Source organism: Vipera berus (genome assembly GCF_964194415.1).
Source record: "Vipera berus genome assembly, chromosome: Z".
Lineage (NCBI taxonomy): Eukaryota > Metazoa > Chordata > Lepidosauria > Squamata > Viperidae > Vipera > Vipera berus.
The window spans coordinates 78,327,375-78,615,732 of record NC_138205.1 but is presented as its reverse complement, the minus strand read 5'-3'; the positions used below and the strand labels follow the sequence as shown (position 1 = coordinate 78,615,732).

Here is a 288,358-nt window from a genome sequence, read left to right as displayed (position 1 = left end):
AAGGCTCAGAGAGGTAAAGAGATCGAGATTCTCATTGGGCCCAGAATCATTACTGATTATTTTTTCTAGTTTGAATGTTTTTAAAACGGTCCCTTTAATTTATACTGAACCATGCATACTTGCTGAATAAAGAAAAAAAGTATGATTTACATTACAAATATTGAAAGCTGCCTAATATAGAATCCTACCATTAGTATATTTACCTCACTATGATTGATACAGTTTCCATTCCTTGCTTAATTTTATTACACGGAAGATGATGTTTTGCTAGGTTTCTTACTGAGAACATCTTCAAAAGTAGAAAGATCCTGTGGGTGAGGAGTGTTTTTTCTAGGACAAGACTTTCTGAAAGCAAACCTTGATGGAACTGTCTCCAACTGCTGTATCTTCTGGTATATAAAGTAACTGAGAGGAATCTTAATCATGCTTGGCACGTATTTTATTGTGTGTGGGTGCAACTCTTGATTTGGAGGTTTTAAAGCCAAATGGCTACGCATGGCCTCCTGTTATGATTAGGATATGCAAACCCTTTTCAGACTATGGGCTGCACTGGCCATTGAATAATGTGTCTGATTTAGAATGGCAAAAGTATATGTGCCCGGCATAAAAAAGTGTGAAAAGCCTGTACAAAACCTCAGTTTGATTCAATTTCTTTACAATCAATATAGGAAGTATAGTTCATGTAATTGCTGTCGTCATATTTCATAACCCACTCGTTTTGATAAACATTAACATTTGGCTGCAACATGGGGGCTTTTGGAGGGCTGTGCGCAAGGCAGCCAGATAGATCCTGTGGGTGGTAGACCATGTCTCTTTAGGAAAATTGTTTTACTTCACTTCAAAGTATGCTAACAAACTATGCTCTCATGATTCTGACAGAGAGGAAAACTGTTTGCTTTGGGTCCTACAGTTCTGTGGGGTGGGATATCATCAGTATGCTGATGATACCCAACTTTTTTTCTCCACCCCAAACCAACCCAGTGATGCCCTCGCCGTGATGTCCCGCTGCCTGGAGGCGGTCCGGGTTTGGATGGGGAGAAACAGGCTTCGTCTCAATCCTGCCAAGACTGAGTGGCTGTGCATACCGGCATCTCGGGTTAACCAGACTATTCCATCATTAACGATGGGGGGGTGAGGTTAATGATATCTGAGGGAACACCTGCTGCCGGCATCAAGTTCCCTTCATCCTGTGCGCTCCCACAGGGGGGGGCCTTCTCAGGGTGCCGCCGGTAAAAGAATGCTGGCGGATAACACCCAGGGGGAGGGCCTTCTCAGTGGGTGCGCCTGCCCTTTGGAACCAGCTGCCCATGGAGCTTAGGACTGCCCCCGACCTTCGATCATTTCGCCGAGACCTGAAGACCTGGCTCTTCGAGCTTTCCAGCCCAGGCTGAGTTTTAATTGGGCTTTTAACTGGGGTTTTATATGTTTTATATTTTTTCAGGGATTTAGTTTAATCTTTTTAATTGTTCTTAATTTTTGTATTGATGTTTTTATGCCCTGTAAACTGCCCTGAGTCCTACGGGAAAGGGCGGTATATAAATTCAATAAAATTAAAAATTAAATTAAATCAGGAATTACTACAGTGGCTAAGTTCACATTTTACACAAAGTGAAATCCAGACAAATCACACTATGGTTCTGAGTATGTGGGAATAAATAGTTAACAGTAAAGTATGATTGTGGTAATGATCCTCTAGTCTAAAACTTTTGAATTGCATCTCTTTTAATCTCTAGGAAATATGAATATTAAGTCAGAGACTATTCGTACATATCCAACCAACTTCTATATTTTAAGATTCAATTCCTACAAGAAATCGGCTGTTCCCTTTTTAACCCAGTGTGTATGCAATCCCCACTAATGTGGTTTACTGACAATGCAGTGTGACAGGCCAATGTACTATTGGAACCTGGGGGCCAGCTGGCCAGCGAAGTCCATGGTGATCCTTAAAAATCAAGATGGCAAGCATGAACACATGAATGAAAACCTTGCTCCTTTTGTGTATAAAATGGAGCAGAATTTTAATTAAGTGATCATAGACGCCATCTTCAATTTTTAACCCTGCTGAATTTTTAACATTCCTATAACTGGCAGTTTCTGGATTACAGATATATTTGTGGATTGTAGAGACTTCCAGAAGTTACTATGAGCTGCAATTTTTAGATAATTGATGTAACATGTTAAACTGGTGTGTTTAAGTACAAGTTATTGAAGAAACCTCAACTGGGTTTATACCTGTACCAAGCCATAAACTATGCACTACAAACTTTATGGCTGAATTTATATCTTATGTCAAAAAATGGTTTGATTGGTTTGACTTAGTGTGTTGTTGGTATTCTGCCTTATAGTGCTAAAAGGAGAATTAATAAAATGAATGACAGAGTAATTGTATTAAGTTTATTTAAAATTAATTAAATGTAAATGAAATGAACGTTAGCTTCTAACTCGGCCCAACTTGCTAATTTTTGAAGAACAGCCCCTGGGACACCTTTGAAAGACCACATGTATCTCTAGGCCAGAAAAATGTTATATACCTTTGCATGCAGAGTGGAAAATGAGCAGACATCAACTTCACAGAAACCATGCATTTATGGGATTTTTTCTCCCTCAGTGGTAAAGTCACTTCACTTCAGCATTCAGAAATTCTGAATGCTGAAGTCCCTCAGTGGTAAAGTCACTTCACTTCAGCATTCAGAAATTCTCTTGGGTTGTACAGTTTTTCTAGGATAACTCATATTCAAAGTAATGGTGTCTGAGTTTGTGGCTGATGAATGCGGCCAGAAACTTAAATAATGTGGCAAGCAGTCAAGAAGAGATATTGGGAAATTCCCAGCAATAATACAAATGCAACTTGACATAAAGTCTGTGGTTATTTAGCAAGCCAACAGGAGTAAAATGCAGAAGTTGTAGAACCAGATGGGTTTCTGCACTTTTTAAATGTAGAAATCATCTCCAGTGTACTGGCTGGAATACAATTAGAGAAATTACTTTGTCAGTCAGTAATTGTCAGTAATTCCCCTTCATGGATTACTGCCTTGTCGTGGCGAAGGGGCTTGCGTAATTCAATGAAGCTATGAGCTATGCCGTGCAGGGCCACCCAAGACGGAAAGGTCATAGCAGAGAGTTCTGACAAAACGTGATCCACTGGAGAAGGAAATGGCAAACCACTCCAGTATCTTTGCCATGAAAACCCTATGGACAGTACCAAAAGGCAAAACGATATGACGCTGGAAGATGAGCCCCTCAGGTCGGAAGGCGTCCAATATGCTACTGGGGAAGAGCAGAGGGCTAGTACTAGTAGCGCCAGAAAGAATGAAGCGACTGGGCCAAAGCCGAAAGGACGCTCAGCTGTGGATATGTCTGGTGGTGAAAGGAAAGTCCGATGCTGTAAAGATTTTTTTCTCCATAGGAACCTGGAATGTAAGATCCATGAATCAAGGAAAGCTGGACGTGGTCAAACAAGAGATGACAAGACTAAACATCGACATCTTAGGTATCAGCGAACTAAAATGGACAGGAATGGGTGAATTTAACTCAGATGACCATCAGTTATACTACTGCGGGCAAGAATCCCTCAGAAGAAATGGAGTAGCCTTCATAGTCAACAAAAGAGTAGGAAAAGCAATACTGGGATACAATCCTCAAAATGACAGAATGATCTCAGTTCGAATCCAAGGCAAACCATTCAATATCACAGTAGTCCAAGTCTATGCCCCAACCACTGGTGCTGAAGAGGATGAAATTGACCGGTTCTATGAAGCCCTACAGCACCTTATAGAACTAACACCCAAAAATGATGTCCTTATCACCATGGGGGATTGGAATGCTAAAGTAGGAAGCCAAAAGATAACTGGAATAACAGGCAAGTTTGGCCTTGGAGTACAAAATGAAGCAGGGCACAGGCTGATAGAATTTTGTCAAGAGAATACGATGGTCATAGCAAACACTCTTTTCCAACAACCCAAGAGACGGCTCTACACATGGACATCACCAGACGGTCAACACAGAAATCAGATTGACTATACTGTATGCTCTGCAGCCAAAGATGGAGAAGCTCTATACAGTCAGTAAAAACAAGACCAGGAGCTGACTGTGGCTCAGACCATGAGCTTCTTGTTGCAAAGTTTAGGCTTAAACTGAAGAAAGTAGGGAAAAGCGCTAGGCCAATCAGGTATGAATTAAATTATATCCCTGTTGAATATACAGTAGAGGTGACAAATAGATTTAAGGAATTAGATCTGATAGACAGAGTGCCTGAAGAACTATGGACAGAGGTTCGCAACATTGTACAAGAGGTAGCAACCAAAACCATCCCAAAGAAAAAGAAATGCAAGAAAGCAAAATGGCTGTCTGAGGAAGCTTTGCAAATAGCTGAGGAAAGGAGGGAAGCGAAAGGCAAGGGAGAAAAAGAAAGATACGCCCAATTAAATGCAGAATTCCAAAGAATAGCTAGAAGAGATAAGAATGCCTTCTTAAATGAACAATACAAAGAAATAGAAGAAAACAATAGAATAGGGAGGACCAGAGATCTTTCAAGAAAATTGGAGAGATGAAAGGAACATTTCATGCAAAAATGGGCATGATAAAGAACCAAAATGGCAGGGACCTAACAGAGGCAGAAGAGATTAAGAAGAGGTGGCAAAATTACACAGAAGAACTATACAAGAATGAGCTTAACGTCCCTGATAATCACAATGAGGTGGTCACTGACCTCAAGCCAGACATCCTAGAATGTGAAGTGAAGTGGGCCTTAGAAAAGCTGAGCAACAACAAAGCTAGTGGAGGTGACAGTATTCCAGCTGAGCTATTCAAAATCTTAAAAGACGATGCAGTAAAAGTGCTACACTCAATTTGCCAGCAAATTTGGAAAACTCAACAGTGGCCACAGGATTGGAAAAGATCAATTTACATTCCAATTCCAAAGAAAGGCAGTGCCAAAGAATGTTCAAACTATCGCACCATTGCACTCATTTCTCATGCTAGTAAAGTTATGCTTAAAATTCTACAAGCTAGACTCCAGCAGTATGTGGATCGAGAACTACCAGAAGTACAGGTAGGATTTCGAAGAGGCAGAGGAACTAAAGATTAAATTGCCAACCTACACTGGATCATGGAGAAAGCTAGAGAGTTCCAGAAAAACATCTACTTCTGCTTCATTGACTATGCTAAAGCCTTTGATTGTGTGGATCATAACAAACTGTGGCAAGTCCTTAAAGAGATGGGCATACCAGACCATCTTATTTGTCTCTTGAGAAACCTATATGCAGGCCAAGAAGCAACAGTGAAAACTGGACACGGAACCACTGATTGGTTCAAAATTGGGAAAGGAGTCCGGCAAGGCTGTATACTGTCGCCTTGCCTATTTAACTTATATGCAGAGCACATCATGAGAAAGGCAGGGCTAGATGAATCAAAAGTTGGAATTAAGATTGCCGGAAGAAACATCAACAACCTAAGATATGCAGATGATACCACTCTAATGGCAGAAAGTGAAGAGGAACTAGAGCCTCTTGTTGCGAGTGAAGAAGGAGAGTGCAAAACTTGGGTTGAAACTAAACATTAAGAAAACCAAGATCATGGCATCCGGCCCTCTCAATTCCTGGCAAATAGATGGGGAAGAAATGGAGGTAGTGACAGATTTTATTTTCCTGGGCTCCAAGATCACTGCAGATGGGGACTGTAGCCAAGAAATTAAAAGACGCGAGCTCCTTGGGAGGAAAGCCATGGCAAATCTAGACAGCACACTAAAAAGCAGAGACATCACCCTGTCAACAAAAGTGCGTATAGTCAAGGCTATGGTCTTCCCAGTTGCAATGTATGGCAGTGAAAGCTGGACCATAAGAAAGGCTGAGCGCCAAAGAATTGAAGCCTTTGAACTCTGGTGCTGGAGAAGACTCCTGCGAGTTCCTTGGACTGCAAGGCGATCAAACAGGTCAGTCCTAGAGGAGATCAACCCTGACTGCTCTTTAGAAGGCCAGATCCTGAAGCTAAAACTCAAATACTTTGGCCACCTAATGAGAAGGAAGGACTCACTGGAGAAGAGCCTAATGCTGGGAAAGATTGAGGGCAATAGAAGAAGGGGACGACAGAGAATGAGGTGGCTGGATGGAGTCACTGAAGCAGTAGGCGTGAGCTTAAATGGACTCCAGAAGATGGTAGAGGACAGGAAGGCCTGGAGGAATGTTGTCCATAGGGTCGCGATGGGTCAGACACGACTTTGCAACTAACAACAACAACAACAATTGTCAGGGAGGAAAATGAACAATGCCCAGATGCTGCAATAAATGGAATTTAAAAATTACTCTATACTTTCCGCTGATAGATAGATAGATGGATAGATATCCATGGCTTATTATGTATTCCAGATGGGATAAACTGAGAGGCAAGAAAATCTGTGCTGTAAAGAACAGATGTCAAACTAAATTGGTACTTAACTTGGGCTTACAGCTCCACATATTCAATAAAATACTTGATCTCCAACTGAATGGCTATCTGCCAGAGCATTCACATCTCTTGGTTAGATCAGGGTTGATGAAATGGTTGCAAGTGGTGTTTGACAATACCCAATCATTGGACATAGTGACTTGGACCATGCAATATCTAGAATAGGGGTGCCAAACTGGCGGCCCGCGGGCCGGATACGTCACCCACAGGCCATGCCCACCCTGGCTCTGCAAAGGCAAAAAACGTTGCAATACATCACAATATGTCATGTGACATGATCGGGTTTGACACCCGTGATCTAGAAGGTCACTGTTCCTCCCTTTCTACTGTAGTTGAGATGTAGTGTGATGTTAGGGTTAGCAATCCAGTTATATTTTCATTCAGTTACAAAACTAGCAGTATTAGGTTTATGTACCACTGTTAAGCCATGCTATAATCTGCTTTGGTTTGATCAAAAAAGTTCTGTTAACTCATCCATTGTGATCTGTAATTCATATAAATTATGGCTTATTTAATAAGCTAAGACTAAACAAATCATTGCTTGGAATGACGTGAGAACCAGATCACTGCTTCTCAGCCAAGCTTATGTCATCAAGTCGTTTGGTGGATTTTCTACCTTCTGTTAACTGAATCCAAAACTATTTTAGGGACTATATACAATTTTGTGTGCTTCCCATCCCAGAATGGAAAAAGACACTGCTGTTTTTTTACATTCTTACTGTTATGTACTGGGCTCATTAATAATACCACGTGGGTTGCTGGAGCAGCTAACGGCTCTCCAGCAACCCAGACTACAAGTCTCCAGCGCTATAATTGGCTATCCCTAGGCGGCAGTGGTTGCTTCAAACCTATTGGCTGCCGTCTAGGGGCTAGACTATATATTGCGGCTAGTTGCAGCCATTTGCCGGTTCAGATTCTGCACAAAATAAAATATGAGTTTTCCTGTACTCAAGTTACCTCGTCTTCATTCCTGCGCCAAAGAACCGGCTATTTAACATTGGAGACGAAGGTGGGATCCTGCTTCACTGAAAAAAAGAGTTGAAGTCTACGAGGGAAAGGCAGCGCATGCTGGATGGAAAAGGCATTTTTCCCCCCCTCTCAAGGTTGGCTAGCAAGCTACGTTAGCGACCTCGTGCTCAGTGGGCTCATTCCCTGAGCCTGGAAGCAGGATTCGGAAGGAAACGCAGGAACCAGCGAAGAAAGAATGCCGAAGGTCGGGAAACTTCGAGAATTCAACATGAAGCACCCAGAGGAATGGCCATCCTATTTGTCCCAGGTACAGAACTACCTCAGGGCAAATCAGATAGCGGAAGAAGGAGTGAAGGCTGCAATGCTACTCTGCGTGTGCGGCCCAGCAACCTTTGACTTGGCCGAGAACCTTTTCACACCGACACCGATTGAAGCGGTATCTTACGCAGACCTCAAAAAGAAGCTAACTAGACATTTCCAGCCTAAAATGTCTGAAATGACTTGGCGGTTCAAGTTCGACCAAAGAGTGCAGCAACCTGGGGAATCAGCTTCAGACTTCATAGCAGGCCTGAGGCAGGCTGCACGCCTTTGCAAATTTTCAAATTTAGAGGAGTGACTATGAGACCGGCTCATCTGCAGCCTACGGGACAGAACGCTTCAGCAGAGACGCTTTGCTAGACCAAACTTAACATTTTCTGAAGCACAAGATGAAGTGATGGCCGACAAAGCCACCAGGGGCGCAGTTCAAACAGTACAGCCCGCCAAAATGACAATGTTTGAAGAAATGGTCCACCTTGAGGATGCCAAATGCACCGTGGAATCTTCCGAGGAAGAAGAGCCCGAAATCAACAGACTCCAAAAGCAACCCAACGCGCAACACCACAACAGCCTGCAGCGAGAGAACACTTACAAGGCAGTTCTCTTACCTAGATGTAAGGTGTGCAGTGGCAACCATTTTCGCACCAATTGCAGATTCCGATCAGCCATGTGCAGAGCTTGCAGAAGGACATGCCACATCGCAGTGGTTTGCAGAGCCCACCAGAGAGACCGGCCACCCAAACACCTGTCGGAAGAACTGACTAGGAGAGGTATTGGGGCCCAAGGTCCAGTTAGTGTGAGGTTTTTCAGAAGCCGTAGGAGTGTGTGCCACACTGGGGCTCGATATCCCCTCAAACCCAAACTCAGGCTCTTGGTAGAGCTACAAGGAGTTCCATGTAAGATGGAATTGGACTCTAGCTCTGCAGTCTCAATTATTTCTCAAGACACTTTTAACTTCGTGTGTAGGCGCAGTAACAATTGGGCCAAACTAAGACCCTCAGATATAATCCTAACCGACTTTCAAAATGCTCAAGTTAAAGTTAAGGGAGAAGCCACTTTGATGGTAAAATTTAAGGGTTTTTTTGGGCACCTGGATGTCATTGTAGTAAGGGGACAGAGAATGAGTCTCATTGGACTCGATTGGTTTAATGCCTTAGGTATTCAGATTACTGGCATAAACCAGACACAAACTGCAAACATCGTGTCAGTATGTGAGGACTATGCAGATGTTTTTGATTCAGCCCTAGGAACATACACAGGCCCACCTATCTCATTTAAGCTAGATCCCAACTTAGTTCCAATCAGGGTTAAGCCTCGCAGGGTCCCCTTTGCCTTAAAACATAAAATTGATTCAGAAATCGATAAGCTTGTAGAACAGGGCGTGTTACAGCCTGTTGATGGTGGGGAGTGGGAAACTCCTATAGTCACTCTACTTAAAGCCAACGGGAAAATTTGCATTTGTGCTGACTATAAATGCACACTAAATAAAGCCCTCAAGCAACACGCTTACCTGGTCCCAGTGGTCAACCACATTTTAGCCTTCTTGCAAGGGGGTACTCTTTTTGCTAAACTTGATTTAGCACAGGCCTATCAGCAATTGCCAGTTGATGAGGCCACAGCTGCGGCTCAGACAATTGTGACTCACAGGGGGGCTTTCAAAGTTAAACGCTTATAGTTTGGACTCAGTGTTGCACCGGGCATTTTCCAGGGAATCATGGAGCGTACACTTAAGGGTATTCAGGGCATCTGCCCTTATTTTGATGATGTTCTTATTGCAGGGGAATCCCCAGAAGTGTTAGCCAGTAGGCTCAGGGCTGCTTTGCAGAGGCTTTGCGAAGCAGGCCTCAATTTAAAAAAGAGCAAGTGTAGTATTGGGGTTCCTTCAACAGAATTCCTGGGTTTCCGAATTGATGCTAACGGCATTCACCCTGCTGATTCTAAAGTGAAGACCATTAAAATGGCTCCTAGGCCCAAATCCAAAGGAGAGCTACAAGCATTCTTGGGTCTCCTAAACTTCTATCACACATTTCTACCTCATAAGGCCACGCTAGCAGAGCCCCTCCACAGGCTTCTAGATAAGCAAGCTCCATGGAAATGGACTAACTTACATGAAAAACGTTTCCAGGACTTAAAAACACTATTGTCAGAAAAGTCCACAGTAACTCACTACAAAGAGTCTAAACCAGTATGTGTTGCATATGATGCATCTCCATATGGTGTGGGGACAGTTTTAAGCCACGTAGAAAAAAATGGAAAACAGGTCCCTATAGCATTTTACTCAGGCACATTGTCCTCTGCTGAGCGCAGCTATGCTCAGTTTGACAAAGAGGCCCTAGCCATCGTTGCTGGCATAAAAAAATTCCATGACTATTTATATGGCAGGGGACTTTTCACAACAGACAAACCCCACACATACTTTCTCCAAGAATGCTGAGATGGTCTATTTTTCTATCTGCATACACTTTTAAATTGATTCACAAACCGGGCAAACAAATGGGCCATGCTGATGGCCTCAGCAGACTACCACTGCCACTAATGGAACCAGATCTGGCTCCAGCTGCTAGAATACTGTCCATACAGGACATAATTTCCCCTCCATGCGGGGGACATTGCTGCTGAAACTGCCACAGATAAAATACTTAGTAGAGTATTGTCATGGGTATACACGGGCTGGTTGGATAAAAGCCCAGGTTCTGAATTTCAGAATTATTTTGTCAGAAGGCATGAGTTATCTACCCACAAGGGGTGCATTTTATGGAGAAACAGAGTCATAATTCCCACTTCCCTAAGAGACAGCGTTTTACAGTCATTACATGAAGGCCATCCAGGCATTGTTAGAATGAAAGCTTTAGCTAGAAGCTACCTTTGGTGGCCTGGCCTTGATAAGGACATTGAGGCACAGGTCCATGGTTGTTATACATGCCAGCAATCTAGGCCTGAAATGCCACAGGCTCCAATTCACAGGTGGGAGGAAACACACACTCCCTGGTCTAGGATTCACATAGATTAGGCTGGGCCCTTTGAGGGACAGCTCTTCCTTATAGTAGTGGATAGCCACTCAAAATGGCTGGAAGTAATTCCAGTTCCTAACATGACTACTGCTAGGACCATCCAGGTGCTGGGAAAACTCTTTGCCACACATGGGTTGCCAGATGTCTTAATTTCAGACAATGGGGCCCAATTCACTGCTGCTGAATTTCAGGCCTTCCTTAGAGCTAATCTCATCAGACATGCAACATCTGCACCTTTTCATCCATCTTCTAATGGTCAAGCTGAACGAATGGTGAGGACAACGAAGGAATCACTCAAGCACATTGTCACAGGTGACTGGTATCACAGATTGGCAGATTTTCTACTCTGCCAGCATTCTACGCCCTGCACTGCTACAGGCAAAAGTCCTGCAGAACTACGTTGATCACTAAACTGGACAGGTTGCATCCAGATAGAGTGGCAGCAGAAGCCTCTTGACCAATACCCCCTAGGGGGCTGCACATGGGCAATTGGGTTTGGGCCAGGAACTATGGTCATGGGAATCTGTGGGTTCCTGGTCAAATTACCAAGGCATCCGGACCCCTATCTTATGAAGTGGGGTTGGAGGGAGGGCTAGTTGTCAGACGACACATTGATCAGCTCAGAAAATGGTTTCCAGAATGACCACTAAGTGAGGACTGCATCATAGGTCCCTCCCAAGGTCCTCAAACTTGCAGCCAAGCCAGCCCTCACACGGACTCTTTGGACTTTTCCGTCATAACTGAGGTGTAACCAAAGGGAGAAGTGGGGAGTCCTGGAATGCAACATGGATCCCCTGAAGGAGCAAGCCATCTGAACTTCAGCAACCGCTGCGCCTACTCTGCTGATCAGTCTGACTCTGGGGTGCGCCAACTGGAGAGGCCAGCCAGAGAGCATCTAATCCCCTTGACTCAGGAGCACAAAGGGACACAAGTCTACCCAGCCCACTGGGTAAGTTGGTAGACCACAAAGTGAGTGGAACTCCGAGATATTCCACTAGGGCACACAAGCCTCCTTCATATCTCGCTGATTACGTTGTAAAATAAAGAGCTATAATATTGTTGTATTGCTGTTTGCCACTATACTACAGAAACTAATGCTATGTTATAACTGTATAAATGTGCTATTTTTGAAGCCTATTCATTCAGACGTTGTTTAATAACGTTGTAACCTATATGGGTTGTTTTTTTATTACTTTTATTTTAGTGTGTTTTGATAATGAGTCTTGATAATTGCATTGAGACTAACTTGTGTTAATATTGTCTGATCTAAGAGGGGAGGGGTGTTATGTACTGGGCTCATTAGTAATACCAGGTGGGTTGCTGGAGCAGCTAATGGCTCTCCAGCAACCCAGACTACAAGTCTCCAGCGCTATAATTGGCTATCCCTAGGCAGCAATGGTTGCTTCAAACCTATTGGCTGCTGCCTAGGGGCTAGACTATATATTGCGGCTAGTTGCAGCCATTTGCCAGTTCAGATTCTGCATGAAATAAAATAAGAGTTTCCCTGTACTCAGTTACCTTGTCTTCATTCCTGCGCCAAAGAACTCACTATTTAACACTTACTACTAAATCTTTCATTACTACTGTGAAGGATGTAAAGGTAACCAGGGACAAAAAAGAGTTTGGAGGTGAGCAATTGTCCTTCCCCTGCACTAAATCCATTTAATTTTATTCTTATATTTTACATAAAGCTTAAGTACAGTATGTTTTTAAATTGACTTCTGAAACTTGGCTTCACAGAACTTTAAACTGTCCTCCAATTATGGTTTTGTATGTATCAGTTCAAAATATTGTAAATCATGCAATTAATTTCAGTGCCTGTTTTAGATCCATAGCTCTTATAAGTTCTAGAATGCTTTTCTCAGAACTCCTGAATCACTGAGATAGAGCAAGTGGCTCAAAATAATCACATTGATAGGATTGTCCAGGCAAGGGAATCACCTTTCTTTTAACTAAAATATATTAGTTGTCCTGATAAATATTCATGAGAACTGGAATTCATTTGATCTATACGACTTTTGTTTGGAGAAAACAGGCCCGAACACAACAGAGATGTAATAGGATGTCAACCTATCCTCAAGGAAATCTAGATTTACTGTAAAGACCCATTCAAACAAAGTTTGTGAGCAGCTTTAAGCCAGTTATTTTCTGATATGATCCTTACATTATGCAGGAGCTTAGTTTAACTGTGTTTCAATGAGTAAAGCACTATTTGCAGTTTTGCGAATTATAAATCATAGTTCACAAATCATTATGGTATAGTATATACTGCGGTCTTTACAAGTTGCTGTTAATATTACACTGCATAGATTTCTCATAGATTTACAATTGTACTAAAACAATTGTACTAAAGTATGTACTAAGATTTGCTTAATCATGATTTCGTAAGTAAACTTCAGCTGCCACTGGGAATCTTTTGCCATTATAGCTCAGTGCATTGTGTAAACCCTGTCAATATTTCAAAATGAGGTCACTTACGTTTGCATCATACATGTATATCCATAGAACAGAAAATGACCAAAAACATCTGGCTATAATTTATTGACTGTATAATATCTATAATAGCTCTCAAGGTTCCTTTTTGTGCTATGAATTCAAAATGGATAGTGATTAATATATGTACACAAACTTCGGCAGAACCAGTAGCTAATTTTTTGTTGCCCAGGCCCAGAATGTACTTCTGGAAGCGACATGCACACAGAGAACCAGTTATTCACATATTTGAATCCCACCACTGATGTTTATACATCTGTGTTATATATGCGTGTGGATAAATATATATTTTCTTTCGAGAGCAGGCAACAGAATTTCATTCTTAATGTGTGCCAGTGTGCTCAGAGTAAAAAATGACAATAAAGGTTAATCTTAATCTTTATCTAACTACTTCTTCAAATATAAAAAACCTTAAAAAGTGATAAGTAAATAAGGTCTATCATTAACAAGACAAAAAGCATAATCTAAATCAGAGCTTTTCAACCTTTTCACCCATTGTACCACTTTTAGGATATGGCAACATCTGAGTACCACCAGTCACCTAGCAAAGTGTCAAAAACTTGATGACCCCCCCCCTAAAAAGGGAAAAAAGTGATGAAGTACAGGTAGTCCTCGACTTACAACACTTTGGTTAGTGACTGTTCGAAGTTACAATGGCATTGAAAAAAGTGCCCCCCAAGCCACAGCCGAGCAAGACACCTGCCTGCCTGCCCGAGAGAGCTCTTCCTCCTGTCTGAGGTTTTCATTGTTGTGAGCATTTCTGTTGAGGATTGACAGCGGGGGTGGGGTGGGGGTGTTTGGTTTTTATCCCCCCCCATCTGCTGGGTGGTTGCAGCAGGTTTTGGTCACTTCACATGACTCTGGGACACTGTGACCATCATAAATATGAATCAGTTGCCAAGCATCTGAATGTAAATCACAAGACCCTGGAGATGCTGCAACATTCCTGCTGATTGGCACTTCTTCTGGGCTCAGCAGAAGCACCGGGATCAGCACCAAGCTCCAGCTGGAGCCTGGCACTGATCCTGGCGCTTCTGCTGAGCCCTGACAGCCCTGAAGAAGTGCTGATCCTGGCGCTTCTGCTGAGCTCTGACAGCCCTGCAGCTCCAGCCATCTCTCACTCAGGCTTGTGCGGTGCTGCCACCGGTTCAGCTCATTCCCCTCTCCTGCTACCACTTTTCTAGGATGGTCGCATACCACCTGCCAGGTGCCAATGTACCACAGGTGGTACCCGTACCACTGGTTGAAAAGCCCTGATCTAAATAATTTTATCTTACTGGATCTGTGAAATAAATTAGGATATAATCCTAGTATATCTTCATCAGAACAACTTCCCAATGAATTCAGTGAAGTTTATTTTAATAGCATCTAAAATTCAATATTACATCTGTCCTCAAGTGAGCAACAATTCACTGTAAAGTTCCTGGTGAATTTAGCTGGGATTATTCCAATGTAAACATAGTTATTTTATTTATTTAGTAAATGAATTTGATGTAAAACTGCAGGGAATATTCTAGGTAGTTGCCAGGAGTAAAAAAAATTGACTCAAATGTGTTTCTCTCTGTTTGTGTGCATTTATGCACTCATACACAATTATATACATACACCCACAGTCATGTATATGAATTGTCAGCCAACAATTCCAAACAAAATAAAACCAGAATAAAACAATCAATCTATTAAAAAGAAATACAATATAATCAATAACAAACTAGAATAGCTACAGAGAACATTCACAATGACTCACATTCAGATTGGTTATGAAACATGCTCATCTCTATTGCCAGGCAAAGCCAGGTGTTTTTTTTTATTTTCTTCTCTCACTATTGTTATTCCCTCTCTGATTTTTTATTAATTTATCAAAATATAAAATACAAATAAAAATAAAAATAGTGGATATGTACGAGAAGAAAAAAAGAAGATGTAAAAGTATAGGGGAAAAGGACGGGAAAGAAAGAAGCATTGATTGCTGATTCTTGTTGGCACAGCAGAACAAGATAATAACATTGAGCCTCAACTTTTTATTTTTACATAATAATATATACTAAAGGTAAAGGTTCCCCCGCACATGCGTGCTAGTCGTTTCCAACTCTAGGGGCCAGTGCTCATCTCCATTTCAAAGCCGAAGAGCCAGCGCTTGTCCGAGGACGTCTCCATGGTCATGTGGCCGGCATGACTAGATGCCAAAGGTGCATGGAACGCTGTTACCTTCCCACCGTAGTGGTCCCTATTTTTCTACTTGCATTTTTACGTGCTTTTGAACTGCTAGGTTGGCAGAAGCTGGGACGAGTAACAGGTGCTCGCTCTGTTACGCGGCACTCAGGATTCAACCCACCAAACTGCTGACCTTCTGATCAACAAGCTCAGCATCCTAACCCACTGAGCCACCGCATCCCTTATAATATATACTAGCCATTTCTAAATCTATAAACCTATCTAATCAGCAAAACCCAAAGTTCAAAACCAGGTCCTTAGTGACTTGCTAAAGGCCAGCAGTCTTAATTTAAGTTTATCAATCAATTTATTATTACAGCCAAAGGCCAATACATAAATTAAACATTCAAATAAAACTAAACAGAAGCAACACAAGAAAACAGCAATATATTACAATTAATGATGTAATCAATGAGTGACCAAGGTCTGCCTAGTTTTACAGACAGTATAACAAAAACTAGCTACCTTCAGAAAAACAATCATACTGACCTGACAATAAAAATGCATTGAGTATAGTCGAATACTGGATAAAAACATGTAATAAAATTAATTATAAAAGATCTAAAATGTTATTTATGTTTCTGGTGAAAACCTAATGCTGCTGTGCAGAATCTAGCCACCTGCGCCGTGATCACTGCCTGCTCATCCTTAAGCAGCTACTGGAGATAAAATACTTTCTGAACAACCAGGGTACCTGTCAATTACGGGGAGGATATGATTTTTCCAAATAGCTCTATAGAAGGAACATCAAAGGAGTATGTGTCCAATGGTCTCCACCTCTCCTGGGTTACAGGAGCAGAGTCTTTCAGCCAATGGTGTATTTTTATACTTGCTGTACAGGATGGCCGATGGAAATGCATGGCACCATGCAAGCAAGAATGCTCTCCGATGGTTTACTGACTCCAACTGACTAAGATACCTGGTAGGTGTAACCACATATCTAATAGAGTCTGGAGGCACAAACAGTGGAGCTATACCTAAGTCCGCTTGCCTCTCGATGTCCTCTACCGTTTGACGCAAGGTTTGTTTTGCTTGGCTGTAGTGCAATTTGAGAATTGAGGCTGATGAGAAGCCTAATTTGGCAAGGTTGGACTTGACTGCCTTGATCCACGAAGAGGAGAATTTATCTTGAACAATTAATCAAGCTAAGTATAGGTGAGCTTGTTTGAAAGTAAATGCCATAATCCAACAACACAACAGAAATCTACCTCCTGATTCCCCATACAAACAGCAATTATATTTATTAGTTAATATTAGGTTCTGCACTCAATGAGTTTATAACAGCCTCTTTGTTCATTATATTATAATGGATGCAGTGCTGGGTCCCCTGGCTCATTCTGTGAAGTGAAACCTTGGTATTCTAATAGAAGATGCCTCTGCAGATTAAACCTACAGTGACTTGGAAACAGATATTCTTTAGGTTCCCATTTTCTAAGTCAAGAATTGGCAAATTTCCCAGGGAGGGGGACCATAGCCTGGGGCCCCAACCAATCAGGTTTCACTGAAAGGATCTATCATCATAGAAGGGGCAAGGCTAATATATGCTGCTTGCAATAAGTTGTCTAGCAGCTGAATTTTGGCAGTGCAATCTTATGAAGCTGACGGTTGTATATAGGCTGCCCCACCCATCCTTAAATGTCTTTTAAATAGAAAACATGGCTGTATATCTAGTGCTTTTGACATCCACAGTGGTCTCTTTCATTTGCCAAATTGCATAACAGGGCTTCAGAAGCACCACAGGTTCCAACTCTGTCATTATGCATCGCTGCCATGGGAGCATACGGAGTGCAAAAAAGACTTGGGGATAAAAATGGAAGCAGGGTATGTGTGGGAGGGTACAATGTGTCCTAGGTCCCTAGGAAGCACCCTCTGGCTTCAAAACTCAGCACTGTCACTCCAAATTGCAGTTGGAGAACAAGCAGAAATCAAGTGTGTCATTAAAAAGCTAGCAAAAGATGTTTTGAACATTTAGTCTCAGTAATAACCTAGCAACCACATTTTGTTACCATCTGTAGTTTCCAGCAGTCTTCAGAAGCAGTCCCACCCATTAGGCAATATTACCTTTGCTGGGAAAATACCCTTACTCTAAAATTTACCAAGGTGCAAGCTAATTTTTGAGTTTCAGGAAACAAAGGGCTTCTTGAATCAACACTTCAGAATCTTAATGTACTTTGGACAGGGCTTTATTATATATGCCACAGTTACATAATAAAACAATGTTTTACTATTTTTTTTAAAAAAAATTAATTCCATTGAGTGTATGACATATAGATATTGAGATTTGTACTTGGCGTCTTTATAAACAGTGCACAATTGCACAATGGCAATGGGACCAAATTGGCAGTTTTAGTATTATACTTCTTGAAGTTGTTTCCTCTTGGAAGTCAAGACATATTTTCTGTTTTATCTCTACCTGGGGTCAGGCTGCAGATGTATATAAAAATGACCATAGTTTTAGAATGACCGTTCCCTACAATGTGATTGGGAATCAGATTTTAATGTTCTAATTTTTAAAATACAAAATCTATTTGGCCAGTAGTTAAGTGTCTGAAAACAAATGTACAAATATTTTCAGCATCTCCATAAATGCTTTCTGAGTTAAAATACATATTTTGGAATTAGTATTTCAAAATACATTTAAACATCATGGAATATCTTAGCTTATTTTTTAATCACTCTCCAACATTTAAAAGCTTATTTATTTATATATACTTATTCTTCTATCCCATCATTCATAGTAAAATGATCCCACCATTGAGATATAAAAAAATATTTAATGATCAATGAATGTCAGACCATCGAAATGGATGTCAGAGATTTCAGGGCACAAACAAGAGATTACAAAGTGATCCTAGGCCACTCATCTAAGTCACCTAAATGAACTCACTGAGATCTCTCTCTGAATGGCTTATCCTCTTGCTGGGCATTCTTGGCACACCCATTAAACTCATTTTTGAAGAATAATTGTCACCATCTCAAAAGTTGATCTTTAGTCCTCTCCGTCCATTCTAGAGTATTGGGATGTTCTTCAGGTAGAACTGCTCTACTGGGATTTTATTTTCTCCCCTCACTAGATCAGATAAAGATGGTGATAGGGTTATTTGTCCTATCAACAGTCAGGTACTTAACTTCACCAGAGAGTCAGAATTCTTCCTTTGGTTCACTGCAATACCTTTGTTGAAATCACCTCAGGAATCACTTACACTCTGAAGTCTTCTTCCTTGGGGACAGTTTCAAGAATGATGTAGGGTCTAGGCTATTCCCAGTTCAACTCAAATGATTTGATTGGCATGCTACTTCTCCTGGTTGTAAAACCTTTTTCATCCTGTCTAGCCTTCTGCTGGGGCCTTCTGTTCTCACACCAGACACTGGTACATTGTCCTTAGCATGGGATGAACATCTTCTGGCACAGAGTTGCTTGTTGAGTGAACAGGAGTGAACAATCATCTGACCTAGTCAGTATTCATTTCCACTATCAGAGAACTCTGGCTGTCTCCCAGGGGCTGAGCATATCCAATGGCCAGTGTCAAATATTTCAGAATGCCTGACAACTGGAGGGCCAAAAGTTAGCTTCATGGGCAGATATCCATCCTAGGGGAACTAATGTCCCAGATCAACAAGTCATCCAGTTTCTGTAAAGGCAAGTGCTTTAGATGTTTATCATAAAAATCTCTGTATAGTATAGTACAGTAGACTGTATAAGTCAAGAAAAGCCCTCATGTAAACACCCTCCTCTTGGACAGACACAATAAGAGAAGGGCCTACTAATTTGTCCAAACTTTGTGAGCAGAAACTGGAACACCAGCTCTAGAGGTCTATGGTTTAATGCTCTTCTTATTTCACTGAGGCTGTAACAGAGGCCTTTTCTACTATCTTGATGTTTGGTTTGCATTGACTTCTCATGAATGGGGACCCAACACAGGGGGAGGCATTCTCAATAATTTTTTGACTAAAAAAGATTTGGGTAAGGACTTATTCCAGTCTCTTTCCTCTGCCTTTCACTTTTGATGTTGGAGCAAGTTGACACAGATAGGCACCTAGCTGATTCCTTACTGGGATCTGTGTTTGATTTCTTGGCTTTGGTAGACTCATGACAGTTACATCAATAATGCCCCTTGCCCCCACAATTATAACATATCACTGATTCCCAATAACCTGTCTGCTGGAGCAATGGGAAATGTCTCCTTAACACGTCTTGACATATGCTCTTCCAAGAGTGAAGGACTTTGCTGTCAGCAAAGTCATCATTTCCTATATTTGGGACATCTGAGTTTTCAGAATGGCAATTTCTACACTAATCTCTAGAGAATTCACTTACCCAACACCAAGATAGGATAGGATAGGATAAGGCAAGTCAGAATAGGATAGGATAGGATAGGATAGGATAGGATAGGATAGGATAGGATAGGATAGGATAGGATAGGATAGGATAGGATAGGATAGGATAGGACAGGATGAGACAATCTTTTCTGCCATCTTCCCCATTCTCTGCACATCCTTTCTGTCTAAAACAGTAATACTTCCAAACTGCAAAGTAATACTATATGGCAGGATGCTTTCAATAGTCCCTCTATAGAGACAAACCTTGATGAAGAGTTTGCTGTGGCTCTCTTGGTTTCCAACATGGCCTCTTTTTTCTCATTATTTTAATGAGTTCAAGATACTGTAATTGAACAGGCTGTGGCTTGTTCAGAAGTAGGCTGGAGAAGTGGCAGGCAAAAATGGGTGAGTGCGAAGCTCCATTTATGTGAGCAGAGGGCCGCTTGCAAAGCTGGAAAGGTAGGGGACTGTTACTATAAGGAGACACCTTTTTCTAAAGTAACTGAATCCAGATTGGATCAGAATATGGGGTACCTTGCAGGCATTTGCTTCATTCAGGCCTGATCTACCGCTGTAGGCTCCATTCCTTTCTTCAGCACAATCTGATACAATGTAGTGTTCAAACTTCTGATGTACCCAGACAATCATTCATCACCTTGTTGGTACATGTGTTCAAACTAGTAAATCAGATTAAAAGCTTTGTTTTCCAAATTATTCTTGCAACAGACCAAGGAAGTCATAAACTATGTGTGACCTCTGAACTTTCTAAACTTTAAATTTCTGATGCCTATTATGCAATGACACCATTTAGGTTCTTAGGAATGCACTGTTTGAGTTTCTGAAACATCCCTTTTTTCTCCAGTTGCTACAGGCTGCATCCCAGAAAGACTTCCAGCTTTCTGTAACTGGCCCCCAAATGAGCAGTGATAGCCTGAGTGCACATGGTTATGAAGTCTCCCAGGGCAGTGAAAAACTCTGATCCCCAAAGTTAGTGAAATTGTAGGGGCAGGTGCTTTTTCCTGTGGAGTTGAGGTCCTTTCAGGAGATGTGGCCTGGCTCATGTTCTTTGGATTACTAGCTGGAGGATTTGGGTGGATTTTCTGCATTTTGACGTGCTTTGTCAGTTGAAGGCTCCCAACCCAGAAGCAAGACAGAATTACTTTCCTCCACTGTAGTAGAACATAGGAATGGGGGTGGTTCAATCCATTTTTGTGTCAAATATGAACACTTGCTGGTCTGGAAGTAGACATCACTGCTTGGAAGACATCACTGCTTGGAAGAACCCCTCCAAACCACACAATAAGCAAACTGACACCCACTATAAAAACATGGCACCACCACAAACACGAAGCCGAACAAAAGCAGCACAACTCACCAGCTCAGGTCTGAGGCTGGCAGCTGAGACCAGCCCATCCACTCAAAACACACCCCCAACCAATCAGAACACACACCCCATTCAAAACACACTCCCACCCAATCAGAACACACCTAATCCCCCACCCAATCAGAGCACACCTCCACCCACAGAACACACCCCCTCTGGCAGTTTAAAAAAGAGGAACAAACAGTCACTACCACATGCTTCTCCCAGAAGAAGGAAGCAGAAGCCACCAGCCTGATGATGACAGATGGGATTTCGTCGAAACGTTGCTTTTACACCTTCAATTCTACGTGGGGAAAAACCCGATATATAATTTTTTAATTTTACAATTAAGTATTTAAAAAGCAACGTAGTGACTGGGTTAATTGATAGTTCAATAACATAAGTCTTTAGTATAAATCTCAAATTACAATATCAGATATTTCCTCTCTTTTTCCCTTAATATCTACTATCTCATATTAGGCTAATACAGTTCTTATTATTAGCAACTAAGTAAAAAGCTTCTTTGTTACATTTATCAATAATGTTTAGTTTATACATATCTTAATTGTGTTTGCATTCAATCCTTATATACAATAAATGTTCTGTTATTGCTTTTCCCCCCAAGCTTTAATTTCCCATCCATATTCAAATTAACATTTGGTATTTATAATTTCCAAGCTTTAGGTAACCAAAATTGGCCTTATCTCAACTTCTTCTTTTTCTCTTTTCATAACAAAATACATATCTTATCTATTTGAATATAAACTTGTTCTGTTTTCTAAAAATTATCTATTTTCCACCATATTAAACCATCTAATTAATAATACATTATTCCAGTGGCGGCGAACCTTTTAGAGACCGAATGCCCAAACCGCAACCCAAACCCCATTTATTTATCATCAGGTGCTGGGTGGACGCGGCCGACTGGGTGGGCGTGGCCACAGTGGTCACAGCTGACTGGGTGGGCATGGCCATGGTGGGTGTGGCCACCTCAATGATGCTCGAGAGGGACACCTGTGGGGGCCGGGCAGGGTTGGGGGAGATCCAGGGGGTCTCTGGTGGGTGGGGCGGTGGGCTAGAGGCAGGAGGAGGTGGAGGGGTAGCCAGGGGTCTGGAGCTGCCTCGGCTGCTTGCTAGCAGCCCAACAAGGCAGCGGATTTGTGCACCCGCTGCCCCTTCTGCTTCCCTGCATGACTGACTGGTCAGAGCTGTAGCAGAAGCCCCCCCATCAGATCTGTCAAGTGGATGTGCCCAGGCCAGGCAAGGGCTTCCTTCTCTCCCCACCATAAATTGGTGAAAAGTAAAACCTTTCTTATTATGGCTTAGCTGAAAATAATAATTAAAAAAACCCTTTGTTCCCGAGAATTTGTTTCCTAGCAGCCCCCCCCCCACCAGTGGAAACCAACACCCATTTACTCAGACGTTGCTCCTCCAGAGCAAAGGCACATGAACTGGGTTTGCACCTCGACCTAGATTTTGGGGCGGGGGGGGGGAATAGCAAGCCCCTGGGCTCACAGCTCAGGCCCCGATGCAGCAAAAGGATAAATGGACTGCTGTGACCCGCTTCTTGTTCTGGCCGCTGTGGATGGAGTTGCTGATGCCAAGCAGAAGAGCAGGACCCCAAGGCGGGGAGGGGGTGAATCTCACTCCCTGGGCCGCGAAGCGTAGAGCAATTGGGGGGTGGGGTGCAGACAACACGCAGGTAAGAGAATTGAGAATGAGAAAGACGCAGGCAGAAACTTGCCTGGCCTGGGCACATCCACTCGATGGATCTGACGGGAGTGGCTTCTGCTGCTGCTCTGACTGGTCAACCATGCAGGAAACCAGGAGGGGCAGTGGGTGCACGAATCCACTGCCTCGTCAGGCTGCTAGCGAGCAGCTAAGGCAGCTCCAGCCCCCTGGCTGCCCCTCCACATCCTCCTGCTTTCCTGCATGGTTGACCGGTTGGAACAGCAGAAGCCACCCCCATCAGATCCATTGAGTGGATGCATCCAGGCCAGGCAAGGGCTCCCTTCCAGCTGTCCCAGAGCCATTTCTGCCCACACCAATGGGGCTCTGTGGCCAGTCCGCCATTATGCAGAACAGCCAGCACGGTGTTCGCTGGCCTCTGTGTGCAGGGGCTGATAGTGTCAGGCAGCAGATCCAGAAGCGAAGCTCTGTCGACCATCCTTGTGCTGGTAGGTGAGGGGTGGCGGAAGAAGGCAGGATCTGGCATGCAGCCATCCTTTGCTGCTACTGCTACACATTATCCCATGTGCGTCTCTGGGCCATGCATGCGGTACAATGCGGGGTGGCAGCGGGGAGGGGAGGGTGTGCGCCACAGTCACCTTCCCCCACCGCTGCCCCCACCAGTGAAAGGATGGTCAGCACAGCTTCGCTTCCAGATCTGCAGCCAGCCAGGCTTGGCGATGCAGGCATCACCACCACCGCCTCCTGCTTCCCTGTGTGCTTGACTGGTCAAGGGGCTCAGAGTAGCAGCTGCCACCCCCATCAGAGCCATTGTGTAGACAGAGTGAGGGCTCCTTTCCGGCCATCCTGAGACCATCACCGCCCATGCCAATGGGGCTGCACTGCAGAAGGGAGATGGCAGCTCTGATTCCCCTCTGCCAATCCCCCCCAGCTTCCTGCCCAGTGCCCCTTCTATGCAATCCTACATGACCACAGTGTGGATGAGAGGCTCGGCCGGTGGGGGGGCGGCTTTCCTCCACAGAGGCTTCCCGGGCCCCCCAGCCAGACCCCCTTGCCTTCCCCCAGCTGGAACCTGATGACCCCTACCCTCCTACCCCCTCCCCAGTCGACCCCCCAAGCAGCCCAGCCTGACCAAGACAGAGGGAAGGTGAGGCAGATAGCAGGTTGTTAAAATGATGATAAACCCACCACTGGTTGCTTCCAAAGGCTGCTCACTCAGTCTCCTGCCAAAACTGCTCCTTTTATATGTTCCCTGACCCCGCCCAGCTATTCCCGGACTGCGCGTGCATGGAGAGGGGGAGGGGAGGAGTCCGGCAATGACATGCGTGCCCACAGGGATGGCTCTGCGTGCTGCCTGTGGCACGTGTGCCATAGGTTCGCCCCCACTGAACTAGCCCATTTGTATTCATTATATCACCTCCCTATTACTCCAATTTCCCACAATTGTCCTGCTTGGAAGATTTGTCCTTCTGCTCAAATATTCCTGGGAATGTTGATCACTATGCTCAACTTCATCTGGCCATTTTGTTCCCTGCACTACTTGGGGACTGTAGCAAGGTCCATTTTGTTGATCTGGCTCATTTCTCTGGACATCATCATCATCGCTCTTGTGAAAGGACCAGAAGCTCTCCTCAATAAGCCTCCACTTGTAGCACTCACGCCAGAGCCACTGATGATCGGGTCCTTCTGTCCCTCTCCTCAAATAACCAGCCTAGCAGCCCAAACACACCAACACGTCTTGTGAGATTTGTGGGTTTTAGTTAGGATTATAGATTTAGGATGAAATATGAAATATTAAACAGTAGAATTACAGGCAGCATTAACAAACACTAGTGCAGTGAGTATATGTTCTGTACCAGCCTGCTACCGGCCCTGCAGAAAAGGCAACCCCTTTACAAATGGCAAGAGGCTGGAATAACGTCTGCCAAATTTATTACTACAAAAACAAACAAGACATGAACCAAGATACAGGAGCTTTGAAACACTATCTGAGTGGTTGCTTTCAGCAAACCAGCCCTCCCCACACATTCCCTTTATAAAGAGTTCAGGGCGTGGCTTCTCTCTGCCTCCTTCCGAGAAGCCCCATTGCCTTCCTCTGTTTACTCCTACTTGACTGCCTCCTGCGTCGGGCGTCCTTGAACAGGGCCAGCTGTGGGTCATCTTCATCCACACTGTCAGGCTCACACAGCTGGGTCTCCATAGTGACCAAGTGGGAGGGGCCTGCCTGAGGGCTATCATCAGCAAGATCTTCAACCCCCTCAGCAAGGTCTTCAACACCCCCCTCCTCCTCTGAGTCGTCCGACCCAACTGCCGAACCCACAGGCTGACCCTGAATCACAACAGTATACAGTTAATAACAAAGCAAAATACAGTGAATTTAGATAACACAACAAGGTAAGAAACTACCTTTATGTTAGGTAATGTTACTTAGCTGAAGTATCACAAGGTCTCTAATGATAAAGAACCTATGTCTCTATCTACCAGCCAGTGACTAAGAAAGAGGCGGTACAGAGGCTCAAAACTTGGGAAGAAGATACAAAACTCACTGAAACTGCTTTGTGGCCAAATGGCCTCTTGCCTATCCTGTTGACATTTTTATGGAGTGCCCTCTGCAGACTCACTGTTTCCTCTTCAAGGGGCAAGGTTTCAGTCACTGGCTGATTTTAATGAAATTATTTCCTCTTTTTTCTTTGAGGGACTATTACCCAATTATTCCTCCAAGCACTTTTGCTCAATGTCATTTTGCTAGCTATAATGATAACAGACTTCTCTCTCACACTTATTTTTTTTTTCTTGGTATTTTTTTTCTTGGTAATTTTTTACTAACTTCAACAGAAAAAAGGGAAACAACAACAAACAAAACAAAAACTAAGCAAGACAAAAATGTGCATAAAAACATACACTTATGTTGTCCACCCAGTTGATAAATACATTTCAACAATAATAGTTTCCCTGCTAGCAAAACAGGTCTACGTTTTATAGACTTGCACAGTTCTACCATCTAATTTGACTTACTGGGGGGAAAAAACCAATTAACAGATAAATCAAAACTAAACTTCAAAGCCCTCTGTTAACAATGTATGATTCTATTTCACACAGAGAAAATCCACAACAACTTCAAATCTACTATAAACCACTTCAGTCATTATTTCTATTTTGTCCAGGATCAAATATCTTTGATTGATCCCTAATAAAAAGCCTTTCATTAAAATTATAACTGGGAACTTTCCCAAAAATTACATCTCATCCCCCAAAGTCATAATTCTCTGTTGTGAATATCTCCACAGCATTTCTTCAAACATTTTTTGTTCAAGTTGAATCAAAACATCTCTTAACAGTTGTCTTCTGATTGAATCTAATGTCTATTCCACAAGCACCATCAGTCTTCTTAAGAAAAGTCCAGTTGATCACTGATCCATGATGCCATATTTAACCCTTTAACATTCAAGACTTTTTTCCCTTTTCCAACAAGACTGCAATTAAAATTAAATTTAATTAAATTAATTAAATTACTTTAAAAATTAAAATAAGCAAGAAAATGGTAAGAGACCACCTGTCTGATCTTGATGAATATAAATCACCGGGACCTGATGGATTAATCCCAGAATTCTGAAGGAGCTGGCAGATGTTATCTCAGAACCGTTGTACCATATCTTTCAAAAATCCTGGAACAATGGGGACTTAACAGAGGACTGGAAAAGACCTGATGTGATGATTCCCATCTTCAAAAAAAGGAAAATAAGCAGAACCAGGAAACTACAGACCAATCAGTCTAACATAAATACCTGGGAAGATCCTGAAAAAGATAATTAAAAAACAGCGAACAACTAGAAACAAACCAAGTTATAACCAGTAGCCAGCACGGGTTTGTCAAAAACAGATTATGCCAAACCAATCTTATTTAATTCTTTGGCAAAGTGACTAAATTAGAAGACCAGCGAAATGCTGTGGACATAGTATATTTAGATTTCAGCAAGGCATTCAACAATATAGACCACAACCTGCTTCTTGGTAAGGTAGAAAAATATGGGATAGACAGTATCATCACCAGATGGATTTGTAACTGATTGACAAATTGTACTCAATGAGTAGTCCTTAATGGTACTACATTGACATGGAGGGAAGTAAGCAGTGGGGTACCACAAGATTCAGTCTTAGGCCCAGTACTCCTCAATATTTTCATAAATGATTTAGAGGAGTGACTCATCAAATTTGCAGATAACATTAAGCTGGCAGGAATAGCCAACATACCAGAAGATAAGCTCAGGATCAACAAAGATCTTGACAGATTTGAACAATGGGCCCTATCCAACAACATGACATTTAATGTGGAGAAAAACAAGCATTTACACCTAGGAAGGAAGAACCAAAGATACTTATACAGATTAGGTGAAACCTGACTCAAAAACAGTAACTATAAGACGGACCTTGGAGTCCTAGTGGATGACCACTTAAACATAAGCCAGCAGTGTGCAGCAGAAGCCAAAAAAGCTAATACATTCCTTGGTTCTATAAACAGAGGCACAGAATCAAAATCACATGAAGCTTTAGTATCACTTTATAAATCCTTAGTAAGACCACACCTGGAGTACTGCATCCAGTTTTGGTCACCACCTTACAAAAAAAATAATAGTTGAGATTTAGCAAAAAGTGCAAAGAAGAGCAGCTAAGATGATTAAAGGCCTAGAGACAAAAACACATGAGGAGTCCTTGGTGCTCTCTGAGCTTGCTTGTTTTCTTGCAGACGCTTCATTACCCTAACTTGGTAACATTATCAGTGGTAGTCATTAGCACTGATCATTGCAAGTCACTAGCACTCATGATGCTAGTTAGGGTAATGAAACGTCTGCAAGAAAACCCTGAGCTACAAATATTCTCCCTCATTGGTACATATCAAGAATGGTTGCAGGAATTGGGTATGGCTAGTCTAGAAAAAAGGACTATGGGGGACATAATAGCAGTATTCCAGTATTTGAGGGTCCACTACAAAGAAAAGGGAGTCAATTTATTTTCCAAAGCACCAAAAGCCAAGAAAAGAAACAATGGAGGGAAACTAATCAAGGAGAAAAGCAACCTGGAATTAAGGAGAAACTTCCTAAGAGTGAGGACAATTAACCAGTGGAACAACCTGCCTCCAGAAATTGTGGGCGTTCCATCACTGGAGGTTTTTAAGAAGAGACTAGACAGCCACCTGTCTGATACGGTATAGGGTCTCCTGCTTGGGCAGGGGGATGGACTAGATGACCTCCAAGGTCCCTTCCAGCTCTGTTCTGATCCCAATTCTCAAACAAAGCTTCTTCTTCAGTTCTGTCTGGAACAAACTGACTTCCAATCCATCCCATTGCAAATCTGATTTAGCTGCTATTATACAAGTTTAAACATTATCCTTTGGTTGATTTATGACTGTTGTTAAATAATCAAACTTTTTATCTAAAAAGTTTCATTCAGAGCTTATAAATTGAAAAGCATTTTTTTTGAAAGGCTTCCAAGAAGGCTTTGACATTAAGTTGATATGGCTCTTGACTTCCTTTTGTATCGCTTTTTGTGGGCATTGTAAAGAGTATACAATGTATAATGTTAATCCTTAATGTATTTTTGTTTTCATTTAATATAATCCAAATTTCTTTTATAAGCAGACTTTCTTAACAAAATGTTGGGAGAATTTCCCTAGTTCCATTTTCTTCTGAACCGGGAAAAGAGCACAAGTAATCAAAAATCCAACCCAAGGAGGGGTCTCTCTTTATTTCCAAAAACAATACATAATCTTTGGGGGGGGGGCAGCTGGAGACTGACTGGTGCATCAGGGAGATTTTTATAGGATTTTTGAGCTCTATCTGTTATATTTATGATGAAAGGTGAGTGTGATTTATGGTTTTATGACGAGAAGAACTTAGAGGAAATATTTTGCTTGTTCTCTCTTTTATCAAAAAGATCTTCCTAGAATAGTAGGCATATGTTTTTTGTCATGGCTTTCATGGGTGTGAGAAACATGGGCATAAGTGTTAAATTCCCAGGGTTTTTAAATGTGGATTGGCTTCAGCTCTTGATTCCTGCCTATCTGCACTCTTTCTATTGCCACTATTTAGTGGCAAGTTACTATTTTCTTAGGGTTATCTAAGGCAGGGGTCTCCAATCCCCGGTCTGTGGACCAGTCCCAGGCTGCAGCATGCCAGCAACCAGTCCGCACAAACAAGCAAAGCCCCATCCGCAGCATGCAGGCAGCACATAAAACCACACACTCCCCAGTCCACGGAAAAACCTCTCTCCATGGAACCAGTCCCTGGTGCCCAAAAGGTTGGGGACCTCTGATCTAAGGTCATTGGAGACAATTTATATCTCTGCTACTGTAGTCTATCTCCATTTGCCAGTGATCTAAGTGATTTGAGCATTCAACTTTATTACTTTCCCAGCTTTTGGTGGTTTATTGGATGCACTGCATCTTCATCTTAATTGGTTAAGGCAGGGGTGTCAAACTGCCAGCCCACGGGCCAGATGCGTTATGCGAAAGCCGTGCCCACCCCATTGCCGGCAATGGCAAAATCGTCCTGATATATTGTGCAACGTCACGTGACACTGTGAGTTTGACATGTCTGGGTTAAGGAAATATTGTATTTTACGAATGGAAGCAAGCTTTCTCCAATAATAACCGATGCCAATGGCTTCAGGATCATCAAAGACCTCTTGTATTATTATCATATTGAGATGACTATCCAGTCACTATAATTGTAAAGTTAAGGGGTCTGGCAGGACTACCAGATCTTCTCTTTGTTTTCTCCTCTTGATGTAGTTGTCCTGGACTGTTTATCTTTCCTTCCATCTGTTTCTTTCTTGATCTTCAAATTCCTTCTGATTTATGTACCAGGTTTTTTCCTTCATCCAAATTATCAGATTTTTTTTCCTAAATTTTCCAAATTTTCTATTGTCTGTACTTGTTGGGCAGTTAGGTCTTCTGTGATAATATTTAATTGTTCATTTTTTCTGTTGTTATCTGTATAGGTAGGTTTTCAGTTGTAGTCAAAGTTTGAGTTTTCATATCTAAGATGCTTTCTAATCCCCCCCCGAAAGCTCTTATTTCATCACCAGCTGTAAGAAGAGTTTGGTAAGTTATTTTCAATATAGCAGAAATTTGTTTTTGCATTTCTTAGTGATGAGTTGAATTGAAAACTTTTATAGTTTTTCCCCCCAGTAAATAAAAAACAGAGCTAAAACTCTCACAGGTGGTGTTCAAGGTCTCAGGTGTAGCCACAAGATGTCACTCCAGAGTTTAAGAAATTCCTTTAAATCTCAAAGTTATTTCAATTCTTTCGGGGTGGGGGTTTCTTCTATTTTAAGAGGGAAAACCCAGACTTTCAAATAAAATAGAAGGTAAAAAGTAGATAATAAAAAATCTTTTAATCCACAAGCTTTAGGAAATAAAGTTCCAACTGGGATCCAATTAACGTTCTCAAAGAAGCTCCCCTGTATATTCAATAGCCGCTGTTTCTAGAGGGAGGGCTAAAATCCCCCTTCCCTCTCCACAGGGGGAAAAGTACTTTAGCAGCTTGAATAGGTACAAAAAAGCAATTAGGTTTTAAGAGAGGTAGATCTCACTCAGTCCTTTCCACGCTGCTTTGAAGTTGCCTGATGGTGAGTGCAACTTCGGTTGTCTGCAGCCTAGGGACAAGCCATGTTTCTATGGCCGGTCCTTTCATCCGCCAATTTGGAGGGATCACCAGCTCTAATGGGAGAGTTGCTGCTCTCCCGCAATCCAGCGAGAGCCCCACCTTGCTGGTCTCCTCTTCGGTGTGACTTTCGGCCCTTTTCAGGGCCTCCCAGCAATCCGAAACTGAACAGGGCAGAGAGAGTAAGTCTCCCAGCCATCCATGGCCACTGTGTGGCAAACCGGAAGTCCCAGATACCTCTTCTAGGACAGGATATAGTTCAGGGTTTAGTTCAATGCATTTTTAAGACTTTGCTTAGAGTCCCATGAACCTTTTCCAGTTCTGGAAGATTTACTTCATAGCAACATGCAAAACATTCTCAGAACACTGAGATTAATCATTACATTTTCTATAACCTTACCATATTTAGCTTCACTTGCTATAATATCTAAAACGCACAGCTGATATCCATCAAAGCTAGACTTTATTTTGTCCTTGAGCAGATCATTTAATAATGTTCTGCATCTTGCATTTCTTCACTAGAAAAATGCAAACATGAGCAATCTACTGGACTTCTTGGACTATTTGACAAACTGCAGAGATGAAAATGCTCATACAATCTATATATCCAACTGACAATCCTAATAAAAGGAAAGTGGTTTTTTTCTCTCTGCCTATTTTTATTTTATTCAAGACAAGTGTCATGGTTCCGACAGATGAATCTCTTCAAAAGAACTTCAAGGCATTGTTTTCCTTAAAGAATCTTTTATTCAAAAAAACAAAGTATCAGCACTACATAGTTGAAGCCAAAAACTGAATTCCCCTCCCCTGGCACAAAGTAGCAAAGTGCAATTCCCTCCTCCAATCAAACGTCATAAATCAGATTCCGCAATTAACTTGAAGAATGAGCTTTCTCCCCATCTCTCCTGCCTGCCAAATTTCTATCAACTCTGGACTTAATAACCTTGGGTTCCCATGGCTGAGTTATTATTGTTATGACTAGCTGGACTCTCATCCACATTCCCCCTCCCAGCATCAACAAACTGTAAAAGCAATAGAGAAAAAATAGCTACATTTCCATCTGTTGTCAAAGCAAGAAAATCCGATGTTAGCAGCATTGACATCCGGCCCCCCCTTACAAAAAGGCCAACTCCTGTAATGTAAACAAAAGCACAGGTTAGGGGTGTTTCTTATAGAACCTATTAATGAGTCTGTCAGCTTTTACATCACTAGATTTCACCCAGGTGGCCTCAGACAATGGATATCCCTTCCATTACACTAAGTACTGCAATTTCCACTTAAAAATTCTAGAATCAAGAATACACTTTACTTCATAGTGAGTCTGTCCTGCCACCATGAGGGGCCAGGTGTTTTCTTTGGGGGAGGTCTTAAGGTGGAACCCCAAAAAGGTTTCAACAGGCTACAATGGAAAACAGAGTGAACTTTTCCTTAGAGCCTAGGAAGTTGTTTTTTTTATTGAAAAGTTTTAACATACATTTTATCTTTAACAATCCCCCCTCCCCCTCCCGTACCCATCCCTCCCTACCCCTCCCCCCCTCCCCCCCAACTTCCCAGAGCTAAGTACAAGGTATAAAAAACAAAAAAACAATCATAAACATCCATATGCTAACAACCATAAACTCTGAAACATGTCACTCTCTAGCTCATATAGGGTAGCTACAAACACTATTACTATTAAGTATACGAAAAAAAGAAAAAGAGAAAAAGAAAGGAAGACTTATTCAAATGCTACATAAAACTTTTTAGTCCCATATTTGTTCTGGATATACTCAATCCATTTTCTCCACTCCATGATATAACGTTCTTGCGAGTGATCTTTCAAATAAGCCGAGATCTTTGCCATCACTGCTAAGTCAGAAACCTTTAAAGTCCATTCTTCTATAGTCGGCAGTTCCTCCTTCTTCCAATATTGACCTATTAAGAGTCTTGCTGCCGTAATTAAATTCAACATCAACTTAATGTCCACAACCGTAACATCTGTAATTATACCCAACAAAAAAAGTTGCGGGCAAAACTTTATCCTTTGCTTAAAAATCTTCTGCATGTTCCACCAAATTTTTATCCAAAAGGCCTTAACCTTTTTACAAGTCCACCATATGTGAAAATATGTTGCATCTTCATCGCCACACCTCCAGCACCTGGGCTGATATTTCGGATACATACTTGCAAGCTTTTTAGGATCTAGATGCCATCTATAAAACATTTTATAAAAGTTCTCTCTTAAGTTTTGAGCTTGTGTAAATTTTACGTTCCTCACCCAAATCTTTTCCCACGTGTCCATTGTAATAACTTCTTGGATGTTTTGGGCCCATTTTATCATACAATCTTTAACAAGTTCTGTTTCTGAGTCAATTTCTATCAATGCAAGATATATCCGTTTGATATGTGCTGGACCCTGATTTCTAATTTGCTTTATCAGATTTTCATCAGTCATTGTAAAACCAGTTTTCTGATCTTCTTTCCACCTGGCCCGTAGCTGAATATATTGGAACCAAGTTTGAACAATCTTCTCATCTCGCAAGAGACTGTACGATTTCAGACACCAGACATTTCTTTCCAAACTTAAAATCTCCTTATACGTAGTCACATCATGTTTAAAACCAACATTTATATTTTCTATTGCGTGTTTTGGGATTGTCCACAACGGTATCTTACAATCTACCTTATATCTATACTTTTTCCAAACTCTCAACAATGCCTGCCTTAAAATATGCGCTTTAAACACATTATCTACCTTCTTATCATACAACAAATATGCATGCCAGCCAAACAACAAGTCGTGGCCCTCAAGATTTAATAATCTCTCTTGTGTCAAATTAATCCAATCACTTATTCCTGCTAACGCAGCAGCTTCATAATATAATTTAAAATTGGGCATTTTAAGGCCACCTCTTTCACGAGTATCCTGCATAATCTTAAGTTTAACTCGTGGCCTTTTCCCTGCCCAGACAAATTTATTGATACCTCGCTGCCATTCCTCCAGATTAGAATCTTTCTTAAGAACCGGTATCATTTGAAATAAGAATAAAAATTTAGGCAGGACATTCATTTTCACTGCTGCGATTCGCCCCAACAAAGACAATTGCAATTTTTCCCAGTTCTCCATTGAGCCTAGGAAGTTTTAATTCCACCATGACCAGGTTAATGATCTTTACAATGAGGAAGGGTTCTAAGTACTTTGGTCCTAACTTCTTATTAGGTAACTTAAGCCGTAAATATTTAGTTGACAGATAAACTTTTCTGTAACTTGAAATGTCCTTTGAGGAGCCCTTTTCTTATCTGCCTGTTTTCTTTTTATGCCTTGGAAGCCTTTTTCAAAACAGTTTTTGTGGTTTTTCAAACTTCCTCCCACCCCCTCACCCATTGATCAAGAGTCTGGGATGTGGAGGGCACTTGGGGGTATTCAGGTATTGGGCTGAACTGTTTTCCTGTGGTCACTTTAAAAGGCGTGAAGCCGGTGCTGCTGTGAACAGAGTTATTGCAAGCCACCTCTGCGAAAGGGAGGAGGTCAGTCCAGTTCATTTGTTGATAATCCACATAGCATCAAAGATACTGCTCCACCATTGAGTTCACGGTGACAATCCGATGATAGTCCTTGAGATGAGCCGATTAGTTTAAGAAAGCCCCTCCAAAACCTAGCTGTAAACTGCATCCCCCTGTCAGAGATTATTCGTTTTGATAAGCCATGCAGTCTGTAGATGTGTTTCAGGAACATTTTGGTTAGTCCTTGGGCAGACAGGAGCCCTTTGCAGGCAATGAAGTGAGCCTGCTTTGAAAACAGATCTATCACAGTCCAGATGACTGGACTGTGTATTTCCCTACTTTCAGGTATTTCAGTATTTACCTACTTTCAGGTAGATCTACTATAAAATCCATAGCAATTTCTTCCCATGGTTGGGAAGGGTCTACCACCAGTTGCAATAACCCAGGGGTTTCCCCCAGAATTATTTTCATGATGGCACATACAGCACAACTCCAGACATAGTTTTCCATGTCCCTTTTCAATCCTGGCCACCAGAATTGATGGAGGATGAGGTGTAGTGTTTTTAAATATCCAAAGTGCCCAGACTGTTTTACATCTTGGCCATGTCGGAGCACGTTAAGGCGGAGAATCTCTGGCAAATATAGTTTTCCCCCTTTGTAAGCCAAACCATCCCTGCATGTTAGGGAGGTTTGATTGTCCTTGAACCATTGGTCAGTGAGGAACTCTTATTTTCTTTTCCCCAGGGTCATTGGGATTAGGGGCTCTTGAAGGTGGGACTCTGTGCAGCATGAGTTGAGAAGCAGTTTGTGGATTGGAGATAATTGCCTCATTAATCTCTTCATGCTGGCTTTTGTACTGGGGCAGTCCGGATAGAGCATCAGCTAAGATGTTTTTTCCTCCTGGTATGTACTTTAGGGTGAAGTTAAAATGATTAAAGTACTGCACCCATTATACTTGTTTTGGGGAAAATTTAATAATAATAATAATAATAATAATAATAATAATAATAATAATAATAATAATAATAATAACAACAACAACAACAACAACAACAACAACAACAACAACAAGAAGTTGGAAGGGACCTTGGAGGTCATCTAGTCCAACCCCCTGCTCAGGCAGGAAACCCTATACCATTTCAGGCAAATGGCTGTCCAGTCTCTTCTTAAAAACTTCCAGTGTTGGAGCATTCACCACTTCTGCAGGCAGGTTGTTCCACTGGTTAATTGTTCTAACTGTCAGGAAGTTTCTCCTTAGTTCTAAGTTGCTTCTCTCCTTGACTAGTTTCCATCTGTTGCTTCTTGTCCTGCTTTCAGGTGCTTTGGAGAATAGCTTGGCTCCCTCTTCTTTGTGGTAGCTCCTGAGATATTGGAACACTGCTATCATGTCGCCCCTCACCCTTCTCTTCGTTAAACTACACATACCCAATTCCAGCAACCGTTCCCTATATGTTTTAGCCTCCAGCCCCCTAATCATCTTGGTTGCTCTTCTCTGTACCCTTTCTAGAGTCTTGACATCTTTTTTACATAGTGGTGACCAAAACTGGATGCAGTATTCTAGGTGTGGCCTTACCAAAGCATTGTAAAGTGGTATTAGTACTTCACTTGATCTTGATTCTGTCCCTCTGTTAATGCAGCCTAGCACTGTCTTGGCTTTTTTTGGCAGCTTCAGCACATTACTGGCTCATATTGAAGTGATTGTCTACTAGGACTCAGTGCTTCTAAGTTTTTGTGATCAGTCCATACCTCAAAAGGCACCTTGCTCCCTTCTAGATAATGTCGCCAGTTTAATAGAGCCCAACGGATTGTGAAAGCTTCCTTTTCTGACATAGCCCACTTCCTCAGTCAGTGAATTTTTTCAAGGTGTAGGCACAGGGTTATAGGATCCCACTCTGGTTCTTTGGCAGTAGCACAGCTCCGATGGCCACGTCGCTGGCAACGGCTTGAATCACAAAGGGCTTCCCTGGGCAAGGATGCTTTAAGATCAGTTCGACCACAAATAGTCTTTTTAAATTCTCAAAAGCGGTTTGACAGTTCATAGTCCATGCTAGTGATTGACCTGGATGCGGCTTTCCTCTCTCTTTGCCTGTTTTTAGTAATTCCATAAGGGGCAGGGCAATTTTAGTAAAGGAGGGGATGAATTGATGGTAGAAGTTGGCGAATCCCAGAAAGCTCTGGAGCTGTTTTTGAATCTTGGGGGCTGCCATTCAATTTCAGCTTTCACTTTAGTTGGGTCCATTTCAATGCCCTCACTGGAAATTCTGTAGCCAAGATAATCTAGTCGGGTCTGGTAAAACTCACACTTTCACAGTTTAACATAAAGTTTGTCGTTCAACAATTTCTTTAGTACTTCTCTCACTAATTTTATGTGGTCAGCCATATTCGTGCTGTATATCAGGATGTCATCAAGATACAACAAAACCCCTTTGTATAGATGGTTGTGTAGTACCTGATTAATAAGCTGTATGAAGACAGCTGGAGCCCCCTGTAGTCCAAAAGGCATGACTTTAAATTGGTAGCTTCCCACTGCAGACTTGGCCCAGTTGATAAATCCTCTTGCAAGGTTTTTTTCCACATACTGCTGCATCTCCTCCATCTCAAGGGGGGGGGGACATAGCATACATTCTTAGTCGTGAGAGTTTAGCTACTGGTAACAGTTCAATAGAGCAATCATTGGGCTGGTGGGGAGGCAGAGTGTTGCATTGTTTCTCACTAAATGCCGCCGCTAGGTCCCAGTGTTCGCTGGGGATGAGTGGCTCACCTGGTTGAGTCAAGGCAGCCATGTGTGCTAGCTCATTGGGTGGGCTAAACTCTCCTGTAATGTCCGTTAAGGGAGAGGGGCTTGGGTCCTATAGGTAACCTCACAGTCTTCATTCCCTTCTCCCACCAGAGAAACGGTTTCCATTTGTCTAATCAGGCTAGTCCTAGGATCACAGCCTCAGTCATTTTTCAGAGCCACCATGAAACGAATGAACTCCCAGAGTTCACTTATTTCTAAGCGTAGGAGTTCGGTCAATTGTGTGACTAAAATTCCTCCCATTAGGGAGCTATTGGCTTGCTCAAACCTCACAGGTTTGGAGAGCAGCCTTGCTCGTATGCCCATTTTCAGGGCAAGTGATAAGCTAATAACACAGCAGGAGCATCCAGAGTTAACTAGTACTCAAATCTATCTGTGCCCCCATCTTAGGGATTATAAGTTTGGCTGGTAGCAAAAAAGGTGGGACATGTCGACTCACCATCGGATTGTTCTCTCCTTCATTGTCGCTGTCATAGGAGGGTAGAGCAGTGGCAGGTCTGGCTTGGGGTTCCTGCATGGGGCATATGACTTGGGCAACAGGTTCCTGCGTGATCCAGTTGGATTTCTCTTTCACCAGCTGCTAGGCTGGTTTCTTTCTCACTGGTGGTCCCGGTCTATTCTCTTGCAAGGGTAAGGGACTGGGCAACTCGCTGCTCGATGTCCCTGTTGTCCATATCTGAAGCACATGATCGGTGGGCCTGCAGGTAGGCTGGGATTATCAGTAGCCATGGTGGTTGGAGGCTTTCGGGGGTGGCGGCTGTTGTTTGGGTTGATCTGGCCTTGACTCGGCTTCTTGTGGGGGTGGCTTCTTATAGCGGGCGAGATGAATGTCCAGTCTTACTGCTGCCTGGTACCATTCTTAAAGCTAATTAGGAACTGCTCAATAGATACAAGCCTGGGAGAGGTGCTTGTCCAGTCCCTCCTTGAAGTGATGGATTAGGGATTGCTCGGGCCACCTCTCTATGCGGCTGGCTATCTTGCAAAACTCTTGTACGTATTCCAGTGCAGGCCTGCTGGCTTGTGAACTTGCTCCTCCACATTGAGGGCAATGGATGGGTCCTCAAACCTTGCTCTCAGTCCTAGGAGGAAGATGGGGGTCCTCCAGTTCAGGTGCTTGCTTGTTATATAGATTGTTCAGCCACTTGTATGCTTCCCTTTCCAAGCTGGAAGCAACCATGTCAACCATAGCAGCTGGATTTGGATAGAAATAGGCATAGCAGTTCAAGTGAGAGCGCACCTGGTTGAGGAAAAAGATCAGTTTCGGGTCCCCATTGAAGGTTACTCTGAGAGGAGGCACCATCAGTGGTTGCTGGCCTCCTCACTGTGGATGTTGCACCCCCACCAGTTGCTGTCCCCCCATGGTGGCTGCTGTATCCCCAGTTGTTGCAAGCCTCTCAGCAGTTATTGCACAACCCCATGGCTGTTGCAGCATTGCTAGTGGCTGAGGGATCCCCAAATGCTGTATGATTCCCAATGACTCCCAGTGGTTGCTGCATGTGCGGGTGCTGCTGCCATCCCCACTGTTGCTGACCTGCAGGCGGTTGTGGTATCCCCAGTTGTCGTAGGCTCCCCTGTGGTCTCGGAGGTGGTTCTTGCTGGATCCCAATTGGTTGCAGGGCCCTCAGCAGTTGCTGCACAATTGAAGGTGGCCCCAGCCTCACTGCTTCCAGCAGTTGCAGACTTCTTGGTGGCTGCATAAGCCCCGATTGTTGCAAGGCCCACATCTGCTGCTGCACATTTGGGGGCTGTGGCCACCCCCAGTTTGGTTGCTGCACAGCCAGCGACTGCTGCCTTTCCATCTGAGGAGGCTGCAACATCCCCCATTGCTGTATGGGCCCTGGGCTGGGGGGCTGGGGGGCCAGTAAGCATGTTGATCCAGAGTTTGGCTGTCCCAGTGATGGTTTGGGCTCTTATCTTGTCAGCATCTTTTCTGTCCCAAATCACGCCAAGAGTTAAAAATAATTTGTCTTGGATCGAATATCCACATTTGTTTTTGAATGCCACCTCTTATCAATTGTTGTCTAAATATAATAGATTCTGTCTCCACAATAAGTCTATCTTCCATCAAAGTCCAAATAGAAGTGGGTTTCCAGTTAGGCATAATAAATCCATCTAATCTCCCTCAATCTTTAACCAGAGTCCTAATACTGTAGTGATATGAGACCTAAAACAAGATTTTTTATTTTTTATTTTTTTTAATTCCATTTATATCCCGCCCTTCTCTGAAGACTCAGGGCGGCTTACAAGCTTAGCAGTAGCCTTCATTCTATGTATATGCCTGCTTATTAGGGCTTTCACACACACCCCAAGCGGCATTATTACAAAGTTAGCTTAATTGCCCCCAACAATCTGGGTCCTCATTTTACCTACCTCGGAAGGATGGAAGGCTGAGTCAACCTTGAGCCTGGTGGGATGCGAACCTGCACTAATTGCAGGCAGCTGGTGTTACTTAAGGAGGCATTAGCCCACTGCTCCACCAAGGCTCTTGGTGTGATGACATCAGTATTGTGGGCCCAACTGGCAAAAGAAAACTCAGGACCATATTGATTGGAAACATGCAAAAGAGGCCTTCATCCTGCACTGGATAGACAATGGCTAAAATAATAATGATGACAATGATGGCGATGAATGCTTAAACTTCAGACAAATACATGGAATCCACTCAGTTCTCTAGTTGTGAGAATATCTCTTTGGTCTGGAACTGTATCAAAGTGTTTTTGTATATCTTTATTCAATTTTACATGCCCCAGGATATTTTGCATGATCATTATCATCTCATCAAGCTTTTTAGAGAGTCTTTCAGCTAGAAGTTGCATACTACCCAACCGTCTTTTCTTAGGTATCAGCCCCTGTTCAGCCATTCCTTCATCTGTGAAACTTGATCAGGGAACAAAGAACACTGTACTAGAAGGAAACCAAATGGATATTTGCTGAATGTTTCTGTATATCTCAATCAAAGGTTTAAAAAACATTTAAAAAATATAAATTCCAAGTATTTTTCAAATTCAAAAAGTAGAGAAATCCTGTAATGAGAATCTAATATTGAAATAAGTCAAATGAAAACTCTTCACCTTCCAAAGGCGTGTCATGTTCCCTTATGGAAGGAACAAAAGTTATCCCAAACAATATATATCAAAAGAAAAAGAAAAAACAGAGTTCAGCAAGGGGTTGAAATAAATCAGCATTCAACTGCTGTTTTTAAAGCAAAAAAAAAAACAAAAAACAAAATACAACAATAAATTAAAAAAGTGAAAGTTAAGATCCCAGGCATGCTGGGACTTCCGGTGGCTGCGCGGCGCCGGAGACAGCCTTCCCGGGCTGCCCGCGGCTCAGCTGAGTGATTTTCGCCCGAAACAGCGCCGATCAGCTGTTCGGGCGAATTTGAAGCCCCCTCCTTGGGAGAAGAGGAGGGGGTGAGGCCCCAGGTAGGGGTCGAGTTCTCCGGGGCCGCCTGAGCTTGCAGCTTGGGCGGCTGAAGGATCGAACTCCCCCGTAGCCTGGGTCGCTCCCAGCTGGCCAGCGCCTCTGCTCCTGATTTCATGGAGCAGAGCCAGGCGTCTGCGACCACCCCTGCCTGAAGGAAGGACTATGGAATAAAAAGAGCAGGCAGAGCGGTACAAGAGGAAAAGGTGAAGAGGATTATTTTATTTTACTCTCGAGCTTGATGGACTTTTTAAACTTAAAGTGAAAGTGCGTCACAATTGAAAGTAAAAGATGGCGGCTAAACCTCCCCCTAAAACTCTTCGGAGTGCTGGAACTTCTCCGGTGCAACAATCATCATTGCAGGCATTGCATCCTCCGGATGTATTGACATCGAAGGATTTACAAGATGCTCTTGAAAAACATACCCAGGTAATTTTGGAATCAATGGGTGATAAATTTGCACAGATGGAGGAGAAATTGGAGAAGTTGGAGGAGAGAATGGAGGAGAGGATGGAACAGAAGTTCAGTGTGATGAAGGCAGACATTTTGGCTTCAGTGTATAAAGTGGCTGAATGTGTGGAAGATTTGGATGAAAAAGTGGAAGATTTGACTCAAAAGAATGCCATATTAGAAGCAAAAGTATTGGAGAATGAAGATTTAAGAGACAAAATGGATAGAGAATTGAGTCTTGCTCAATATTTCCAGATGCAGTTTGCTATTAGAATCAGAGGTTTAAAGGAGAATATTAAGGAAGATCTAAAGCAGCTGGTTTCTGAGGCTCTCGAAGTGGTATTGAAACAGCCAGCATCTGAAATAAAAGGAGGCATGGATAAAGTGTTTCGTGTGAACTCATGGATTGCTAGACAGAGAAAGTTGCCTAGAGATGTGGTGGTTTATTTTGCAAAAAGGGAAATTAGAGATGAAGTTATACAAGCTGCCTATGATACTAAAGTTGTGATTGCTGATCAAGAAGTTCTGGTTTTAAAAGAAATTCCTCCAAAGATTTTAAGGAGAAGGAAGGATTTTACATTTCTTGTGCAAGAGCTCAAGCAACGAGATATAAGGTTCAGATGGGAGATCCCAGCTGGGTTGATGGTGATGCATGAAGGTAAAAGGTACCGTCTGGTTACTGTGATGCAAGCGCGTGATTTTTACAATAATGTTTTAAAAGCAACCCCATTAACACTTTTGGAAGCTGCAAAGGGATCTGGAGAAGGAGAACATCAAGAGGCTGAAGATGGACAGACAGAGGAGAATGGTGCTGGAGGAGATCAAGTTATAACATCTTTGGATGATCCCAGAGAACAGAGGGTGACGCGTGCTGCTTTAAAACGATCAAAAAAGATAAAAGAACAAGATCAGCAGAAGTCTATGGAACTTTCACAACGTACTTACAGCCAAGTAGTGGGAGGTGGGAAAAGATTTGGGTGAGGAATGTAAAATTTACACAAGCTTGAAATCTAGGAGAGAATTTTTACAAAATGTTTTATAGATGGTATTTAGATCTTAAAACGCTAAGTATGTATCTGAATTATTAGCCTAAATGTTGGAGGTGCGGTGATGAAGACGCAATATTTTTTCATATATGGTGGACTTGTAAAAAGGTTAAGGCTTTTCGGATAAAAGTCTGGTGGAACATACAGAAGATTTTTAAACGGAGGGATGTTTGTTGGGAATAATTACAGATGTTACAGTTGTGATGTTGAATTTAATTACGGCAGCAAGACTTTTGATAGGTTAGTACTGGAAGAAAGAGGAACTGCCGACTATAGAAGAGTGGACTTCAAAGGTTTCCGATCTGGTTGAAATGGCGAAGATTTCGGCCTATTTGAAAGATTACTTGCAAGAACGCTATATTATGGAAGGGAGAAAATGGCTTGAGTTTATCCAGAATAAGTATAGGGTTAAGAAGTTTTATATTTGAATAAGTCTTCTTTCTTTTTTTTTCTATCTTAGTTTTTTTTATATATATTTAATATTACTAAGGTTTGTTTTATCCTATATAAGCTAGAGAGTGATAGATTTTAGAGTTTATGGTTGCTAGTATATGGTTGTTTATGATTGTTTTTTTTATATATATACCTTGTATTTAGCTCTGGGAAGTCGGGGGGGAGGGGGGGAGGGGGGAGAGGAAGGGGGGGAGGGGGAAGGGAGGGGAGGGGGGATTTTTAAGGGAAAAATTGTATGTTAAAACTTTTCAATAAAAAAAAAAGATCCCAGGCATGCTTAAGAAAACAAAACTGCTAACAGGAAGATGTATATACCCAGTGACCTTTTGATCGTTTCCAGAGGGAACTGGAATCTTCAAGATTCCCCTTCCCAACTGGGTCCACAGTTATCCAAAAGTCATCTTGGGTCATTCCTAAATGCTCCTATTCAAATCCAGGGAGTAGCACTGCCAGAGAACCAGCTTTGGCAGTAAAATCAGAAGATTGTCGGTAAGAGGAATGAAAAGCTCTTACTGTACAACAGCCATCTTGGGGAGGGAAAGTGTTTTCAATTATAATAAAAAATAAAAAAACCAATGAAGGATATTGATTAAGATCATGCATAGCTATCTACAGTAATTTATTTTTCATTAGAGCAAATTCATGTATGGTTGGTGGCTACTAAGAGGCTAGATTTAATCATCACACTAAGCCATCATGTGGTTTAATTATTCTTAGCTTGACATGTATGAATACAGACACTGTGATTTAGTGCAATGGAAACCTAATCAAGTGAGATGTTGCATGGACGAAACACTGATCAGTTTCCAATGTGGCAGCTTCTTACCTAATCACACAATACCTAATCTATAGTCCTTTCCCATGGTTGAGACTATATATGTACCATCAGCCATGAGTCATCAAATGACCTCTCCAATATCTTGCATACATGGGTGTGACTTCACCCACAAGAGTGAAGCAGGAAGAACAGCAAGTACAAAGTGTTGGATTTCCTGTCTTCTTTCACTTCTCTATCTCTGAGATTTTTTTGGAAAGGAACAGCCATACTGAAGACAGCTTTTTTTGATCTTCTAAAAGTGGAATAATGGAAAAATAATGTCACACCTTCACAGGGAAGCATGAGGGTAGAAAGTATGAGACATTCCCCCCTTCCTTCTGTCAAGTACACTCTGCCACAGACTCAATGCAAAACCATTATGACCACAATATCTATGGAGATTCTCAGACATCCAGGTCATGATTATCCCAAAGATGCTTTTTCAAGAGGCTGGACTTTCTTGTTTTTCTTTGAAGACATTTCATTTCTCATCCAATGCAAATGTTAGATTGAGCCTAGTAAAAGTTACACTTTATTTTTCAAAATAAAGTGTGCTTTATAAAACATGTGAAAAGTTGCAACAGTCATTATTTCCAGTTTTATTATAGAAATAAGACAAATAAACTAAAGGACAAAATGTTAGCTCTTTATCTCTGATGGCAGAATCACATCTTCCATTTTGCAGAATACAAACCTCTATATAAGTTCAGGCAGGGGCTCAGCAATCGCTTCTTGCTTCTTGCCTGTACATATATCTGCAAGTATCCAGAGACAGCTATAAAATAAGGTAAGACACCTTTATCAGGCTATTTTAACTGAATACCAGCCAACTCCATCCAGTCTTTGGTGTATGGACAAGACATACCTTAGTCCTACCTGCTAGTTTTAAGCATATGTGGCTAAAAGAAGGATGATTTGTATTTCAGTGGTTGGGTTCTGAAAATGTACTTACTTGTGGTTTACTGTTACTGATTTTGAATAAAATTAACAGAATGAATGCTTAATTAAACACAGCTAAATAAACCCCATTTTCTGGGTTCACACAACATGCTAGAAAAAAACACATTTGGTTCATCTTTGGTTTAGCCTGCTCTGCACTGAATAATCAAGTGAATTGTGGGCACCAGTAAGATACCAAAATAGGAAATGTAAGGAAGGCTTGTATACTAGAACTTTCTAATGCACTGTACCCTGTATATATTATTACAATTTGGTGCATGGTGGCACAGGTTTCAGAAGAAAATAAAATAAAAAGATCATCCAAATAACTACCATGATCCAAAGTTTTCTCTTCCACTGTTGCTAGGTTGCAATTCCCCCAAGGTTTCTGTGATAATAAAATGCACTGTCTTTAGGAAGCCTAAGCCTCCTTGTTCTCTCTAGCAACAGGTAAACTTTCTGTTTATCTTTTCAGAAAACTGCTTATTTGGAAACAATTTCTATTTCAGCAAAACTTCCTTCTAAGTAAATGTGCAGGGGATGAATCACAGCCCCCAGCAGTTTTATAATCAACAAATGGTGGAATGTTGTTTTCAGTCATGGAAGGCTCAGGAAATATGATTTACTTACAAAGTCCACTCTTTTAAATATCCCGACTCATCAACAAAAGGTCCATTAATATTCAGGCAGCGGTGTACCAGGGCTGTTTTCTTAAATCTTCTACACTTCTTTTAAAGAGGACAACCTCGTTCCTCTTAAAAGTTGAGACACTGTGCGGAGCAAGCCGCAGCACTCCTTTAACCTACTCATTTTCTCCCCTCTGTGCTAGACGGGATCCCTCCCCGTGAAATGACATGAGAAATGACTGTGAGTTAAGGAGAAGTGGGTGGAGGAGCACAGTAGCTAAGTCCTTGCTGATTGGAGCCTCTTTGCTTTTAAACTGATTGGACCCTCTTTGCTTTTAAACTGCCAGAGGCCGCTAGGAAAAGCTACAAAACTGTGAGTTAAGGAGAAGTGGGTGGAGGAGCACAGTAGCGGCCTGCGCGCCTAATGGCGCGTGAATCATATAACCAAATCAAAAATAGTGGTGGTACATTCAGGGCAAGAGCATCTGAGATTCCTTTCATCTCAGCATGTCTGGCTTAGTTCAGTGCAACACTTGTTTTGCAGCTGTCTTTCGCAGCACTCTTTTCAAACTGGGAAACTGTCCTATCTGTACACAAATTACTAGTCTACAAGGACAGATTATTCATCTAGGGTCTGTAATCTGAGCTCTTCAGGCAGAAATCAGGTGATCAGTTCAGCCCTCCTACTCTACTGAGCCTTCACGCTATCAACCCCCTCTACCGCAAAGATCCTACAGGAGAAAGGCAGTGTGGACAACCGTGTGATCTGGCAGGGTAAGAGCTGTGAACCATAAACCCAAAGCTTTAGCTGTGTCCCTGCATAACAGATACAGTGCCCTTGCTGACCTTAACAAAGACATTAAGGAAATAGGTCAAGGTAATTGTGATGATAACTCAAATAAGCAGGGGACCATGGTCTGAGATGAACTTGTTTTTGACAGGGAGAAGTGTGAATCAGGTATTATACATCAGTCATGCAAGACAAGAAAGGTACCCAAAAAGAGAAGCCACCTTCTGGTTGGTGATTCAGTTATAAGGGATGTAAATTTAGGAAAGGATACAGAGGTTTCAAAAGAGGTCAGGTGTCTTCCAGGTGCTACTGCCAGTAGGGACAAGAAGCATATTTTCAAAATAGTCAACAATGCCAGCAAAGACTGTGATGTGGATGCCATTGTACATCTTGGCACTAACGATCTGTCCCAAAATGATGTACTCTCTGTGCAGAATGATTTCCAGAGCTTGGGGCAGGAACTCAGCAGAATAGGCTGTAGGATCACTTTTTCAGAGGTATTACCAGTGTATGCCAATGTCAGCACCCCACCGTCCTGTGCGCTCCCACAGAGAGGGCCTCCTCAGGGTGCCACCGCTCAAGGAATGTCGGCTGGTGGCCCCCAGGGGGAGGGCATTCTCAGTGGGTGCGCCAGCCCTCTGGAACAGCTTACCAACCGAAATCCGGATGGCCCCCAACCTCCGCACCTTCCGACGCGACGTAAAAACTTTCCTGTTCCAGCAGTCCGGCCTGGCATGATAGCTTTAATTGGGGTCACAGTTTTGTTTTTACTATTGTTTTTTATTGTTTTTTATTGTTCAATCTGTATACCTTCCTTCCTCTGTACACCGCCCCGAGTCCCTCGGGAGAAGGGCGGTTTATAAAAACAAACAAATAAATAAATAAATAAATAAATAAATAAATAAATAAATAAATAAATAAATAAATAAATAAAATGGAAAAGGCCAGCATATAGCAGAATTTAATATGTGGCTAAAGGAGTGGTGTAAAGGAGAAGGCTTTGGTTATATTAGTCACGATGTCTGTAGCTGGTCCAATGAAAAAATGTACAAAAGAGATGGTCTGCATCCATCCAAGAAAGGGACTGAGTTACTTGGCAATAAATTCACAGCTTTTCTGGAGGAATATTTAAACTAAACTATGGGGACAGTGAGTTAATTGATACAGAACATCACTGTCCCCGGCAATCTAAGAATATAGGGGAACTCAGGCACCACACAAGTTATGTAGCAAGTAAAAACAGGGTCAGTCATAAAGGACTCAAATGTCTATACACCAATGTGCAGAGAACTAGAAATTCAGGTAAATGAGGGCGGATATGATATTGTTGCCATTACGAAAACATGGTGGGACGAAACCCACAAATGGAACACACAGCTAGAGGGATTTAAATTATTTAAAAGAAACAGACTAAACAAAAGAGGAGGTGGAGTTGCTCTATATATAAAAAATAACTTTATCTCTACAGAAATAGAGCACAACAATGATGAAAACTGTAAACTTGAATGTATTTGGGTCAATATAAAAGGGGGAAAAATGACATTGCCATAGGTGTATACTATAGGCCACCCAACGAAGCAGAGGAAATAGATGAACTTTTTGCTAGTCAGTTAACTAAGGTATGTAGGAAGCGCATCACAATAGTAATGGGGGACTTTAATTACCCTGATATCAACTGGGAGACAAATTCTGCAGCAAGTGGAAGATCTAACAGATTCCTGACAAACCTAGCAGACAACTTTCTCTCCCAAAAAGTAGAGAAGGAAACTAGGGGATTAGCCATATTGGATTTAATTCTCACTAACAGAGATGAAATGATAGAAAGTGTCGAAGCCACAGGAACCTTGGGGGAAAGTGATTATGCAATATTGGAATTCAACATTATGGAAGAACAAGCAATAGAATACAGCCAAACTAGAGTCTTGGACTTTAAAAGAGCTAATTTCAATAAACTTATAGAGACCTTGGGAAGAATTCCATGGATGAGAATCCTAAAGGGGAAAAAAACTCAAGAAGCTTGGGAAATTTTGAAAAGTGAGATAATAAAGGCCCAGTCTAGCACAATACCAACAAAGAGGAAAAATAACAGCTTTCAAAAAAACCCAGCATGGCTGCATAAAGAACTCTCTGATAAACTGAAAGATAAAAAGGACAAGTATAAGAAGTGGAAAGAGGGGCACATAACTAAGGCAAAATATCAGCAAACAGCCCGTGCCTGCAAAGATGAAGTGAGAGAAGCTAAGGCTCAAAATGAACTAAGGCTTGCCACCAAAGTCAAAAATAACAAAAAAAGCTTCTTTCAACATATAAGAAACAAGAAAAAAGTTAAGGAAATGATTGGTCCATTAGTGGGAGAAAGTGGCAAGAAGGTGACAAGCAACAGGGAGAAAGCAGAACTATTTAACTCGTTTTTTGCATCTGTCTTTACACAAAGGGAAAAAACAGTCCAACCTACCAAAACCAGTGCCATAAAAAACAGAATAGAAACGCAAGTTAAGATAGGCAGGAAAATGGTAAGTGAGCACCTGTCCAGCCTAGACGAGTTCAAATCACCAGGACCGGATGGATTACACCCCAAGGTTCTCAAGGAACTGGCAGACATGATCTCAGAACCACTGAACTATATTTTTCAAAGATCCTGGAGCACTGGGGAACTATCAGAGGACTGGAAGAGAGCTGATGTAGTTCCCATGTTCAAAAAAGGGAAAAATAGATCCAGGAAACTACAGACCTATCAGCCTGACCTCAATACCTGGAAAGATTCTGGAAAAGATAATCAAACAACAAATCAGCGAACACCTTGATGCGAACAAAGTTATCACTAAAAGCCAACATGGGTTTGTCAAAAACAGATCATGCCAGACAAATCTTATTGCATTCTTTGACCAAGTGACAAAACTAGTGGACCAAAGGAATGCTGTAGATATAATTTACTTGGACTTCAGTAAGGCATTTGATAAAGTAGATCACAACCTACTACTTGATAAGATAGAAAAATGTGGGTTAGATAGCATCACCACCAGATGTATTCGTAGCTTGCTGACAGGCCGTACTCAGTGTGTGGTCCTCAATGGAACTGCATCTACATGGAAGGAAGTGTATAGTGGGGTGCCCCAGGGCTCTGTTCTAGGCACAGTGCTCTTCAACATCTTCATCAACGATTTGGATGAGGGGATACATGGGGAACTCATCAAATTTGCAGACGACACCAAGGTGGCAGGAATAGCCAATACTCCAGAAGATAGGCTTAAGATACAGGAGGATCTGGACAGACTCGAACACTGGGCACTATCTAACAAAATGAAATTCAATTGTGAAAAAAGTAAGGTTCTACATTTAGGCAGGAAAAATCAAATGCACAGGTATAGTATAGGTGGTACCTTGCTCAATAGTAGCAACTGTGAGAGAGATCTCAGAGTCCTAGTGGACAATCCCTTAAATATGAGCCAGCAGTGTGCTGCAGCTGCCAAAAAAGCCAAGACAGTGCTAGGCTGCATTAACAGAGGGATAGAATCAAGATCACATGAAGTACTAATACCACTTTACAATGTCTTGGTAAGGCCACACCTGGAATACTGCATCCAGTTTTGGTCACCACGATGTAAAAAAGATGTTGAGACTCTAGAAAGAGTACAGAGAAGAGCAACAAAGATGATTGGGGGACTGGAGGCTAAAACATATAGGGAACGGTTGCTGGAATTGGGTATGTGTAGTTTAACGAAGAGAAGGGTAAGGGGTGACATGATAGCAGTGTTCCAATATCTCAGGGGCTGCCACAAAGAAGAGGGAGTCAAGCTATTCTCCAAAGCACCTGAAAGCAGGACAAGAAGCAACGGGTGGAAACTAGTCAAGGAGAGAAGCAACCTAGAACTAAGGAGAAACTTCCTGACAGTTAGAACAATTAACCAGTGGAACAACCTACCTCCAGAAGTGGTGAATGCTCCAACACTGGAAGTTTTTATGAAGAGGCTGGCCAGCCAATTGTCTGAAATGGTATAGGGTTTCCTGCTTGAGCAGGGGGTTGGACTAGATGACCTCCAAGGTCCCTTCCAACAACTTCTTCTTCTTCTTCTTCTTCTTCTTCTTCTTCTTCTTCTTCTTCTTCTTCTTCTTCTTCTTCTTCTTCTTCTTCTTCTTCTTCTTCTTATTATTATTATTATTATTATTATTATTATTATTATTATTATTATTATCAAATACAGGTCTCAAGAGGGGATGGAGAGGGAATCGGGGTCGAGGGAAGAGGTGTGATTTCCTCATCGCTTGCCACAGTACGAGAGGCGTCAGCGTCTTAATGAGGCACTTCCTTATTAAACAAGAAGAGGAGTTTTACCTGGAGATCGGGATTAGAGCGGGGGGGAGGAGCTGGCAGTGCCTCCTGTCCGGAGGAGGAAGAAGTTGCTAGGAGTTCTTGCAGTTGCGTGAACCACAAATAGGCATGGGCCGCAGCTACTGAACTTAGGGCAACTCCGCTGCAGCCGCGGAACAAAAGGGTGGAGATGGCTCCGGCTTGGTGGCTCGCACAGCCGCTCGCCAGGCTTGTGTTCGCTGCAGTGTTGGCCCTACAAGGGGCAGGTAAGCGGGGATCGGGTGCTTCTTTTTCTTTCTTCCTCCGCACGATCTCCGGGAGGGATGGAAAGCGAATCGTGCTGCTCTTTCTCTGAGTTGAGGGGAACCGGGGCGCTTTCTGGTAGCTTTGGCGGGTGGGTGGAGAACAAATTACCTGTGCGCTCTTTGTTTCTGAAGAAGGCTTTGGAACTTCCCACTTTTTTTTCCTTTTCTTTATCTACACTCGCGCTGGTTGGTCAGAACTTTTCCTTTCTGAAATATATGTAGGAAGTTTTCGTATTAATCGCCCTTTTTTCTACTTTGAGAACATGATTCGTTGATTGCGTTCTCAAATAATGCTAAGTCTGTACAAGATAGTGGTGTAAAATCTATTCATACCTCCTTCCCAGAAGTTTTATCCCTTGAATCTGACGTGATGGCGGCTTCTGCTTTCCGTCTTTTGGAGTGCTTCTCCTTCTTTGCTTCATGTCTTATTCTTTCAGATAATGCACCCTCCTTGTATAGGTTGGAGTCCCTGGTCTGTTCATTCTCCGAATTCTATCTTTTAAGCAATTTCTGAATGCATTGCTCTAATGATCTGATGCAACCTGGATTTATTGTACACAAATGGTAATCCCACTATGAGGGAGGGAATTATAAGGAGTCTGATAGTACTGGGCCGCAGCTAACTAAATCTTATCCTTTTAAATAAAATTTGTAAGTCAAAAAAGATGCTACCAGCCTTACGATTTTTTTTGGCCACTTCAGCTCTCTACCCACAATGTTTAGATTGTGGGGAAATGGCCCTTGGTGTATAGACTAAGAATCTTAACAATGTTCTCTATTTGGAGATATTCACCACTTGAAAATTAAGGCAGTTCCTGTTTGCAAGTAACAGCATTGGCCTATGTAAACCACATATGACTCTATAGATGGGATTCACAGAGGTGTGGAATCTCTCCTTGGTCGGTGGATTACTCATTCTCACATAGTGCCCTTTAAGAGGTTCTGGTAATCCTCAATTTACATCAGTTCATTTAGTGACTGCTCAAAGTTACAACGGCACTGAAAAAAAATGGCTTAGGGCCATTTTTCACACTGACAACGGTTGCAGCTTCCCACGATCATGTGATCAAAATTCAGATGCTTGGCAACTGGTTCATAGTTATGACAGTTGCAATATCCCATGGTCATGAGATCACTTTTTGTGATCTTCTGGCAAGCAAATTCAACGAGAAAGCCACAATCACTTAGCAACTATGTTACTTAATTTAACAACTGCGGTGATTCACTTAACAACTGTACAAGGAAGATTGTAAAATGGGGCACTTAATAAATGTCTCACTTAACAACAGAAATTTTGGGCTCAATTGTGATGGTAAATCGAGGACTACTTATATTGGGTTTCATGATTCCACTTTGGGTACGGCCAATGGAAATTGTTTATAGGACTGTACCTGGGGAAGACAGAAGTATTATTTATTGTCCCCAAATGTTAAGAACATCTAATTCCTGCATTTCTGGGCCTTGTGTAGTTTGTCCTTTTTTTCTTAAGAGATTTTATGGCTAGACAAGAAGGAGCAATAATTTTTCAAGCCATTTTTTATAGGCAATTAACCATTCTCAGATATTTTAGTTGTTTATTGTTCCTTTGCCATGGGATGGAAAAGACTATGTTGCACTAAGCCATGGTTTGTTTAATCATAATTATCTAGTTTATTCAAAACTAATGATTTACAACACAACTACCAAGCTCATATACCTCAGTAAATTCAACCCAAAATACTACATTACAGCTTAGTATTATGGCATAGTATTATGGCGTAGATACTAAATTTCACACACATTTGTGAAATATCTTACATTTTTCCATTAATCTTTAAACTGTATCCATTAAATTGAATTAAGATGGAGCATCCACTGACATGTGGGAGCCCAGCCAATTTGATTTACCTAATTCTGGTTAAACTGCGTTTTTTTGATATATGATTATTACATTAGGATAGGATAGAGGCTGATATTACAACTTGTTTGTTTTAATAGAAGGGCATAACTTAGCGGTTGCACTATAAAACAGATCTGATAGGCTTTCATTACAGAAATCTCATTTCTTGAAAGTAGGAAGTATGGAACAATGGACCTAGTTAATTAGAATTTTAGTGGATTTGAGATCTTCAGTCCAGACTGGATAGTTTTGCAAAATGATAAATGCTGCTGTAACTCTTGATTTTCTGCACTGATCAAGAGTCCAGTCTAGGAATCCACCTCTGATTTTAGGAAGCAAATACAGGTAGTCCTCAATTTATGATCACAATTTAGCCCAAAATTTATGTTGCTAAGTGAGATATTTGCCCCATTTTACAGCCTTTCTTAACACATTTGTTAAGTGAAACACTGCAGTTGTTAAATTAGTAACACGGTTGTTAAGTGAATCTGGCTTCACCATTGACTTAGTTGTCAGAAGGTTGTAAAAGGTGATTACATAACATTAGGACACTGCAACCATCATAAATATGAACCAGTTGCCAAGCATCTGAATTTTGATCACATGACCTGATACTGCAATGGTTGTAAATATTAAAAACAGTCATAAATCACTTTTTCAGTACCATTGTAACTTTGAATGGTCACTAAATGTTGTAAATTGAGGACTGCCTGTAGTGCTGATTCTGAAAAGCATGCATCATCAGTTCAGTGCATGTTCAGATCCAGAGAAGTGGTGATAGCTGCCCTGATTAAAGTACTGTGGTAAAAGTGTTATTCTGACTCTTGATGAAAAAGGTGTATTGGATTGACTAGATCATTCCGTGGATCTTCAGTATTATTATACATCTGAAACATTTATCTCCTTAGAATAAGTTACAAGTCAGTCTGTTCTAATGCATCATTTCATGGTGAGTCAGCTGATCAGAAGAAGCCTGTTTATTGTCACATGCTCATTTATGAACCCATTTATCTAGTATGATTGTTCAGACTAGACTTGATGGCAGTTCTATTTTAAAATGGCACCACAGTGCAGTTCATTTCAATTCCTTCAAGGTGTCAAGACATATCTATCTTGACACCTTGAAGGAATTGAAATGAACAGCTTCATTTGAAGGAATATCTTCTATGCATGCACAAATGTGCAGAAGACCTTTGAAGACCAGCAGAGCTGCTAGGTTGTATGTAACTTGGATGTTGTAATTGGAAGTGGGCCCACTTTGTTTTGCAGATCCACATCAAAGTAGTACTTTGTCAAAACCTTGATCAAAGTGAATACTCCTTTGCCTTGAATATGCCTAACAATGTGAATATTATCAGAATATTTTACAATACAACTTTTCTTCATCTGAGTTATAATAGGTTGTTAGATAATGAAATATAAAGGAATTAAAAACAACAGGCTGCAAGATTTGCATGAATACCTGTTCTGAATTCAGGTCATCTACTTAAACTACTCTACATTAAAAACGTATATCTATATTTTAAAATATACCTTTAAATTGCTACATGTATGTATTGATTTGGGAGAGATCTTTTTGCATCTTACTTTCATCATTAACTGAAGCTGAGGATAGTAGCCATCTTATTATATAGGACAATTTGAGGGATTCTCTTGTTCATTTGCTTAAAACATTTTTATATTGCTTCCCATTTTTTAAAAAAAATCTACAAGTACAAATAGCATGATAAGAATTGTAGCTATGGAGTTTTATGTGCCTGCCATTTATTTGTAAAATGCTTCAATTAATATTATTTGATTTTGATTTACCATATTGTGTGGACTTACTTATGGTTTACTCAGTAAATCATGATTATATAAAATTTCTTTAGTTAATACAGGAATTGCTAACAGTGTATTCAGTTGGCCAATATATTTAGGCTAGCACTGGGAACAGTGTCCACAGTTAACCAGAAAACAACATGGAGGTACTGTTACAGAGATAAAATGGTTTTTGATCTAGTTCTAGAAGCTTAGCTGTTCCTGCAGTCCATGGATATCTTGTTCACAAAATAAACCATGTAATATTTTGAATTTGGGGAACCCATTCATGTGGTTAGTATATAATTCTCTCTGTTGGCTGGATTCAGAAAACTGGATTAAATATTAGTAAGTGAGCTTGACAAGCTATCATACATACACAGCTCATAGAAGAAACTAATAAAATAAAGTATCCATTCTGATTAAAACACATGGTTCATGGCTTAATATGATGGTTCTAAAATTATATAATAACCCAGCCTCTTAAAATTATACTTAAATGCATGTGAATAAAACTAATGATTCTTTGGGCTTAGATTTATACAAGAAATAAAAATTAAATAAAAAAATAACTTTTCAAAGTTAAATTTAAAAATTAAATAAAAATTTAACTTTGAAAAGTTAAATTTTAATCTATATAGGTAGTCCTTTACCTACATCCACAATTGTAGGAATTTCAGTCGTAAATCATAAGAGTTATAAGTCAAGGCAGCCACATGATCAGTCTGATTTTATCACCATTTTTATGGAGGTTGTTAAGCAAATCATGTGGTTGTCAGTCCAAATCCATTTTCCTGAATGGGTATTTTTTTTATCTGAAACTGGTAAAAAAAAACCACAAATTGTAGTCACGTGATATATAACCAGTCATAAATGTGAGCTGGTTACCAAGCACTCAAAATCTAGTCACAGGACCACAGGAACGGTTGGTGGTGACTTTAGGGGTTATAGTCCACCCTTTCTGTAACAGTCATGGACTACCTGTGTTATGTACTGGGCTTTTGGTACCACACCACGTGCGTTGCTGGAGAGCTAACGGCTCTCCAGCAACCCAGACAGGATGTCTCCGGTCCTGCAATTGGTCAACCTCGGATGGCAAGCACGGGTTCAATTTGATTGGTTGCTACCATAGGGTTTGGCTATATATTGTGGTGGGGTGCGCCCCAAGTCCTAGTACAGTTCCAGCTTGAATAAAAGAATGAGTTCCTCTGTATTCAGCTGTGTGTCTTCATTCCTGCTCACCAGAGCCCACGACTTGACAGTGGCGATGAAGGTGGGATCCTTTTTCACCGCCTAAAGGGCTGAAGTTCATGAGGGGTCGGCATTACACGCTGGAGGGAAGAGGTGTCTTCCCCCCCTCTAGGCCAGTTAGTAAAGCTACACTAGCAGCCGCGTGCTCCGTGGACGCATTCCCTGAGCCCAAGAAGCAGGATCCAAGAATGCAGGAATCGAGGAAAGATGCCGAAGGTTGGCAAATTCAGAGTTCGATGTAAAGCATCCAGAAGAATGGCCATCTTACCTCTCGCAAGTGGAGAACTATCTACAAGCAAACCAGATTGCAGAGGAAGGCCTAAAAGCTGCCACGTTGCTGTGCGTGTGTGGGCCAGCGACTTTCGACCTAGCGGAAAATCTTTTCGTGCCAATGCCCATTGAAGTGGTATCGTTTGCAGACCTTAAGAAGAAGCTGACTGGGCATTTTCAGCCCAAGATGTCGGAGATGGCGTGGCATTTTAAATTCGACCAAAGAGTGCAGCTTCCCGGAGAGACAGTTTCAGAGTTTATCGTGGGCCTAAGGCAGGCTGCACGCCTTTGCAAGTTCTCGAATTTAGAGGAACGACTGAGAGTCTGACTTGTCTGTGGCCTTAGAGACAGAACCCTACAGCAGAGACTGTTTGCCAGACCCAATCTTACATTCACTGAGGCACAGGACGAGGTCATGGCTGACGAAGCAGCCACAGGTGCAGTGCAAACAGTGCAGCCCACCAAATCTTCAAAAGTAGAAGTTTCCGTCCATCTCGAGGTCGCCAAATATGTTGGAGAATCGTCAGAAGATAAAGAACCCAAAATAAACAAGCTCCAAAGGCAGCCAAATGCGCAAAACTGCGGCACCCACCAACGAGAGAATGATTACAAGGCAGTTCTCTTACCTAGATGTAAGGGGTGCAGAGGCAACCACTCCCGCACCAATTGCAGATTCCGTTTGGCCACGTGTAGAGCTTGCGGAAGGACCGGCCATATCGCGGTGGTGTGCAGAGCCCGCCAGAGAGACAGGCCACCCAAACACCAGTCGGAGGAACCGACTAGGAGAGGTACTGGGGCCCAAGGTCCATTTAGTGTGGGGTTCTTCAGAAGCCGGAGAAGTGTTTGCCGCACTGGGGCTCGTCGCCCCCTTAAGCCTAAACTCAAGCTCTCGGTAGCTACAAGGAGTTCCATGTAAGATGGAATTGGACTCCAGCTCGGCGGTATCAATCATCTCGCATGACACATTCAACTTTGTGGGCAGACGCAGTAACCATTGGGCTAAACTAAGGCACTCAGATATTATTTTAACAGATTTTCAGAACACTCACATTAAAGTTAAGGGTGAAGCCAACTTATTGGTAAAATTTAAAGGGTTTTTGGGGCACCTGGATGTCATAGTAGTAGAGGGCCAAAGAACAAGTCTTATTGGACTTGATTGATTTCAGGCTTTGGGCATTCAAATTACAGGCATTAACTGGACACAGACAGCAGACTTCATGACTGTTTGCGAGGAATACGCGGATGTTTTTGAGTCAAAACTGGGAACTTGTACTGGCTCGCCAATTTCTTTTAAATTAGATCCTAATGTTGTAACAATTAGGGTTAAGCCTCGCAGGGTCCCCTTAGCCCTAAAACACAAAATCAATTCCGAAATCAATAAGTTGGTAGAACAGGGCATATTACAGCCTGTTGATGGGGGGGAGTGGGAAACTACTATTGTCACCCCACTAAAATCCAACGGGGAAGTTTGCATTTGCACAGACTATAAATGCACATTAAATAAGGCCCTCAATCAACATGCGTACCCGGTCCCTGTAGTCAACCATATTCTAGCCTCCTTGCAAGGGGGAACCATTTTTGCTAAACTTGATTTAGCGCAGGCGTATCAGCAATTGCCGGTTGATGAGGCCACAGCCGTGGCTCAAACAATAGTAACTCACAGAGGAGCATTCAAAGTCAAACGCTTGCAGTTTGGAGTCAGTGTTGCATTGGGTATTTTCCAAGGGATTATGGAACGCACACTTAAAGGTATTCAGGGTGTCTGCCCCTATTTTGATGATGTTCTCATTGCCGGGGAATCCCCAGAAGTGTTGGCCAATAGGCTCAGGGCTGTTTTGCAAAGGCTCCGTGATGCGGGCCTCAAATTAAAGAAAAACAAATGTAGTATTGGGGTCTCATCAACAGAATTCTTGGGGTTCCATATCGATGCTCGTGGAATTCACCCTGCTGATTCAAAAGTGAAGGCCATCAAAATGGCTCTTAGGCCAAAATGAAAAGGAGAGCTGCAAGCATTTTTGGGCCTCCTGAATTTTTATCACACATTCCTACCTCATAAGGCTGCAATAGCAGAGCCACTCCACAGGCTACTTTGTAAAAAAAGCCCCTTGTAAATGGACTAACTTACATGAAAAAAGTTTCCAGGATCTCAAAGCCCTTCTTTCAGAAAAGTCCACTGTAACTCATTATACTGAGTCTAAACCTGTATGTCTTGCATGTGATGCATCTCCCTACGGGGTGGGGGCAGTCTTAAGCCACATAGAGAAGAATGGGAAACAGGTTCCTATTGCGTTTTATTCTAGAACTTTATCTTCTGCTGAGTACAATTATGCACAGATTGATAAAGAAGCCTTGGCCATAGTGGCTGGAGTTAAGAAATTTCATGATTATTTATATGGCAGGGATTTCACTGTCTACACTGACCACAAACCCCTTTGGGGGTTATTCACAACAGATAAGCAAACTCCCCACATACTATCTCCAAGAATGCTGAGATGGTTTATATTTTTGTCTGCATACAATTTTAAGTTAATTCATAAACCTGGGAAGGAAATGGGCCATGCAGATGGCCTCAGCAGACTACCACTGCCACTAATGGATGCTGATCCAGCTCCTGCTGCTAAAATATTGTCCATTCAGGACTTACCTGAGTTTCCCCTCCACACAGGGGATATTGCTGCTGAAACTGCCACAGATAAAATTCTGAACAGAGTACTGTCCTGGGTATACACGGGCTGGTTGGAAAAAAGTCCAGGCTCTGAATTTCAAAGTTATTTTGTCAGGAGACATGAGTTGTCTGCACACAAGGGCTGCATTTTATGGGGCAACAGAGTCATTATCCCCACTTCATTGAGGGACAGAGTCTTACAATCTTTACATGAAGGCCATCTAGGCATTGTGTGAATGAAAGCCTTAGCTAGAAGCTACCTTTGGTGGCCTGGCCTGGATAAGGCTGTAGAAGATCAAGTTCATGGTTGCTATACCTGCCAGCAATCTAGGCCTGAAATGCCTCAGGCCCCAGTTCACAGGTGGGAAGAAACACATACTCCCTGGTCCAGGGTTCATATAGACTACGCTGGGCCTTTTCAAGGTAGTAGTGGGTAGCCACTCAAAATGGCTGGAAGTAGTTCCAGTCCCTAATATGACTACTGCTAGGACCATCCAGGTGCTGAGAAAACTCTTTGCAACACATGGGTTGCCTGATGTTTTTGTTTCTGATAATGGGGCTCAATTCACTGCTGCTGAGTTTCAGGCTTTTCTTAGAGCTAACCTCATCAGACATGCTACGTCTGCACCATTTCATCCTTCTTCGAATGGACAAGCCGAATGCATGGTGAACACAACAAAGGAGGCACTCAAGTGTATTATCACAGGTGACTGGCATCATAGACTGGCAGATTTTTTGCTGTGTCAGCATTCTACACCCTGCACGGCTACAGGTAAAAGTCCTGCTGAGCTTCATTGGGGAAGGCGTTTAATTACTAAACTGGACAGGTTGCATCCAGACAGAGTGGAATCCGAAGCCTCTAGACCAGGGGTGTCAAACTCAATTTCATTGAGGGCCGCATCAGCATTGCGGTTGCCCTCAGGGGGCCGGGTGGGTGTGGCCTGGGTGGGCGTGGCCTACTGGGTGGGTGTGCCTAAAGTGCATATGGCTGCATAAAGCTGCATTGGCTCCCGGTTGCCCTCCGGGTGAGATTCAAGGTGCTGGTGATGACCTATAAAGCCCTAAATGGCTTGGGTCCGGGTTATCTGAGGGAACACCTGCTGCCGGCATCAAGCTCCCTTCATCCAGTGCGCTCCCACAGTGAGGGTGTTCTCAGGGTACCGCCGGTAAGAGACTGCCGGTGGACAACACCCAGGGATAGGGCCTTCTCAGTGGGTGCGCCTGCCCTTTGGAACCAGCTGCCAGTGGAGCTTAGGACTGCCCCCGACCTCCGTTCGTTCTGCCGGGACCTGAAGACCTGGCTCTTCGAGCTCTCTGGCCCAGGCTGAGAATTTTAATTTTAATTTTAATTTTAACGGGTTTTATTTGTTCAGGGACGGATATAATTTTTTTAATCTGTTTTTAACTTTTGTATTTTTTATTTTAATCACCCTGTAAACCGCCCTGAGTCCTTCGGGAAAGGGCGGTATATAAATATAATAAAAAATAAAATAAATAAATATGGCCTACTGGGTGGGCATGGCCAGCTCTACATTGTTCGCATCAAGGGTGCCTATGGGGGCCTGGGCAGGAGTGGGACAGATCTGAGGGTCTCTGGCAGGAGGAAGGTCTCTGGGGCAGGGCCAAGGCAGTGGGGGCCATTCCCTCACTGTTTCCAGGATGGCTTCGCGGGCCGCATGAAACCACTTCGCGGGCTGGATCTGGCCCCCGGGCCTTGTGTTTGACATGTCTGCTCTAGACCAAAACCCCCGAAGGGGCTGCAAATGGGTGATTGGGTTTGGGCCAGAAACTAAGGGCCTGGAAATTTGTGGGTTCCTGGTCAGGTCAGGTCATTCTAACCACCTTGAATTAACAAGCATTATTTTTTATTATTATTTTGTTATTGTGTATTTTGGTTGTTGGAGTGATTCTTGACTGTTGTTAAGTTTATTAAGGGGATTATAGCCTGATCTTAGGAGGGAGGAGTGATATGTACTGGGCTTTTGGTACCACACCACATGCGTTGCTAGAGAGCTAACGGCTCTCCAGCAACCCAGACAGGACGTCTTTGGTCCTGCAATTGGTCAACCTCCGGTGGCAAGCACGGGTTCAATCTGATTGGTTGCTACCATAGGGTTTGGCTATATATTGTGGCGGGGTGCACCCCAAGTCCTAGTACAGTTCCAGCTTGAATAAAAGAATGAGTTTCTCTGTACTCAGCTGTGTGTCTTCATTCCTGCTCACCAGAGCCCATGACTCAACAACCTGTATATCAGGAATTCTCAGTTTGTGGAACAGTAACTGCCCACTGCAGGGTAATGTAGGCAAAATCAGTCAAAATGTGAGCTCTGTTCTCCTGGTTTGCTGGAATTGGGCCTCTAATCTGTTTGGATAGGCAAAACTGTGAGCAAATTTTAGAGGTGTACTGTCTCCTCCTGGACAAACCTGATACGGTTTAAATATATGGTAAACTCCTCTGGATCCTAAGTTTGAAAAACCCTGCTTTGGCAGAATGTAGCAAAATTGTGGTTTATTTACCAAATCATTGTGAATGCGTAAATTAGTTCAGTATATACTTTGGATCTTCCAAAAATGTGAATTGTACAATCTTTCTGTTTCTTCATTTGCATAGGTAGTCCTTTACTTATGACCACAATTGAGCCCAAAATTTCTGTTTCTAAGTGAGACTGTTGTAAGTAAATTTTGCCCCATTTTGCGACCTTTCTTGTTGTTAAGTGAATCACTGCAATTGTTAAGCTAGTAACACAGCTGTTAAGTGAATTTGGCTTCCCCATTGTGTTTGCTTGTCAGAAAGTAGCAAAAGGTGTTCACCTGATCCCGGGACACTGCAGCCGTCATAAACCTTTGTCAGTTGTCAAGTGGCTGAATTTTGATCACATGACCATGGGGGTGCTGCAATGGTCATGTGAAAAATGATAATGAGTCACTTAGTGCCATTGTAACTTTGAATGGTCACCAATGAACTGTTGTAAGTCGAGGACTATCTGCATTAGTGATTATTTTGAAAGAGAGAAAAATATTTAAATTTTGTCCTTATACTTTATTGTTTAGTCATTATTTTAATAATTAGTATATTCTTGCAGAATCCTTTGAACCATTAAACTCTCATTGTAAATATTGTAAATCTCATTACAATATTTCATATTTTGTGCTCTGAAAAGAACTCTCATTTTGCAGCATAAAATTGAAATTTGTCACCCAAAGAGGTCCCGAAATATGACACACAGTGAGAGGCAGGAAATTGCATTTTTTAAAGTACTACTATACTTTGCTTCCTAATTGTGTCGATTCTGCACATGTTTATCATGCTAAACATACCAGTGTTTCATTTATTTGCTGGGAAAATCCAGAGTCCTAAATTCTGGGTTTGGAAAGCTTCCTTAATCCTAAAATAAATAAAGGCAAGCAAAACTGAGTCTGATATATTTGCTCATCCACAAGTTTAAATAGTTGTGATAAATCCTGATAAGGCTATAAAGCCACAGTGTCCGGGGTGGGGTTGGAGCTGTGATAGAAATTATGGGAAAACAGTAAGAAAACTATCTGTAATGTGAGCAAGCCAAGTACCATGATCATAACCTGAATTAAGGATGAACTGTATTGTATCAGTTAATTGTGGTGGTTATTTGAGCAAAAGCATGCCTTTGGGTTGACTATATTACATAGCATTATGATTAAGCCTTTGAACTGTTGTGTCCCAAATTCGCAAAGGATACAAGTTGTTTTTCTGAAAAGCATCTTTCACTGTATGAAGAACCCAGCGTTCCTACTGGTTTAAACCAAAGTGTTCTACTTCCTACAGTAGAAAACAGATTGTTTTGGGGAAGTTCTCAATGACAAAGCTTTCCAGCTTTGTTCTGCAATCTAGAGCTAACTATGGTTGAATATAAATAACATAATTAGTGCTCTCTATAGCTGACATGGCTAATAATCCCTGAGAGGTGTAAGCTTTATGTCTTCTGAAATGTTTTTTAAAAAGATATTTAGCCTTTATAGTTAATACTGTTTCTTTAGGTGGTAAGTTCTGTTTCCTTATAAAGCATGAAGAAAAATGTTCTTTCTGACATAATAGCTTAAAATTGTCATAAGCATTCTGGACATTTTGAATTTTCATATATACGAGTCCCAGCCAGCATGGCCAATGGCAAGAAGTTTGTTTATTAAATTTATATACTCCCCATCTCATTGTTTGGGATGACTCTAAGTGGCTTGCAATGTAATAAAATAGAGATATAAAAATCATTTAAAATATAAAAGCACAAGAGGTTAAATATAGAATAAAAGACCATGAGTTTAAAGTGGAGCAGCAATGGGGCCTTCTCTGTCACTGCACCAACCATATCCAGCTTAAGGTTGTGGGATATGTGGTATAATTTTCTGTTTCTGAGTTGAACCAATAATGTGGAGACTCAGGGTCAATTTACCGCTTGACCATGAAGTTCACTGGATGGCTTATTTTTTAATAATTATTTAATTAGTATTTAATAATAATTATTTAATTATTGATGTAATTTATTTGTAGAGTTCTTGTAACGCTGGAGATTTTAAGCCATGTACACTGTCCTACAAGAATAGAATTTACAGATGTACATACATTCATGAGTGGTGTTTAGTATATTATGGCCTTGCAGAAGAGTGTGAAAAACTGGTTCTGCCAATTGGCATAGGGATTGAAGAGTGCCATGCAACCATAGGGGTTGTAGGTGGCCTGAGGGTATTTCTTTCAACGATAACTCACTATTTTAAGTGTTTTTCTATTCTATATTCTCTAAAGAACTTTGCTTTTAATTATGTTTATTTACTTGATTTTATGGCCTGTGAACTGTTCAGGGTTACTTGGATAATGCGATGGGTGGTGTCTAAATTTGATAAATAATAAATATATAGAATATTGTGGAGATAGCCAGTAGTGATTTATATTAACTTCATCTGAAAGTTCGGCTTCTCTTTTGTCTGAGCATCCTTGCCACAGATTTCCTGGAGAAATGGTAAAGGAGCTGGTAATTTGCAAAATACTACACAGCTTTATATTCCTTCTTTGTCTTCCTTCCCAGTGTATAAGCAGGAGGTTGGCAACAGGATTAAGGAATCCCTAACAAACTTAGAGGAATGATAATGTAATGTATCCAGCTGTCATATTTTCTGCAAGCTAGTTTTTCTTTCATTTCAAAGGCACAAGTTTGCCAATCTGAATTTGAGATTAAAACCTTTTCAAGTTGTGCAACCTGCCATCATTTTAGTATCTACTAGAAACCTATGACCTGTTGGATCATCATTTCAGAGGTATTTCTTTTCATTATAGAAAGTTGGCCGGGAGCATTGGAAATGATGGTCACATGATTGTTGCTGACTGCAACAGCACTGTAGTGGCCACAATTTTGCCAAATTTTAATCCCATGGGATTTTGAATGGATTCTGTAAATTAGCCCATCTGAGACACATTGATTCAAAAATTATCATCCTATGATACACCACATTGCCCAGTTGAAGGTTTAGTAGCATACAGATATAAGAGTTGAGGTTTTAAGATGCTGTAGCAGCTTTGACCAATATTCAATTTGAACATTTTTGTTAAATGAAACATTGTTTCAAAAGATATTTTGTTTTCTGAAATAAATTATTTCACTACATTGATCACAACATAAGGAATACAGACTTCATGTCAGTTAAGCTAAAATTCCCCAATCGTAATCAATTTTTTTAGGCAACTACCGAAAAAACATGCAAGCATCGTATAGTACCCAATTCCTTGAACATACTGACAATATGTATATATGTTGATGATTTGTTGTTACAATCAATAGATGAAGGTCAACTGAGTTTTCTGGAAAGTTTTCTGATTCAGAATTTTTTGTAATTCCCTTTTAGTCACAGCTAGAAAAATAGTGATGACTTTAAAATACTGTTTTCTAATACTACCTAGTTAGTATTCTGCCGATCAGTGTTGAATGGCAAAAGGATCTACAGGTAGTCTTTAACTTACACCCACAACTGAGCCCAGAATTTTTGTTACTAAGTGAGACAGTTGATAGGTAGGTTTTGTCCCATTTTACGATCTTTCTTGTTAAGTGAACCACTGCAGTTGTTCAGTTTAATAACACAGTCATTAAGTGAATCTGGCTCCCCCATCGACTTTGCTTTTCAGAAGCTTGCAAAAGGTGATCACATGACTCTGGGACACTGCAACCATCATAAATATGAATCACTTGTCAAGCATCTGAATTTTGAGTCACTTTTTTCAGTGCCAATATATCTTTGAAAGGTCACTAAATAAACTGTTGTACGTTGAGGAGTATCGGTATTTTCTGAATAGATTTATATAGGCTTATGCTTACATTGAGGATTTTTTTTCATATAATACAGATAATCCTTTACTTACAACAGTTCGTTTAGTCACTGTTCAAAGTTACAACGGCAGTAAAAAAAGTGACTTATGACATTTTTCACATTTAAAACCATTGCACTATCCTCATGGTCATGTGATCAAAATTCAGATGCTTGAGAACTGACTCATATTTATGATGGTTGTAGTGTCTTGGGGTCATGTAATCACCTTGCTTGTAACTTTCTGACAAGTAAAGTCAATGGTTCACTTAACAACTATGTTGTTAATTTAACAACTGCAGTGATTCATGTAACTGCAGCAAGAAAGATTGTAAAATGGACAAAATTCACTTAACAAATATCTCACATAGCAACAGAAATTTTGGGCTCAATTATGGTTGTACATCGAGGACTACCTGTATTGCATTTTATAGGATCTAATTGTACTGGCTGTGAACGAAATATCAGCATGGTCTCCTTTTTTTCTGACCTACTGATTCCTAATGCTCAGAGGTGGCTACAAAAGACTGCCAGGTCCTTTGCAGATATTTAGATTATGTTTAGCACATTTCTAAATTGTCTGTGTTCATTTGAAGTCCAAATTGTGGTAAGTGCATTCTATTGACAAGATAGTGAGGATTGTACTGAAGAGAAAGAACAGAGTAATGGGTATCTGCAGTGGCTTGTTGTCTTTCTTTTGCCCATAACAGTAATTCCCAGAGATCCAACAGTTTGTCTGTGGGATAGTTTAAGTCTAAACATTGTGTAAATCCTAAAATGTTTTTTTTAAAAAATTGTTGACTGTGGGTTGGAAACCATGATTTATGGTATAAGCACATTGTGCCATAATTTATGGCAAGTGTGATTTATTCAGTAGATGTACTGAAGCAACCATGGCTTAATGTAATGTATGAACCCAGCCTATATGTTTTCTCCCCATTCCATGAAGAGCAGTGGCACATCAGAACAAGCACATGAAGAGGCACTTATTCCTTGTCATCTGTACTGTTTTTGTTGAGAGATTGCATCATAGTCGCATCCAAGGTTTTTTTTTCTCATAGAATGCCCAGAATGGAGTTCCGGCACCTTTTTTGGATGGAACCTTGTAGGGTAGGCAAGGTGGGTTGTGTGACATGTGTGAGTTCCGGCACCTTTTTCTTTTACAAAAAAAGCACTGGTTGCATCTATCACCGGTCACATTGGTTTCTTACTTAAAGTGAACATTTTTCATTTTAGGGGTTACAGTTAATTGTGAAATGTCATTTTGCAGATGCTTAGTTGGGCTTACCACTCATGCCTGGTTGGTTGAGATACAGAAACTGATTTTAATTGTTTTGCTAAAATGTAAAGTGTGTTTTGGGTCTTGATTTTGGCTTAGCATGCTAGTTGAGCTTGCTAATATGTTTTTGAGGTAAGAAATGAATGTTGTGGGAAGAGCCCATAATACAGATCCTTACTTGGCATTTCCATTAGCTGTAAACAACTTCTGATGTTTAGGTTCAAGGTACACAGGACAAGAGGAGTGCAATTTAGCAGGTAATTTGAAAGAAAGATTTCCAATTGTTACTGAACATTTGCAAAACTTTTGTTTACCAGAGTGAGTACCTTCCTTTAGCCTGGCTTCTTTCTTTAGGCCAGATTGATCAAGTCCTTGTGTTTCCTTCTTCCTTTCCTTTTCTGTGTTATATGTAAAGTGTTAATCATAACATAGTTTTATTTTCTACCATTGGAAACACCAAAATTATGCTCGTTTTGTCTTGTCACAATTTTTTAATGTAACAAATTGAGTGCCCGCAAGGCCTGCATATTGTCAGACATTGGGACTGGGCCAAATTTTGCATTTAGTCCGCAAGATTTTAAAAATGCAAATCATACCAACTAAAAGCATAACTAACACAGACATTTGTGTTTTCCTTTGCCACAGTCCTGAGAAACTGTTTACTTTGGACTAAAGTTCTTTTGTGTCATATAAATATCAGTTCAGGACAGACTTCAAGAGTTTTTTTTACCTAGTTTGATCTTAATTATCATTGTTTATTGGGAGTTTTGAAAGTATTTGTAATATAGATACCACATGGTTTTTTTTCTCCCAGAATGCTTTTGATCATCAGGCCTAGATTATGGGCTTAGATTTCTCACAGAGATTATGAATATTTTCCTACAATGTCAGCATGCATTTCAAAAAACTGCAAAGCAAATTAATCATGTCCTTGAAATATATGGATATCTGTAAAATTCCTGTTTGTGACTGTTGCCTTCTCAGAGGCATTTGAATGGTATGTTGTTTTATAATGTATTAGATTCCATAATATAATCATCTCCAGCTTCAAACTCTTCTCAGTGTTGGCTAGAAATGACAGGAATTGTCTTTCAATTCACCCCAAAGACAAAAAAAACCAGCGCTAAGCTAGTTGGTGTAGTGTGCTTGACTAGAAAGTACTAGGCTAGAAAACAGGAGACTTGTGAATTTTAGGCCTCATTTAAGCCTGAAAACCAGGTGGTTGACTTTAGCCAGTTACTCCCTCAGCCAAACCCACCTCATAGTTGTTGTGTGGAAAATAGAAGGTGGGGGAAATATTTGTTGCTTTCAGTTAAATATAAAATGGCAGAATAAAAATATAAAAAATTTTTTTTATTGAAATAAAAATTGAAAAAACTCATCAAATGGTTCAAAGTACAGATTGTACAAAGAAACAGAAGAAATAATAGATCATATACTCAGCTCATGCAGGAAGATTGTACAAACTGATTATAAATAATAATATTACACAGTCATCAAAATTATTCAATGGAATATCTATACATTTATCATGTGCCAGTGAAAAATAGGTAGAAAATATAGTTGAAAAAGTAATTGAAAATGTGAGAGTTAAAGTGTTGTGGGATTTCAAAATACAACTTGGCAGATGATACTTCAGGTTTAAGTGTAATTGAAAATAAGAAAGTGTGGACAATTGATTTAGCCACACCAGGAGATAGTAAAATAGAAGACAAAGAACAAAGTATCAAGATCTGAAAGATTATGATATACACTGGCCGTAGTATTCCTAGTTGGCATACTGAGTGCGCTATCAAAAAATCTTGTCTAGTACTTAGAAAATCTGCATGTTGACAAAATTTTCATCCATCAATTTCAAAATACCACTGTTTAAATCAATATATATACTACTCCAATATATTATAATAGATTCTTTGGAAGAATTTAATGTATATGAAGGTCAAGCCAGCTAAACAATTGGTAGCTCTGATTTCACATTGTGTATATAATAATTAAAGTTATGCTTGATGACACAAAAAATTAAAAAAAAGTTTCTGTAAGGACTCGCTTCAACTAACCACCCAAGAAAGCAGAACTCTTGAAACAGGCCTTGTCTCAAAAGGATACTTTTATTAGTGGTCAGTGACAGTAGGGAAGTCAATGCAAGAGCCTTGGTAGAGCAGTGGGCTAATGCCTCCTTAAGTAACACCAGCTGCCTGCAATTAGTGCAGGTTCGAGTCCCACCAGGCTCAAGGTTGACTCAGCCTTCCATCCTTCCGAAGCAGGTAAAATGAGGACCCAGATTGTTGGGGGCAATAAGCTGACTTTATAATAATGTCACTTGGGGGCCCCCGAAAGCCCTAATAAGCAGGCATATACATAGAATGAAGGCTATTGCTAAGCACATTGATTTGTGCTTCTTAGATTGTAAGCCGCCCTGAGTCTTCGGAGAAGGGCGGGATATAAATGGGATTTTTTTAAAAAAGATCTGGGGAAAAGCCCACCAAAACGGTGTAGTTAAGCAAGCAATATTCACCCTCCCACCAAAGTCATAATGTCCATTTGAAATCCAGTCAATCCACAGGTGGTCTGAAGAGTGTGTAACTGTCACAATGGGTGGGCATCTCAAAGTCTTCTCCAGTTTCGTTTCTCTGCAACTGTCTCCCTAATAAGGGAGACACATTTCTTTCTCAAGGTGATGGAGGCAGCAAGAGAGAGTAGAAAGCGAAAGTTATCCCAAGCTAATGCAAAGCTCCCCCTCGCCCAACAGGATGGCAAGCCCCCAAAGTAGAATATACATGCAAGGTAAAGAATAAGGGTTTGGGGACCTGACAGTTTCTTAACCTCTCTTTCCATGGATTTTTTTTCTGTGTTGAATTGCTTTCACACTGCCAAGGGGAAATGGAAGGATGGCAAATTCTAAACATGAGAACTTGGTTAGTGGAAGTCAGATCTGGTCAGCTAATCATCTCTATCACCTTATCAGTTATTTCCAAAATTGAAGGCTACTTGTGGTTTGTGTTTTGTGAAACTGACTCTGGGTCTCTTCCCCTTCTCTTCTCCGGGTTCGTTTGTATTAGGTTTCTAACATAAAACTACTTGCAAAACATTTGCATTTCTTATAAGAAAGCTTCTATAAACCCATAAGTGATATTTTCCTGGTGAATAACTTTTTCAGGAGCTTGCTGAGCTCTTGGAAACATGTTAATCTTTGCATCTTTATGTGTGCATAAGCACGTGTACACAAAGGTTTCATAATATTCTTCCCAAGAACACTGGAATAAACTGTGAAAGTGAATGTTGCAACAGTTTCCTTTGCTTTTGTCAAGAGTAGACTGTTTCTAATAAACAGCCATTTGTTTGCCTTCTCTTTCTCTATGTCTTATGATGTTCAGTTTATTTCATTTTCATTTAGTATATGACAGACATGTCAAACACAAGGCCTGCAGGCTGGGTATGGCCCACGAAGGGCCCATATTTGGCCCCCACGGCTGTTCCAGAAATGGCAACAGACCGCCCCCCGCTGCTCCAGCCCAGGCCCACCCCAACAGGAAACGGCAAGCGCTCAGGGGCTGGTGGTGCTCAGGAGCAGCTGCAGCTCATTTGCTTCACCCCCTCCCGCCCCTCCCGGCCTCGTCCCACCCTTCCTGGCCTCGCCCCATCACGCCTGGCCACGCCCCACTTTACTGGGCCATTCCTCATCTGGCTCTGCTTTGCTTGGCCTCACCTCACCATGCCTGGCTCCACTTTGCTGGGCCAGGCACCATAGCCGCTGAAAACAGTGGAGTCTGTGTGCGCGCCTGCCTTGCCTACAACAGCCATGCTCTCCACGGTGCGCTACAACTGATCCGAGGTGGCAAGCCAGACACCAAAGCGCTGCTGAAAACAGCAGTCTGTGTCCGCACCTGCTATGCACTCACCCGTCTTGCTGCGAGTTTCATCGTGCTGATTGTGCTGGTTCCACCGCTCATGGCTGTAGGCCTTGAGGCTCATTGTAGTGGATCAGCCTCAAGGTCTGCAGGCATGAGCGGCAGAACCAGTGCAATCGGCATGACAAACCTCGCAGCGTGATGGGTGAGTGTGTAGTAGGCGCGGACACAGACTCTGCTGTTTTCAGCAGTGCTTCGGTATCTGGCCGGCCGTTTCAGGTCAGCTGTAGCGTGCCGTGGAAAGCATGGATGATGTGGGCAAGGTAGGCCCACACACAGGCTTCTCTGTTTACAGTGGCGTGCCCCCCCCCGTGCAGTTGCTAAATTGATCACCTGGCTAGAAATGAGGTTTAGCAAGCCAAACGCATAGGCAGCAGCAGAGGCAGGCTGTGCAGATTCCCCGTACATGAGATTGGGATTTTTCCCCCCTCTGCTGGATTTTTGCTGCCATACTGTTTAACTTTCTTTAAAGTTTATTTGATACAGAATGGGAAGGATTCACTTTCTGCATCAAGTAATCTTTAAAGAAAGTTAAACAGTATGGCAGCGAAAATCCAGTAGCAGGGGAAAACCTCCCAGTTTTTTAAGACACCAGACTAGTGTGCATTCACGTGCCTCCAATCCCCTTGCTTGCTGCAAAGCCAGATTGGAGTCCTCGGCCCACTCCTTCCAGCCCATTTCAGAGGCGGTCCAAAAGAGAGGGAATGGTTCCCATCCCATCTGATCGCTGCAGGGCTTTGTTTCCAAAGACCCTCTGCACAGGCTCCAGACAAAACTCTGGGACTGAAAAAGCAGCAATGGGAGCAAAGGGCTGTTCAAAGGAGGAGGAAGAAGGTGGGGAAAGTCACTACTGAACAGGTGAGGCATGACAGATGTTGGGGCATGATAAGCCTGGGTGTGGAGGCCCTTCGGCATGGTAAACGGTTGTGGGGTGCATGGGGCAGCTCCCCTCCACCTGGCAGTGCCTCCCCCTAGCAGAGAACCAGTTATTAAATTATCTGAATCCAACCACTGGATTTAGATGTATTTAAAAATTTGTTTCTTCTGCCTAATTTATTAAATCAACGTCTAATTCAAAATTAAATGTTTTGGAGAAATCCAGAGTGGTTTACAAGAAAACTCAAAGACCACTATTGTAAAGCATCACCAGCACTGCTTAAAACAATATTAAAAGTGTGTATTTTAAGAAAGAAAAATATTACTAGTAATTTACTTAGTGCTGTTTGACTAAAATATGTTTTTGTTCTACACATGCCTGGCTAAACAGTGTGTTTGGGATTGCCTCTAAACGAGTGAGGGATGCACTGTTCATATTTTCCAATTGGGGTGCTGTCTCTGAGAAGGCTCTGCTTGTGGCCACTGTTCTATAAACCAAACCAGGATCTTAATGGATGGTAAACAAAGATGATTAGGGGGCTGGAGGCTAAAACATATGACAAATGTTTGTGGGAATTGGGTATGTCTAGCCTAGTGAAAAGGATTAGGGATGGTAACATGATAGCAGCATTCCAATATTTGACAGGCTGCCACAGAGAAGAAGGGGTCAACATATTTTCCAAAGCATCAGAAAGCAATAATACATGAAAACTAATCAAGAAGAAAACTAGCCTAGAACTAAGGACTTGAGAAAACAACTAACCAGTGAAAAGGCTTGCCTTCAGAAGTTGTGGATGCTCTATCACTGGAGGCTTTTAAGAAGAGATTGGATATTCCATCGTTGTTGTGATTCAGGGTCAGCCTGTGGGTTCGGCAGTTGGGTCGGATGACTCAGAGGAGGAGGGGGGTGTTGAAGACCTTGCTGAGGGGGTTGAAGATCTTGCTGATGAGAGCCCTCAGCCAGGCCCCTCCCACTTGGTCACCACGGAGACCCAGCTGTGTGAGCCTGACAGCGTGGATGAAGATGACCCACAGCTGGCCCTGTTCAAGGACGCCCAACGCAGGAGGCAGTCAATTAGGAGTAAACAGAGGAAGGCAATGGGGCTTCTCGGAAGGAGGCAGAGAGAAGCCACGCCCTGAACTCTATATAAGGGGAATGTGTGGGGAGGGCTGATTTGCTGAAGGCAACCGCTTGGATAGTTCGTGTTTCTTAAAGCTCCTGTTTCTTGGTTCGTGTCTTGTTTGTTTTTGTAGCTATAAATTTGACAGGCGTAATTCCAGCCTCTTGCCGTTTGTAAAGGGGTTGTCCCTGCCTTTTCTGCAGGGCCGGTAACAGGCTGGTACAGAACAATCGTCTGGAATGGTGTAAATCTCCTGCTTGAGCAGGGGGTTGGGCTAGAAGACCTCTAAGGTCTCTTCTAACTTTGTTATTCTTTGAGAGACATGCTGCCAACCTCTCCCCATCCCCTCGTCCCTTCCTGGGCACAGAGAGAGGGAAGGAGGGGAGGGAAACAGAAAGGAAAGAAGGAAGGAAAGAAGGAAGGAAGGAAATGGGAATGAAAAGGAGGGAGGCAGGGAAGGAAGGAGGGGAGGGAGGAAGGAAGGAGGCAGATTGGAATGAGAGGGAGGGAGGGTCTGATGGAACTCCTGCCTTAGCACTTGGCCACCAGCAGCCCTGCTGCCCTTTCGCTAACCCCTATTGCTGAGGATGCTTTGGTTACAAAGCTGGATTTCCTCGCATGGAGAGGGAGTGGGCCTTCCTCTGAACCATGCACTTTACACTTCTGCACCCACTATGAGCAATCTGGCCAAGGAGAGCGAGCACAGCAGCAGCCTTGAGAAGGAGGTAAGCGCAGCTGGGCGTCCCCTTGGGGAAGTGGGGCTAGGCTAGGCTGTGCTGCGGGGTCCCTGAACTCAATGGCTGGGCACTTGACCTCCGCTGCCCAGGGCTCTTGGTAGCCTGTGCCACGTCTGGGGGCCCCCTGCATGACCTGAGAGGGACAGTGAGGCTCCTCCAATGGACCATGCCCCAGCGCTCGCCCTGGTCCCACCCTCCTCCGCCGGAGACTCTTGGATCCACCCCAGTCCTGCACAGGTCCACACAGGCATCCTGGCACAAGCAATGTCGAGCTGGCCATGCCCACCCAGTGGACCACGCCTATCCCAGCCACACCCACCCGCCCCCCAAGGGCAAACACAATACTGATGCGGTCTTAGAGTTTTGGATATATAGGTCCTTTTGTGTCCCTACATGGTTCCTTCTCCACCAATTGTATGTTTTATTGAAGCATGAGAGAACTGAACTCTCATAATCCATTGTGTCATGCTGAAACATTTATAATAAGCTTTAAAAATTCTCTTCTTTTAAGAATGATGTATACTTCCTGTAATACTAATAAGAATACATGTGGGAAGAAACATAGGAAAAAGAAAAAAATCATTATGAATCATAATTATAAATCAAATTTGTATTAACTTTTTATATCCTTGTTAAATTTGTTAATCCTAAGCATGCAACATGCAGAACACTCATGTTGTGCTTCCAGATATTTAATGAGTAGAAATTTTGATTGTCCTTTCTTTGGGCTTCACATTTTTGCTATTCAAATGAGATTGGTTTGGATCAACAGCTTTTACTGTTCTGAACAATGGGGAATGATATACGTGGTAAAAGAATCACTGGATAATAGATGAGAATGATCATTTCTATTAGCTGTATTTTTTATTGGGAAAGAGATGCTGTCTAGGTTGATGCGTAGTTGGAGAATAGAGTAGTTTTACCAGCAACATGGACAAGATTTTTGTAATGAGTCAGCCAAGAGTTTAACACAGTGAATAATGTAGAATAACTATAGCCACAAAAAATTTGTTTCGTCGGCTTGAGTGTTTCCAGTGCGATTGTGGAAAGACAAATGTGTCTATGGAAATAAACAAAAAGTAATCAGGAATCTGCTGGAATCTTTTCTGACTAACAGATTTTGTGTATGTGTTAAACCATCCTATCCTCCCCCTCATCATTTAAATCCTACATCGGTGTAACCATTCCGGTGCATCTGATGGAATGAGCTACTGCTCATAAAAGCTTATGCCTTTTAATAATTAGAAAAGATGTAACCCAATTTTTTATGATTAATAACAATAGCAATAACACTTACATACTGCTTCACAGTGCTTTACAGCTCTCTATAAGCGGTTTATAGAGTCAGCCTGTTGGCCCCAACAATCTAGGTCCTCATTTTACCGACCTCAGAAGGATGGAAGGCTGAGTCAACCTTGAACCAGATACTCGAACTGCCAAATTGCTGGCAGCCGGCAGTCAGCAGAAGTAGCCTGCAGTACTGCATTCTAACTACTGTAGCGTCACGGCTCAAATTAAGTGATTTACAGGGCAAAAACTGTTTGAAAACTATTTTCCTAAAGTATGTCGTTCTAATAAACAATTAGATTTAGAGAAGGCACACTGTTCGTGTGCCTTTTCAACACATCCACCACTTTCTCCATACAACTTGTTTTGACCTTCAGCTTATAACTGAGAACAGTCAATTGCTAATCATTTGAAGAGCATACTTGTCTTGAAGGTCTGCTTTTGCTTATCTCCAGTATATCTTATTTTGAAGTATATTAGAATGTACTATTCTTTATTGTAATGTTAAGCCTTGTAGCACTTCTTTAGTTGCTAAACATAGTATATGACCATGCTAAAATTTTAGTTGCATTTGAGTAGAATGAACCCAACCTGACTTTGATTATTTTTCCCCGAGTATGTATGTATGTATGTATGTATGTATGTATGTATGTATTATTTATTTATTTATTTATTTATTTATTTATTTATTATTTATTATTTATTTATTTATTTATTTATTTATTTATTTATTTATTTATTTATTTATTTATTTATTTATTTCAATTTATATACCGCCCTTTTCCCGAAGGACTCAGGGTGGTTTACAGGGCAAAATTAAAACAATACAATATAAAAATTAAAATAAAATTAAATCAATAGCCCCAAAATTTAAAATTAGAATTTAAAAACCTTAAAACCCCTCAGTCCAGGCCAGCTAACTCAAAAAGCCAGGTTTTTAGGTCCCGGTGAAACGAACGAAGGTCGGGGGCGATCTGGAGTTCCACTGGCAATTGATTCCATAGGGCAGAGAACGCCCTCCCCCGGGGGATCACCCGCTGGCATTCCCTGACCGGCGGGACCCTGAGGAGGCCCTCCCTGTGGGAGCGCACAGGACAATGGGGAGTTGATGCTGGCAGCAGGTGCTCCCTGAGATAATCCGGACCCATGCCATTTAGGGCTTTATAGGTCATCACCAGCACCTTGAATCTCACACGCAGGGCGACTGGAAGCCAATGCAGCTCGCGAAGAAGAGGTGTTACACGGGAGTATCGGGAGACTCCCATCACAACTTGCGCGGCTGCATTCTGCACCAGCTGAAGCCTCCGTGTGGTCCTCAAGGGCAGCCCCATGTAGAGAGCATTGCAGTAGTCTATCTGGGAGGTCACGAGCGCATGAGTGACTATGCATAGGGCATCTCGGTCCAGATAGGGCTGCAACTGGCACACCAGGTGAACCTGGGCAAATGCCCCCCTGGCCACGGCTCCTATATGATCTTCCAAACTGAGCCGTGAGTCCAGGAGTCCAGGTTGCGGGCCCTATTAACGGGGGGGGGGTAACATTTCACTCCCCATACTTAGCGATGGAAAAGACTGGTTAATCCGAGATGCCGGTATGCACAGCCACTCAGTCTTGGCAGGATTGAGTCGAAGCCTGTTTGTCCCCATCCAAACCCAGACCGCCTCCAAGCAACTGGACATCACGTTGAGGGCATCACTGGGTTGGTTCGGGGTGGAAAGAAAAAGCTGGGTATCATCAGCATACTGATGATACCCCACCCCGAAACCACGAATGAGTATGATGTTTACAGGTAGGCCTTGAGTTATGAATGTAATGGAGCCTGCACATTCCACTCGTAACTTGAAAACTCGTGGGAGTGTATCTCATACCCCGAACAAGAAAACTCCCTGTGTCAATGCAGCAATGTAAGAGACAATGTAAGAGACAGCCTTTTGTTTAAACTGCTTCACTTTGAATCTTGAAGGGAGGGAATTTTTCTGACGTCTACGTACAGAATGGGAGGAGAGACCTCATATGTGAAACTAATTGGATAATGTGATTTATGACGTGTAGATAAGGGCAGGGATTGTGTGTGTGTTACGATGGGTTTGGGGGGAGGAGATTTCAGATTCTGGCATCCCTCCATGAGTGCCGATGTTTCGTTTCATTACTGAGACTTTTTAGATAAATAATATCCCTGTAATTTGTTTGATTTGTCTTATTCATTGGAACAATGACATCATGCCAGAATCTTCTTTCTTTCAAAGGGGTGTCCTGAACCCCCGCCGCTGTCTCTGTTAGGAGAGATAAGCTGGCGAAGATTCAGGGAAGAATCCTCAAGATGGAAAGAGAAGGCCTGATTGCTGATGAAACTTCTGAAGAGGAAATAATAAATAGTTTTCTGTGGGAAGATGAATTCGAGCCGATTTCCAAACTTCAGCAGAGAACTGGGTTTATCTCGTCGTCAAGCTGGAACCACTCCAGTAGAGAATACGTGCGGCAAGAGGCCCCAGAAGCAGATTGGGGAGGAGAATCTGGGTGAGTGGAAAATCCTGTCTGCAGATCAGACTGCCTGCCAGACCCAGGAGTCCCCTGCCAAACCCTCCAGACCCATAGAGACAGAGGACCCCAGCCTGGGGCCTCTGCAGCAATGGGAGGTTGGGAAGCCCCCACAAGTGAAAGGCCAACAACCTCTGAGCTTGCTCCTGCTAATAGAAGTCGTGCAACAGCTGGGGGTGGTGCAGAAGCCTGGAGATCAGGAGCTGGTGGGAGGACAACAGCAAGGGTGGCAGCAGCAGGACCCAAACATGCAACCCCTGAACGTACAGCAGGACCAGTGGGGCCAGCAACAGTGGGGGCCCTGGCAACCATTAAATCAGCAACCAGAGTGGGGCCAGCAGCAACTGCAGACACAACAACAGCAGTGGGCCCCCCAGCAACCATTTAACCAACAATCAGGGAGGGACCAGCAGCAATGGGGGCCCCAGCAACCATTTAATCAACAACCAGGGTGGGGCCAGCAGCAATGGGGACCCCAGCAACCAATGATGAACCCACCCTTCAGAGCAACCTTCGATGGGGACCCAGAGAAACTGATTTTCTTCCTCAACCATGTACACTCTCATCTGAATAGCTGGGCCCATCTCTACCCAGACCCAGGTGCTATGGTCGATGTGATTGTGTCCAGCCTAGAGGGAAAAGCATCTGAATGGTTGAACAATTTATATAACAAGCACTTGGAGGACCCCCTCCTTTTCCTCCTAGGGCTGAGGGAAAGATTTGAGGACCCATCCGTCACCCTCAGAGCGGAAGAGCAAATCCATAAGATAAAGCAAGCTGGCTGGCCTGCCCTGGAGTACGTGCGGGAGTTTCAAAAGCTGGCTGGTCGGATAGAGAGATGGCTCGAGCAATCCATAATTAATCTTTTTAAAGGAGGGTTAGATGACTACCTTTCTCTGGCATGTATCTACCGAGCTGTGCCTGACCAACTGCATGAATGGTACCAGGTAGCGGTGAAATTAGATGTTCAGCTCACCCGCTATAAGAAGCCTCTCCTACCTAAACCCGAGCCAAGGACAGAACAACCTGAATGGCACTCACCCCCACGAAGATCTCCAACTACTGTGAGGGCTGAAAGACCCAAGCCAACTGTAGACCTGGCAATTAAGTGTTTCCGATGCGGACAGCAGGGACATCAAGCAGCGAAATGCCCAGTCACCTTTCCCCAGCAGCAGAACAGACCAGGACCAGCAGTGAGAAAGAAACCTGCACAGTGGCTAAAGGGAGAGAAATCCAACCGGATGACATAGGAACCTGTTGTCCAGGTCACATCCCCCACACGGGAGGACGTTGGAACTCAGACTGGATCCACCCCAGTTCTACCCTCTTTCGACAGCGATGACAAAAGGGGAGAATGAAAGTACATACCGGGAAGAAAAAATTTCCTAGCTGATGCGCTATCCCGACTGCCACAGTACAAAAGTGAACGTGAAGAGGTCTACGAGGCAATTATCCCCAGTTCACAACCTGCTGCACAACTCACGCCTCGCAGAACCCCTAATCTTGATGACCTGGGGGTGAAGAAGATAAAACGAGAGCTCCTTACCGATCAATGGTTCAAAGATAATCAAACCTCCCTAACATGCAGGGATGGTTTGGCATACATGGGTGGAAAATTGTGTCTACCTGAAACCCTTCATCTCAATGCTCTCAGACACAGCCATGATGTAAAACAGGCTGGACACTTCGGATATTTAAAAACTCTACATCTCACTCACCGGCAATTTTGGTGGCTGGGATTAAAACGAGACATAGAAAACTATGTCAAGAGCTGCACTGTATGTGCCACCATGAAAAGAATCCCAGGAAAGACCCCTGGGTTACTGCAACCGGTGGCCGAACCTTCTCAACCATGGGAAGAAATAGCTATGGACTTTATAGTAGACTTACCCGACAGTAGAGGAAATACTGTCATTTGGACTGTGATAGACCTATTTTCAAAACAGGCTCACTTTATCGCCTGCAAAGGACTTCCATTGGCTCAACGCCTGACTAAGTTGTTCCTAAAACATATCTATTGACTACATGGTGCCCCTAAGCGAATAATTTCAGACAGAGGGGTGCAGTTTACAGTGAAATTTTGGAGAAACTTTCTTAAATTAATTGGATCATCTCAAGGCCTATCAACTGCTTTTCACCTGGCTACTAATGGAGCCGCAGAATCCGCCAACAAAATGGTGGAACAATACCTTAGATGCTACGTCTTTTACCAACAAACAAACTGGCCCGACCTCCTCCCTTTCACAGAGGTGGCTTACAATAATTCAGTACATAGCAGCACCAGCTACACTCCTTTCCGTGTAGCCACAGGTAAAGAATTCAACCCCATACCGGAATATCCTCAGTTACCCTCTGCTTCCCAGACTCTTGATCATTGGGTGAGGGGTTGGGAAGAAGTTTGGAAAAATACAAAGGTGGCCTTAAAAAAATACTTTTGAGACCTACAAAAAGCAAGCTGACAAAAAGAGAGCTCCCCAAAGAACATTCCAAGTTGGGGAAAAGGTCTATTTGTCAACCAAATACTTATGCCTTAAACTACCCAATAAGAAATTGGGACCAAAATTCTTGGGGCCTTTCCCCATTATGAAAATCATCAACCCGGTCACAGTAAAATTGAAACTCCCCAGACTTTTGGGAAAAATTCACCTGGTGTTCCATTGCAGCTTACTGAAACCTTTTCGAGCCTCTACTTTAAGACCTCCCCCTAAGAAAGCCCTCATATTAGCGGGTCAGACCCATTATGAAGTGAAACGTATCCTTGACTCTAGAATCTTTAAGGGAAAATTGCAGTACCTAGTACAATGGAAGGGATACCTATTGTCTGAAGCCATTTGGGTGAAATCTAGCGATGTGAAAGCTGACAGACTTATCAAAAAGTTTTATGAGAAGAACCCCAACAAACCAAAAGTCAGCTCCTAACTTGTGTTTGTTTACATTACGGGATCTGTTCTTTTTGTAAGGGGGGGCTGGATGTCAATGCTGCAAACATTGACAGCCTTTTGTTTAAACTGCTTCACTTTGAATCTTGAAGGGAGGGAATTTTTCTAACGTCTATTTTGAGAAGATAAGAAGCCCACATACAGAATGGGAGGAGAGACCTCATATGTGAAACTAATTGGATAATGTGATTTATGATGTGTAGATAAGGGCGGGGATTGTGTGTGTGTTATGATGGGTTTGGGGGGAGGAGATTTCAGATTCTGGCATCACTCCATGAGTGCCGATATTTCATTTCATTACTAAGACTTTTTAGATAAATAATATGCCTGTAATTTGTTTGATTTGTCTTATTCATCGGAACCATGACATCCTGCTTGTTAAAACGCATGCGGCTTGTTAAGTGCACATGGTATCTCATGGTGGGGAAGACCATGGGGGGGGATAATGATGGAACAGGCTCCCAAGGCCTCCCGACCCACTAAGATACCCCCTCCCTTCTTGCTGTGCCGGACTTACTTACCTTGAAAAGATCTGTCTTCTCTCTGCCATGGTTCCTGCTTTTGAGGGACAGGAGAGTTGATGGAAGCCCCTGGGTACCATAATATCACGTGAGTTCAGGCATTAATACTCTTTCGCAGAGAATGGGTGCCTGAATTTTTGTGCTGTTTGCGATGCCTGCCTCCTTCCCCTCCAATTCTGGAGCCATGCAGCCACTGTCCTGGAATGAAAATTAGAGAGACTTTTCCATGCTTCTGGAGATTGGATTCAGGCCTCGGAGGACTTCTCCAAGCTGCTGCTGCCTGGAATGGAGCTTCCAGAGATTGGATCCAGGCCTGGGAAGGGTCCTCCAATCCGTTTGTGCCTGGAACGGAGGTCAGAGTAGGTCCAGAGGCTTTATTCTGGGTGGCAGCAGCTTGGAACAGTCCTCTGACGCCTGTATCCAACCTCTGGAGGCATGCAAAAGCTTCCCCATCTCCATTCCGGGCTTGGAGGCTTGGATCCAACCTCTGGAACTCCTGTCCAGGCGGCAACAGCTTAGAGGACCCATCTGAGGCCAGTATCCAACCTCTGGAAGCTCTGTTCCGGGCAGCAGCAGCTTGGAGGACCCCTCTGGGGCCTGGATCCAACCTTTGAAGGCATGCAGAAGCCTCTCCCGCCTTCCGTTCTGGGTGGCTTGGAGGAGGCCTCCGAGGCTCTGGGGACAACAGGGTCACTTTTTCCCCCAGCACAGCGAGCTCTGGCGGGCTAGATGCAGGTGCGAGGGGCCTGGCCTTCTTGCTCAGTATGTCTGCCTTCAGGTAGAAAGAAGTTGGGGGCAGGAGCAGAAGACAGGCATTGTTCACATAGAGAAGGAAAGTTTCTGAGATCCGTGATTTGGCGCAACTTCAAACGCTTGTGCGAGATCATGGACTCCAGAAACTTTCATTCTCGGCACAAAAAGCATTTTCAAACAGATTCTCCTCTCCTCAAAGGGAAAGAAACTGGCAAAAGAGGATTTTTGCAAGGTAAGTGAGTCTGGCACAGCAGGAAGGGAGAGGGAAGCAGTTGTGAGGAGTGGGGGGGGGAAATGGGGTGAATGTTGGAGAGCCTCTACAACTGCCGGAGTGCTGCAATATTCGTAATTTTGGGACTTGTTCATAAACACTAGGGGGTGCTGATTGTGTAATTTCAAATGAGCATTAAGTGAATGCTCAGTTGTGGTTTACGTGTACTGTGCAGTGTTCCAGGTTCCTTTAAAAGTTCTCACAATGCCATGTTTTCTTAAATTGATCTCTGCAGGTAGGCAATGGATCTTTGCTATTTGCTAATTGTAACAGATTTGTTAGTTTTAATTAGCACGTCAGCTGGTAATTTTTAAGAAGGTTGTGGGTGTTTAGTGGAAAAAAATGAACATACTTTTTTGAAAAAAAATGACAAATCTTAAAAGTTTGTGTTTTGAATTTTTTTAAAACAGAGACAGTGATAGCTTTCTCTGTAACATCTACCTTAGATCCAATCTCTGAAATTTCTGAGGCTTTCTGCATGAGATGAGGAAGTTGTTCTTTTTCTTCTTGCGTCCTCTGCATTCTTCAGGATGATTTTTCAGTGATGGGAAGCAAAATATGGAGGAGTATTGCACCTACATAAATATATTTTTATTTGTATTCTGTTTTTCTCAAACGCATGCAAATGTGTAGAAAAAGAAAAGAAATTAATTCATTCAGATTGGATGGGGTAGAATAAGTGATATATATATATATATATATATATATATATATATATATATATATGTGTGTGTGTGTGTGTGTGTGTGTGTGTGTATGTGTATGTGTATGTATATATATATGTATATATGTATAGATTTAAGATTTAAGATTTATTGAGATTTTTATACCGCCCTTCTCCCAAAGGGACTCAGGGCGGTTCACAGGGCATAAATATAAACAACAGTACAAACATTAAAAGATAATTAAATTAATGCCCAAGTTAAAACCAGAATAATAAAACAAACCTATAAAAACCCAAGTACCCCCATCAGGCCAGACCCGCTAGTTCGAATAAATGGGTCTTCAACCCGCGACGGAAGGATCGGAGGTCTGATGCCATCCGGAGCTCAACCGGCAGTTGGTTCCATAACGCCGGAGCACCCACAGAGAAGGCCCTCCCCCTGGGGGCCACCAGTCGACATTCCCTGACAGGAGGCACCCTGAGGAGGCCCTCTCTGTGGGCGCGCACAGGGCGGAGGGGAGTATATATGTGTATATATGTATATGTGTGTGTGTGTGTATATATATATATATATATATATATATATATATATATATATATATATATATGTATATATATATATATATATATATATATATATATATATGTATATATATATATATATATATATATATATATATATATATATATATATATATATATATATATATATATATATATATATATATATATATATATATATATGGATCTTTGGTCATTCGGGTTTTTCCCCGTGTAGAACTAAAGGTGTAGGCGCAACGTTTCGACGGAATCCCATCCGTCATCATCCCGCGAAAACCTCAGAAAACAAATATATATATATATATACACACACACACACACACATACATACATCATACATACATACATACAGGGCTTTTTTTGTCATAGAACGCTCAGAATGGAGTTCCAGCACCTTTTTTGGATGGAACCTTGTAGGGTAGGCAAGGCCGGTTGTATGACATGTGTGAGTTCCAGCACCTTTTTCTTTTACAAAAAAGCACTGTATATATACATATATTATATATATATAATAGTTCTGTATATATATAATAGTTCTGTCTATCTTTCTGCCTCTCTCTGTCAATACACAGTAACAGAGTTCTAAAGCATCTTAGTATTCTAACTGATCGTGTACATCTACTTCATCAGATGAAGATAATTGTATTATTTCATGAAAGCTGATATAATAATAAATATCTTGTTCTTAAAATGCCAGAGGTCCATATATTTTCTCTCTTTTAATTCTAGGTGCCTTTGAAATTTCTCTTCAACCAGGTGGAAGCATAACAGTTAAAATAAAACCTGGGTTTTCTTTTCTAAATACCTGTGCATTGCGTGAAGGAAGAAAAACTCATTTTTCTGAGCAAATCATAATGCCTGGACAGAAGTTTCAATTTACCTTTGATTGTTCAACACCAGAGAAATATTGGTCCATAGTTGTGGAGAAAAACATTGGTAAGCAATGTTACATGAACTGCATCTAAGATTACTGGGAGCTTGTCTCAAGTGTAAATGAACTTGTACAACCCCACCAGTGAAATGGATTAAAATCTATTTTTTCTTTCTTAGTATTTTAAAAGGACTATGTACTTTAAAGTTTACATTTCAGATTTTCTTACCTTTTTTAGATTATAATCTTTTGACTTTTTGTTTAATGAGACATTCTCTCTCTCACACACAGAACCCGCCCCATAAATGAGTAAAAATATGTTATGCTCAAAATTCCATTGTGAGCTTTCTTGAATACTGCTTGAACTGCTGCCATTTAAAAAATAGATAGTCCGGTACACATCTTTGCCTTCAAAGTGTGCAATGACAATTTGAGGGCAAAAATTTATAAAGTACAATTCTAAGCATACTTACTAAATTTGGTAACTTGCTGGGTTGGATTATATTTCCCAGAATTACCATAGAATTTATTGCCGAATAAGTTCTGAGCAAGACTACTATCCCATAAAGTACCGTATATACTTGAGTATAAGCCGAATTTTTCAGCCCACTTTTTGGGCTGAAAAATTCCACTTCGGCTTATACTCCAGTCAACAAAAAAACTTACCGAGGACTTGTGCGCGGCCGAGGCTTTGGTGCTTCCGGGATCGCCCGCACCTCTCCCAAGCCACCGCCGTCCGAGACCTGCCGAAGTTTGGGGAGGTTTGGGGAGGTGCGCGCGCACCTCCCCAAACTCCGCGCCTTGCCTGCCTGCTTCTTTCCGCAGCGGAAAGAAGCAGGCAGGCAGGGCGCGGAGGAACGGAGACTTGCCGACGTTTGGGGAGGTTTGGGCGCCTCCCCAAACCTCGGCAGGTCTCCGTTCCTCCGCGCAGACCTGCCGACGTTTGGGGAGGTTTGGGCGCCTCCCCAAACCTCCCCAAACCTCGGCAGGTCTCCGTTCCTCCTGCCGACCTTTGGGGAGGTTTGGGCGCCTCCCCAAACCTCCCCAGGTCTCCGTTCCTCCTGCCGACCTTTGGGGAGGTTTGGGCGCCTCCCCAAACCTCGGCAGGTCTCCGTTCCTCCTGCCGACCTTTGGGGAGGTTTGGGCGCCTCCCCAAACCTCCCCAAACCTCGGCAGGTCTCCGTTCCTCCTGCCGACCTTTGGGGAGGTTTGGGCGCCTCCCCAAACCTCCCCAAACCTCGGCAGGTCTCCGTTCCTCCTGCCGACCTTTGGGGAGGTTTGGGCGCCTCCCCAAACCTCGGCAGGTCTCCGTTCCTCCGCGCAGACCTGCCGACCTTTGGGGAGGTTTGGGCGCCTCCCCAAACGTCCCCAAACCTCGGCAGGTCTCCGTTCCTGTTTGGGGAGGTTTGGGCGCCTCCCCAAACCTCCCCAAACCTCGGCAGGTCTCCGTTCCTCCGCACAGACCTGCCGACCTTTGGGGAGGTTTGGGCGCCTCCCCAAACCTCCCCAAACCTCGGCAGGTCTCCGTTCCTGTTTGGGGAGGTTTGGGCGCCTCCCCAAACCTCGGCAGGTCTCCGTTCCTCCGCGCAGACCTGCCGACCTTTGGGGAGGTTTGGGCGCCTCCCCAAACGTCCCCAAACCTCGGCAGGTCTCCGTTCCTGTTTGGGGAGGTTTGGGCGCCTCCCCAAACCTCCCCAAACCTCGGCAGGTCTCCGTTCCTCCGCGCAGACCTGCCGACCTTTGGGGAGGTTTGGGCGCCTCCCCAAACCTCCCCAGGTCTCCGTTCCTCCTGCCGACCTTTGGGGAGGTTTGGGCGCCTCCCCAAACCTCGGCAGGTCTCCGTTCCTCCTGCCGACCTTTGGGGAGGTTTGGGCGCCTCCCCAAACCTCCCCAAACCTCGGCAGGTCTCCGTTCCTCCTGCCGACCTTTGGGGAGGTTTGGGCGCCTCCCCAAACCTCCCCAAACCTCGGCAGGTCTCCGTTCCTCCTGCCGACCTTTGGGGAGGTTTGGGCGCCTCCCCAAACCTCGGCAGGTCTCCGTTCCTCCGCGCAGACCTGCCGACCTTTGGGGAGGTTTGGGCGCCTCCCCAAACGTCCCCAAACCTCGGCAGGTCTCCGTTCCTGTTTGGGGAGGTTTGGGCGCCTCCCCAAACCTCCCCAAACCTCGGCAGGTCTCCGTTCCTCCGCGCAGACCTGCCGACCTTTGGGGAGGTTTGGGCGCCTCCCCAAACCTCCCCAAACCTCGGCAGGTCTCCGTTCCTGTTTGGGGAGGTTTGGGCGCCTCCCCAAACCTCGGCAGGTCTCCGTTCCTCCGCGCAGACCTGCCGACCTTTGGGGAGGTTTGGGCGCCTCCCCAAACGTCCCCAAACCTCGGCAGGTCTCCGTTCCTGTTTGGGGAGGTTTGGGCGCCTCCCCAAACCTCCCCAAACCTCGGCAGGTCTCCGTTCCTCCGCGCAGACCTGCCGACCTTTGGGGAGGTTTGGGCGCCTCCCCAAACGTCCCCAAACCTCGGCAGGTCTCCGTTCCTGTTTGGGGAGGTTTGGGCGCCTCCCCAAACCTCCCCAAACCTCGGCATGGTCTCCGTTCCTCCGCGCAGACCTGCCGACGTTTGGGGAGGTTTGGGCGCCTCCCCAAACCTCCCCAAACCTCGGCAGGTCTCCGTTCTTCCTGCCGACCTTTGGGGAGGTTTGGGCGCCTCCCCAAACCTCCCCAAACGTCGGCAGGTCTGCGCGGAGGAACGGAGACCTGCCGAGGTTTGGGGAGGTTTGGGGAGGCGCCCAAACCTCCCCAAACAGGAACGGAGACCTGCCGAGGTTTGGGGACGTTTGGGGAGGCGCCCAAACCTCCCCAAACGTCGGCAGGTCTGCGCGGAGGAACGGAGACCTGCCGAGGTTTGGGGAGGCGCCCAAACCTCCCCAAACAGGAACGGAGACCTGCCGAGGTTTGGGGACGTTTGGGGAGGCGCCCAAACCTCCCCAAAGGTCGGCAGGTCTGCGCGGAGGAACGGAGACCTGCCGAGGTTTGGGGAGGTTTGGGGAGGCGCCCAAACCTCCCCAAACAGGAACGGAGACCTGCCGAGGTTTGGGGACGTTTGGGGAGGCGCCCAAACCTCCCCAAAGGTCGGCAGGTCTGCGCGGAGGAACGGAGACCTGCCGAGGTTTGGGGAGGTTTGGGGAGGCGCCCAAACCTCCCCAAACAGGAACGGAGACCTGCCGAGGTTTGGGGACGTTTGGGGAGGCGCCCAAACCTCCCCAAAGGTCGGCAGGTCTGCGCGGAGGAACGGAGACCTGCCGAGGTTTGGGGAGGTTTGGGGAGGCGCCCAAACCTCCCCAAACAGGAACGGAGACCTGCCGAGGTTTGGGGAGGTTTGGGGAGGCGCCCAAACCTCCCCAAACGTCGGCAGGTCTGCGCGGAGGAACGGAGACCTGCCGAGGTTTGGGGAGGTTTGGGGAGGCGCCCAAACCTCCCCAAACAGGAACGGAGACCTGCCGAGGTTTGGGGACGTTTGGGGAGGCGCCCAAACCTCCCCAAAGGTCGGCAGGTCTGCGCGGAGGAACGGAGACCTGCCGAGGTTTGGGGAGGCGCCCAAACCTCCCCAAAGGTCGGCAGGAGGAACGGAGACCTGCCGAGGTTTGGGGAGGTTTGGGGAGGCGCCCAAACCTCCCCAAAGGTCGGCAGGAGGAACGGAGACCTGCCGAGGTTTGGGGAGGTTTGGGGAGGCACCCAAACCTCCCCAAAGGTCGGCAGGAGGAACGGAGACCTGCCGAGGTTTGGGGAGGCGCCCAAACCTCCCCAAAGGTCGGCAGGAGGAACGGAGACCTGCCGAGGTTTGGGGAGGCGCCCAAACCTCCCCAAAGGTCGGCAGGAGGAACGGAGACCTGCCGAGGTTTGGGGAGGTTTGGGGAGGCGCCCAAACCTCCCCAAAGGTCGGCAGGAGGAACGGAGACCTGCCGAGGTTTGGGGAGGCGCCCAAACCTCCCCAAAGGTCGGCAGGTCTGCGCGGAGGAACGGAGACCTGCAGAGGTTTGGGGAGGCGCCCAAACCTCCCCAAAGGTCGGCAGGAGGAACGGAGACCTGCCGAGGTTTGGGGAGGCGCCCAAACCTCCCCAAAGGTCGGCAGGAGGAACGGAGACCTGCCGAGGTTTGGGGAGGTTTGGGGAGGCGCCCAAACCTCCCCAAAGGTCGGCAGGAGGAACGGAGACCTGCCGAGGTTTGGGGAGGCGCCCAAACCTCCCCAAAGGTCGGCAGGAGGAACGGAGACCTGCCGAGGTTTGGGGAGGTTTGGGGAGGCGCCCAAACCTCCCCAAAGGTCGGCAGGAGGAACGGAGACCTGCCGACGTTTGGGGAGGTTTGGGGAGGCGCCCAAACCTCCCCAAAGGTCGGCAGGAGGAACGGAGACCTGCCAACGAGCCGCGGCCACACAGGGTATTCCTGTGTATTCAGGCTTGCAAAATGGCGGATCGAGCCTCTGCTGGCGGCAGAGGCTTGCAGAACGGCGGATCGGCTTATACTCGAGTCAATAACTTTTTCCAGTTTTTGGGGGTGAAATTGGGGGTCTCGGCTTATACTCGAGTCGGCTTATACTCAAGTATATACGGTAGTTAAAAACAACTTATATATATGTAGGAACTTTATGATAATGCTTAGTTATGGATTGCTGATAGAAAATTCTGATAGTGTGAACAGAAGGAAGAGTAAAATCATAGACCAAATCAATATGATTTATTATAGTCATTTCAGATTAAAGTATCAGTCTTACAGATTTCTCTTTGTTTCTAGATTGCCTGTCAGGTCCATGTCCTTTTGGAGATGTTCAGCTTCAGCCTCCTGGATTGCCACATCTTAATAAGACTTTCATTTGGGAGGCTAAAGCTAACAGAAGAGTTGGACTTGAACTGAAATTCTCTCCATGGTTAAGACAAATTCTGCCTGGAGATACCTGCCCTGATCAAATTATTTACAACATTGGCAGTCGTCTGGGGAAAGATAGAGTCCAAATTGGAACCTTCTGCAGAAATGGTTCAGTGTCACGGGTAAAGGCTCAAGGTGACGCTATTCTGAGTCTACAACTTCCTTGGGATTCAAAACTCACAGCCTCTGGAGTTAAGCTTGAAAGCAGATCATCCATACAACGTAAGCATAGGGGATTAATACTTTGCTTCTATTGTCATTGCATTTGCTACATTCAAATGAGATGCCTTACACAATCTTTTTAACTTTTTTCTGTGGCTTAGGGGTTAGGGGGAAAGAGGCAGAACCATTTACCAGGTTCTTTTATTTCTGCTTTTTAATGAATGACAATTTTTGTATGGATTATTTCAGTTTATTATTATTTTTAAGGATTATATGGGAATGTTTCAGATTTAAAGCAGAAAGTTTACCATCTTGAGGCTTCATTTAGTCTATTTGTGGATAATTTGGGAGGGGTTAAACCAACATTATGGATTATGCCTAGATGAGATTGAGCAAATGTTTATTGAAAAATATGGACTAATATATATGAAAGATGGACTTGCTCAAACTCAGAAGCTGTCAACAATGGATCTATGCCATATTTTGCACATATTTTAAGAAGCGTATCTACAAAATCTGGTGTGAGAGGTTAATCTAGCATTTAGCAAATGGTGTTATCTCTCTTTTTTATTTGATGGGGAAAAGAAAACCTTGCTTTTTTTAAAATGCTCAGTTTATTATTTAACTAGATTTATTATTTTTTCAATAAAAAATTAATTCATATTATTTTATACCATCAGATTTTTAAACAAGCTTTTTAAAATGAAATTTCATTTTAAAATTTCCAAAATACATGGAACAACTTTGGCCACTGTATGTACTTAATAAACAAAGTCCAATCCACTTCCACAGAGAGATTTTTAATGGAAAGTTGATAATCAGGAAGTCTTCATTTGTGCCTCACTTCTTAGACCGGAAGAAGAAAATATTACTCTTTTCATCGGACAATAGAAAATATTTTTCACTCCTAGATCAAAGCTGTAACTCAGAGTAAAGAAGATTGATCAGGAAGGAGAAGCTGGGCTATTTAACAACATATTCATATATAGGGATGTCCACAAATCATAGTAAATGGAGCTTAATGCTACCAGTAGAGGGTATTAATGCACATTCACTTTTTTCACGCTCCTTGGAAGGGTTTGAGGAGTATAGTATATCAGCTGAAAAGAGGCATTGATTCAGAGGAAAACTGAATGCTATTGTTGGACTTTAATGAGGCTATATAGAAAAAGGCATTTTCACTATCTAGATTGACTAGAGGAATTGGTCAATGGCTTCATTGCATTCTGAACAATCAAAAGTGAGGTGAATTGCTGCAGTGCATCCAACTAATTTCAGTGTCTCAAGCTTTGAGAAGCTTTGATTACTGTACATGAATTTTTTCTCCTTTGAATTAAATATTTCTCCTTTTTTAAATATAGGACTGTGCATTATAGAATCTACATTTAAAGGCAAATCATCAGCAACTTTGATGTCTGCGAATTATCCATTGGGGTTACCTGAAGATGAACTCATGACATGGCAATTTGTTCTTCCATCCAGCTTAAGAGCAGATATCAGTTTTATCAATTATACAAAACCAAACTGTGAACGGAAATATGAACGGGTGGAATACTCATTACCTGATTATTTTCCCGATACTAGAGTGTTATCCCTGAATGATGTGCAACCTGTCAATATTCCTGGTAGTTTCAACCTTTCCCTATATGGATGTGACCAAGATGATGTGAAGCCAGGGCTCCTCAGACTCTTATTTAAAGTGGTAGTAGATTACCCTAAAAATGAAGAGAGTAAGTAACCATTTTTCTCTCTGTTATGACCATTTTCTTTGGTTAATGTGTTCGAAAATTAACTAAATTTGAAGAAGTATTCCCCAACTAGTATCTTCTACTTGCGTTGGCTTATAGTTCTTGTCAACCCCAAATATATATGCATTCACATACAGAATGTATACAATTGAGTACCTAACATTTTAGCTGCTACTGGAAATGATCTTTTCCCTTTCTTATCAAGACAAACAGGTCACCCAAATATCAAAATTAAGATTTTCAATCTTAGATTTTTAGTATGTGGATAGAATATTAAGATCAGTTACACTTGCATGAATCTATTGTTAAATCAAATTTCAGATTTTTTTAAAAAAAATTAGGCAACTTTATCTGCCCATTCAAATCTGCAAATCTTTCATTGCTTCAGAGTCCATCACAGCAAACCCGTATACTTATACTCTATCCCTCAAAAGATCTAACTGAAATCTGAGGTAACAGCAGTACCATTTTCTTGTAAGAATATGACAGTTATTTTAAAAAATTGATCTTATGTATTTTTGTTTGTTTTAGATGTAACCTACCAAATTGATCTAACACACGAGAAGACTAATCTTACAGTGTATTCAAAATCATCAATGAATGAATGCTTGATCTGTGTTCACTCTAGCCGAAACTGCAGATCAAATGTGACTTTAGAATATGGTCGCATACATTCTGTTACTTTCCTGTGCCAAAATTTGGAGAATATAAGGATAACTGCTGAGCAAAGTATAGGTACGAGAACATTATTTAAATTTTTGTTACATAAAGGAAGAAGCAGATGTCCACCAATAATGTATTTTATTCTTTGTTTACTTGAACTTCAGTATTGTTCTCCCCTCTCTAAGTTTGCTTCTGAGAGCTGGAAAACTAGGAAAAAAGCAGACTTTCAGTAGTCAAGTAGAACTGAGCACCATCATATACTATAGGAGGAACCAGATTCCTACTTGCCCCAAGATGCCTTGCCATTACATTTTTATAATCTAATTCAATCTGAAAACTGCCATTTGTGTTAAATTACCACTCCTGTCATCTTTACTCATAACATGAAGGCTAGAGATTATAAAAGCTATATATAAACATATATTCATACCTTGCCAGATTGGGAAAAATATAGTTTATTGAAATATGGCACATGCTAGTAATATAGTTTGCAGTAATGAATAATAATTTTTGGACCAAAGTTTGGCTATATTTTTCAGCATTCATCTCTATTTTCATTGATCCCAAGATCAGTCTTAAATAGAATATAAAGACAAAATTGACTCTGATAGCTACCACAATATATGTTATCTAGAATTCAGAACAGACATGTCAAACACAAGGTCCGAGGGCCGGATCCGGCCCATGAAGTGGTTTCATGTGGCCCGCGAAGCCATCCTGGAAACAGTGAGGGAACGGCCCCCACTGCCTTGGCCCTGGCCCAGAGACCCTCAGATCTGTCCCACTCCTGCCCAGGCCCCCATAGGCACCCTTGATGCGAACGATGTAGAGCTGGCCATGCCCACCCAGTAGGCCATACGCACTCTAGCCACGCCCACCCAGTAGGCCACGCCCACCCTAGCCATACCCACCCAGCCCCTTGAGGGCAACCACAATGCTGATGCAGCCCTCAGTGAAATTGAGTTTGACACCCCTGATTCAGAATGTAATGGTTAACTAGAAAGAATAGAACATGTTTTCAATATTTGCAGAACTGTTTAGGCTTCCAATTTTTTTACTAGATTGAATAAAAAGTTCTACTTTCTCTTGATCTAAAATGGAAGCAGTTATGTGAAGGGCTCACAATATTCATGGGGGACTTCAAAGCAAAAGTGGGAGAAGTAAGTGATGCTCCTATAGTTGGAAACTTTGGTTTAGGAACCAGAAATGGTGAGGTGACAGATTTGTAGACTTCTGCAAGGAACATAAGCAATGTGTGATGAATACTTTTTTCAAGTTGCCAAAAAGATTCCTCTACACTTGGAGATGACCAGCAGATACACGAAATAATATAGTAAGGAACCAAATTGACTATTTTACAATAAACAAAAGATTTAGAAACTCAGTAAAATCAGTAAAGACGTACCCAGGTGCAGATGTACCATCCGATCATAATCTACTACTTACCTATGTCCAGCTGAAACTAAAAACGATGAAAACATGAATCCTGCTAAACTAAGAACTGACAGAGATTTCATCATTAAACATGGAGGTATGATAAAAGAAGAACTAGAAATTCATTTAAGAGAAACCAACAACCTGAATGATGAAGATGTAGAAGTGAACTGGAATAAATTTAAAAATGCAATAGTAGAGGTAACAAACAACAGTGGATGACAGAGGAAGTCCTTCATCTCGTGGATGAAAGAAGACCTTATAAAAATAAAAACAAAGAAAAATACAATGAATTGCAGAAAACAATTAGAAGAAAAATTCAACTGGCAAAAGAAAAGTGGTTTGTAAAAAGATGCAAGGAAATAGAAGAGACAGAACGTATGCATGATAATTTCAATTTACACAAAAAAGTGAAAGAAGCAGCAGGCCTCTGCAAAAAGAAAAGCAACTTAGTTGACAAAGAGGGGGAAATTATCTTAGATGAGGACAAAAAACTAAAAAGATAGAAGGAATATATTGAAGAACTTGTTGAAGACATTAGGGATGATATAGATGTGGAAAGTATAACAACTAAACTAAACATCATTATGGAGGAGGTTGAACATCCAATAAAAATAGCAAAAACAAGCCACAGGACCTGATGATATCCCGGTAGAAATTTTAAAATTCTGGAAGACAATGGGAAGAATTTTTTTACTGCAGCTCTTCAATCGAATATATGAAACAGAAAAGATACCAACTGATTGGCTAAAATCAACCTTTGTGAGAATCCCCCAAAAAATAAATTCAAAGAAGTGTACTGAATACAGAACAATAAGCTTAATGAGTCATGCCCTGAAAATATTCCTGAGAATAATTAACACAAGAATATACAACAAAATTGAGGAGTGTCTAGGTCAGGGTTTGGCAACCTGAAACAGTGAAAGAGCCACTCAGAACCAGTTCCCTCACAAAAGGAAAAACTGGGAGCCGCAAAAAATGGGTGCACATGTGCGTGCATGCGCAAAACAACAGGCTTGACAGAACAGTGGAGCCTAAGGGGAGACATACAGCCGCCCTGCCCCCTCTGCTCTCATTCACTCGCCTTTGCTTGGAAAAGCTTCTCTCTCACTCTCATTCACTCATGTTTTGTTTGCAAAAGCTTCTCTCTCACTCTCATTCACTCACATTTTGCTCTAAAAAGCCTCTTTCACACACTCATTCACTCACACTTTGCTCGAAAATGCTTCTCTCTCGTTCTCATTCACTCAAAAGGCCAGACACGGCACCTCCATTGACTTCCATAGGGACACTTGGCAATGAAGGGGATGATTAAAACCGCTCCCGCTAGTGCTGCTACTGCTAACTTTTTCACTTGCTGCTTGGTTCCAATGAAACTGGAGAATCCCTGGATGCCACTGCTGGGGGTAGAGGAGGCTGCCCGGGTTCGGCCATATTGGAAGCCAACGACAGTAGTGGTGGAGGCAGCGGTGAGAGAGACGCTGGAGGTCTGCTGCATCTCCATCAGCCTCCACCTCCCCCACAGAAACAAATCCCCGTGCTGGCCCCCATGGCAGCAGTGAGCCCCAAGGACTGGGCAATTGCTCTGCCGGTGGCTGCTGCTGTTAGGGCGGCCTAGTGCACTTGCTGAGATGCTGGAGCATCTTTGGCAGGAGGAGTAGCAATGCCTGCCTGCCGGGCGGAAGAAATAGGAAGGTTGGCAGTGGCAGCAGCAGCTGCTGTTCAGGAAGCTTAGTGCCCTTGCAGAGATCCTGCAGGTGCTCCAGGCCCGGCAGAGCTACTGCGCTGTATGGCTTTGGCGGAGGGGTATCAACGCTTGCCTGCCGCGTGGAAGAAACAGGAAGGCGGCGGCGGCGGGGTGCCCGGCAGGCAGTACTCGGCAAGTGCACTAAGGATCTCTGCAAGGGCACTAAGCTACCTCAACAGCAGCTGCCGCTGCCACCGCCAACCTTCCTGTTTCTTCCGACTTTGGCAGAGGGGTAGCAATGCCTGCCTGCCACGCAGAAGAAACAGGAAGGCGGCAGCAGTGGGGCACCTGGCAGGCAGTACTCAGCAAGCGCACTAAGCATCTCTTAGTGCACTTGCCGAGTATTCTCTGCCGGGCGCCCATCCGCCACCAAAGCCAGAAAAAACAGGAAGGTTGGTGGCGGCAGTGGCAGCTGCTGTTGAGGCACCTCCAGGATCTCTGCAAGGGCACTAAGCTGCCTCAACAGCCGCTGCCGCCGCCAACCTTCCTGTTTCTTCCGTGTAGCAGGCAGGCATTGCTACCCCTCCACCAAAGCCGTGCAGCATCTCCAGGATCTCTGCAAGGGCAGTAAGCTACCTCTTCCAGCCATTCCTGTGGCTCTGACACACACACACATGCACAAGGGGGAAAACGCCAGACTGCTAGCTGCCTTTTCCAGCCATTCCCATGCGTCTGACACACATACAAATGTATGAGGGGGGAAAACAACTCCGGAATGCCGGCACATCTACCAGCAATTCCCGCGGGTCTGACACACACACACACACATGCATGAGGGGGGAAACAACGCTGGACCGCCACCTCCCTAGCAGACCTCCCCTGCGGGATGTGCTGCCAGGAAGCCAGGCGGCCCGATGAGCAGACTGTGTGGACCGTGGCCCATTGGCCGAGGCAGGGCCAGCTCCGGGATGCCATCAGAGTCAATGAGCGGCTCAGTGTGGTTCTGACATTGTCAGCACAGCCAGAGCACAGAGGAGCCAGCGGAGGTGGGCCAGCAATTCCGCTGAGGCAAGGCGTCCCTACGGCTCACAGCACCAACAGGGTGAGGGATGAACCGGCGTGGCAGCAGTGGGGAGAGGAATCCTTGCGGGCTGCGGTTCAAAGTGAAAGAAGGTGGTGCGGAGCTGCAGGAGGCAGTGGCTCACTGGTAAAACCAACAGACTTGGAGGTGCTGCGGCTGGCCTTTTGAGGCGCCGCGGAACTCCATTGACTTCCATGGGGATGGTTGGTAATTGGGGCTGATTGAAACTGCTGCAGGATGGCTTTGAGTGGCAGAGAGAGACACAGAGAGATGCAAACGTGTCTCCACAGGAGAGGCAGCAAGGGCAGGAGATGAGGCAGCGGTAGCTTGTTGGTAAATCAACAGACTTGGTCTCTCTCACACTCTCTCTCACAGAGAGAGAAAGAGAAAGAGAAAAGGGGGGAAAGAAGGAGGGGGTCTGGCAGCGCCTGAGACTCAATATGCTGCTCAGAAACAGCACCACCACCACCCCTGCATGCCCCATCTGACCGACCCACTCACCTTTCCAGCAGTCCTCCCATCTCTTCCTCCACTGCTGCCACATGCAGTCTGAAGAAGTCCCACAAACCAAAGAACTTCAACCAATCAATTAACAGTTCACAAGTTTTTTCCCCCCGTGAGAAGTTTGAATTGATTGGTTGAACTTTTTTAGTCCCACTTTTTTTTTCTGGACTGCACATGGTGGCGGCGGAGGACTGGGAGCCGCAGGAGACGGCCAAAAGAGTTGCATGCAGCTCCAGAGCCGCGGGTTGCCACCCCGTGGTCTAGGTAACACACAATTTGGATTCAGAAACTATCTTGGTACATGAGATGTGCTATTCAGCATTCACGTTCTTGTACAGTGTTGTAGAGATGTCAATCACAACGTTTACATGTGCTTCATTGGACGTTTTTGCTTTGACACATTGATTTTGAAAAAGCATTTGATAAAATAAGACACAGCAAACTATTAGAAATCCTGAAACAAGTGGGACTAGATGACAAAGACATACAAATCATAAAGAATCTATATTGGCATCAGTTAGCAAATGTGAGACGGCCAAAAATACTCAGCTGATGCAGAAATACGTAGAGGGATCAGACAGGGATGTATTCTGTCTCCACTGTTATACAGTTTCTACTCTGAGTCAATCTTCAACGAGGCACTGGACAACATTGATGATGGCATCAAACTAAATGGTATTTGGATCAACAATTTAAGATATGCTGATGATATAGTTCTGCTTGCCAGTAAGCATGAAGACCTTCAGCTCCTCATCAACAGAGTCACAGAAATATCTGAAAAATACGGCTTGAAGCTTAACATTTCAAAAACCAAGTCAGCAAACAACCCATTAATTTACCACCAATAAATTCAGAAGGAATACCATTAGAAAAAGTTGAAAGGATCAAGCACCTCGGTGTTAATTTACATGAAAGCTGGGACATGACCATTGAAGTAAAGACAAGGATAGAGAAAGCTCAAACAGCATTCTTCAAAATGAAAAAAGTCTTCTGCAGTCATGACATAAGCCTAAGATTGAAAATCAGGCTTGTCAGATGTTATATTTTTTGTATCCTGCTCTATGGAGTAGAGAGTTGGTCTCTGATAGAAGGCCACCTGAAAAGACTGGAAGCATTTGACATTTGAATTTACAGGCGGCTGTTATGTATAAGCTGGATTAACAAGATCAGAAAAGCCAAGGGAAAGCCAAGGGAAATTATCAAAACAATTAAAAAACAAAAGTTAGAATATTTCGGACATGTAATGTGACACCCAGAAAAATACAGCATACTCCATTTAATCCTCCAGGGAAAGATTGAAGGCAAACGAAGTCCAGGTAGAAGAAGAATATCATGGCTTCCAAATCTAAGGGACTGGTTTGGACAAAACTCAACAGCACTTTTTTGTGTGGCTGCTGATAAAAATAGGATTGCCAACATGATTGCCAACGTCCAATAACGGATATGGCACAAGAAGAAGAAGATGTGAAGGGCTTATTGGCAAATTCCATTCTGCCCAATTCAGTTATCACATGCCTTATTTTGGATTTCTCCATTTTTAAGGAAGGCAAGGCTTTATCTTTGGTGATACCTTATTTAGAATTTCTTAGAATAGTTGTTTGGTCCTATTCATACAGTTGCTATTCTCTTTGATGATGGAGAAAAATAGATCTCTTTCCCCCCAGCTCCACTCATCATATTTCAGTGCAAATGTTTTATGTTTGTAACAATACTGTCAAAAAGATGGTTGAGAAATTCTTTATTAATACTGAAAGGCAAGCCAAGTGCCTTTTAAAAGCCAATATTGGTGACATCCAGTTTTTTCTAAATGTCTTGTAATATCTTCTAATATCTCAGTTTGATATCTATTAATGCACAGCATATAACTCAAATTTACAGTTTTTCTAAGAACTAAATGCTTCAAAAAACACTAATTCATCTCTCTCTCTCTCTCTCAATATTAAACATTAATATTAAAAGTTAATTAAAAGATGGGGAAAAACTTTCAGGGCACTAACCAACCCACAGCCTCATGTTTCTATGTGAGCCCAAGAAAGGCCAGAGACATGTTTTCACTCCTTTTTGGAAAGCCAGAAGAGTGCCCGCCCCCTCACTTCTAGGGGGAAAATGTTCCACACGGTGGCGAAAATGGCAGTGAAGGCTTTTTTCCTGGACCCCACAATCAGACTTCTTAAACTAGTAACAGTCTGCAGCTTGCCTTCTCTGTCTGAATGGATGGGATATTCTAATAGGACAAAGCTGGCTCCATAGGTAACCTGAGGTCTCATGCCATGTAGAGCTTTAAAGGTCATAACCAACACCTTGAATTGGACCCAGAAGCAAATCAGCACCCAATGCAGCTTGTGCATTGAGTGTTATATGGGCCATTAAAGGTTATATGATGAAATAATCGTATGACATGCTTCACATATCAGTATAAATTAAGAGAGGGAATATTGAGAGTTAGTGAATTTACATATTGTAGGAAGCCATTGTTGTTGACTACCAGGATTGTCTAGCTTTGTGCATCTTAAGTGATCGTATGCTTTACAAAACACAACATCTGGGATCATGAAATATGTCAAGTCAGAAACGAAGTATACAATCACTTGATGTGATTGTTGAACCAATATAGTTGGATACTTGAAAGTAGTTTAATGATAGTTTGTTGCAGTGAAAAATATGGGTAAGGAATTAAAAGGTAAACCTTAATATATTTGGAGAGCACTATCTTTGGAAGATTAATATACAGGATAATTACTCAAATATAGATCTCTCAAATTCTATGTTTTATTGATTTACCAGAAAACTTTCCATGTAGAAAAAGATGCTTGCCATGTAGAAAAAACAGTAGTGGGAAAGTTAGAAAATTGCCTGATTTTCTTTTTAGTTTCAGATTCAAATCTGCTGTGTTCTGTTTTTTCTGAATACAGTTTGCTGGAATGCCAGAACATGTGAAAACCTATTCTTCCAGCTGGCTGTATCTTCTGTTCTTCTCCAGCTGCCAATTTTAATTGAAACATTTACATGGAAAATTCAGGCTCTCGAAGCAGTAAATATAGAAATCAGGTCCTCTACTTTGAAACTCAAGCAACATATCCCAAATCAGGATCAAAGGTGCAATGGAAGTTATAGTTATATTATTAATGGCTCCAGTCCAGGAAGGTCATGGAGTCTTGGTTATTTTTGTCCCGTTGGAGACATTGAAAAAATCCAGATTAAAGATAATGTCACCATAACCCTTAAGACATATGGTAAGAGATGGTTCAATGAGTCTAATGCTCAGAAAAGAGATCTGAAGCTGTTTTTTAAGCCAGTTCTACAAGGTGAGTTTGTTTTCTTTTATTCCTTGCTTACATGCAATATTTATTTTATTTTATTTATTTCTTTTATTCGATTTATATATCGCCCTTTCCCGAAGGACTCAGGGCGGTTTACAGGGCATTTTAAAATCACACCAATACAAAATACAAAGTTAAAAGACAATTAAAAGATTAAATTATCCCTGAAAATAAAAACCCCAGTTAAAAATTCTCAGCCTGGGCCGGAAAGCTCAAAGAGCCAAGTCTTCAGGTCCCGGTGGAATGAACGTAGGTCAGGGGTAGTCCTGAGCTCCACAGGCAGCTGATTCCAGAGGGCAGGTGCACCCACAGAAAAGGCCCTCCCCCTGGGTGTTATCCTCCGGCAATCTTTTACCGGCAGCACCCTGAGAAGACCCTCCCTCTGCGAGCGCACTGGATGAAGGGAACTTGATGCTGGCAGCAGGTGTTCCCTCAAATATCCCGGACCCAAGCCATTTAGGGCTTTATAGGTCATCACCAGCACCTTGAATCTCACCCGGAGGGCAACCGGAAGCCAATGCAGCTCACGGAGTAGAGGTGTTACATGGGAGTATCGGGAAACCCCCATCACAACTCGCGCGGCCGCATTCTGCACCAGTTGAAGCCTCCGAGTGGTCCTCAAGGGCAGCCCCATGTAGAGAGCGTTGCAGTAGTCTAAATGGGAGGTCACGAGCGCATGAGTGACTGTGCGTAGGGCATCTCGGTCCAGGTAGGGTTGCAACTGGCGCACCAGGCGAACCTGGGCAATATTTAAAGATTCTTGGAATTTATCATGCCTTATTAAACTGAGAATCAAATGCAGTGTTCTTTTCTATATAATTCATTTTTTGTGTTATTGCACTGAAAGCAATGTAATGTTTTGAGGTTTGATGACTGGGTTCCATCACAATGTGGAATACTTAATTAGTACTTAGAATAGCATATGATAAGGAAGCAAGATCAAACGTCATATAGATGGGCAACAGTTCCAGACTATCCTCTCGGGAGGGTAATATGTAAGTGAAAGCTTAAGGAGTCATGAAAAAAGCAGGGCTCAAATGCATCCTTCCCTAAATACTTAAAGCCTAGCTAACTCCTCTTTAATTCTGGCTTGCAACATGTTTTATTATTTTTTGGGGGGATGGTGGTTTTTTTTTCATTTTTGTACATAGGTTGTGTATAGTATATTTTAGGTGTGTGTCATGTACGTGTTCCACTTTGAGAGCGGGCAACTAAATTTCAGTTTTGATGTGTGCCATTGTGCCCACAGTAAAAAATGACAATAAAGATTATAAAGATAAAGTATATTGTTCTTCCCCCCCAAGAGCTTGGAGCAGAGTATGCTCTATGACAACCTTCTGTTAGCCTGAGCAGTCTACCAATCTTCCAAGACATTCATTTCTTCAGTTCCCCAAATTCTCAGCAATGAATATCTTAGAAGATTTCCCATTTGATAAGGCTGAGAATTAAATTAAAAACAATAAGCTAAAGGAAAAACATGCATGCTATCCAACAACTTAACACAAAAGGTACCAGTTCAAAGAGCATTTTGGTATATTACAATTATCCAATAATGTTTGAACAGTGATATATTTAATTATTTTTTTAAAAAAACATATTGCAAGCCATCCAGAGTAGTTATATCAGTGAATTGGGCGGCATTGAAATTTAATAAATAAATAAAAGCATTGATGGTATTTGGATGAGTTGGAGACAGAAGCTATATTTATCCTGAGAGAAAACACTTTAATTAGGGCCAGCGTGGACTATTTTCACTAGTGGAATCAGAAATACCCAAACATTCTCTGCACAACGTTCAGGTGATTCTAGGAAGAAACTAGACTGGGTTTTTTTGTTTGTTTTTTGTTTTAATCTGTTCTTGTAAAAGTGATACTTCTAGACTACTCCATTGAAAAGCCACAATATATTAAATTAAAGTCATTATCATTGAGAAAGGATTAATGGTAGCCCTTTTGAGGGAGACTATTAGGAAAAAAACAAAGCCAAAGTTTTCTACTGTGCAAACATCCATTCTATAAAGCAAAATTTAAAAAAAATAGTAAGCTGGCATAAAATAGAGGGGGGCACAGAAAAAGAAGCAGGTCTTTGACTACTATGATCCTGGTTACCTTTATTGGTAATGAAATACCACAAAGAAAACGTCAATCATCACAGAAGCCATTACAAAATATAAGATACCCAGGTAAGTTTGCAGATGAGAAGGTATAAAACAGACAAGTAGCATGTATGATGTGATCGGGCAGATCCTAATTAGCAGCTATGGAGTTCTAGTCTTGGAATAACTTATGGAGGGCACCTGTAGATCTAAATTCATTGTTGATTACTGTAAGACAGCTGCTATCATTTTAAGCAATTGTGTTTCTCAGATTTGTGTTCTAAAATTAAAGAATAGACATGTTTTTTCCCTTCCTTGCCTCTACAGAAGATTGCATTTTCACCCTTAGTCCAGATCCAAAAGCCAAAGTTTATGTACAGACTCCTAACTGGCTGGAAGGCCTTCCTCCTTTAATGTCAGTGTACTGGAATATCAGTGTCCCACCAAAGCAAGTTGCACAGCTGACATTCTTAAAGGAAAAGATGGGCCTAACATGTGAAAAGAGTAGAGCTTTCATCTACATTAAAGAACAGAGTCCAAAAGCAGTGGAAACTGTGTTCCGTGATGATAATGTACTCCCGAAGACTTTGAATATGAGACAGCATTTTTGGATTAATATCAGTAATTGTAAGCCATCTGCCAAGCAACAACTGAGTTTGCAATTTTTGGTGACATTTCAAAAAAATTCAGGTGAGATCATATTGTTTCCCAACCTAGTTCCCTATAAAATTTCATACAAAGAAGGAATTATCCTATATGAATGAATCTTTCTTTTGAACCTACTAGTCCAGGGAATTAGACCCACCCCACTTTAGCCCATGGTTTAATTTGGGGTACAAAAAGAGTCCTAAAAATGTGACTTAAATCAATGTGACATACGTATCTTATTTTTGCATCATGATTCTTAACATGGATATTTCTTCAGCACGATGTAAATGTAAATTGCAGCAATCAAAATGCTGTTGGGCATGAAAGTTCACAAAAGAGGAAGGCATCAAATAGCCTCTCTCAACCTCCTATGAAGAATATCTTTGAAAAGAGCATTATGTACATGACTTTTTTTCCTGGCACATAATTTCTTACGACTCCTCTCCTGTTTGTTTGTTTTTAACTTCTCTCTTTCTTCAAGTTCCTCACCATCCCTTCCTTTCTTCTTACCACCCAGCTATTAAACTACTGGAAAAACATTATGTATCTACTCAGTCTGTGAATTGTTCATGTATTTCATGTTGATTTCTGTTCCCTTCTTTCTAATTCTATGCAAACATGCATGTAATCACCAATATTTTAAATTTGGTTTTTAGTAAATTATCAATACATTTAATTGTCTTGAGGGTATTTTATTCAAGACATGGAAGATGAGAATGGAGGGGAAGAATCTGTGTCACTTCTCTCTTTCCAAGCCCCTTTGATCTTCTGTATGAGAAGTCTTCGATGAGTTTTGGAAGGACCAAAAGCCTTTGAACCATCTTTTTCCCTTCGTCCTTTCACAGATGTGACCGTCATAATTGGTGTGGTGGCTGGTGGGATGGCAGTGCTAGCCATTATTGGGCTCCTCATCTGCTGTGTTAAGAAAAAGAGAAAAAAGTAAGTTCATTTTGTTTTGGTGCCCTTTTTCATTGAAATTAAAACATACATGTTTCTTTTTATTGTCAACTGAGATTAGCAGTCCTTAAGCAAACAATGCAATAGGGGTATTTCCCCTCAGAAATTCCTTTGAAAGAGAGGTTGCATCTGTGGCAGTTATATCATCTGTCTTTTAGAGGCTCTGTCTGTTTGGAAAGAAAGACAGATACTTCCGGTCCCAGGAAGGATACTTCACAGTCCTCCTGTCTGAAATAGCTGTTTTTGGAGCTAAGTGGAAAGTTGCCTGGGAAGAAACAAGTAGAAAAGACTCTCCCTACTCTAGTTTTTCCCCTGTGACAGTTACTCTCCCTCCCATCCCAGGACGATGAGCTATATGGGGAAGAAATAGAAAACTCTGCTAAGCCTTTTCCTTGCCATTTATTTATTTTTATTTTTATTTTAATTCCATTTATATCCCGCCCTTCTCCGAAGACTCAGGGCGGCTTACAAGCTTAGCAGTAGCCTTCATTCTATGTATATGCCTGCTTGTTAGGGCTTTCGCCCACCCACCCCAAGCGGCATTATTACAAAGTCAGCTTAATTGCCCCCAACAATCTGGGTCCTCATTTTACCTACCTCGGAAGGATGGAAGGCTGAGTCAACCTTGAGCCTGGTGGGATGCGAACCTGCACTAATTGCAAGCAGCTGGTGTTACTTAAGGAGGCATTAGCCCACTGCTCCACCAAGCTCCTTAATTGATTAATTGAATGGCAATTGGGCATCTATGGGAAGACTAAGGGAAAAGGAGAAGTCAGGCCAGGAATTTCAGACTGTCCATATGGGTTGTAGGTAAACTTGAAAAGAATGTCTGAAGAGGGAAAATAAAAGATCTTACTAGCGGTTGTCCTATATGCAGGGATGTCATGACAAGAGTTGTGTACATGAATCAGGACTGTTTCAAAATATTACAGGGTCTGAAGTAGAATGTCAAATTCCATTCCCACTGAATGGTATCCAAGGCTGCCATCTTATGCAGAATATTCTGAACAATAGCCTCCCTTCTCCTTGATGATATAAGTATAGCAAATTTTTTTTTAAAAAACTAGTAAGTTGTAACTATGGCTATTTTTGACAGTCCACCTCTCCGTCTTTGTTTTTCTGCTGCTTTTGTGGTTCTCTCTGAGGATAGATTTTCCAAAGAATAATTATAATTCCAAACTCTTTAGGGTTTTCTGTCGATAATGTTTAGTGAATTGTAATTTTGCAGAGCAGTTCTGAGAGCCTCCATAAGGAAGATACAAAGGTCATCTTTTAGATACAGTGGTTTCTACCACTGCTTTGCTACAAACTCACTGACCCCTCTGCAAGCTTCTCTTCCTTTTTATTAACAGGTCAGATAGTTCCCAAAGCATCTCAGCCAGCTTTGTGTGTCATTAGGTCAATCAGCATTCACTCAGGATGGGATAAACCCAAGTTTTGTCATTTTTTTTCCTGTTAGTGGAAATCATGCTCTGATGAAACAGTCATGACTGTGCTCTCCGTAGACAGTCCTGTTTCTAAATTGGCCAGGACTGTGTCAGCAAGATTTAAATGATGCTCATGATAGAAATCTGAGTCATATTGCACTCCAAGTACTATACATTTTCTGTTTTGTATTATGTGATTTAGGCCATACATAAAATGGAAAATCTCATTAACAGGAAATGATTAAATTAATAAATTACTCAAAGCCTGTGGGAAAATGAGATAGGAAATCCATTGATTCTCCAAAAAGGGGTTAGATTAAGGGCTGCACAAAAAACAAAAAAAAACCCTAAATGGGCAGATTAGGTTTTGTCTTTCCATATAGAGTGTTAAAACATAGTTATTTTTCCTAGTTTCGGGGCTGAACCGAACATGTTGTAGTTTCTATTTTTTTTATTAATAAGGTTTCTGCATGTTATTAATGGCAGAAAGTGAAGAGGAACTAAAGAGCCTCTTGTTGCGAGTGAAGAGGGAGAGTGCAAAAGTTGGGTTGAAACTAAACATTAAGAAAACCAAGATCATGGCATCCGGCCCTCTCAATTCCTGGCAAATAGATGGGGAAGAAATGGAGGTAGTGACAGATTTTATTTTCCTGGGCTCCAAGATCACTGCAGATGGGGACTGTAGCCAAGAAATTAAAAGACGCTTGCTCCTGGGGAGGAAAGCCATGTCAAATCTAGACAGCACACTAAAAAGCAGAGACATCACCCTGTCAACAAAACTGCGTATAGTCAAGGCTATGGTCTTCCCAGTTTTTTTTTTATTACATTTATATCCTGCCCTTCTCCGAAGACTCAGGGCGGCTTACAAGCTTAGCAGTAGCCTTCATTCTATGTATATGCCTGCTTATTAGGGCTTTCACACACACCCCAAGCGGCATTATTACAAAGTCAGCTTATTGCCCCCAACAATCTGGGTCCTCATTTTACATCAACCTGCCAACAAAAGTGTGTATAGTCAAGGCTATGGTCTTCCCAGTTGCAATGTATGGCAGTGAAAGCTGGACCATAAGAAAGGCTGAGTGCCAAAGAATTGAAGCCTTTGAACTCTGGTGCTGGAGAAGACTCCTGCGAGTCCTTTGGACTGCAAGGCGATCAAACCGGTCAGTCCTAGAGGAGATCAACCCTGACTGTTCTTTAGAAGGCCAGATCCTGAAGCTAAAACTCAAATACTTTGGCCACCTAATGAGAAGGAAGGACCTAATGAGAAGGAGGAACATTGTCCATAGGGTCGCGATGGGTCGGACATGACTTCGCAACTAACAACAACAACAACAACAACAACAACAACAACAACAACTGCATGTTATTATTCGCTACAGCATATAATAATAATAAACCTTTATTGTCAAAGTACAACGTGTACATTGAGATTAGCTGAGCCTCCCCCCGTGCTCTCTCCCCCCAACACACAGTGACAACAAACCCTCCATCCTACCACACCATGTGAACCAACTACACCACACACCGGCCTCCCTAGTCAATTCTGCATAAGTTCACAGAGATTATATCCCATTTAAAAGCCTAACAGCCCACGGATAAAAGCTATTTTTCAGCCTGTTGGTACGGCTGGCTATACTCCTATATCTCCTACCAGATGGTAGGAGAGTAAAGAGATACCGTCCAGGGTGTGAGTCATCCCTGAGAATCTTCCTCACTCTTCCAAGGCAACGAGCCCTGGTGATGTCATCCAGTGGTGTCAGGGGACAGCCCACAATGTCTTGTGCTGTGCTCACTACCCTCTGTAATACTTTCCTGTCCGCGGTTGTCAGACCAGCATACCAAACCACAATACCATACGAGAGGACGCTCTCTATAGTATACCGATAAAAGAGGGTCATTAGCCGTTGTTCTACCCTGTTCTTCCGCAAGACCCTAAGAAAGTGAAGCCTCTGTTGGGCCTTTCTAGCCACCTGGGTTGTGTTAACTTTCCAGGTCAGATCTTCACAGAGGTAGACTCCCAGAAATTTAAAGGAGGAAACTCTCTCCACACAGTCCTCCCCGATGTAAAGTGGGGCAGGTTCCTCCTTTTTTCTCTGGAGGTCTAACACCATCTCTTTCGTCTTGCCGATGTTCAGGTGCAAGTTGTTACTACACCATATGGATAGTTTTTGTACCCCCGCCCTATATGCTGTCTCATCCACACCTGTAATAAGACCCACCACAGTTGTATCATCTGTGAACTTGATTATCGCAGTGGATGGGTCAGATGATACACAATCATATGTGTATAAAGAGTACAGGTAGGGTCTAAGCACACAGCCCTGTGGCGTGCCAGTGCAAAGCTTCAGGGGGGTGGACAAAGCAGACCCGACCCTCACTGTTTGTAACCGATCCCTAAGAAAGTCTTGAATCCAATCGCGGACGGCAGGGGAGAATTTCAAGTCAGTCAGCTTCTCGATGAGAATGCTCGGCAAAATGGTGTTGAAAGCTGAGCTGTAGTCAACAAAAAGCATCCTTGTAAGCCGCCCTGAGTCTTCGGAGATGGGCGGGATATAAATGGAATTAAAATTTAAAAAAAAATCCTGATATAACTTCCAGGTCTCTCGAGATGACTTGCGACAGAGTGTAAAGTAGTAGCTATGGCATCGTCTGCCGACCTATTTCCCCTGTAGGCAAATTGATGTTTATCAAAGTCCAGTGGGAGGCATGTCCTAAGATGTTGGAGAACCAATCTTTCGAAGCATTTCATGACTACAGACGTTAATGCAATAGGTCTGTAGTCATTCAGGCACTCAACTGCAGTTTTCTTGGGGACTGGGACAATGGTAGCTGCCTTCAAGCATGATGGTACACATGCCATTTGCAAGGAGATGTTAAAAATCCTTGTCAGGACCCCTGCTAATTGATCGGTACAATTCCTGACCACTATCCCATCTGGGCCTGCAGCTTTGCTGGGATTCACAGCCTTCAATACAGCTCTCACTTGGTGTTCACACAGGGTGAGTGGCTGAGAGTCAGAAGGCCGGCCAGCAAAGGCTACAGGGTCTGGTCTTTTAACCTCGTAGTGGGCAAAGAAGATATTCAGCTCCTCAGCCAACGAGGCATCGGTGTTTGCCATGCTCCTCGTGCTGCCCTTATAGTTGGTTAAGTGCTGCAGTCCCTGCCATACTTGCCTCGGATCGTTATTCGCTAAGTGGTTCTCCACCTTTTGTTTGTATTGTTGTTTTGCCATCCTAATGCCTCTTCTGAGATTTGCCCTGGCATCTCTGTATGCGTCCCTGTCCCCTGCCTTAAAGGCAGAATCCCGGGCTCTCAGGAGTGTTCGTATCTCTGCAGTCATCCAGGGTTTACAGTTCCCGTAAACTCTAATGCACTTATCCGTTGTTACACTATCAGTGCATGTTCTAATATAAGAGAGTACGGCATCTGTATATGAATTTAGATCTTGTTCTTCAAATACACTCCAGTCAGTGGTAAGCTGGTGGCCATGTGTAATAATTCATTGGCAGTTAAATGTAACCTTAGGGTTTTTCTATTACGGTGGATGAATCAACTAGTGAAGTTAGGATGACATACCATCTCACAATACGAGGTCATTAAAAAACAAAATAAAATTGAAATAATATTTTATTACCTATTTCCTTTATGTGAATTAAGGTTAGCAACCTCACAAAATAGACTATTTCCCAAGCGATTAACTAAATGAATTTGTTATTAAGACCTGTGAAAATCTACACGAGAAAGTAGAAGCTGATTTTCAGAAAGAGCTTAAAACTTGATGATAGCTGTGAGAACCATTTGTTTTTCCTCTAGGGAAAAAGAATCATGGTAGAAAGTTAAATGTGACACCTTTTAATTAGCAAAATGAGAGTGTAAGCTTTGTAAATCAACATCATGAAAATCTGTGAGAGAGTAAAATGCAAAAGTGTATTGTTTTAAAACTTATTTCCTCTTCTCTTTTAGCAAAAGAAAGGAAAGCCAAAACCCAGTGGTGGGACTTTATAATACCAATGTCAACACTTTGTTACCTGGAAGGCAGGGCATTTTTAAAAAGGAGAGGAAGAAGAATGATTCTCATGTCTATGCAGTCATTGAGGATGTTATGGTTTATGGGCACCTGCTTGATAATTCTACAAGACCAGAAATGGCTGAGGTAGGGGTGTACAGGCCCTTTTCTGGACCAGTAAGTACGACACCACCTTCCCCACCTCCAATCAGAAAAATATCTAAGAGCTCGGACCTGCAGGAACCATCAGATATGCTTGTAACTGATAGTGAGAACTATACCTTTGCATGTCATGTGCCAGAGGATATCCATAATGGTGACCTGAATGTAAATGGTAATGGGCACATGGGCAGCAGAAACAATGAACAGGGAAATTCTGTGGACTAGACTTGATATCTGGATGATCTATGAATTCTCTGATTGAAAGAAAAAACTAACACTTGCAACTCACTTATGGGTTGTGTTCGAAACCTATTTATGTGGTTTCTTTTATTAAAACATAGATTGCAGATCTGTTCATATTTTTGGAAAGAGGTTCCCGAGGATGTAATTCAATACTATGTTGTATAGAATGCAACAACTTTTAAGTTTGCAGATTTTTTTAGTCTTATATAACTAACCTTTTATAAAAAAAAGTCAGCAAAATTGCTGAATGTTAAACAAAACTAAGAAATGATGTTAGCAAAAGAACTCTTGATCCAAAAATTGCTCTGGTAATGAGCATTAAATGCAAGAATTGTGCTTTTTTTAAATGAGATTTTTACTTAGTATATTAGTACATTCAGTACAGTACATATGTATTTTTTTAAAAATATTACTTTTTAATTTTAGTGTTTGGAAATAATTTAATCAATTTTAACAAATTATCCTCAGTTACATATTTCAAAGGGTGGGCAACACTAAGTTTGTAATGAAAATAAAAGGACCATTCTACAATTAATGGAATTAACTGTTCCATTGTTATGAAGTAATGGGTTGCCCTCCTACTTAACTATAAAAGCATCCTGGTACATAGGAAACAAGCCTTCTGAGATATTTGGGCCTGAGCTCTATGGTTTCTTTGCCACTTTACGCTAAGAACTAAGATTTCTTGGAAACTGACATAAATCCATTATGCAGATTTGTACATGTCACCAAAAGTCTGTCCGTGCATCCATCTGTCTAGTTTTGAGAAAGGGAGGTGTGAATTTTTTTTCTTAGAAATAGACAGTTTTGAACATATCATCAAACCTTAGCAGAGAGTGGCCTATTGTGAATTAACATTTAATAATTTGGTTTGAATACTTGATTTGGATAATCCTGACTTCAACCGACTCAGAGTAGCATACAGTAGAATCAACAGAATACAAACAAAATATAATAACCATAAAAAGAATTTAAAAAGTAAACAAGAACCAGTGGTAAATTCGTCTAACCACACCCATGTATAATGGGCAGGGGCCCCAACTACCCTAACTCAAGACCTGAGAAAACAGAATTCAAAAAGGAACAGAAAAGATATAGTTTCAGCGGGGTTCGTGTTTTATTTTTTTTTTAAGTTTGCTATCTTTATGTAATTTATCTTGAAAAATACTTTTGCCATACACAGGATTCTATTCAATACATTTCAATAGATGAGAAGATGTGGAAAAGCATTTTCACTACAGCTTGAAATTAGCATTTTGATGTTCTATGTAAGCAGCTAACAGCTACAAAAATTTTTGCACTGTTCTAACCATATTGCCTCTTGCACAAAGTATTTTCCTGGTGAAGAATAGCTATGAGACAGTTGTTGGCATGCTAAGATTTCATGAAATTGCCACATTTTCTGATTGGTCTGTATGAAAAAACTAAACAATTTAGAATATATTGTACATCTGTAATTATTTCTATTATCCTATTTCAGGGATTGCAAATATTTGAAAAGTTGCAGGCTGCAACACAAGGCCTCCTGATTTTTCCAAAGGCTGCAGGAGGCCTTCTGATGATGCTACAGCATCACAAGAAAAGTCAAGTTTGATTTTAGCCAAGCTTTAATGTTCTGTTTAATCATTTTATTTCACTGGATCCTTAATGCTCTCTCAGCATCCCGCCCTTCTCCGAAGACTCAGGGCGGCTTACAATTTAAGCACAAACCAATGTGCTTAGCAATAGCCTTCATTCTATGTATCTGCCTGCTTATTAGGGCTTTCGCCCCCCCCCCCCAAGCGGCATTATTACAAAGTCAGCTTATTGCCCCCAACAATCTGGGTCCTCATTTTACCTACCTCGGAAGGATGGAAGGCTGAGTCAACCTTGAGCCTGGTGGGATGCGAACCTGCACTAATTGCAGGCAGCTGGTGTACTTAAGGAGGCATTAGCCCACTGCTCCACCAAGGCTCTTTGTTTGCTTGAGATGTTTCATTACCCAACCAGGTAATATTATCTGTGCTACTGAGTGGGTGGATTGCTCCCTATTTTTATTTCATTTGAACTGTGTGGTTAGATATAAACTGAACAAGTTGTTTGTTGTCATAAAGGATTATATATGATAATGGTCCTTATATCCTCAGGCAAATAAGATTGAGTTTGTTTACATTCTTATATGTGCATATTGTGAATTTTGTCAAGGATGTTTGGGATTATTTAATGAAAAAGAAAGTATATTAAAGCACTGTCAATTCTCCTTCTAAAGTTGCAAAAATATTTCCTGTTAGCATAATTATTTCTGAAATCAACATTCTTATCAACAATAAGACAGATTTATTAATTTTGTCACTAATATTAGCGGAGCTGTTATTATAGATCCAAAATTCCAGTTAATTGAATTTTAGTACGAACTGTTGGGTCAAGTAAACATTATAAAACTATCTTTCTCTCCTATCTCATTTTTTTAGTTTTCTGTCACAATTTCTATTCTTTAGTTAGTTATAACTTGTTCTTGATATATTTCTTTGTTATATTTAAAACCTTACTAACATGTTTTCTTAATTTAGACAGAATATTTGTAAATATTTGTCACATTTTTAATATAAATGGAAGTTCTAGTGTTAGTGTTTTCAGAGTCTTGTAACATGGTGGTTCTTGTATGTTTCTCTGAGAATTGTTTTATTTAATTTGCATTAATGCATACAATTGAAATGTTTGTGTATATGCATATTGTATATACTTTGTGCATTCTTCAAAATGAAATAAAAGAATGTTTACAATTTAAGCAAACCTCAACTGAATTATTCTTTATTGAGAAGCTTGCTTTGAAATCCAGCAAAGGAAGCTTAAGGAGGTTATTGAAGAAAAATATATTCTGGTTGAATGTACTTTGTTCTTCTTAGCTTATAAACAGTTAAGGGGGAATATATAACATAGATAAAGCTTGATTATTGTGCTAATTTTTTATTATATGATAAAAATATACTTTTAGAAATTAAAGAAAGGAAAAACTAATTTTAAGAAGACTTACTTATACAAAATTGATCGGGTTAGGTTTTTTTAGTCAACTATTCATATTTTTTCTGTTCAATTACAAAAGGATAAAAGCTTCTCTGCATTTTAGCTTGTGGTTTGACTGAAGATTATTTTTCACCTTGAAAACTGAATTAATAATCTTTGGAATCAAACAGCCTATTTAAAGCTAAATTGTAGTTCTTCAGGAATGCATGTATGTTTAGACAACCTAGCTCTGATAAAAATGAAAAGCTAACATGAGGGATTTGTAATTTAGATATAAAGGAATAAAAAGCTACTTACAGCCATTTTGCAAAATAAAATCTGTTCATATATTAGAAAATTAGGCAATAAATGTAAATAAAATGATTTATACCAACAGTTGGTATTTGCTAATGATGAAGAACAAACTAATTACAAATATTTATGTAATAAAAAATGGTAGAAAGATTTTTGCTATCCCAGATTTACAATCTTGGATTGAAGATAATATTTGCTCTGTATTTTGAAGAAAGAAAAAAAATGTTTTTCTGTGGTCGTGATTTAAAACTATATTTAAACATTGAACTAAAAGGATGTGGATTTTTCTGTTTCACTTTCTTTTTGTATTCTATTTCTTTTCCTTTAAATTTTGCATATTAAAACAAAAACAAAAAACAAAAAAAATATGGAGGGAAAAATGCCAAGCAAGGGCTGGCCATAGCAGTTTAAAAATACTTCTTTCATTCCAGTCTCTCTGTTTATTAATCTAATGAATATGCCTTTTAAACACATGTTTAAAGGATATAAATATGTAAAATATGAAATATTAATGCAATTGGTCAACTAGTAGGTATTGCTATTGTCAAGTCTACTTTTATCAAATGTTATCAAACAAACTGGTTCACTCTACTTTCCTGCCTTTGTAGAAAACATGGACTCTTAATGCAAAATGAAATAATTCTCATGGAAATATTTACCAGTTAGTACATACAATCATCAACTGCTACTTTAATTTTTCATTTTCTCAGTTGGACCCAAATAAAAATTTAATTATGTCCCACACAAATTGTTGTGTATATAGTTATAAGTATTTGACAGCTCGGCGCCCAGCAACAGCTGGTGGCGTCAGCATACGCTCGGATTGGCCGGCCAGCTTTTGGTGGGACATTCCAACACAAATGATTGGTTAGGAGCTCGCTGGCCAGAGTATTTAAAGGGCTAAAAGGGGCTCTGGGAGTGCGATGTGACTACCACAATAAAGCTGAGTTACTGAACCTCTGGCTGTCATCTGTTCCCTCACGGTCCAGCCCACGTTATCTAACAGTGCGATGAAGGTGGGATTGATACTGCTATAACTGAGCTGAAGCACTAGCTGAGTCACTCAAGCTGAAGCACTAGCTAAACCTCGGGAAAGGGGGAAAGAGAAAACTCTTCCTGAAAGTTCCTTCCCGTTTAAAGCAGTATCCTGGACTGGGACAGCATGACCCAAATCAGTCACATCCGTGAGTTCGATATCTGCTACCCTGGTCACTGGGAGTCACACTTGGGGCAAGTTGAAGGCTACCTCCTAGTGAACCGAATAACGGAAGATCGGATGAAGGCGGCGGCTTTGTTGTGCCTCAGTGGTCTGGCTGTTTATAATGTGGCTGTCGGGTTATGTAACCCAGACCCTGTCACATCACTACCATACGCTGACCTCGTCAACAAACTGAGCCAGCATTTCATGCCGAAGAAATAAGAAATTTTCTGGCTGCTACAGTTCATCCAGAGGAACCAGCTCCCTGGGGAGTCAGCAACCGACTTTGTAGCCGTGGTATGGCAAGCCGCTCGTATGTGCAGGTTCCCTGACCTGGAAGACCAGATTCGTGATCAAATCGTCTTCGGTCTGAGCGACGAGCATCTCCAACAGAAGATAGTCACGAAGCCAACCATGAGCCTGTCTGAAGTCATTAATGAAATAATGGCTCAGGAGGCTATCAACCACAAGACCTCACTCCGACCCAGCAACAACTCAAGGGGATCCATTCAGCAGGAGAGTGTTGCGGACGGCGGAGATGATGAACCAGCAAATGAGGCAGAGATCGATGCCATTCTCCAAAGGCTGGAGAAATTCAAAATCGTCGTGACAACACCACAAACCAAAAGAAACCGGCAGCGGCCAACAAAAATCCAAGATATCCAAGCCACAGTTCCAGCGCAAAATGCCGTTCTTGCGGTAAAACGCCACATCCGAGCCGTCTGCCAAAACCGTGACCGCGACAACCTCAACGAACTTGACTCGTCACCAGCAGGTACTAATAACCCGTTTTTCCCCAGCACTGAGCCCCCAGGGACCTGGGCACACACAGTTGTTGAAAATTTGGAAGTGGCATGCCAGTCTTCAATCCACTGCCTACTTAAGCCAAAGATCAAAATTGAGGTCAGTTTGCAAGGAATTCCTTGCCAAATGGAAGTTGATTCAGGCTCATCTGTCTCTTTAATCTCCTACGAGACATATTTAATGATCTGTGGTCAAAGCAGGCGGCGGATTCTATTGGAACCAACCAAAATTAAATTAACTGATTTCCAACGTGCCCCAATTAAAGTGAAGGGACAGGCCACAGTTTTAGTCAGTTATAAGGGGTTCCAGGGCCGCTTAAATGTGCTGGTAACAGAGGGCAAAAGAACTAATTTAGTGGGGCTGGATTGGTTTGAGGCCCTAGGCATTTGGCTGGGGGAAGTTAATAACGTCCAGCCCGGTAACCTCGAATCCGTCTACAATAAATTTGCAGACGTATTCAAGGGTGACCTGGGAAAATACACAGGGATCCCCATCAAGTTAAAATTAAAACCAGAAGTCCTGCCAATTAGAATCAAGGCCAGGAGGGTTCCGTTCGCTCTCAAGCACAAAATTGAGAGCGAACTAGAAAAATTAGTTAAACAAGGGATCTTAGAACCCATGGAAGGGGGCGACTGGGAAACCCCCATTGTTACCCCTCTTAAACCAAACGGACAAATAAGAATTTGTGCGGATTATAAGGCCACAGTAAACCAGGCCTTAAATCCGCATGCTTACCCGGTCCCCTCAGTGAAACACGTCCTCTCGGCAATACAGTCCGGCGCCATCTTTGCAAAGTTAGATTTAGCGCAGGCGTACCAGCAGATCCCGGTTGCTCGCAAAACAGCTGATATTCAAACGATCATAACACACAAAGGAGCCTTTAGGGTGAACCGCTTGCAATTTGGCATCTCCGTAGCTCCTGGAATATTCCAGGAAGTAATGGAAAGAACGCTCAAAGGTATTCCTGGAGTGTGTCCGTATTTTGATGATGTGTTAATTGCTGGAGAATCAGAGGCAGTTTTAGCTGACAGGCTGCAGGCTGTGCTAAGTAGATTCTGTACTGCTGGCTTAAAATTGAAGAAAGAAAAATGCAGTATTGGACTGACTTCCACAGAGTTTTTAGGATTCAGGGTGGATGCACAGGGCTTCCACCCCACCAACTCTAAGGTAAGAGCCATTAAGATGGCTCCAACTCCTAAAAACAAGGCAGAACTACAAGCTTTCCTTGGGTTAATTAACTTCTACCGCTCATTTTTGCCGCACAAGGCAACTATTGCAGAGCCATTACATAGATTACTGGACAAAAAAGCCCCTTGGAAATGGTCCACTATTCATGACAAAAGTTTTAAGAGCCTTAAGCAACTGCTCTCCAGCAATTCAGCTGTAACTCATTTCATTGAGGAAAAACCAATCTGCTTAGCATGTGATGCTTCACCTTATGGTGTGGGTGCAGTACTTAGTCATTTAGAAGGAAATGGAGAACAAAAGCCAATTGCTTTCTACTCCAGGATGCTCACAAAAGCTGAAAGGAACTATGCTAAGATTGATAAGGAGGCATTGGCCCTCGTTGCAGGTGTAAAAAAGTTCCATGACTACCTCTATGGTAGGGAATTCACCGTCTTTACGGATCACAAGCCCCTGTTAGGCTTATTTACAACTGACAAAGCAACCCCACAAATCCTGTCTCCCAGGATTTTAAGGTGGTCCATGTTCCTTTCTGCATATACATACAAATTGGTGTACAAACCGGGGAAGGAGATGGGCCACGCAGATGGTCTAAGTAGGTTGCCCCTAGCAGTGAGTGAGCCAGACCCTGCCCCAGCTAGTAATATTTTAGTCTTCCGGGAACTTCCTGAGGGCCCTCTCCAAGCTAAAGACATAGCAGTCAGTACTGCTGCTGATAAAATCCTATGCAGGGTATTAACTTGGGTAGCCTCTGGATGGCAGGAAAAGAGCCCAGGGAATGAGTTCCAGGCATATTTTACTAGGAGGCACGAACTGTCTTCCCATAAAGGCTGTCTGTTATGGGGTAGCAGGGTAGTGATTCCAGACAAATTGAGAAACAGAGTCCTGGAAGCCCTACACGAAGGGCACCCGGGCATTGTAAAGATGAAAGCGTTGGCACGTAGCTATTTGTGGTGGCCAGGCCTTGACAAAGCAATAGAGGAACAGGTAGCAGGCTGCTACCAGTGCCAGAAATCCCGGCCAGAACAGCCTCGCTCCCCAGTTCATAAATGGGAGCCAACACACACACCTTGGTCAAGAATCCACATAGACTACGCAGGCCCCTTCCAGGGTCAGCTCTTTTTAGTGGTTGTGGACAGTTATTCTAAATGGTTGAAGGTGGTTCCAGTGACAAGCATGACTACTGCCAAAACTGTGCAGGTGCTTAGGGGGCTCTTTGCTACGCATGGTCTGCCGGATGTGATTGTATCTGACAATGGCCCACAATTTAAATCTGCTGATTTCCAGGCTTTCATCAGGGCCAACTTGATTAGGCACATCACGTCCGCCCCCTTCCACCCGGCGACTAACGGCCTTGCTGAACGAATGATAAGAATGACTAAAGACGCCTTGAGACGCATCATCTCCGGTGATTGGCACCAAAGGTTGGCTCAATTCTTGCTAAGTCAACACTCCACACTGTCAACAGCCACTGGCAAGAGCCCCACTGAACTGCGTTGGGGCTGGCGTCTCATTACAAAATTGGACAGACTGCACCCTGATCGAGTGGCTGCTGAGGCGGAGCAGCCCACTCCCATCAGGGAGCTAAACATTGGTGACCAAGTATGGGCCAGGAACTATGCCTCTGGGGACTTCTGGGTGCAAGGGGTGGTAATTGATAAAACGGGACCATTATCTTACATTATAGAGGGGGAAGGGGGCCGCCAGGTTAGATGGCACATCGATCAGCTAAGGAAACGGGCCCAAGAAAACCAGCAATTTGAACAGGCCCAAGACCGCCAGTCAGCACCATTCCCCCCAGGCTCACCTACACCTTTAAGGGCCCCGGATGTGTACCTTCCAGCCTCTCAAACTCTGGAGAGGCAAGAGACCTTTACAAACACTGAACCAGCTACTATAACATTGGACCAGGTTGGTCAACTTATTGACCCAGCCCTCAAGGACAGTGGGGGAGAAGAAGATCTAGACTTGACACCAGCCAGGGTGGAGCAGCCTATAAGGCATTCTTGCAGATCTCGCAAAGCACCAGCTTATCTGGAAGACTTCATAAGGTCATAAGGTCAAAGTATGGGGGGCAAGCAAGAAAGTACAAGTCAAGTTATGTCAAGTTATTCTGTTTATTATTATTGTTCTTATATGGGGGGAAGGGGTGTTGTGTTATAGGTATTTGACAGCTCGGCGCCCAGCAACAGCAGGTGGCGTCAGCATACGCTCGGATTGGCCGGCCAGCTTTTGGCGGGACATTCCAACGCAAACGATTGATTAAGAGCTCGCCGGCCAGAGTATTTAAAGGGCTAAAAGGGGCTCTGGGAGTGCGATGTGACTACCACAATAAAGCTGAGTTACTGAACCTCTGGCTGTCATCTGTTCCCTTACGGTCCAGCCCACGCTATCTAACACAAATGATGGGATTACCCTTGCTGTTGTGTATGATGTCCCCATAGTCTTGCAAAACTTGCCGAATTCCTGGTTAAATGCATTTAATAGCCAACAATATTTAGCTTTTGGTGACAACATCACCCATCATAATTATCTTCCAACAGGTGCCCCTACTGAGAACATAGACTGACTATATGAAAGCCAGACTGTTCTGATATTATTTTGTTTCCTTGTTGTATTCCCTATTTCCTCTGATTTCACTGGTTTATTCCCATATATAAAACTATCTGATTGTACACTTGTTTCTTCTGATGTAGGCCATATCCATTATGATTTTAGATAGATACTTCTGGACTTTTGACACAAAGTTTAAAAACCTCAGCTCTTGAATTTTACATAAAGCTTCCTGGATGAAGAAATCGGAATAGAAAAGAATTTCCCAACAGACAATATTTAGGTCATGTCAGGATGTTTAGTTGACTAGTCTATCATGCTTACTTTTATCTAGGACTTCTAGAAGATTATACATCAGTGAAGTTTAACATTATTTCCTTTTCCACATCATAATTACAGGACCAAATTAGACCTGAACCAGAACGCTTCTGATAGGAGATATTTTCTGTATCTACTTGAGGTTCTCCTTACTGTTTCATAGATTTATCCTGCTTAGAAGCCCATGTACCTTTAAATTACTAAACATCCTTATCCCCAGTTTAAACAAGAGAATTTAAAAAATTCTAGGGTTGAAAAAACAGAGTTTGCAGGGAATTCGAGGCAACATGCTTTATATATCAGCTGTTAGGAAGCAACAATAAAAAAGGTTGGCATTTTACTGGCCATATATGTAAGCTTCTAGAATGCATTTGTTTGGCCACTCTATGAACACCAAATACTAGATCAGTTTAAACAATTGCAACCAGATTTAACAGGTCACTTCTTCTGGATTCTCTTTCCTTGCCATTAATTTGCATTTCTCTTCTTTGTCAGTTATGACTGTATGTCCATAACCTTACAAAAAAGCAACGTTGGCATAATGCCATAAGTGCATTAATAGATAAATTGCATACCTTAACCATAAAGATATGTCATATCCAGCCTTGTTAACAGAAGGACACCATGAACTAGGCTACTAAACTGTTAATTGTACTTTTGGATCCTGCTTGGTTAAGTTGCTTTTGTACTGGTCTTGAACCATAATAAATTTTATCTATCTAACCTCATTAAAAAACAGTCTTGGACTCTTCTCTGAATCTCAACTTTAACTTTTATATTTATTTCTGTCATAATATCTTCTTCCAGTCCTTTAGATATGTTAGTATTTGAGCACATATAGTGTATTGATTGCAGCAGCATAAAAAATAATTGCATTAGTGATTTTTCAGAATAGCAGTGGTTGCATAACTGAATAAATTAGCACAGCAATCCTCCTAAATTGGCTAGCTATGGACTATACTGCTTCAGAATTCAGAGAATTGCATTCTTAATAAGCTGAAAAGGCACCAGTTGGATAAAGGTTGTGTTACAATTACATGGTTGAGTTACAACAGTTTGGCACGAATCTGACTGAAACAAGAAAAGGGCCTTAGATTTATCTTCCTGCTTTATCACTCTGGAATTTTTCCAGTTAGATTACTTGCACCATCTATTTGTTTTTCAAGGTGTTTTTTTCATTTAAGAAGAAATTATTTGTTTACAAAAGATCTGTTCTTATTTTCTGCCACTTAGCAACACTATTGCTCTAGTCTATGCAATGCAAATTCATGTATTTTTGTATTTAAATTTCAAGGAGATTAAGAAGATTCCCAAATCGGACTTAATCTTTAGGAAGCTTGGAGTCTTTCATATTAAATTAGACAAACTGGTTCTCTCCCCCTGCCCTGCCCCCCACAAAATTGTAGTACAATTCCTGTTTTTCCCCATAGATTTTATTGGTATTTTAAAACATAAATCACTTAATAGTTGGTAAACAGTTTGTTTGCTGGGTTTACATTTGTAAAGAAATATCATTAGCAATTGGTTTCTATAATCCATAAACCACATAGTACATTTAGTTGATTTTCCCTTGTCCCCAAAATGTCTTCTTTGCAAATGTTGAATTAATACAGTTCTTATTATTTTGATAAATAACAGTTACATATATGATTTTTCCCCAATATTTCTAGAAATAATGATCACATCAATATATTTCTTTTCTATCTAATCATTCTGGTTGTCTCATCTTATATCCTATTACAATACTTATTTAAATTTGTTTCTCTGATAAAGTTCAAAGTATTTTTGCTGATTAAGATCTTCTGAACAGTTAATTACATTTAAAGATTTAAAACCATTTTTCCCATCTAAACCATCTCAACACTTTTACATTTCTTAAAGAATAAGTAAAAACAGTAAACAAAAGGAAAAGAGCAAGAGTAAAGAAATATAAAAAGTATAATACTACTTAAAATATATATTCCTCCTAAGCTAATATATATTATTCCCAAAATTTCATATTCTTTTTAACCATAATTAAAAATATATTTAATCTTTAAATATTCCATTTAATGTAATCATTTAAGGTAATTATCTAATCCTTTGACTCTTATTCAAAACTTTTTTCTTTTTTATACATTATAATTTCCCTAAACACATTTAATTATCTAAAACATTTCCTTCATCTAAGCCATTTTAACAGTATTATATTACTTATATCAAAAAATAGAATAAAAAAGAGGAGGAAAGCATACAGTATTATTTAAGGAATTCATCCCTTTTAGAATGACATATGTATTCAAAATCTTTTCTATTTCTTTAACCATATTCAAACAAATGTTTCTTTTTTAAATATTCTTTCTGGTAGATCCCATTATCTATTTTCTTAATTTTCACTTTAATCTTTTTCTTTTGACCAGTATCTTTCTTGATCAATGTGTTTTGCTGAATCAAAAACTTTTCCATATATTCATGACTATTGCTGTAGATATAAGAAATAAATAGAATAAAATGTCTTTATATGAGGCTTTGCCTTTCCATGTTTTTTGAAAATCTTTTTCTTCTTCTCTGCTTCTCTTATCACTTCTTTTCTCTCTGATGTTTTCAAGATCTCTACATTCCATTTTATCCAAACTGGTTTTTTTGGCCTCAGATTTATTTTGTAGTCTTAAGGCAGACATGTCAAACACAAGGCCCGGGGGCCAGATGTGGCCCGTGAAGTGGTTTCATGTGGCCCGCGAAGCCATCCTGGAAACAGTGAGGAAATGGCCCCCACTGCCTTGGCCCTGGCCCAGAGACCCTCCTTCTGCCAGAGACCCTCAGATCTGTCCCACTCCTTCCCAGGCCCCCATAGGCACCATTGATGCGAACGATGTAGAGCTGGCCATGCCCATCCAGTAGGCCATACGCACTCTAGCCATGCCCACCCAGTAGGCCACGCCCACCCTGGCCATACCCACCTGGCACCCTTGAGGGCAACCGCAATGCTGATGCGGCCCTCAATGAGATTAAGTTTGACACCCCTGTCTTAAGGGATGAGTTATTTTTTCCATTTCTTGTAAATTTTTCCCCACTAGGTTAAATCATGTTTTCTTGCTTTGTAAGTTCCATCTTTGAATCTCTATTTTCAATTTTATGTCCATTTATTTGTTTTGTCTGCTCCTCTGTTGTCGTTTCCTGGATGTTTTTTTGTTGTAGAGTTAACTTAGAAATATATTGATTTTTCCCCCCAAATTATTTTGGAGTTCTTTGTGATTTGAACTTGTTGTTTGAATTAATTGCAGTATACTATATATCTCCTCCTGAGAGGTATTTATGTTTTCTTGGTGTATTCTATCTAGATGTCTCTGATCCATGATGGCCAAAAGTTTTCCTTCTTTTCTGCAAATAGCTTTAGAATCCCGGTTAAATAGATATTTGTAATCCAAAGTATTCAAAAAAGATTTTTTTCCTAAAGTTTATAATTCTCTCTTTGTCTGCATCCCAGATTATTGTCTTTTTCTTGTCACAGCTGTTCTTTGTTATTAAAGCTTTGAAGGTCACAAACACAGATTAGCTTTTCCCAAGTTTTGGCAAGTTCTCTATGGAGATCATAACTGACATAATCTTAATCCACCACTAGGTGTCAACATCTATTTAGTTTTCAATATGAGCAATGGTCTTTAAAATGAGAGTCTTAACCATTCAACAATTTTAAATTTGTCCAAAATTAAATTTTAGCTTTCAAGTTTATAAATTTATTTCACTACCACATATTTGATGCTCCATGGAAATTTTAATTTCCCGCTTTTGTTAGTATAAGGGTGGGGCAGAAGTCCTCCTCCTGTATAAGGGTGGGGCAGAAGTCCTCCTCCTTCACTTTTGGAGGTATTTTGCTTCTTGGGGATCTTTTCCAGGAAATTAACTGTGGAATGGAAAAAGGGAAATCAGATTCCTCACCCAGTTTCAAGCACACTGTTTACTGTTGTGCTGGTTAGCTCTTTTGGACTTCGGTTGCAAGTAGCTTGTGTTGATTGGTGAAATACAGCCTTTCTCCTCTCAGGATAGAAGGCTTTCCCCAAGACGCACGTCATTCCAGAGTCGCTGGGGCACCCTTCTTTCTTCACCTCCTCTCCGGGGTGGCTTGGACCCATTAGGTCTCCAAGCAGGATGAAAATTAGCCGAGGGGGTGCGGTGGTCTGCAAGCCTGTGACCAGTCGCTACTGTGCAGGACTGGAAGTCCCAGTTTGTAGTATAATCTTATGAGCCTCAATCTACTATCAGAATATTGAAGTTGTGTCAAACACTCCACAAATATATTGCCTGGTTTAATTAGCCTTACTATATCTTGGTTGAAATCATGTTTTCGACTCTCAAATACCAGCATAACTTTAAAGATTGGTTGATGGATTTTTGCAGGCCGTGTATGGCAGCTTTAATTTTTGCACAATGTACTACTAGAACAAAATTCAGACAGAACCTCTTTTCTGATCTCAGTAGCATGCATCCAATTCCTGAGCATAATTTACGGCTTTCTACTCAGTTAGCAATAGTAGCTTAAGGATTCCTTCAACAATTGAGAAAATACTCCAGTCTTTCCTTCTGGAGAAGATCACATCTGCCCTTAACTTCATTTCCATTATATCATAAACTATTTGTATATTGTTTTTGCTTGTCTGGACACTTTTGTCTGTGCCCTGTAGTTGCCTATACAGAAGCTACATTGACATCAGGAGAACTTGTATGCCTTTGGAAGATGCCTGCTGTTTTAAACTTAGAATCTCAAATGCAAATGCAGGGAAGCTTACTGCTGTTTCTCTGGCTGATTTATTTCCTTTATGGATTAATACTACGGTAATGTAATCAAATCAATATTAATGCATTAGTATTAATCTGTTGATACATTACTGAATCTGTTACCTCAGATGTTACTGCTTTAACATTTGTGGGGAGAAGAATCTACTTTTCTGAGGCAGTGTGGGAATGAAAACCTTTTTTCTTGATAAGTAATTGCTTTTAGTAACTGCTTGTCAGTAGGAATATTAGGATACTAAAATAAGTAGGTTTTTTTTCTAAGAAGCTGTGCTTTTTATGACTACATCAGAAAATAGTACCCAGTTATGAGAGGAGATAGATCAGATTCTGATACAACTTGCCTTTTTAAATTAAAATTTAAGTAGCTAAAATTGTCTAAATTCTGTACAAAGATAACTTATTACAAATGTTAGTGAAGAAATTAGGAGAGGACATGTAAATAAACAAAAATACTTGTGTTTACACTTCATATGTATAATTACACAAATGTTCAACATTCTGTTATATAATTATATAATGTGTGTGTTTATGTGTGTGTGTGTGTGTGTGTGTCAGGTTGGTACAGATAAAGGATGCAAATAACAAATTGGTCATCAACTAGAATGAGTGGGTCTTGATAAAAGAAGGATATACATTTAACGTAATGGAAACCCATTCTGAATATTGAATCTAGGACCCACTTTCCAAATCAGTGCTATCCTTTATTGAAGACTGGGAAAATTGGTTGTGAGAAATAACCACCACTTTCTATGTATGCTACATTATAATGTGTCTTCCTGATGTTAGTTAGTGACAGCTTCCAGCAACTATTAATATAGTTATAGGCAACATCTGGGATCAAAATGTGGGATCTAACCATGTGGTTATGTATTGACTGATAATGTTACATCTTTACAATGAGGGGAAGGGTTTACCCAGGAACAAGCCAACTTGATAAGAACTTGATACTTCTTAATAGAAGCATTATATCCATTTGATGGCTGTACCAAAAGTTTCTGATTGAAACTGCAATATCGAAGTGGAATATTAATCAGCACTGAACACTAAACCATGCATTTCTCTCCTTTAGTAAGTGTGCCTCCCAGGAAATAATTGTAGTTGGTAAGTTGATGTGGTAACTCACAAGTTTTAAAATATCCGGTGTGTTTTTTCCTTTAAAAATGCAAAATCATTTCTGTGATTTCTGACTATGACACCCACTTCCTCATTCTGCTGTGCCTGTACCTGTTTGCATGCTTATGGTCTAAAATAGCTCTGTTGAATCAGACTCCATTTAACAGTTGCAGAGTCAGGCCAGAATTGTTCTTATCAGATGTTTGATTATGCATGTTAGGGCAAGCTGTGTACTCTACAATTTCAACCTGAAAAGGAAGAGTATTTTAATTGAATCACAAGTTTTAGTTCCTGACAAATTATTTGAGGAGTTCTGGCTCTATTTTTTTTGTCATTCTTGTTATTTTGCACTTCATGATTCAGTTGTTGAAGATGTTTGATTGCTGCTGAATTAAAGATTCTAGACTGATTATAGTTGCTTAGAATAACTTATTTTCTTTAATAAGAGTGTGAGTCATAGCATTAATCATGTAACTCTTGTACCTATGAAGAGATGTTTGTTTCTTGCCTATATTTGTGTTATCCACTATTGAACATTGTTCCCATCACAAAAATGATGAATATTTCTCTCCATTAGGGGATAAAGCTATGTGAATCATACCTGGCTCAGTTGGCTGGTTTATGTATATTAACAACTCTCTTGTATATGAAGTCCAATTAAGATTATTGGGGGTCTAGTTATATATCCTATTAATTGTACATGTATTTAATATGTCTGCTAGGAAAGTTGTGTGAAGGAGGTGTGAAGGAAGTGACTTTGTATTTCCTGCTTGAAGTCATTCTCCTCTCTTCTAAAAGATAGTATTTTATGACAGCAGGGAACAAGATATTAGGAATGGCAATTTTTATCAGTACCTATAACAGTGATGACGAACCTTTTAGAGACCGAGTGCCCAAATCACAACCCAAAACCCACTTATTGATAGCAAAGTGTCAGGGCTGCATAACCATTGTGGTGCCCTTGGGGGGTGGGCAACTGGGTGGGCAGGGCTGTGGTTGTCACGGCAGACTGGGTGGGCGTGGCTGGGGTGGGCATGGTCACCTCAATGTTGCTCATGGGGGGGACGCCTGTGGGGTTGTGGGAGATCAAGGGGGTCTCTGGTCGGTGGGACAGTGGGCAGGAAGCCCAGCATAAATGGAGGGGAGGCATGCAATCCTAGCTGGGACTGGGGGGCCATGGGGATATGGCTTTCCCTGCTCAGGGTGACCTTTGGCTTGCTGGGTATGGGCATGCTGGCCGCTTCTCCTCCTTTGTGCTGGATGGGGCTGCTGCTCCGGGCAGTGGCAGTGGCCTAATGGACCTGTGCAAGCTGCTGGCAGTGGCAATGCATGTGCCCACAGAGAGGGCTCTGAGTGTCGCCTCTGGCACGCCATAGGTTCGCCACCACTGACCTATATTTATTTTTATTTTTATTTTAATCCCATTTATATCCCGCCCTTCTCCGAAGACTCAGGGCGGCTTACAATTTAAGCACAACCCAGTGTGCTTAGCAATAGCCCTCATTCTATGTATATGCCTGCTTATTAGGGCTTTTGCCCCCCCCCCAAGCGGCATTATTACAAAGTCAGCTTATTGCCTCCAACAATCTGGGTCCTCATTTTACCTACCTCGGAAGGATGGAAGGCTGAGTCAACCTTGAGCCTGGTGGGACGCGAACCTGCACTAATTGCAGGCAGCTGGTGTTACTATAACATCCTGGGGTGTGTGTGTCCTAACGCCAAATGACATGGTCTCAATACTTCCTGTAAATATTTTCAGACACATTCAGTCAATCACAAATTTATTATCACTTCTAATTCATTCCCTCTACCTTGATATTTATTACAAACATAAAAAGGTGAAAATTTGTGAAAATCTATGGCTTCACATTCATCTGAAGACATGACTATTGGGATGAGGTTTATTTACCACTTTGATTGCCAGATGTTTGTAAACTAGATTTAGATGCAGTAGTGCAGCCTCTGCTAATCTGATAGCTTCCAAGTATGTTGACAAGAACTCCCACTGTTTCTAACCAGCATGGTCTTCCAGTGGCAGAAATCTACATTAGCACATGCAATTTAATTGAAGCAACAGTACCTGACAGATTATTAAAATATAAGCTTCAACTGGGCCTAATTATGAGAAGCAGGTGAGGCTGGTTAATGTATACCAAAATCTCAAGGATTCCTTTCTGAAATGCTATTGTCCTAGAGTTGTTATTCTTTTGGATCACATCTGAGCTTTAAAAACATGAATGACCACTGGATGATAGGAAAGAAAGACTTTGTTTCCTCAATGCCTTTGCCTACCAGAACAGAAGCTGGGAGAGACATGCACATCCCTCCAGGCTTCCATTTACAGCGGCAAAAGCCTTTCATAAATGATTTAGATGAGGGAATAGAAGGAGAACTCATGAAATCTGCAGACAACACCACTGGCAGGAATAGCCAATACCTGAGAAGATAGGCTCAATATCCAAATAGATCTCAGTAGACACTGGGACCTGTCTGACAAAATGAAATTTAATGTAGGAAACAAAGTGTACAGGTACAGACCAGACCATAGGTCTGCAACCCGCGGCTCTGGAGCCGCATGCGGCTCTTTCAGCCGTCTCCTGCGGCTCCCAGTCCTCTGCCATGTGCAGTCCAAAAAAAAAAGTGGGACTAGGGTAGGTGCATATTTCGCCTTGGCTCCACTCTTCAGTCAAACCCTGTTCTGCGCATGTACGCGCATGCGCACACATTTTTTTGCGGCTCCCAGTTTTTCCTTTTGTGAGGGAACCGGTTCCGAGTGGCTCTTTCACTGTTTCAGGTTGCTGACCCCTGGACTAGGATGAAACGTGATTCAACAGCAATAACTGCAAAAGGGATCTTGGAGTCCTAGTGGACAATCACTTAAATATTAGCCAGCAATGTGCCGCAGCTGCCAAAAAAGCCAATGCAGTTGTAGGGGTAGAACAGAGGGATAGAATCAAGATCACGAAGTAATACTACCAATTTATAATGTCTTGCTAAGACCATACTTGGAATACAAGGAATCCTTGAGTTATGACCACAGTTGAGTCCAAGTTTAATGTTGCTAAGTGAAAAATTTGTTAAATGTGTTTGCCCCATTTTACGACTTTTTTTGGCCACATTCGTTAAGTGAATCACTGCTGTTGTTAAATTAGTAACATGATGGTTAAGTGAAGCTGACCTCTCCATTGACTTTGCTTGTCAAAAGTTCATAAAAGATGATCTCATGACCCCGGGACACTGCAACTGTCATAAATATAACCAGTTAAGCATCTGAATGTAAATCATGTGACCCTGGGGATGCTGCAATGGTCAGAATTGTGGAAAATGGTCATTAAGTCACTGTTTTCAGTGCTGTTGTAACTTTGAATGGTCACTAAATAAACTGTTATAAATTGAGAACTACCTGTACTGCATCCAACTTTGGTCACAATAATATAAAAAAGTCGAGACTATGGAAAGAGTTCAGAGAAGAACGACAAAGATGATTGGGGGGGCGGCGGCTGAAGGCTAAAACATAAAGAATGGTTGCAGAAATTGGACATGTGCAGACTAGTGAAAATAAGAACCAGGGGTGACATGATGGCAGTGTTACAATATTTGAGGGGCTGCCATAAAGAAGAGGGGGTCAACCCACTTTCCAAAGCACTAGAAGGTAAGACAAAAGCAATGGATGGAAACTGAACAAAGAGAGAGAAAAAGCTAGCACTAAGAAGAAATTTTTTGTGTCAACGCTGTGACAAATCGAACTGAAGCCATTTTCATTTTGTCTTTGTTGCCAGAAGGGTGTGTGTTTGTGTGTGTAGTTTTCAGTTAGCCAAAACATTTCACATGTATGGGAATCAAGGTCATTGCTGATAACATTTTGGTGGGCTGGAGCAGCTGGAAGGAGTGCCCGCATTTTCAAACAATTGGTGAATGTAATTTATGACAGCAATTTGGGGTGGGAAATGCAACTTGCAACTTTGTAAGCCAGGGGAGGGGGATTTAGTCTTGGGTTCACCCTTGCATGTGCCATTATGTTGTAGCCAAATAAAAATGTTCTTTAAGGAAGTAATGCTTGCCTTGAGGTTCTTTTAAATGGTCTCATCTATCGGAACCATGACATCCTAACAGTAAGAACAATCAACCAGTGGAACAACTTGCCAAGACTGGAGACTTTAAAGAAAGGACTGAACAACCATTTGTCTAAAATGGTATAGGGTCTCCTGCTTGATCAGGGGGTTGGACTAGATGACCTCCCTGGTTATTCTGTTATTCTTTTATTCTGTTAAATGTTTTGGTCCACATTCAGTTCATGAAAATTAATATTGATTCTTCTAATGTTCCATTATTTATTTATGTTACTCAATTGATCTTTGTGATTCCTTTTCTCAACTATTGCCACTTTGAGATCAGAGTCAGAACGTAATTGAGATTAAAAATGTTCCCCAATTGGTTTTCAGATGTTGCTATTTCTGAGACTATGTATCTATTGTATTTATCCTGTTGCCTAGAGTTGCTACTTTGTTCAGTGTAAGTGGGTGTTGTACAGCTGGAAACACTTACCATATTGAATTATGAGCAAATATATGTTCACTTGAATTTGTGCAAAACGTAATTGGATCTAGTAACAACATTACCAGATTCATGCAATGTCCTTTGATGCAACAATATATTTTTGAAACAATGTGCCTTGTTTCAAAAGGAGCCTAATAGCCATGCCAAATTATATAGTTTTCTTCAGTAATATGTCGAATTCAGAATTGGGTGCTTTATACATAGAGTGATATGATGTTGTCAAAGAGGTTTTATTTAAAATATGGATTAGAGTGCTATAATTGCCTTTCAAATAAACAGAATGATCTTGCTGTAACTTTGCTGAAATATGAGCAATAAACATCAGGATCTGATTTGATTTCTGCTTAATGACTCCTTCTTGATTCGGTTTGGAACCACTGCAGAGTCTGTAACTATTTTTTGTTCACTGTTTTAATGCAGTGGTGTTGTGGGAAATATTATACAGGTGTATGAAAAAGAAATGTGATTCTTCCCTATGGCAAGGCTCTAAGCAGATGATGATATATCTGAGAAATTTTAGTAGACAATTAATTATAGCTAACAGTGAATGGAGCTCTGTTGGATCTCTCAGTGATCTCCATCTCTCTGAGTCTAATTACTATTTTGGGAATTTCTGTATCTTGGTTTTTTTAAAATTTCAGGGGTGGATATTATAGGTAGACATGTCTGATTTGTTACACTGATAAATTTTATATTTATAATGCTAATGCCACACCAACATATCGGGAGGCCAAATATCTTCACTATTCAATTTTGCAAAACTTTTAATTAGATATCTTGCTTTGTTGTCCTCTTGTTTTTCCAATAATCAATGGTTGTATCAAAGTACTTCTCTTTTTTATTGTAAAAGTTGGTCAGTTCATATAAAGATATTTGATATGATTTAATGTCTAATATGTATGTCTTTGATAGTAGATATAGTATGAATTCAATCACATTTGCCATAATTTATACACCTTTAATGTTATCCTATATTCTGTATGATAAATAGTCATATTAGTACATGTAGTATAGTAATCATCTAATTTCCTCTATACAATAAGGCAATGACTATATGCACCTTACTCAGTTTAAAGTAGTATCCAGAAAATTCACTTGTTGCACAAATATCTTAAACTGATGTTGAGGTGAAAATAATTCAACTCTAGAAAATGGAGCATTTGCAATATTCCCCTCCCTCAGGGCTCATATGATAAAGGTGTCCGCTATAACTCTCAAAAAATGTTTTCTATAATGTATCATTTTAAGGATATCACAGGAGCCATGGAGAAGCAGTGGTTAGAATGCAGTATTGCAGCCTGATTCTGCCCACTGCCAGGAGTTCGATCCTGACTGGCTCAAGGTTAACTCAGCCTTCCATCTTCTAAGGTCCGTAAAATGAGGAGCCATAATGTTGATGGTAATATGCTGACATTTGTAAACCATTCAGAGAATGCTGTAAAGCACTATGGAGTGGTATATATGTCTAAATGCTATCACTAGTGCTACCACAGGACTTTGGTTTCTTGATTTGGAGGTGTTCTTTTTTTCCTTTTCTTTTGCTCAGGATTATTAAAGCTAGTTTTGTTATATTTACTTAACAATATCACCCTCCCCAGAAGCCACTACAAAAATGGAGTATCAAGAAATAAATCAATGCTGTATACAAAAGGTAAAAAGACCCTTCAAAGTCGTGTCATAGTATATATATCAGTTGTAAAAAGAAAGTTTTGTGCAAATTTGCAAGTATTTGCCTGTTCTGATGCATGAAATGCTAGCGTGAATCTTTTCCTGATTTGTCCATCTTTCTCATTGGAAAAATACTTTTGGAAATCAGCCTAGGAAAGGGGAATAACCCTTTTCCCAATGACCTTTTTGAAATTCAAATCCACCCCCCACCCCACCCCCAGATTCATGCAGATTCTTGATGATTAACCTGCCTTCTTTGGACAGAAGATTATTTCATACAAATGCAATGCCATTCTATTAACAAAGAGAAGAATAGTTGTGAATACTTAAATGCCCAGTACCTGAAAGCCAGTATTAAACCCTTACTTTAGGTTTAAAGTGCTAGAAACCTTGGGATGATGCTCCTTTATTTTAATAATGAATCAGTCTTTTCAAAAAGCACCAGGTTCCCTTTGCTTAGATCAACAGTGACACCTTGTGGCAAGATGAAGAAGGAATTTTTGGGGTGAAGAAAGGATTGTTTTCATATTACACTGGCCTCATATAAGAATTTATATTTATTCTGGGACTTATCCAAATAAAAAGTATCTGTTCTGAATTTTAATTGAATATGTATGTCCTTGTATTAAAATGGAACACAAAATGTCATTTGTCAGCTTTGGATGTCAGGATAATAAACATGTAAAGATGTGAAGCATGTCAGAGCTGTAAGGTCCTGCTTCAGCTAGTCTTCCCAAGAAAGCAGAACTCTTGAAACAGGCATTGTTTCCAAAGGAACTTTTATGGAGAGTTAATGATAGTAGAAGAACAAAGCAAGATCTAATGTTTTCCTGTGCAAAACATTACATTAAAGAATCCCTTTCAAAACCCCACCCCAATGTCCAGTTTGATTTCATCCAATCCTTAGGTGCAAAGTTGTTATGGGAAGTGAAGTGATAAACACACATCCCAGGCACTGTTCTCAGGGTTTTTTCTGGCCTCCTCCCATTGGAGTGAAGACAGATGGCCCAGGACACATTCCTCTCCCATTCACACCCCAAGGCATGAAAGGGGTCAGGAACAAAGTGGAGGAAACAATGACCGACCTCCCCCCTCCCAATAGCATGGCCTAACAGCCTCCCCCCTCCAGAAAAATGGCAAACCCCAAAAGTAAAAAGGAATAGAAAAGTTGAGGGTCTGATAAGAGCATTTAAAAAATTGGATCTAACATTTGTTTCATCATTGTCTACGAAAATCAAATGGATTTTTCCTGGCACAAAAGAATCAAACATATTCCCAGAAGTATTTTTAAAATGCTAAAATCAAGAATACTACTAGTAGGTTTTTATTGCTAAAGAAATTTTCCCCAAATTGGTAGAAACTGGTTAGCCAAGTGTGTTGAATTACAGTTCCAATTATCCTCATTAACCTAGGAGTGCAGGCTGGAAATATCAATCGACGCTGTTCATTTGGAGGGACTCATAGTTGGGAATATGTTTACTATAGTTATAAGCCACTTTGAATGCCTGGTAATGGGAAGAAAAATGAACTTATTTTTAAAAATGAAGTTTCTATTCCCTTTTTCATGTTTTATTCACCAGTTACAATCCTGGTTAGTATGCCTGCATTTCTCTTTATCTGCAGTCTAGCTTTGCCCTTTTGGTTAACAGCACTTACTAAGGGGATCCAATTTTATTTTTTCTAAAGTGATCCTCTAGTAGTGCTATATTTAGCTTTATAAAGTTTTTACCAGTTGAGTGAAGCAGGAATCTAGTCAACTAAAGGATAGCACTCTTTTGGCATTAGATAAGGATTAATGGAATTCAAGAGGTTTGCTTGTGGCAACATAGAGACTCTAGCCTGATTCCTTTTTTGATTCCATCCCCATGGAATGGGACAACTCACCACGGCCAACTCACTATAGCCATCTTGCCATAGCCAATCCATTGTGGCTATCTCGCTGTGGCCATCTCACCACAGCTAACTCAATGCAAAACAGCTTGCCACGGCCAACTCTACATGGACCAACTCACCCTGGACAGTTCCACATGGGATAACTCAACATGATAAATGTTATCCATCACTGTTTCTTATACATTATTTCCATTGACAAAAATGGAAATAATGTCGAAGAAACAATGACGAATCTTTTTTTGTATATATTTTATTGGTATTTTTTAACATAACATAAATCATTCAGTAATTTGTAAACAGTTTGTTGTCTGGGTAACATTTATAAGACAATCTTTAACAATTGATTTCTATAACCTATATTCCATATGTTAATTTTATTTGATTTCCCCTTTCCCCAAAGTATCTTTCTTTGTAAAACATTAGATTAAGACAATTCTCATTATTTTGATTAACAACAATTAAGTATATAGTTTTTCCAATAATCCTATTTGTCATTTTAGCTGCCTTATCGTAAATCCTGTTACCGTGCTTATTTTGTGGGTTAGATAGAATCACCACCAGATGGATTCATAGCTGGCTGACAGGCCGTACTCAGCGTGTGGTCCTCAATGGAACCGCATCTACATGGAAGGAAGTGTGTAGTGGGGTGCCCCAGGGCTCTGTTCTGGGCCCAGTGCTCTTCAACATCTTCATCAACGATTTGGATGAGGGGATAGATGGGGATCTCATCAAATTTGCAGGTGACACCAAGCTGGCAGGAATAGCCAATACTCCAGAAGATAGGCTTAAGATACAGGAGGATCTAGACAGACTTGAACACTGGGCGCTATCTAACAAAATGAAATTCAATGGTGAAAAAAGTAAGGTTCTACATTTAGGCAGGAAAAATCAAATGCACAGGTATAGTATAGGTGGTACCTTGCTCAATAGTAGTAACTGTGAGAGGGATCTCGGAGTCCTAGCGGACAATCACTTCAATATGAGCCAGCAGTGTGCTGCAGCTGCCAAAAAAGCCAACACAGTGCTAGGCTGCATTAACAGAGGGATAGAATCAAGATCACGTGAAGTACTAATACCACTTTACAATGCCTTGGTAAGGCCACACCTGGAATACTGCATCCAGTTTTGGTCACCACGATGTAAAAAAGATGTCGAGACTCTAGAAAGAGTACAGAGAAGAGCAACAAAAATGATTGGGGGACTGGAAGCTAAAACATATAGGGAACGGTTGCTGGAATTGGGTATGTGTAGCTTAACGAGGAGAAGGGTGAGGGGTGACATGATAGCAGTGTTTCAATATCTCAGGGGCTGCCATAAAGAAGAGGGAGTCAAGCTATTCTCCAAAGCACCTGAAAGCAGGACAAGAAGCAATGGATGGAAACTAGTCAAGGAGAGAAGCAACCTAGAACTAAGGACAAACTTCCTGACCACTAGAACAATTAAGCAGTGGAACAACCTGCCTCCAGAAGTGATGAATGCTCCAACACTGGAAGTTTTTAAGAAGAGACTGGCCAGCCATTTGTCTGAAATGGTATAGGGTTTCCTGCCTGAGCAGGGGGTTGGACTAGATGACCTCCAAGGTCCCTTCCAACTTATTATTATTAGAGTTGCAATTCAGCCTTCATTAATTGAATATATTTAGTCTCTGTATACTAAATTCAGAAGATAAAGTCACGTGTAAAGAAAATCTGTCTTTCATGAATGCATGAAAAGATATGTTTGAAATCCCTAGTTCATTCTCATTTACTCACATTGCCAGATTTGCTGAATTAAACTTTTTCAGTGTTTATGTTAATTGCTGAATTTAATCTAGTGATCCATCTAGAATTTATCCTACTAAGTGATGTGTTGATGCTTACTAAATTATATGGAATTGACTCTAAATTTAATCTTGCTCATAATGGACCCAGAAATTAATAAGTCCTGGTGGTTGCTGTATTATTATTCTAAGTATAACTGGGAATTGGCATAATGAAGTATTGGACCAAGCATAGGGAGATCCAGATTCTAGTCCTCCCATGGCAACAGAAGCCAGGTGATTTTTGGCTAGTCATTCTTTTTTAGCCCTTGATAACTATATTCATTTTGGAAACTATATTCATTTTGGAAACTATATTCTAATTGTGTAAGGAGGAACTTCTTGGGAATGGCTATAAAATGAATATAGATTTTTCTGGTGTTCTTTTAACTATAGATTTGTGTTGAAAATTATTCAATAGCACATTTTATCTTACTGGACTATTATCAAGAAAACAGGGCTGTTTGAAGGGAGAGGTTAAAAAGCTAAGTTAGCAGTTGTGACTGCATGATTTATTTATTCACATTTCTGAACTCACTCAAAGAATAACTGAAGCTCCATCCCTTTTTACATCTGCCAGTGCATATAAAAAGGGGTGGGATTTAAATAACACTGTGGTGGCCATCATCTCAACTTTTTTGATCCTCCTCTGAGTGGAAATGAAGTTGATTAATATCAAAGCTTATGTTTAATTAAACCAGGACTCTCTGCTCAGTATTATATAGATTTTTTTCAGAAGGAAAAATGGTGCTTCATTTTATTCAAATAACAATTCATGAGAAACAAATTTACTGTTTTAAGCATTTTAAACAGATTCCCAAGAGCAATACATACAGGTTTGACTTGAAACTGAATTTGTCAGTTTCAATGAATTTGGCTACTGTGTTGAACAACGTAGTAAAGGCTACATTACATCCTCAGTTACAAAGTCTAACAGAAAATGTATTTGAAATATCAGAAAAATACTCATTGAACATATTTATATCTCATGCTTCAGCTGCAAAGGTTTTCCGAGTGGCTTCCAGTTCAATAAATATATATTTATTTGTTCATTTTTACATAGAAATTTGTTTTATTTTCACTTGAAAAAATCCATGTGTTGACAAAGTGGTGTCTTTTTTAAAGCTTCTTGAACTTGGAGCAGAACATTCTGCAAATCTTTATTGAACACAGAGTATCATAGGAAAAGAATGTCTTTTAAATATTTTGGATCAAAACAGAATTAAAACTCTTAGCCAATAATTAGTTATTTGAACTGGGCAAAGAAATAGAATAAGAGCCAATGAAGTTCCAATGAAGTCCAAAGGAAATACTTCTCTATATTTTTTTAAAAAGTGAAATAACAATCTAATTTTAAATTTTAAACAACAGAGTGTTGGCAAGACATTTAAGAGCAGATCTATTTTAATAAAACCCAATATGCTACCTTTAGATTCAGTGGTGGGCCTTGCTGAAGAAATGTCAGCTATCAGTTTAGCCGGCTTCTCTATAGGCAGTAGAGTGGGTTACAATATTGGCAGCAAAATCCTTGGCTGTGAGCTCCCACCATCAATCTGTATAATGTTCTATAACAGGGGTCCCTAACCTATGGTCCGTGGCCCAGGATTGGGCTGCAGGCTCATGGCCAGCAGGCTGCACAAACGGCTGGCCTGTGCATGCACACATGGGCGCTTATTTCCCCTCCCCCACTCGCTCTAGTGCCTGCAGCCCTGTTTGCACATGCATGGGTGCAAATGGGAATGCTAGCCTGGGTGGTTTGCACAGCCCATTTGCACATGCACGAAAGGGCCACTACCTGCCGTTGGGGGTGCATGGCCATTTGCATATGTGCACGGTGCCAGCGCATGCTGCATGCATGAACAGGGGTGCTAGTGCTGTGCCAGTATGCATGGTCCTGTGCGTGCACACACGCGCATGCATACCAATTTTGAAGCTGCTCTCCTTCCCTCCAAGGTTGGAGACCTCTGCTCTATAACATTCCACATCACCCAATATTTCCAAAGGGTGCTTCAAAAATACAGCACAAAACACAGTGATCTTAATTTTAATTAGGATATATTTTGATTTTTCTCAAGGGCCCCCTTCTGCTTTCTGTTGTAAAACAATTTCAAAATGTTAAGTGAGTTGCAAACTAGTGCTGAGAATTAAAATTCTGGAAATCACTTTTTGTGGGGAAGGGATGCAGGGACTGTGAGTTCAAAATTATCATCTTCCACATCAGTTTGTTGCTGCTAGTTCTTGTTCATATGATTTTAGTGTCAGCATTAATCAAGTCATTAAATTTTCTGTTACCAACCATTCATCAGAGTCCTGTAAAGCCATTCATTACAAGACATCAAATGGCAATATTGCTGTCACACTTAACAAATTCTGAACAATGTCTCCTTACCATATACTATATAGACCAGATGAACTTAAAGACAAACTCAGGTATTAGGGTTCTACAGAGCATTCACCTCTCCCCTCTCCACAGAAGCTAGTTATATTTTATGCTACTAAATTCTCAGATTTCCTCAGGTGAAACCTAAATGCTGCTAATCAAAAACAATTAATTCCTGTAGCCTTTCCTACCATGGCATCCTTCTAAAATACTTGATCTACAATTCCCAGAATTTCCAGATTCCCAATCATCATGGTAACTGACCATGCTAATTAGGAATTTACAATTTGTACTTTTAACACATCTGAAGACTGGCATAATCATTAACCCACACATAGGGATTGGGGATGCAGATGTTATGTCTATCATCTGTCTCAATAGTAAGATTTTGAGTGCTTTAAAATACTGGCCAAGGTCAGTATTGAATAGTTGGAATCCACCTGTTTAGGAAAACTGCCATTTTAGCTCTTTCAAGTTATTGAGATGAATGGAGTATTACAGAGTTTTGGACAAGGCCCAAAAACCATTTCTCCCCCCCCCTCCAAAAAGCCACCAGCTTCTATCTTTCTTTTATTACATCTTTTTTCCATGGTCCTTTCTTCTCCTGTGTGGCTTGTAGAGACAGAAACCTCTTAGGTGTAGGAATAGCATAAATAGGAAGGATCAAGAGCTGTTTGAGAAGTCTGGCTCAGTTGAAAATATTGAGAGGTCCATCATGACAATAAAAAAGCTTTGTCTGCTCGGACTTCTCAATAACATTAATACAACAGGTGTTCTTACCACATGATCAATGAGTGTTCTTATATGAGGATACTACAGTTGCAGGAATTGATATGAATTAAAAAGATGACAAAATACAAAATATAGCAAAGTTTTGAATAAGTTTATTCAAACTCTAGTCTTGAATTTTTGCATCAAAGAAATTGATAGACACATTCCCCTACACTTGCTCAGTATTTTAATCAGTGATTTGTATATATATTGAAATCATACGCTTGCTATAAATTGGTGATTGGAAGTACCTTTGATAATTGCTCAGAAGCTCAATTCACATACTTTGTGTCTAAATAATTTGGTTGCACAGTTCTACGTGTTTCAATTTTCTGCCATAGTTGCTTTCATTGCTGTGATATGTACTGCTAGAGAGTTGGTGCAAAACTCAGATAAAAGCACAAATATTAAATGTTAGATTAATGAATAGGGACTTATAAAAATATATGAAATGAGATTTTGTGATACACGTACAAAACCTCTATGCTGGAAAAATCTTACCTTTGCTAGAGTGCTCTTGATTTTGTTTTTGAATACTTTGAATAAATCAAGCTATACAAATTAAATCCAGATAGCCACATTGGCATACCTTAATTTCACAACCTGTGAGTTCCAGGATATAGATCTAAATCCTACTAGAATTAGTGAAGCCTGATTAATAATTCATTGGTTGTTCTGGTTTTAATGGGATCTGACTAATGGGCTATAAGCATTACTTTTATGTGTGGGGGTATTACAGAAGAGATGGAAACCTGAATTTATTTCATGCAGCAGTTTTATTTCATGGGTGGTACCAGCTAAATACAGAGCATTATAAAATTTTGTATTCCATTCCACCATAAGTTTCAGCCATCAGTGAGCTCTTTCCATAGTCAGCAGTCCTTTCTTTTTAAATACAACAGGGAATATGACGTAACTCTGCATAGATTTACTTGGACATTTGAATTAATGAAAATGGACATATAGTGAGAAGGAGTGATGTGCAAAGGCTCCAGGTCAAACATCTGTGCACTTGCCATGCAAAGCTGAAGGGATCCTAACTGCTGGAACAAGTGTACTCATGATTGGAGTCCCTAGTAACCTACTTGTGTTTCTCTCCTAGTCTTTTATCCTGAATACATAAAAGTATAGAAGTGGGGATCTAGAGACTGAAACTTAAGTTTATAGCATTCCCCAATTAAAACTGCATATGTCTGCTGTAGATCACATAAGAGAAAAACTGACCAACTGCTTCTTTCCAGAAATGTACTAGAAGCCCTAAGACCAATCTGGCCAATTTTCAAGTATAATATCTGTTTTCATGGTTTCTCTGCCACTCCAAACTTGGTTCCATTCTAATCCATCTTCAGAAAGTTACTGCACTGGCAGACAGCCCAAGTCCAAACTCTCTTACATAATTTCTTTCCAATGAGCCACTGGGTTGAAAATCAACATACTTATCCAGAAAATACTAAAGGCACTTTCAAACACTGTACTTTTGCCAATAGATATCCTCTTTATTCAAATAAATGGGGAAACTCGGTCATTCAACAGATGAAAAATGTTCTCCTTTGTGAATGGAAATAAATCCTACATATAAATAAGGAAATACAATTATCAAGAGCCATAGTCAGAATCAAGCTGATGGTTGATTCCCTAATGTTTCTATGGGAGCCCTCAATGACCATGTTACTTGGGTGAAGATTGGTGCTATAGCAACCTTCTGAAATCTTTTCCTTTCCAAGCATTGGTACAATTTTTTACAGCAGTAGGTCAGTTCTTCTCCTATTTTACTTTTTCTTAATTTGTACCTAATGTTTTTAATCTAGATATGCCCAGGAGGAAATTGTAGAAGAGATACAGGTAAGCAACTTAGAAATATATATTTTAGCAAAACAGGTAAAATATTTTTGTTAGTTCCTTTGTTGTTTCTTTTCTTATTGTTCACATAGGATAAACTAATGCAGCTCTGCTTACTTTTGAGTTCAGTGCCGAAATCTTCAGATGAACTATTTAACTATTTAGTCCAACAGATAGGGACAGTTTAACAAAAGCCACTTTAATTTTGTGCGATTAGCAAAAGAAAAAAGACTGCAGGAAAATTGCATGTAATAATAAATTGAGATTTTGGCACAAAGTTTGAATGTTCCCAAAAGTGAAGTCTTTGTAATAAATTCTGAATGTAAAAATATAGATATTTATAATTTGTACCTAAGCAAGAATAATGTTGCTTCTAACAAATAGGATGTAGCTTATAACCAATTAAAGTGCAACATAGATCTAATTCATTCTAATCCATTGCCATTACTTTTTCTGTATTATGTGTGTACATATGTATCTCTCATAGTATTCATATGTCTATGTTTAAGCAAACACACAGATGCACACACAAAACTCCAGAGATCAATGGACTATATTGATTAAACCTTCTCAGAGATGAATCTTTCTATTAAACAATCATGAACTGGCACACATAGAGCAACTGATCTCTACACCTCTTATCAAACCACTTTCCCACAGCCACTGCAGACAATGCTGCACAGTTTTCTTGCTTCCCTCCATCAGGTTGGGTGGTGATCTCTGTTTCCCAATTCTTATAGCTAATGCTGTTGCTTGTCATGTCTACCCATTTTCCCTCCGCTGCCAAGTCATTGATGCCAAGCCAAATTTCCGCCTCATTCCCCAGGGTCTTCCTCACATAGTCATAGAGAGCATCATTTTCGTCACCTGTCTGTGGTGTACTGAGGGTGCCACCCTGAGAAATGCAGTCTTCACTGGCCTCATGATAGGTCTTGGCATTGGAAAAAGCCAGGACACATTTTAGGTTGATCTTGGTACCTTTCAGACAAACTAATAAAAACAAGAAAAGAAGAAGGGAGAAACAAGTTATTATCAAAAAAGAATGCCATACATGAGGACTTTTAAACCATTAGAATTAGGTGACTGGACAGAGGAAATGTTTAACCACACCATACAGGCATTTACACAACTCAATAGGGAACAGGGGGAAATACGGGAGGTAGTGGTACAGAATCGTCAAGCATTGGATATGGTAATGGCTGCAAAAGGTGGAGTGTGCGCTTTAGTCCACTCACATTGCTGCACTTTTATAACTGATTATCAAGTTAACTTTAGTCATAGCACCCATCTTTTTATAAACATTCCTGCCCACCTATTTTCCTATTTTCCTCACAGCAACAACAGCTAGCAGAATGTGTTAAGCCCTTTCAATGCTGCTGGGTCAAGAAGCAAATACTGAAGGACTTTTCCATAATGAGAAATGGTATGCCTATAGTTTTGAGGATTTTTTTCCTCAGGGAAAGCCTGACACAATCACTGGCAAACATTTAGTGTATAATTGCAGATAGTAATTTTGTTTGCAAGGAGTTTAACTGGCACAGGAGGAGGAACAGATGAAACGTTTAGCAATCCAGATAGTTTGGTCATGTAATGTTTACCGTTTTATGTTTCACCAAGAACACTATCCCTCTCTCTGCCAGCTAGGTGATGGCATCCCTCCAGCAGAGAGGTGCTTTAGACAGTTGTGCTGCATCTCTCTCCTGAGCCATTTCTGTGGATGATGACTCAATTTTTTTTTCTGTCTGCCTTTTGGCTCAGCAGACCCTTGGTTCATATTTTCTCTTTTTCTGTTGCTTTGAATAACTAATTAATGCTATGTGAATACAGTCTCAACAACTTTTGCTTTTAGCCCCAAATCACTTGCTTATTTAGAGTTTTTATGATTGACAATTAAGTAATTGTGGGCCTTGAGACCAGGGAACAATCTAAGTACTAAAGGGCAGTTCTAAGTATCAAGTTCGGAATCCATACCAACATATTGTGGATTTCCTAGAAATTTCACACACCACCCATATTGCACAAGCAATAGGGTCGTAGTGATATAAGGAAAAGGAATGATTACGAATGATATGTGTATGGCAATATAGGGAGTGTACTTGAAATGCGCTTGTTTTTGATGTAATTTTTTTTTTGCTGTGAGTATGTTCATCTGGTGTAAGCATTGTTATTATGAGTTAAAGAATGTTTCAACATTTTGGAAACCACAAGCCATCTCTGATTTATGCTGAATTTTTTTTAACAAACATTTATGGGATTCTTTTAATTAATCCCAAACAATGCAACAGCCATTTTCAGAAAACACACAATCCACTCAATATAGCAAATATGCCCATTACTCCAAAAATTTATTCTCCTGGAATAAAATCCGTTTTTTTAAAATTTGTTCCACAACCAAATCAATTTTGTGATTTAAAAGTTAGGACTGATGGATTTTATACCTGTCTGAAGTGCTTGCTTTTCCTTTAGTAAGGCTACCTCCTGGGAAAGATTGTCTAGTTGCTCTTTAAGTTCTTCAATCATTCTGAGGCTTACAGCATCTGTTAAGTAACAAGATAAAGGATAACATTTGTTTGCAACTAATATCTGCACATTCAAACTGATGAGTAGAATGAGAACTTCTTCCTCTATTAGAGATGTAACCTCAAGTGAAAATTAAAAAAACAAATAATGTGTATTTGTCCTAAATTTATATACTCATATACGTTTTATAGTTAGCAACTGAAAATGTTTCCATACCTCAGAAACAAAAAACAAAATGTCTCCCTCTTTTTACTGCAGTTTTTTTAAAAGAATGAGCTAAAAAACCCCGCAATCCTAGTTCTTTGCCTGTTCTACACTATTTCTTATTATTTATCAAAACTTTATGTTTCTCATATGACCACTCCCATTTGGAGGTATATTATACACCATGTACAATTATTTAATTTTCTTCCTTCCATTTATGGCACTGTATACCTCTGTGGACTGTTAAAGTCAAAATTCTTGTGTAAATCAAACCTTGTTTACATGTACGTTACTTATGGTTACCACAAGTTTTAAATCAAAATATGACTCCCTTGGGCTTCAAATTACATTTAATCTAAAAAAGGTAAAGGTTCCCCCGCACATGCGTGCTAGTCGTTTCCGACTCTAGGGGCCGGTGCTCATCTCCGTTTCAAAGCCGAAGAGCTGATGCATAATAGCTACTGTTATGTAACTCACAACCTCACAATGAGGGAGAAGTTAGTAGTCTCTAATTAACTAGACTTACAGGAAACGTCAGCTCTTAATTCACTTTTATGTACTGTAAACAGAATGAAAACATAGTAACTTAATTGGTTCTGATGGAAGATCAACAATCATATATAAAAACTTGCCCACCACAGTGATCCAGATCACAAATTTTCTTTTTTTTTTATTGAAACGTTTTACAAAATTTAATAATAAAAGCTCCCCCTCCCCCTCAACCCTCCCCCCTTCCCTCCCCCCCCAGACTTCCCAAAGCAGAATACAGGGTGTTATATATAACAATCTTATGCAAACGTATGCTAAATATCTATTAAAACGTTAACAAACCTTCCACTCTTTAACTCCCTTATAACAAAACTAAAATAGTTATAACACATCTATAATTGTTAAGAATTATTCATAAGCTATTTGAAACTTTTTAGTCCCATATTTGTTTTGAATATAATCAATCCATCTTCTCCATTCCAAAATATATTTTTCTTGTGATTGTTCTTTCAAATATGCTGAAAATTTTGCCATTACAGCCACATCCATTACTTTAAGTATCCATTGTTCTATTGTAGGTAAATGTTCTTTCTTCCAGTGTTGCACCACCAAACGTCTAGCTGCCATTATTAAATGTAACATTAATTTGGTTTCAATAATGGTACAATCCAAAATAATCCCCAATAAAAATAACTGTGGAGTAAATCTTATCTTTTTCTTAAAAACTTTCTGAAGAATCCACCACATTTTTATCCAAAAGGCTTTAACATTTTTACATGTCCACCATATATGATAATAAGTAGCCTCTTCACTATTACATCTCCAACACTTAGGTGGTTGGTTTGGATACATACATGCTAACCTTTTAGGGTCTGAATGCCATCTATAAAACATCTTATAAAAATTCTCTCTTAAGTTTTGCGCTTGTGTAAATTTTACATTTCTAACCCAATTTTTTCCCCAAGTATCCATCATTATGGGCTCTTGAATATTCTGAGCCCATTTTATCATACAATCTTTAACTAACTCCGATTCTGAATCAATCTCTATTAGTGCGTCATATAGCCTTTTTATATGCGATTGACTTTGATCTCTAATTTGCTTTATCAGATTTTCATCAACTTGTTATACCAGTTTTCTGATCTTCTTTCCATCTAGCTTGTAGTTGTATAAACTGAAACCAAGTCTGTACTATCTTTTCTTCTTTTAATACATTTAAAGGTTTCAGTTTCAAAATATTCCCTTCCATCCTAAGAAGTTCTTTATACGTAATCACCTCTTGTTTCTGCTCCACATTTATATTTCCTATTGCATGTCTGGGTATTACCCACATAGGTATTCTATTATTTAAAATATATTGGTACTTTTTCCAAACTCGCAACAAAGCATTCCTAAGAATGTGAGTCTTAAAAACATTATCCACCTTTTTATCATAAAATAAATATGCATGCCATCCATACAATAAATCATACCCCTCAATATTCAATATTTTTTCATCTGTTAAATTAAACCAGTCACTAATTGTTGATAGTGCAACTGCATCATAATATAATCTCAAATTGGGCATCTTCAGACACCCTCTCTCACGTGCATCTTGCATTATTTTAAGCTTTACTCTCGGTCTTTTCCCTGCCCAGATAAATTTATTAATACCTTTTTGCCACTCATTTAAATTTGCATCTTTCTTAAATATTGGTATCATTTGAAACAGAAATAAAAATTTTGGTAAGACATTCATCTTCACGGCTGCAATTCTCCCCAACCAAGACAATTGTAATTTTTTCCAACTATCAATCTCCTTTTGTACATTTTGCCATAACAGTTCATAATTGTTTTTATATAATTTCACATTGGAAGCTGTAATATATACCCCAAAATATTTAACCTTCTTTACTATTTCAAATCCTGTTAAATTTTCTAACACTTCTCTTTGTTTTATGGTCATATTTTTTGTTAATATTTTAGTTTTAGTGATCTGGAATTTTCCTAGGCATCCTCCTTCATTATGGACTTGCAGAAGAGCAACTTTTGAGAGAGAATATATAAAGGACAGTTTTGAAATGCAGTAAATATCCTCAAACTTGACTATTTGGTTTAATGTTATCATAATAAAGTGACAAGGTCAATTCACCTTTGTGTCATGTTTTATTTGAAATTCATTATGAGAATTGAAAGGGCCTTATAAATTTAAAAGAAAGCATATGAGAAGGGTATCAATGCTAATGGTTCTTTAGGCACTAGTCAAATTCAGTTTAATCAACTAGTTATAGTCATCACAATATCAATCTTGTTTTAAACTGTCTTGCTTCTATATTTAATTTAATTTTTTATTTTAATTCCATTTATATCCCGCCCTTCTCCGAAGACTCAGGGCGGCTTACAAGCTTAGCAGTAGCCTTCATTCTATGTATATGCCTGCTTATTAGGGCTTTCACACACACCCCAAGCGGCATTATTACAAAGTCAGCTTATTGCCCCCAACAATCTGGGTCCTCATTTTACCTACCTCGGAAGGATGGAAGGCTGAGTCAACCTTGAGCCTGGTGGGATGTGAACCTGCACTAATTGCAGGCAGCTGGTGTTACTCAAGGAGGCATTAGCCCACTGCTCCACCAAGGAGCATATATGTATATGTACAACTATTTTAGTATTTCAGTTTAATTAATATAATTGCTAATTATTGAATGGTCAGGAAAGTATTCAATGTGGACATCTCCTACACAGGTCTGTTGTTCAGTGTACCTCTGCACCAACTCACTACAAATGAATACACCTATTCTTCCTCAGGTCTTACATTTCTATTGCTGGTTAACCAAGTAAAGGTCTATAAACAAAATAAGCAAACTACAGCCCTAGGACCCATTTCTGACATTCTGGATACTCATCCAATTACATCACCAAATTCCAACACTCACACCACCTAGCACAGTAGCTTGGTTTTTGGAGTGGAATATGCAAAACTGATAAAAGTTTTGCTATTCCCCTATCCATTCCATTTGTGAATCATTTGCAACACTTCAAACTAACCCATGTTTTTCTACACCAGATGTTTCCTATACCAGATGCCATCAAATTAAGATTTTAAAATCTTAATGTAAAGACCTAAAATCATTTTCTTTACTTAAAAATAATTTAGCTGAGTTTTCTGTTTAAGGTTTCACCTCCAATCAGTATTGCCAAAAATGTTCATCATGTTAACTCTGGATGTGGTTATATAAGTTTGGGATACACTTGAATTCTCCAGTGAACAAATGATTGGAACTATATTATCTATCTTATTGTTTGGGGGGAAAAGCTTTAGAAATTACATTTAGTTTTTATAGCCCATTAGGAAGTTTTCAGTCATGTTCATATCCATACTGTAAATGAATCCCAAGAATGTAAGCTTCTTCAAATCAATAATAAATATATCTTAATCATGCAAGGGCAAAAATTCCCTAGGCAACCTCCACATTCCTGACATTCTGGTACATGTCCAGGTTATGTGGAGAAAACAAAGAAGTTAACTAGCCACATTTGAGAAGCAAGGTAAATAATGTATTTTGAAGTTACCAAAAACATCTTTGGAATTCCCTAAAAGTTAAAAATTAGAACATAATCTGGTTTACACCTCCTAATGTTTTGAGCTTTCTTTACTTAATAAATCAGAAGTAATGGCGGGGGGGGGGATGGGATAAAATAACAAAGAGAGAAGAATAAGAAAGCAATATAATCTTATGTGCATATAGACTATACATACAAAATAATACATGAAAGTTTCAATAAAGGAAACAGACACTTCTTGGCTCCTTACCTATCCTTGGGTCTGGCTTTTTCTTGGGTCTGGTGTTTTGTTGAGCTGCTATTTGTGTCATACAAAGAAGACACACTAAAAGACAAATTCCTCGGAATGGCATTTTGCTGCTGCTGCCCTCAAGAGAGTGGAACAAAAGTGGATTTGGTCTGCTAGAGCCAAGCTTAATATGGCATTAACCAAAAATGTCTGGCCAAGAAACAGTTCCAATTTCTTCTGTAATGTTCCAGTAACTAGAGGTTATTTTGCAGATTTCTGGGAGGGATCGAATATCTTAAAGGCTTTCCAACTAAGCAGGAAGGGGCGTATATGGGGAAACAGGATGCTTCTTTATTTTTCTGGACCTTTTTAAAATTTGCAAATTAAAACCAAGACTGACAAGACTTATTTCCATTATTTCAGTCCCAATACAGTGCTTCTGCCCCACTTATAAACCAGCCATTGTAGGTGGGCTTTTCTGAACAGATCAACATACATTTCTAGAGGCATTCAGGCTAGCAAAATTCAGTGAATATCCAAAATAAAAACAAATTTAAAAAATGAAATAACCAAGCATAAATAATTTCAAATAAGGTCCAAAGTCCTGTGGCATCCTAGGGGTGTTCTTCATTGCCATGTTAATTTGCATTCTTCATATCTTTACATTTATATAAGTAGTGCATCAATTGTGCTACCTCAAAAGCCAATATCTGTTTTGCCTCAGGGACAAGACTGTTGCTGTTCTTATGGTTTTAATGAATAACAATTTAAACACAATTGGTGTGTGTGCCTTGGTGGAGCAGTGGGCTAATGCCTCCTTAAGTAACACCAGCTGCCTGCAATTAGTGCAGGTTCGCATCCCACCAGGCTCAAGGTTGACTCAGCCTTCCATCCTTCCGAGGTAGGTAAAATGAGGACCCAGATTGTTGGGGGCAATTAAGCTGACTTTGTAATAATGCCGCTTGGGGGTGTGTGTGAAAGCCCTAATAAGCAGGCATATACATAGAATGAAGGCTACCGCTAAGCTTGTAAGCCGCCCTGAGTCTTCGGAGAAGGGCGGGATATAAATGGAACTAAAATAAAATAAAAATTAAAAAATTTACTTGCTTGATGGATTCCTCTATTCAGCTATTTACTGTATTAACGTTGATGGAGTATGCTTGGGTGATTCTGGGCATTATGAGCCTTGGTGGAGCAGTGGGCTAATGCCTCCTTAAGTAACACCAGCTGCCTGCAATTAGTGCAGGTTCGCATCCCACTAGGCTCAAGGTTGACTCAGCCTTCCATCCTTCCGAGGTAGGTAAAATGAGGACCCAGATTGTTGGGGGCAATTAAGCTGACTTTGTAATAATGCCGCTTGGGGTGTGTGTGAAAGCCCTAATAAGCAGGCATATACATTGAATGAAGGCTACTGCTAAGCTTGTAAGCCACCCTGAGTCTTCGGAGAAGGGCGGGATATAAATGGAATTAAAATAAAAAAAATGTTCCCAAGATAGCTTTAGACACCTTTCAAGTAGCCTGAATGTCAGCTCACCAATGCATGTAACTGTCACTTTAGGGATTTTTGAAACTGGATCTGCTAGGCTTCTAGAACAGGGGTGTCAAACTCAATTTCAGGGGGCCGGGTGTGTATGGCCAGGGTAGGCGTGGCTAGAGTGCGTATGGCCTACTGGGTGGGCGTGGCCAGCTCTACATCGTTTGCATCAAGGGTGCCTATGGGGCCTGGTCAGGAGTGGGACAGATCTGAGGGTCTCTGGCAGAAGGAGGGTCTCTGGGCCAGGGCCAAGGCAGTGGGGGCCGTTCCCTCACTGTTTCCAGGATGGCTTCGTGGACCACATGAAACCACTTCGTGGACCGGATCAGGACCCCGGGCCTTGTGTTTGACATGTCTGTTCTAGAAGACTGCTAGTCCTATAGGATTTAAACACATGAATACTACTCATTTGGAAAGATACAAATGTGTGCCCCCAAACTAGCCCAATTGACAGGAGAGATGTGTGGTGGAGGAGCATAATTTGAAATAAAAGGTTCAATCTGAGCTCCTCTGCCAGGGTCTAGGGCAACTCGCCACAGCCAACTCAGTATGGCCAACTTGCTGTCACCAATTCACCACAGCCAACTTGCCATGGGACAACTCACAATGGCCAACTCACTGCAGGACAACTTGCTGTGGGACAATAGTTACACTAATATCGAAGAAATGATGGAACAGAATTATTAAAGAAAGGGTGCCAAAGGGTGGACTAAATGAAATATGAATGACAAAAACTAAACTATTTTAGAAATAGTTGGCCCATGGAGTTAGCCATGGGGAGTTGGCTGCAGCAAGTTGGCCATGGTGAGTTGGCTGCGGCGAGTTGTCCCATTCTGTTCAGAGTACTGTTGGCTATGTTTGGTGTGGTTATGATTGCTGCTTCTTTGAAATTGCTATTAATTTTATATGCAGGGGAGATATGATAGAGAATCTGTCTTCTTTTAGGTTGACTGACAGATCACATGTGCATTTGAAGGACATGAATTAAGGTGTTGTTGATTATGACCTTTTGCTATTCCAAATACTAGCACTCCTTTGCAACACTTTTTAATTGCTCCCTTTTGATTTACCCAACTTATTACACCCAACTGATTGCATGGCAGAGTGAAGTAGCCCATTTTACCTTTACCCAAAACACCAACTCAGAGTTCTAAAACTAGGAGAAAACACAACCAGCTTCAGAACTGATAATCAAGATATTGAAGTAGTGGATAACTTCTGCCTTTCAGGATTGACTACCAACCATAAAGAAATATGCCGCAAACTACCACTTGGTAGTATAACAGTGAAGGTCTTGGAAAAGACTGTTATATGCTGAAAATGTTAATACCTACAAGGATCAAAATAGTGCAGGCAATGTTTTTCTATGTGATACTCTATGGAAGAGAATTTGAATTTTGAAGAAGGAAGAAATAAAAGAGAGTAATGATACTTTGTGTGGACTTCTGAGAATTACATGGATTAAACCAAGAAAACAAACAATGTATCATAGAAAATATTAATCCAGAATTTTCTCTTAAAACATAAATGATCTAGCTCAATTTATCATACTTTGGCCATTGACATAGTTCTCTGGAGAAGCCTACGCTGGTAAATGTACGAAGAAAAAGGACAACTAGTAGCAAGGTGGATAATTTGATTGCAATGGGTGCCATCTTAAAAGAGCTAGGTTGGGGACAGGTGATCCTAGAGAAAGTCTATATGGTCATTAAGTCGATACCAACTTGATACAATACAACCAGTAATCAATCAGTATACCAGAATACATATAAATCTATATTAATGTAAAATATACAGATTGGCTTGTTCCTTAAAGAACGATTTCATCTTTACAGACAAATCTTTTGAGTTTAATTGCTTTAAAACTAAAACCTGTACATTTTTTTCCCCAAGAAAAGAATGGTCATCTCCATTGGCCTTTATGTGTAGCCTTTCAGAGACATGTCATCTTGATTAGATTCTGACTTAAAGCAAAATATTTTAATTATTGGAAAGGATATTTTATTTTCTCTTAAGTTTTAATGAACTACTGAATTTCTGGGCTTATGTACAGGACTTCTGCATTCCAAGAGAAATTAAATATTTATGGAACAAAGCCTGAACTTTTTGCTTTGCAGATGTTTCTGTTTATTGCTGTACTGGATACATGACAATGAAAACGTGGCAATAACTGCACAGCCACACATGGAAATTTCCACTAACCATTATGGCAATAGCTGCTACGGTAAACAAGCCTAGTCATAGGTCAGACAATAATTTCAGTTCTATGAGCAATTTGGAGAAACATACCCATCATTTCTGTTAGACAGACCAGACTATTCATTCTGAAGCATTCAAATCTGATGTTTTCAACATCAGTCCACTTCTCCATATAGCATTTGGGTAGAGTTCAGAAAATCTAGGGCTAACACAGGATAAATCCTATGGCCATGCATCTCTGTTGCTCTATTTGTGCTCTGCCCACCACAAATCCCTGGGTCAAAATGAGGTTAGGCAATGCAGAACCAAGAATTTACTATACTTACCCTATTATTAAAAGTATTTATATACTCAATGTCAATTCCAAAAATGAAAAAAGCATAAAATAAAAACAGAATAAAAATATTGGAAATTGAATATAAAACAAAAGTTTATATACCATATAAAACAGTGTTAGAATCTGAAATAGAACAAGAAAAAATGCATTCAATACATCAAATGGACAAATCCATGCAGAAACTGTTGACAACACTTGGACTTTATAGGGTGAACTAAAAAGAAATGGCATTTGTACATTTTTGTGGATTTGAACTATTATTTCTTTCATTTTGTTGTAAATATTTAAGTTCCACTTAACACAAGTTTACTTATCATCCTTTATTTAAAATATATTCAATTCTGTAGAAACAAACAAACCAATAAACACACACTTTTAAGTAAAAATTCAACTCATTGAAGGTGATGATTGCACTCATCCCAAAAATCCAACTTTTTTTCGTGCTGTTCCGAGCCTCTCTTCTTTATCTAAAATAGCTTGCAAGGAGGTGTGCAGCAATTTACCCACTCTCTTTCCAGTCTGGAATACAAATGAAAAATAAACCATATAAAACAGCACAGGTGAATTTAAACAAGCAAAATACACTAAACAGTTCCTGTTTACAAATCAATAAATATGTTATTCGGTTGAAATTAATTCATTGGAGTACAACATAAAATGGAAAAAAATTATATATTAAATTATGTGTTTGTAAGAGCCATCTTTAATCCCTTTTGGGCTTATTATTCTACAGGTAGTTCTTGACTGACAACCACAATAGGCTTAGATACTCATTTACTATTATGTGAAACAAAATGCAGAAGGAGGCATTGTCTGGTCTATAGCTGATGAAAAAATTTGCAAAAATCCAGAAAGGAAGAATATGAAGAAAATATACAGTAGAATAATGTGAAACTTAACATTAAGAAAACCAAGATCATGGCATCCGGCCCTCTCAATTCCTGGCAAATAGATGGGGAAGAAATGGAGGTAGTGACAGATTTTATTTTCCTGGGCTCCAAGATCACTGCAGATGGGAATGTAGCCAAGAAATTAAAAGATGCTTGCTCCTCGGGAGGAAAGCCATGGCAAATCTAGACAGCACACTAAAAAGCAGAGATATCACCCTGTCAACAAAAGTGTGTATAGTCAAGGCTATGGTCTTCCCAGTTGCAATGTATGGCTGTGAAAGTTGGACCATAAGAAAGGCTGAGCGCCAAAGAATTGAGGCCTTTGAACTATGGTGCTGGAGAAGACTCCTGCAAGTCCCTTGGACTGCAAGGTGATCCAACCGGTCAGTCCTAGAGGAGATCAACCCTGACTGCTCTTTAGAAGGCCAGATCCTGAAGCTAAAACTCAAATACTTTGGCCACCTAATGAGAAGGAAGGACTCACTGGAGAAGAGCCTAATACTGGGAAAGATTGAGGGCAATAGAAGAAGGGGATGACAGAGAATGAGGTGGCTGAATGGAGTCACTGAAGCAGTAGGAGTGAGCTTAAATGGACTCCAGAAGATGGTAGAGGACAGGAAGCCCTGGAGGAACGTTGTCCATAGGGTCGCGATGGGTCGGACACGACTTCGCAGCTAACAACAACAACAACAAATGTCGTAAAATATCTTAAATTCCCACTAGAGCAGTGTTATCAAAGTTGGAAATTTCCCCTTCTATATAATTTAAGTACATTAAGAGTAGGAAAAAATAATAAAAATAAAGTCAAAAAGTATAGCAATCAGTTGCTACTATAAATAAAAGCTGGCATGAAGTTTATATGTTAAATGTTTCTAAACATATGGGATTTATGGAAAAAAACCACAAATCTATCCATATGGATGAAGTTATTGTTTGCCTCAAGGCTACTAGAGGCCAGTGCTCCACTTGAGTGAACAATGAAATAGTTACAAATTGGTCAATTTGTTTACATTTCTTATGATAGGCAATTGGAACAATATTCTTTCTAATTCACTGTACTATTTATTTGATTTTTATCCCACATTTATAATTTTAATAAAAAACGCAAGGCAGACTGTTCATGATTCTTAAATGCATCATTATCTCAAAGGAGGAAGAGCAACGAGAATTACTGATAATATTTTACTCTAAATGTTGTTTAAATGAGGGAATGTCAGTGGGCAATATAAAGAGTGCATGCAAATATAAGCATTTTTGAAAGTTAGATTTTAAAATAAGATAGGTTGGTGGTTCCAACTTTTTAGATTTACTTCTGATTTTCTCAGAATTAGCACTGTAATTTTAAATCTAATCATCTGTCCAGTGCTTGCTTACCTCCATCATCTCAAAAATGCTCTCTGGGTCAAGGCTGCCTCTTCCCACTTTTTTCATGCAAGTGATAACACCCTGACTTGTTACAGAAATAAGGAGGCTAGCCAAGGAACATGCTTCTTCCTGAAGAGTGGCATCGATCACATGCCTATAGCCAATCTGTGAAAAAAAAGGCATGTATTATTCACTACATCTGTACTGAACTGTTGAGGCAAGTTCTAGTGAAGGTTGGGATTAAAATTGTATAGAGCTGACAAATAAAAAGAAACTTCCTACTCACTTCGGGATCAACAAACAAATATATTCCCAAGAATATGCAGTACTGCTAACAATGCCAAAGTATTAAAACAGTCTGTTTGAGAGTTGGTTTGGCACTGTGATTAAGCTGCTGGGCTAGGAGTGGAGAAACAGGATTGCTAGTCTTGCATTAGGCATAAAAGCCAACCAGGTGATCTTGGATTAGTCACTCACTCTCAACCTTGTAATGTCACCCTTCTTTACATGACGTTCATTGTTTCTGGTAAACTATGTCAATAAATCAATTTAAGTTTCAATTAGGTGTGCACCGCTCTCTAGTTTTAGCAACAATTTCAGAGAATATTTTTTTAATTATAATGGCAATGATAAATCACTTCTCAAAATGCTGCCTAACAAACCACATGAAGTTGTTTATTTAGTTATCAGGAGTCAAATCCAACCTGAAGACAGAAAGAAAAAAGGAAGTAATTTCTATGCCTTCACATCAATCTATCTATCTTCCAACTCCTTTGCTAGATGACCCTATAATTCAAGGTGAAAAGATAGCAATTGGATAGAAAATTAGCAAATACACAGAAAATCTTATTTCATTCGCATTGTGATGTTTTTCCCAGGTAAATTCATGAATGATCTTAATGTTACACAATCTTCTTTTTATTCTCCCATTTTCATTAATTCATTAGCTTGAGTCTTAATTCTTTATTATATTAAGTTATTACTACTTTGATCAAAAATATTTTTAGAATGTTGTTGATATTTTGGTATTGAGGATATTTCCTTCCAATGTTATTTTTATAAATCAACTTGTAATTAAAAGATGTTTTAAATAAGATACCATCGAAATCCATATTTTGTATAATGCTTACAGTGAGGGAAAAATTATTTAATCCCTTGCTGATTTTGTACGTTTGCCCACTGACAAAGAAATGATCAGTCTATAATTTTAATGGTAGGTTTATTTTAACAGTGAGAGATAGAATAACAATTAAAAATCCAAAAAATGCATGTCAAAAAAGTTATAAATTGATTTGCATTTTAATGAGGGAACTAATTATTTGATCCCCTATCAATCAGCAAGATTTCTGGCTCCCAGATGTCTTTTATACTGGTAATGAGCTGAGATTAGGAGCACTCTCTTAAAGTGAGTGTTCCTAATCTCAGCTTGTTATCTCTATAAAAGACACCTATCCACAGAAGCAATCAATCAATCAGATTCCAAACTCTCCATCATGGCCAAGACCAAACAGCTGTCCAAGGATGTCAGGGACAAGATTACAGAAGGTGACAACAGTTGGTTTGATTATTTGCAAATGGAAGAAACACAAAATAACTGTCAATTTCCCTCAGTCAATCTGTCAATCTCCCTTCATGGGGCTCCATGAAAGATCTCACCTCCTGGAATTTCAACGATCATGAGAAACGGTGAAGAATCAGCCCAGAACTACATGGGAGAATCTTATCAATGATCTCAAGAAAGTTGGGACCATAGTCACCAAGAAAACAATTGGTTAACACATTATGCTGTGAAGGGCTGAAATCCTGCAGCGCCCACAAGGTCCCCCTGCTCAAGAAAGCACATGTACAGGCTTGTCTGAAGTTTGCCACTGAACATCCGAATGATTCAGGGGAGAACTGGGTGAAAGTGTTATGGTCAGATGAGACCAAAATTGGATTCTTTGGCATCAACTCAACTCGCCATGTTTAGGGGAGGAGGAACGCTGCCTATGACCCCAAGAACACCATCCCCACCAACAAACATGGAGGTGGAAACATTATGCTTTGGCTGTGTTTTTCTGCTAAGGGGATAGGACAACTTCACCACATCAAAGGGATGATGGACTATGTACCATCAAATCTTGAGTGAGAACCTCCTTCCCTCAGCCAGGACATTGAAAATGGGTCGTAAATGGATATTCCAGCATGGCAATGACTCAAAACACACGACCAAGGAAACAAATGAGTGGCTCAGGAAGAAGCACATTAAGGTCCTGGAGTAGTCTAGCCAATCTCCAGACCTTAATCCCACAGAAAATCTGTGGAGGGAGCTAAAGGTTCAAACGTTAGCCTCGAAACCTTAATGACTTGGAGAGGATCTACACAGAGGAGTGGGACAAAATCCTTCCTGAGATGTGTGCAAACCTGGTGGCCAACTACAAGAAATGTCTGACCTCTGTGACTGCCATCAAGGCTTTTGCTACCAAGCCATAAGTCATGTTTTGCGAAGGGGTGAAATATTTATTTCACTCATTAAAATGTAAATCAATTTATAACTTTTTTGAAATGAATTTTTCTGGATTTTTTTGTTGTTATTCTGTCTCTCACTGTTAAAATAAATCTACCATTAAAATTATAGACTGATCATTTTTTTTGTCAGTGGGCAAACATAGAAAATTAGCAGGGGAATCAAATAATTTCCCCCTTACTATATAATTATGAAAATTATGTTTTAAAATTAAAAGTCTAGATAAATTACACTTAGTTATTTTAAAAAATATTTTCTATCTGTTTTAGAAACCAACTCAGTGTATACTTTTATAACAAGTCTGAAATTATGCATTTATAAAAAGAACATTTTATATAATGTAATTTTAACATGTTTATATAAAACACCAAAAAGGGTGTTTTTTTTGCTCTAAACCCTCTGTTACTAGGTTGGACAGTAAAAAATGATGACAGGAATGGAGCAAAATGCCATGCCACACATTGCTGGCACTGATCTTGTAAACCACTAGCTGGGGTTTCAGCTATCCCAAGCAACCAATTCCCAACAAGTACTGTCAAAATGTTTTTCAACAGGAAAAAACATTCTCTATCTTTGTCTTAAATATAACATAATTATGGTACATTTACATTTATTTATATATTGCCTTTTACTTTAGACTTCATGGAGGCACTAATTACTTAAAAATGGAACTGAAAAAAAGATCTGGAAAGGGACACACACACACACACACACACACACACAAACACATCCAACAGAGAAAAATTCAGACCACTGATCAGCAATAATCCCAACATAATTTGCTCACAAAGGTCAATTTGAAGCTTCATAAGCAACTAATTTCTGCATACCTATTTTTTTGTAATAAACTATCTAAATCTTCATAAATAATCTGAAAAAACACAACACAAACTTTCTGCATAACTTTCAATTTAAAATAAGCATCAAAAGAAAAGTTCTGAATTTTTAGACTTACTTTGCTTAAGGTAACAATACAAGGAATATTATCAACATTGAGTCGAATACAGTCAAAAGGATCATCAGATAGTTCAATTTCATGTCCTCCTTCATCTTCCAAAACACGTACTTTGGGGATCCTAAAGAAAACAGAAATGACCATCAAACAGTATGATATCTCTGTATATTTTGCTAAGTAGGATTGACCCAACTTTCAACCAAATGTAAGCAATAAGTAAATTTCTATAAATTACTACTTTTGTGTTTATATAAACAAAACATGTCAAACATGCGATGTCACATGAGGTTGTGCGACGTATCGGAGCTTTTTCTCCATTGCCGGCAATGGGGTGGGTGCGGTTTCCTGGTGACGTGTCCGGCCTCTGGGCCGGCAGTCTAACGCCCCTGATATAAACTAACCATTATATAAAGTGATGAATATGCCACATTACACTCTGTAGTAATAACTACTTCTTCCTGCAAAAAGTGGAGATACAGATTTCATATCATCTTTCTGTACTTTGGAACATGTGATATTTTTGGATGTCCAAAACCTACAGAGCAACGATGGTTTATTATATGCTATCTTAGCACTGAACTAGCATCACCTTGCTTTGGAGAAGTAGTACCATATGTTGGAGAACTAGCATAAAATACTGCTGTTGTTTATTGATCATTAACTGGTGATGTGTGATAATGACAATATCACATTTGCTTTTTATATACTAAGAATAAACAGAAACATATATGACAATATCATATGACATCAAAATGTGTTAACACATTCACGGAAGTATCTTATTTATATCAATGCTGCGAATAAAGCTCTAGTCCTCAATAGTGTTGAAGATGTGACACAGCTTCTTTGAGGGCTTTTCCAAGTTCATGTTCATGCATATACAGAAGACAATTGAGAAGGTCTGTTCTGGGAAGAGCTACAAATTCGTTGTATTTTTTTAAATAATATTTTCTAATTTTACAATTAAGTATTTATAAAGCAACGTGGTGACTGGATTAATCAATAGTTCAATAACATACATAAATCTTTAGTATAAATATCAAGTTACAACATCAGATATTTCCTCTCTTTTTCCCTTAATATCTACTATCTCATATTAGGCTAATACAGTTCTTATTGTTATCAACTAAGTAAAAACATCTTTGTTACATTTATCAATACTTTTTAGCTTATACATATCTTAATTGTCCCCTTCATGGATTACTGCCTTGTTGTGGCGAAGGGGCTTGCATTAATTGTTTTAACGGGCAACTAATTTAATCTTCTTTTAATATTTGTAACTTTGTATTTTATTCTTGCCCTGTGAACCGCCCTGAGTCCTTCGGGAGAAGGGCGGTATAGAAATATTAATAAAATAAATAATAAATAAATAAATAAATAAATAATTCAATGAAGCTATGAGCTATGCCGTGCAGGGCCACCCAAGACAGACAGGTCATAGCAGACAGTTGTGACAAAATGTGATCCACTGGAGAAGGAAATGGCAACCAACTCCAGTATCTTTGCCATGGAAACCCCATGGACAGTACCACATGGAACCACTGATTGGTTCAAAATTGGGAAAGGAGTCTGTATACTGTCGCCCTGCCTATTTAACTTATATGCAGAGCACATCATGAGAAAGGCAGGGCTATATGAATTGAAAGTTGAAATTAAGATTGCTGGGTGAAATATGAACAACCTAAGATATGCAGATGATACCACTCTAATGGCAGAAAGTGAAGAACTAAAGAGCCTCTTGTTGCGGGTGAAGAAGGAGAGTGCAAAAGTTGGCTTGAAACTTAACATTAAGAAAACCAAGATCATGGCATCCGGCCCTCTCAATTCCTGGCATATAGATGGGGAAGAAATGGAGGTAGTGACAGATTTTGTTTTCCTGGGCTCCAAGATCACCACAGATGGGGACTGCAGCCAAGAAATTAAAAGACGCTTGCTCCTGAGGAGGAAAGCCATGGCAAATCTAGACAGCACACTAAAAAGCAGAGACATCACCCTGCTAACAAAAGTGCGTATAGTCAAGGCTATGGTCTTCCCAGTTGCAATGTATGAAAGTGAAAGTTGGACCATAAGAAAGGCTGAGTGCCAAAGAATTGAAGCCTTTGAACTATGGTGCTGGAGAAGACTCCTGCGAGTCCCTTGGAGGGCAATAGAAGGAGACGACAGAGAATGAGGTGGCTGGATGGAGTCACTGAAGCAGTAGGCGTGCTTTTAAATGGACTCCAGAAGATGGTAGAGGACAGGAAGGCCTGGAAGAATGTTGTCCATGGGGTCGCGATAGGTTGGACATGCTAACAACAACAACAATCTTAATTGTCTTTGCATTCAATCCTTATATACAATCAATGTCCTGTTGTTGCTTTCTTCCCAAGCTTTAATTTCCAGTCAATATTCAAATTAATATTTGGTATTTATAATTTTCAAGCTTTAGGTAACCAAAGTTTCTCTTATCTCAACTTCTTCCTTTTTCCCTTTTCATAACAAAGTATAATATTCTAAATACAAATCTTATCCATTTGAATATAGTCTTATTCAGTTTTCTAAAAGTTATCTAATAGCCCTAATAAGCAGGCATATACATAGAATGAAGGCTACTGCTAAGTTTGTAAGCCGCCCTGAGTCTTCGGAGAAGGGCGGGATATAAATGGAATTAAAATAAATAAATAAATAAATAAATAAATCTATTTTCCACCATGTTAAACCATCTAATTAATAATACAGTATGCCCTCTAATAGATCAAAACCATTATATGTATTGTCTGGATTACCCAATAAATCTGTAATATACATAATTTTTTTCATTTAGGTCTAATTTTTAAAAGCTCAAATATTCCCTCTCTTTTTCTGGTAATATCTATTATCTCATACTGGGCAAACAGAATTCTTATTTTCAACTGATTTCCAAATATTTTATATTAGGTGACCAAAATTTCCCTTATCTCAACTTCTCCCTTTTTCCCTTTTCATACCAAAGTCTATTTGTCTTGTTACACATCTTACCTATTCAATTATAAGGTTACTTTATTTTCTAAAAATTATATATTTTCCACCATATTTAACCTTCTAATTAGTAATAGGAAATCCCCTCTAATAAATCAAAACCCTTATTTTCTTCAGCCTTACTCTGGCTTTCTTTCTTTGCCAACTAACCTACAAATTCACTGTATTGAATCTTTAGAATTGTAGGCACTTGATATTTCAAGAGACACTCTACTGAATTATCCACACAGTTCTAATAAGCACAGCAGGAGGAGCATTATCAACTATTTAAGCTATTACATACATTTGTTCCATATATTGTAACAATTCCATTTGCACTATTTTGTATGAGTACAGTAAATTTCAATAGTGCATTTTCATTTGGTGACACATCCTGCAATGTACTAGATGAAAAGAGGATATATATACTTACCACTATTACATTAGGTTTGCCTAAATGAAATAGATTTACAATTCAACTTTATCAGCAGCATATTATCAACCATTTTGCCAATATAACATTATCAACCACTTTGTCCTACTTAATCAAGTTAAGAAAGCTGGAGCAAGATCTGACCTTAAAATGTTACCAAGGCTCCATACCTTTCATGGGAAATTCTTTCTACCTTCTTCTACAAGGTACGGTAGTTCTGGAGCTTTTCACAATAGCTTGGCTGTGTAACTACTGTATTGTTCCCCAACCTGGGTTCCGTCCTTATGTATGGACTAAACTTCAACATTTTGAGGAATAGATACTAGAACTGATCCATATATCTGTAGTACACCCAGGTTGGGGAAGATTAACCCATAGCATCACTCTATCTTATCTCTGCTGTTCAAGTTTATATAAGAAAATACTGAAGACAATTCTTCAGGACTTTGGCTTTGATACCCTTAATATGCAAGTGATACTTAAACCTTTCTTTCCCACTTTTACCACATTACAAAGAGGTTAGGGAATTGGATATGTAACAAGCTAGGAATATCATTGGTTCAGGAATTCTTACTCAAGGTTGGACAGGGTAGAATTCCTCTTGAAAGTTCAGGTTCATCGTCTGACCTTGAATCTTTGATCTGGCAGTGAACCTGTGTAATTTTATAGTTATGTTGCGCTTCCTACTTTAATACTGGATTGCAACAGTGATCTAATAATGTAAATTAATGTTATTTTGCTAGCTTTTTATGTAGAATGAAATGTCTATTGCATTGACATATTAGGTGCAACAGATGTTGGGGACTATTTTATAATGAGAGAAAAGTGTCATAAGTAGTAACTCAATCTTTCACACTTTTTATAACTTTACATGATCTAGTACCCTCAGACATTTTGGTTGCAGACTGTATCACATTAGCCATGCTGACATCCAAGATGTACAAATTTGAAGTGGACATTTTAGAAAGTATTGTTTGGTAATGCATGAAACACACACTTCACCTCTGCATTCTTTTTAACAGCACCATGCTATTTGCCGTGTGTTCTGTTAATCACTTTTAAAATGTAACATTAAAGGTCTGAAGTCAGTAAAAAGTATGTCAAAAGACTAATCTGTGCCTTGAATAGAACTTTTTGTCATCAATTTGGAAAATATGCTACTCTCCTTAGCTTTCAAAAAAATGTAATTTAGAACAGCTCTCCATCTGTAAAGAAAATACACAGTGCCAAAATATGGACTCATTCCAAAGCTGAGGCATTTGGAAATAGTAGCCTGCAAATATCTGTCAAACTGTTATGGAGCTTTTATATAATATAGTGGGGGAAAAACCCCACAGGACAAGATATTCTTAATCAGGCTATTTGGCAAAGCTAGAAATCTCAAAAGAAATTACAGGATTTGGATAACTAGTTTGTTAAAAGTAAATAAATGTTCCTAAACAAATATAAATTAGCCATTCTGGGCTGGCCAATTTTTCAGTAGATAAGGTCTCCAAATCATCTGGCCTTCACACAGGGCCGTGGTCAGAATTTCAAACTTTTGTTGTTTCTGTGGGAAATGTTGCATGTGTTCTTAAAAAAAGAGACTAAGCTATGTTTATTTTAGAATTGATGCTGCTATTTAATAAATGTATTTCATTTCAAATTAATAAAAAATATGTTATCAATGTTTGGCAATCATGATCAAGAGATATAGCTGGCTTATTGCCAGTTACCCTCTCATTTGTGCAGAATGTGCTTTACAAATCTTTCACCAAACAGTTCATTGAAAAGGAAAATCCATGTACAAGAAAAAACTAACCCAAAGAAAGATGTACGTATTCAAGCCTATATTCACTTTTATTCCTATGTTGGTCTACAAACTAATAATTTGTAGTTTGTAGGTAATATCCCAGAAACTGCATTTTGAAAGAGATGTGTTCCTTACCTGGTATTAAAGAGTGCTGCCTTCACTGCAATTGAGATGGCATCAAACAAGTTACCACCACACTCCAATAACTGAAATTTTAAAAATAAATTTTAATTAATATTGTATTATTTTAATCATTTTCTATTCTAAAAGCTATGATTTCATCATCTCATTCTTATAATAATTCTGATATAAATGTATAAGTTACACAAAGGTGGTAAAGCATGACTAATTACAGAAACTTCCACAAAATGTTATATTTTCATTTAATATATTAAAAGATATAATTTTAAAAAGCTGAACTGGATGAGAAGGGATGTTGGTAATAATAAGAACAAAAATATTTTGAATGCTTTAATTGCTTTAAATAATTCTCTTTGTAATATGCAAACAACCCATGAAAGATAAGAAAATATTTCCTTGTCTTATAGATAGAAATGCTGAGAGATGACTTCTGGTTTGCCATCGCGGCCGCCACGGCCGCTGAAAGGCAAGATCCGTCTTCTACGTCTGATTTTGTTCTGCTGAGCGACCCTGGAAAGGGTGAAAGGTTGCCCTGTAGAGGTGATGAGCAAGGAGGGGACCCTTGCTTGATTGTGGGAGGGTGGCAGCCCTTCCGCTTGATCCGGGGCAGCCCTCCAAACCGGCAGAGGAAAGACCGGCTATAGCAATATGGCTCGTCACTAAGCTGCAGACTTAGTGACAAAGTCACACTTACCATCAAGCACTTCTAAAGCAACGTGGATGAAACTGGGTAAGATCTGATCTTCTCTTTAAGATCCTAAGTATTTTCTTTTCCTGCAAAAGCTGCCCAAAGTATCTTTCCCCCTGTGAGGAGAGAGGGAAGGGAATTTCTGCCCCACCCTCTAAGAATAGCAGCGACTGACTATCCAGGGGAGTTAAAGCACTAAAAGAACAATTTTAATCTAATTGGATTTATATGTTTCTGAAACTTGGAGACCAAAAGTTTTCTTATTTTTACTGGAGACTTTTGTTTTTATCTACAAAAAAGAAATAAAACTGGAAAAAGGATTATAAAAATTTTGGACTTAAATTTTTTTAATGACCTCTTCTGGCAAAGTTTGGTATTACAACTTGTTATTGCCTAAAAGAGACTTGGCTTGAAGCCCAGACTTCAGATAAAACTCTTGATTTTGATAGATGCCACCTGTGAGAAACTCAGCTGTAAAGAGAATTTCTGGGTGGAATAACTGGCCTGCTTGAACTATGAATGTAAACCTTTACTGACTTTCAGAGTTATATGTGGAGAATTGCTTTCCTATCTCTTTATTTGAGGAGCACTCGTTATTGTGTGAGATGATGAAATACCTTGGACTATTAAATCTTACTTGACAAATGACTTCTACTATAAAGACTACCTGTAAACATGTGAAATAGATGTCCCGTACCTAGTTATAAAATTATTTTTAACGTCTGATTTTAAAGTCCTCAACTTAACACATTATTAAGAGAATATGGATGAAGACCAGGAAAAGATCCTTTCCATGTTGAAAGCAATACATGAAACCATTCTTTCAGCTTGTGACAAAATAAGACCCAACATAAAAGAACAAGATGCCAGCTTAGATACACAAACTCAAATTTTGACGACAACAAAAGAAATAACAATGCAGAAGATAACAAGAAGTGGAACAATCAAATACTAAGACAGAGGATTCAATTGACCAACAAATAGTTATTGGAAAATCCAGAAAATGGAGTGACAACACTGAAAATGGAAAAGACAATTCTGAAAATGGAAAATTTTAGAAAGAAGAAGAACAGACTGAATGGAAGATAAACATATCAGGACAATCATGGGGAATTGGAATAATAGGGAGACAATTTAATAAATACAAACAGGCTAGCCGTTCCAAAAAATGGCAACTAAATGGTCTCTGTTATTTCCAATAATATATATAATAATAAAGGCAGATCTATTTGATAATCTAAAAGCACTGACATAGAAGGCTAGTTGGAAAAGGAAGAATCCAGAATAAGGCTGAAGAAAATTGGGGTTTTGATTTATTAGTGATTTCATATTACTAATTAGAGAGTTAAAGGGAGAAGTTAAGATAAGGGAAATTTTGGTCATTAAATTTAAAATATTTGGAAATTACTTAAAAATAAGGATTCTAGAAAAAAAATATGTTTGATTTATTGATTAACCCAGACAATATATGTAATGGTTTTGATTTATTAAAGAGGATACTGTATTAATTAGATGATTTAATATGGTGGGAAATAGATAACTTTTAGGAACTAGAATAAGACTACCGTATATTCAAATAGATAATATGTGTATTTTGAATATTAGATTCTGTTATGAATTGAGATAAGGGACACTTGGTTACCTAAAGCCTGGAAATTATATTAAATGTTAATTTGAATAGTGATAGTAAACTAAAAATTGGGAAAAATCAGTAACAGGACATTGATTGTCTATAAAGATTGAATGTAAAAGTAATTAAGATATGTATAAGCTAAAATTTATTGATAAATGTAATAATGATGTTTTTACTTAGTTGATATAATAAGAACTGTATTAGCTTAAATACGAGATAGTAGATAATAAGGGAAAAAGAGAGGAAATATTTGATGTGGTAACTTGAGATTTGTACTAAAGATTTTTGTATGTTATTGAACTACTGATTAAAACAGCTACCACATTGCTTTTTAAATACTTAAATATAAAATTGGAAAATTAATAAAATATTATTATTAAAAAAAGCTGACTTCAAATCACCTGGCTTCAATCTTAAATGCTAATTATTCTGTGCATTCCTTCCCTGGATTGATTTTTTTAAAATAACAATAATAATGACTGGACAAATGTGCCACACTCACCATCAAACTGAGAAAAATAGTGAAAACTGAAGGAATCAAGAATCTGGAAAAAGATGATTACTGCAAATATCTGGGCATACCTGTTGTCAATACCTGACAACATCAAGCAAAGTGAAATCAAGAAAAAAGGTTAAAAGTGAATACATCAAGAGAGTCCAAACTTAATGGAGGATCTTAAAAGTCCAAACTCAATGGAGGAAACACCATCAAGGCAATCAACACCTGGGCAATTCCAGTCATTAGATACACAGCTGAAAGAGTGGACTGGACTCAAGCAGAACTAAAAGCCCTGGATAGGAAGACCAGAAAAATAATGACAATGAATCATGCCCTTCATCCACGTAGTGACATTGACAGACTCTACCTACCAAGGCAAATAAAAACGTTGCAAGTACATCAGATGGTTGGAAAAGAAAAAAGAGCATTATAAGAATATCTGAAGAACAGTGAAGAAACTTAGTATACCAGGAAGGCTTAATGACTACTGGAGTGACCAAGTGCTCCTTCACTGCAACGGAGATGGCATCAAGCAAGAAAGACCAAAGGAAGAGCAGAATGGAGGCATGGGAAGACAAAGCATTACATAGCCAATATATTAAAAAATAGCAGGGAAAACAAATAATAACAATAGTTAAGAGTAGGAAAGTTGAAGAAAGAGACAAAAGGCTTAATTTTGGCTGCACAAGACCAAGCCTTACAAAAGCCAGAATTGAGATGACAGCAATAGACAGCAAATGCACCTATGCCAAGAAGCTGATGAAACAGTAAACTGCCTGCTGCAAAAAGATCACACAGACTGACTACAAGCAGCGGCATGGCAAAGTAGCAACAATGCTGCATTGGAAGAACTGCAAGAAATATTATTTGCCTGCAAGAAATAACTGTGGGATGATAAAATAGAAAGTCATGGAAAATGAAGAAGCTAAATTGCTCTGGGACTTTAAAATTCAAATTCAAAAGGCACCTGTCAATTGTCAATAAGACAAAAAAGTCTGGCTAGTGGATGTGGCAATGCATAGAGACAGAAGAAGAGAAGAGAAAGAACTGGAGAAGATAACAAAATACAAAGACCTGCACATAGAAATAGAACAACAAGCAAACAAAGGTAAAAACAAAAGTAATAGGTGTCTTGGATGCAACCCAAAATAACTGGAGCACCATTTGAACACCATCGGCATTGACAAATTCACCATCAATCAATTGCAAAAGGTGGCTTTACTCAGAACAGCTTACATCCTGGGACAATACCTTTAACACCATCAAACATCTGCTTATCCCAGGTTCTTGGAAAGGATTCAATAGGTAGACAAAAATGCCAAATTCAATCTGAACATTTTGCTGATTGTGTGATGAATCTTCATCATTATAATAATAAACACAACAAGAGCTATCAGAAACACAGTTTTCAGAGTTCGATTTAGGAACTAGAAATACCAAATTTCTCTAAGCAATAACAAAATAACAGAACAGAATAACAGAGTTGGATGGGACCTTAGAGGTCTTCTAGTCCAACTCTCCGATCAGGCAGGAAATCCTATACCATTCCAGACAAATAGTTGTCCAATCTTTTCTTAAAAACTTCCAGTGTTGGAATATTCACAACTTCTGGAGGCAAGCTAGAATAAAACGAGGACCCAGGCAACTGAGGAATATAAAGGAGAGGTAAAAAGTGAAGATTTGAAAATTGGCTGGGTGACTTTGGATCAAGTCATTCTGTTTGGGTCCAACTCACCTCACAGGCTTGTTGTTGTTATGGAGGAAGGAGTATTAAGTATGTTCTGGTTTGAGTTACTTACAAAAGTAATAAAGGCATGATAAAAAAATCTTGTAAATAAAATAAATGCATCTAAGAGTTTGGTAATAATTAGACTTTTAAAGCTCTTGAGCTTAAATTTAATTTAAATTCGCACAGAACTTACTTACTCACCAAGACATCAATTTACTCACCAAGACATCAACATAAAGTATCCAGCAATGCTGTCTGGGATTAATACAAAGGGTTTTCAAGTCGATACTGCTCTCATTATTAAATATCCTGTATAGCGTATTTGCAATCTCAGTGCCAAGTTCTTCACCACCACGTCCTTCAAATTCTGGAGTGGCATTTGCTGAACTGAAAGTAAATTATTACAATTCCGAAAATTCAAACCACAGTTCAGAATATTAAATATTCATTAAATATAAAACCAAGAGTATAAACCACAATCAAGAATATGGATTATAAAAATTTTCTAACTACCTCCAAATAATTCAGTTGGGTATCTTATTTTCTATTCTTTAATAATTTATCTTTGTTACTAAATACAGTACATTATGTTGATGGAAATTATTCTTATGAAACTAGTTGTTGTTGTTATTAGTTACGAAGTCGTGTCCGACCCATCGCGACCCTATGGACAACGTTCCTCCAGGCTTTCCTGTCCTCTACCATCTTCTGGAGTCCATTTAAGCTCAGGCCTACTGCTTCAGTGACTCCATCCAGCCACCTCATTCTCTGTCGTCCCTTTCTTCTCTTGCCCTCAACCTTTCCCAGCATTAGGCTCTTCTCCAGTGAGTCCTTCCTTCTCATTAGGTGGCCAAAGTATTTAAGTTTCAACTTCAAGAACTGGCCTTCTAAAGAGCAGTCAGGGTTGATCTCCTCTAGGACTGACCGGTTTGATCGCCTTGCAGTCCAAGGGACTCGCAGGAGTCTTCTCCAGCACCATAGTTCAAAGGCCTCAATTCTTTGGCGCTCAGCCTTTCTTATGGTCCAACTTTCACAGCCATACATTGCAACTGGGAAGACCATAGCCTTGACTATACACACTTTTGTTGGCAGGTTGATGTCTCTGCTTTTTAGTGTGCTATCTAGATTTGCCATGGCTTTCCTCCCCAGGACCAAGCGTCTTTTAATTTCTTGGTTACAGTCCCTATCTGCGGTGATCTTGGAGCCCAGGAAAATAAAATCTGTCACTAACTCCATTTCTTCCCCATCTATTTGCCAGGAATTGAGAGGGCTGGATGCCATGATCTTGGTTTTCTTAATGCTAAGTTTCAATATGAAACTAGAACTACTGATTAATTTAACAAAGATTACAAAGATACAATTACAATAGTAAAAGCTAATATAAATAAAAGATACAATAGAAAGGTTGCTTGGTTAATCTAATAATAGAAAGAGTAGAAAGAAAAAAGGAACAGAAAAAAGAAAAGATTATAGTAAAGAAAAATAAGACTTCCAACTTTTATTACAAGTATAAACTATTTATCACCTCTTAAAATACAACAAATGACTCTTCTTCCCATATCCCATCTCTTTTCTATAAACAAATCCATAAAGCATAATCATTTCAGTCCTGATGTCAGCAAAAGTTCATTAATGGTTACCAGATATAACATAGCTATGTTAACCTTGATCAAATAACCCAACCTTGTATTCCTCCCTTTTATTTCTAATAATATTAATGTTTAGTACATTCAGATAACGTCATAAATTTTGATTTCTTTTCATATCTTGAAACAAGATATGCACGAACAATATAATCTTTTAAGACAGGATTAGGTGCCCAACATTTAATTAATTAATGAACCCAAGAATTTCATAAGGGGACTTGGAAATTATATTAATTTTATTTAGATCAAATTAAATTGCATCAACTCTCTTCTGATACAGAACTAAGAAACAGATAAACTAGTATTAGCAACCTTATCAACAGATAAATATGGAATGTAACCAAATGTCTATGGAGTTTCTCAGTCATCCAGGTCATAGTTATCCCCAAGATGCTTTTTCAAGAGGCAACTGGACTTTCTTGGCTTTTTTTTTCCTTTTTTCTTCAATGTCTTCAAAGTAAAAACAAGAACATCCAGTTGCCTTGTGAAAAAGCATCTTTGGGATGGAATGTAACCCTAACTGTGCATATCGGCATCTTGGGTTAACCAGACCATTCCACCTTTAATGATGGGGGGTGAGGTGTTACCCCCCCCCTCGTTGATAGGGCTCGCAACTTGGGCATCCTCCTTGACTCCCGGCTCAATTTTGAAGACCATATAGGAGCCGTGACCAGGGGGGCTTTTGCCCAGGTTCGCCTGGTGCGCCAGTTGCGACCCTACCTGGACCAAGATGCCCTACGCACAGTCACTCATGCGCTCGTGACCTCCCGTTTAGACTACTGCAACGCTCTCTACATGGGGCTGCCCTTGAGGACCACTCGGAGGCTTCAGCTGGTGCAGAATGCGGCCGCGTGAGTTGTGATGGGGGTTTCCCGATACTCTCATGCAACACCTCTACTCCGCGAGTTGCATTGGCTCCCGGTTGCCCTCCGGGTGAGATTCAAGGTGCTGGTGATGACCTATAAAACCCTAAATGGCTTGGGTCTGGGATATCTGAGGGAACACCTGCTGCCAGCATCAAGTTCCCTTCGTCCAGTGCGCTCCCACAGGGAGGGTCTCCTCAGGGTGCCGCTGGTAAAAGATTGCCGGCGGATAACACCCAGGGGGAGGGCCTTCTCAGTGGGTGCGCCTGCCCTCTGGAACCAGCTCCCCGTGGAGCTCAGGACTGCCCCCAACCTCCGTGCATTCCGCCGGGACCTGAAGACCTGGCTCTTCGAGCTCTCTGGCCCAGGCTGAGAATTTTAATTTTAATTTAATTGGGGTTTTTACTTTTTCAGGGATTGATGTAATTTTCTAATTGTTTTTAACTTTTGTATTTCTTGTTTTAAATACCCTGTAAACCACCCTGAGTCCTTCGGGAAAGGGCGGTATATAAATCAAAATAAATAAATAAACAAACTTGTTTTATAACTCAATTCAGTAACATTGCAATTTTCATAAAAGGTCTTCTTCAAGTTAAGCTCACCTCTGGTTATTCAGTAATGTAATTCTTGGCAAATTTGTTTACCTTATCCCAGGATGTTTAATTTATTCATTTATCAGTTTAGTCTACAGCCCCAGTATTTCTGGTTGTATTTCTTCTTCATACTAATCAGGATAGACCCCCCCCCCTTTGCTTCTGATTTGCTAAGGTGGAAAATAAAAATTCTAATGAAATTCATTTTGCTTCCTTTTTTAAAAAATTAGGATTTTGGAATGACAATGAAAAAAGAATGGCTAATTGGCAATCTAATAAAATGGATACACTTTAATGAATCTAAGGAAGTAATTCAGAGAAGTTCCAGATGTTAAAATATACTCAACTAGCACCACCTAGTGGTAAGACCCTTAATATAATATGCATATTCTAGTCTTAATTTGAAGTTTTGACAGTGAAATTTTATCTGCATTAAACCACAAGCATAAGTAGCAGATGCCTGTGCAATAAGCACATAGGAATCATCATCTGACAATGGTTTTCTGCTATTAATACTGTATATAATCATACTTCACTCAAAAGACTAGTAATAGAACTAGGTAACACTTCAGTGCAAATTATCTTTGCTTAGGACTTTGTGTAAATTTTTAAAGGAAGGTGAGTAGATATTTTTTATTCTTACATTCTTACAAAGAATTCTGTAATTTTTAGGACACAACTATCAGGGAGGGAATTAAGGCAATGTGGTTTTTTGTGATCCATCCTACATGCAAGAATGGGACTTTTATTTCACATCTGCTATTGAGGGAATTCATCTATTTACGGTCAAGTAATATTAAAAGCCCCTGAGAAGTTCACAAGAATTAACAGAGGTCCCTTTGTTCCTTTGGCAAAGATAATCTACTAAGTTGACCAACATTGTTTTTATATCATTCTCAGGCTTGACACTAGACTGAAATGATCCACTGATTTTTAGCATTATTTAGTGAATTATAGTTATCTACTTTTGTTAAAAATTATGAACTAACATTTTATATGTATCTTCCATCCTGATCCATCAATGGAAGATGTATATAAAATTATGTGGTCCATCTTTGGAAATTTCTGTTTTTCTTCCTTGCTAGATTGATCCAAGTGTTTCAGAAACAGTTTATTTCCAGAAGCAAATCTTGTAGAAATAGAGGGAATTATTCCCACAGTGCTTAATCTGTTCAGACAATTTACAAGTTTTGGGAATGAACCAAGATATGCATTTAACTATAACAATAGTTAAGTTCTTTAATCAAATATCTGCAAAATGAGTAACTGCAGTATTCAAATTAATGTGGATGCACTGTTATGTACTAGGGCATTTTCGAATCCTTATTTTCTGTCTGTAAACTTTAAAAACACAGGCATTCTTTCACTAATGTGACTTTTTGTGTATGTGGTTGTTCACTTGGGGTTGACAAGATTTACCTTTGGCAAGATTTCAGAAGTGGTTTTCCGTTGCCTTCTTCTAAGGACAGAAAGAGTGACTGGCCCAAGATCATCCATCTAGCTTCTGACCAAAGGTGGAACAAGAACTCATGGTCTGTAGATACCATGGTGCCTTAACCACCATATCTAACTGGCTCTCAACATGACTTTTACCTGATGATAATCAAACACAAGCCTCCACTGTGAATAGTTAAACTAACCAATCAACAAAGAATTCCAAACAGCCTTCATTTGGCTTCTCCAGCTTTGGTGTTCCCATTTCTGCCTTGACTCCAACCAGGATGTCTGTGTGCCCCTGTAATAACAGAGACAGGTATATTTTCCAAGTTATTTGATCTTACAAACTTATATTTCCACATGAATCAGCATTATCCAGCAGTTCTCCTTAAAGCATGAAGAACTCTGAAAATAAAGACAGTTTTAAACATTTTCAATTCGCTCAAACAATCAATTAAAACAAGGTATTATGTAGACAAGTATAACTAAGTGCTGTTAATACCCTATTAGATATTTCCATGAATAATACAACACTTAGTAAACAAAGCATAGGCACCCAGTACTCTCCAAATGGTTCCAAAACCATTTGGTTGGTTTGAAAGTTTGGTTTGGTGGCTTTGGGTTGAACTGTAGAATCCTTGGTGCTCCCTGAACTTAGTTATTCACTTGTAGAAATTACTGAAATAGATGACTTTATCAGTGCTAGTGAGTGTGAAGCTTGCTCCCTGTTTATATACAGTAGCTTACCCTGTCAGTGTTGATGGGGGGGGGGGGTGGTTTTCTCCTTGGTAGTTCCTTGATTAGGGTATTATTTTCTGCTTGAGGAAAAAAAAATACCTGTTTGAGCAGAAAACAATACCCATATAGCTGTGCAACGTATATTTAAATTCCACTTCTTGTTCAGAGACTCATAATGCTTGCTCTCTGCCCCTTCTAGCACTTGTCCACAAAAATGTATCATGGAGCTAGTCTTGTGAGCAAGCCCACAGCACATTTATAAATAAGATCTAGGTTATACTTGTAGCAATTTCTTCGGCTTGCCAATAAAACACAATTTGCTAATTGAAAATAATACTTCATGTATTTTAATACATCTGACCAGTACATTCTGACCTACAAGAATTATGTATTAATTTTTAACTTAAATATAGAATCCTATACTAGAATTCTTAAGCAACAAAACGTGTTGATTTTAAAAAGAGAAGGATTCATTTTTCAAATAAAATCAAGAGATATAATGGCAGGGTACAATAAGTTAGATGTACTTACAAGTTTTACTCTAGCAGACCCACTTGTATTAGATATTACATCTGTTTCCACTTCTGTACATCTATAATCTTCACAGCCACGGCCATCAACTCGAAGATCTTCCTACAATACCAATTCCAATGCTGTCATATTATGCCATCACCATCTTGTCAAAATATTTAAGTAGTAGGGCAAAATTTACTTAGACAAGCAAATATGTGTACTATTAATGACTTTATGGATTAATATAAAAACAGTCCAAGGTAAGTTTTCTCTTAGATTTATCTACCATTGCAATCAGCTCACTCATTATTTAAGTAGGCCTCATTCAAAACAGTCACCTCAAGCATGATTTAAAAGCATACTTGTCATATTATATGAAGCCTCAAGGCTGTATTATAACTTTCCTTTTCTATACATATGCTGATTTTATGCAAGGTAAAAAAAAATCTGCTTTTGCTAAGAACAAGCTATAACGCAACTTATGAAAAATTACCAAGATATTCAAATAGCTTATTCTTGGCTTGTTTTAATTACTTTATTAGAAGAGGCTTTTCCCTTCAAAGGTGGATGTAATAAAAAAAACTATGGTTTCTTTAAACTATTCCCTTAATCTTACAGCATGTGCAAAGGATGCATAGGCAAAATATGGAAGCATAAAATAATAAAATCACTATTGTATCAGTAAAGACTCCATGTCATTCAGACTTTCCTGACACAACTTAACATGTTAATGCAGCTACTATGGTTGGTTTATAAGGAATGGTGAGAGTTGTAGCTCAACTATTCTAGGAAAACAACTTTCCACTCAATTTATTTCATGGTTTCAATATTTATCACATGAATTGCATCTTAATTAAGACTATTGACCAGACCAATTATGTAAATCTTTTTAAATGCCTATGCTTTGCATTTACTGGTTGAAATATTTATTATTTTTAAGAAGATTAACAACCAGCACCTTGAATTGCACCTGGGGGTCAACTGGTAGCTAATGCAGCAGTGCACAATGAAAAGTACTCACTACTGCTTACTCCACGGGTGTCAAACATGACATGATGTGGCGTATCGTGACTTTTTCGCATTGCCAGAGATGGGATGGGCCAGCAGTTTGAAACCCCTGGTTTACACCATTGCATTTTGAACAAAGTGGACAGGATCATGGGGAAATTAAGTGCCGCCACGTGTTTGTTGGACCCGTGTCCCTCCTGGCTGGTCTATGCGTCTCGGGAGGTTACACGAGGCTGGCTCCTAGCAGTTAACAATGCCTCACTGAGTGAAGGGTACTTCCCTACCGCCTTGAAAGAGGCAGTGGTAAGGCCCCTCCTTAAGAAACCTGCATTGGATCCAGCTATTTTAAACAACTTTCGTCCTGTCTCCAACCTTCGCTTTCTTGCGAAGGTCGTTGAGAGCGTGGTGGCACGGCAGCTCCCTTTGGTCCTGGAGGAAACTGAGTATCTGGATCCGTACCAATCGGGTTTCAGGCTCGGATATAGCATGGAGACGGCATTGGTCGCGCTGGTGAATGATCTCTGGCGAGCCCGAGATAGGGGTTATTCCTCTGTCCTGGTCTTATTAGATATCTCAGCGGCTTTTGATACCATCGACCACGGTATCTTGCTGCGTCGTCTTGAGGGGTTGGGAGTGGGAGGCACCGTTCTGCGGTGGTTCTCCTCCTACCTCTCGGGCAGTTCGCAGATGGTGTTGGCAGGGGGACAGAGGTCAACTCCTAGGCCCCTTAGTTGTGGGGTGCCTCAGGGGTCGGTGCTTTCGCCCCTCCTGTTCAACATCTATATGAAGCCGCTGGGAGAGATCATCCGTGGCTTCGGGGTGAAGTATCATCAAAATGCTGATGATACCCAGCTTTTCATCTCCACCCCGAACCAACCCAGTGATGCCCTCGATGTGATGTCCCGTTGCCTGGAAGCGGTACAGATTTGGATGGGAAAGAACAGGCTCCGGCTCAACCCGGCCAAGACTGAGTGGCTTTATGTACCGACATCTCGTTTAGTCCAAGAAGTTCCATCTTTGATTATAGGAGGAGAGATGTTACCTCCCGTTGATAGAGCACGCAATCTAGGCGTCCTCCTGGATTCACGACTCAGTTTTGAAGATCATATTGGAGTCGTGGCTAGGGGGGCATTTGCCCAGATTCGCCTGGTACACCAGTTGCGCCCCTTTCTGGACCGAGATGCCCTACATACAGTCACCCACGCACTCGTTACCTCCCGTATAGATTACTGCAATGCTCTCTACATGGGGCTGCCCTTGAAGACCACCCGGAGGCTTCAGCTGGTGCAGAGTGCGGCTGCACGGGTAGTGATGGGAGCACCCCGATACTCCCATATTACACCCCTCCTGCGTGAGCTGCATTGGTTACCGGTTGCCCTCCAGGTGAGATTTAAAGTGCTGGTACTTACCTTTAAAGCCCTACATGGCTTAGGCCCGGGATACTTGCAGGACCATCTGCTACCGGGAACGAATTCCCATCGCCCAGTACACTCACACAGAGAAGGCCTCCTCAGGGTACCGTCGGCTAGACAATGTCGGCTGGCGACCCCCAGGGGAAGGGCCTTCTCTGTGGGAGCGCCAGCCCTGTGGAACCAGCTCCCCCCTGAGCTTCAGATGGCCCCAGATCTCCAGTCCTTTCGCTGCGGCCTCAAAACACTCCTTTTTCAACTGGCTGACCTGGACTGACAGGGATTTAATTATGTTTAATTTTTATTTTAATTATGTTTACAATTTTTAACTCTAATTTTTAATTTATTTTAATTTTTAATTTTAATTTATTGTACAGAGGCCTTTAATTTTAATTTTATCTTAATTTCTGTATTTATTGTATATTATTGCTGTTAGCCGCCCTGAGTCCTTCGGGAGATAGGGCGGGATATAAGCCCCATTAATAAATAAATAAATAAATAAATACATAAATAAAATTGCTGTTCCTGGGTGGTCTTCAAGAACAGATACATGAAGAGTGCATAGCAGTAACAAGATGGGTTTGAGTGACCATCTGCAGTGCCAGGGTCTCTTGGTTGAGAAGAGTGCAAAACGTACCTGTGCAAAGGACTTCAAGCAGCATGTGTGAGTCTAGCAGGACCCCCAAGGTTGTACCCAAGTCTCAAATTGGGAAGTGTAAATTCAGTTCAAAATATTAGCTGGCTCTATTACGAAGCATTAATTTTAACTAGTATCAAATTGCTGGAACTGCAATTTGGGAACAATAGGCAGTTCAACCTCAGCAAAACTAAGTGGCTTTGGAGGATCCAGGAAATTACCATCTCCAGTGTTGGAGATGGTGGTACTGCCCCAAGTAGATCCTATGTACAATCACAAGGTCATTTTGGATTCATGATTCCTGTTCAATAAACAGGTGACAGTTGTAGCTAGAAGAGCTTATATACAACTTTGGGTTGTGTGCCAGTTGCACCTGTTCCTGGATTAGGAGACTGCTGTAATCTTGGTCACTCATTCTCTGGTTGCCTCCTGAATGGGCTGGCCCTGAAGAGCATCTGTAAACTTTAACTGGTGCAAAATGTGATGGCCCAGGCAGTTATGTGCACTCCCAGACTAGAACAAACTATATCTTTACTCTGAACTGCATTGGTTGCTAGTTTGCTTCTGCATTCAATTCAAGGTGTTGATGTGATGTCCCGTTGCCTGGAAGCAGTTCGGGTCTGGATGGGGAAGAACAGGCTTCAACTCAACCCTGACAAGACTGAGTGGCTGTACGTACCGGCATCTCGGGATATTCAGAACATTCCATCTCTTTCTATAGGGGGTGAGTTATTACCCCCCAAAGATAGGGCTCGCAACTTGGGAGTCCTCCTGGATTCACAGCTTTCCTTGGAAGACCAAATAACAGCTGTGACTAGGGGAGCCTTTGCCCAGGTTCGCCTGGTGCGCCAATTACGGCCCTATCTAGACCGAGATGCCCTACGTACGGTCACTCATGCACTCGTGACCTCTCGTTTAGACTACTGCAATGCTCTTTACATGGGGCTGCCCTTGAGGACCACTCAGAGGCTCCAACTGGTACAGAATGCAGCCGCGAGAGTTGTGTTGGGAGTCTCCCGATACTCCCATGTTACACCTCTACTCCGTGAGCTGCATTGGCTCCCAGTTGTTCTCCGGGTAAGATTCAAGGTGCTGGTAATGGTTTTCAAAGCCCTACATGGCATGGGTCCGGAGTACCTTAGGAATCACCTGCTGCCAGCATCAACGTCCCTTCGTCCAGTGCGCTCCCACAGAGAGGGCCTCCTAAGGGTTCCGCCGTTCGGAGAATGCCGTCTGGTGGCTCCCAGAGGGAGGGCGTTCTCTGTGGGCGCGCCTGACCTATGGAACCGTTTACCGGTTGAGCTCCGGATGGCTCCTGACCTTCGCTCCTTCCGACGCGACCTAAAAACATATCTGTTTGAGCAATCCGGTCTGGTCTGACGGGTTCTGTTGTAATTATTGTTTTAAGGTAACTATCTTCTGCATTTGGGCAAAATTAGGGTTTAATTTGTTTTCAATATCTGTATTTGTGCATTCTGTTATTTATGTCACTGTTCACCGCCCTGAGTCCTTAGGGAGAAGGGCGGTATACAAATCAAATAAATAAATAAATAAATAATGACCACTAAAGGCCCACATGGCATGGCAAGGTATTTGAGGGGCAGACTTTCCCTGATTACATCTATCTGTCTTCTCAGGTCTAGAGGAAAGGCAGGTTGTGGTCCCATTTACTAAGGGCATTCATTTGTTAGTAGCTAAGAGGACAGCCTTTGCTATCTGCCTTTTCGAATATAATTTCCTCCAAGGTGAGATTGGCTCTGACTCTACTGATCTTTTACAAGTCCTTTAAACCTGGCTATGTCATTGTGCTAGGGGATCTTACAGAATTACGTAGCCTGCTTCCAGATTATGTTTTATGATTTAATATTTTAATTAGTTTTAAGTAGGTTTGCTGTTATTGCTGTTGTGTTCGGATCGATGTATTTTGTTTCGTTATTTTTGTAACTATGTGAGTCTCCCAGAATCGTATATGTAAAATGGCCATGCCATCTTAAATTCGCACGCGGACTGCAAGTCACATCCTATGACTACGCGGAGGAAAACAGACGTGTTTTCAAAGGAATAGAAAAAAAAAACTTGTTTTATGATGGGGAACATTCAAGAAAAAATCGAGAAAGAAGCTTAAAAGGAGCCCTTACAATCCCTACCTCCCGTTTGCCGACCTTTTTACCTGGACACCATGCATGATATAAACTTTTTCCGCCTCGCTCAAGACCACCGACGCCATAATAATTAGTCCTAAGCGCCTCCTTCGCCTCCAAATACCAAAAGCCTCTCAGCCGCTCAAAAAAAAAAAAAGGCGCCTGACTCCACCATAGAGCTCCGCTTGCCTCGCGCCTTCGCAGCGCCTTCTGATTACGTCACTCCCCGTCGCCGCTTTTTGGTTTCTCCCCATTTCTGTTACGAATGTGCGGAGAAGGCATCCCTCGCGTATTCTCACTGGATGACTCCTTCCTTCCTTGTACGTCACGAACGGCGAGGGAAGCTCAACCCTGGGATTTCCCGTTTTCATCGCAATTCGTCTCTGGAGAAGCGGGAGGGGGCTGCTAGACCGACAGGAGGAAATAAAATGTCATAGGACTTGTTTCCGATCGTAGGTATGTTTAATCAGATATAAATCCAGTTGATCGCTTAAGAGATAAATGTACGCTTGACTACGGTTTTATTAATGAGTATACTATGACTATATTTATGAGTAGATGTGGTATGCAAATAGAATCGACTGAAGTTATTCCGGTAGACATTGTAAGATATCCCGAATACAATCGTTTTCAGAATTTAAAATTTTAAGCATAATAGTTGCAATGCACAATAAATCTCATATACGCTCTCTATCATTCGGCCTTTTGAATGATACTCAGTATTGAATATGAATTCAGTATATGAAAAAGTGTTCATAATAATAGACAAATGCACCTGATTTTTTTTCCATACTCTTACGTATAATATGGCAATATATTAATGGAAATAATGCCCCTCTGTATTTTGATCAATCAAAGCCATATTAAAGTTTCTAATTAGTTGTCAGGAAAAATAAAATCTTTACGTAATTCTAAATGTTTTTAGGAAAAAGCTTTCCTAGATTATAATTTAGTTAAAAGTATGGAATATTGATCTTAGATATATTACATATCCATGGTTATGGGTCTGCAATTTATAGATAACTCATTTAAGATAAGGGACACGGTGGCTCAGTGGGTTAGGACGCTGAGCTTGTCGATCAGAAGGTCAGCAGTTTGGCGGGTCGAATCCTGAGTGCCGCATAGCAGAGTGAGCGCCTGTTACTCGTTCCAGCTTCTGCCAACCTAGCAGTTCGAAAGCACGTAAAAATGCAAGTAGAAAAATAGGGACCACTACGCTGGGAAGGTAACAGTGTTCCGCGTGCCTTTGGCGTCTAGTCATGCCGGCCACATGACCACGGAGACGTCCTCGGACAAGCGCTGGCTCTTCAGCTTTGAAACGGAGATGAGCACCGGCCCCTAGAGTTGGAAACGACTAGCACGCATGTGCAGGGGAACCTTTACTTTACCTTTTAGAGGCACTGCCACCCACCATTTCTGCTTTATCCAGTTTAGCAGTCAAGAGAGTTGTACACTTCAACAAAAAATCACTTCTCTTTCAAAGGAAAATTGTCACCTATTAGCATCTGGTATTATTAATCTGAAAGAAATCTGTGATTGCTTGGCTTAGAATGTAAGTGGATCAGACATCTTTTAGCATCTGTTTATCAATTTTGATCAGCAATGGATGTTGTTGTTTACTTCTCTTTATTGGCTCCTGCCCAATAGAAAGTGCTGTTATTTTTTGCAATGTGATCAAGTTGCCTGGAGTAACAGACAGACATAAAAGAGATATTGTTTTGCTATGAGATCCAAACAAATTGACCCAGTATTTGAGGTAAAATAACTACAGTGTTGCTCCTTTCAGTAACTATAGTAAGGCTATTCTTTTAACTAAACCTATGTAGACATTTATTTCAACAGAACTTTCCAATATATCTGCTATAGAGTTCCTGACCTGAATTGCAAATTGGAATGAAAAACTTACAATGTTTGGGTAATGGCGAAAGTCGTTTTGATTACTGTATGCAGAATGCTGTATATCTTCTTGTTTTGGAATAGTTTCTGGCATTAACATTGCTGCAACAGCACCAGTAGCATGGTAACAGCCAGTTTACCTATGTTAATCTATGACGAAAAAGCAACGGGATTATGCTGGCATATTTTGTTAATAACAAATTTTATTAAAAGGACAAATTTTTGTGAGCTGCAGCTCACTTCATTAGATGCATAAATGAAATGAGCACAGCTCATGAAAAGGTGTGCCTTTTAATAAAAATGGTTACTCAGAAAGGTGCCAGCAAACTCCTAATTTTTTGACACTTAATTCTCTTTCTCCTTTACATTAAGGTTATCTTTAAATATATATGGTATAAATTATGAATAAATTATGGTATTTTAAAAAATAGTTTGAAGTGTAATATGTTGCTGGTTCATTTTATTCTCTTGATTTCTAAATAATGTGTGTGGCCACTATGATTAATATACTATATTAATATGCTATATTAGATAGATAGATAGATAGATAGATAGATAGATAGATAGATAGATAGATAGATAACCTTTATTGTCATTTTTTACTGTGGGCACAATGGCACGCATTAAAAATGAAATTTAGTTGCTTGCTCTCAAAGTGAACATACATAATAAATATTTAAACATACTATATACAACATATGTATAGACCTATACCCTTACATAAAAGTAACATATAAATATTAATCATTGTTCATCTTGAATACATAACGGAAGGAGGAAGCTTTAGAGTTCACAAGGATAATACTGTATGGAACAAAACTGTGACTGAATCTGAATGTTCTGCTTCGGGTACCACGAAGCCTCCTCCCAGAAGGTAACAAGGAAAATAGGTCGTGAAGAGGATGTGTAGTGTCCCAGACAACCTTGCGGACCCTGTTCAAGCAACGCTTATGTGCTATGTCCTGGATGGAAAGGAGGGAACTGCCAATAATCTTTTCAGCCATCCTCAGCACTCTCTGCACTGCCTTCATGTCTGAAGCAGTGATGCTTCCAAACCAGACTATTACTGTTGTGATTCTAAATTTAACTATTAAAATGTATTTTTTGGCTGCTGTGACCAGAAACTATAATTAACTCTAGTGCAAAATATACCTAAAATGATACTGATTAATTTTTAAAATTAGTATTGGTCTTTAGTTTAATTCCTTTTTAATTATGCAGCCTTATATTATTTTAAGATTGTGTTGTTTTTTGTCACTCTAGGATCCTTTTGAATTTATTTTTAATCAGATTATTATAATGGCACAATCTTTCCAGACAGTACATTTTTATGGTCTGCATTTTTTAAAATGGATCAATAGTATAAAAGCAAACTTCAATAAAATAAAAGCAACATGTGAAACAAATCTTTTCATTTGGAAAATATGTAATAGGGTACGATTGCTACTATTTACTAATACAGATAGTCCTCAACATACAATCACAACTGAGCCCAAAATTTCCATTTCTAAGCAAGACATTTAAGTGAGTTTTGCCCCATTTTATGACCTTTCTTGAAGCAGCTGTTAAGTGAATCTAGCTTCCCCATTTACTTTGCTTGTCAGAAGATGACAAGAGGTGATCACATAACTCAGGGACAACCGTTATAAATACATGCCAGTTGCCAAGTGTCCGAATTTTAATCACGTGACCATGGGGATGCTGCAATAGTCATAAGTATGAAAAACAGTCTTAAGTCACTTGTTTCAGTGTTATTGTAACTTCGAATGGTCTACTTGTAGTGTATTTTTAGTATATTAAGATGGCCTAGGCCATAAGACATACTGCTGTCTTAGGGCATCTCAGACCATTATAGTATTCATAAATTATTATTAATAATCTGTAAATATTCCTATTAGCAAATAGAACTCTCCCCTTCGCATATCAAGGTGAATTATACTAAAAGCTGCACAAATTATTTTTGGCAGCTGAAGAAGTCTAATTCTAGACTTTGATAGCAACATTACAGTATACTGAATATTGCAATAATTGATTAAGTATTCCCAGTATTTTAATTTAATATTTTATCATCTTTAAATGACACATAAAACATTTTCCCCTCTACCTATCAGTAAAATCTTCCTTGACTGTACTCAATGTTCTCTGACCCAATCGTATTAAATTCAACTGAAACAAATGGCATTTTCTGCTAAGTATGTACCTTAAGGATAACTGATAACAAACGTTGGAAGCTTTGTGTCGCATCTGTGTTCCTTACCCTGCTTGTGTCAAGTGGAAAGTGAGGATGAACTCGGGCCAACTCTCAGAGTACTTTAATTCAGTCAATAGCCCCTATTCAATGAGCGCGATGTTAGTTGCTGGAGGACGTGACACCAACAATGCAGCTGCCGCAGGAGTGACCGGCACGCCTCCTTCGAGACGGTCTGTCCCCTCGGTGGGAGGGAGGCGTTCCGGTTCTGGGGAAGCGGAGGGCGAGGGCGTGGCAATTTCGGCGTTACTCACTTCCTGGTTTCTCCTTTTTCTTTCGCAGCACGAATGGGGGAGCTGCGAAAGGAGAGGGGTGAGCCTTAACCTGATCTTTCATCTAGGAGCCCCGGGCTGGGCGTTGAAGGGCTGGTTTCCCCGTCTCCGGGCAGGCGAATGGAACGCTGTGCTGGGCGGTGAAAAGTCGAGCCAGGAGAAGCGGGTTGCTGGCAGAGCGGGGGCGGCGGCAGCAGCAGCAGCAGCAGCATCGGCGAGCGTGTTGCTTCATCTTCAGCTTGGGTAAGTTGAAGAGAGGAGGAGCTCGTCCAGTCGGAAATGTTTCTATTCCGGGGATTTCGAGCTCTCGCTGGGAAAAGCGGTAGGTGGGCATCAAGAGACAGCGCTGAGCTAACCAGCGAAAGACCGACAACGTTGCCTTTTCTGCAACCGAAGAACATGCGACGGGAGCCCTGCAGGTGGATATGCCCCTCGCGCGCCTGAGTGAGCGAGTAAGAGACAAATGGAAGAGTGAGTCACGGAAGCCCATAGTTTGGGCTCTGGTTGGGTAGGCGGTATGGATTTGACCAGGTAAAGACAGTAACTCCGAGAGTCAAGAGAGGGCCCGACCACGTCCTTATAATACTATTGGGATTCTAATCATGTCTCGCTATCTGATGCAGCTCCTTTTCTTTAGAATTTGAATGCTTTGAATCCAAAGTCTAAAGGTATGTGCTTCTGGGCTGCCAAATTATGTGTTTCCTTTTCCAATAAGTGCAGCCAGATTGGGAGATTTGGGATAAATAGATGGTGTGGTCTTCACTGTAGATAAAAGGACTCCTTAGTTGGCCTCCATCAAAGCCTTTTTTATGAGCTCATATCTTTATGAGCCGCCAAGAGTCTTATATGATTATGATGGGATATAACTTTGATAATTAAATAGAATATTACATTATTCCTAGGGATGGATTGCCATTTTCATCAATTTATATTTTTATAGTAATTTTTATTAAACATTACAATTAAAAAGATAAAAATGTAACTAAAAATAGGAAAAAAAGAAGAGATAGCAAGTATAGAAAAGAAAAATAGAAAGAAAAAAATAATATAGTAAGGAAAATAACAAATATAAACAATTATTGTTGCCTTGTTTTAGAATGCAACAAGTAATCTCTTCTTCCCATATCTCATCTCTTATCTCTCTGTGACTCCTTAAAACTTCGTTTAATCCAGGTATGTCAAACTTGCGACATCATGTGACGTCGCGCAACGTATCGTGACTTTTCCCCTATTGCTGGCAATGGGGTGGGCGCGGTTTTAGTATGATGCATCTGGCCCGTGGGCCGTCAGTTTGACATGCCTGGTTTAATCCACCAAAAGTTCATTAAGGGTTTCAAAGATACCTGTTTTAAATCTGATCAAATAAAGCAACTTTATATTCTTTCCTTTTTATTTTAACTATATTTTTTTCAAATGTTCTAGAACTTCATTTCTTTGCAGTTTTTTAGTCCCTTTTCACAAAATTCTTCAAAGCTTTAATAACTCTTTAAAATCCAATATAGGAAAGTTTTGGTTTGTTATTTGTCTATCCCTTTTAATTATTAAGATGCTAGCTGTTTCATTTGTATATTCACTGTAGCGTATTTTTCCAGATCCTTCTTGTAGCCTGTCATTTTTAAATTCACTTTCAGATCAGTCTTGTCTAGTGTAATTTGTTCCTCTTCCTTTAAAAAAAAGGTCTTAAAAACACTTTTGGTCCCCAAATTTTCAAGCTATAAGTATATTTTAATTCCAGTTAAGTCTTATAGGTTTTGCCAGTGTCCCCAAGTATTAATTCACCACTTTTCTTTTCTGAGGGAATGGGGCAGAAATTCCCTTTCCCTCTTTCATTGGGGGGACCGCTTTGGGCAGATTTTCAGGAAGAGTTCTTAAAATCATAAAGAAAGGATCAGGTCTCACCCAGTTTCATCCACGTTGCTGTAAAGTTGCTTGGCAGTGCTTGTTGATTTCCGTCGTCTGCAGCTTTGGACTGGCTACACAAATGCAGCCAGTCTTTCCTCCGCCGGTTTGGAGGGCTTCCTCGGATCAAATGGGGGGGCTGCCACACACACGCACCCCACGATCAATGAGAGTCCCCTCTTTGCGTGCCACCTCTATGGGGTGACGTTTAATCCTTTCCAGGGTCCCCCAATGGGGCGAAACCAGACGCGAAAGATGGAGCCCCGTCTTCCTGCATCTGCATTGCCGTGAGATCCCAACCAGAAGTCTGCTCCTCTTCCATTATATCTTTTAAAGATAGTCTGTCTATAATGTCATACACTTTTAAAATTAACTTCTCAATCCACTGTTCACAAATATCCTTCAGCACATCTAATGTTAAGGTATTCTGCTTTACTCTATTAGTAAGTCAAATTTAAACCTTCTCTTTTAATTGTAATCTTTAGTTTTTTTCTGAGTCCCTTTAGCATAGTTGTGTCCAAACTGTAACCCAATGGTCACATGTGGCTGTAGACAGTTATGGTAGTAATGCAGCCCCCACAGGATTGTAAACCTTAACAGTATTATGTGATTTATATACAATATATATAGCACTGGTTGGACATCCATGCTCTAGTGCAGAGGTCCCCAACATTTTGGGCACCAGGGACCACTTCTGTAGAGAGATGGTTTTCCGTGCCCTAGAGGGGGCACGGTTTCATGTACTATCTGCATCCCACGGATGGGGCTTTGCTTGTTTGCGCGGCCTGGTGCCGGTCCATGGACCAGGGGCTGGGGACCCTTGCTCTAGTGTCCCACCTTCAAAATCCCATTCTATTTTTTTTAAAGAATTCAAAACAAAAGCATTTTCCATAGGAAGGATTCTAAAAATTAATCTCAAACTTTTATTTCAATTTATTTGAATCTTTGTAAATTTTCAGAACTGACATTCTAATCACCTTTATTCAAAATAATTGAATAATTGATTTTTTTTAAGTCCCTTTATTCGCTATGAATTTAAGGAAACTCACTTTGGTGCTGTCAATCTTGTCTACTCCAAGATTTTAATAGCTGAAAAGTTAAAAGGAATTTCCAAAACTGATTTTAGACTGTAAAATCCATAATAAAGCATTGAAAAAAAAATTCCCCTAAAATTTTATTTGTCAAGAAGAGTCCTTGTCAAGAAGAGTAAAAATTTGAGCAATATATGTGCAATAAGGGCACTGAATTTAACAAGACAAACCCTCTCCAAAAAGTTGAGATAACACTATTTTAATAAACTTCCATGTTATGTAGTATGTAGACTGTCACAGCTTCTGTAGAAACCATAATGATACAAAGTGATGATATACACTTATCCACAATGTAAATATATAAATAATGTAATTACATAGTGTCAGAATTATATATACACTGCACAATTATTAAGCAAGTTACATTTTGGAGGATTAATTTTCTTATTGAACAACTACAGTGCTCCCCGTCAATCCAAAATGTTAATAAACCCCAAACCTGAATATTAAAGTAAAAGTGAAGTTTTGGCTTTCTTAGGGGAATATCTATGTGTGCACAATTATTGGGCAACTATTAGTATGCAACTAAATGAAAATTTGCCAATCTCACTCATTTATTTACATCTGTTAAACTGAGGATAATTAACAAATAACTTAAAATGTACTAGTAAACATTTCTGACATTTCAAAAAGAAAGAAATCACTGACCAATATAGCCACCCTTCTTTTCAATAAGTCATAAGCCTTCCATTCATGAATGGAGCCTGTCAGTTTCTTGATCTGATGAGGATCAACTTTTTGTGCAGCAGCAAGCATAGCCTCCCAGACACTGTTCAGAGAGATGCACTGTTTTCCTTCACTGTAAATCTCCAGTTTAAGAAGGGCCCACAAGTTCTCAATAGAGTTTAGGTCAAGTGAGGAAGGGGGCCATGTCATTATTCTTCTATCTTTAAGGCCTTTACTGGCAAGACACACAGTGGAGTACTTTAATGCAGGGGTCCCCCACCTGTGGGCTGCGGCCTGGTAGTGCGCCACTGGCCACTGGGCCACGAGACAGGCTGGCCAGTGTGCAGACATGTGTGTTGATATCCCCCCACTCGCGTTGCGCCATGCCTTAGGGCACGAAAACGGGCCACCGACACACCTTGGGACATGAAAATGGGACGATGACACACTGCAGGGTGCAAAAATGGGATGCTACCACGCCTCAGGGCACAGAAAAAGGATGCTGCCATTGCACCTCAGGGCGTGAAAATGGGATGCTGCTGAACCACGGGGTACAAAAATGGGATGCTACTGTGCCTCAGGGCACAAAAACAGGCTGCTGCCGTGCTACAGGGTGCAAAAACGGGTACCGCCGCGCCGCAGGGCATGGAAATGGGGCGCTGCACTGCACAAGAACAGGGCAGGGCTAGTGAGTATCATGCAGGCTCTAGCCTCACCCCATTAGCATCACGCACGTGTAAAATGCTTCCCCCTCTGCTTAAATGCATGCGATCGGTATTGTCCTGCGTAAAAATCATGGTCTTCTTGAAAGATGCAGAGATTTTTCTGTAACACTGCTTAAAGAAAGTGAGAACTGCCCCCGACCTCCGATCATTCCGCCGGGGCCTGAAGACCTGGCTCTTCGAGCTCTCGGGCCCAGACTGAGGAGATATTTTAATTTGGGGTTCTTTTTAATCGACTACAGGGTCAATTTAATATTTTTTAATTTGGTTCTTAATTTTTGTATTTTGGATTTTTAATTCCCTGTAAACCGCCCTGAGTCCTCAGGGAATAGGGCGGTATATAAATATAACTAAATAAAAATAAAATTTTGAATTCATCCTCAACTGGAAAAGGTCCAACTAGCTCATCTTTAATAATACCAGCGTATACCAGTACCTCACCTCCACCTTGTTGGTGTCTGAGTTGAAGTGGAGCTCTGTGCCCATTACTGATCCAGCCACGGACCCATCCATCTGGTCCCTCAAGTCATTCTCATCTCATCAGTCCATAAAACCTTTGAAAAATCTGTCTTCAGATATTTCTTGGCCCAGTCTTGCCATTTCAACTTATGTGTCTTGTTCAGTGATTGTCAGGTTTTAGCCTTCCTTACCTTGGCCATGTCTCTCAAAACTGAACACCTTGTACTTCTGGGCGCTCCAGGTAGGCTGCACTTCTGTAGTATGACAGCACTGGAGAATAATGGGTTCCTGGTAGCCTCACGTTTGATTCTTCTCAATTCTTTGGCAGTTAATGTGTGTCTTTTTCCCCTCTCAAAACATTTCTTGTGACCCTATTGATTATTTGCAACAAAATGTTGGATGGCTCTGTGATCACGCCCTGATATCTTAGCAATTTCAAAAGTGCTGCATCCTTCTGAAGGACTGTTTACAATTTTTGACTTTTCAAAGTCAGTTAAATTCCTTTTTTGGCCCATTTTGCCTGAGGAAAAGAAGCTACGGTACCTAATAATTATGTGCACCTTGACGTAAAGTGTTGATCTCCTTAGGCCACACCTTCCCTCATTACACAAATACACATCACATGATATATACACTAAGCATTCAAGTTTATGAGGCTTGGAGGTGTAAAATATGCATAATGATGATATGGTCAAAATACTCGGTTGCCTAATGTGCACACAGTGTATGTTATCCTGTTTTATATATATTATATATGAGAGTCAGTTCGGTCTAGTGATTAAGGTACTGAACTAGAAAGGCCATGAGGCCATAAGTTCAAGTTTCACCTTAGCCATGAAAGCCAGCTGGATGACTTTGGGCCAGCCACTGTCAGCCCAGCCTACCTCATAGGATTGTTGTTGTGGGGAAAATAGAGGAGGATGGTATGTTGGATATATTTACCACCTTGAGTTACAATTGTAAAAATAATAAAGGTGTGTTACAAAAAAATAAAGTCTCCTCCCAAATGGACACACATAGTAGAATCAAATACTTAGTCTAGAAGATCTCTGAAGTTGGTGGGGTTTTTTTTACATACTAATTTTACAGTAGTTTTGCAGTTAGGTTTTATATTAAGGGTGCCCACAGGTTTTCAAATAGTATAATAAAAACAAACACTGACCATTTTTTCAGCATAGAATACAGGTTCTATTCAAATTCATTATTCTATGATTACTGGTAGATAAATCATGTCAATGCAAAAAAGTTAATGAGAGGAGAAAGATGCAATTTTAATAGGACAGAAATGTGGGTACAATATACACTTAGCATGTAGTCTTGAATTTTACCAGAAAGCCTTGCTGTTTATACTTATGAGAGATCTTAACATATGAAACTTATGCAGATGATTTTCATAAACTGGAAAGCTTGAGTAAATACTTGAGATAATAGGTTTTAGTTTTATATTGCTGAGTGTTTCAAGGAGTTCTGTTCTTATTTCCAAATTGGATATACATTTTCTTATTGTCAGCATACCTTTCTTTGCAATTTGAGTTTTTAATTTTCACCCTCATTTTAAGATGCTTGCCTTATAAGTGGCAAGTGGATCAGGTAGAAGATGCTATTATTTCTAGATAGTCTGTGATATTGTTGGAAGTAGTTTAACTACTTGGTAAGGAATATTTTTCATTGTAGTTTATCTTCCTTTTTTAAAACTGGGACAGTTTTAAAATGAATTTTTTAAGGTTTCACTTTAGGTTAGTTTAGTGCTATTTGAAAGAAATGCCCAACTTTAACACTTAAAATTTTGAAATATTAAAACTCTTAATAAAGGGAACCAGTGTAAGCATTAGCTTTCAATATTTTTCTCCACTTTTTCCATTGTTTATTTATACAAGTGGTCTCAATGAGTTCCACAAAATGTTGGCATTATTTGAATTGTACTATTCAAAATCATATTTCTATGGAAAATAGAGAAATTAGTTCTAGCGCTATAGAAATAGGCAAATAAAAAAAAACTTTTTAAAGGTGTTATATGTTCATTCATGAAATACATAGTAAAAAAGGATAAACCCATATCCAAAGCATACTCTCTATGTCCTGTATTCTCAATTTCTTTAACAAATTTCTTCTAAAAATTTGCCTCTTCTTTCTTGAACTATGTTCAAATGGAGCCTTGCTCTTCTCCATGTTGCACAATTGATTAGCATCTAAACCCCCAACAGCAACCGGTCATGCAACCCCAACTGAGACTTAGTAATAATACATGTATTGGCCTCTCACTAACTGAATTTAGGTTTGGGAACCTAAATTTGGGAATAGACTATTTCTTATTTTAAAAGTTTTAGAGACCATTTAATAATTTTTCACATATAGTATTATATAAGTCACATATTTTACCTGGTCTTTACTTCTAAAATTTATCAGAGTTGCAAAGCTATTTTCTTACCTAAGAAAATATCTTATATTGTGCATCGAAGCTTACATTTGACCTTTATTGGGTGGCAGGGAAAGGGTTTCTGGCAAAACCTTGCCAGCCAAGGAATTACATTCTTCCTATATCTCATGAATGGTAGAAAAATATAACCCATAACATAGGATTAAAATGTTGCTGAAGCAAAATCTAATCTAGTAATTTGATACATGAATTAATTTGCATTTCAGAGCAGTATAATTCATGTTCAAAATTGTGTGTAATATGTCATCTGCTAAATTGGTAGTTACACATTTTAGTTGCTCGATTTGGACAGATTTAGTTATTTACTAATCAATCTATGTATATGTCTGCCAACATCAGATCATGGGACTGGTAGTGTACAAAAATAAAAAAAAGTTATAGAAAATCATAGTCATTCAATATAAAATAGCATCTAATTTAAACACGCAATAGTAAAGAAATAAAATACAAATCAGAACTGAATTCTACAGTTTATCAGTTTGGATTATATATTGCCATTAGCCAGCATGCATGTTTCTCTCCCTTAAAATTAACTGAAGGGGAATTTCAGTTGATCATTCTGATTGTTTCAGCAAATAACAGATATTCAGTTAAATGTCTTTATAAAATAAAGAGCTGTATCACAGATGTATAGGAAAAAATACATTAATTCATTAATAAACAGAACCCAACATGATTTATGCCACCGTAAGGAAATGTATATATTGTGAGTGCTATCTTGGAGGAACTATCTCAAAGCATACCATATTTTAGAGAGAGCTAGAATTTTGCTTTTAGAATTTTGAAAGGATATGGCAGGCAGATTGTGAAAAATGGTTGCTATGACAAACTGACAAATCCCGCCTAGTGGGATTGGCCAGTCATAAAGTATTCATTTACCAGAAAGTGAACTAATTCTCCTCTAGTGGTTTTTGCCTCCTTGGTCTCAGAGATATCCCTATAAATAAATAAGCTAGTGCTTTGCTTTGCAGAATGCCAGTTCCATGTTTAACTTTTTTATTGAAAAAAAGTCAAGTGGTTGTGAAACTTAAACTTTAAGGAGATTGGAATCTTGAAACTTAGTGCTGCTGGCATTATGTTGTGTACTCTTGCCATCTTTATATCACCATGTTCAGGACTCATTGGGAGATTATGTGACGTTGGAAGAGCCATCAGTAGTATACCAAAGCAGTCCAAATAACTGTGTCTCATAGATAGATGATAGATAGATAGATAGATAGATAGATAGATAGATAGATAGATAGATAGATAGATAGATGATAGATAGATAGATAGATGATAGATTAAAAAGGATGAATATAAGTCTGGAATTCTAAATTAAAATGTCCTTTTCAGTCATAAAAATAATTGTTCATTACCTTCCTCAGTAATTCATCTTACAATGTTGTTGGCAAAGTCAGCTCAAAATCTTTAAAAAGCAAATAGGGCAGCTTAGGAATTTGTTACCACATCAATTGACTAGGAAAACAAACAGAAGTTTTGTGGGAGAGTTTGATGCGGGAGAAGAGTAGGAGATTTAATTGTGAGTTGCCAAGTATGTACTAGACCCATTTTCTTACTAGAAGACAAAGCTACTGCACCTGTAGCAAATGCAGAATTGCTACTTTCTAGAGTAGATGAGAGGAAAGAGAGTAGGCTTTCTTATTTAGGATTCCTAAAGAAGGAAGGAGTGAATAGTGGCTTTCTAAACAACTCATCAATTTCCGAAGAGGGTAGGCTATAGTAGTGATTGGAAACATCAGTTTAATTAAGTTAGTAGTAAGAGATTTCATAGGTTTCTGATTTTGCTTGCTGAGCTTTATTTTTCAGAAAGTGGAAGAAACAGGAAGGGAGTCACCTATCATGGACCTAATTCTGATCAGCAAAATGAAATTGGTTGATGAACTGAAGGTGTCAAGCACCCTGAGGGAAAGCAACCACATCATGTTGGAGTTCATAATGAAAGGAAAGGGAAAGATGAGGCAAGTCAGTTATATACTTTGGTCTTCAGGAATGCAGATATTAATGTAAAGCTAAAGTTGGGCACTACATTATAGTCTGAAATTCAAAAATAACCATGGCTAGGAGGACCTTTGCTCAACTTTGTGTGGTGTGCTAGTTATGCCATTTCCTGGGTAGGGAGGCTCTCTGCTTGGTCATTCATGCATGCCCTGGGTGTCTCCTATTTGGACTACTGAAATGTGCTCTACATGGGCTACTCTTGAAAAGACTCTGGAAGCTTTATTTGGTATAGAATTTGGCTGTGTGGGCAATCTTTGGTATCCAGAGAACAGTGCATCTAACACCTTGACTGAATGAGCTGTATTGGGTGCCAGTTTGCTTCTGGCTCCAATTCAAGATGTTGGTTATGACCTTTAAAGCCCTACATAGCAGAGCCAAGCTGACCTACTGAACCATAATCATCCCATTACATCAGTCCAAACCACATATTCAAGCAGGGAAAGTATGTTGCAGACCATATCACCTAAAGATTTCCAGTTGGCAGCATCTCGGAAGAGAACCTTCTTTGCTGTTGCCATCACTCTTTGGAACATTCTCCCCCATTCTTCTTGCCTTTCAGAAGTAGTAAAATCATGGCTCTGTGGCCTTGCTTGGGGCTCACAGAAGAGCAAGTAGCTGTGGAACTGTTTAGCATCCTGAAAGCCCTCCCTGTCTTTTAATTAACTTTAATATTACTTTTTAGTATATCTGCCTTTTTAAATAGTAAATTTAATATGTTTTATGTTTTAGTGTTTTTTACTTGTAACACTGCTCAGACTTCCTCTCTGAGGGAGATGAGCAATTTCAAAAATCTGATAAACAAGTAAACAAACCGGATAGTGGAGAGCATCCCAGTGTTCCCTGCCATGAACTGCCAGGGTCCTTCTCTCGGAAGGCTGTTTCTACCCTTTAGAAAGTGGCCATGATGAACCCATGAGCCTTACATGATGCTGCAGTTCAGGGGGTTTGCAAGTGATTGAACAAATGCACACAAAGGTGCTCTTATTGCATTATGTAAAGAAGAATCAAATCAGGTCTCTCTGGAATGTATCATTGACCAAGTACTAGTTTACATTTTTATAAATGACACAGAGAATGGAACGTAAAAGAACCTGAGAGGGTTAAGTTAAATTACAAAATGATTTTATATACGTCTATGTGTACATATTTTAATTTAGTGCATATGTTGTTACATTTTTTATCATAATAATAAACAGGTAATCCTCGAGTTATGGCAGTACATTTAGCAACCATTCGAAGTTAAGACATAACACCCCCCAAATTACTTACGGCACAGTCCCAAGGTTATGAATGTTGCAGCACCATGGCAGTCGTTCACCCTTACAAGTGACCACAGAGACACTGCAACATTCGCCCTGCCTATTTCCCCCACTGGCCAGATCTCCACAGGCATTGGACCTGTAGATACTTTGCGAAGATCTAGCGAGCCTTTGGTTTCTTGGCCTGCTTTGGTGCTTTAGGTCTTTGGTGCGTTTGCAGAGAATGGAGGCCTAAAGTACCACAAGATCATGTGAGGTAAGTAGCATGAGATTTTGCACTACTGATCTCGTGTGACTTTACGGGCCTGGATGAGATCTGCAGCAAGAGGCTTTGCAAATGGAGGGAAGGCCTGAAGCACTGAAGCCTTCCCTCCATTTACAAAAAGCCATCTTTGCAAAAAACCTTTGCTGCTGAGAATGGAAGCTGGGAGGGCCACACTGGTCCTTTCCAGCTTCCGTTCTTGGCCACAAAGGCTTTTTATAAAGACGACTGGAGCCTATAGGGATATGCAGTCTCGTGCCTGCACACCTCGGCAAGCCTCTGCTCAACATGAAACCATAGCAGAGAGGCTGGAGAGGAGATAGCTCCCTTGATCATCGAAATCTACATAAGAGATCCAGTCGGGCAGGATAGGGGGGACGGGAAACATGAGATAGTGGGTCAGGAGAGGCCTTGGGTAGTTGGAAGCACTAGGTCCCCCATGGCCTTTCCCACCGTAAGGTATCTTGTGCACTTAAAGACCAACACATTCAATTAGCAAATGCTAATTGAATGACCTAGATAATTCAATTAGCAAATGCATAGGCGAAAGCAGGGAGTGATCATGTTCAAGTTACATGATTCACTCCTGTGAATCCTCTGGTTATGAATGTAATTGGCAGGTTCCATTACATTCATAACTTGAGGATTACCTGTACAAATTAAATGTAAAGAAAAAAGCAAACAGAAACAGTAAAAAAAATGTTTAAAAAGGAAAAAAGAGAAAAGTAGGAATATATTAAAGAAAGAAGATGAATATATAAAAACGTTACTTACAATCAGCATCACAAGTATAAAAGATTACATTTATGTCTTCATCATAGACTTCATCCCATATGCCTCCTGTTTTCTATAGACAAATCTGTAAAACATTTTTCAGTCCTAGTGTCAGCAGAAAGTGTAAAGATTTGCCAGAATTAACATATCTTCTTTTAACATTTAACCACCTTTGTATTCCTTCCTTTTACTTCTAGCAATCATAATCTTTAGTTTACAGGAATTAATTTTTCATTTCTTCTTTGCCCTATTATGCATAGTTCTTCAAAACTTTTAATAAGCCTCATTTGAAAATCAAGTAGGAAAAAATTATCTAGGTCACTCTGGGTTTGTCATTTAATAGAATAACAGATTTGGAAGGGACCTTGGAGGGCTTCTAATTCAACACCCTTTTTAAATTTGTATTTTTAAATTTTAAAGCTTGATCTTTGGTAGATCCTTTTCTAAATCATTCTCTTGGCCTGTCAATAGTAAATTCATTTCTTAAGTAGTTCTACTATATGGAAGGCAGGCACCAATTTGGAAAAGATAAAATGTAAACTGCTAAGACGCAAAACATAATCAGCAAAAGCTTGGACTTCATTAGCCAATTATAAAGCAGGAGACAAAGGAGACAATAAAGTTAAAACTGAGTAAAACTCCAGGTCCAAATGAACTTTCTCTGGATTGTGTAAGACAGAGATCCCCAACCCTTGCATTGCAGCCCACTACCGGGCCTTGACCCCTTCGGAACTGGGCCACGGAAGTGGCGGGTGAAAATATGCGCATCTCCATTTGCATGAGCAGCAGGTAAGTCCATGCGCGTGCACTCTGCATGAGTGGCAGGTGCTGGCTGCTCGTGCAAATGGAGCTACATGTGTGTTTGCCCATTGCTTGTGCGGAACCAGTCCCTTCCCCCTGGCCAGTCTGCAAAATCAGAAAGGTTGAGGAACTCTGTTCTAAGACTTTCAAAAATATCTTAATAAATATTTCAGGTAATTAGTGAAATACAACAGTATCTATTACCTCCATCATGGCAAGAGGCGTTTATATCTCTGATTTATAAAGAAGAAAATAATTCATCCTGCCCAGGGTCATAAAGATTTATATTTTAATGAATATTAATTGTACATTTTTATGGCCGTCCTGGCAGAAAGATTAAATAATAGTATTGGACAGGATATACAAAATATCAAAACATTTTGAATGGTGATGGTAACATCAATCGTAAAAATCAGAGGGTGCCAATGATGGTTGTTGAAACAGAAAAAGCTTTTGATAATTTGGAATGCTCTTTTATGCTTTCATTATTGAAATAAAAAAAATTCAGTTTTGAACTTTTATCATAAATTCAAAATATGTATCAAGAATAAACAGTCATCCCAGTCCTCAGGCCCTGGCAATGGTTAAGGGTGAGAAATTTGAAGAAAGAAATAGAGGGGCTAATTATGGCTGCACATGACCAAATCTTAAGAACAAATGCATACAAAACTAGAAATGAGAAGACAGCAACAGACAGCAAACACTGCCTCTGCAGAGAAACTGAAGAGTACTAGTAGACCAGACATGTCAAACACAAGGCCCGTGGGCCGGATCCGGCCCACGAAGTGGTTTCATGTGGCCCACGAAGCCATCCTGGAAACAGTGAGGGAACGGCCCCCTCTGCCTTGGCCCTGGCCCAGAGACCCTCCTTCTGCCAGAGACCCTCAGATCTGTCCCACTCCTGCTCAGGCCCCCATAGGCACCCTTGATGCGAACGATGTAGAGCTGGCCATGCCCACCCAGTAGGCCATACGCACTCTAGCCACGCCCACCCTGGCCATACCCACCCGGCCCCCTGACGGCAACCGCAATGCTGATGCGGCCCTCAGTGAAATTGAGTTTGACACCCCTGCTGTAGTAGACCTGCATATGAACAAGCAACATGGTCAAGTAGGCCAGTGTAGGTTAACAAAAGTATTATGTCTAGATTATGGGAAGTAATAATTTCACTGAAGTTTGTACTAATTAAATGGTATTTAAATACCATGTTTATTTCCATTCTAGACATCACACATTAAAAGAAGCCTGAAGACATTGCACCAGATTCAGGAGAATAGATAAAAGGATAATAAGAGATCAGGAAGCATGGTTTTTGATGAATTTTTAAAGAAGTTAGATATATTTCAACAGAATATAAGAGAGGGATATAATAGTTTTTGGCACTTCAATATAAACAAGGTCAGGAAACCTACAGAAGACTTAATCTACACCTATTGGCTGTAGTCACACTACCTGATAGGTTCCCTTCCTGTGTTCTTTATTATACGAGATGATTTTTATGGTCCCTTGAAATTCATATATTATATGATAAAATGGGAGGGATGACTATATGCTGCAAATTTAGGTTTCTTAAAGGAAAAATGAAATATTTGAATACTAATATAGTGGGAAGATGTAATTATATAGAATTCCATGCAAGGAAGTTGAGTATTACAGAAAGGGAAAGGCATGGTTACTTAAACATATAAAATGAGTTAGCTATTGGAAGGTGAATAGAGTTTTGTAGGTTATTTAAAAAGCCTGAGCAGGTGAGTACTTTTATGGATTTAAATAATAGAAGATAGAGTGTGAAGCGCTTAGAGACAGTAGATATTTTTGATATTCTAACTAAGCTTTTCTAATGTTCACAAACTTTACTTAAAAAAAAAGGACGCATGTATGAATCCAAGCAGTAGATTAGGAACCTGAAATTTGGATGTGCTATGGTGTTCATAACTGCAATTACTGCACATGTTGATGGACACATAAGTTTTCTTCTCCTGATTTATCACTGTAATGGAAGAACCAAGTTAAGAGAAACTGCCATCTGAACAATATTTTAGATGCTTTATTCAGTTTAGAACTTTTCTTTTGTTTTCCAGATCCAAGAATGGACATTATAATCTATGATGATTACTCCAGTTCATCGCTTCAGAGATATTGAGAGGAAACCAGAATATCTTCAACCGGACCAGTGTGTCCCACCTCCCAGCCACAGTTCCTCAGAAACAATGTGGTTTATTCGAGATGGTTGTGGTATTGCCTGTGCAGTTATCACCTGGTTCCTGGTATTTTATGCTGACTTTGTAGTCATCCTCGTAATGCTGCTTCCATCAAGAGACTATATTTATAGTGTGATCAATGGAATAGTTTTCAATACTTTGGCATTCCTGGCTCTGGCTTCACATATGAGAGCAATGTTAACGGATCCAGTAAGTGTGTTACTTTAAGAAGGTTTCAAACTAATATAAAGGCTCAGAAGAGAGTAGCAAGGATGTTCACAAAAAACTACAGTTGTGTGGATTAAAGAATGTAAGAATGGTTAGAAGAGAAACCTTAAGAAGGGATATGGCAATGCAATTTAAACAGAAAATGAGTGTAGTTGTTTTCATTCGATGCTGCAAGCAGTGAAATTATGCTTTTGTTATAGGAAGACAGATTTAAATGCAGTGTTAAAAAATATACTATAAAAGCAGCGCTTAATGAAGTAACTTTTTTCCTGTGAATATATTTAAGAAGGGCTGAATAGCCATCGGTCAGGAATGCCTTAATTTGGATTCCTCCAGGTATTGGGGATTTAGATTCAGTAATTTAAATGACCTTTCCAGTTTCATAAAGTTAGGAATATGTGACCTAGTTGCCTTTTCTCTTGTTTACTTTGTACCCAAAAATTCTAGAATGTGTAGAGAATATAAACTCTTGGTTAAATAGTATCATTTCTTAAAAATGAATCTTTAATATTTTACCTTTAATCATTACTTTAAATATGTGTGGTGGAATATTACTCACATAAGAAATGATAGGATCCTCAAACAGTACAGTATGGATTTTTTTTTCCTTTTGGGAAAAAAGGAAAATACATAGATGAAGATCTGTGTAGGAGTCTTTTTTCTTATCTGCTCCAATACATTTAATATTAACAGCGTGCTATGGCATGAAAAGCTGGAAGAACCTGCTTTATATGTTTGTCTTTTTAAACAACTATATTGTATTTTGAATAAAACAATACTTTTTCGTCTTGAATGTAGAATAATAGTTATATATCTATAATTACCTCCAAACACAATTTCCATTTGTCTGCCAGCAGAGAAACTTATATTGCGTGGGGGTGATAGGAACAAAATGCACATATCAAACAATGGCCAGATTTTATCCAAATGTATTTTAAAACATTAACTACATTTAAATAAGTAACAGACATTGAGTTCTTTACAGGGTGAATATAATCCTTATTAAAAACCAAAAGCTGAATTCAGTTTTTAAATCAGTTTTGAATTTCATGTTTACAGCAAATTGTATTATCTGTTTGATGGTTTGAACATCCTAGTCTCTTAATAGAGATGAAATTGAAAATGAATGAATCCAGTGGGAATATTTTCCTTTTTTAAATATTTCTAGGCACCTAGCTTTATAACTGAAGATTCAAAGAGGTGGTGCTTAGGAGTGCTCCTATATCACCTGTTGGCAGTTTTTTTTAAAGCACTTGCGTCTTTTTACAGGATTTGTATGCTGCCCTCTGCAACTGTTTTGTGACCACAGGAAAAGATATGCTAGTTTAAGGGGTTGTCAAAAGGTGCTTCAGGTACTTCAGTTCCCATTAATGATGGGAATTGAGACTGGCAATTCTGTTGCTAAGCAGTGCAGTCATAAAGTTGATGTCATGTGACTTACAGTGATAGCTGCCGCAATTTTAGGCAAATCCCACATGGTAGAAGTGTCCTGTGGTGGCATGCTGGCCATTTGAGACCTCCTGCTGGTTTCCCCAATGACTTTGCTTCTTTGACGTGAAAGACATAAATGGTTATCATACAATGCAGAATGCTTTGACTATCAAAATTGCACACCAATTTTCAACTGCCCAAATTATAATCATGTGATCATAGGGATACTGCAACAGCCATATCCATTCATTAATTGCTCTCATAACTTTGAACAGTCACTGAATAAGGACTACCTGTATTTGTATGCCTATATGTGGGTAGAAACTCTTTGTCTTTTCTACTACAAAATCCTGTACATCTGATATTAGTTGAACACAAAAAGACACATTAGTGCATGAGATTTTTCATTTCTCCAATGGTGTTAAACCTCCCATATATTTTCTAATAAAGATCTCAATTTTTCTTAGGTAGTGCAGCCTCTTATTTTATTTATTTATTTTATTAGATTTATATACCGCCCTTTCCCGAAGGACTCAGGGCGGTTTACAGGGTATGTAAAACAAGAATTACAAAAGTTAAAAACAATTTAAAAAATTACATCAATCCCTGAAAAAAGTAAAAACCCCAATTAAAATTAAAATTAAAATTCTCAGCCTGGGCCAGAGAGCTCGAAGAGCCAGGTCTTCAGGTCCCGGCGGAATGAACGGAGGTCGGGGGCAGTCCTGAGCTCCATGGGCAGCTGGTTCCAGAGGGCAGGCGCACCCACTGAGAAGGCTCTCCCCCTGGGAACACCCGGGATATCTGAGGGAACACCTGCTGCCAGCATCAAGTTCCCTTCGTCCAGTGCGCTCCCACAGGGAGGGTCTGCTCAGGGTGCCGCCGGTAAAAGACAATCTGCCGGCAATCTTTTACCGGCGGCACCCTGAGCAGACCCTCCCTGTGGGAGCGCACTGGACGAAGGGAACTTGATGCTGGCAGCAGGTGTTCCCTCAGATATCCCGGACCCAAGCCATTTAGGGCTTTATAGGTCATCACCAGCACCTTGAATCTCACCCAGAGGGCAACCGGGAGCCAATGCAGCTCGCGGAGTAGAGGTGTTACATGGGAGTATCAGGAAACCCCCATCACAACTCGCGTGGCCGCATTCTGCACCAGCTGAAGCCTCCGAGTGGTCCTCAAGGGCAGCCCCATGTAGAGAGCGTTGCAGTAGTCTAAACGGGAGGTCACGAGCGCATGAGTGACTGTGCGTAGGGCATCTTGGTCCAGGTAGGGTCGCAACTGGCGCACCAGGCGAACCTGGGCAAAAGCCCCCCTGGTCACGGCTCCTATATGGTCTTCAGAATTGAGCCAGGAGTCAAGGAGGATGCCCAAGTTGCGAGCCCTATCAATGGGGGGTAACACCTCACCCCCCATCATTAAAGGTGGAATGGTCTGGTTAACCCGAGATGCCAATATGCACAGCCACTCAGTCTTGGCAGGATTGAGACGATCCCTGTTTCTCCCCATCCAGACCTGGACCGCCTCCAAGCAACGGGACATCATGGCGAGGGCATCGCTGGGTTGGTTCGGGGTAGAAAGAAAAAGTTGGGTATCATCAGCGTACTGATGATACCCCACCCCGAAACCACGAATGATCTCGCCCAGTGGCTTCATGTAGATGTTGAACAGGAGGGGCGAGAGAACCGACCCCTGAGGAACTCCACAAACGAGAGGCCTCGGGGTGGACCTCTGCCGTCCCGTCGACTGCGAGCGGCCCAGGAGATAGGAGGAGAACCACATATAATTATATGTGTGTGTTTAAACTTTCACAAGAAGTATGTTGAGGTTAGTTACAGCCAAATTAAAGTGACATGAAGCTGGAATATGTGTTGCCATATTTAGGCAAATGAAGCTAAATGAAATTTGTTAACAGTGAGTTAATTCATTCTTGCATCTGCACAAAGCAGCTCCTTGTGGAAAAGAATGAAGTATCTCGGTTGTTGGGGTGCTACTTGAATAGCTTCATAACTATAGATAGAAGAGAATATTTGTAGCTCAGGTTGAACTGTTGGGTCCTTGATACTCTCTGAACTTGGGGGGTTTTCTTGCAGATTTCATTACCAAACTAAGTAACATCATCAGTGCTTACATCTATCTCAGAGAAAACCAAGGACCCCACAGCTTCATAACTTTGTACTATTACAAAAATCATATTTGGCATGATTAGATTTTCCACAGGTCCTAAAAAAGGGCTAGGTACCTACTGTTCTCCAGATATGTTTGCTATAATTCCCCAGATATGTTTGCTATAATTCCCCTATGCTAAGGAGATCACTAAAATTTATTGGAAACATCAGTTGAACATGAGTTCATTCTGTGAATCAAAAGCTGAAATCAGCTGCAATGAGTTCACCTACGTAGTGCTGACTTATAACAGAAACTGGGCCTCTAATGACATCATAGTGCACATTCTTTGCTTTTCACCTGAATTCGCTAAGAATATTTGCAGAAAAGAATGTTTGAAAGCATACATATATTTGTCCCTTATAGCAGTTATCTGTTTTCTGGTGATTTTCCTTTAAATGAATATGATTGGCATACGCATATGCTTGTAAAAGTTGTTTTCTGGTGGTGTGCTTCAAACTAAATATTTCAAATATTTATAGGAGTTTGCTTTACATCATGAGGACTGTATATTATTCTTCTGAACCTCTTATGTTAGTATGAGGATGGTTTCTGGACTACCAATGTTTACCGGAAGTTAAAGAATCATAAATGACATTTTAAAAAACATGCATTATAAACTCCTTATAATATTTCCATATTAACAAGGTAGAAAACATCATGCTTTAATTAATATGGTTAATTATGTTGCATATGGGCTTCTGTAGCAAGAAAACTGTTCATAAAGTTTAGATTATAATCCTATCATATCAACTTCTTTCTTGTCTTATCTGCTCTATGTGAATGGTATTGAAACTTCTATGTCCCCTTTCCTCATAAAGCATAGCATGCTTCAGGTGTATTCTGTAAATACATGCAACTTTTGCATTTTTAAAAAATACATGAGATTTTCTTTTTATTTTATGAGATTGATTGATTGATCTGGCCACAAAATGGCTTTTGAACCCAAGTTGAAAAGTTCTTCTGAACTGTTCTAGATTGGCTATAGTTCCCTAGGAACATTTTTGTTGTGAATTTTATGTAAACAAGAATTGCAAAGTGATACTATTGTTTCCTTAAGACGAAGCTGATGCATATCACCCCCACCCACTTCTCAGGGATACTTGTGCACCTTTTTCTCACTGCTGTTCTTGCAGAATGTCCACCTCTCCTATAATCTCTTTATTCCCTCAGCCTCTTCTACTGTTGTCAGGGAAAGCTTCAATCAATTTTTTTCTTACTTTTCTCTCCCCCAATTCTTTGACCCAAAATAACTGTATTGTGGTCTACATTTGGAACAAAATAGATCTGATTCATATTTGTGTATCAATACTAAACATATATTTCTAGCTAGCGTTCTAGGCATGGAATGGCTTGCATTATAGGTAGTCCTCATATTAGTACAGCAATTGGGACCAGAATTACTTTCACTAAGCCACATGTTCCTAAACTATGATGTCATTTGCACATTTTAGCGTCAGATTCAAAGGGCTTATACCTTTGTAATATATGCATTGTCATTAAGCATTCCTAAATTCATCTGTGTCTAAAATAAGGGCCCCTGAGTTTTCTGATTGTGATCCAGTATTCTGGCACTCTTTATTTTCACTTTTAGGGTGCAGTGCCCAAAGGTAATGCCACAAAAGAATTCATAGAGAGCTTACAGTTGAAACCAGGACAAGTAGTTTATAAGTGTCCAAAATGCTGTAGTATCAAACCGGACAGAGCACATCACTGCAGGTAATTATAATACATCATCATCATGGTCTATTTATGTTACTATTGTAATTTAATAGGCATCAACAGTAGTCTAGCATGTGAATCTTTCATTCTGTTAGTATGATTTTAGCACGTTGTTACATTTTGATTTATTTTAATTGTGTTGCAAAACTCAATATAATTCAGAACTGAATTTTGTAACATCTTCAAATTTACTGCTTAAAAAAGCAGGTTACATTATTATGTAATATGTTAATTTATTTATTTATTCACATTTGAGTTAAGTGGTAGTTTAGAATTGTTTTCCACTGGCAGATCCACACATCCAAAAAATCACCATGTGTGTGTGTTTGTGCGTGCGTGTGTGTGTGTGTCAGAAGAAGAATCACAAACACATATGAACACCTGCAAGAGAAGATCTTTTTCCATTGTTCTATGATGTACAAACCAGCCCCATCAGGTGGGCTCTTCACATAATACATTGGTGGAAATGTGTCTTCTACAATCTCAGACTATATACATCTTCCTGCTTTTATTCATATATTTATCTGTTTCCTCTGGAAGACAGCATGATGCATGAAGGCTTTAAAATGATCTATGGATTATTTTAGTAGTGAGTTTATTATACTTGTCTCAGTTTTCACATACACAATGTTGTCTTCAAAAAACATTTTTTCTGACCACAAGCCAGAATTGTATAGTGGTGACTGGCCAGGTTTTATACAATTATAAATCATTTCCCACCTGCATCTGATCTTAGATGACAGCTGTATACCATATTAGTGGATTGTCCCTTGTGTCAAATCATAAAGCAATTGTTGTCAAAAGTTATAAAAAAGGTCTGTATGGTGAGGAATGAACACCTGAGTGAAAGAAACATGCAAAAGCTAGTGTAACACGTTCCCCCCCCCCCATTGCTCTGGTAGGTGTTTAAAGCATGAAAGGAAAGGTAGCGTAGAGTTTTTTATTCTGAGTGATGTGCAAGCTCATACAGAAGCCGAAATAGTGTTAAAATGCACTCCATAGCACCAGTACACAGGATACCAAGCTTAATGCATATAGTCAGTGAAAAAAAGTCAAATCAATTAATTGGCATGGAGTTTATTGTGAATTGCACTTCAAAAATGCTGAAAATTCTCCCCCCCTTCCTATCACTTAAGTTACTTTTAATAACTAAAGTGTGAACTAAAATAACAAATAACTAAAACTGAAATAAAAACTGGAGCCTCTCAATTAGAGATTTGCAGCAGCGTTTGCCACTTTATTCATAATGCTTCAAATATAACATTTACTTCCACTTTGAATGACAGTGTGAATCTAAAACTGTATGTTCTCAATAAAGGTAACGTAGAAGGCATTGTAGCTTTTGACAAAGTAAAAATATTTATTCCACAGTTTGATATCTATAGAAGACCAGTTTCTCAATGCAGATGGGATTGTATTTTAATTTGTGGTGTTTTTATTTCCTTTTAGTGTTTGTAAGAGATGTATACGGAAAATGGATCACCACTGCCCATGGGTTAATAACTGTGTAGGAGAGAACAACCAGAAATACTTTGTACTGTTTACAGTAAGTAATTCACTGAGTGAGTGGTCTGTGTAACTATTGAAATTGGTCCTGAAACTTCAAGTAGATCTTGCTCAATTTTTTTGACACTTCTTCCAAAACTAATTAAAAGGAGATACTTATGAGAAAAGTAGTTACCCTTTTAAGCTGCAGGATGCTTGAAGCAACTTAAAAAATATAGTCGGCCAGCAAAGTATGGTTTCTCAAAGTGTATTACTGCACTTTAAATCATAAGCTCTAATTCTAGCCATTTCATTTGCTTAATATTATATCATATTCCATTACCAAAGTAGCCTAATTCCCTGTTTAATAAATGAAAGTAAATAATGTGATATAAATTAAAATATGAATATGCTACTTAAAATGAGAGTTTTATTTTTGACAGAGAGAGAAGGAGGAAGGGGGAGAAAGAGAGCGAGGAAGAGAGAGAGTGGAAGAGAGAGAGAAAGCATTGAGAGACCGTGGGCATGAAATGGAGAACAAAATTTTATTTTGCTTCCCAATTGTAAAATCTGAATAACTCGAGTTTGGGTATTGGGCATACTTCTTATCAGGCCCTTAAATAGTTTGTAAGCCTTCCAGAGTTTGTGCTAATTTCCCTTTAGAAAGAAAAAAAAACCAGTTATGAAGTGAAGGGAAGATTGTGCCTGTACATACTATATATCTTGTGCTTCAAACATAAATAGTTCAAAAGATATGAGTTTGCTGTCAGTTGATTTCCAGTAAATATAGGGACCGTGTTGTTTCAAGATCTTTAGGGCAAAGAACCATTGTTCTGTGCTATATTTTGTACATGTAATCTTTACACATTCTTATTCAATTTTCAAATCTGTCTTCCTTAACATTTCCAAATTCTATTTCAGATGTATATAGCACTAATTTCTCTGCATGCTCTAATTATGGTTGGATTTCACTTCCTATATTGTTTGGAAGAAGATTGGACAAGTGAGTATTGACAATGTAATATTTTTAAGGTAAACCATCCTAATTGTATAACCCTCACAAAAGAGATTTGAATGGGTGATTGCATGTTTCCCAAGACTGTTTGTCCTTAATTTTATAACATTGTCTTTTTCTTTAGCTTTCTCTCCCCCCACCCCATGAGGAAAAAAGCACATATCTCCTTTAAAGAAAATCAGCTATAAGATTATTTGACTTAGGCTGATCATAAGTACCATACCATGGTCCTTATGTCTTCATCATGACTATGGTGAGAACTCAAGAAATTAATAATTCTCCTTGAACTTTCCTTAGAAAAAATAGGCGCATAATGCTTTCAAATGCCCCTATTGTATCTTTACTTTGTATGCCTACAGGAAACACCATTAACCCCTGTTCTGAGATAAGAAGGTTGTGGAAGGGGGCAGAAATTGAGAATAGAAGTGAAATGCAATATTGGAATAAAACCTGTAGACAAACCATGCTTTTTTTGGCCAGAGGTGAAGGGGAAAGTGTAGCCCAGCACATCGTCAAAAGCAGTATGGAGACCTGGGTTTTACTGACAGCCTGTGATTCTGTCCACCCTTTTTCTAAACAATGGGCCTTGAAGAGTTATATAACTATTGTGAAATAGGATATGCTTGTGTATTGTGTGATAACTGAAAATGATCATTGGAAGTAAAATTTAATAAATAAAACATTGATAAAAACAATATTCACGTTTAAATCAGGACATGAAAATTCTGCATATCAAAGTTTGAAAAAGTTTGGCTTGTGGGCTAAAGGTGAATTCATGTTTCATAATTAAAATCATAAGAAACAATACTATGTAGAAAGTACCCTAGAATATCTTGTTTGCATAATCGTTATGAGGGCAAATCACAACAGAGAGAAAAATCTAGGGGGAAAAAAGATTTTTATTTGCTTTCTATTTCTATTCCTTGTTTCCAACTGCCTTATTTTACTTCCAGCATCTTTGGCATTTCATTCTGAAACTTAATCTCATGTCAGTGTGAAATAAGCTGTGATTTAAGAGCTTTGGGTTTGGTTTGGGTTTTTTGATGGCTTTAAACTATATTGGAAAGGAGAACATCTAATAATGATTTTATAAGAAAAAATTATAAAATATGAAGACCAGATTATGTTGTAATTGCAAGGCAGTTTCCCTTTCCATCTTCCTAGGAAGATGGAAATCTAGGAAGATGGAAGATGGAAAGGGAAACTGCCTTGCAATTACAACATAACTTATAATTACAAGATGTCCTCGATTTATGACCACAATTGAGCCCAAAATTTCTGTTGCTAAGCAAAATAGCTAAGTGAATTTTGCCCCATTTTAAGACCTTTCTTGCCACAGCTGTGAATCACTGCAATTGTTAAGTTAGTAATATGGTTGCTAAGTGAATAGGGTTTCCCCATTGACATTAATTATCACAATGGTCACAAATGGTGATCACATAACCATGGGACAATGAAGCTATCAGAAATATGAACCAATTGCCAAGCTTCCAAATGTTGATCACGTAACCATGGGGATGTGCAATGGTGTTGTGAAAAACCATTGTTAAGTCACTTTTTCCAGTGCCATTGCAACTTTGAATGGTCACTGAGTGAACTGTTGTATGTTGGGGACTACATATATTTATTCCTACTACATTTAGAAGTCTGTATTGTATGACCACTGACTTTCAGAACTCTATAACTGAATTTCCAGATGTTGGAATTGGTGGTTTATAAATAATTCTAAATAATTAAATCTCATTTATTTATGATTGAATAAATTTAGAAGCTACTCAATATAAGCAAGTAGTGTACAAAAGCAGCATTCTTACTGGTTCAGTTGCTTGAATATGAAATGCTCTGTCATATTTCATTTTTCAGAGTGCAGTTCTTTCTCTCCACCAACTACTGTGATCCTTCTGATCCTCTTGTGTTTTGAGGCTCTCCTTTTTCTCATTTTTACATCTGTAATGTTTGGAACGCAGGTACATTCCATCTGCACTGATGAAACAGTGAGTACTTCCTATCTCTTGCTTATTTTGTTTTAAAAGAATCATTTGGTGTGATTTCATTGTCTTTGTCCAAAAAAGAATATGAAGGTGCCAAGCTACAATAGAAAATATATTTTATAAATAGCAATTGGATTTCCTGAAATACAAATATTAGCAAAGTTTTTCCCAATTTGATGCTCTCCAGACATTTAATTAATTTAGAGGTGCGAACCTTGTTTGGAAAGTTTGGTATAGGACAAATGTGGATATAAAATATGGATTTTCATGGCTGATAACTTTCTACAATTTTGTTTTTCACTCTTAATGTTGTTCTGTTCAACAGTAACATGCACATTAGTGACATACAAAGATAATACGGGCAGTATATATTTGTACATTTCTAGAGGCACTGCCGGGATGCGGTGGCTCAGTGGGTTAGGATGCTGAGCTTGTCGATCAGAAGATCGGCAGTTTGGCGGGTCGAATCCCGAGTGCTGCATAACAGAGTGAGCACCTGTTACTTGTCCCAGCTTCTGCCAACCTAGCAGTTCGAAAGCACATAAAAATGCAAGTAGAAAAATAGGGACCACTACGGTGGGAAGGTAACAGCGTTCTGTGTGCCTTTCGCGTCTAGTCATGCTGGCCACATGACCATGGAGATGTCCTCGGACAAACGCTGGCTCTTCGGCTTTGAAACGGAGATGAGCACCGGGCCCCTAGAGTTGGAAACGACTAGCACGCATGTGCGGGGGAACCTTTACTTTACCTTTTAGAGGCACTGCCACCCACCATTTCTGCTTTATCCAGTTTAGCAGTCAAGAGAGTTGTACACTTCAACAAAAAATCACTTCTCTTTCAAAGGAAAATTGTCACCTATTAGCATCTGGTATTATTAATCTGAAAGAAATCTGTGATTGCTTGGCTTAGAATGTAAGTGGATCAGACATCTTTTAGCATCTGTTTATCAATTTTGATCAGCAATGGATTGTTCTGTACCAGCCTGCTACCGGCCTTGCAGAAAAGGCAGGGACAACCCCTTTACAAACGGCAATAGGCTGGAATTACGCCTGCCAAATTTATAGCTACAAAAACAAACAAGACACGAACCAAGAAACAGGAGCTTTAAGAAACACGAACTATCCAAGCGGTTGCCTTCAGCAAATCAGCCCTCCCCACACATTCCCCTTATATAGAGTTCAGGGCGTGGCTTCTCTCTGCCTCCTTCCGAGAAGCCCCATTGCCTTCCTCTGTTTACTCCTAATTGACTGCCTCCTGCGTCGGGTGTCCTTGAACAGGGCCAGCTGTGGGTCATCTTCATCCACGCTGTCAGGCTCACACAGCTGGGTCTCCGTGGTGACCAAGTGGGAGGGGCCTGGCTGAGGGCTCTCATCAGCAAGATCTTCAACCCCCTCAGCAAGGTCTTCAACACCCCCCTCCTCCTCCTCTGAGTCGTTCGACCCAACTGCCGAACCCACAGGCTGACCCTGAATCACAACATGGATGTTGTTGTTTACTTCTCTTTATTGGCTCCTGCCCAATAGAAAGTGCAGTTATTTTTGGCAATGTGATCAAGTTGCCTGGAGTAACAGACAGACATAAAAGAGATATTGTTTTGCTATGAGATCCAAACAAATTGACCCAGTGTTGTCCTCTGTATATTTTGTTTCATGAATTGAAGTAGGTTTGGAAGAAACCTGCTATAATAGAATTATTCATGCAGATAGTTTTGTGCCATGTTCTGTAGAATCCTGAAATGATAATCAAATAGTTAATCATCTTTTTTGTTATTTTCCTTACAAAAGAAATAATTAAGATTTTGTACATTGAAATGAGATCCATAGGTATCATTATAAGTCTTTCACCAAAATAAGGATGTTGAGATTGCCATCTTATAAGTTAGGAACCCCGTGGAACATATTGGCACTTATTTCTGTTGAAGACTCCTTAGAATTTTTCTGTATTAATCTTCTCTAGACCCATTTTCAAGTATCATATTGAAAATGAAGAATTATATCTTTATTGGAGAAAAAGAATGAAAGATTTTAGATAATTTCCCAAAATGAGAAATAAATTTATAGCACTTTAAATAAGGAAGAGAAATCTCAGTGGAAGAAAGTCCACTGTATTCAGGCTCAGTTTAGTTATTTCATAAATGTTCTTTGCCTAAATTGTTCCTAGTTGTTGTAGAAATTTAATAAGAAAGACTTCAGCCCCAAGAGTCTCAGAATGGCTTATTATGTTAAAATAGAACAGACATTATTTTGCATAAGAATCAGAAAATCTTTAAAAGCAGTAAATTTCATATATTATAGGGTGTTATGCCTAAGGAGGACAGTCAATCATCAACCTCACTTCTGAGTAGGGTGAATATGGCAAAAGAAGAACTAAAGAATTCAGTATATCTATGCAGAAGATACAGTTTGCAACAATCCCTTTAAACCAGGGGTGTTGCACCCCCTGGGTGTGCGAGACAATATTCCAGGTCATGCAAAAACTTGGGTTTTCACAATTATAGTATATATGCATAATTCATTGCCGTTATTTCAGACTTTTGTAAGGGGTGCATGAATATATCAGGAGCATTCTAGGGTTGCAGGGTATAGAAAAGGTTGGGAACCGCTGCTTTAAACATTTTAAATGTAGAGGCTTATAGCCATCTTTAGGGAATGGTTTACACCTGTACTGTTGTGACCCTTTTCTCATTTCATCTATTTTGTGAACAAAATGCTTTTAATTCTTTAGCCTTTGCATAGTAAAAAATATCCCTTCATTATTTTGATGGCCATTTTAATGCTGTTTGTTTTTCCACTGTTTTTTTATTTATGTATTGATTTAAATTGAGATGGGAATACTAGAAATTTGAAATACTAAAATTTGAAATGTGACCATTCCATTGGGTTTTATATGAAGGCAGTTGGCAGCATCTAATCTACCTCAATTATCTGAAAACAATTTAATCTGCTAGGCATGGTTAATATGTTTTGAAAGATTACTCCAAAATCCCAGGGATATGGACTAAACTTTTCAGAAGGTGGCAATGACAAACAGCTTCCACATTTTTGCCAAAATATTAGTAGATATGCAAGTCACCATGAATTGAACTCAACTCAAGGGCATCATCATCATGTGCTACACCAGCCACGGGCTCAGGGTAGGGGTGGAGGGGTGGCGGTGGTTGTTCGGGAGACTTTATGCCCACGGGAGACCACCTTTGTCCAGATGGCCGGGAGTGAGTCCCTCCTCCTGAGATGTGGCCCTCAGGCTCAGTTGGGCTTGTTGCTCACATACCTGGCGCCCAGCTGTGTGGCAACAGCCCTGCCCGAGCTGCTCGACACCCTCTCAGGGTTGGCGGTGGAGTTCCCCAGGCTTATAGTTCTGGGGGACTTCAATTTGCCTTCACTGGGAGGGTCATCTGAGTTAGCTCGGGAGTTCATGGCTTCCATGACGGCCATGGGCCTGATCCAAGTGATTCAGGGCCCGACTCATGTGGGGGGTCACACTCTCGACCTGGTGTTCCTGTCTGGACAGTGGTTGGATGATCTGGGAGGGGGTTCACCAACCATTGTTCCCCTGTCATGGTCCGATCACTATCTCCTGCGGCTGGTCTTCCGTTATGCCACCCCCCACCGCTGGGCTGCGGAACTGACCAGGTGGTTCCGCCCCAGGCGCCTAATGGACCCTGAACGGTTCCAGATGGCGCTTGGGTCTATACCCATCGCCCTCACTCACAGCCCAGTCAATGCCTTGGTGGATGCCTGGGAAAGGGCGGCTGCCAGGGCACTTGACTGTGTTGTACCCTTGCGACCTCTGACCCGGCACAGATCCCGTTGGGCTCCATGGTTCTCTGCGGAGCTCCGGGAGATGAAGTGTCGGAGACGGGGTCTAGAGAGCGGTTGGAGGTCCAGCCGATCCGAATCTGACCGATTGCAGTTAAGAACCTTTATAAGGTCTTATCTTGCGGCGATGAGGACGGCGAAGTCTAATTACTTCGCTGCCCTCATCGCGTCCGCAGATAATCGCCTGGCCGCCCTGTTTAGGGTGACTCGCTTCCTCCTTAACCAGGAGGTGAGGGAGGATCCCTTGCAGGGACGAGCCGAGGAGTTTAATCATCATATGGTGGACAAAATCGCTCAGATCCAGGCCGGTCTGGACTCTGACTGGGCAGAGTCTGACGTGGAGGAATCGGACGGTCTTGAGCATGTTATCTGGACTGAGTTCGATCCTGTTTCCCCTGATGATGTGGACAGAATCATGGGGAGGCTGAGAACCACCACCTGTTTGTTGGATCCGTGTCCCTCCTGGCTGGTTTATGCGGCCCGGGAGGAGACACGAGGCTGGTTCCAGGCAGTAATAACTGCTTCTTTGAAGGAGGGTGTCTTTCCTGCCGCCTTGAAGGAGGCGGTGGTGAGACCCCTCCTCAAAAAGCCTGCCCTGGACCCGGCTGTTTTAAATAACTATCGTCCAGTCTCCAACCTTCGCTTTTTGGCGAAGGTTGTTGAGAGTGTGGTGGCGCATCAGCTTCCTCTGTTCCTGGAGGAAACTGATTATCTGGACCCATACCTGAGGCCTCTCGTTTGTGGAGTTCCTCAGGGGTCAGTTCTCTCGCCCCTCCTGTTCAACATCTATATGAAGCCGCTGGGTGAGATCATTCGTGGTTTTGGGGTGGGGTATCATCAGTACGCTGATGATACCCAACTTTTTCTTTCCACCCCGAACCAACCCAGCGATGCCCTCGCCGTGATGTCCCGTTGCCTGGAGGCGGTCCAGGTCTGGATGGGGAGAAACAGGCTTCGTCTCAATCCTGCCAAGACTGAGTGGCTGTGCATATCGGCATATCGGGCTAACCAGACTATTCCACCTCTAACGATGGGGGGTGAGGTGTTACCCCCCGTTGATAGGGCTCGCAACTTGGGCGTCCTCCTGGATTCATGACTCAATTTTGAAGACCATATAGGAGCCGTGACCAGGGGGGCTTTTGCCCAGGTTCGCCTGGTGCGCCAGTTGCGACCCTATCTGGACCAAGATGCCCTACGCACAGTCACTCATACGCTCGTGACCTCCCGTTTAGACTACTGCAACGCTCTCTACATGGGGCTGCCCTTGAGGACCACTCGGAGGCTTCAGCTGGTGCAGAATGTGGCCGCGCGAGTTGTGATGGGGGTTTCCCAATACTCCCATGTAACACCTCTACTCCGCGAGCTGCATTGGCTCCCGGTTACCCTCCGGGTGAGATTCAAGGTGCTGGTGATGACCTATAAAGCCCTAAATGGCTTGGGTCCGGGTTATCTGAGGGAACACCTGCTGCCGGCATCAAGCTCCCTTCGTCCAGTGCGCTCCCACAGGGAGAGTCTTCTCAGGGTACCGCCGGTAAGAGACTGCCGGCGGACAACACCCAGGGATAGGGCCTTCTCAGTGGGTGTGCCTGCCCTTTGGAACCAGCTGCCAGTGGAGCTTAGGACCGCCCCCGACCTCCGTTCGTTCCGCCGGGACCTGAAGACCTGGCTCTTCGAGCTCTCTGGCCCAGGCTGAGAATTTTAATTTTAATTTTAACTGGGGTTTTATTTGTTCAGGGACGGATATAATTTTTTTAAATCTGTTTTTAACTTTTGTATTTTTTGTTTTAATCACCCTGTAAACTGCCCTGAGTCCTTCGGGAAAGGGCGGTATATAAATATAATAAAATAAATAAATAAATAAATCATTTATTATGATTCCAAAGTTTACATTGAAATGCACTGCAAAGTAAGTTGCCCAGTTATTGCTGTCAGTGTATACATATAAATGAATTATTTTCTTCTGTCCCTAGTATCATTTTATACGTGTTACAGTTGCAAGAAAAAGTATGTGAACCCTTTGGGATTACGTGGAGTTTTGCATGAATTGGCCATAAAATGCGCTCTAAACGTCATGTAAGTCACAACAATAGAAAAACACAGTCTGCTTAAAATAATACTACACAAACATTAGCTGTTGTCATGTTTTAATTGAATATAACGTGTAAACATTCACAGTGCAGGGTGGAAAAAGTATGTGAACCCCTAGCCTAATGACTTCTCCAAGAGCTAATTGGAGCCAGGAGTGAGCCAACCTTGACTCCAATCAGTGTGATGATATTGGATGTGTTGCTGACAGCTGTCCTGCCCTTTAAAAACACACACCTGTTTTGGGTTTACTGGTCTCAAGAAGCACTGTCTGATGTGAACCATGCCTCGCAGAAAAGAGCTCTTAGAAGACCTACGATCAAGTATTGTTGACTTGCATGAAGCTGGAAAGGGTTACAAAAGTATCTCCAAAAGCCTTGATGTTCATGTGTCCACGGTAAGACAGACTGTCTACAAATGGAGAAAGTTTAGCACTGTTGCTACTCTCCCTAGGCGTGGTCGTCCTGTAAAAATGACTGCAAGAGCACAGCACATAATGCTTAATGAGGTAAAGAAGAATCCTAGAGTGTCAGCTAAAGACCTACAGAAATCTCTGGCACATGCTAACATTTTTGTTGACACATCTACAATAAGGAAAACATTAAACAAGAATGGAGTACATGGGAGGACATCACAGAGGAAGCCATTGCTGTCCAAAAAAAATATTGCAGCACGTTTGAAGTTTGTAAAAGAGCACCTGGATGTTCCACAGCACTACTGGCAAAATATACTGTGGACAGATGAAACCAAAATTGAGTTGTTTGGGAAAAACACACAACACTATGTGTGGAGAAAAAAAGGAACAGCACACCAACATCAAAACCTCATCCCCACTGTAAAACATGGCGGAGGGAGCATCATGGTTTGGGGCTGTTTTGCTGCCTCAGGGCCTGGACGGATTGTTGTCATTGATGGGAAAATGAATTCCAGAGTTTATCAGGACATTTTGCAGGAAAACGTACGACCATCTGTCCGCCAACTGAAGCTCCGCAGAGGATGGGTGATGCAACAGGACAATGACCCAAAGCATACAAGTAATTCAACAAAACAATGGCTTCAACAAAACAGAATACGCCTTCTGGAGTGGCCCAGTCAGAGTCCTGACCTCAACGCAATTGAAATGCTGTGGCATGACCTTGAGAGAGCGATTCACACCAGACATCCCAAGAATATTGCTACACTGAAACAGTTTTGTGAAGAGGAGTGGTCCAAAATTACTCCAGATCATTGTGCAGGTCTGATCTGCAACTACAGGAAACGTTTGGTTGAGATTATTGCTGCCAAAGGAGGGTCAACCAGTTATTAAGTCCAAAGGTTCACATACTTTTTCCACCCTGCACTGTGAATGTTTCCATCTTATGTTCAATTAAAACATGACAACAGCTAATGTTTGTGTAGTATTATTTTAAGCAGACTGTGTTTTTCTATTGTGACTTACATGACGTTTAGAGCGCATTTTATGGCCAATTCATGCAAAACTCCACGTAATCCCAAAGGGTTCACATACTTTTTCTTGCAACTGTACTTGAAATGTCACTGTATTATCTATTCATCCAGTTTGGAAAGATCATTCATAAAATTATCTGCTTTGAACCAGCAGGGTATCCAGCACATATTACAGCCTCAGCCACCTCACTGTTTATATTCTACTCAGATACGAAAAATCAAATGTGACTGCTGTAGTTTCTTTAAGAAAGTAGATTCTATTGTACTTTACTTGAACATTGCTCTTTTCCCACTCTTTTTAACTATTTATTGAACCATAAAAGGACTAGTTGCCAGACATGGGTCTGCTTTATTTTTGCCCACAGCATGACTAAATCTGTTGGCCGATGGAGGGGAAGTTCATCAAGAAATGTAGTACATGTATATACAATATGGTCTTAGCCCAAGAAACAATTGATAGGAATAGGGTGGGAGGGTGCTAAAAATAACAATTTTATCAAAGCTTTTTGGCACTCTTAAATTTACTGTGGTTGTATTTAGATGGCAAGACTCAAGTGTGCTACATAAAATTGTAAGCCGCCCTGAGTCTTCGGAGAAGGGCGGGATATAAATCGAATAAAAATAAAATAAAAATAAATAAAATAATACAGAAGCATCAGTAATTCAGAAGTATACAGTACTAATGCATGAAATAGAATTAGAGGTTTCTGTACCTGGTTTATGGTTAACCATACTTTTCTATATTGTATCAAACTATGTTTCATTATTCTGCAGCCCAAACAGAACACAGCAAACTTAGCACAAAATGTCTAGTGGACTATTGCCACAATTCTTGGTTTCTTTTAAAGTATAGGAGCCCAGTATATTTCTGCAGCCTTCTTTTAAGCTAAAGGCTGTGCACAATTATTCTGTGAATTTTAATTTAGTTTATATTCTACTCTCTTTTTCTTAGATTTGATCAGTACCATTTTAAGATTTGAGATTAGCCTGTTTAAAGTAGCTGTGAAGATTTAGTTACCATGCTAAGACTTTGGTTTAAATTAAATAGATTCTTAGCCTTAGTATTTGCTGATTGTTCTTAATTTATCCTGGGGCTTTCATTTAAAAGTTAACACTGCCCATATATGTTTTTACCAAAATCACCCATAGTTTTAGGATTTGATCATGCTTAAATAATAATAAAAAGAGAGTAAAGATGTAGAACATCAAATAAATGTGTTTTTGATCCTAAGGTATTACAGTATGGACAAAATAAATGACTTGCTTAAACCAGCTTACCATATCGATAATTTAATGACTCTTATACATAGAACAGCATATTAGCAAGTCATTAATAACTTATTCTAGTGCTATATGGAAAATAGAGCAACACTGTAGCAGAACAATAGAATCAGTAGATCATGTGCTCATAGATTGTGCTCATAGGCTGTATGTACAGTATACCAAGATACTCAATTGTTAATTGTTCCACCTCTTTCATCTTATTTGGGTGACACTAAACATTGCTCACTTCCTTTTTACTTTTTAACCTAGAGTTGAGATATGTGTAAAAGTAGCTAGATTTGTGTAATGTAGTAGTTGGGAAATATAATACTGACCCCCGACTTTTACATTCCAGACATTTTAAAATTAGAAACATGTTTAAATATTATGGTTTTGCATTTTATAAATAGTTTACATTTCTGTGCTTATTTTAGTTTATTTTTGTTCCACTTTTCTGTATTATAGTCTATGATTATATAAATATATAAGCATTAAAGTAATTTATAAATAAATAGAGCTGACAGTTTTGTGTTTGCAAGCTAACACTGAGCCACAAAATAAGATTTCAAATCATAGTTTTAGTTTGGTTTGGATTTTATATTGGATAAACTATAATATTGCTGAGTTTAAATAAAAATCATGTATTCATCTAGCTCAGACATGTCAAACACAAGGCCCGGGGGCCGGATCCGGCCCACGAAGTGGTTTCATGTGGCCCACGAAGCCATCCTGAAAACAGTGAGGGAATGGCCCCCTCTGCCTTGGCCTTGGCCCAGAGACCCTCCTTCTGCCAGAGACCCTCAGATCTGTCCCACTCCTGCCCAGGCCCCCATAGGCACCCTTGATGCGAATGATGTAGAGCTGGCCATGTCCACCCAGTAGGCCATACGCACTCTAGCCATGCCCACCCAGTAGGTCACGCCCACCCTGGCTATACCCACCCAGTAGGCCATACGCACTCTAGCCACGCCCACCCAGTAGGCCACGCCCACCCTGGCCATACCCACCTGGCCCCTTGAGGGCAACCGCAATGCTGATGCAGCCCTCAATGAAATTGAGTTTGACACCCCTGATCTAGCTGTTTACTTATTATTAATACTTTTATGCTGCTTCGTGACCTGGCTTTAAACAGCTTAATAGCAATTTCATATATGAGAACTGATATCAGAAGCTTCTTATATCCTTTCAACCAGGGTGGAATGACAGGATGAATTAGGGACCTCAGGAGTGAGCCTCTTCAGTAACGGCCCCCACTCCTTTCCCCAGAGACAAGGCTGGTTTCATCCTCACTAGTGTTCTGTAAGGCTGTTGTGATCCAGAGGGTTCATACAAATTACATTCATAAGCTGTTTCTTTTTTAATATTTTACAGTGTGCTTAAAATATATTCATGTCTCTTTTTGCAGCCTCCCTGTCATCCTTCAGAAATACTTTCCACATACGTTCATCTATTATTCCTACTAGCTCTTCAGTTTTATTTCTGCTTCTTAAGTAAAGAATATCTTTGTTACTTATTACTTCTTCTTCAGATCACTGCTGTGCCAGTTCATGCTCTTTTCCCCCTTTTCCCTCAAACGGAATTGATTTTAGAAAATTTGCTGGTATTTTCGTTCTTGCATGCTGTTTAATTGCACTGTATTTATTTCATTTCTCAGCTTCATGAAGAATTGAGCTTCTCCTTTCCATTATGCCTTTCTAATTAATGTCTTTTTTTGAGAAATTATTTGTGTTGATAATCAATTTAGTGATTTCAGATTTTAGGCAGTTATTACAAGTTGCTATATTGTATTTGATAAATTACAGCATTCAAGTAGTTAAGCATCTTCTATATCTCATACCAGATCTAATCTCTCTGTAAAATTTAAAATGAGGGTTATTTGCTCTATTAACCTTTCTAAGGCTAACCAATATAGCCAATAAGTGTTTACAAAAATATTTTCTTCATGAAATTCTGACTTTGTGATCAACTAAAGCCATCTTCTATCAGAATACTATATTTTTTGGCTGTATCCCTTATTTTCCCCCTCTATTTTAAATCTTGCATTCTGGGGAGGAAGCAGTATTGTATCCCTTTTCAGGTAGTCCTCCGCTTATGACCACAATTGAACCCCAAATTTCTATTGCTAAGCAAGACAATTGTCAGGTGAATTTTGCCCCGTTTTAGGTTTATTAGGTTTATTAAATTTTTATACCGCCCTTCTCCCGAAGGACTCAGGGCGGTGAAGAGGGCATATCATAAAACTACAAAAATACAAAAGTTAAAAAAAGAATTAAATTATTGCCCACAGTAAAAACAATAGAAAATATATATAAATATTAAAACCCTAAATAACTCCCCATCAGGCCAGGCCAGCTTGTTCAAATAAATGGGTCTTTAACCCGCGCCGGAAGGAGCGGAGATCCGGTGCCATCCGGAGCTCAACCGGCAGCTGATTCCACAAAGCCGGAGCGCCCAGAGAAGGCCCTCCCCCTGGGGGCCACCAGCCGACATTCTCTGACTGGAGGCACCCTGAGGAGGCCCTCTCTGTGGGAACGCACGGGGCGGAGGGGAGTCGACGCCGGCAGCAGGTGGTCCCCGAGGTATTCCGGACCCATGCCATGTAAGGACTTAAAAACCATCACTAAGACCTTGAAAGTTTTACAACTTTCTTGCCACAGTTGTTAAGTGAATTACTGCAGTTGTTAAATTAGTAAAACCATTGTTTAGTAAATCTGGCTTCCCCATTGACTGCTTGTCAAAAAGTCACAAAAGGTGATCACATGGCCCCGGGACACGGCAACCATCATAAATATGAGTCAGTTGCCAAGCCTCTGAATTTTGATCACATCATAAGTGCAACAGTCATAAGTGTGAAAAACAGTCGTAGGTCACTTTTTCCAGTGGCATTGTAACTTAGAACGGTCACTAAATGAATTATTAACCAAGAACTTCCTGTACTGTATTACTTTGTTTCTATACACCCTGTTACTGTGCTTTGGTGTGTAAATTTTGTTCTTCCAAAAGTTTCTCACTAGCGTCAATGCAGTGTTCCAGTTCGAACATCATACTATAATGTAACATGACCAAATAGCATGTAAGGGTAAGCAGTATAACTTTGCAGCTGCTGATTCCACCTATGCGTAGACATGTTTAATAACTATGTTAGCAGCTCCATGAGTGATTTACTCTACGTATTGTATGAACTATGAATGTGGACTTGTATTTTTCAGGGAAAGCAAACCAGAGAAAGGAACCACCATCTATTTTGTGTTTCTTTCTCTGTCTTGTCTGTTTCACACAGTGATGTGCTAAGCAAACCATGGAGAGATCTGTCATATTTATCAGCCACACCCATTTTTGGGAGAAGTGAGTGACTGTAATCTGAACTCTCCATTCACTACTAAGGCAAATAATTTCATATCCAGACCAACTTACTAAGGACAATGGGACATCCGACTCTATTGTTCCTGCATTTCTAAACATCACTTGAAAAATTGACCTGAAAGAATGGAGAATGGATCAGTTTCCAAAAATATCTAATATGTAACTTTACATTTTATAGCCTAACTGATTCTTAATGCAGATATAGGTGCTTATTACTAAAGTATTAGAAACTCATCTGACATGTATTCTTCTGAATTTTCTGAAGCTAATATTGTTACTGTTTTCCCCTTTCTATACTCATACACTACCTGGCAATTCTTTCTTCTGCTGGCGAGTGATGCAACTTTCTCTAACTACGTGCCCTCTAGATGTGCTGTATATTGGTCAGCAGTCATGCTAGCTGAGGAATTTTGGGAAATAACATTTCAATACATCTAAATGGCATCAACTTGCAGAAAATAAACTTATGATTAAATGAAACTGGAAAAGCAATGGCTGAGGTTTTTCTTAAATCTGGAAATTATATATTTCCTTATTAACATTTGAATAAAAATATAATTGCTTTGTTAAGTATTTTGGGGAAGGAGAATATTAATGTCAACTCCTACAGTTGTCATGGCAACTGTGATTTTCTTTTCATTTCTACATTATTGGTTTTCTCCCCCCAACCTTTGTTAATTTTTTGAAAAAAATATGTTTAGAAAATCTTAGTATTTTTCTGCTCCAGCCATTTGATAAAGGATAGATAAGAGGGAACCTTTTCCCCCGAAACCAGAAGTACAAAAATAAGTTCCTGCCTGAAAATGTCATATTTCTGTTTTCAGGGAATAGAACAGTTGAAAAAAGAAGAGAGAAGATGGGCTAAAAAAACAAAATGGATGAACATGAAAGCAGTATTCGGCCATCCGTTCTCTATAGTTTGGCTTAGCCCATTTGCTACTCCAGACCAAGGAAAAGCCGACCCATATCAGTATGTGGTCTAAGAATTCGTGACAACATTTTCACCCAAACAAAACTGCATTTGCGGCACTGTGGCTATTACACATGAATGTTTCAAATGAAAAAAAAACCTTTTCTTTAAAGAAAAACTGCCTATAAAAGGGCAAGTAACTGCAGAAAAAAGATGAGGGGGGAAAAAGCAGGTCTGTATTCTGCAAACTTTAATAATTCTTCATCTCTGGCTGAAGCGTTTTTTTTTTTAATTTAATAACTTGACTGGGCTATTTTTTTTCCTGTCTGCTTGCTGACACAACTAATGTAAAGGAGAAACTTCTTTCTTTCTGCCCACCTATGCTGACCGATTAATATTTACACAACCACTGAACAACAGCCCGTGCCAGAAATATCATCTTCTATGGGTATTCATGAACTTCTTCATAGCAAAGAATACTTTTTTGTTGTGGTATTTTGTATGCACCTGAGTTAAAGCCTCACATAATGTCTGATGTAATGGAAAAGAAAATATGGCTCAGTTGATAACTTTGCTTAGCTTTTAAGCTTTAAAATATGTTGCCAACACTATTGTATTTTGGAGAGCTACAGAAATTCTTTCTTGTGCTGTTTCTTACCATATCTTTCGGGACAGCAGGAATTGTTGTCTCTATTGGTTATATGAATGAAGGTTGTTGTATGTGTGGCTTTGTAATGCCTTATAATTGAAGAAATATGAAAAGTTGATTTAAATGTGTAGAATAGCAAGATAAAGTTTGTATTAATTAAAAAAGGGGACTGGTTAATGAATAGTGTTCATGTATAGAAGAGGCTTAAAAATCCAGGTAAAAGTCTAGCATTGTCCTTTAATTTTCTTTTTAACATTACCTCCTTTTTATAACTTTAAAAATTTGTTCTGCTTTAACTCTATACATATATATATATTTTACAATCAGAATTGTCATGTGTTAAAAGATCATGCATGCCTTCTTTCATGATTACATAATTGGCAAATTGTATACATAGTAAGAGCTTGGGCTAAGTAGAGGGCAGTCTGTTTAAAACAAAAATAAGAACAGATTATACCCAAATGAGTGAGTCTGTAACATTTAGAAATATAGGCAGGGATTTCATTCCATATTTTGGATTTTAAAAATTCTGAAGGTTACTATTAGAGTATCTGCAGGAAAAATATTGAAATGCAAATGAGCTATGCTCCCAGATGTATTGTTTAAACTGAATCAAAGCCATGGAGTGGAAAGGAAATAGATTTAAAAAGCCAATAGATTTGTCTCATTTTGAAAATAATGTGAATGCTGCATTTTTTCAATACTGTCAATGCTTCCATATGGGAAACAAATGCAATAAACCTTTTCTGAACACTGCTTCTGTGCCTTTATTTAAAACAAGTTCTTTTAAATTCTATTGTCCTATAGATTGTAGATAGTTGCATAATTAGAGTCTAGACTCTAGAGCTAAATTTATTTGACCAAATAGTACTGTGGCTACACTTTTATATTCTATCATTGTGTGCTTAGCAAGCCAACAGACATTTTTGTAACAAAACTAGTTTCCTGTTTCCACCATTATGTATTAAAATGTGTATTGCAGAATAATGTATTTTGTGGGTCGGTAATCCTTGATGATCTGTGTTTAAGAGATGTTTTGATAAAAATACAGCATTCATAAGAAAAAGAAATTAATATTTTACCTTTTAGTCTTGGAAGTAAGAGTCATTGAGTTCAATGAAACTTATTTTAAATGATTATATTTAGATCTCGATTTTGATTTTTTTTTCTGAATGATACTATAGTTATTAGCCTATTAGACAAAGAATCTCAGTGATTTATAAAACAAAATATTGCAAAGACAATATGAAAATGTGCTTAGGTTTACCCAGATGTATTCCAGCAGACCAATTATCCATTGATGAGAGAGTGCTGTTCCAATTTTCATCAGCTCCCTAATTGTGGAATTTCCTCACTTTGGAGGCTTGGATCATTTCTATTTTGATGAATTTTGGGGCAGGATATTCCATATTTTCCCAAGTTTTAAATATCTTGCTAGATATTAAATATATATGAGGATAGATGGTGCTGTAACTGTATTATTTTATGGTGTTTTTTGGTGGATCATAAAAAATTACACTGCAATAAATTTTTCACAGGATACCATTTTGGATTTGATGTAGTAAACTGATATGTCTACCTCTGAAAAATGTCAAATAATTATATGTTTGCCTAGCTATTAATAAAATTATTTACATTCAAGTCAAATAAATGACTTTACATTGAATTTGGTTCTTTATGCTTTCCAAACTGAATAGTTTGTTTTATTAAATGACTTATTGATCATTGAATTCCAAACACAAATTGGACAACACTATGAATGGCATAGAAATATGCAAATCAGAATTAATATATAAGATAGGTGATTTCAATTTTTTTTTAGTATGGTCCATGTAGAACATCATAAACATTTACTTAATGCTGATGGCTATCCAGTCCAAACTGCAGATTTATGATATTACATAGCATTCATTTTTGAAAGTACAACATTAGGAGTTGCCCAGATATTAACATACTCTGGAATAAATCCCTAAAGTTTTTGGTTTTTTAAAATAGAATTGTAGCATTTCCACATTATGCAAGGAAATCTCATCTACAGGAAACCATAACATTGGTTCATAAAATCCAAAACCACCTCCAATGGGATCAAGGGTATAGAGGGTGGATCAAAAACATCAAGTTGGTGACTCTGATTGCACATGGACATCTGGTTTTTTCCCCTAATAAACCTAAAAGAGGAATAGGAAACTTGCATCTAAAATGAAATCAGATGGACATTTTGTAGTTGCAGCAGCTTACTGAATTCAGTATAAAACTAGCAATGATACACATTGTACTGATTCTCCAATGGTTAATTTCTACTTTGAATATTTTATTGTCAGTGCAAACAAATCTATGACGTTAGTGGTAAATAAACTTCTGAAAATATACTATTTTCCTTATAGTCTCAGATTACCAATGCTATTTTCCCAAATTTTGACTTAGCATACATTTTTTTTATAATTAAAACTAATGTTATTTTGCTTGCATTCTGAAATCGTACAGAAAAGCTATTAATGAGCTGTGGTGGCGCAGTGGTTAGAATGCAGTACTGCAGGCTACTTCTGCTGATTGCTTGCTGCCAGCAGTTCAGCAGTTCGAAGCTCACTGGCTCAAGGTTGACTCAGCCTTCCACCCTTCCGAGGTCGGTAAAATGAGGATCCAGATTGTTGGGGCAGTATTATGACTCTCTAAACCAGACATGTCAAACACAAAGCCTGGGGGCCAGATCTGGCCCGCAAAGTGGTTTCATGTGGCCCGCGAAGCCATCCTGGAAACAGTGAGGGAATGGCCCCCACTGCCTTGGCCCTGGCCCAGAGACCCTCCTTCTGCCAGAGACCCTCAGATCTGTCACACTCCTGCCCAGGCCCCCATAGGCACCCTTGATGCGAACGATGTAGAGCTGGCCATGCCCACCCGTAGGCCATACACACTCTAGCCACGCCCACCCAGTAGGCCACGCCCTAAGTGCTATTGCTATTAATGGAATCAGAATGTTGTCGTTGGAAGGGATCATTTAAAAATGCATTTTTTTAAAAAACCCTCCTCTGGCTTGATGTGTTAACTTTAGATCAATGTTTTTCATTTCATTGGGTATTTTAAATGAAAAATGGTACATTAATATATTGCTCTGAAAATAGGTTTTTTTTCCTTCTTGATGCCTCTTTTCTATAATTTTAGCCTTAGAACACAGAAACCTGCATTAAAATTAAGACATATGTTCTATCTTACAGAATACATTTGAAAGATTAGATATGGTTTCCAAAGACGTACACATCTATTAGTATGTGCAAAGAAGTTTTACTTATTTCAAGTTTCTGAATGTTCAGAGGAGAACATTGGGTTGGCTGTATGTGCAAATTTAGACTGCACCTATGGATCTTGTCTCTTAAATTAACTAAGAAAAAAAAGGGAATAAAATATGCACAAAAATATTAGCCTTAAAGTCCTGGAATGAGACGTATGTAACCCTAATCAGAAAAATTCTGAGATGTAGCTAAGAATTCTGCATATATTAGGGAATTCTGGACAGACATTCAGCAGGTCTCAATTTGACACCTGTTAATTCAAAATATGATAAATGGTATATTTTTATTCATGTGCAGATGAATATTTTCCAATATTTTTCTGATGTGATAACTCTTTTGTATTTCCTATTAATGGCTGAAGAACTTTCTAGACTCATAATGTTTCTTTTGAAGGTTTTCTCTACATTCAGAAAATCCTTAAATTATTTAGGCTACTATCCATCAGTGTGTCATATGTGCCTTTAATGAATAAATGTAAACTGTTTTGTCTTCTGCAGGGTATAGAACGGCTTAAAAAAGAGCAGCCAACCTGGGAAAAAGCCAGCAGCTGGGAAGGGATGAAACTGGCTTTCGGGGGTAATTTTTCACTGCGATGGTTCAGTCCCTTTTCAGACCTGAATTGCAAGAAGGCTCCACCAGCTGGGACTGCAACAGTTGCTCCATCAGAAATGGTTGTACAAGAAGCCTTTGAACCATTTTATGATCCAATGATGGTTGTGGAAGTATTAAGTGATTAATATAAAGTATCTTTACAAATGTTTGGTTTTTGAACATTTGTGTACTTGAGAGTTAGCTTTAAGGTGCCACTGATGCATGAAGCCATGGAATCTTTCTTCTCACTAAGCAAAAAATAATGCAACTACTTTCCTACGCATTTAACTGGTGATGGGTTAACTATACTTCAAGAATTGTACTTCATTACAGAAAAATTCACCTATCATCTTGTTGGGACAGCTTCTAAAAATATGAGGGGTATGTTTTCTCAACATTTAATGACTGGCCAAAATCTAAGGTCAGGAAGATAATTCTGATCCATAAGATTCCTCCTGAGGTTCAATGTGATCATTTTAAGTGGTCTTGTCTGGAGATATTTATGTGCTCTAAATTAACTGTTTGTGCCACAAATGATAAATTCTATAGTAATCAGAACTACAAAATTTATACATAATGATCATTTTTCAGCTAACTCATATTGATTACCTCAGAAAAGCTTGGGATGGGGGCAATTATAAGAAATAGTTTGGGCAATTGTAGACAGAAGCTAAATTAGGTTATCAATCTTTCATTGTTTTGAAAGAGGTCATTAGATTATTTATTTACAAATGTCCAAGTGGTCTAATTTTAGCAGTGATTTGTTCATGCAATCCTGAAAACTCTCCATCTGAAGTACAGCTAACTTTTCTACTGTACATAATTGGAAGCTCATGCATGTGTTCCTGAAGGGTGCGCTTGTGTGTGATTGAGAAAGAGGACATAGATATTTCCAGCAGTTAGTTGTCTTACTGCATGGATTTGGTTGATGACAAGGTAAGCCTATGAGTGAATTCTCTGTACATGTTAAAAACAGACCAATTAACTTTAGTGTTTATTGATAAAATATGTTCTTAATAAAAAGTGCCATGGACAGGGTTGTTGAGGATATTTCATGTCTATCTAGAAACATCAGTGCTGCAAAACACTGTTGTGATTTGGCAATCGCAACAGGATTATCTCTGGGAAGGGAAACCAATGAATCTCCATATAAGAGAAGATTATTATAGTTAGGAATATGAAGGCAAATCCCTAAGGGGCTCAATATTTTATTTCAGTATTTGGTGCTGTTTTATAGTCTATATTCTTTTATAATCTATTACAGACTTATGCCGCTTCTCACTTGAGATAGCATTTATGAGCTCTCTTAGTTGGCAGAAATGTGGTCATGGCTTTTCTGTATTTGTATATTTCTACATGTCCGAAAGAGTTTTTCCAACTAACTTTCTTGGGGTATTTTTTTCCTCTTGAAAGCATTCTGACTGAATGATGAGGAATGGAAGGATTTATATTCTTTGCCGTCATCTGGTCGTTCCTTCTTTTCTGCACCATTCAGTTCGACCTGAAGAAGCTTCTTGGATAAGAAGGGAAACATTTTCCAGGAAGAAACCAATTAAAGTCCAGTTGCCTTTTGGAAAAGCACCTTTGGACAATCATGACCTGGATGATTAAGAATCTCCCTATACATACATTTCTACATGTTAATTAGGTTCCGTTTGTTTTCAGACTACTGTGTCTCATAGGGGGAAAAAAGGAAATGGCATTCAAAAAGTGAGGAAATATACAGTACATTCTGAGGTTTTACTGGAATAATTTTAAAGGACTCTTCTATACTGAATAAGTGCCTTATTTGAATCCAATCTGTTTCATAATGCTTTATGTTGCCAACTGAGACCAAATGATTTTATACCATATTAAAATTAATCTGCTATTAACCAAAGATTTTTGTCTGGACTCTTTCCCTAAATGAATGTTGGCATTATGCTTTTGGAGCCTAAGAAGGTCCTCGGGCTAAATAACCACTTTTATCTGGTATCTAGTATATAGGTTACCAGGCATATGGCTGCTTACTGCCAGTAACTACTGAAGCCAGCTTGTCTTAAAACTCTGCTTTAAATATATATGTATTTGCACAAGCATAATTTTTAGTCTCTGATCACCTAGAACAAGGTTGTCAAACTCGCTGTGTCACGTGATGTGTTGAGATGTATTGCAACTTTTTTTGCATTGCCGGAGCTGAGGTGGACGTGGTCTCTACATGATGAAACCGACCTGCAGGCCAACAGTTTGACACCCGTGACATAGAAGAAGCAAGTGGTCTTTTGTTTTTAAATTCACCTGTTAGCATGACATTATGCGACCAGTTGGCCTGTATTTTAAAGTTCAAAACAACTGTATTTTAACAAGACATGCAACTGTTCTGGATGCTGAATAAACCAAAAGGTGCTATAATTCAAATAATTGGATTATTAATTAATAGTGGGCTGGGATTTAGCATGTGGGAAAATATATATTTTGTATTTTCATGAACAGTTCTAGGGCTGCACACTGGCCTATTCTATGCAATTAAAGAGTGTAGGCATTTACAAATGTTTCTGTTCTAGTTTTTGCTCTTTTGTATCTTATTTTCTGTATTCCAGGTTAATGATACTTATTAAAGGATTGTGGTTTTCATCCCATACTTGTCTGCTCATGTTTAGTGCTTGCAGTCCTTTTAAAGTGATGTTTGTGTGAGGCTATTTTAGAACTCAATTACTATTTAAACCTATCTTTTCCCTTCACATTACCTTATGCTGTCAAAATCCTTGCAGGGACTGGAGGTCGAATGAGATTAAAAATCCATCATATTTAAGCTTTCATTTCTTTCACATGGAGTATCCAAACATCTGGCTTCTGAAGATTGGTTCTTGGAACAGAAACCCAGATATTACATTATGTCATGCCTTTATCTTTCGGAATGATGTCTGCATACGGGCTGTGCTGGCTTGCCAGTAAAGCCATCTGATGGTAGTACTCTGCTGGAGTAACCCCTGCATGTGGAGCTAAAATAGAACATTAAAAGCATGATTTAAGGGCATTAGAAACAGGAATCTGCCTGTCTGTCTGTCTATTATCTATCTGTCTAACTGTCTGTCTGTCTGTCGGTCTGTCTATCTATCTATCTATCTATCTATCTATCTATCTATCTATCTATTATCTATCTATCTATCTATCTATCTATCTATCTATCTATCTATCTATCTATCTATCTATCGTTCCATTTCGCTTTTAGAAAATAATATCTGGTTATCCATGTTTGACAATTCCTGATAAGGAAACCAGCCTCCTTACTGAAAGCATAATGTGCAGCACAAACCTTTTTTGCAACAGCTGATGCAAACAAGTCTTGCACTATAGAGCAAAGTTAAAATTCAAGTCTATACAATCACCTATTGCAGAGAATATTGTGTTGTCAGTATTCCAAATTGGTAATAATTTAAGATACACAGATTGAGTAAAATCCACTGAGACATGCAAGTCGATACTTTATTTTTTTAAAAAAATATATTTTTTATTTATTTTGGCTTGAAAGCCTGTCACTTGAATTTATATAAGGCACAGGGTCCAACAAACAGGATACAAATTATTTAATCAGTATTTCAGATTTCTGAACACTCATGTCACCTTTGACTTCTAGGGATGAACAAAGTTCTGATAAAAATAGATCTTTATAAAATTTTGCCAAGTAATGGAGATGCCTGTGTCAGAACTTACAGTTATACTTCAAATTAAGTCTGAAGCTGATCAGAAACAGTTATGGTGCTTGCCATAATGCTAGTACAACTTAGTTTTAACATTTTTTTAATTCAGAGCTGAAAGTTTTGAAAACAAATGGAGGGAAGGGCAAAATCAAAGTTCTTTGGATAAAATACCTGCACATTTAAACCCCTTATTACTTTTACTAATGAAAGAAACTACCTTCCTAGAACTCTTTTCCTATTAAATATACAGGGTACCTGCTGCACAGAACTTCTATATATTTTCAGTAACTTTCGTGGTAACTCAGTGGCCAGATTTCATGAATAAAGCATCTGTTTTAATTCCAGTATTCCATATAATGCTGTACTGAACATGTAAATGGAGATTGTTTTAGGTTGTTTGGTTATCTTTTTCAAGTTCATTTCATGTCAGACTGAAAAATCCATTTTCCTCTAGAACTACATTGACCATTCTGCATTCCCTAACTCGAATGCCACAGCTCTACCAGCCCTATTTTAAACAAATAATTGCAAGTATTAGTAGGCATTTAAACATTTAATTCCAAACAGGATTTAGCAATTCACACCTGATGTATTAACACAACAGGATTTTCTGAAAATATTCTAGGATGTCGTTCTTTTATGCAGCATTCTTTCTTGATTCATTTCAAGGGATGTAATTATGGAAGCAGTGAGTATTTTGGAAAACTAAAACAAATCAGTCAGAATTGTCATAAGAAAATCAAAAAGATAATATTTGAAAGAACAATAGAATGGATGCAAATCTGGTCATATCGGTAGTAGATCAACTGAATTGGTGAAAGTTAACCATAGCTAGTATACAGAATTCTATATGTACAAATTGATTGTCCATGTATACAGGTAGTCCTCGACTTAACTACAGTTCATTTAATGACCATTTAAAGCTTTAACGTAATTGAAAAGAGTGACCTATGACCATTTTTCACATGACCTTTGTAGCATCCCCATGATCACGTGATCAAAATTCAGATGCTTGGCAACTGTCTCATGACTATTGCTGTGTCCCAAGGTCCTGTGATTCCCTTTTGCAACCTTTTGACAAGCAAAATTAATGGGAAAGCCAGATTCACTTAACGATCCCCTTACTAACTTATTAACTGCTGTGATTCACTTAACAGCTGTAACAAGAAAAGTGATATAAAGGTTCAAAACTCAGTTAACAAATGTCTCACTTAACAACAGAAATTTGGGCTCAATTGTGGTTGTAACTATAAAGCTAGCTTCATGAACTCCAGATTTTCATAGCATACCATAATCATAAGGAACTGCTTCAGGAGCATGGACAAAGAACATTAGGTATATTGCTGATACTATTCTTTCCACATTTTATTCCAAGAGATCTCATTGGAGTTTGCTGGCTCTTGTCTGACGTTGATTTATCCTTTGAACAGGGCAGGTGAATTTAGCTGTTACCATAACAGGAATATAGGGAATTTTCTTTAGAAAAATAAAGTAGCCCATGTTTTGTATTTAAGGTAACTTTGTTTTGCCATGCTAGCTTAATTTTTCTCAGGCATCAAAAGGTATTTGCATGATCAAGAAACATACGATTATTGTCTCTTGCTCTTTAGCAAATAACTGAAATGAAAAGAAGCAATCATAATGGCAGGGCCAAACTGTTTACAATAGTAAGAAAATAAACTATTGTTTCTTATTCTTTTTCCTTTGGGGACACTAAACTTCCGAAGATTATGTAGCAGTTTCACTTAAAAAGTCTTTTAAAAGACTAAAAGTGCTAAACAGATATAATATGAACTTGAACCTAGTTTATAACTGGCTATTTCTTTTTGAATTGGTGAATGCAAGAGTGGAATGCTAGCTAATCTGTTTGTATTATATGTATGATTTACTTATATAATTAGAATAGCACCACCAACTTGTGCATCTGAAACAGATTGGGTGGAAGTCCTCACATACACACATACAAAAACCCTCCTCATATTTAAATTCTTGAACAAGATTCTACACAGATGTAAAATTCATGGTAAGATGCACAAAGATGCTGCTGAAAGAAAAGTGTAGGTAGCTATATTGTTTCTTTTACTTTTCCATCCTCTTATAATTGTACCTTTATGTATCCTTTCTCTTGGATGGTGAAGGGAAGGTTTACCTTAAACATACATACAGTACAGCATGCCTGTACAATCATAGTATCTACTGCATTGAAGTCATTCAGTGTCATTTCTTAGCTAAAGTAATGTCATCTGTACATTAAGACAAGTTATCAGCATGGTTGGCAAAGTGAGGGGTTTATGGAAATGTAAGAAGAAAAATGAATTAATGAATGAAAATCTAAATGAAAGATTTTCAAAAACAGGTTATTGAGAACTGAATGGATGGATAAAGTATCTTGAAGATGTAGTTAGAATTTTGAAATTCTGTTATACTTTCCACTTAGACTGATACAGTAGGTTCTTCTATTCCTCCTCTCCTCCCAAAAGCTTTTGCAAAAGTTAAAATTTGCAAACATGAATAATAGTGAAAAGTAAAAGAGAATTGTGAAAGTAGAAAAGAAAATCAACTATTTGGTAGTGTCAAGGTTTATCTTCAATAGTTTTCTAATGCTATATGAATTTTTAACATTTTAAGCCATGCTTTTACTAGAAAATTTCTTTAGCAATGTATTACTGTAAGTTATGGTTCTGGTACATAAAAGTGCTATACACTGATATAGCATAGTATTAAAAATGCATAAATAGGAATTGAGATGAGTTTAATTATAATATTGACTACATGCAACCATTCATTTAGTGATATCTGAAGTTACAATAGCACTGAAGAAAGTGACTTGTGACCATTTTTTACACTTAATGATTTATTTATTTTTATTTTAATCCCATTTATATCCCGCCCTTCTCCGAAGACTCAGGGCGGCTTACAATTTAAAGCACAAATCAATGTGCTTAGCAATAGCCTTCATTCTATGTATATGCCTGCTTATTAGGGCTTTCGGGGGGCCCCTCCCAAGCGGCATTATTACAATGCTGTGCTTAAATAATTACATATCTAACTATCCAGTTGCCGAGTGTTTGAATTTTGATTACGTGACCATGAGGATACTGCAATGGTTGTAAGTGTGAAAAATGGTCATAAGCCACTTTTTTCAGTTCCATTGTAACTTTGAATGGTGACTAAACAAATGGTTATAAGTTGAGGTCTGTCTGCACTGAAATCTAGTTCTGTGGGGATAGTGTTGTCTTTGTTGGCACATGTAATCTCTGAAGCAGGATAATTAACACAACACTTTTTTCTGAATGAACTGCAAATAAGGCTGAAATAGTCCTCAATTCCTCCAATCTCTTGGCTAAAACTGATATGAAATCTAATTGAAGACTTCTAATTGATTTAAAACCTTTTCACATCCTTAGGGGGACAAAACGTGAATGTCCATCCAGACTACTCAGGTTGGTTTTAGAGAGTAAAGAGGACTACTCTGAGAACTTGGAAAGAACATACAAATGTGGGAATCTTCTCAAACTTGAAAATACCTTCCCCACAAGGAATAAACAAGGAAGTTTATTTTTAAAAAAGAATTACACAAACATAAATTTTACACAATTACACAAATATAAATTTTCCAGTCACACAGTCTGTCTATCTCACACTGCTTCTACCTGTTTTACTAGAACTGTGGCAAAACTGATAAAAAGCCTGTTTCACTACATCCAATTGGTGTAATATTTTAATTCAGTTATATGTATATGTATTTTTCTTTTTGAAGGTTGTGCAATGGGGGGAGGGGCAGAAACAAAATTTCTAAGACAAAGTCAGGAAAACTTTCAGAATACCAAAGAACTTTAGAATGTGTCCATCAAACCCATCTAAAATCTTCTGTTTATGCATGCGTTGTGAAAATGTCTACAATTTATTCTTCCTTTTTAGGCATGAAGAAATAAATGGTTCTGCCCAGATGATATAGACATTCCCATATTTCCCAATGGGTACTGATCAGCTGCAAGGACATCAATATATTGATTTTAAAAATTATTACAAAGCGAGTAACAAAAGGAATAGCAGAAGAAGAATTGATTGAGAAAACATGTTTTTATTGAATAGGAACTATTAATTCTTAACTATTAATTCTTAACTATTAACTAGAAGTGGTAGAGAAAGTACAGTATATGGAAATATACTTGGAACTAGGAGAAATAATTTACTTTTGGTAATATAACCACTTAAAGAATTTTTAGGAACTAGTTTGTGCTTCATAGTGAATCATATTCATAGAGTATACATGTGTAGAAAAGAATATTGAAATCTGTGTCAGTTACATTAGTCATGGAAAGTAAGCTTGAAGCCAGTCTAATATATCAAATACTACTTAACATATTATAAATGAAAGAACATAAAATGTATGCAGCTTTGTAACATGTTGCATATTAGCAATTAGACCTACAGTGAGGAACAGTTACAAATTATAAAATGAGAAGAGAAGACATAAATATTGCTAACATCACACAAAAGGAAGACAGACAATTCCTTCTGACTCCAGATTTCACATATCATGGCTTTAGTAGTTATAAATTGTCAGAATTCTGCAAACATAAAAGCATATTTCAATAACCTATTAAATCTTCATTAGATAAAATCAAAATAGTAATCTCCTGAAGCTACTTAAATTCTTTTATAATCTTTTCATCCACAATCAAGGCTGCAAGCAAAATCTAGAGACTTGAATTATAACATATATCTCTAGTGCCACCAAGTGATGATCTTCGAGAATACCGTCATCACTATTCAATGATAGTAATAATCTTTTCCATGGTTATTTCTTTTAGCTGGGTAGAATTCAGTTTGGCCACTATCTTCTTCAGTCCACTCTTCTTTGGAGTACACACTATTTTGGATTTAAAGATTTTACCAGGTCCTATGTCCCTAAGAGAAAAAAGATAAAATGTATGTGTATATGTGTATATGTATATGTGTACGTATATGTATATGTACAGGACCGATGCAATTGATTGCAGGAGGGAGGGAGAGGAATAGATCTGTTACACGCTCATTAGCCAAACTTCTGGCCTCACAGAGACTATAAGAACGTGCTTGCCAATCCCAAAATTAGTTTTAAAAATCTTTTGAGGATAGAACTTCTAATTAAAATCTGCATGCAACAGGTCATTTTGCCATAATCTATAAGTGGAATTGTAGCTGAACACCACTTATTTGGTATGCATATCTTCTTCTAAACAATAGGTACAAAAGCTCTACATGATGCTTCCTTATGTTCTTAGGTATGTAGGGCAGGAATGCTGCACCCATCTGCAACGTTCCTATTCCATGTTCTAAGCCTGTCCTCCTCTTAATTTAATGTTATCCTCAATGACAATTTTAAGAAAAAGACATAAAGCAGCCACAGAATCTCAAAGAAAAAAATTATGACTGCCTTAAAAAGTTGCAGAAAAAAATGCCACCATATGCTCCAAAGCCTCTATTGGAATTTGCATTATTGTCCTATGCTTCATAAGGGGTCCGTACCTCAGAATAACCTAAATAAGAAGCTTCTTAGTGCTTTATTAGCAACCTGTGAGCATGTTCAGTTGTTGAACAAGCAGCATTAATAACAACAACAGCAAGGTGGTTATGGTTACATTTAAATTACCAAGGGACCGGTGTACCACATTTTAAAGCAAAGGAAAATAGCATACATGTACAGAAAGAAGAGATATTCTTAAGGTCAGTAAGTCCAGAAAGCTAACTTTGCTTCAGTGTGCTATTGTCAGACAAGAAAAAACAATTGTGTTTCAGCTATTTTAATCTTACCCTTGATCAAATACTTCCATCATAAAAATGCCCAGGCCTTCTACATACAACTTGCAGTTTTCCAATGGAATGGATAATGTATTCTTGAAAATAAATGCACAGGTAAAATCTTGATTAACCTTTGCAGTGTCTGCCATCTAAAAAGGATCAAAGAATCAGTTAACTAACCAGATTCAGTTAAGAAAAATGCAGAAGTGTAGAAGACAAATATAATACAAAGATAGTAAAGGGAACATAATAATAGTGGGTTTTTTAATCCACTATATGGAAGATGTTTAAGACTGAGTACGGATGGAGAGGAAGTCCTTGCATTAATAGTTCAGGAGGCTACACTAATTGATTAGACTTAGTATCACCCAAAGTTTGCACTGAGGTCTATATTCAATCTCAGAAGCATTTTCTTTGAATCCAATTCATTAGGATGTAGGAAGCTGACTCAATTCTATCCTCATCAATATTCTCTTGTCTGTTTGCAACCTTCAATTAGCTGAAATGGTTGTATCAAACAGCCACCCTTTTTGAATCAAGGTACTAGTAACTTAAATCTAGTAACTTAACAAGTATATGTAGAAAATCCATGACCTATTATTCTGGGTAACTGAAATTTTAAGATATTCCCACCAGTTGTGTTCACAAATTTGCATCCATTGCAGGTCTGCTGCACTTAGCTATAATCACAATTGCAATTTTTGATGCTGCCTGTCAGTTTTCAGCAGGCAAAGTCAAAAGGGAAGCTAGCAGAAAGTCACTCCCACTCCCACTGCTTTTTTGCCCATCAATAGTTATGTTGTTTCTCTCTTTAAATAAATAAATATTGACAAAAGAAGACTCAGTGGGCCATATGTTGTCTAATGTGTTCTAAATACCAATCACCACCACACCTTGTCTTTGAATAGCTGGGGTTTTTTGTTGTCACCGAAGCTAATCTCAAAGTAAAGAGGATCAAATCTGGTTCATACCTGAGAGCAATGGGAAATTCCATTGTTGTAGACTATACCATGAAGTTAAAAAACATTCAGAAGAAGGCAAGAAAGTAATCATTTTCAGATGTATTGCAAAGAAAACAATATACTGTAAATTTATCAGTGATCTTTGAAGATTTTAATTTCTTACCTCAATTTTGAGAGGTGGGCGCTCAAAATTTAAAGTAAACTGTTTTGTGAATTTTTCATTGGTTTCTTGAACTTCAGCAATAACATTGATTTTGATCAGAAGTTCATCTTCAATAGACATAATTGTTTGCATGTAAGCATCAGCTGTTATTTGCCAAGGGATCTGAATAACTGCAACAACACAGAAGAGAGACAGCTAGAGAAAGACAAGTTCACAGAAGACATACTCATTGTGTCCTTTATTTGGATAATTTCGTTGCTTTTTAAAAATATATTGTCTTCTGCTTTTGAAATGGAAATATCAAGAAAGCTGCAAAGAGGAAGGCAATGAAGACACAGCTCCTCTATTTTCTATGTTCCTATAGAAAACACTACAAATAAAAAGTCTAGGTGATGGTGAGAAGGAAAAAGACTGTTTATAACAAAAATACTAGTTCTTGATGCGCGCACACAAACACACACACACACACAGTGGCATAGCGTGGGTTGTCAGCACCCGGGGCAAGGCAAGTAATTTGCGCCCCCTAACCGCACTGCACGCCTGACACACCCCCCTCCACAGTGGGTGGCGACTCGGCGGCTCGGATCGGATTCGCACAGCCAGCACTGCAGTGAGAGAGTGAGTGAGCCAGGCAGGGGCAGAGAGCTGCGAGTGCGAGCGCACCCCCCCAGATGTTGCGCCTGGTGGGGCCGCCCCCCCCTGCACCCCCCACGCTACACCACTGCACACACACACACACACACACACCTGGTTTGCCTTCAGTCTGGACCATCTGCTTGATTGTTGAAAGGTCTGCATACACTTTCCCAGTGTAAGATTCGAGCTGGCAAGAAGCAGAAAGGCAGCCACTCCAACTGCCCACAGATTCATTCTCTACAATGATGTTCAGGTCAACTGGCTGTCCAGGCCACAAAGTATATTTTTCTTCCACCCCAAGTTTCAGGTTTGTCTTCAGCAGGTTAGGAGGTGATATAGATTCATGGCTTGGAAGTTTTGAAAGGTAGGAAGAAGCAGTTTCCACAGCTTTTCTTTCCTTGTCAGTATCTTAAAAACAGAACAAAAAGAACAACCAATCCCAAGGAGAAGAAAAAAAAATTCAGTTCTTCAGAAATCATTTCCACTATCAGTTATAAATATCACACGTCTGTATCTAAGAGTTGATTAACATTCAGAGTTTCAGACTAAGAGCTCTCCCATGCACGAATAGTTAGCAATGAAAAGGTTGTTCCTTATTGATTTGCCTTTCTGACAATTATGGCTGAATGATTTTTAAAACACAGGTTTGTTTTAATCATATTTTTACAGCTTAAGTGCACACTTCAAAATACGAAGCGGGTACCATTAATAAATTAGGTGAAAAAATAAATTTCCCTGTTGATAGAAAATATCAAATACACCGGTGGGTTACCTTCCAGAAATTTGTATTGGGTAGTGATGTCTTCACGGATGTCCTTCCCAATAGCTTTAGTGCTGATTTTTTTCCCTATTGCATTAATTTCTTCCCTCAGCTTGATACAGTCTTTTGCGCTCTTCTCATTTTTTACACACCAAAAGATCTTCTCTGCATTTACTGCTGTAAACACAAACTTAGAATCATAGGGAAGGTAGACTTGTCCACTTTTGATGGCCTTGACTGGGCTTGGGCCACACTGGAAAATTCCTACACAGAAGAATGGAGAATAATTACTTTATTAGTAAACCCAACAAATGGCATTTCTGTGTTCATCCAGAGTTTCATGGCAAGTATGCAAATAAACAACATTAAGTAAGCTACAATTTGTAAAGTAACCAGGTCTTTGTAACCAGGAATTTTATTGTACTTATGAAAATGCTGGAATAAACAATTATCAAAGAACTTCTGATGATGGCAAGCAGTATACCAACGTGCATTGTAGAAAAACATTATGTTTTCATATCACATAGATTTTTCTTTGGCCATTGTATCAGAAACATGATAGCACTATAGAGTATTCCCTTGAACCAATTCAGTTTTATGAATTGCTTTACTGAGATCTAAGAATAATATTCCTTTCTCCTATGGCATCTGTTACATTACATTCTTGAATTTGGTTTCAAAGTTGCCATTCCAACTCTGAAAAAAGAAAGAATGGATAATTAATCCACATTTAGTTTGTATATTCCATTCTGGTTGTAATTCCAAGCCTGGTAGGTGGTTTTGGGAATATTGTTCTGTCTCTATAGAAGTTACATAGCGCAAAAGTTAATAGAAGGGAAAAAAATCCCCAAACCTTGCTGAACATGCTGGATAAACCGAGGCCCACCTAAGTTTAGCCTATCATTCTTTGTCTCTTTTAACACTCAATATGGAAAAGACATGATGGGAATGTAAGGAGAAAAAGGGAAAAGTCTTCAGGCTATTGCTAATCTGCAACTCACAGTAGTCCAGCATGAACAATTTTCAGATGCCTCGCCTTCTCCATCCCTCAGATCTAAAGTTACATTTCTGAACAAAACTTTTTTTCCAGGGGGACCAAGTCACTTGATTTTGTCTTATCCACTATTTCCTGCACAATCCTTCCATAGTTTCACTTCACTATCCCTGATTATCTGCAAAAGTAAAGTTAATAGCACAGTCTATGCGTATAAGTAAAATGGTGATGACCTATAAAGCCCTAAATGGCATGAGTCCGGATTATCTTAGGGAGCACCTGCTGCCAGCGTCAACTTCCCATCATCCTGTGCGCTCCCACAGGGAAGGCCTCCTCAGGGTCCCGCCGGTCAAGGATTTAATTAATTCAAGGTGATTAATTTAATTGTATTTTAATCTGTATATTGTATTTTTTAATTTGCCCTGTAAACTGCCCTGAGTCCTTCGGGAAAAGAGCGGTATATAAATTGAATAAAATAAAATAAATAAAATAAAATAAATAATAAATAAATAAATAAAATATGCACAATTTATCCAGAGTATAACATACGCATGGATGTGGCATAAAGTATACGAGATGAACTGTGAGAGGACAAACTTTATAGATTTTAAATATAACCAAATGTTAAATCTTTCACTAGCTTGTGCAAATAACAGGTGTCCTACCTTCGCTCCTTTCCTGAGGTGTGGAATCAATTGCCTGCCAGCCATCAAAGCCTTTGGGCAAGTCCAGTCTTTTCATCCAGACCTCATTCCATACATGAAAGTTCCTACATGTAGATAAGTATTAGAGTTCCAAATAAATATAGAAAATCATAACCATTTTATTTAATTTGTAAACTACAGAGAATGTGGACAGGCTTCACATTCTCCACTCTTGCTTAGAACAGCCTTGCCCCCAACTGATATCCTCCAGGTGCATTGGAAGTTATATGAGGTTTATAGCCCATCCCGATGAAAATTATAACCCAGCACATATGGACAGCCTTGGATTGTATTAGATCTTTCTCTAGTCTAATACCAAAATGGTTTTGAATACTTTGAACGAACCTAAGAAGCCTTTTGAAAAGCTTCAAAGCCTTTTGAAAGAGGATGATGGACTTCTTCAAAACCTGCAGAGGCAACTGTGTGCCATAGTGATGATGATAACTTTATTGTCACTTTGAATGTACACCAATCAGCATACATCAAAATGAAATTTCGTTGCATACAGCTCTCAAAGGGTCACCACCTCCGATATATACTCCTTGTTCGGGACCCGCTCAAATTTCACATTGTCCATTTTAGTCTCCAGGGAGTGAACGATGGCAAACAGGACAGATGGAAATGGGGCTCCATGTGGATTAGCCCTCAAGTTAGCTTGTATTCTGACAACCTCGCCTTCTTTCCTTTTTCTGATGCTGACTCTTCCACCCTTTCCTTAAAGAGGCCTTGCTTCTTTTCGCCCCTGGAGCACACTGCTGCCGCCGCCACCAACTCCTCCAAAAGCCTCTCTCTCTTCCTCTGGGCCTGCCGACAGCCTCATCCAGTTCCTTCGCTCCATAAGCTCCAGGTCCTCTCCTCCTCTGCCTCCTCTGGAAACAGCCCTGATTTGCAGTAGAATCCATCACTGGGCCAGCAGTCAGATCTTGCTGCTGGTAGAACAAATTCAAACAGCGCCAACGACTTTTAACGGTCTCACCAACAGTACCAAAACAACTAGAAACTCGCCATGCCAGCAAAGATTGTCGGTCGTATGTTGTATGTTACCTTAGTTCCACCATGTTGCTCAAACACATTAAAATCTTCCTGATCATGTGGCCTATAGCCTTTACTATCCCTCCCAAAACTATTCACCTTCAAGAGCCAATGCAGCCGCAGCCATTCCAGGTGCCGCCATCTTAGAACTGTGCCGAGCAAACTGGAAAAAGCATGAAGAGGGTTTTTCTGCTCTGGCTAATGAGATGGGGGAAGAACCAGCTCTAGTCATTCAAGTTCTGCCTCTTAAGATGCTGCTTTCCTGCTTCTCTGTTTTTTTGAAACAGTAGGATTTTTAAAAAAGTTTTTAATGTAGTAACAGGACACAAAGAAGCTATGTTCAGAATACATTTCTTCTACACAAGAAGGTAGCAAAGGTTTATTCTAACTGTTCATTCATCTTCTAGAACAGGGCTTTTCAACCGGTGGTACACATACCCCCGGTGGTACATTGGCATCTGGCAGATAGTACACAACCCTGCCTAGCCTAGACAAGTGTAGTGGGGGGAAGGAACGAGCTAAAGCGGCACCATGCTATGAGAGAGTCCTTGGGAGCTGCAGGGCTGCTGGGGTGAGACATCCGGAAGAGAAAGGAGGAGGAGGGGGCAGAGACAGGAGAGGATATAAAAGGAGGCAGTTTTGGTGGGAGAGGAAGAGGGGGAAAAGGACACTGGAGAAAGAATCAGAAGAGGAAAGGCTTTTTGGGAGAAGTATATGAGAGTGTGGTAAGTGGGTGTACGGTACTTTATCACTTTTTTTCTTTTGATCATCAAGTTTTTGACACCTTGCTAAGCCACAGGTGGTACTCATGTCCTAAAGGTGGTACAATCTGTGAAAGGGCTGAAAAGCCCTGTTCTAGAATATAAGAAACTCTCCAGGCCTTCATGAATAGCATTTTAGGAAACATAAAAAGAATAACAGATTTTTTTAAAAAAAGTAGCAGTTTTAGATCTTACAACATTAAGTGCCATTTCTGTTCAAAACCCAAAATTAACAGACTAAGACAATAACAGAGTTGGAAGGGACCTTGGAGGTACTACTAGTCCAACTCCCTGCTCAAGCAGGAAACCCTATACCATTTCAGACAAATGGTTGTCCAATCTCTTCTTAAAAACCTCCAGTGTTATAACACCTACAATTTCTGGAGGCAAGTCAATCCACTGATTATTTGTTCAGGTGAGGACATTTCTACTTAGTTCTAGGTTGGTTTTTTTCCTTGATTAGTTTCCATCCATTGCTTCTTCTTCTCCCTTCAGGTGCTTTGGAGAATAGCTTGACTCCCTCTTCTTTCTGGCAGCCTCTTAGATATTAGAACACTGCTATTTTATTACTCCTAATTCTCCCCCCCCATTAAATCAGACATATCCAATTTCTGCAAGTGTTCTTTGTATGTTTTAGCTTCCAGTTCCCTAATCATTTTCATTGCTCTTCTCTGCACTCTTTCTAGAGTCTCAACACTCTTTCTAGAGTCTCACGGCAACGAAAACTTGATGCAATATTCTAAGTGTGGTCTTACCAAGGCATTCTAAAGTGTTATTAATACTTGATTTTATCCCTCTGTTAATGCAGCTTGGGTCTGTGTTGGGTTTTTTGACAGCTGCAGCACACCATTTCTTTAGCCATGCATTGAATTTCGTTATACACTTTTTTGCTCCTTATAAAAACCTCTGAAAAAGTAAGATTACAGCCTATCATGCTAAGTTCCTGCCCCAAGGTCTGAAAATCTCTCTGAGCAGAAAGTATATTCTTTTTGTACAGGTCATTAGTGCCAAGATGTACAACAACATCAACATTGTTGTCCTTACTAGCATTCTTGACTATCTTAACAATGTGCCTTTTTTCTCTGTTGGCAGTAGCACAAGGCAGACCCTCACCTTTTTCAAGACCTCCATTTCCTTTCCTAAACTGACACCTCTTATAATTGAATCACCAACCAAAGCATGGCTTTTCTTTTTAGCTATCTTGCTCACCTCACATGACTGATTTGCAATACCTGATTCACATCTTCCCTTATCCAAAACAATTTCTTCCTCACAAATCAAAATCCCCTGGTCAGTTGAGTCATGACCGTCATTACAAGTAGTTGAGCCTTATTAAGTTCAGCAAGGGCATTGTATCTATTATGCAAAGACACACCAAATGTTTTGTGTTTCTAGTCCACAGCTCTCACTCTGCTAATTCCAACAGTTGTCCATACTACCTTCTCCTGCAGGGTCTTTGTGTTAAGGGGGGCTAATAGTGGGGTAGTTCAAAAGAACACACTGGGTGAGTTGGCCATATAATTTCAGAGCACAAACTAAAGACTCTAGATAAGCAATATGTCCACATAAACTGCTTACAAATAAGACGCTATCCAAATTTGAAAAGAGTGCCATGAAAGACAGCTGCAAAACAAGTGTAGCACTAAACTAAGCCAGATATTCTAAAACAAAATTGTAATCACACAAGCACCTACCAAGGATGCATTACTTATTGCTTTTTTCAAAGCAATATTTTCATATTTTCTGGTCAGGTGGTCAGTTGGTGGTCAGTTGCCCTCACAATGATTAATTTCACAGAGTCAGTCCAAATAGATATTCCCTTACAACCTTCCTGTTTTAGATTTATAGTTGTATGATTCGTGCGCCATTAATCACACAGGCCACTACCTTGCTCTACAGAACCCAGTTGAAATTGCTGTGAGCTGGGTAATCATTCATAAGACTATACTGTATATAAAGCAGTAAACTGACTGTTATGTACTGGGCTCTTTGAGGAATACCATGTGGGTTGCTGGAGCAGCTAACGCTCTCCAGCAACCCAGACTACAAGTCTCCTGTGCTGTAATTGGCTATCTCCCGGCAGCAATGGTTGATTCAAACCTATTGGCTGCCGCCTAGGGGCTAGACTATATATTGCAGCTAGTTGCAGCCATTTCCCCAGTACAGTTCATGCACGAAATAAACCATGAGTTACCCTGTACTCCATTCCGCGTCTTCATTCCTGCGCCAAAGAACCCGCTATTTAACACTGACTATGATTAGTCCCTGATTCACCTTATATTTGCATAATGAAAAATAATACAGATTTTCCTTCTCCACCTATTTTCTTCATAAATTAGCATTTCAATGAAAAAAAATTCTTAATAATATATATTGATAATTACCAAACTGAATCATTTGTTAATGAATCTATTTGTCTTCCTTTTTCATCCAAATAAATGTCCACTTTAAGGTTTTCCTCTGTATCATGAGCTGAAGCAAAATTTGACACACTTCTGCATGGAATCCCCAGACAGCGCATAACTGAGACAAAAAGAAAGCTGTTAGTGCTCACTTCATTAACTGCTTTATTGTCTTTAGCAACAATCACTGCTTTTTATAATGCAGGATTTTAATTGTGTATGAATACTATTTTTAAAGGCATAGTTCATTGTGCAAAAGACCTAACTATATTAAAATAGCTATAGTGCTGAATGGTTTTATAAGATATTTATATGTCAGAAGAAGCTGCTAGATTAAACCAAATTAACTCTGTCTCTTAATGAAAATTAAACCTGAAAAATACTCAACTGCTTTTCAAAGTAAGTGCATTTATATCCAGTAGAATGGTTTCTCTCTAGAGTGTTTTTTCTTCCTTGACTTTATTTTCTGCCAACTCTGATTTAGGTACCCTTGGAAATAAGAAGATAGTCCCTCTCTGTGGCATAATCAACCATGCTTCTGTCCTGCCCAAAGTTATCCTCAATCTTATTCTGAAAACTTGAACTTGGCTAAAGATGCATGTGACCTGAACAACAATTTTATGACAATTTTAAGAAAATGACAAATGATTCCAGATCTGGGGTTTTGGAAGACATGCCTCACTATCTGTTTTATTATGTTTTTTTTAAAAAAACATTTGATCTAGAATTTCAAATTATCTCTTAAAGTGAAAATAATTGGGCTAACATTCAGAAAAATGTCTTTCCCCATAATAAAGTAATTTCACTACTGGTGGCAGATTTTGCCCTGTTAAATTATTCTACAGTTTGTAGCAGATTAACATGATGATGGGTTTTATAGTTTCAGCAGGTGGCAATATTTCACTGATCTCATCTGCATTTGTAAGCTAAGCAGAGTTAGATCTGGGTCACTTCTTGGATGGGAAACTATCAGAGAATGGCAAGGCTGAGAAATTTTACAAAATATTTCAGAAGACAATGCAAGCCACATCTGTACTATTGCCAAGAAAACTGCATGTTCTAAGGAGTTTTACTCAAGGGTGTGTTTATTTTTATTTTTTTACAGATATTATGAATTTTTCTCTTATGCAATCATTTACTCTTTTCTAATGTATTATATATTTTAAAATGTTACACTTAAAACCTGTATTGAAATAATAAAGTTTGGTTGTCTGGCTGATTAAGGATAAGAAGAATCTGCTGAATCAGAGCAGAGAGTCAATCTGGTCCATCTTCCTAATTCCAAGAATGTGTCTTAGGAACCTACAATCAGATCATGTAGGCAGAATCCTGAATCTCGTTATCTTTCCTAGAATGTAGATCACTAAACTGGTTTATGAAAGTTTTGTTTATTTTCTTACATAAAAAACAATTAATAAATGTTTTTATAAAAACATGCAGGAAAAGCTTCTGCCTGGAGGAGTTCATCTTACCTGTGGTAAGCACTCCAGAGAAAACCCAACACTGACCATATAGGACACTTTTTTGTGTCTTGTAATATTGTTGCAAAATTGGGACACTTCCTGTCCAGGCCAAAGGAGCTGTGCCACCAATATAACGTCCTGACCAGTTTGCAAACAGAATTCCACGATCATCGTCAGAATTAACCTAAGAAAGAGTCGATGAGAATAAAGCCTCCCATCTCTTGTTCGGTTAATAACATTATGAAATAACATCCTCCTTAAGGCTAGAATGCATACTGCATTTTCAAGATAACAGCACAAGATAGTCTTCACATACGCAAATAGAGGATGTGCTGAAATTGTGAGTTGCATTTTTGAAACCTGAAGGCAAAAAGCTCAAGTCTTGTGTGTCTAGTCATTTTTAGAGTCATTAGATTTATGACCTCCATCCTTCCCCTGTCATATATAATACTGAAATGATGCTGATTCTTATTATAAGAATTTTTTTACAGACAGTTTCCTCTCCATTTGAAGCCTATTTGCTTAGTTTAACAAAGTACATTTCAGAATTGTAACTGTTAGCAAACAATTGGCTGCCTAATGAACTAGAAGACCATTATGCTGTGATCATGTTGCATGTACGTAAAATACAACAGTTTGTGTTAAGAGTAAGAAGAAAGAATGCATGGAGAGAGGAAAAACACTAAAGTTAGGATTAATTTTGGGAAAAAATATTCTTCAGGCTGTTGTTTATTTAAAATAAAATAAGTACAAGCATTGTTTAGGGAACAGCATAGTGACAGGAAATCCAGAGTAAGTTAAGTTCTTTCAGAGCAAAGAGTCTTTAATATGCTCTCCTCCATTATATAGAGAGAACAAGGGCAGATCTGTACAGCTTTCTCTAGCACAACATAACCCACTCACCATTTCTGGAGGGCAGGAACGCATGATGTCATTTTCAATCCACTTCCAGCAGGCAGGTAATATAAATTCCACCTATGCTCTCTGGCCATGTGTCAAAAGGAGTATTTTATGCATTGTGGAGGCTCAAGCTAGAATGTCTAGTTTTCATGCTGTACTTACTTCCTTATAAGCAACCCACTAAATTCCTATTGACTACTAAAATGGATGCTTCCTTTGGGTTCCTCTACTACCATTTTATTAACAAGTTTTTAAAGAAATTTAACAAGAAAGGTGAAAAATTGGCCCTTTCTGATGGAACCATGCAGTGATGGACCCGTCTCCTTCTCCTCCTATTTGAAGGTGAGATTCATAAATATTCTGCCACTTTCCTCTTCAAGCTCAACTAATAGGAAGAATTTTTAAAACTATATTGTTTTCCTTTCTTTATTTTTATGGTTAAGTTTCTCTACTAGAAGAAATATAAAAGCAAATTAATTCAAGAAACAGGGGCTGGGGTCAAAGAATCCAGAGCAAACATGAAGCCATCATTGTGGCCAAATCAAAGAAAATCTAGAAAGAATTTGTTAGGTTGGCTTCATTTTCAGTCAGTTTATACACTGGACTTGAAATAAACCTTTATTGTCAAAGTACAACATTTGCACATTGAGATTAGCTGAGCCTCTCCCCGTGCTCCCTTCCCCCAACACACAGTGACAACAAACCCTCCATCCTACCACACCATGTGAACCAACTATACCACACACCGGCCTCCCAAGTCAATTCTGCATAGGTTCACAGAGATTATATCCCATTCAAAAGCCTAACAGCCCACAGATAAAAGCTGTTTTTCAGCCTGTTGGTACGGCTGGTTATACTCCTATATCTCCTACCCTATGGTAGGAGAGTAAAGAGATACCGTCCAGGGTGTGAGTCATCCCTGAGAATTTTCCTCACTCTTCCAAGGCAACGAGCCCTGGCGATGTCATCCAGTGGTGTCAGGGGACAGCCCACAATGTCTTGTGCTGTGCTCACTACCCTCTGTAATACTTTCCTGTCTGCGGCTGTCAGACCAGCATACCAAACCACAATACCATACGAGAGGACGCTCTCTATAGTAGACCGGTAAAAGAGGGTCATTAGCCATTGTTCTACCCTGTTCTTCCGCAAGACCCTAAGAAAGTGAAGCCTCTGTTGGGCCTTTCTAGCCACCTGGGTTGTGTTAACGTTCCAGGTCAGATCTTCACAGAGGTAGACTCCCAGAAATTTAAAGGAGGAAACTCTCTCCACATAGTCCTCCCCGATGTAAAGTGGGGCAGGTTCCTCCTTTTTTCTCCGGAGGTCTAACACCATCTCTTTCGTCTTGCCGATGTCTAGGTGCAAGTTGTTGTTACTACACCATATGGATAGTTTTTGTACCTCCGCCCTGTAGGCTGTCTCATCCCCACCTATAATAAGACCCACCACAGTTGTATCATCTGCGAACTTGATTATCACAGTGGATGTGTCAGATGATACACAATCATATGTGTATAAAGAGTACAGGTAGGGCTAAGCACACAGCCCTGTGGTGTGCCGGTGCAAAGCTTCAGGGAGGTGGACAAAGCAGACCTGACTCTCACTGTTTGTAACCGTTTGTAACTGCACAATGGAGAAGACCCAGAGAATTGAAATGGCACAGATTGAAAACAAAGAGAGCTGATCTGTGAGAGGGGTGATTAAAGCACTTAAAATAACCAAAGATGGCATATTATATAGAGGCAAGCATAATAAGTATTTTAGATAAGGAAATTAGGTAAAAATGCAAAACGCTTTATCTGTCATCTGTAGTAATCAATAGGCATATGTATGTGTTGACAGTCAGCGCAGGCAAAGTTAAAGTCCAACAGTCTGAAAGTGTGTGTGTGTGTGTGTGTGTGTGTGTGCGTGCGTGCGTGTGTGTGTGTGTGACATATTTTATATCACCAGAACATGCACTATTTTAAAGACATTTTTCCACAATGGATTTTTGGAAATCATGGTGTTCTATTACAGGTTTTATAGTTTCCTTCTTCAAGTAAACATGCCACCAATTTTTGGCAATTGTGATAGGGCACCAGAAAACATAAAACTGGTATGTTGAGGGTTGCAGATGCTTTGGACTTGAACTCTCTGCCCCAGCTAATAGGGCCATAGGGAAGTGAATACAAGAGTTGTAGGCTAAAATATCTGGCAGGCACTAGATTTCACACTTTTAGGCTAAGGTTCAGATTGATGGGAAGATTAGTTTTACTGATTTCTGTTTCATGATTTACAACATGGATTAGCGTAAAGCATTTTTAATGACATACCAAAGCTGACATGACTCTGGAGATGATCACCGGATTCTTTTTAGCACTTTGCTTGAGCTGACTTTTGTCCAGAAGGTACATACAGCAATCCAAAATATCATCTTCAAACTGTTTTGTAATACAAGTCAAAATATGATTATTTGATGTTCTTCACTGCTGTAAAAATAATTTCTTTTTTAAAAAACATATTTATTTTAATTTGTCAACAAGAATAAAATACAAAACAGAAAACATCCAACACTAACAATGAAAAAAGGCAAAGAATGATTATTTGATTTTATGAAGACATTGTCACAATATGTAAAAAGTGTCTTTCTTAATGTATTACTCATATATTATAGAGATAAAGCTTCCAATAAATCATCCTTGACATTTTATATAAATCATCCTTGACATTTAAAGACACCATAAAGACATACATTTGTAATTTTATTAGCACTTTAACAATTGTGGTCAGACTAAGTAGCTTTTGTGGGAAACACCTATGACAACAGAGAAGTGCAATGGCATTTAAGAAATTTTCCACTTCCTGTAGCATACTCCACTTTAATATATATTCTTGACCAGAATTTCAACATTCCTTGATCATTGTTTTTTCTAGTCATTTAAGTAGAAGGATTTTATATCCTGCACTTTCTTTATCAAGTTACTGAAAAAGTGAGGAAATGGAGTGATTTGGGAGAAACAAAGACAGGTGTCAGCCTCTCAAGATAGGAACCAGGTGAGGAAATAGAAACTTCAAGAATTTCAGGTATGCATGTTATACTGTGTAAGTATAACACAAGAATCTTGAAAGCCTGCTGTAGTTTCCCTCTGCCTTCTCTTACACCAAACAGAATCAAGATGGGGTTATTTTAAGTTTCTTTCTCAACATTTCTCCTTTCAAGGACTGAACTTGCTATTTTTTTTCTTCCTTAGTGCTTTTGCACTCCTTCAAAATTATTTCATCTTCTTCTACATGGTGAAACATAAATGGTTGAGGGGAATAAATAAGAAATTCTCTCTTACCTGCCCAAAATTCCATGGCCTTCCACGAATATTTGCTACTGATCCTACATAAATGTAGCCAGTATCATTGAGGATGTACTCAACTCTTTCATCATCATCCGGCATAAAAACAGAATCCGCTAAAACAGAGATATAAGCACATTACATTTAGGTGACCAAGATCTGATGCAATGAAATATCCAATAGGAACATCAGTAATGCGATGGAGGAGGAGGTTGATTTATTTTATTTATAGTTTTGAATCTATTCAGGGTAATTCCCTGAATCTCTTTGGCTGGGAAACCGCATACTTGGGTTGGATACCAAAACTATTGTCTGTTGGTCTCCAAAATAAGCTGGTGAATATTCACATAAGCAGACTGATAAATTTCAGTTCAGAGCCTTTCTTATTAATATGCTCTAGGCTTTCTTATTCCAGCTACAGTTACTCAGGAATTATCTCTCATTACAGAAGATTCAGTATTCAGTCACTTGAATATTACTTTTTCTTAACCAAATCTCTACTTGTTTAATGGGTGAAATTCCTGTCTCTCAGGAGTTCATTGTATCCATATCTTATAAAAACAGCCCTGCTGAATCAGACCAAGGCCCCTCTGTTTCCCAAGATGGCCTCCCAGCTTACAGGAATTGAGACAGGAGGCCCTGGTTTTTGATTGCAGCTACCATCCTTTGGAATGGCCTCCTGGTTAAAATGAAATTGACTCACTCCTTACCTGGCTTTTGCAAAATGTTTATAGAGGAGCTCTTTCACAGAGAGTTACAAGACTCTAAATTGCTATTTTACTATTGCTAATATACAGTTTTATTTATTTATTTATTTTTTTCTGTGAATGTTTTAAGTGTATCTGTGAATCACTTGGAATCCTCAACTGAATTACAGCTGGATATAATAAATTACATACACACACACACACACACACACACACACACACACACACACTAGTGATAGCTTTTAAGCCACTCTAGGTTGTATTAATTACCTTGACACCAAGGATTAAACAAAACATAGATAAAATTCTGAGTAGGACTGTAAATATTAGATCCTGTATCCACCTTCAGAAGATATTTTCCAATAATTGCATCAGCTGGGCTGGTTACAGCTATTACACACTAAGAGAAGAAAAATAATATTTATAACATTACAACATTGTACATGATAAATATCTAAATGCTGCAAGATGATGTACATTGAGAAAAGTGTGCTAGTGTGTACATAGCTGTGTATGAATAGAAATAACTGTTGGTCAGAGTATGGGTGAGCCATTTTTTTATCTTCCTCCACCTTTGGTATGTGCAGTGCTTTTTTTGTAAAAGAAAAAGGTGCCGGAACTCACACATGTCATACAACCCGCCTTGCCTACCCTACAAGGTTCCATCCAAAAAAGGTGCCGGAACTCCGTTCTGAGCGTTCTGTGAGGAAAAAAAGCCCTGGGTATGTGTCTTCTTATAATGATATGTGGGATTGACCACGGGAGACAGGATAAAGACCCACAGCCTAGGTAATAGTCCCTTAACAGGCACCTTGTTTGCAAGTGCAGGAAAAGCATAGGAAGAATTTGAAAAGATTAAGAAGAGCATGCTTTTTGCCTTCATTTTTTCCCCAAGTTCATTCCCACATACCATTACTGTTCCGCAAGACAATTAATGTAGACCTTAGTAATAAAAGATTCTGCATATGTGATCTAATAGTTGCATAAAACAGATGCAAACACATTTACCTCTTTCTGAGAAGAGATAAAGTAGAATTGTGCAACTATTTATATTCAGTGCTTTGGATCATCCAGAAGTTAGAATGTACTTCACTATTTCATGCAAATTTCTGCATCAGTATTGCAGTGATGCTAAATTCTTTATTTCAGAAAATGTACTCTCCCCTTGTTAGAAGCTTCCTTGCATTTTTAAAATGGAAGGTTGTTATAAATTGATCTGTCATATGGTGACACTTCTCATAAGGATTGAGTTCACCTAGGATCATTATCCTAATGAAACAGCTCTAGAGAGTCAAATTCATCTTCAAGACATTAAACAATAGTCAACACATTATATTTGTTATCCAGCTATTCAATACAGAAAGTTCAAAGCACTGAGCACTAATGATGTTACTTAGTTGAGTAACGAAATATCTGCAAACAAGCAAGTAAGAGAGCTCCAAGGACTCCACAGTTCAACCATGAGCTACAGATATTCTTTTCTATCAGAAAGTTCTGTAGCTAAATTATTTACATTCACTTTCAAAACTAATTCTATCTCCTATCATTCTTTTCATCATTCCTCCTTTTCTATTTTCTCACTGTAACTGTTATTCATGCATAGTATTTTTTTATAGGATTCTACTTAATGCCTTCAGTAAAAATTTATTTTGGTCTATACTTATCTGAAAGCAAGAGTGTTACTATTTAAGGAGCCAGAAGATTATCTGTTGCTTTTGTTTCCTGCATAAAACTAACACAATTTTACTTGTTGAGATTGCTAAAGTTGTAAGCATAAGATGCCAAAGTAAGCCACTTCACCCTATGTCTGGTGGATATGCTGACTTTACAATTCATAGGTTTTCCTCAATACAATCTAACTTCCTTGGGGAATTTATAGCTAGAAGAAGTTAAGAAACACAGCTTTAAGCTGGCATTTCAATGAAGAACATCCCAAAACTTTATACCTCCTTCCCGATTGTTTGGCAAATGTTAGCATGCCATGGTTGAGCATCTTGTTGTGCCCTTGCATTCAGGGTTATGAAAGTCCCATTGGATGGCATTGGTGTTTCACCTAAAAAAATATAAATTTATTTAGAGTAACATTAATACATCTGAATGGTAGGGCAGCAACTTTTGTGTTCTGTCTCCAGCTTTGACAGATTCTAAATAAATAAATAAAAATAAAAATAAATAAAATTGCACCAATGATGCCATCAGAGCAACATTAGGGGACAGATGTCTAAGATCTTAGCAAAGAAAATGAATTGGGAGATTTCTAAAAATGGAAGCCTGGCTTAACACATTTCAAAGTAAATCAATGCATATCACCAATTAATTAAACAGAGCATTTGGATAAAACATCTAGGAGAATAATAAGAACTCTATCCATTGAACAGCCTTCTAGAGGTAGTCCTTGACTTACAACAGTTCATTTAGTGATCGTTCAAAGTTACAATGGCATTGAAAAAAGTGACTTGTGACCATTTTTCACACTTATGATTGTTGCAGCATCACTGTGGTCACATGATCAAAATTCAGATGCTTGGCAACTGATTCATATTTATGACGGTTGCAGTGTCCCAGGATCATATGATCACCTTTTGCAACCTTCTTACAAGCAAGTCAATGGGAAAGCCAGATTCACTTAACAATCATATTACTAACTTAATAACCTTCAATGATTTACTTAACAATTGCGGCAAGAAAAGTCATAAAATAGGGCAAAATTCACTTAACAAATATTTCACTTATCAACAGAAATTTTTGTTTCAACTGTAGTCATAAGTCGAGGACTACTTGTAATCACCACATAATATGAGTAATTATATTCAGTTTTTACTGCAGACAGATAAGAAACTGTGCTAAATTATATTTGTTAGTTCCAATAGGCTGTAGAAGAGCATCTGCAGGGTGATGTAGTCTTGTGTAAATTTCCCTTAATAAAAGAACACCTTTAGAGCTTTTATGAGCTACGGTATATATTTATTTATTTTATTTATCCAATAGCCACCCAATTCAATGAAAGCGAAAAGCAACATTATGCTGAAAAAACAGAATGGGTTGAGAAACCCAAGGAACTCAGTTAGTGACTGGATAGGAAAATAATTTGGGTGGCTCATGGATGACCTATGGTAAAAGAAGATGGGAGAGTAATATAAAATGCAAGGCAGAGCCTTCACTTCTTCCTTATTTCCTCTTTCCCAACCTTTCTCTTATCATAGGAACAGGGTAGTCACCCATGCCCCTGATAAATGGCTGAGTTGCAGCTCTCAGGAATCCCCTCTAATTGTACCTCATGAAGAAGGATCTAGGAACTGGGGTTCAGCAATCACTTCAGACTGCTAGCTTGCTCCTTTTTCTTTCTTTGGTGACTTTTAGCATTCAAGCCACAGCAGCTGCTTGGGTTGTAAGGGGAATTGCCTTTGTGGATAAGAGCAACTGGTTGGAAAAGCAAGGGCAGCACTGCTACACTTAAGATAGGAGAATCAGAAAAGTTGGTGTCCTGAGCTAGACACAATTGAGTTAGTTTTGGTGTGTGCCCAAATGGAATTCTATATCAACTTTGTGGGATGTTTTCCACAAGGTCAATACTCTCCTGAAAAATAAAACAAAGCAAGTCATTTGACTTCTAGCTAAACTTTGATTAGTCCAATAACCAAAGCAGAAATTATTTAAAGGCACTGCCCCCTTCAGTTTGATGGAGGGTAGAGCAAGCAGTTGGCATCCTGCTAACATCCAGTTTCCCTTAGACTCGGCCTCCAAGTGACATACTTTTCATAAAAAGAGCTGGTTGCATTTTTCAAGAGAAAACATTAGCTTCATGCTGGATTCTGGCTGCAGCTTATTTAGTAGCAGTCAACCCCAAGATGAAAACTCAGTTGTGAATGCACATCCTAAAAAAATTGTAAGTAGACCATCTTGATACCATGGCAAGGAATGCTTGGGTGTATGGATTAAATCATTTAGCTACTCTGAAAAGTTAGTATTCTATTATCCATTTCATTTTATTAATTATTATATACTGCTCAAAAAAATAAAGGGAACACTTAAACAACACAATGTACTGTATTTAATAGTAGGATGTCTTATCTTCTGTTCCCTTTATTTTTTTGAGCAGTATATTTTACATCAATACATCAGGTTCTTGACATCTTTTGGTGAGAGTAGCTGCCAATGCTTACCAATGCTCAGCTGTAGAGTGACTTTGTCATTGTCTTGCAGCTCCCTGCTGAATATCACTTTTAACTGAAATTCCTGCCCACGTCTCACAATTAGGCTACTATGGGTAAACTCTTTGGTATGATGAAGATGGGTGTTGTCATCCCTGAGAAAATCAACCCCAACAGCTTTCAGAGGCTCTCCTGCAAATAACAAAGAATGCTTAAGGTTTTTCCCCCAACTGATTTTATTGCCTTTTCTCTCCTTGCAGCAAAATGTAGCACAAACATGCCCTGACAGATACATTTTCTGCTATTTGCTTCCATTTGTACCCAGCCCTTAAATGAGACAGGCGATAATAATCCTTAGATAAACTGTAATATATTAGCAATATAAGTAATATTTTCCTGCTTATTCCCTGCTTTGATTCACATTTCACTCCTGTTAATCAATGAGAATATGATTGTTCCCTATATGTTTAATATTTTTTGTCATACAGCAATTACAGAACAAGTTCAGGCACAAACAAGACCCACATATGCAAAGTTTAAGCTAACTACTTTATTATGTTCTACCTGTAATAGAGGAATCTCCTTAGTGTGGGAGCTAACCCTTGGGAACAATTAGGTAAAGGCTCCAAGGAATTCAGGGAGGGAGCTTTTATCGTTGCACAGTGACTGTAGACTAGCTCCATGCTTTATCCTACTTCCTGCCAGACTGGGTACTTCCCAAAATATTACTTATATTGATAATATAATATTCCCAACAGGGCTCTGGGAACCATAGCAGAAGTTTTGGTGGCCCTTAATAGCGTGCCCCTCTCTAGGGATTTGAAGCTGGCATTTTTCTTTCCCAGTTACTTTCTTTTTTACAAATTGCAGCACTTTCCCATAATACCTTTAAGAAAGATGCCCAGTGTGGCCTCCATCTGCGTGAAGAATATATGAAATAATACTGAAATCTGACAATATGGAGCATGTGTTGTGGAAGAAAGTTCCCATTCCCAACTAGTTAAATAGAGTTGAGGGAGCTCCATTCAATGTTTGAAAAAAATCCCTCTTCTCTAAAAGGCAGGATTTATAGCAGAGATTTTTCTGGATCTAACCGTGTCACTAGAAACCCATGTTAATAAATCAAAACCGTTATAGGTGTTGTCTGGGTTAAACCATAGTCCAGTAATATACATATTTTTTTAGTTTATGTCTAATATTAGAACATCAAATACTTCCTCTCTCTTTCCAATAATATTATTATCTCATATGAGGCAAACAAAATTCTTATTTTGAACTAAATAGTCATGTGTAAATGTTCTTGGTAACCCTAAAGAAATGAGTGGAAGCTTCTAGCACTTAAAGCTATATCTGCAAGATTTTTGCCCCCAGAGTAATTTTTCCATGGCATTTTTCTCCTGATGGAGCTTTCTTTTGAATATTTATGCCAAATATTTTTCCCCCTAGCATATAGGAATATCCAACTTCCTATTGCAGGAATGTTGTATAAATTAGATGACCACCTGAGTATTTAAGAGCAGACTAATCAAGCAGAGGATGATAAGGTTCGTGAGACCATATGCTCAGAGGTGGTTCCCCCTCATTCAGCTCTCTTTGTGCATAGTCTTTAGCACATCTGGGGTGGCATCACTAGATGCCTTTAAGCATGCTGCATTGTGGCTGCTTTGCATCTCTAAGCACATTGCCTTCCACTTCCACTCAAAGGTGAGCAAAAAGGCATCCTGTTCTTTGCAGGCAGGCAGAATAGGCAATGTTCATTTCCCACAGCACAAGTAAAAAATACCAGGCCTCCTCTGGTCAAATCTGATTACAAAGAAAATTAAGTACTTAATTGGCTTGATAACATGTTTGCCCTACTGCTACAACTCCTTCAAGTTTTACACAGGTTTCTGCATGTCAGCATGGTGATTGCCAGTCCTTTTTTTCTCTCAAGTGTAGTAGGGAATTATCAGATACCTCTGAAAGTGTAACATTTATTACCGTCCTAAAATATATTAGTTGCCATGGCATCATTTAGGGTTAGGCCTATCCTGTGTTCTGCAGACTTGATAACCACTCCTTCCTTGATATGAAAAAAAGAAGCTATCACTTTAAATCACACATTTATTGTAGTATGTAACCACAGTGTGTAGCTATATTGCCTTTCAGAATGGGAAGAACAATGTAGTCCAAAGCTCACTGAAACACGATTCCCAGAAACCTAAGTAAATTTGAGCTAAAGTTGAGTTTCTGTCTCAAGGAAATGGAAGGGAATGACTAATGTGTTGTTCTGCACTAAATAAACAAAGTGTGGGTTATTAAGGTAATAATAATCTGATAATATATAACAACAGACATTTATTCTAATTAGTCACACATTCCTTGCACTTCAAACCCTATTTATGTTGTCAGATCTAATGCATCTTATGTCAATTGTAACAGTTCACCTACTTCTTAAAGATTATATGTGCTACTGTGGCAGCAATTCTATTGCTACCGGTAATATTATGGAAGTAAATCCTATTAATCTCAATAGGACTTATCAGAGTAGTAAGTAAGTAAAGCCCCAAGGTCAAATGATGACCTTCATGATAGGAATGCCCAGATGCCAAACCCCCTGCAGTAGTGGCAATTGAGGGCAGGCAGGAGAAAGGAAGAGGAGAGTCACCTGACCATTTTTTCCCCATAGCCACCTTAGCAGGCTTGATCTAATGAGGGCCTCCCTTTACGTTCTTTTCACTTGTTGTGTTTCGGGTTCGAATGAGCAGGAAAGATGCCAGACAGATGAGTACAGAGAAACAGCAGTTTTATTGATACCCATAACTGTACTGAGGGGTTAGAGTGTACATGCACTCTTTATATACCATCATACAACCAATCAGATTGAACCCAATATTCCCGCTATTTTGGTTCCCGCCTGAACTGTTACAGCTCAGTACATGTGCTGGAGAACTGTTAGTTTCCAGTATGCAAGTGCATACGTGTTTTTCCAAACCCCCTATACATAACATCACTCATCCCCCCCTCCTCCTTCTTGACCATTATACCTCTGTTATTTGCTTAGCAATAGCCCATTTAAGAGTGGCAACAGACATCAAACCAACAACACTTCCTAACAGTTATATGACAACAAAAAGATTGTGATGCCCCCCCACACACACATTGTTGATCCCTAATCTGCAGTAATAATAAGGCTGGCAAAAGGCATGACATTCCGCCATTAAGAAAATGGAGTGGTAAATTACCAAGCTTAATTTACCCATCTTTTTTTTTGGTCAGGATTGGAAAAATAATATTCATTATTGCTAAGATGAGTAGGATGGGGATGAGTGAATGGACAAGACTGCTTAGAATAGTGGTACAACCATATGTTAAGCTGCACGAGCAGCAGGTTGCAGCCAGAGAGGAGTGCCTGAGGGAGCAGTGGGAGAAAGGCTAAAGATCCTACTAGGTCCTCTACTTTGATTATGATGTTTGGACTGTAAATGTGTGAACAACCCGTAGGCATAGCAGTAAGAGGGGCAGAAAATTTATTCCATTTTTCCCCCAATAATATCCTGTCATTTTTTTAAAAAAAATATAATCATAAGATCATTAATTGTTGTCCTTGATGGCTGGACAATAAATGAAATTTTCTTGAATTAGTCAATTTTGGGTATGCACATATATTAAGAAATACAAAAAAAATGAAGCAGAAAAGTAATAAAAGAATTTATTTAGGAAAAAGGAATATATACTAAATGCAGGAATATTAACCATTAGCAGGATAAAGGGTAGGAAGTTTGAAAACAGGAAATTTTAATTGACATTGGAAACTGAAGAAAGGAAAGGAAGGAAGGAAGGAAGGAAGGAAGGAAGGAAGGAAGGAAGGAAGAAAGAAAGAAAGAAAGAAAGAAAGAAAGAAAGAAAGAAAGAAAGAAAGAAAGAAAGAAAGAAAGAAAGAAAATAGAGTGAGTGAGTGAGTGAGTGAGTGAGTGAGTTAGGTTTTTTTAATTTTAAGCAATGTGTCTATCAGGCCCATCTCCAAAGCCCAATGTGAAAACTAATTGAGAGCAGTTCTTCATTTGCTCATATCTAATCTCACCAGAAGGGACGCGGTGGCTCAGTGGGTTAGGATGCTGAGCTTGTCAATCAGAAGGTCGGCAGTTTGGCGGGTCAAATCCCGAGTGCCGCGTAACAGAGTGAGCGCCTGTTACCCGTCCCAGCTTCTGCCAACCTAGCAGTTCAAAAGCACGTAAAAATGCAAGTAGAAAAATAGGGACCACTACGGTGGGAAGGTAACAGCGTTCCGTGCGCCTTTGGCGTCTAGTCATGCCGGCCACATGACCACGGAGACGTCCTCGGACAAGCGCTGGCTCTTCGGCTTTGAAACGGAGATGAGCACCGGCCCCTAGAGTCGGAAACGACTAGCACGCATGTGCGGGGGAACCTTTACCTTTACCTTTAATCTCACCAGACTAAAGCTGGGATTCTGTCTGGAATACAGTGCCTCCTTCCTAGGAAACCATGGGGCTCCTGCTGGGAATTCCAGCCCCCCCCCACATACTCCTTTTCCAGGTGCACATTCATTCACAGCATCAGCATCATTAAAAGCTTTATCATTCAGTTACAGATACTAAAAAGAATCAGTCACAATCTTGGCAATTAAAATGTGGTTGAGTTTTTAACTACAAAATTGATATCATCTATATTTAGTTTTATATCTTTTCTTAAGTCTGAATAATCTGTGAATAGAATTGTTCTAATTTTAGTTTTCTTCATATCATATTTCTATGTTTCTTTTGTAGAGGAATTTCCCCACCTCCTTTACTTTTCACTCATCTTCCTCCTTGATAATGAGAAAATCCTGCTATTTTGTGACAGCAAATGATTCTGATCTGCTAATAGGCAAGGAACATGACATAATCAGAAGAAACTTTATCAGATTACAGGTGCCATTTCCTTAACTGATCCTCTATTCATTTACTTACTTAGTTGTTTGCACAGAAACAAGGAAATTCCTTTATTTCCATCTCTCTACTATCCATTTGAGAAAATGGTTGTATTTTTTTATCTGTAAATATTCTATTTTGTGACAATCAAATGACTTGGGCAGCTTACAGTCTATACAATAAAAAATTAAAACATCTACAGTGATATTAAAATCAAACAAAACCATCCTAACTATAATCATGGTAGCTCTTATGTGAAACACCCATCCACCCCATTCCCCACCCAAATCATAAACAAGAAACGAAAAAGCAATATGGCATCAGATATGGAATTAAAGATAGGTCCTCTGAAACAACTCAGTTTTTAGAAAGCACACAAGACCAGCCTAGTCTCCATTAGGAAGCTGGTCCATGGAAAAGCAGTGTCAACTAGATTCTCTCTCTCCCGCCCACTACAGCCCATGGGAAATGTAGGATTATTAAAAAAAAGTACTTTCTCCTGACTTTGGTGACTTTTGTTTCTTCTGCACAAATCAGCTAAAAATGAAACTGTTCTAGTTTTTATCCCAAAGGTGCTTTTTCGAGAGGTACTTTCTTTATCCTTGAAGTTTTTTCAGTTTTGACTGAACGGTGGGGAATGGAAGAATTTACAGGTAATCCTCAACTTACAACAGTTCATTTAGTGACCGTCTGAAGTTATAATAGCACCAGAAAAAATAACTTATGACCATTTTTCATACTTACAACTGTTGCAACATCCCTATGGTCATATGATCAAAATTTAGATTCTTGGCAACTGACTCATATTTATGAGTGTTGTAATTACCCCTAGTCATGTGATAACCTTTTGCAAATTTCTGACAAACAAAGTCAACGGAGAAGCTAGATTCCATTAACAACTCTTACTAACTTAACAACTGCAGCGATTCACTAAACTGTTGCAAGAAATGTCATAAAATGGAAAAACATTCACTTAACAACTGTCTCGCTTATCAACAGAAATTTTGGGTTCAGTTATGTTTGTAAGTTGAGGACTACCTGTATATTCCTTGCAGTCATCTAGTCGTTAGCACTCTTTCTGAGAGTCATTGAGGCCATGTGGAGGTTAATCTGTGCCCTCAGGGTAACCTGAATAGTACAAATGGGTGTGGAACTTTCTTGGAACTGCTGAAAGGAGTGTGTGGTAAACAGGAGGTAGATGGTGTCAATCCCTCCCCCTCTGTTGAGAGAAGACTGTTCAGTTTTAACATAGATGGTCCAGAAGACCCAGCAGGGGCTCCTCCATAACAGACAAAGAATAGAACAATAAACAAAGCAATGTTGTCATTCTATACATTGCAGAAATATCTGAAAAACTTAGGAGTCCTTTTCAACTTTATTATTATTGTTGTTGTTTAAACCCAAGCATACATTGAGGCAAAAGCTTGTCCACTCCAAGGATAACTACCAAACTGGGCAATGTGATATATGCAGTATAATTTATCTGTACATTGGAGAAACAAAACAACACTTCACAAATGCAGGGCACAACATAAGAGAACAAACCCATCAAGGCAACATTCAGCAGTCCATCTGCATTTGAAAGACAAAGTCTGCTCTTTTGAAGACAGCAAAGTCCACATTCTGGATGAGGACTGCTGGTTTGAAAGAGGGGTCAAAGAGGCCATCCACATTAAAATTGAACAGCCATTTCTCAACAGAGGGGCTATTTACTATATATTTACTACCTATTTACAACAACAGTTCCAAGAAGGTTCCACACCCATTTGACTATTCAGGTGATCTGTAAGGTCACAGATAAACCTCTAAGTGGCTTCAATGACTCTCAGAAAGAGTGCTAATGGCCAGATGATTCAAAGAATATAAATCTGTCCATTTCTCACTTAGTCAGAACTGAAGAAGCTTCTTGGGTGAAAAGTGAATTGACTTCAAGGAAAACCAAAGAAAGACCAGTTGCTCTTGAAAAAGCACCTTTGTAACAACCATGAACTGGATGACTGACAATCTCTGTAGACTTCCAGATTTTAATCTCTTCCTCCAGGCTAGTCCAGCGATGGGCAGGTGTTCTGCCAGATTATGATTAACATGGTTTCTGATTTACAGACTCCCCTGCTTTTTTTCCTCTCCCACCCATGCATGTGTCAATTGCTTCCCTTTCAGTGGGATAGCTTTTGAGAACTAGTAAAGGATAGTGGGAAAGAAAGCAGTTTTAAATCATTCTTGTCATTTAGCCCAGAAAGGATAATTTAGCACAACTCTTCTCAATTTCAACCAATTGGAAAAACTACTAAGGAATGCCAACAGGTTTTCACTGCTGGATCAATGAATGTTTTTTAAAAAAAACTCATTAAAAAATTATAGCCTTTCTTGGCAGCCCAATACAAAATGAATGGAGGGAGGAAAATGCCATTTTTAGCACAAGGCAAGAAAAGCTGATGGGGTCTTTCCCTACAGATATTGTCCTATGAAAATGGTACCTGAACCCATTCTTCCACAGGGATGCACATTTAAGGCAGGAATGACAGGAGGTGAATCTTCATAATGATTCTGCTTCTTTTACTGATGATAGGTTTGACGTGGCAACTGCAGACACTCAGACAGTGCAATATGTGGAACTTGCTGGTCTATGTTGGCTTACTGACGAAGAAGGAGAGTAGTATAAAGTGTGGAAACAGTAGCAATGGCAGTGGTTTCCCAAACCATCTATCACACCATAAGGGTGAAAGGTCCTTGGATTTCATAAGACCAATGTCACAGAGCATTGTGAAACTATATTCAAATTTATTTGTCACTAAGACTTAAACTATCTGCATTGAGATATGCTTAAACATTATTTCACAAGATTGTAAATATTTAAATCCCAAGATTTAGTTTTAAGGCTTGAGTGCCATTGAATAAAGTGCTATTTCCAACCAGTATCCTGCAAGTTTCATGTTTTAAGAAATTTCCTTCAGGAATGAACCAGATTCATTTGGTTTATCTCCCCATCTGTTAATTTTAGTCTTTCTGGTGTACAATATGTCCCTTTTCTAATTGTGGCATTCATCTATTATTGTATAGCAAATAATTTTAGAAAAATATCCCTATTATGTATTTACACTGATCTATTAAATCATTGTTACATATATAAACAAGAACATGACTCTTTTGGTGTGGTACAACTATATTTGTTATGTGTATGCATGTCATGCATCAAGTGTTATGAAATAATATATTTGTTATCTTAAAAAAGCCATAAATCTCTTTGAGTCTTCTTTCATTTCTGAGTTAATCTGCTATCCTTGAATTGGCACAAAACTATTCTGGCATGAAATTTGTTGTCCCCAATGCAAATTCTACTCTTATCTCTATTGCTTTTTCCCCCAGACATTGCAGCCACTCCAGGATATTGGGTAACATAGCCTAATAGGGTTTATAACCATGAGACTGATCTTGGGAGACATCAGAAATAAACGAGAAAATATTATTTGGCACCAATCAAGCAATTGATAACTTAAGTCTATTTCACACATGGGCTGATTATGAGATGAAGGCCATATCATGGGGACATGATGAAAAATGATATTACCAGGGTATATTCACAAGTAGGGAAAGATGGTTGTTGTGTTGGCTGCAAAACATCAATACAGCTACTTCCAGAAATTTATTTTTTATAATGATTTTATTAAACACTACAATTAAGGAGAAATAACCCAATGCAAACTTATATATAAAAGAAAAAGGTAAAGAAAAATTGATAAGAAAATGACTTGCCCCTTCATCATGTATAAACAATTTTAGTAACTTATAACCTTCTTTTAAAATGTAACAGCTGATCTTCCATATCTCATTTCTTATCTATAAATAAATTTTTGAAGCCTCATTGTTCAATCCTAGTCAAAAAAAGTTCATTAAGCTTACCAAAGCTAGCAACGTATCTCCGTTAATGTTGATTAAATAAACCAACTTAATTAATTAATTTAATTTCTACAGCTGCCCAATTCAACTAAATGACTCAGGACAACTTACAATTCTAAAACTATAAAACAATGAAAAAATAAATAAAACAGTAAAAACATCCACAAAATGCCTCCTTTTTAATAATCTTGATCTTTAATCCCTTCAGATAATGATGAAACTTGATGCATTTTCTTTTTTTTAATCCCACAAATATCCTTCAATATGCCCAATGTTAAAATGTTTTATTCCATTCTGGCTTCGTAAGATAAATTTAAGTGTTCTCAAATTATAATCTTTCGTTCCTTCTAGCTTCCTTTAGGTTCCAACCTTCAAAGTCTCACCGAATCACGTTTTTTTTATAAGAATTCATAACAGCAGCATTTTCCACAGGGGGGGAATCTTATAATTCATTTCAAAATCTTATTTCACATTCATCTGGACCCTTAGTCCATTTTGGCTGCATTATAAGTGTAAGTTTGGTTGAAATCCCTTGACTTCCAACTTCTTGATTCACAAGCTGACCACAGAAAAATCCAGTATCTGCAGTCCATTCATGAGAAGCAAGTGTCCAGAGTAAAAGTGGGCAATCTCACAATCTCTCCTTTTTCTAGAGATATTTTGCTGATCAGAATTCATTGCCTGGCCACTGATCTCCACCGCAATGTCATCCCTATTCTTTCAGGGACATCTAACCCCTAAAATCATAAATTTAGTTTTTATTGTTTAGACTCTAGGACTTTTGCAAATAGAGTGCAATACCATTAATTATTTCACCGAAGTCAGTTGATAAGCAGTAACAGAGGTTCGTTCTAAAAGGAGGGGGCTAGGATGGCTCAAAGTGGGATAAATAATAGGCAGATATGACTACTATTTCTTTTTCACTGCACAAAGGGAGTTTTGTTTGTAGCATTATTGGTTCCAAAGGGGAAGCAAAAAATTAAGTCTTCTTTGCAGGAAGTCCTTGTTTAGCTATGGGTGTCCTTAAACCTTTAATAGTGAATCAGCTGTTGAAATGAATTTCCATCTTAAACTTAGCCTATGTATATATACAAATGAATTTTATAACATGAAATATTGCAAGATGCTTTAGACTTCCAGACAAGGCAACTGAGCTTAAAGGGAACAGATTAGATGTTAGGTCCATGTGAATAAAATTTAGTGTGAAGCATGAAATTTTAAAACCATTCAAATAAAATAATAAAATAAAAACAAAATTAAATACATTCTGATATAGATTTTATTATTATTATTTATTATATTTTTATACCGCCCTTCTCCCAAAGGACTCAGGGCGGTGTACAGGGCAATAAATATAAAAAACAGAATACAAAAGTTAAAAAACCATTAAATATAATGCCCAAATTTAAAATTTAAAACAATAATTAAAAACATATGAAAACCCCAACCCTAACCCATCAGACCAGGTCAGATTGCTCAAACAAATACGTTTTTAGATCGCGCCGGAAGGAGCGAAGGTCGGGGGCCATCCGGAGCTCAACCGGCAAGCGGTTCCACAGGTCTGGCGCGCCCACAGAAAACGCCCTCCCCCTGGGGGCCACCAATCGGCATTCTTTGATCGGAGGCACCCTGAGGAAATGCCTACATAAATAATTTTAAACCATAGTAACAATATATCAAATTGCTAATCCAGTTTCCACCAAAATGTGAATAAATGGCAATTGCTGAAAATGACTATTTAAAATCCCTTAAACCTGCAGAAGCCCATATGTTATCACTCAGGCAAATGATTATTTTTAAAGAAAAATCCCACTGAATTTTGTGGGATTAAAAAATTAGCTTTTTTAACCAGATTATTGTTTATTTTAGCAGCTACATCAGTAAATGTGGCACAAAAATTTCAGTGCAACCTGACAACTGAAGACTAAACTATTGATCCTACTGATAGGAAAAAATATTTCTTAAAGTACAGTTGTAAAATAAACTACAATGCATGTTGAGCCCAGACATATTAAATCAACTTCATCCTTATTTGAAGTTCCTGTAGTTCCAGCTGTCATTTTAAAAGTTAGATTTCAGATTTTAAAATCTCAGAGACTGAGTACTTGTGAAATTCTTAATATCATCCAGCATGCTGCTCCAAGTTTTCTTACTAAAGTTATCAAATAATAGCAAGAAAAAGGAATTTGAACTGATTTTAACATCTTCTGATGTACTTACCAGCTGTCTCACTCATTGTATTTTTTTCAGTTTTGCTCCTGAAAGTTTTGCAAGAAGCAGCAGGAATTGTAACAGGTTTCGTGTTATTTGTTTTTGAATGGGCCAAAGGAACATTTCTCCTTTTATCAGGTTTGCTGTGGTGTCAGTGTACATTGCTGATGGGTGGGGATAGAATGAGTGAACTGAAACATAAGATTGACTTTAAAAGTTTACAGAATACATTAAACATATTAAGGAGATTACATAAAGATCATTTAGATAAATGGCTTTTCTAAAATAAAAGAAAGTCAGTTTTCATTCACAAGAGGAAGCTATTACATGGAAAAGATGTAGAATGGAATATGTTAATTCCTAACAAATGATTGTCAGAAATAATTTATTCCTTATAGAAACAGTTTCTCCAATCTCAAAGGTTTAATAGCAGAGCTGTACACATTTCAGATTTTGGAAAGGCATGTAGCGTTTTGAGGCGACATATGTAACATCTTTCTGCAACTTTTTAAAGCAGGCCAGATGCATCATAGCAAAACTGTGCCCACCCCATTGCTGGCAATGGCAAAATAGTTGCGATACGTCACAACAGGTCACATGATGTTGCGAGTTTGACACCCGTTTGAAACCATTCACATTTTTCTCTCAGGTAATACAGATAGTCCTTGACTTATAATTGTATTTGAATCCAGAATTACAGTGGTAAGTCATTGCAATTATAAGTGCCCAGTCACTTTGTGTGAGATGAGTGAATATATAAATTTGATAGATAAATGTGTTCAAGCAGAAGCTAGTTAGCCCTCTGTCATGGATACTTAACAGGAGGTTGAACTTAATGGCCTACGTTCTGATTTCATATTAAGTACATTTGTCAAGTGTCAATAATTTCCAGAAGGGAAGTCACATTTATTTATTAATGAAAGAAAAAACTTTTCACCCTTAACATATATTATCTTGTTTGATTTTTTGGTGTGGGATGATGTGCCATTATGATTTGCAAACTATAAGTATGTTCTCTACCTGTTTGACCATGAAATTCACAAGTGCTTGGAGGCCAGATCAGGGAAGAAAGGATTAATGATTAGTCCCAGGCAATTCTGATACCAATGTATAAATTCTAAAATTTAAATTTTAATATAATTCCACATCAATATGCAGTCTTTTCTTTTTAGAGCACAGCATTGAGGAAAGAGGTTGAGGAAGATTATATACAATATATTCTATTCATGGCTCCTCTTCATGGTTGGTGTCTGAGCATTGAAGAAATATGTTTAGTAATGTGATAAAAAATAAAGGGCACTTTAAGAAAACTATCTAAAAACAAAAGTGAATGACCAGTAGGAAGCAAAACCAATAGAGATGGAATCACAAACATATATATGCTACTGCTAAGTTTGTAAGCCGCCCTGAGTCTTCGGAGAAGGGCGGGATATAAATGGAATTAAAATAAATAAATAAAATATACTCAGAAAGAGTGAGTGGGTCAAGAAGAAGGCGAAGAATGAGAAATTTGTGAATGAGAGTTGAATAGTGAGATGTTTCAAGCATAAAAGGAAATATATGAAGCAATGCTTGAATGTGGCTGAGGAAAAAATATTTTATAAAGATAATAAGGTATGGAGAGGCATAATGAGTTTCTTTTGGGTAAATTAAATTATTCTTATGGTGAGGCTTTAATGTCTTTTCCTTTTTGCTTCTTACTTCTATGTATAAGTCTTATATACGAGGGTAATTCAGAAATAAACCTCCATTTGGTTATCAATGACAGACACTTGAAGATTAAGAACTTTTATTATACACATTAGAAAATTACAACATTACATTACTTTTTGACATAATTGGCATTCAAATTGAGACACTTGTCATAATGTCTTACAAGGTTTGAAATTCCTTAATAATAGTTGCTCGGTGCAAAATCTGGGCTATGGGGGGATGGTGGTGATCAAAAACATCCCAACGGAACTGCTTCAAAAGTTCTTGGGGGCGTCTAGCGGTGTGCGGGCGAGCATTATTGTGAACCAACACCCCAGAAGTCAGCATGTACTGACACTTGTTATGGATGAGTTTTTGTAACATTTCACAGTAGACTTCTGTGAATGGTCGAACCACAACCCTCCATGAATTTCACTAGCAGTACTCCTTTGACATCTTCACATTTGGTGGGATTTTCTATGGCACCACTTCTGATGTGGTGTTGGTTCACAATAATGTTCACCCGCACACTGCTAGACACACCCAAGAACTTTTGAAGCAGTTCCATTGGGATGTTTTTGATGACCCCCCACATAGTCCAGATTTGGCACTGAGCGACTACTACTAAGGAATTTCAAACCTTGTAAGACATTATGACAAGTGCCTCAATTTGAATGCCGATTACGTTGAAAAGTAATACAGTTTTCTAATGTGTATAATAAATGTTCTGTATCTGCAAGTATAATAAAAGTTCTGTTTCTGTCATTGATAACAAAACAGAGATTTATTTCCAAATTGCCATCATATTTCTCACTATATATGTATAACAAGTTTTGTGTAGTAGTTAAGGCATCAGGCTGGAGACCAGTTTTAGTCCTGCCCTAGATATAAAGCCAGCTGGGTGACCTTGGTCTAGTCACATTCTTACAGGCTTAGGTAGGAGACAATAGCAAACCATTTTGAAAATATTTGCCAAGAAAATTTCAGGGATTTGTTTCAGCAACCTCTGAGAACTGGATATGATTGAACAGGAAAAAAAATTGTGTATGTGTGGGAACTGCTAGAATAGATACAGAAGTTTTCATTTATTTTAGATAAATGTTAAGACTTTTTCCCACCCTGGATAAGCAATATTATCAATAGAAAGAAAAAGAAACACACCCTCCAAATAAATATTGTTTAAGTACATATTTGATATGTCAAATTTACTTGTTTTTATATAGAGAATCCTGAGTTTCACGTCAGAGGTCATTCTGAGAAGTAAAGATTTTTTTTTTAAATGGCAGCAGTGTAAGGCAGAAAAAGGTGATCTGTATCTCTCCAGAGCTTTGGCATATTTCCCACAGCCCATCAAATATCACATATTTCATGACACTGAAGGGAAATCATTAAGTAATCTAACTAAAACACATTTTCCTGACTGTAACTACTAGGCACACAACATAAAACCCACTGTTTTAAAACTTGGTAGATGTTTCTTTGTTGTTGTTAGCTGCGAAGTCGTATCCGACCCATCGCGACCCTATGGACAACGTTCCTCCAGGCCTTCCTGTCCTCTACCATCTGCTGGAGTCCATTTAAGCTCATGCCTACTGCTTCAGTGACTCCATCCAGCCACCTCATTCTCTGTCGTCCCCTTCTTCTATTGCCCTCAATCTTTCCCAGCATTAGGCTCTTCTCCAGTGAGTCCTTCCTTCTCATTAGGTGGCCAAAGTATTTGAGTTTTAGCTTCAGGATCTGGCCTTCTAAAGAGCAGTCAGGGTTGATCTCCTCTAGGACTGACCGGTTTGATCGCCTTGCAGTCCAAGGGACTCGCAGGAGTCTTCTCCAGCACCATAGTTCAAAGGCCTCAATTCTTTGGCGCTCAGCCTTCCTTATGGTCCAGCTTTCACTGCCATACATTGCAACTGGGAAGACCATAGCCTTGACTATACACACTTTTGTTGACAGAGTGATGTCTCTGCTTTTTAGTGTGCTGTCTAGATTTGCCATTGCTTTCCTCCCCAGGAGCAAGCATCTTTTAATTTCTTGGCTACAGTCCCCATCTGCAGTGATTTTGGAGCCCAGGAAAATAAAATCTGTAACTACCTCCATTTCTTCCCCATCTATTTGCCAGGAATTGAGAGGGCCGGATGCCATGATCTTGGTTTTCTTAATGTTAAGTTTCAACCCAAGTTTTGCACTCTCCTTCTTCACACGTAACACGAGGCTCTTTAGTTCTTCTTCACTTTCTGCCATTATAGTGGTATCATCTGCATATCTTAGGGTGTTGATATTTCTTCCAGGAATCTTAATTCCAACTTTTGATTCATCTAGCCCTGCCTTTCTCATGATGTGCTCTGCATATAAGTTAAATAGGCAAGGTGACAGTATACAGCCTTGCCGGACTCCTTTTGGCTTCCTACTTTAGCATTCCAATCCCCCATGATAAGGACATCATTTTTTGGTGTTTATTCTATAAGGTGCTATAGGGCTTCATAGAACCAGTCAATTTCATCCTCTTCAGCACCAGTGGTTGGGGCATAGACTTGGACTACTGTGATATTGAATGGTTTGCCTTGGATTCAAACTGAGATCATTCTGTCATTTGGGGGATTGTATCCCAGTATTGCTTTTCCTACTCTTTTATTGACTATGAAGGCTACTCCATTTCTTCTGAGGGATTCTTGCCCGCAGTAGTATACCTGATGGTCATCTGAATTAATTCACCCATTTCTGTCCATTTTAGTTAACTGATTCCTAAGATGTCGATGATCAGTCTTGTCATCTCTTGTTTGACCACGTCCAGCTTGCTTTAATTCATGGATCTTACATTCCAGGTTCCTATGGAGAAAAAATCTTTACACCATCGGACTTTCCTTTAACCACCAGATGCATCCACAGCTGAGCGTCCTTTCGGCTTTGGCCCAGTCACTTCATTCTTTCTGGCGCTATTAGTACTAGCCCTCTGCTCTTCCCCAGCAGCATATTGGACGCCTTTCGACCTGAAGGGCTCATCTTCCAACGTCATATCGTTTTGCCTTTTGGGTACTGTCCATGGGGTTTTCATGGCAAAGATAAAGGAGTGGGTTGCCATTTCCTTCTCCAGTGGATCGCTTTTTGTCAGAACTCTGCTATGTCCTTTCCGTCTTGGGTGGCCCTGCACGGCATAGCTCATAGCTTCATTGAATTACGCAAGCCCCTTTGCCACGACAAGGCAGTAATCCATAAAGGGGAGATGTTTCTTAGGATGTAATAAATTAGAAAATTCTCAAAAATTTAAAGCCATGGAACCAAGATTGATGCTGAACAGATGTCTGTACAAGGATTTATAATTACCGTATTTTCCGGCGTATAAGATGACTTTTTAACCCATGAAAATCACCTCAAAAGTTGGGGGGGTCGTCTTATATGCCCAGTCGTCTTATACGCCGGAAAATCAGCGAGCCCGGGAAGGCACGCCCTCCCCTCTCACTGTGGAGGAAGCAGGGCAGGCTGGCGTCTGGCGGGAGCCGGCAGGGCAGTCCTGCGCAAGCGCGCGCTCCCCAGCTGTTAAGGAGCACTCCTTAGCAGCCGGGGACTGCGCGCGTGTACAGGACTGCCCTGCCGGCTCCCGCCCGACGCTCTTCCCTCTTGAGGCAGCATCGCTCCCCGGCTCCTAAGGAGTCCTCGGGGATGCTGCCTCAAGAGAGAAGAGCGTCGGGCGGGAGCCGGCAGGACCCAAGAGTAAAATAACGGCCCTGCTAAGATCTCTATCTGTCTTGTGCACACATATTGGATATATATTAATGCTTTGATTATGATTTAGTTAGCATACATAACATTGGATCTTGCTGGCCAGACCGAAAATCCATTCAACCTGTTTGTATTTCTCTTGGCGTTTACCATATGCCGAAAAGTTCCAAATTTAGTTATTTTTCTACTGCGATTCCAAATCTTGGAAGAAACGTTTTCTGCTCTTGGCTGTGAAAGGAACAGAAGCTACCGCTTCCTGTGCTAACTTTCTAATACTGATTAGCTTTCCTGGAGAAGCAAACCTTCCGTTCCAGCAAGATCACTACGGAGCGGGTTAGAAGACAAGACTCCAGCAACAGCTAGACTCCTTCCAAAGATCCGCCTAGATCGCGCCGACAATGTTATTTTCCAGGTACACCCAAATTCCCTTTTAGCACCGGGAAGGGGAGGGTGGGAAGAAATCATCGCTACTTTCTTCCTCCACTGTCTCCCTAACGCCTTCCCGCAGCTCCTCCCAATAATTCCCTTCCCCCAGGCTTACCCTACAAGTACATAATGTCCCGGGCAGCTGTAAATATCATGAATCATGGCTAGGAGGTGAGCGAGAGATAGAAAATAAGACAAAAGCGTCCCTTCCCCTTTCCCCCCCCACCCGATCCACCTCGTCTCCAAAGCCGAGGAGGAGCCGCCCTCCCTAACCAGAATGCGCAGCCACCTGTGAAATCCCTGGAGCAGCTCGCAATGGAAGAGAAGGAAGGCGCCACCTCTTTGGGCGTCACTGGGTCCTGATTTGTCCATCGGACACAGGAAATTGATCACTGCCTCTACTTCCGTCGCTGTCCTGAAACCGAGAGTCGTACGAACAATCTCCCTTTAATTTGTTTATCCGAAGTGGAAATGAAAGCAGAGGGCCTGTTGGGACGTTGTGTGAGATTCATTTGGACGGTGGAGCTCAGGCTCGAAACTGCAGGCAGTGACGCCTTTCTTCAAAAACCTCAAGAGGGAAGAGCGTCGGGCGGGAGCCGGCAGGACCCGACGCTCTTCCCTCTTGAGGCAGCATCCCCGAGGACTCCTTAGGAGCCGGGGAGCGATGCTGCCTCAAGAGGGAAGAGCGTCGGGCGGGAGCCGGCAGGGCAGTCCTGTACACGCGCGCAGTCCCCGGCTGCTAAGGAGTGCTCCTTAACAGCTGGGGAGCGCGCGCTTGCGCAGGACTGCCCTGCCGGCTCCCGCCAGACGCCAGCCTGCCCTGCTTCCTCCACAGTGAGAGGGGAGGGCATGCCTTCCCGGGCTCGCTGATTTTCCGGCGTATAAGACGAAAAATCTTGAAAATCACCTCAAAAGTTGGGGGGTCGTCTTATACGCCGTCGTCTTATACGCCGGAAAATACGGTATTTTCAATTCCAACAGTAGTCTATTTACAGGTTGAATGTAAATACACATTTCCTATGACTAATAACTTCTAGACTGGTTGGGCCATAAAGGATTATGGGAGCTGAGTCCAACAGCCAGAAGTAGAGATATAGAGCTGGAATATATTTCACCTCATACCTATAGATAACCCCATCTGGCAGCTTCATAGAGAATGGAGAAAGCAGAATTTGGGGGAACCCCATAAAGAAGTTTGCCAAGAGGCAGACTTCTCTTGCCTATATTTGAACCTCCCCTAGAAAAAGGAAGTTCTTGTTTGCAAAAATTAACAATAAAACACACCAAAATCAAATCCTGATGGAGGGATGGAGAAATATTCAACAGCAAAGAACCTGAGTGGTATTATTAGTCATGGGACTAACACAAAAACTCACAAACGTTTGCTGAGATATTAAAAAAGATAAAAAATAGATGAATTAAGGTTTCAAAGGAAACATTTCTTTTTATGTTGAAATTCATCTTCTGATTTTTTTTAAGTGTGAGTATCTTCACATTATAAAATGGGAACAAATTTTAAATTCTTACAATTGACTTTGCATATTGTTCTAATTGAATATGTAGCTTTGACTTTGAATAAAAGCAGCCCATTTTTCTGTTAGGAATTTTTCTGTTAAGTACTTTATTTACAGTTGGTTGATTATATTAAACCGGTGGCATTCACAAAGCATGTCTAATCATACTGATGTCATCACTTTTATATTTATTGATTCAAATTATTTAACAATGTGTATTTGATATTTATTTTGGTAATATGCATTATCATGGATACAATACTGCCAACTCCATCAGCATACAACGTACAGTAGACATATTTTGTAATGTGAAAAGAAGTCAATTTGGATTTATTTCTTACTCTCTCATTTATTAGTCAGTTTAATGCAGAAAAGGGGAAAACCATATTGCACTTAATACCATATCTTTCTTAAGAATTGTGAAAGATCCTTTATTCCAGTTGGTCATGGTAAACTATGATAATTATTCACCAAATTTCCTCAAGTCTCACAAATAAGATGGCTGTCCTTTCTTCCAAAATTCTGTTTATGGTCAGTGTGACTAAAGTATTTTGAGTATCCAGCACAACAATATCTGCTATAAGTACATCATGGCAATTCGGTATTTCCACCAAACCTGGAGTCCTATTTTGTTTATTCCTTTCCTGTGTTATGAATTAAAAGCCTGTTGCATTCTATTTCTTTTTCTCCTTTAGACATATTTGTTGTTCTAGTAGAGATGGTGAGGTGTGAAGTAACAGAAGTCCAAGAAGGGAAATGAATATTCCGATCCACCATAACAGGTCATCTATTTCTCCAAACAACCACCTTCCTAAAAAGGCCTGTAAGACAAGGATAAACAATAGTAAAATTGTACTCTGCTCAGTGCGTAAATTCCTCAGCTGCCATAAGCTGAAAATGCATAGATTATTTTTAAGACATATGCAGAAGCAATAGTATTTTGAACATATTACAAAAGTTTCTTTTTGTACAACATTCAAAGGCTATTCAATAATTTAGGATTTAAATATACTGTTTGGAAAGTAGCTAGGGACTAACAGAAGAAATCACCCAATATTACACATGCTTGCTAAAGCCTCCCTGTTTCTGTGTTTAGAGAAGGGCTTTTCAACCTTTTCACCCATTGTACCACTTTTAGGATATGGCAACATCCGAGTACCACCAGTCGCCTAGCAACGTGTCAAAAACTTGATGACCAAAAAAAGAGGAAAAAAGTGATGAAGTACAGGTAGTCTCGACTTACAACAGTTCACTTAGTGACTGTTTGAAGTTACAATGGCACTGAAAAAAGTGTCCCCCAAGCCACAGCCGAGCAAGATGCCTGCCTGCCCGCCTGGCAGAGCTCTTCCTCCTGTCTGAGGTTTTCATTGTTGCGAGCATTTCAGTTGAGGATTGGCAGTGGGGATGGGGTGGGGTGGGGTGTGTTTGGTTTTTATTCCCCCTCCCTCGGCTGGGTGGTTGTAGCAGGTTTTGGTCACTTCACCCTGGGACACTGTGACCATCATAAATATGAATCAGTTGCCAAGCATCTGAATGCAAATCACAAGACCCTAAAGATGCTGCAACATTCCAGCTGATTGGTGCTTCTTCTGGGCTCAGAAGCACCAGGATCAGCGCCGAGCTCCAGCTGGAGCCTGGCGCTGATCCTGAGGCTTCCGCTGAGCCCTGACAGTCCTGCAGCTCCAGCCATCTCTCGCTCAGACTTGTGCAGTGCTGCCACCGGTTCAGCTCATTCCCCTCCCCAGCTACCACTTTTCTAGGATGGTCGCGTACCACCTGCCAGGTGCCAATGTACCACAGGTGGTACCCATACCACTGGTTGAAAAGCCCTGGTTTAGAGAACCGAGTTAGGATGTTAAATGTTCCAGTTTCAGAAAGTTCTGACATCAAAATGGATTTTCCAAGTCTGGACTGTTTAGCTTTGCCTTACTTGCAGACCATTCAGAACACTCACAAGTGGTAACAGCAATACAAGGATACTATGATATTCTGCCTTAAAAGGGGGGGGCGTGGTGCTCCACCTTTTGGGGCTTTCATCAATCATATGGTCTCACTATACTCACTGAAAAGATGAGGTTGGATGCTGTTGATGTCATAGTTACTGTAGCTGAGGAGGAGGAATATCTTAAAGCTTTAGCAAAGAAAGTCCACATTATGGCATTGCACACAAATACTATAGCACCACAAACTACTCGAAGTATCATGGATACCTGCAGAACAATTGGGGACAAAAACTGTGATCTTTTCTATATATCTTACAAACATTCCATTCAAAGCAGGAAACAGCAGATGCAACCTAGGTAGAACTCAGCTCTGAATATTACATTATTTAATACATTTTTTTAAAAGAGAGAAGGATGTTGTTTCAATGGGCAATCTTATGAAAGGCAGATTTGCTTTGCAAATGGCATATCAATGCTTCATTCATCATCTTGTACAGGTAATCCTTTAACCTTTCTTTCCTCTGTTGTTATGTGAATCACAGAAAATTAGCAAGGTGGTGGTTAAATCAATCAGGCTTCCCCATTGTCTTTGCTTGTCAGAAAGTGGCAAAAGGTGTTCACATGACACTGCAAATGTCAAAAATGAGTCAGTTATCGAGGATCTGAAATTTGATCATCGACCATGGGAATGCTGTAAGAGTTGTAAGTGTGAAAAACAGTCATTTAATCACATTTTTTCAGTGCTCTTGTAACTTTGAACAATCACTAAACGAATTATTCTAAGTCAAGGATTACTTGTTAGTTCTGAAGGTTAAAATAATCACTTTAAATTATGCAAAATTGTGCCAAAATTCCTCATTGAAATAGGAAATAATATCTCACTTGCCATATTTTGATAATTATCTTTGTAAGCATAGCACTAATGCTAGAGCTATTCAAACAGAAATACACTTTCAGACTCCATCAAATTTACTAAGGTCATGTTAACAAATTGAGGAAAGCTAATTTAGGTGTACAAATTCATGAGCCAGCTGCAGAGACAATTAACAATTAAGCATCAGATGGTGAGTACAGAAATTAACCAAATTAATCTGACTAAACACACTACAAAGAAAAATCATGTATTACCATATTTCTGACAACAGCACACAGTGTGACAAAATGCATAAAATGCACATGCAAGAATGCAGTGTGTTCTCACACAACTGCTGGATCCTCCAAAATGTTTGTATTACTCATAGTTCATTTTTGTAATTATTTGACATTTCTTTTTATAATACATAGCACTACACAATTAGACTGTATTTTTATAAAAATAAATTGAGCATATACAGAATTATTTCTCTTTTGTTTTAGAACATTTCCTAACAAAGCTTTGGAGGACTCAAATCATCTGTTATCAGGAGATTAGAAAATAATTTGTTTTTCCGCAGAGCCAGTTTAGCATTTCTTAACTAACTGGTTTTCCCCAACTTAATATTTCTTCGATGTTTGTAGAAACTATTCTTTAAACAAATTGGTTTATAAATTCTATTATCTAATCAAATACCAACTACATTTAGCAAATGTTTTCCCTATTAGCATGCTGTTTCCTAATTTTGTATTACATACAGACACCTAGGTAATAGAAGTGAGGTAAAGTGTTATAAGAAAGGGACGCGGTGGCTCAGTGGGTTAGGACGCTGAGCTTGTCGATCAGAAGGTCGGCAGTTTGGCGAATCGAATCCCGAGTGCTGCGTAGCAGAGTGAGCGCCTATTACTCATCTCAGCTTCTGCCAACCTAGCAGTTCAAAAGCATGTAAAAATGGCGTCTAGTCATGCCGGCCACATGACCACGGAGAGGTCCTTGGACAAACGCTGGCTCTTTGGCTTTGAATCGGAGATGAGCACTGGCCCCTACAGTTGGAAATGACTAGCACGCATGTGTGGGGGAACCCTTACCTTTACTTTACTAAAGTGTTATAAATTTATTCATTCAGGGTTTCATGCAATTATTTGTCATCAGAACTGAATTTTTAATATACTGTAAAACCTTGGGGGAAAAATTGTTCAGAAAATTTATCCTTATTTCTAGGTTGCTTCTTTCCTTCCATCCATTGCTTCTTGTCATGCCTTCAGGTGCTTTGGAGAATAGCTTGACTCCCTCTTCTTTGTGGCAGCCCGAGATATTGGAACACTGCTATCATGTCACCCCTTGCCCTTGTCTTCATTAAACTAGACATACCCAATTCCAGCAACTGTTCTTTTATGTTTTAGTTTCCAGTCCCCTAATTATCTTTGTTCCTCTTCTCTGTACTCTTTTTAGAGTCTCAATATCAAGAAAGAAGTTTATAAATTGAGGGCATTTGCTGATGATTTGGTTATACAGTATTCTTGCAAGACCCCCAAAATAAGATGCAATATTTGATGAGGAAATTAAATGAGTTTGGCTCGTTAGTGGGTTTTAAAATAAACAAACAGAAAACAACAATGTTGATTAAGATTATGTCCTTTCAGGATTGCGGTATATTGATTAAAAAGACTGGTTTTAAAGTCGAGAAAAAGATGAAATATTTAGGGCTTATGTTGACAAACACAAATACAAAACTGTTTCAAAATAATTATGTGCCTCTCTGGAATGATATTAAAAAGGATTTACAAAGACGGGACAAATTACATTTATCACTACTAGATAGAATTTCTGTAATTAAGATGAATGTTTTACCAAATATGCGCTTTCTGTTTCAGACATTACCAATACTTGCAACAGATATTTAAACAATGGTAGAGGGATATTTCCTAGTTTATATGGCAAGGGAAGAAACCAAGAATTAGATATGTGTTACTGCAAGATACTATGGAAAGAGTGGGTTTGGGTTTACCAGATTTGAAATCTTATTTTGATGCTTGTTGTTTGGTTTGGCTAAGAGTGGATGAGCCTCCAGAACAAGAGGCTACTTGATTTAGAAGGTCATGAATTAACATTCGGATAGCACGGTTATTTATGGTATGATAAAGTTAAAGTAAATGTTGATTTAAAACAATCATTTTGTTAGATGTGCCATACTAAGAGTTTGGAATAAATACAAGACAAGGTTCTTTACAAAGTTGGGTGCCCCCCCCACAAGCTTTTTTTTTAGAAAAGAAATGGTGGTGAAGCTGGACTGGTGGACTTATGGTAAAATAATATCTTTTAATTTTGGTGACCTCATCCTCAAGTCTAAGGAAGAATTAGAATCAGAAGGTCATGTCTGCCATTGGTTTACATACTTACAATTGAAAGAAAGATTTAAATTAGATAAAGAGAGTTATGTGTTTCATTTTGTTAAAAATGGAAATTTTACTATGTGGTAGTAATGAACATTTATTGGTGAGGTTTACAAAAAGTTATTGAAATTGAATTTGGAAAGTGAACATGTAAAACAATGTGTGATTCAGTGGGTATAATGTGATGCTTGAACAATGGGAGAATACATGGATGAAAGGTTTAAAATTCACACTAAATTATGATTTAAAAGAAAATTTTTATAAGATGATATATCATTGGTATTTCATACCAGTTAAGTTATCTAGAATGTATAAAGGTATCTCAGATGAATGTTGGAAATGTAAATGTAAAGAAGGGACTTTTTATCACTTAGGGTGGACATGTGATAAAGCAAAGAAATATTGGAGTAGGATTTATATTCTAATACAGAAAATTCTTAAAGTGAATATAAAGCTAAAACCAGAAACTTATTCTGAGCCTGTTAGGCATATGGTATTAGCCTACAATGTTGGGTTGAAAATATATTAACCATGATGTTATGTCTTTAAGATGTTAATTGGCCAATGGGCGTGTAAGTGTTCTCATGGCCATAAGAGGGAGCTAGTAACGTAGCTTCCTTCCCTCTCTGAATTCACTGCTCTCTACTATTACTGTTTTTGCTCTGTTACTGTGATAAACCTGAACTGTGTATTGACCTCTGGACCAGTAAGAAGACTTTGTATTTTGGATTACTTCTTGGACTATTGCTATTGTGTATGACCTCGACTGTTTATTTTTGACTGTGCATTTTTGTTTTTACACCACCTCAAAAGTAAATTCCTTAACAGTAAAAGTAAATTCCTCAAAAGTAAAAGTAAATTCCTTAACAGGGCCTAATGGAAAAAGACTTGGGGGAAAAATGGAATTCTGATTTTGGTCTAAAGCAGCAAGCTAAAAAGTAAAAGAATGTGGGTTCAAGTCCTACCTTAGCCATGAAAGTAGGCTGGATGACTTTGGGTGAGTCATTTTCTCTTAGCCATAGGAAAAAGGCACATTTTTTGCTTTCCCATCTGTTATTGCTTAATCTGCTGTATTGTTGTCTAATCTTTGTGTTGCCTCCAAGACAAATTTGCATTTCAGCTTCTATCAATAATCCCATCATCTGCCTTACACAGGAACATTTCCACATTGTTGATTCCATGAGTGAGGAAACAAAAACCCTAAAGGTGTATGACTTTTTTGCTTTTGACCTGTGTTTTACTTTTTTAAAAAAAATCCTAAATGGGTCATGAGAGCACATTTACTGGGTTTCATTTTTGTTCCTTAATATGGCAATTGATAAGAGTGAAAGGGAGGAGGGAAAATGATTCCCCAGCTAAGAGAAATATAATTTTGAATAAGCTCAGTAAGAAAAACTTAGATATAACAATTCTACAAGAATCACATATTAAGATTCAAGATCAGAATTTATTAAACTACCCTATGTTAGGAATCAAATTTGTATCGCTTTCACAGCAGAAGAAAAGAGGAATATGTTATGATATATGTTAGAGAAAGAATCCCAGCAAGACAAATCTATTGAGATGAGGAAGGTAGAATATTGATTATTGAAATTTCCTTGAATAAAAAAAAGGTCGCCCTGGTAGGAATTTACGCCCCCAATGAAAAACAAAGAGAATTTTATAAGAAACTGCATAAGGTTATTGCTGATATGGAATATGAGAACATTTGTATAATTGCGATTTTAATGCAATTATAGACAGAAAATTAGATTATAAGAGTGAGGAAGTAAGGAAGTGAACCAGGAGAAAATTCCCCGGTACTTTTTTTAAAATGGTGGAAGAATTAAATATTCAAGATAGTTGAAGGGAGAGAAATTTGAATGAAAAGCAATTTACATACTATTTAGGGTGGCGTCAATCGTGGTCCAGAATCAATATGGTCTGGACAACAAAGGAATTAAATTCAGATATTGATGACATAATAATAGACATTAATACTTGGGCAGACCATAATCCCATTGTAATTAAATGGAAAGAACAGAAGATAACAACAAGGAGGTGGACTCTAAAAAAGGCAATCCTAAACCAAACAGAATTTAAGCATAAGATGGAGGAACAAATGCGGACATTCTTCCAGACAAATAAGAAAGAGGAGACTAGCACTCAAAATTTATGGCATACGGCCAAGGCAGTTATGAGAGAGACTGCAATTGCGTACATGGCCAATGAATATAAAAAGAAAAGGCAATATCAAAAAAGTTTAGAATTAGAACTACAAAAAAACCCACAACGTAGAGATCTAAAACAGCAGCTAGATTTAAATAAGCATAAATTGAATATTATAGAAAAGGGAGAAATGGCACAAAAAATAAAAAGCATTAGACAAAATTTTTTTGAACAGGCAAATAAACCCGGGAGATGGCTGGCCTATAGATTGAAAAAACAAAAAGATAATAGATGGATTAGTAAATTATGTAATCAAGCAGGGGAGATAGTATATCAAAATGAAGGAAAAAATGGGTGACATATGAATTCTATAAATATCTTTATAAAGAGGATGAAATGATTACTGAGGAAAGAATATCACAATATCTTATGAAAGCAGACTTACCGAAGGTTTCGGAAGAATTTCACAATATATTAAATAAAGATATAATAGTCCAGGAAATTATGGAAGCCATTAAAAAACAAAAAAGTAATAAAACACCTGGCCCTGATGGATTACCGTCCGAAATATATAAAAACCTCCAAGAACTTTTGGTTCCAACCCTATTGGATTTATTTAATAAGGTATTAAACACAGCAAAAACTCCAAACTCATGGAAAGAAGCAATCATCTCACTAATCCCTAAAGAAAACTCTGATTTGACCTGCATTAAAAATTATAGGCCCATTTCTTTACTGAACACGGATTACAAGATTTTCATGACTATAATGGCAGAAAGATTAAAAAAATATTTAGCTGAATTTATCCATACTGACCAAAACGGCTTCTTGCATAAAAGACAAATTAGACATAATGTCAGGATCATACTAGACATCTTAGAATATTATGAATTACACAGCGAAAAACAAGTGGCATTAATTTTTGTTGATGCTCAGAAAACGTTTGATAATGTCAAATGGAATTTTATGTTGACTCAACTCAAACAGATGGAATTTGGAGAAAAAATTATAAATATGTTTAAAGCAATCTATTCCAAACAAGAGGCAAAAGTAATCATAAATGGAGAATTAACAAATAGCATTAAAATACAAAAACGTACGAGACAAGGCTGTCCACTATCTCCTTCATTATTCATTCTTTCTTTAGAAGCACTCACAAGAATAATCCGAAAAGATAAGCTGATTAAAGGATTAGAAATCAGAAAAGAGATATTTAAATTACAGGCTTATGTGGACGATTTAGTTTTCATTCTGGAAGACCCCTTAGAATCTGGAACAAGATTATTACAGGTGCTGGAAAATCATGGAGATGTTGCAGGATTGAAAATCAATAAAGAAAAAACTAAAATGTTAGTTAAAATATGTCCAATTTACAAGAAACTGAGCTAGTAGAAAAAATTAATATCCAGACGTCCAAAAGAGTAAGGTACTTGGGGATCCAACTGTCAGCAAGATGTATTACACTCAAAAGAGAAAATTATGACAAGTTAATGGACCAAATTACAGCAGACCTAGATAGATGGAAAAACTTGCAGCTCTGGGGAGAATAGCGACAATCAAGATGAATATACTTCCCAAATTACTCTTTTTATTCCAATGTGTACCAATTAAATTAGGTAAGGATTTTTTTTGAAAATTTAAACAGAATTACATCTAAATTTATCTGGCAAGGTAGAAAACTGAGAATCAAGTTAAAATTATTACAGGATGCAAAGGAAACAGGAAGGCTCGGCCTCCCGAATTGGGCAAAATATTATCAAGCAGCAATAGCGGTATGGATAAAGGATTGGATACAGTTAAGGAACAGAAGACTATTAGCATTAGAAGGTCATGACATGCAAATTGGGTGGCATGCTATAATGTGGGACGAAAATATAAGGCTCATCAGTACTTCCAGAATCATCATATTAGACGGGCACTATTAGACGTGTGGATAAAAATTTTAAAAAAATAATTATATAGAAATCCCCAATTGGCTATCCATATTAGAGATTTTCATGCACCCCAAATTCATAAATTTAGGAAGTGTAATTACGTATAAAGATCTCTTAGATGAAAATGGAGACCTGAAAAGAAGAAAAAAATTATCAGAAGATGGTATAGAGTTGGAATGGTGGGCATACTTACAAATACAGTCACGATACAGAAGAGACAAAAAAGAACCAGGGATAAAGTTAGAGCATACACAATTAGATAAAATTCTTCTAGGAACAGACGATCAAATGATAAAAAAGATATATCAATTTTTATTAGAACAGGATTTGTTAGAACAGGGGTGTCAAACTCAAGTTCATTGAGGGCCGCATCAGCATTGCAGTTGCCCTCAGGGGGCTGGGTGGGTATGGCCTGGGTGGGCATGGCCTACTGGGTGGGCGTGGCTAGAGTGCATATGGCCTACTGGGTGGGCATGGCCAGCTCTACATAGTTCACATCAAGGGTGCCTATGGTGGCCTGGGCAGGAGTGGGACAGATCTGAGGGTCTCTGGCAGAAGGAGGGTCTCTGGGCCAGGGCCAAGGCAATGGGGGGCGTTCCCTCACTGTTTCCAGGATGGCTTCGCGGGCCACATGAAACCACTTCGCGGGCCGGATCTGGCCCCCGGGCCTTGTGTTTGACATGTCTGTGTTAGAAGAACAGGTAAAAGAAACAATGTTAACCTGGAGTAAAAAGTTTGGTTATAGTATTGACCTAGATAATTGGCAATTACTATGGGATAGAAATAGGAGGTTAACGCTAGCCACCTCCTATAAAGACAATCTGTACAAGATGTTTTATAGATACTTCCCCCCTACAAGGTTAGCAAAAATAGATAAAAAAATCTCACCAACCTGCTGGAAATGCAGAAGGCTTCCAGGGACTTACTATCATATGTGGTGGGAATGTTCAAAAGCGCAAAATTTCTGGCAGCGGATAAAAAATTGGTTGGAAGAAATATTACTACAAAAAAATGATTTAAAACCAGAAACCTTCTTATTAGGGATTATTAACGATAAACTCAGCAAAGCATCTTTCTATTTATTAGTGCATATTTTAACTGCAGCAAGATTGGCATGTGCCCAAAAATGGAAAAGAAAAGAAACACCCACTGAAGAAGAAATAATAGATAAAATTTTATCCTGCACCAAAATGGACAGGTTAACCCTAGAGATCAAAAATAAGACTGAAACAGAGTATTATGAAATTTGGCAAAATTTGTACAATTGGTTAGAGATAAGGAGGATCTATGACTATTATTTGATTGGTTGATAATGTAAGGATTTCTTATCAGCACCTATATCAGGACACAACTGAAAGATGTGTAAATATAACATTGATGACTGAAAGACAGTTTACTAAAAAATTTACAGATGTTATATGTACAGTTTGTTATACTCTGTCCTGTCATAGAATGTATTTTAAGTTTTTGTTATTTCTTTCTGTAACATAAGGTAATACTAATAGTAGTGTTGTAGCTAGGGAAGTTGAATCATGTCCACTTTTGTTTTTAAATGTACATTTAATAAAATTTGCTATATATATAAAAAAGAATAGTTTATCTACAATAAACTTTTTGTATTGCAGATAAAATAGTTCATCTGCAATGCAAATATATATTGTCATGTTCCCACCTAGCTTTACTTATTTTGAGTGATTATTAAAAAATGGGAAAGCATTAAACATCTTTATAGTTCAAGTAAAGGATAGTTCAAGTCCTGCCTTAGAATACAGGTGAATGCAAATAATCCTATTACAGTATGATTGGCAACAGGGCTAAGGCCCAGGACAGGAGATTTACCAGATTCTAGGCTTGTGAACAGCTCAAATTAATTATAGCATTGATCATTTTAAAAGTATTTTTACAGCTAATCAGTGTCCTTCCGATCATGGGAAGCTACTTTGAACCTCAATCAATGATTTGTTCATCCTCACCCAGTCAACGCCTAGCAAAAGAGTCTTTCCCCAAGACAGAAGATTTGCACACCTCATATTTGGAAGGAAGAACCTACTTTCCTGCTGATGAACATAACGGAGAACTACAGAAATAGATATGAAAAATGTCCAATTATGGAACCTGAATGGACACTCAGTAACAGACTTGGCTCTACTGGGTATAGATGTACAGTGAGTGTTAATGGAACCAAGGATCCCCCACAATAATCCTAACAACTGCCTTTTGATTCAATATACTTCAATAAGAGAAACTGCAGTCACTTCATGAAGAGTTTCCAAGCTACTGAAAATTAAACATTTCTTTTTAATAAATTTACAGACATTTTAAAATTCTGTTTTCCCTTTGTCAGTATGGGGTACATTAATGAGAAAAAAATGAATTTCAACAACTGTAGAATCAGGCTGCAGCATAAAAAAATTGACAAAAGTGAAGGGAGTATGAATACTTTCTGAATGCACTGTATGTAGTCCTCGACTTTAACAGTTCATTTAGTGACTGTGTGAAGTTATAACTGGAAAAGTGATTTATGTCTGTTTTTCACACAACTATTACAGCATCGTGATGATCAAAATTCAGATGGTTGGCATATTTATGATAGTTGCAGTGTCCTGGGGTCATGTGATCACCTTTTGCAATCTTCTGACAAGCAAAATCAATGGGGAAGGTAGATTCATTTAACAATCATGTTACTAACTTAATAACTGCAGTCATTCACTTAACAATTATGGGGAAAAATCATAAAATGGGTGAAAATTCACTTAACAACTGTCTCCCTTAGTAACAGATTTTTTGGTTCAATTGTAGTAAGTTGAAGACTACATGTATATTCAATTTGATTTGCAACCTTTGGAGAGCCTTTGCTTCCCAAATTAATAAAAAATATTTCAATCTAGCCATCACAAACAAAAATATTATTTCAATCCTAAACTTTCAATCTAAATATCACAACAAAAATATTATTTAATAGACTTATCTTCAGAACTGGATGCTCATAAAGTTAAGAGGATTTTTTTAATTTTCAAGATTATTTTAATTTGGAGCTGTCTGGATCCTATAATATGACACAAAAGATTCCTGGCGCATTGTAAACATTAATTACTCATCCCTGCTTACAGCATCACTGACTGACTCTTGGCTAGTCCCTGTAGTTTTTTTAGCAAGATTTTTGCTAATTATTTTCTAATTATAATTATTTTTGATGGTGTTTTATAATAAAATTATAAGCATATTATTTTTCCTGCAATGGCTAATTCTGCTTATTCTTCTGAAGTCAGTAATTGTGTATTTGCTAGTTACAGCAAGCAAGAATGTTACTTAGTGACATCTTTAAATCAAACTAATTGAGATTTTATCTCAAATCATTCACGTTGAATGTGAAGGGATTTTTGAATGTGGGGTCCTTGGTACTTTCTGTTGCATCATCAGGGCATCATCACTAGCATTGCTAATGTTACTTATTTGGGTAATGAAATGTAAAGGAAAATAAATAAAGGTTATTCTTTTATAAATTGTATAAAATGTAACACCAATGAATTATATCAAATGTAACACTAAGATGTGGTGCTATTTTCTGCTCAGGCAGAGGACTCAAATAGTAATCAACAAAGTTTTTTTTAAATATTAAAAAGCTTCAAAGAAGATCTTTTAGAAATGTAAATGACTTCAAAGAGTAACTTATGTTTCTTGGGGGGGGGGACATGTATCAAGAAAAGAAAGTATAAATGCCTGGTTTGAAACTTGCTCAGGGCGCTCTTTGAACCCAATCCAATTTGGGAAAGGTCTAAAAGGCCACGTTTGCAAACGCTTTCTTTCTTTATTATTTTCAATTTCTTTTCAATAAATCTTTGTTTTTGTTAACCAGACTTGTCTTCAAGTTGCGAGTATCAAATTTAGGGTTTTAAAATCTCAAAAATGTCTGCAAAAAAAAAAAAAGCAATCAAGCTAAAAAAACTCCAAGGATCCCTCATTTCCACCGTGAGTTACAAATATTCTCCTTTATTTTTGAATGAGGATTTACATGAACAAGAGCCACTTCAAATTGAATCCTCAGACAGGGACATTCATTGTTTAATCTTGAAATAGGCGTTCTTCTAATTTCCCCTCTTGCAAAATAATTTGAAGTGAGGGGAAAATCTGCTGACCGACCTTGCTTCGGATCTCTTAGAACAGAGGTAGGCAACCTTGGCTCTTTTATGACTCGTGGACTTCAACTCCCAGAATTCCTGAGCCAGCCATGCTGAAGGACAAGGGAGAGTTTCCAAGCTCAGTCATGCTGGCTCAGGAATTCTGGGAGTTGAAGTCCATGAATCATAAAAGAGCCAAGGTTGCCTACCCCTGTCTTAGAATATGCTACATTTATTAGAGACCCGAGTTTCTCTGATGCGTGCCTGCATCTCTTCCTCGTTAGGCCACTCGGCCTTCCACATTGTTGTCGGGCTAAAGGGTTCGCAGGCCCGCGGTAGCAAAGAATCATGGCGCTAATCCCTTCCGCAACAGAGGCGGCCTCTTACCCAGAAACAGGCTTCTCCGGTGGTCTCTTCTTCCCCGAGGGCGGCTTGGCAAGCAGCCCGCAAGTAATCAGCGCCCAAAGACAGCTTGGCTGAGGAAGCAGCCAGCGCCCCCAGCAGGCCAGCGCCGATGGCGCATGTAGCCCCCAACGCCAGCGGCATAGGCCCAGCGCTCTGTTTTCGGGAGTCTTTCGAAAAGACGGCGCTCGCGCGTTCGACTGAGGAATTATTATGTGACAATGTGACTCCGCCTTGCTGTAGCTATTCTCCAAAGGAGGTGGTTTACTAGAGCCTTACTATACTTTTCTATGGTTATTGCATTGTAAGACTGCCTCAGATGTCTGCACGGCTATTTTATTTTAAATGTCAGAAATCTTATAAAACCAATGACGTTGTGCTCTCTAGTAGACACGCTGTGGGTTGGAATAAAGAGGGGAGATACATCTCTGTTCCTGCAGAGAAAAGTTGGGTTCGAATGCACAAACAACACTGCATCAAGAATAATGAATGCATGCATTTAAGGAAGCCCTCCCTATACAAACATAAAAGCCAGAAAAGTCTTTCTTCTTGAGGATTGTTTTAAGTTTCTTATAATATTTAGCATCTTATTACACTGCTTCATTAGTATCAGTCTGAAGACAAAATGATAGTGTCTTAATTGATTTTATGGGAAATAATTTTAAAATCATTACATTGGAATTCATAGAAAGTAAAAATTTTTCTCAAATGTTACAAATCTGGAGCGAAGCTGCATCAAGTATGAAAAAGAGCGATGCTCCATCATGACATCTTCAAAGTATCACAAAACTGAGAAAACCTTTGATTTTATGGAACATCATATGCACACATGCAGAAGATCCTTGAAGATGTACAAAGTAATTTGTAGAGTGCAGCAACTCTGCTGGTACTCCTCTTCAAAGTTTCATCTGACATGGTTTGCTGAAGTCTTGAGTCATTATCGTAAGTCTTTCCTTCACTGCTGAGTTGACATGCCATCCACATACTTAGAAAAAAAATTATCCCAAGATAAAATTGGATGTCTCTAGTAGTTGCCAAATAGATTGGCTGAAAAAGCTTAATGTTATATACCTTGAGAATGCTCTTGGATATTTTCAGAATACTGGTACAGCTAAGGATGACTTAGGGTTATCTTGCGTATGTTGGAGACAAGATGAAAGCAAAATTATGAGGACAAAGAAAAAGGCAATTATAATTTTTCTTCATCACAAAAAAGGACTCAGGGTGCATCAATGCAGGGTTTCATCTGCTCTTAGTTAGGCCTGAAAATGGATTAGAAATTTAACACAGATGTTGAAGAACTGACATAAATGATTGTCCAGGCTTACTTAATAAATGCTTAGTTAACTATTAAAATGATTGATTCTGGACACTGTTTAAAGACTGGTTCACCTATACTACATCAGAGTAATCCAAAAGGAGATTACTAATCTGTATCTGAATTTACTCTATTGAAAATAAAAGCAAAGGATTTTTGTCTAAATAGGATTATAGGTGCTTATCATCCTAAACTAATAAAAGTATTCTGAACTAGAGAAACTAATTTATCTGTAGCAAATGGGCTACGGACAAGACATATTTTATAAACTCTTAAATGTAAACTTTTGCAACAATTCTCTTGAATGTTTTGAGTACCAATCAGTTTGAAGGGAGGCCAGAATCCATGTGGAAACATCCTTGCGTATGTATCACTTTTGTATTCCATCTTTTATATTAAGAAAGGTAACATGTTATTTTTTAAAGAAAGTGCAAAGGAAGAATATCCATCTTTGTAGAAAAAAGAGTATAACTAGGGGAAGTATTGGAAATCAGTGTTTTGTAAATGGTGATACTGCTCAGGTACTCCACATTTTGTAGCCATTGCACAAGAGTGTACTTATCCCTATCATAATTTCAACATTCTAAATTTGCTAGGCAGTCAAAGGATTAGGAATCCTTGAGTCCAAGATAATGTAATGCTGACATTTTAAAAATAACTTCATTAACTTGAGCCTAATGAGCCATGCATTTCTTGACCTTTTCAATTTCACATTTCATCTGGATATTGACATTTGTTGTTAGTCATCATTTCAAATTCTTCCTGTTTCTTAAATCACATTATTCCTTAAATAATGGGGAATTAATTCTGCTCCATTATCTAGTTCAGCACATAGTAAAACTGATTTATATGTAAGTTTTCAATATCTGTAACTCATATTTCTTCCTTTTTTGTATCAAACCTGAAATTTGGTTTATTTATCACTCAGATAAATGATACCTTAATATAATTTATTGCATATTCTCAAATGATTACTGATTTAATTATTTTAATTTGGACTTAAGAATTTAATTTTTTAGTCAATTATAACCAGATTTTATAAATGCTTTTTTATTGAAATGTAGCAATTTTATGAATCAATTAATGCATTTTACTTGATAATACAGTTTGATTAATTTTCATTAAGAATTAAGTATGTCAAAGAGACTGAATATTCTTTAACACTATGCATTGTTATGAAAGGCACATGTAGAATAGTTTTATAAAATAATAATATACTTTTTAAAAATTGAATATTGGAATATTCCAGAGGATTCTAGAGAATATTCTGGGGAAAAAGGAGTTAACCTGTTAATTGGTTAAACACACATCAACCTTCGTAAAAATAAAATTTTTTACCAACTACACTTTTGTGAAAATGTGAATAATTTATTTTGTTTCTGCTATGCAAAAAAAATTAAATATTCCAGGCATTATCCATATTTTTTTTACTACAGATGTGTATTCTAGAGAGCTATTATATTCAGCATAAAAAGGGAAATCAGTGCTGTGGTTTCTTGCTGATTTTAATTTTATTTATTTTATTTGTTTGCTGCCTAACTCATCTCAAGGTGACTTGGGCTGCTTACAAACATTAAACCTGATACATATTAAATGATAAAACAATAAACAACAATAATGATGATTTACAATTGGAAGATTGGGGGAAGGGTGTATGAGCTTATGGGGAGAGGTGGGATCTTCTCTTAATCCAAAAGCCCCCTCAAAGTGATGTACGCCTGCTTGGGCCACAAGCCAATTGGCAGAGCCAGGTCTTCATGGCCGTACAGAAGGTCAGGAGATTGAGTGTGGATCTCACCTCAGGAGGGATACAATATTCCAAAAGGTAGGAGACATGGCAAAAAAGGCTCTTCTCCCAGTCAAAATTCCTTATCTGACAACATACCCTTTCACTGCCCAAATCCCACTGGTGTGAAACAGCTCCTTAGACAGCCTGGATCCATGCCATGAAGGGCTTTAAAGGTGAATTGGAAATCTACAGGAAAGAGATGCAATCAACTTGAAGTAGGGTTAATATTTCTGCAATAATAATTAAAAATCCCTCCCAACCTTAAATTGGGGTGAACATTTTACTATTATATCATTACTTTGCTCTTTTAGCTTACTTACCATGCAGAACAGAACCCCTGTCCAAAACTGGACTTCTGACCATAAAAGATTTCCCAATTCAAATGTAAATGCTGGTGAATGGGTTGGGCCTTTGCACATGTGCGCATACAAGTACCCACCTTCAATCACATTCCCAAAAGGCAACCCTACTGAAGTCTGCTCGTTTTGATGATTTCTTTAACCTTTGGAGACTGCTGAATGGAGCCATTTTTCTTTGGAAGGAAGACAGTGCTCTTCCTTTTCATGCAAATGCTTGGTAGGTGTAGATAGATTTTTTTTAGGGAAATGTGCTCAGAATAGTCCTCCCAATAAGATTTGCTTCTCTCGACTCATTTCAGAAGAAGAATGGTTGTGGGAGGAATTGCAGAAGGAGAACTGAGTTAGGCTGATGTCAGTAATAGGAACTGGCCATCTGTAGGTTACAACAAAGGGCTCTGGAGGCTGCATGTGATCTATGGACTCCCCGTGACTCATGTGAATCACAAGAAAAAAGTGTCCATAGAAAAGGAACTAATGGATTTATAACAAGATAAATCAGATTAAAACAGAAATATTTTGAGAAAAGTAATTACAATAACCCACATGAAGCCAGTGTGATGAAGTGATTAGAGACACCAAACTAGAAACTGGGAAGTGTTAAGTTTTATTATCCCTGCCTTAGGATCCAGCTGGATGACTTCAGGCCAGTCACTTTTTCTCAGGCAAAGGCACAATGGCAAACCATTTCCAAAAAGGTTGCAAAGAAAATGCACTGAGTCAGACCTGATTCAAAAGCACACATACAGTAAATACACCCAACCTCCCCCTGCTGTTGAATCTATCAACTGAGAAAAGAAAACAAGAAAGAATTATTATTTTGGTTTAAAAGGAAAAGATTGATGAACTAGAGAAAAATTGAAAAGACTTATTCATCCTATGCTGTACAGTATCTGAATATATATATATATATATATATATATATATATATATATATATATATATATATATATATATATATATATATGGATCCTTGGTTTTTCGGGTTTTTCCCCGCGTAGAACTAAAGGTGTAGGCGCAACGTTTCGACGGAATCCCATCCGTCATCATCAGGCTGGTGGCTTTAGCTTCCTTCTTCTGGGAGAAGCATGTGGCTGTTTGTTCCTCTTTTTTAAACTGCCAGAGGGGGTGTGTTCTGTGGAGGTGTGCTCTGATTGGGTAGGGGACCAAGTGTGTTCTGATTGGGTGGGAGTGTGTTTTGAATGGTGGGTGTGTTCTGATTGGGTGGGGGGGGGTGTTCTGAGTGGATGGGCTGGTCTCAGCTGCCAGCTCCAGACCTGAGCTGGTGAGTTGTGCTGCTTTTGTTCGGCTTCGTGTTTGTGGTGGTGCCATGTTTTTATAGTGGGTGTCAGTTTGCTTATTGTGTGGTTTGGAGGGGTTTAAAGTGGCTGATGTTGCAGCTGTAGTTAGGTTTCTGTTTTGTGGTTGTGCCTCGTTATCATTGTGGGTTCGGATTTGCTTTTTGAATGGTTGTGTGGTGGTGATGTCATGTGATGTTGTCATGAGTTTGGGTCTGGTATCATTCTTGGTGGTTGGGACTCGTCTGTCAATCAAGGCGGGTTTCCAAATGGCTGGTAGGCGAGAGGTATCATCTCGTTTATTCATGCTGTGGGGGCGTTTTTCTATCTCAATGGCTTCTCTGATTATTCTGTTGTTAAAATGTTCAATTTTGGCGATAGTTTTGGTTTTTTTAAAATCAATTTCATGTCCCGTGGCTTCAAAGTGTTGGACCAGGGATGAAGTTTGTTCTCCCTTTCTGAGTGAGTTTTTGTGCTCTTCAATGCGTGCACTTATTCTTCTGTTGGTCTGTCCGATGTATGTGGTGGGGCAGGTGGTGCATGGGATTTCGTATACTCCTTGGTTTTCTAACCCAATTATGTCCTTGGGGTTTCTTAGGATGGTGGATATTTTTCTGTCTGTGTAGAATGCTGTTTTGATGTTGTGTTTTTGGAGGACCTTGCTGATTCTGTCTGTGGTCCCTTTTAAGTATGGGAGGAGGGCTTTGCCATTTTCTTGTTCTCCGTCTTGGGTTTTCGTGGGTGTCTCTCTTCGGATTAAGTTGGTAATCGTGTTTCTTTGGAATCCATTGGCTGAACAAACAACCACATGCTTCTCCCAGAAGAAGGAAGCTAAAGCCACCAGCCTGATGATGACGGATGGGATTCCGTCGAAACGTTGCGCCTACACCTTTAGTTCTACGCGGGGAAAAACCCGAAAAACCAAGGATCCACATACAGGCACCCGCGAAAACCTCAGAAAACATATATATATATATATATATATATATATATATATATATATATATATATATATATATATATATATATATATATATATATATATATATATATATATATATATACACACACACACACACACATACAGAGAGAGAGAGAGAGAGAGAAGCTGAATTGGAACTAACAACAACAACAACAACAACCAGTGTTGCCATGAGGGATAGCAAACTCATTTTCATTTTTCATATTCCTTTGCTTTATTGAGGGAAAGCCTATTTTATGTCTTTTGAATTTGCTACTATATGTTTTTTTGTTGTACATGATCTGGTCATTGAACACAATAAAGTTAGTTAATTTAAGATATGTTGGCAGA

At 39.6% G+C, this 288,358-nt stretch overlaps 6 protein-coding genes across 8 annotated transcripts; 2 read left to right on the top strand and 4 right to left on the bottom strand.

Moving 5' to 3' along the window:
* Positions 1–49,657: 49,657 nt before the first annotated feature.
* CDCP1 (CUB domain containing protein 1) lies at positions 49,658–162,307 on the top strand. 2 transcript variants are annotated; one of them, XM_081344333.1, is made up of 10 exons: positions 49,658–49,878; positions 82,291–82,497; positions 87,211–87,564; positions 88,866–89,234; positions 89,784–89,987; positions 97,534–97,926; positions 100,364–100,726; positions 101,530–101,623; positions 137,596–137,629; positions 160,147–162,307. In XM_081344333.1, the coding sequence occupies exons 1-10, from the start codon at positions 49,803–49,805 to the stop codon at positions 160,381–160,383; spliced, it is 2,331 nt and encodes a 776-aa protein (XP_081200459.1). In that variant the 5' UTR covers positions 49,658–49,802; the 3' UTR covers positions 160,384–162,307. The 2 variants fall into 2 exon arrangements, with proteins under 2 accessions (XP_081200459.1, XP_081200458.1); XM_081344332.1 differs by lacking the exons at positions 137,596–137,629; positions 160,147–162,307 and adding an exon at positions 107,032–110,238.
* CLEC3B (C-type lectin domain family 3 member B) lies at positions 135,614–144,765 on the bottom strand. Its single transcript, XM_081344339.1, has 3 exons — positions 144,633–144,765; positions 140,065–140,163; positions 135,614–138,616 (listed from the first exon to the last, which is right to left on the bottom strand). Exons 1-3 carry the CDS (start codon positions 144,733–144,735, stop codon positions 138,216–138,218), a joined length of 603 nt encoding a protein of 200 aa, XP_081200465.1. The 5' UTR covers positions 144,736–144,765; the 3' UTR covers positions 135,614–138,215.
* EXOSC7 (exosome component 7) lies at positions 148,757–175,430 on the bottom strand. Its single transcript, XM_081344338.1, has 8 exons — positions 175,303–175,430; positions 170,097–170,198; positions 169,031–169,125; positions 164,510–164,675; positions 159,734–159,804; positions 154,398–154,518; positions 150,946–151,101; positions 148,757–149,200 (listed from the first exon to the last, which is right to left on the bottom strand). Exons 1-8 carry the CDS (start codon positions 175,357–175,359, stop codon positions 149,096–149,098), a joined length of 873 nt encoding a protein of 290 aa, XP_081200464.1. The 5' UTR covers positions 175,360–175,430; the 3' UTR covers positions 148,757–149,095.
* A 4,260-nt stretch (positions 175,431–179,690) lies between these two features.
* ZDHHC3 (zDHHC palmitoyltransferase 3) lies at positions 179,691–224,324 on the top strand. Of its 2 annotated transcripts, XM_081342942.1 has the most exons (8): positions 179,691–179,932; positions 188,760–188,924; positions 194,142–194,471; positions 199,678–199,802; positions 201,255–201,351; positions 202,212–202,293; positions 204,169–204,299; positions 221,615–224,324. In XM_081342942.1, the coding sequence occupies exons 3-8, from the start codon at positions 194,166–194,168 to the stop codon at positions 221,852–221,854; spliced, it is 981 nt and encodes a 326-aa protein (XP_081199068.1). In that variant the 5' UTR covers positions 179,691–179,932; positions 188,760–188,924; positions 194,142–194,165; the 3' UTR covers positions 221,855–224,324. The 2 variants fall into 2 exon arrangements, with proteins under 2 accessions (XP_081199068.1, XP_081199069.1); XM_081342943.1 differs by lacking the exons at positions 188,760–188,924; positions 221,615–224,324 and adding an exon at positions 217,096–218,586.
* A 5,150-nt stretch (positions 224,325–229,474) lies between these two features.
* Positions 229,475–251,047, bottom strand: TGM4 (transglutaminase 4; the record flags this gene model as incomplete). The annotated part of the gene is made up of 14 exons (XM_081346238.1): positions 229,475–230,302; positions 231,188–231,324; positions 232,301–232,470; positions 233,048–233,344; positions 233,709–233,960; positions 235,356–235,459; positions 239,572–239,710; positions 241,062–241,236; positions 244,262–244,369; positions 245,270–245,388; positions 246,250–246,379; positions 247,926–248,032; positions 250,143–250,322; positions 251,017–251,047. The coding sequence occupies 14 exons, from the start codon at positions 251,045–251,047 to the stop codon at positions 230,161–230,163; spliced, it is 2,091 nt and encodes a 696-aa protein (XP_081202364.1). The 3' UTR covers positions 229,475–230,160.
* A 17,558-nt stretch (positions 251,048–268,605) lies between these two features.
* TMEM42 (transmembrane protein 42) lies at positions 268,606–282,474 on the bottom strand. The gene is made up of 3 exons (XM_081343343.1): positions 282,271–282,474; positions 270,558–270,704; positions 268,606–269,315 (listed from the first exon to the last, which is right to left on the bottom strand). The coding sequence occupies exons 1-3, from the start codon at positions 282,427–282,429 to the stop codon at positions 269,169–269,171; spliced, it is 453 nt and encodes a 150-aa protein (XP_081199469.1). The 5' UTR covers positions 282,430–282,474; the 3' UTR covers positions 268,606–269,168.
* Between the last annotated feature and the right edge of the window lie 5,884 nt (positions 282,475–288,358).

What these genes read in the sequence shown, in the direction of transcription:
- EXOSC7 (XM_081344338.1), bottom strand. Translation starts at nt 175,359, where the DNA reads ATGGCGTCGGTGGTCTTGAGCGAGGCGGAAAAAGTTTATATCATGCAT. An exon ending in GTATTGTTACCTTAAGCAAA is followed by an intron (nt 151,102 to 154,397) that starts GTAAGTCTAAAA and finishes TTTTTTTCACAG; the next exon opens with ATTGGCTATAGGCATGTGAT. An exon ending in GCATTTTTGAGATGATGGAG is followed by an intron (nt 149,201 to 150,945) that starts GTAAGCAAGCAC and finishes TTTGTATTCCAG; the next exon opens with ACTGGAAAGAGAGTGGGTAA.
- ZDHHC3 (XM_081342942.1), top strand. Translation starts at nt 194,166, where the DNA reads ATGATGATTACTCCAGTTCATCGCTTCAGAGATATTGAGAGGAAACCA. An exon ending in AATACTTTGTACTGTTTACA is followed by an intron (nt 201,352 to 202,211) that starts GTAAGTAATTCA and finishes ATTCTATTTCAG; the next exon opens with ATGTATATAGCACTAATTTC. An exon ending in TTTGGAAGAAGATTGGACAA is followed by an intron (nt 202,294 to 204,168) that starts GTGAGTATTGAC and finishes TTCATTTTTCAG; the next exon opens with AGTGCAGTTCTTTCTCTCCA.
- CLEC3B (XM_081344339.1), bottom strand. Translation starts at nt 144,735, where the DNA reads ATGCCATTCCGAGGAATTTGTCTTTTAGTGTGTCTTCTTTGTATGACA. An exon ending in AAAGCCAGACCCAAGGATAG is followed by an intron (nt 140,164 to 144,632) that starts GTAAGGAGCCAA and finishes GTTACTTAACAG; the next exon opens with ATGCTGTAAGCCTCAGAATG. An exon ending in AAAGCAAGCACTTCAGACAG is followed by an intron (nt 138,617 to 140,064) that starts GTATAAAATCCA and finishes TGTTTTTATTAG; the next exon opens with TTTGTCTGAAAGGTACCAAG.
- CDCP1 (XM_081344332.1), top strand. Translation starts at nt 49,803, where the DNA reads ATGGCTCCGGCTTGGTGGCTCGCACAGCCGCTCGCCAGGCTTGTGTTC. An exon ending in AACTGCTGAGCAAAGTATAG is followed by an intron (nt 89,988 to 97,533) that starts GTACGAGAACAT and finishes TTCTGAATACAG; the next exon opens with TTTGCTGGAATGCCAGAACA. An exon ending in GACATTTCAAAAAAATTCAG is followed by an intron (nt 100,727 to 101,529) that starts GTGAGATCATAT and finishes GTCCTTTCACAG; the next exon opens with ATGTGACCGTCATAATTGGT.
- TMEM42 (XM_081343343.1), bottom strand. Translation starts at nt 282,429, where the DNA reads ATGCCGCTGGCGTTGGGGGCTACATGCGCCATCGGCGCTGGCCTGCTG. An exon ending in CCGGAGAAGCCTGTTTCTGG is followed by an intron (nt 270,705 to 282,270) that starts GTAAGAGGCCGC and finishes ATTGTTCTGCAG; the next exon opens with GTATCCATGATACTTCGAGT. An exon ending in CATCCAACCTCATCTTTTCA is followed by an intron (nt 269,316 to 270,557) that starts GTGAGTATAGTG and finishes CTTGTCTTACAG; the next exon opens with GCCTTTTTAGGAAGGTGGTT.